Source organism: Ostrinia furnacalis, unplaced genomic scaffold (genome assembly GCF_004193835.3).
Source record: "Ostrinia furnacalis isolate ACB-3 unplaced genomic scaffold, ASM419383v2 OfSCF3133, whole genome shotgun sequence".
In the NCBI taxonomy this organism is placed as follows: Eukaryota; Metazoa; Arthropoda; class Insecta; order Lepidoptera; family Crambidae; genus Ostrinia; species Ostrinia furnacalis.
This window is the reverse complement of record NW_021133372.1, coordinates 140,149-393,263: the sequence shown is the minus strand read 5'-3', so window position 1 is coordinate 393,263 and position 253,115 is coordinate 140,149. Positions and strand designations below refer to the sequence as shown.

The window sequence follows — 253,115 nt, the reverse complement described above, 5'->3', positions numbered from 1 at the left end:
TCACCTTCGGCGCGGGTCACATGTGTGTGAACTTTTTGGTTTGGGATTTATTGGCGATATTTGGTAAACTGACACATGTAGATTGTTTAGAGAAATAGATTAATTAATAAACAAGCCTATGCATTTGCATTGATTTGCATGCTTGCATTGCTTATGCATGAGCGGAGACTAGCTTGTTCTTAATGTTCTGTTGAACAAAGTCTGCCGCCATATCAACAATGTCAATAGCACAGTTGTGTTTCAACAGATGGACGGATGAAGCTGGCTTCCACTTTTGGTCTAATTATCACTAACTTATCTTCATTTCAGCAGTACAGATAAAAAGACATGATGGCACATAAAAGTACATTATGTATTTCGCATGGAAAAGGCCTCTACTTATCTACGGGGTGGTTCGAACCATACTCCAGTTCAGTGAGGATTATTGGGAGGCGTGTATAGATTAGTAAATAACCAGGATAAATAAGTATCACTTAGTACTTTTTGTAAGAGGTGCTTGCACTGACATTTAAAATTAAATCTCTAAATGGTATCAAGATATGCCTAATCGGTTGGTGGTCCTATCACGTTCTGCGATCGCCGAAAATTGAATTTTAGATGCATTTAATTAGATGTTTGCAAACTTGATGATTATCGTATGTGATGGATAGAGCTAGATGCCTACGATTGGACATTATTAATCAAATATTGAATGTGCGTATCATAAAATCGTTTTGGTCTGTTATTGAACGTTCAATTATATCAATGTGTAGGTTTAATCGTTTAATGTGGACCTTCATTGAAACTCGTTTTTCGGGAAATGGTTTCATGACTAAGTAAGTCATTAATTGGTCGTATTTAAGAATTAAAAATAGATTAATTGCAGCAGATTGGCGGCTGGCCATAATTTCACCGGCCAGTAGCGCAGGTCATGGCCTAACTTCGTTTAGAGCAACGTTCCAAAGAATCTTCTTTATGTGTCTAAAAGATTGAAGGACAGAGAAAACTAAGTTTCTTTATTATACCTTGTCAATTTTATTAGAAGAGAGAGAAAGGGGCTCTTTCAAATATGTATACGTATAAAAAGAGTTCGAATTAAAGTCGATTTTCGAACTTCTATATTCTTCAGATTAAAATTCGTTGCGGATTCCAAGCTGTAAGATAAGTCGATAAGTAAGAGTTGATAAGTCTGTAGGTGTACTTGTAGAGGTACATACGTAGATATGTATCTTTAAATAAGCATGTTGTTTATAGTCTCAATTTCTTTACCAAGGTCAAATGTCACGCGCAGGACTTTTTGCAACCCATTGTTACCGTTTTATTAATCGCCGCAACGACTTGTGTGACAGACAGTGATCTGCAAATCTGCGAGCATTCATGCGTCGATTTTGACAAATGGAGGCGTAGCGGCCGTCAGAACACGCCCTTGCGCCCGCGCCGATCGCGTGACCCGAAGTGCTTTAAAGTAGGTTTGTTTGTGGTTATGACTGTATTACTGAGACAGATCTGGTTGACAGATCTTAATAAGTACTTACATGGGTTAAGAACACTTCTGAATCTTTTTTAAAGAAATGCCGTCATATTTCGAGTCGTTACAGACTGCAAACTTTTTATCGGCCGTAAAAAAGTCTGCTTCTATTTGGATGAGGATTCGGCCGATACCAAGTCGGTGTAATGTGCGTCCTACTCTCATACTTGTTCTTTACTGATTAACAGCGAAATCTTCATCTTCATCATCATTTAAGCAACAGGACGTCCGCTGCGGAACATAGGCCTCCCCCAATGATTTCCATTTTACAGGCAGACGCTGGAAATCTTATTGATGTTTACCTAATGATTTTCTTAAATAAGTCAGAATCAATTCGAACTCTACTCCCAATAATTATTGGTAGTCACTCATAAAATGCATAAGGCCTTATGATTTACCTTCTCTTATTGCAAAACCTTCCTGCCTATTAGCTCCAAACTCCAGTAGCGGAAAACATGAGTCAGATAAGTACTAACTAAACTTTTGCGCTGACGTCATTGGTTTAAATGCATTAGTATGACCTATCCCGGACTCGAAATACTTTCAGCTTAGTCATGGTTTGTATTGTTCGTTTTAGATATTTTCTGGTTCAAATTTGTCAAGGTCCATCCGCCCACATCCGTCTTCGTCCAAGACTTGAAGTAGACACCGTGGGAACTCTATTTACTGTATTAATAATACAAAACGATTACGTACGTTACATATAGTAAGTATATTGGTACTTAGCACCGAACAATGTGTTATTGTAATCCGATTCTGTGAAATTTCGAAATAGGTAACGAATTGTCGTACTTATCTTAAATGAGATATTTTTAATTAAATAATCTACATACAATTAATCAGTTTCATCAATTTTCTAAGGTCTATTCCAATTTGAGCACCTGGATTGACCACCCAGGTGATCAAAGTGGTTAGTGAACTCCAGGCGACACTTTCGTGTCCTTTGATCACCCATGGATTATAATGTAACTCATTAATAAACGTCGCGTTAAGACCCGTGTCTTACTATTTTAATTCACCCATGGATTAGACGTCCACATTGATCATCTGGCTGATCTTACTCGTATCCATGGGTGATCAAAGGACACCAAAGTATCTCCGAGTCCACTTTGATCACCTGGGTGGTTAATCCAGGTGATCAAAGTGGAAATTGGAATATACCTTTTCTAAGCCCTTTGAAGCAATATCTGTAAGTTGGTCAAAAATTCAGCTCTACATAATTGTCTATTATAACGACTTTTTTTTGCATTGTAATATAAATATTTGGAACTACTCAGATTAGCGTTACCGATAGATGGACATAAAAGGCGAAAATGCTTAAATAACCTTAAAATATTTAATTAAACCTCAATAAAAAACATTCGAGAGATGCTACGTCCATCAACGTAATCTTCCTATGTCCTATATGTATGTACCTACCTATTGTAACAGTAATGTATAAAACAAACTGGATTAACGATAGCAAATAAACGATAACAAAACTTCACTGTCATCGTTACCACAACTTTTCGTTGATTAGGCAATATTTAGGCGTCACCATGATTCAATGTACTACTAGTACCTACCTACATACACTCAACATCAAATAAACCGCACCTTCCGCGACGCGAACTTTAAAGATTTTCTTCTGACACAATCATGGTACCCCAACAATATTGGTTAGTGGTTATTTGAAAGCCCAATAAATATCCTTAAAGAAAAATACATTTAATTTCTAAATAAATGATTAACATTTACCATAATTGTGACTTGAAAATAGACCTCACTTTGGGCTCACCTCTGGGATCAATTAGACCAATTTTTATGGTTATAAAACCAAATAAAGATCTCACATGTCCTCTTTAACTATAGCGTAACTACCTATTTTTTGAAGAAGTGACTCTGGATCCTTGTAAAGACACATTTTTGGGGTTAAAACCTTTCCTTTAATGAAATGAAGTTTAGAACAAGGCTTTCAAATGGTACCAATGTTGGTGGGAAGTGGGGATGCATACGTTTGATAAGTGCTTGTCGCGGGAGGTGCGATTTATTTGATGCCGAGTGTATTAACAATTTTGAAATATAATGCTTACTATCTCATTCCTAGATAAATAAAATACATATAATAAAAATAAAATATTTTATTTGTTGCTGAAAATAATTCCAATGTTTGTACATTGGAAATATTTTCTGTATACTCTTAGCTCCTACACAAATAAATGTTACATGTGTTCACGTGAATTTCATTGCAAATACTACGAAGGAAATAAATTAATTACTTTATTTAGTTAGACAAATCGAAATCTAAGCAACTACGCTTAAAGTTAGTCGATAATAAACTAAATCAAACTGGCACGTAAACTTTTGATTTAAGCTTTTTTGTTTCATTCATAGACACTTATAAAGTAACCCCCTAATAAAATTTACACGCTCGTTGAACAGTGTTTTAAAGTGACGTTTAGTATGGAAATGTCATTTCAAAATTCAAAACAGTGTTCAACAACTGTGTATCTTTTTATTAGTAAGGGGTTAAATAAGTAGTGAAAAACAAAACAACAACATGTTTTACGAGACGACAAGTTTTAAAGGACTGTTTTGCATGATCATAAAATTTTTACTGAATAAAACGACGAAAAGGTTTCTATAAGTCGCCAGTGTTGTGGGCGTAAACGTCAACTTTATGGATAACTAAATTAAAAGATCTCGGACCCAAGGCTGTTCATTAATTCGAAATTTATCGATACTACAAGTACGATTTGCTTGACACCCACGGCCCATGTGTTATTCGTTACCTGCATATGTTATTGCGATACCTAACTAGTTTACATACCACGTTCGTTTCTACATAGCTTTTAAAAGTACTTTTGCTCCAGATGTGTCAATTTAACGTTAGCAGGTAATGTATTTAGTGTTTGCTAACACGATTATCGTTTCGTATAATCTCCGATAACCTTATAAAAAATGGTATTTAGCATAGTTTCGACACGATATTAAAATTCTATGTGAAAATTGTAGACGCCCCCCACGTCATATCGGTTAAAAATCGGTGATAAGAGAAAGGTGAAATCAATAACAATATGATGTTAAAAATTCGTTACTAGGTATGCATATTTTTAATTGGAGCAACTACTCGTATTATGTGATGACAAATTATTACCTCGTACATTAACTTTATTATCTCTAATGTTTATCGAACTTTCCTAGGTCATAAAAACGAATGTTGTATTCCCCGTTTTCTAAACTTTTTATATCATCTATGAATTCAGCTGAAATATAATATTTTCCAAGTTGGGTAGGTACGTAATGCTTTAAAAATTCCTTAGGAGCACACAGGCTCAACCTTATTTTGACTATAACCATAACCGGCGGCGTTTTTTGTATGGAGTTGTGGACTTCCAACTCCATACAAAAAACGCCGGTTACGGTGTATGTATGGTGTATGGGTAACTTTTGAAGTTTGTTAAAGTAAGATGGTGCAACGCAGCCTTAGGAGTAGAACCAACCGACCTTTGTAAATAAAATTACTCTAGTTCTTATATTCATCGCTTATCATCTTGTTGCCTACATTTCCACATTATGCAAAATAATGAAACTAGACCTAGGCCGGTTCTTTTGCGTTATTCGAAAACTAAGGCCAGCCAGTGTTTTAATCGGAGTATCGCTATTACTCATTCTGACGGTGAATGTAGGGCCGTGACCATTGGCGAAATGTCACTCAAAACTTTAAAATGGCCAATAATAAAATAGAATAGTTTTTATTTGAAAGAAAGGTATACCTACAAGCAGGCAAGCTATAGGTACATACAGAAAGAAACACAAGTAGTCCAGTCAATAAAGCATTATAGATGGAAATCCATGGAACACAATTTCTGACTTTGGGACTTTATTTAGACTAGTTAGGAGGTGAACATAGCAAAAGTCCCCGCCCTTAGCCCTTGAGCCGGCGGGGTGAGGGGGGTTTAAAGGTACCACTTTTCGGTTTTTCGCTTAATCCTCGGAAACTATGCGTCCTAGTGACATGACTACTATGAACCAAAAAAAGCTTATTCAATTTGCTACAGGTGAGATAGTCAAGTTTTTCTATATCTTGTATAGTTTTTGCGGCATCTGCTCTAGAAGGTCTGTAATATTGGAAATTTTATTTTTGTCTTACATGTTCCCATCAGGAGAAAATCGACTAAATCAACATTGAGCAAATATTTTAGACATGTGGAAGCATGTTAAGCCTAGTTCCAGGGAGGGGACTGCACTGTGCGTATATTTAGACGAAGCAATTGGAGCCACTTTTGACTCCTCATCACTAAAAAACTACTGTGCATTAACACTTCAAATTTGGCTCATGTGTTGAGACTTGCAAGATAAACAATAGCTTCAAATGTCATAAATATACCTCACACGGTTCTTTAGGTATTGACGTCCAAAAATCTACATATCTGACTTATAAACCAAATTCTAACTAACTTCCAGATGACCTGGAAGGTTCAAATTTGGCATCCAGATAGGTAGATGTGTAAATACAAAGGAACAAATAAAAAACCAGTAAATTTTAACATTTCACAGGTGATAGATAGATTTTAGTGTTCTAAATTTCGATTTTTGAACGTTAATACCTAAATAACCGTTTGAGGTATATTTATGAAATTTGAAGCTGATGTTTATCTTGCGAGTCTCAATACATGAGCCAAATTTGAAGTGTTAATGCACAGTAGTTTTTGAATGATGAGGAGTCAAAAGTGGCTCCAATTGGGTCGTCTAAATATACGCACGGTGCAGTCCCCTCCCTGAAACTAGGCTTAACATGCTCCCGCATGTCTAAAATGTTTGCTTAATGTTGATTTAGTCGATTTTCTCCTGATGGGAACATGTAAGACAAAAATAAAATTTCCAATATTATAGACCTTCTAGAGCAGATGCCGTGAAAACTATAAAAGATATAGAAAAACTTGACTATCTCAGCTGTAGCAAATTGAATATACTTTTTTTGGTTCATAGTAGTCATGTCACTAGGAAGCATAGTTTCCGAGGATTAAGCGAAAAACCGAAAAGTAGTACCTTTAAACCCCCCTCTCCCCGGCGGCTCAAGGGCTAAGGGCGGGGACTTTTGCTATGTTTACCTCCTAACTAGTCTAAATAAAGTCCCGAGGTCAGAAATTGTGTTCCACGGATTTCTCTCTACACCGTCGTTAAAGCATTCATTGACTGGACTAAAGTGGACAGATAGCTGCTTGCGCCGCGCCCCTCTGACAAAAAGGCTCAGCATACATCAAGACCGCGCCAGGGCTTGTCTCGAAACAATTTTTATTAAGTTACTTTTCATAGAATACTTGTTCTTGATGTGATCTTTATGTCAGTAACATTCCTAGAATCAAAAGTATGAAGCTACAGTGACGTCTGACATGACTCGAAGATCAGCGATAAGATATAGGCAATCGTAGTTAAAGATACTCGTATTTTAAACAACCTATTCTGCTCGTAGAGGCTTCTTCCTTCCTCAAACTTATTCAAAACGAATTCTGAATGAAATCGAAGTGCACAAGCGTTAAAATAATCGCAACAGGTGGTCTCTTACTGAACCGAACAAAAAACAAGTGAACGCGTTCTCACGGAAACTCAAAAGGCTAAAAAGCAAAAAGTTTGGAAGCTTCATTATCCTGTACTCACTTACCACATCCCCTTGGACCGGATTAAGCGCCGGAGGCGGCACCTGGCGGGTTGCGCAAACGCAATGTGTCGCAAAACTCTGCATCGGCAAAATGTAGAAGGTAAACAAAAGACTGGCGTTTCGAAAATTCTAGATTTTTGGATACATGGTAAGGAATTTTGTTTCGAGATGGTTTTGATTAAGTGACTTGTCTGCATGGCTTATTACTTTAGCTTGCCCGCCTGGTCCCAATGACAATGCGACTATTTATGAGCTTTACTTATCAGTGAGTAGGTAATGAATGATACTTATTACATGACCTACATATATTTTTTATATTGATTTATGCAAATCATACAAATATTGCAATTGAGATTGATATAATTTTGTGGGTAAATCCCATCAAAACAATAAGATTACCTAAACTACATTTTTCAAAAATTTAAACTACTGATAAATATCAATCCTTTAGTTAATTTGTAACTGATAACTTTGATTAATAATGAAATGAAACGTTTAAATTAAATGTATGAACCTGCTCTACCTAGCGTCATATCACCGGTGTTTGCATTGATAGGCGTTACTAAACAAAATGATTCATGTTACGATGGCATTCCCTCGCGGGTACAGCATAATATCATTACTCTTATGTAACGCTAATGGTCACTGAATAATTTAATTATAGTACGACTATGTAGCGAATGGACGTTGATGGCCGCGAAAACATTAATAATTAATGATTAAACGAACTTAAAAAGTGAAGTTCTATCATAATTATGCGAGGGCTTTGTCCGAAGAGATTAGAAAAAAACACAACTGGCATAAAGAGACAACCCGGGATGGTTGTTCGCATTATGGTAATGTGTAACGATGATCTTCCGTTCGTCGTTGAACCGCTTGAACGACGTTCAGCACCCCATATCTTCTGCTCCAATTTATTTATTTTCTTCAGCAAATGTTCCTTATCCTCATTTGACGTTTTTCGTTCGGCATTTTGACGACACAAAAACACTATTTTTAACACTGGGTACGTATTTAAGTAGAAGAAGTGCGAACTGGCAGAGCACTGAATCGTGACTGACGACGGATACCAATGTCAAATGGGATGTAAACTGAGATACCCACAAAAAAAAAAAAAAAAAAAAATATCCTCAACTAACAGTGCGTAAACTGGCATCACCGTACGTGATACTACATAGTTCTTATTTCTAATCTCGAGGACAAAGCACGAGCATAATAACACAGTCTTTCTGTTACTAGCATTTCCTTGTGCTTGAAGAGGAATGACTGTAAGTTATTTTTTTTGTATATTAATGATTTTAACCCAAAATACTTTACAAAAGAATTAATTATTACAAGTAGGTATAATTATTTATTTAAAATTACTCTGTGAAGGTTACCATAACACTAAAAGATGGGTTATTCTAACTTTTACTTTACCTATTGTTTATTAGTATCGTTTTTACAATATGTGCAACCATCTTTCTCAAGTTAAGTAAGAACATAAAACAATGATTAAAAAGTTGTTAACATTGTAACATTGTAACTCTCATAACACATTGACATTTTATGTTATTCACGTGCGCCATTATATCACGTTGTAGGTATTTAAACTAATTTCGCAAGTAAAACCTTTGAATTCCAATAAAAAGCCTGTTATTTAAAAATACTGTGCCAAATAATCAGATATTGCAAATTGCAAAGATCGTCGTTTAAAACTGACCTTGGTTATGTCATACAATACTCGAATTTTCCGCCGCCCCAATAATATTGGTTTATACTTTATGCTTGTAGGTATAGTACTACATTACTGATTTTATGATAAGACCCTATTTGCATAATGTTTTTAATAATATAATTTCATCAACATGTCTGTGTTGTTTTATGAAGGTTGAAGTTTCTTCTTTATGATTCCTTAGTTTATACATAGGTACCTAAGGATAAATCTATTTGATAAAATAAATAATAAATAAATAAATATCTTTGGACAATCTCACACAGCGCCATCTAGCCCCAAAGTAAGCAATTAATATGCTTGTGTTATGGGTGCTAGCTTAACGGATATACTACTCATATACTTTTTTTTTTTAATATATATGTTACGGTTAAAGATAGGTGTGAACATAAACTTAAGATTAGCCGGCTAAACTTAAGTTTATCTTCGAGAAGCAGCTAAAGTTCGATAACATGTTAGTTTGCGTCGTGATATTCCATCTTTAGCCGGCTAATGTGCACATTAGCCAAAACGAAACGGCTAAAAATGTATTCTATGGGCGCGCCCGGCCGGCGGAGGGCTTGAGGGGGCGGCGGGGAGACAACGCGCATTTTGTAATTTTAAATACCTACAGAAGATCCTTTAATGACCAAATGGTTCCTTATTATTTTATTTTAATGATTAGGTAGATATTATTTTAAGTAATTAATATTTTGTTATTGTAATAATTGTAATTTTGAATACCTACATAGGTACATAAAAGTATGTGTAATGAAAGTGATTATTTTTTAATAAAGTTTTCGTGTCAAAATAGTAAACATTATTACGTTGTTTCCTTTTCCATTTCCTTCTACATTTTTAGCCAAGGGCCTGCGGTTACACTTAAGTTTAGCCGGCTAAAGATAGAAGAAACTAACATTAACACCTCGTCGAAAATAAACTTAAGTTTAGCCGGCTAATCTTAAGTTTATGTTCACACCTATCTTTAGCCTAATACCAAGTAAACATTTATTTTTCTTTTTTTCTTTCACATATGTAGCTATAATGTTTTTTCATTTTATCATAATTCAATCAGTTATTGATGATGAGATTACATTACAATAGGTACTCGTGATGTTACTTGTACATGCAATAATGTTGCTTAATCACTCGATTAAGGATTTAGGGTAATGTAGTACCTACTTTGGTGGATAATATACTTCGTCACAAAGATGAAACTGCAGAATATGAATTGAATGAAAAGTCAAGTAAGTAATTATTACCTTATTGCATGTAAATTGTGAGGTTAACTTTGTTTGTAAATGAAGAAAGGGCTTAATATTCTTAGGCTGGATTGCACCATTTCTGGCTGGCTTGATTCATCTTATTTTAACTTTAACAAACGTCAAAAGACTGTCAAACTCCATTAAAAACACCGGTTATGATTATAGTTACGGTTAAAGTATTTACTATGACACTAGAGTTCACTAGATTGCGTATGAATCTATAAATAACCAGGCACGTTGAGAAACTGCAAAAAAAAACAAAACTTTGATTTACATCGATCAGCTGGCTCAAATTTGGGTCAGCGCATGTTTTCGAAAGTAGTCCATCCAGATTCCGAGTAAATAAAGGCCATTATTTGGCTGAAACACGGCGACATGTCATGTCATGTTGCGTGTGCTGGCTGGTGTTGATGGGATGCTAATAATTAAATAAAAATATTTTAATTTTGGAGGCTTTAGGCAATTCCCGGTGCTAATTGTTTTATTATACTTTAGGGTTCTGTATTCGAATTAAGTTAAGCGGCTGTCCCCCATAAAAGGATTTTTATAGATTTTCACGTAGGAAAGGGCGCCTCAACCAATTTTTTTTTAGTATAAGCTGTGATAAATAGGTACAGGCAGCATAGAAAAAGAGCTGTTAAAATAGGGTTACTGGAAGATTTATTTTAGAAATTATCGACTAGAATCTGACAAAGCAATTTTTCTGACACATCCAATTTGTTTCGATCTTACGTCTTAGTTTTAATGCAGTATTTCGTATGTTACTTATCCTTAAATCCAAGTTCCTAACTCTATTTACAACTGCATTTAAACAGATGTTTAAGCCATTTACGATCCTTACGAGATAATAAATCTTCCCACAGACAGATTTCAACAAGGCTTAATTACTCAAAGTAGGTATTGCATTTCATTTGCCGAGTTTGATTGACGTGAGGTTTGCGTCCATCCAGACGTCTTTTGAGTTGAAATTAATTATGTGCCTAATAAAGTCGAAACTAAACTCTGTTATAAGTGTTTTAAATAAATATTAATAAACTATTGAATAATAATAATACGGAGGTATAAAGTATTTATGAGTCTCGAGATTATTAAAACTTATTAGATGCATTTTTCATTAGCAACAAAAAAAAAAATTGACGTCACCTCGATATTGAGATTTTATAGCCAAAGCCGCAGGCTATGCTTTAAGCTTTATTGCCTCATATTTTTTGCACATGACTGTACTTTAATAATGCAAATAATAGCTGCAGTATGCAGCCTGAAATCCGGATTATTTAAAAACGACATTGACACGCTGAGAATTTGGCTGCACTGTTTTATTCTTATCAAGGGCTCATTTTATATGCCTACAACCTACATAACTCATTATGTTATGTAATAAATATTTCGATGAAAGATTCTGTTTTTACCAATTGCGTGCTGACTTTTATGGAAACCTTTGCTCAGATGTAGGACATAGAAAAAGTAGTAACTTATAGAGTTAAGATGCCACATTTTCTTCTAGATATGATTCTTTCTTCTTGATTGAAATGATTTTCTAGTAAAGACTGGCACCTCAATAGCGCTTATCAATTGGTATCTGATAATGATATGACTTAAAATGATGACTTTAACTTTTTGTGCTTTAACTTTTTTGTCATTGGCTCTATCTAAAAACATTATCTTTCTTTCCCAACGTAGCAAAAAAGTTTCATTTGGTTAGTCGTCATAGGTGACCGGGAAGAAACCAGGAGATTTGGACCTTACTTTTATGTTACTAGGCCAGTCTATTTAATTACCGAAACAAAAATATAAAGCAACACGGTATGATACAGCTACAAAACATAAATATAATTCAATAATCCATTGATACTAGATAATCCATTTAATCTATTGCTGTTATAGATTTAGGTCATACAAGAATTGTGTGGATGACCTTATTTTCATTAAGTAGACCATTTAAATATTAACTGATCGTATAGCCAAAACCTTGCCGTATTTTATAGTTTTAGCAATGATTTTATGGGTTCATCAAGATAGAGAAGAATTTAGATCAAAGTTGCAAGCTATCTGCATACAATATATTCCAAAGATTAGATCAGTGATACCTCCATATAGGTAGGTTTTCTTTCGAAATTATGAATATAATGGATTTTTAACATATGAGGTTGAGTTGATCGAAAAGTAGATTTTAAACATTCTTGTAAGTTATGGAATTCAAAGTAAAGTTTTTCGTCCGATTTTTCTCGTGTCCATTTGAAAAGTTTTCTCAAAGCGTTGATTAAGGATTAAGGCTACTTACATTTCAATTATTATTATTTGGGATTTATTTATTAGTGTAGTGTAGTTAGGTATATCTTGGAAAGAGTTTTCAAAGATAAAATATAATAAAAACTTTAAGGTTATTTTTGCTGTTAACATTTTATTGATAAAGTTGCAGACTAACCCCGCACCAATCGGGAAGGTACTAGGGAACTTTTGAGAGGTCTCATGTCTTATTCGTAAGTATTTCTAGGACATTTCCTTTGAAATCTATTTTATTTTCGCTTTACCAGTCCTAAAAAGCTCACGTAGCAGGAGTTGTACTAAGCATTTTGAAAGTCTAAATAAAATAAAATATTTTTGACTTTGATTTACCTAGCTACCTAAACCTAGCCTAATTACAACAATGATGTAACGTCTTAGAGCAATAGGTACGTACTCATATCGCATTAAGTATGACATAATGATCAAGAGACCTTAAGTAAAACAAAACCACACCTAAGTGATCTCAATATTCTTGATCGGTATTGCAAAACAAATTTGCATTATATTTCAAAGGAACGAATCGAAATCGTATGAAGTCCAGGGCCGGAACAGATTGTCGCCTCAGGCTTGCCGTTTTAAGGAAACATTACTTTTTGTTATCCCCTTAGGGTGTGTTCACAATGCCATGTCACATATGTATGTGAGACGTGCATCCAACGTGAAACCTTGTGAAACACAGGTTGGTTTTTGTGCGTTTACGTAACATTGGCGAAATCATGTTTCTCAAAACCAAATCGTTGCCAAAATAAAAGAAGAAGAAGAAGAAGATGGTTTTTGTGCAGGCGCACTTCACGTTATGTCAAAATACCTTTAAGCCATGCTTTTATGCATTAATTCATAGACCATTTGCTACCAAATTAAAATTCAACCATACCGCAATTTCTTTTATGTGCTGACTGGTGTATTTTTTAGTGCAAAAGTTTGTGAAGAATGATAGTTGTTTGTCTTTTCATGCGCAAAATTTTCTGGACGGATTTTGATGAGACTTTATACGTATATAAATAAATAAATAAATAAAAATTCTTTATTTCAGACAATTTTTAAAAGTCCATATTAAACGGGTTCGAAAATAAACATACACACAAACAATTATAAATTCAAAAACTTGTACCCTGTGCAGAGACGGACCATCATGGGGGTGGATAAGGCCCCGTGATCAGTCTCTGCACAAGACACTTCCATAGCGGCGATGTGTATCTGTCCGCTAGGGTCCTCAGAATGCTGTTGTGACTGGCTCGCACCCTGGTAATAAGGGATACAGATTTCTTACGTATTATGGCGCTAAACCCGTCTGTATGATAATCCGCAAACATCCCTGATGCGCTACAAAAACGAGGCAGTCTCAACAGCATCCTGAATATATTATTATATTGGACGCGCAGGGCCTCAAGCGATCTTTTGGTATACCTGACCCACAGGTTTCCCGTGTACATGCTCTGGCAGTATGCTTTAAAAAGTGTAACCTTTACTTGGTCTGCACAACGGGAGAACCTGCGAGCCAACATGTTACCCCTTACCGCCAGAGCCCTGCGCTCCCTTTCAATGTCTGCATCATCCTTGAGGTCACTGGTAATAATATGTCCCAGATATATCCCAGATATATATGTATATGCCTCCTACGATAGGATAGGACATACCTAGACAGGCTATAACATAAAGCTATTTTTTTCTTTCCACAATGTCGTTCACTCTCCGCGTGTATGAACACGCTCTTAAAGTAATTTACTTATGCATATTAAGCGATTTACTGGCTAATTAATTACAGTATTATTAACACTTTCAGTTATTAAAATGCATGAGGTAAAAATTAAATTATGCGTCACTTGCTGTTTGCGATTTTGACATTGGTATTGTAGGTCAGTGCTTAGTCTATCATTATATTCGAGAATGTAACATGTTGAATTTTCTTCGTAAACTTAAAAATCTAGGAGTTTTTTTAATCTTTGGAACCTATATGTATTAGCTATAGTAGTGTTCTCTTTGTCTGGGTGTCCACGGAAGACCAGCGTCGTGGCATTATCTACTGAGATGCTACGACACCATGCTGAGTGGATACCTTTTCAGTATCTTTGTAATTACTTACTCGTTAAATATTTTTTAAGTATTGTTGTAAGTTAAGTGTATTGTCGATGATACTGAATAAACATTTTTTCTTTCTTTCTTCTATATGTTGATAAAAGGTTAGGTTTTGATAAAACAACTTGAATTCAATGCAATGTATGCAAGGACTCGATCCCTGCCCAAAGCAAACATATTATATGTGTAATAATTTTACCTGTTTGTATTGGTCTGAGTGTGTGTTCCGCCATGAGTAGGATATTTAGGAACCTACTTAGCAAGTTTATATCCGTTGTAAAGTTTATACAAGTTTTAGTCTGTAACTAGATTGCTCACCTAGATTAGCCGAGGGATAAAATATTTAATATTAATTTAATAGCAACAATAATCCTTAGGCTCTACAATTGATTGCTTCGGCACTAAGCACCATTTAAGCTGATTTCGGCCCTGGTCACTAAGGTCGTGCCAATATGTACCCCCGGGCTATGAACACATTCGTACCTTATCTGCCCATTTAGATAAGTTGAAGGCAAATCGATCAATTTGCTCGAGTGCATTTCGCTAAGGCTGAGTTGCACCACCTAACTTTGACCGTAACTATGACGATAACCGGTGTATTTTGTATGGAGTTTGACAGATTTTTGACGTTTGTCAAAGTTAAAGTAAGATGGTGCAACTCACCCTAAGTGTCGGTGTTAAAAAAGTCGTTAATATAGGTAACTTGAGTAACGAGTTTCAATTTCAAATTGCATGTTTTAACTAAAGTATGATTTGTCTTTCCAGATGCTATTCATTAATTTAACAATTTACATTGTTGTTTTCAGAAATCTACAATCAATAGTGTAAAAGTATAATGTGTTCGGTGGACCGCCAACTCTTGAGGGTCTCTTCCTTGGGGGCTTTTGTCCAGAAGTGGACATCCTTATTGTCCAGCTGCTGTTGACGTACTTTGGCTGAAAGGAATGTCGTAGTAATGTGTTGAGAGCTTTAATCTCCGTTTCAGTAGATCATTACCATATTTTTTAATTGATACAATCGATAGATCCATAGTCCAGAGAAAAGACGAGGGTGGGACTGCCATATCGAAGATTCAGAATTCGAATTGCGGTATTCATAGTGAGTTTATATTTCAATTAGGCTGGGTTGCACCATCTTACTTTGACTGTAACAAACGTCAAAAATCTGTCAAACGCTGTACAAAAAACACCGGTTATCGTAACAGTTACGGTTAAAGTTAGGTGGTGCAACTCAGCCTTAATGTAATTTTCCTATTTTGGTTGGGTTATTTCGAGCTTTTGATTGATTTTGAGAGGCCACTTTGACTTGTCTGATTGTGATTGAGCCATTACACACCTAAACCGATTGTAACTTAGAAGAGAAACTAAATTACCAAATTATCGCGAACTCTACACGTGTTTCGAATTTTGGCGACCTGTAAATTCGTAAATCGATCGTTATCTTATCAGGTTTATCGCAGGGACACGACAATTGAAAAACATCGCGAAAATACACTTGGCGATGTTACGTATACAAAAAATATGTTATCGTTTTCTTCGGGACAGTGTATTTCATGACGCAAATATTTGCTATAATCGAGAACACCCTGAGAGCATACATATTGTATAAGTAGCTTAGTTGTACACTTTTATTTATAGCTAAAAGTTGAATAAGTAATTCTGACTTGATCAAATATAGCTACGATAGAGTTTTAGCTTTTTCCTTACCTTCTTATTAATTAGATAAAAAAGTACCTCAGGTAAAAAGGTCTCAGATCATAGAAGGGAAAGGTACACATTCACGTAGATCTTTTGTTTTTCATTCGTTTTGCAGGGCCTAGCTAGATGTTCAGCTTGGAACTCTTCCCATTTTCTTCTGATAGATTTCGTAGTGATTTCCGTTTTCGTTGCGGACTCTTTAACTTACCCCGGGGACGGAAAATTTCAGGAATTTGCAACATGAATTGACCAGTCTCCGAAAGTAGCACGGTGATTGCTGACTGACATCAGCTAAGGATACCTATTAGTAAGCTACGTTAGTGTATTTTCCACCATTCAACACATTAACAGGAACGTTTTGTCAATAAATTCTTTGTAATAAACGAGTCTAGCACGACTTTCGCACCATTCACGTATGCAATCCGTAAGACAAAACTGCATCTATAATTAATGCAGTTGTGCAGTGTAATACGGTATACGCGACCCCTTTGTTCAGCTTCAGATAGGCATAGATTATGGCCGATTGCCGTAGACAATAGAAGGGGGAGGGACGTTGCAAAGTTGCGCACGAGTCGTTATGCTAATCACAGATTAAGTTTCGGTTAGCAATGCTGACAACTTTGTGGTACCTACATACATAGCTGCTCTACTTTTCTTTGTATTTTGGCTGTTAAATGTGAAGGTAACAGGTATATGAATGAAATCACTATCAAAGTAACTTAAATTAGTAATACTTTATTTTACAATAATAAATTATAATGACTTAGGTACGCCGATAAAACTATACTGTTCTGAGTTTATGTAATCTAGCTTAGGGTGGTTTCGACCAAACAATAGTAAATATTAATCTCAGAATAAATCGTCAATTTTATTCGACATTTTGATACATTTCCCATACTGAAACTGTCAATGTGTCAGTTATACCTAACGTGACCATACGTCCCGCTTTGGGCGGGACTGTCCCGCTTTCAGACTGTCTGTCCCGCTTTCCCCCGCAAGAGCAAAAACGTCCCGCTTTAGCTTTAAGAATGCATCTATAAAGTGTCTACGTGGGAAGAGGTACAAAAAGTGCTGGATTTACTGACCACGCAGGGGTTTATTAGCAGCGGTCAAGATACGCACTTATTTCTAACTTTGTGACAGATGAAAAGATCTCTGGCTGGAATGCCGAGAATGTTTCTACTGAAAACCGTTGGCTCGAATTATTCCAGCACTTTCGTACCAATACACTTGATGTAACAAACTTTTCCATACTTATCGAGTACGTTATGTGTCTGCCAGGAAGTAACGCACCAGTCGAAAGAGTTTTTTCTTAAATGAACAAAATGTGAACGAGGAATAAAACCCAGCTAAGTCACGGTAATACTATCTATACAGTATTCCAACTCGGCCATCTTTTTGAAATAAATGTCAACAGCCGCGCGGTACGTCACCGTATGACAACATGCGATAGGGCTGCCCACCTGCAGACCCTATTTTCATTACATCTGCCTACTTAGAATTTTTATCTAGTTTTGTGAATGTATTTTGTGATTGTATTTTTTTATTTTATTTTGAAAAACAAAATAACTTAGTGAATGATATAGGATAAAATGCATGTTGTTTTGTGATTAGTAGATTTAATTAAAAATTATATTTGTGTTAAGAATTAGTAATAAATCTTAAAAATTTGCGACCGTAAAATGTATGCGCCTCGACTGAGGCGTACAAAATGCTTGATTATTATACAGGGTGTTAGGTAAATGGGTTTATAAGCCGACACTAGCCCATGTTAACATGTGCATATAAAATTATTATGGTATAGTGAAGTCAGAAAATTGATATCATCATTTTAATAATTTTAATTTTCATACAAATCTGATTTTATAAATTTTATTTAGTATGAAAATTTAAAAAAATAAAATGATATCACTGACTTTACCATACCATTAATATGCATAATATGTTAACATGGGCTAGTGTCAGCTTATAAACCTATTTACCTAACACCCTGTATAAATAGGTAGTTGTAATTATTTTTATAAAAAAAGAGCGCTTACTGTTTCAAAAACAACACATCGTCCGTTTAGTACTGTGGCACATTCGCGACACCCCCGACTTTTGTATGTCGAGCGCATACCGAGATTTGAATTTCGAAGGAAAGCTCGCGTTTCGTCCGTTTGTATGAAGTTACAATACTGTATGATAGTATTACCGTGGCTAAGTGTAGCATAATATATGAAAGCTATGTTGATAACGAAAATAAATATAAATAAATTATTCAGTGAGTTCCATAGTTATCTAAAAACAAATACAAAAATACGTTCGTTTGTTCCGCCGACAAATACAAAAATATGACTTAGAAGTCACCCCACTATTTAACTGTTTTGTGTTTAGTGCTTTGATTTGTGTTATTCCCATGTGTTATTCAATCTTCTATAAACTTGTAAAACTCCCAAAACTTTGTTTTATTTTATAATTATTTTTTTTATTTATTTATTTCCACACACATTATTCCTTATTATTTAGAACTATTCCTCAGTCGTCCCGCTCTGGCACAGAAAATAAATGGTCACGTTAGTTATACCCGGAGTTATTCTCGGATAAAAGTTTGGTCGAATCGGGCGTTAGTGTCGGACTCTATTCTTTTTCAGGGCCCTATACTGAGCCCGAAAAAGAATAAAATCTACAATTTAGTCTATGAGTTATTTCTGTATATTATCTACTTAATAACAACTATTACTTAACAATACATAAAAATACTGAAATTTTTATTTATTGTATTAAGGCGAAGTCGACAGCACATCAGAGACTACAATTTTATTTATGTATTTCCAAGCTTAAGCCTATTTTTACAGAAATTCAATACAATAGAAAATTTGTAGCAATAACGCACCCACTGTCTACTAGCTGGACGTTATTTGGCTGAAATGACAATGATGACCGCACCTCTTAGCATGATGGCACTATGTTTGGATGTGCCGTCGTATCGTGCTAAGCCTTTGATTGTCACTTGTCATCCGGAGGAGGGAAGTCGAACCTTAACTTCGAACTCCTCCTATGTTCTTCTGATTAATTTCGTTGCAGGTCCAATGACAGTTTAACATTCCCCCGGGACAAACTTGACCTTGACTGGTTGGGTTTTTATTGGCGATCAAGCTGTAGATCCTGGCATAGAAGGCAGCGGTGGGAATAGTCCCGTGTGTGCTGTCGTTTGTACAGTCCACAGCATATTAAACTAAACAGTAAGCATTTTGTTGGAACGTAGCACTTATTACTACATAAATAAGATGTTTACATTGATAATATGCTGTCGTCTGTACATACATTGCTGTACAGTTTTTAAATTTCTCGCGTACAATATTGCGGTCTTTTTTGTACATGAAAAAACGTAGATAGAATAACTATGATTAAATATCTACTAGATTTTTACTGACTAAGTGACGGCCTCGTAATATACTCTTCCTTCGACGTCAGATCCATCCAGCTTTATGTACTGAAATAAAAAGGTATATTTCAGTGTTGTTACTAAAACTTGATTGAACTAGAAACTTTAAAGTTTCAGATTAGGGGCGTACCTACTTTATAGTATAAAATTAAAACGTTTTTATTTTGACAAAATAATTGTAATATATTATAATATCGCCGGGCAGGCAGTACTGTAACTTAAGGAAATTAATTTATATCTAAACGTAATTCATTTATATAATCTAAATGTATTTACCATAATAGCTTCATTTTCCCCGAATTCCTGTCTAAAATGTGCCATCTTCTTGCCGTCCTGGGTTTGAACGACTTTATGCAGGACATTGTGTGCTCCTAGTGTGTATGTAACTTTGACCTGAAAGAAAAAGTACATTGATTGTATGACAAAATAAATTGCTGAGATTCAACAGCACTTGGATTTCCTATCGCTGTCGGAAAATTATTTATTGTTAGATACAGAGTACAATAATAGTGAATCACCACAATAATATTTCTCGAATGCTTCTATTGCTCTGCAGTCATTATATTAAATATTTAAGTGTAATGTAATCCCTTGTGCATTAAATTTAGGTAATATTTACTAACATTTAAATGCAACTAAACATTCATTATATTTTTGAACTATTTTGGAATTATTAATTTTATATCATAGTTGTAATCAGGCAATTTCAATATTATTTCTTTACATGGAACCCTAAGCAATGGCATGAGACTTGTGTCTCGATTCAAGGGTAGGTACAGTCAGCGTCAAATAGTTCGTGACACCCAAGGTAGCTAAAACATTCGCAACACTTCTTTGTTACAATGGAAATAAGATTGTGTTATCAACTTTTTGGCCACTTTGGGTGTCACGAACTATTTGACGCTGACCTTACTTGAAGGGTTACATAAAAATACACGTCAATACCTTGCTCCCATCCTTTTTCTCCAGCTCAAGCTCCTCTCCTAGCCTGAAGAAGTGCGACATGACCTTGCTGTCCAATTCGAGTCTGAAGATGTACTGGTCAGGACTGTGCTGTGTGTACGAAAATACTGGAGCAGGGGCGTTTAGTATGTAGGCCAGTTGAGGACTTATTGGATCTGGAGAGAGAAAAAAACTTCAGATTGTTACATTACATTTTCTTTGAAAATAGAAGGAATATTAATGTGTATTGCACAAATTACTATTAGTTCAGTTAACCCTCGTAAGCTAAATATGCTTATGTCACGAGTGGGTTCACCACAATAGTCCAGCGGCGAGGTTCAAACCTACACCGTCAAGTGTAGTCGTGCAAGTCATACACCGTGGGCTATTGTCAAGATATGAATCATCTCTTATTTACAAAATTACTTAAGTCTATTATGCCTATAAATATTATTATGAATGGATTATGACATAAAAAGAAATAATATTTTAATCAGTCCGGCGACATACTTACCTACCTACATAACAGTATTTTTTTCATAAAAGGAAAAGTTTTATCAGCTCTACATCGATACATTTTTATAAAATTAAATTTTGCACAGTGTAACTGTGAAACCAGACTGAATTACTTAGCACTTTTTATCACACAATCAACAACACATCTAAATGTAAACACTCACTCGTTTGTTTCACTAACGCTTCCATGTTCTCACAGCCTATCCTCCTGAATTTTTTGCCAAAGAACGACATTTTGTTTGTAAATGTTTTATATTTTCATATCGGTGTTGATATTCCTTGTCACATCTCACCAGTCGCCTGACTGGTACTGATTATCATCATCATTCAAAGCTACATTTTGTCGAGTCATGGAGATAAGATGTTGAACTAATAACGATAAATATATACCTACCTACTAACTAGAAAGTGATTTTGTACCTACATTGATTAAGAAAATAGAGTCAAGGTCTGTATGTAAATGTAACGTATGATTAGAAAATACATATTAGAAATAACACATATTACTTTGTAACCAACAGAACCGGGCTGTAAATTTTATTCTCGTAATTAGTCAATATCGATATCCAACATCACAAATGCGCATGAATCTAAGTAATTTAATTATGTAGTTAGGTTCCTTGTAAACTTCACCCAAGTTTGAAACCCTGTGCTACTGTGCCTGTGGGAGTACCCATGGAGCTCGAAAAACTGGGAAACTTGGGCCGTCAATTGTGTCGATATTTACTAAATTCTTAATTCTATATCTTTAATCTTCTTTTTTTAGTTAGACTTAGTAGGATAATTGTGAGGATGAAGTTTAAATATCCAATATGACCAATGGATTTAGCAACAATTGCATCGTTAGTAATTTAAGGCATCGTTTGCTTTTCTAATCAGGATAGTATTTTTCATTTTAAAATACTCTACGAAATGCTACAAAACGATGATCATACGTATGAAGTTGCGGGCCCCACTAGGTAATTCGTATCTAGATATAAACGATAAATGGACTTATACGCTTACGAATTGATGAGATAAAATATGATTATCTATAATGACAACTGACCTGCTGGTGGAATTTAACCTGTCAACATTGTATACGTAGTTACCTAATCATCGGTCAAAGTCAGACTGTTTGAGAGCCACAATTTTGATACGTATCTAATCATCGGTTATAGTCCGGCTGTTTAAAAACCACACGTTTTCATATTTCTTTAATCTACGAAAGACCGGTAAACCAAGACTCCTTTTTACTACAGAGTGGTGAAGTTTATAAATACTTTTTTCAGGATTTTCATTATGATTAATTAATTAAGATTGCTTATTTGGGATACAGCAGCAGGTTTTCCCAAAAATGATAAGCAAGCTGAATATTACATGAGCTGGACTAGTCGCCAAAATTCATTAGATACATAGTTTTGTCAAATACAAATTAATTTTAGGTAGGTAGGTACATAGTCTACAGATACCGTTAGTTGTCAGGTTCATGATCATCATAATTTCAGCCATAGAAGAGTCCACTGCTGTACATAGGCCTCCCCCAATGATTTATAGGTTGACTTGGAAGCGGCCCGCATCCGTATTTTCATGAATCTAAATAATCATCTAGTTTTCTATTATCCAATCCATACAGCAGGCAGTGTACCTGTCATTGTAATGTCAGGGACATGACCGATGTCTGGCAGACCCGGAACCAATCTGTTGCGCAATTAACAATAAGATTACCAAACAATATGTAGAGTAGCCGGTACGTAATGCTAGGTGCTAATTTTATAGACGGCACAGACGAACACCTAATGCTGATTCCTCTACTGACCCTTTAACTACAAGGGACAATGAATATGGGTAAAGTTCTGGGTTTAAAAAGTGTGCCAAATTCTTGTGCAAAAGGTACAAGTAGACCTGGGAGCATTATCTGCCACTTCTGCCAGACAAGTCGTTGTACCTATATCTTGTAGAAAGGGAACAGTGAGTGTCGTAAGGGTAACTATTGTGTTTACTAGGTAGGTGTGGTAGGTGGACCGACGATCTGGTAAAGGTCGCGGGAAGAGCCTGGATGCGGGCAGCGCAGGACCGTTCATTGTGGAAAACCTTGGGGGAGGCCTTTGTCCAGCAGTGGACGTCATTTGGCTGAAACGAACGATGTATCGTTTTAAGTAAGAACACTTTTCAATTGACCAGACCGGGTTCGTACCTGGGAATGGAATTGCGTTTAGGGCAATAAAACGCACATTTCACCATTGGGCCGTCATAACGACCGCTCATACTAAAATGCGAAGTGCAAATAAAAATCTTATCTAAACGACTACTATCGCGATCTAAGTTCATCTTATCAATCGCCCTAAAAAGTCACATAACAAAACCTGTAAGCTTGTCAAGTTCGAGTGAGCGTCGGCCTTGCGTGCCAGGGCGGGGGCGCTTTACTGCGCCGCCGGTGCGCTTGCGCCGTCACTCGTGCGCCGAAGCCGAACGAACGCGCTTGATTCGAATTTCGAACGAGAAATGTCAGATTGACTTTTTTATTTTTAATTAATACACGATGTGGGCTTGGGCGTTTTGCCTGCTCGCGGCGTTTTTGGGCGCGGAAAGCGCGGGCGCGGGCGCCGCGCGGCTGGTGTGTTACGTAGACAGCACGCGCGCTACTGAAGGCTTTTCCGAGTGTACGCATTTGGTGTACGCGGGAGACGCGAGAGGAGAGAAGCTAGAGTCGCTGCTGAAGGAATATAGGAAGAACAACCCGAGGCTGAAGATTGTGCTGAGAGTCGCTGAGGGGGACAAGGTATGTTTAATGACTTATTTAATCCAGCCAGGACACTGGTATACCTACAGTAGTTTAATAATGTCATTTTGGTAAGGAATCTGAATAAGGGCTTTACTGCCGCTACTAATGTGTCAGCAGCATAACTGCTTAGATATTCGTGAAACAAAATTTTACTCGACATGTATTTTCGGGTTATGTGTGCCTTGTAGGGATTGCATTATATTTGAGTCACCTTGTATATTGTCGTCAATCCTAAAATCTAATACCTTTTGATGATTGATAGAGAAGGCTCTAAGTACACATTTGACCAAGAAGGCTCTAAGTAGGGTACACCTTTGACCTATTTACTGAAGGGCTTTACTTAATATTTTCTCAGCCGGTTTGGAATGAATTTCAACCTTATGAATCACATATCGTTAAGAGCTTGTTGTTGGTTATGTAAAAATTAAAATACCACAAATTAAGCCTAATTTCAGTAGTTATTTAATTTTCTCAGAATAAATGCAGTATAAAAATAGTTTACTTGAAATAAATGACAAGTTATTTCAACACGCGACGACACGGTTCAATCAAGCGCATGTTACTGGTTCTATATTGGCTCACATAAAATTCTAAATCCTATTCTTTGTCTTACTACCGATTTGTGTTCATAATAATCTCTCTTCATAATTTTATTTTTCATACTTTTTTTATTCATACATTTTTATTCCTACCATCGGAGCTCATAACAGTTAGTAATCATAATTTTTTTATCAATACTGTTACTACCAAGAACCATTTAAAATACATAATTTTTATTTTCAGATCTTTTTTCTTCATAACATTCATTGGTCATATTGTTTTAATTAATAATGTTGTTACTAAGAACATACTTCAACTCATAATGTTGTTGTTCAGAATAATTTACTTTATAACAGACATACTCGTATCTTTAAAAAAATCATATATAATTTAATAGAGTAGTAGCAGAGCATGCAGCATGCATTGGTATCTCCTCGTCTCCGGCGCTGCGGGATGTGCAGCCCTTCCGCCCTTGCGTAACGAGGCTCAGGCGCCCGGGTGAGCTGGAGCGGCTGAGGCTGGTCGCCGAGGCGCCGAAGGCGCCGATGGCGATCCAAAAAGCCGAAGCTGCGGAAGCTCGTTACAGCGGGCGAGGGCTGCCCTCCCTCCGCGCCTCCGGCTTTTAAATTACACTCTAGGGGTAGGGCAGACAAGACTACGTGGAGTCGGTTTTGCAGCGATTCGTTTCTGTCACGTTAGTTTTGTGGCACAAAATATTGCCTGTTTTGGACCATTTCAAATTAATTTAATGTTAAAATACGATTTAATACGAATATAGACATCATGATTTTCAATAATATGGAAAAATACACTTATGAGTAATAAATTTATGAAAACAAATATTAGGATACATCGCATTTATGAATATTATAGTTATTTATTCGAATGATTATGAGTTTCGATCATTAGTATAGAAAAATATATGAAAACAAATATTAGTAAAAACTAAGTGTATGATTAATGATATTATGAATATTAATGATTATGTTTTTAAATATGTAGGTTTTAAATTTTTTATGAAGAATGATCATTATGGTATCAAATTGTATGAGAAATATTTTCGGACCTCCAATGATAGGAATTGAAAAGTTATGTAAGAAAATGCGCTACCCATGTTACTTGCATAAAACATGAAAATTAGTAATCATATCTGTGATCTTTTTATATCTAGAGTAGATGCCAATGTAATAGCATGATGTGTGCCTTCATCCGTACTATATCAACTAGCTCGCATTAAAATACAGAAATAATTAACAAAATCCGTTACAAAATAGAGATATGTTACTTTACCGTAATGTTACTTCCATGCAAGTCTTACATGCATATTATTAGCGTGTAACAGGTGATGTAATGATGTAACAGATAAATTAGGCTCTAACGGTGGCCTAAAGTACAAACTTTGACTATGCCGGCGACTTACAACTAGGTTTGGTACACATACGAAATTATCGATATTAGGGCCTAACATAACGACAGTATTATTTCTTTCTTCATTTTATAATCGAACCTGAACTGTCGGAAAAAGATGCAAATCGTTAAAATAAAAAAACAGTTTAAAATTACATGCTTCAAATACTCGTATTATAAACTGCTACCTGTTTAAAATAGCATATTCTGATGCAAATATTCTCGTAGAGTTCCTTAATAATAATGTTAAAAGTGAAAAACATTGAGTAAGTAAGCTATGAATTTAAGAAACTTTATCCGGCCAGCAGAAAATCAGTTTTTAAAAAACATCGACATTCAACGGACATCCCTCGTTCCTTTCATCATCGAAACTCTTTGTTTCTTTGAAAGAAAGTGCCTCTGGGTCAGTACAAGCATCGCTAATTTTATTGAGTGCTTTGTTGACCACTTGTTAACATGCTGAGCGCCTACTAGTCTGAAAAGTTACAAATTAGTTAATGGAACGTTTTGCAGTCAGTTTGCGAGCGTACAACGTAAACTCCTTCTATTGTTTTTTAAAGTTTAAAGTGGTACCGGCCATTTTGAGAACGGGTTGTCTGTAAAAAAAAGTTTCTGGCGTTTTAGAAATATTCATAAAGTAGCCAGTATCAATCTTAAATGTAAAAAAAAAAACACTGGAATTGACACTGGCTTCGAAAGAAGGAAAACAGAGCAATGTCTGGACAAACCTAAATATAATTTGATTTATCGATTTTATTACATCGAAAATACATAAATAGGCTGTGTGCTTTAAGTACTTAAAAGGTTAATTTTAATTTACTGATTTCCTCTTTATGAGTTTTAAAAGTAATGAGTCATGTCAACATTACTGTTCGGTTGACGAGCGAGGTTGCACGAGATCGAGAGTTGTCTCAAAATTATCTTGCGGAATAAATGGCATTCAACGTGAAATGTTTCTCGGTATATCGGTAATGCATGACTAAACCTTAAGGTCCCTTGGACCCTATTAAGCGTAATTAAGTTGGCCCTGCGGTGACCTTACGCAACGCGAAGATATCTGGAGCGCGCGGATCACTTTCGTTATGTCAGAAGTCGGAACATTCGTCAGCTGGTGTTGACGTCAGCGCGGGCGCAGAATTGCTTGCCAAGCGGGGGCAAAATCTTTTTTTAATTAAGATAAGGATGCACAAACCGCATGCAGCCCCTTAGCGTAATAAAAATAGCGAAATGACAATATTTTTGAACCTTTAATCAGTGGTTTTTATTTTCTGCGACCCGTTTTTATCTCTTGGTCTGCCCGAGTGGCCCCTGGTCCCAATAAGTCTGTGCATGCTCCCTTTAAAGGCTTGCCTTAGGTTTCAAACTGTATTCTGCGGGTATCTGAACTCTGGTATAATAGTCGAATTCTTGATCACTGCGCGATCAATTTTATTATTGTTACGAGGCAATAAGTACTATAAGTCTCACAGTCACACTGGCCGATATAAAGCCTTTTGATGTTATATGTTATTCTATACGATTTATAACATGATACATAATTTCTTATATAAGATACACTACGAGAAAACGATAGAAAAACGGTAACCCTTTACATGAGGATCAAGAAGGAAAATCTTAGAGGAAATCTTATACCTTCTAGTATTTAAGAGGATACTCTAATAAATCTTTCTAATGTTATGTCACGTTATTGCCCGTCGAGCTGCCAACATTACCCGACCTCGTAAAACAGATGTGGTTCATGAGAACATTGGTTTTTCCTCGCTTTACTTCGCAAGTCGTTTGATGATGCATTCTTACTCTTAATAATAGAGTCTACATCATGAATGTGTTTCATATGCACATTTTTGTACGGATCTAGAGCAAAAATAAGGTTTATTGCAAAATGCTATATTAAAACTACATAAAGTTACCGCTTTGTTGAGTTTGATGCCCTATCGTCTGTAGGTACTAATTGACAAAATTTATGGACTGAGAGCAAGGAGACAGGGCTGCATTTGCGCAAGGGAGGTTTTGTAGATATCAATGTGAAATTGAGAACTCCGTCAGATTACAATATAACGCGTGAGATTGTACACTAACAGTGGAATATTTAGGTGTCAGATTATAATTGGTGGAATTCACAATTTTACGTTGATATACATAATGTTCATCTCATTCCATGCAGAGCATTCATTAAACCAATGAATTAAGCTAACGATAACAACTTGACCCTGAAATAAACTAAACCACAGTATTCTTTACAAATTGACGGCAACAGGACTCGAACCCACTTCACCACACAACCAAGGTCGTTACATAAGTGTGAAGTACATCCTGGTTATTCTATTAAACATAACATTGAACGTCAAATAAATAGGAATGCACCAGCGCAAAAATCACGAGCTACTTATTTGAAAGGTCAAATTAATGCATTTATTTTGACGCAAAGACGGAAGACTAAAACGCTCTATATTTTGTAAAGATCGTGTATGATCTCATTTCATACCTGTACTTAATATTTCCTGTGTCGTGACGTAATTAGTCTTATTTAATTGTAGGCGGAATATTAATAATGATATTTGATCGGATACATGCGATCTATCATGCGTTGGAATCGCGTAATCTGGTAGTCCATCCGTTCATGTTCCCTTGTTACATACACACTTTGTTACATCGAACTGACTAGCAACGCAAGCTCTGTAGGATCTTGCGTAGTTATAATAAGCCTAGGCGCAGACCACCGATTTTTGTTGGCCGATAGTTGGGTCGGACTGTTGACTAGTATGGAGATGTATGAAAGTGTACACAGATTTGGAATCGGCCGATTCTTCATACAAATTAGAATCGGGCCCAACTATCGGCCAACTAAAACTCGGTGGTCTGGGCCTAGGCTAAGTGCTATTTAAGTCATAAATGTATAATAGTCTGATGTGCTGCCGACTGCAGTACTTATCAGTCATGTTATGATTTTAATATTTAATGAATAATATTTAAGTTAACATTATTCTTCGTTAGAGTCAAGCCCTTATTAGTTAGTATGTAACTCTTAATTAGATGTTATTTAATTTTAGATCAATTTATAGATTTGAAATGAAAAAAAAATGAAAATGAAATGTTTTATTCAGCGACACAAAACAACATCTGAGATATAAAACTAAAACTAAATAATGTGCGTGTCACCGAAACGGTATCCACTCAGCATCATGCCGATTTGAGTCTAGGTATTCTCTAGTGTAGATTGTACTTAAGGTTTAAACCCTAATTTAGCACTACTCATATACTTAGGCTTTCGTGTGATTTTGATTAAAATTACTGTGTAGACTTTTTAATAAAATAATTTATGATAATAAACACGTAAATTCTACTCCGCGTTATCAAATAACGCGTTATTTAGGTACTTACCTAGCACAATTTGACAAATTACGAAATCAGATTAATCTTTATTATAGCATAAAGCAAGTTATTCCTATTATACTTTTGTATGTTTTTGAGGTGTTCGTAATATAATTAGAATTATCAATAATGGAATCTCCTTTCTTTGGACCTTTCGCTTCCGATAAAGATCGATTTCACCTGCTCTTAGCAAGTGCTTTGGTGTCTATTGTAGAGAAATTCACTATAACTTTACAAAAAGATATACCTAGTTTAAGTCAACATGATGATACAACAATTTTATATCTATGGGTTTTTTGTAGTTTATTTGTTTCAATTGTTTGATATATCTTTCATTCTTGCAAATGGATTTGGTATCGAACTATTAATGCTTAGTATACTCGTACTAAGTCAAAAAAGTTAATTTAAATTCATCTCATGTAATCTTCTTAGCGAGAAAATAATTATCTTCTTCTATCGTGTAATACCTGTGTGGGAGCATCCTTTGCCAGAAGGACAGGGCCTATCCTCTAAAAGCCCGACGGGGCCCTCGGATGGAGCCTGATTATACTTAATACAAAACACAGCTTGTATAACAAGCAAAAGTTGAAACTTTGACTGAACCAAAACCAAATGTCTCTATCTCCATATTCTCCATATTCCTTCATTGGTTGGGTTTTTGTGGCGGTTAAGCTGTAGATCCTGGCTACACAGGAGTTGCAGTGGTGGGAACGAGAGGTGGGAATAGTCCCGTTTTTTATCTCCATATTCTCTATGTCCAAATTAACTAAATTACACATACGAGTAGCTACCACAACCACTCAAACTGCTTCAAAGGCAGCATAACAGCCGCTATAGAAATGCTTTCAAACCTATCTTCTATTATAATAAAGCATAGATTAATACGCGTATGTAGGAGTAACCTGACTCCTCAATGCCATGACAGCAGTAATTGCTCTGGTTCACGCCCACAGCCCAGATCCGTTTAGAGACCGTATCTAAGCATGATATTTTCATAACTAATGGGTTTTGACAGATTTTTTGCACTGGTTTTCAATCGTGGGCGGTATTTGTTTCAAAACAATCATTAAAGTTATTCAAAAGCTATTATTTTCACGTCACATGAATTCATTAAAAGTAGTCCTACCACAAATTATGATTGCTTGCCTCCTATAATAAAAATTCTGTCCTTTTATGGAGCGAATCAACAATAATTTTCATTTCCTTTTTGAGGATAGGTACCTATAATGTATCAAATTTATGCAAAAAAGTTTATCATCATGACATGATCGATCTTAAGTAAGTACCTACGTAATTAAAAATTGATTTAATTTATGTCTCATTTGTTTCCTTTAATAAATATGAGTAATTAAGCTGAAATCTTGGTGCTGTAAAAGTATGATTTATTGAAGTAAAAGGATTATTATCCCGGCGAGCGTAAGGTTGGGTGTGGTACACCCAGACCTTGAAAAATCGATTAATATTTTAATAACGAATTGTTGTTATGCTTCGTGCGCTTGAGTAGCTGCGCGGAGGGACATACGGAAGCGTCCCTTGCCACTGTTTCAGGCGACCGCCGCCCGGGGTATGCTGAGGACGAGGTTGAAGCTGTCCGCGGGTGCGTGACACCCGCCTTACGCTACTTGTAACGAATTTGATCAAACACATTTTATTATATTTTTATTATTTTATCGATTTTTTTTGGTTTTTCTTCAGGCTAAAGATCTAGAATGTCTTACGAAGATAATTAAATAGATTATCAGGTCTTTTCAAACAAACTGAAGTCAGTTCTTCCGACAAGTCTGGTAGTGACCAAAATATTGATAACTAGCTTTCCGCCCGCGGCTTCGCCCGCGTGGAATTTTGTCTGTCACAGAAAAACTTTATCGCGCGCGTCCCTGTTTCAAAAACCGGGATAAAAACTATCCTATGTTCTTTCCCGGGACTCAAACTATCTCTATGCCAAATTTCATCAAAATTGGTTGCGAGGTTTAAGCGGGAAAGCGTAACAGACAGACAGACAGACAGACAGACAGACAGACAGACAGACAGACAGACAGAGTTACTTTCGCATTTATAATATTAGTTGGGATGTCAACGAAAGAAATTTTGAAAGTGACATAGGAGTAGGAGATGTATGACGAGGCAGCATGAAGGATTGATAGAGAATAATGGCGAAGGCAATTGTAGTTATTTGTTGGGAAAACATGGAACAAAATGGTTCACAGTACCAAAAATTCGACTGTAAAAACTGCACAAAATCTCAAAACGAATTAAGTATTTTTTTATTAGTTTTATTATCCATTTTTAGTGTTATTTTGTTCTTATGTTGAGTCTATTTAAAGAAAAAATAGTCTTTATTGTTTTTGTTTTCATATTTTTGACAAAAAATCATAAACATGTGCCATTGTAAGTTCTAATTGTTAATTTTCTTAATTTCTTAAATAAATAACATTGCTAAATTATTTACTGTAATTTGTTTCTTAAATAAGTTCAAAATATAACTAAATATCAGTTTAATATCAAAGAAAATAGATATTTAAAATAATAGTGTATAATAACCACACAATCACGATCTGGGTGTGCTACACCCACCTGGCGCTATTTGTTACTTTTTCCAACCTTACGCTCGGCGGGTTAAGAATCATCGCACGCAGCTTATTTCAATATTCCCTTGCTTAGGTAGTGTTTTTATTTACTTTATTTCCTCACATAACATATCTTAATTAAATATCAATCACACATCGCATTGTTCACATGACTCACTGCTCGTATTCTTGACCCTGGATTTGGCAGATCGTGTCAAGGCCGCCGATTGTTATCGGCTATTGTCAGTTTGACAGCTATCTATTTTGACGTATAAGAATGCAGACGCGTGGGACTTGTCGCTTGGTTTTCAATTGTGTGGCCTAAGCCTTAGGGCATCGATTTGAATGAAAACATTTATTGTGTTAATGATTGATTTGTTACCATTTGTTGTGTGTGAATTCGGTGAGGACAACTTCTGTGTGAACTTTATTGATTTTGGATGTGTGGTACACGACTAGTTCTACCAGTTAGTTTATGTTGACAATAGCAATGCTATGTTCTATTGTTATGTTCTACAGGTGAAAAGCTCTATTTATGAATTGCTGTGTGCATTATACATACAAGCTTTACGGGATAATAACTGGCTGATACGGTCGATATTTATGTAATACTTTTATGATTTATGATACATATTATTAGGCCAGTAGAATTAGATTTTAAATCGGAAATAATTCCTGCAAAAGATTTTATTGCTTTAATGGCTTTATTGGTTGCCCATTAAGATTTGTCGTGTGGTGTCGAATCTTGGACCAGGCATACGGCTAGGCAACGTATTCGTTCAGGAGAGTGCAAGGAAAAGGGGCAGCCACAGTAGGTAACACAGAGTCGTTCAGGAGAGTGCAAGGAAGAGGTGCACCAACCGCAGTTAAGGAACGGCTGGGACGAACAAGGATAGGCGCATCCAGATCGTAAGCCTTGATAGGGTTACACTGGTTGAGGCGGCCCCTTTAAAGACTTGGAAGCCTGCGTGTAACGAGCCATTGGACGTGGAGTCGGTCATTAATTATACGTACATTTTCTACTTTGTCGAAAATAAACACCAACCACTTTAAATAAATTTTGATAACTGTAAGGCATTACTATTGTATTGGGTCTGCCTGTAAAAATAGTAAATGTATGTGGAATTAATTAGGTGCCATAACTGGTACAACAAGTTACGATTAAATATCATTGCTACTAATCCAGTTTCTAATCCTGTGTTGAGTGATAGCGATAAGTGCGCTATCACTCAACACAACACTCTATCATAATCTATATTATAAAAGAAAGTCAAGAACGGCTGAACCGATTTAGCTGAAAATTGTCAGGGAGGTAGTTTAGAGCCAGGAGAAGGACATAGGATACTTTTTATCCCGTTATTTATTGCCATTAAGGCGGAACAAAGTTCGCCGGGTCAGCTAGTCTATATATATAAAAGAAAGTCGTGTTAGTTACTTCGCTTATAACTCAAGAACGGCTGAACCGATTTAGCTGAAAATTGTCCGGGAGGTAGTTTAGAGCCAGGAGAAGGACATAGGATACTTTTTATCCCGTTCGAAATTAAAAAAAAGTCTGCTTATTTATTGTCATTAAGGCGGAACAAAGTTCGCCGAGTCAGCTAGTAATATAATAAACTATAGTGCTGTAATCGCCGCAATCATCATCATCTCAGTCATAAGACGTCCACTGCTGAACATAGGCCTCCCCCAATGCTTTCCATGTTGCCCGGTTGGTAGCGGCCTGCGTCCAGCGCCTTCCTACCTTTATGATATCGTCGGTCCACCTTGTAACCGCCGCAATAATCTTATTAAAAAGTATTGCAAGGATCTGTTAAGGTCACCCGAAGCTGGTCACGTCAGCCTTCCATTAACGGCTTAATCCGCCGACATTGAAACGCGAGCTTTTATGTGCTTTCACTAGTTAATCTCATAACGAGTTCAATGAGTCAAGGCTGACCGAGTTATCTAATGTAAATGACTGTGTGATATAATTTTCGCAAGTTTATTATGATGTCAATAAGTCTTTATGTAAATTAAGTATAATAATATGTACAAATGTTGATAACTATTGAGCTATTTATACCTAGACCTGATTATGCGATGTATTGGCAATTGGTAAAATCGGCCCGACAAGCGAAAGGTCGTGGGTTCCATGTTTTCACGTTATTTATAATCTTTATAAGATCTTTTTCTTTTATCATAAAAAGATCTTTGTTTGTGACATATTGTTGTACAGTAACAGCACATTTTTATTCTAGAGAAATTTAGATTTCAAACTTATCTTGTTTATCAAAACCACTTGAAGATTTTACCTAAAGGTATAAGAAGTCTTAACTTAGCTGAAATGTATTAAGCATCATAAAATAAATTATGCTTATACGACGGTGCTAACTCGTTGATGTCTTTTTCATGGTAACTCATTTCTCTTCAATTTTATGCTTCTTTTATACGTCTTAAACTTACCAAATTACATTTTATTTCTTCATTTATTGTGAGCCTACTCGTATGCTGTAAAAACAACAACATAATAATCTGCCCAGCCCTTTTTACGAGCAAAGCTATTTAAAAAACAAATGACATTTACAATTAGGTAAGTAGACCGAGAAAGTACCTAAACGTACCTGTCCACCTACTTATAACGTCCTTCACAAGTTCACCCAATGACCACATAAACTACAAGTGTCGCAAACTGAGTACGATCGGGTTAACTTCACCAAACTGGTTTAAATCGTTATATTTTGACAGACGATACGAATTGCGCAAATTGACACCTGTTTTGATGATTTTAGAGCAATATGATCGATTAATCTAGGTTATAGATACATATGATTTCTTTAAATATATGGATATTAAAATCTTAGTAAAGACGTAGTGTGGGCAGGCCCTCTAGTAGGTGGACCGACGATCTGATGAAGGTCGATCCCTGGGGAAGGCCTTTGTCCAGCAGTGGATGTCATTTGGCTGAAACGGAGGAACGAACGATTAATTTATCTTAACTTGTAGGGTACATTGGTGGTTCACCCGATTTCATATAATATTACCTAACTTTTTAATCTTTTAATCCGGTTGTTTTCATATACCTACATATACTCAACATCAGATAAACCGCACCTTCCGCGACGCGAACTTTAACGATTTTCTTCTGACACAATCATGGTACCCCAACAATATTGGTGTTATTTGACAGCCCAATAAATATCCTTAAAGAAAAACACATTTAATTTCTTAATAAATGATTAACATATACCATAAATGTGACTTGAAAAAATACCTCACTTTGGGCCCAACTATGGGATCAATTAGACCAAATTTTATGGTTATAAAACCAAATAATGATTTCACGTGTCCTCTTTAACAGATGGATAGCAATTAAACCCAACTTAACAGTTTTATAGCCATAAAAGTTGGCTCTAGCGTAACTACCTATTTTTTGAAGAAGTGACTCTGGATCCTTCTAAAGACACATTTTTGGGGTTAAAACCTTTCCTTTAATGAAATGAAGGTTAGAACTAGGCTTTTAAATGGTACCAATATTGGTAGGAAGTGGAGATGCATACGTTTGAAAATGCTTGTCGCGGGAGGTGCGATTTATTTGACGTCGAGTGTATAACAGTCCTTAAAGGCCTTTGCCTTTTGATTCCAAGTGCTTTTTACTGTTGAAGTCTCATTACTGATCAGTCAATCATTTTCAACGTATTCGGTAACAGCTGAAGCTTTCGTTGCCATATGGCTCGTTCAAAAGGCTACAGGACTGTCATTATTTAGTCGTTCCGACGAATTTCTTATTAGGGTTCCGTAAGAAGATAAACGTAACTCTTAATGAGATTACTTTGATGGCTTCACTCGCGTGAAAGTTGTCACAGATCGTCATAAATTATAGCCTATTTATGTTATTCTGGGTTATAAACAAGTTATAATCAAAATCTGTTCAGTAGTTTTTGCGAGGAAGAGTAACAAATATATTAACATTCAGACATCCATACAAACATTTATAATATTAGTAGGATTATTCCGCTGAGCGAGTAGAGCACTTTGTCGGCTGTCCAACTACTGTCAAAACTTTCTTCTAAGGATCTCGTGGAAGTATAGAACTGGATGAAGTACGAGCATAGAAGGGTACGGACTCCAAAGCGCACGAGTCGTACTAGTACTTGACTTCTTCTTATATTTTGCCGCTGGCATGCAAAGTGCAACTCGATGAGTTTTTTAAGTGAAAAATTGTGTCTTTTTTATTCATATTTTGGTTGGGTGAAGTGTTTTATATCTGAAACGGCCACAAACTGCTACAACAGGGTATTAAAAAAAATAATTGCAAAGAAAATTGCAATAATGTAATAAGTAGGTAGGTACCTTCGATATAATATACCTACTCATACCTATCAAAACAGGATAATTTATTTACTCAATTTATGTGAGAACAGCTTCGTAATGCATATGTATGAATTAAGATCTGTTATGCATATTTCAAAACGCAAAACTGGCATAAAATGTGAATATTTTGCAAATTCCTATATTCAAAGCTCTATATAGCGACTATAATCCTGTAAATAATGAGATTGGTACGTAATAGTTTTAAATTAGTGGGTTGTAGTGTACTGCAATAAATTGAACTAGAATGTTGGCAGGTTATTTACATGAGAAGCGTAATGGGCACTTATGAGGGCTTGAGGTGTGGCCCTTTATTGAAGCTTGTAGAGTACACTGAGATGCGAAATATCTTGAGCACCCAAAGCATATAAAATAGTACGATAAAAGGCTTTATGCAAGCTCAAAAACAAGAATTAATAACAAAGTTACTAAGCCTAGGCGCAGACCACCAACTTTTAGTTGACTGATAGTTGGGTTACAATAAATAGTAGTAGTAGTCATTACAATAAATAATACAAAGAAGTACATATTTTCCTGATTTTTAACATTCCTAAAACATGTTTCCGGACGTTTAACAAAAATTTTTTTCAGTCAAAGTAAAAATTAAAAAGTTTTAGGCCTGAAGAAGGAAGAAAATGTTGTATCTTTCAACTTACTTTGGAGTCAATCTTTAAGCACCTGACTGTACTGTCATACAGTTCTAGATTTATGAACCCGTGTCGCCAGCATGATACATACATGTTAATAAGTGCATTGTGGCTTAACCTTACCTGTCGGTGTTTCAAATGGGCGTGAAAATTATAATGGACCGCAATAAATAGATGGCATTGACCATGGAGAGATATCCGCAAGTTTAGCATTGCTATTTAAGAAATTAAGTTATATTTTTGAGAATTAACTTTCTTTCTCTGTTTCTATTTTTATTTTTTGCAGTTAACGCAACTTTTAGTAGCTAATTTGCGATATTTATTTATATTTAAGGAATGGGAAACTAATTTTCTTTCTCTACCTCCATTTTTTTCTACCATCTACATAACATTTGTATTTTAGTAATTAATTTGCGATATTTTTGATTTATGATCTGATTCTGCTGAGAAAATTGATGTAGAACAAGTAGCACAGTACAGATACAGCTGTTGTAATCAATGTATTAGCGTGGTATTAGTAATTATAGTATTAGGTATCCAATCTCCATGATTTAAAGACCTCACGATATACATACATTATTGTAATTAACCAAAATCAATCCAGCGCATGTCATACATCGTGTAATATGTTTCTATACGCAATTAAATTTGTATATTGCCTATATACACCTGGCAGCTATTAGCAATAGTTTCAATTTACGTACAGCCGTTTATTAGTCTAATTCAGACACTTATTAAATACATTTGACATGCAAAACTAGTGCTTCGATAATGACAGCTCGAGAACCGTTCACACCGATGCCGCGATGTCGAATACATAAATTATATCAAATGTATGTGTCTTATTGCTATTACAATAAAGTGCAGAATAGTGTAGCAATAATGTAGAGTCGCGTTACCCTTTCGCTGTTATATGGAGTGTGTAATTAGTCTTCAATGTCATTGGCAAAGATTATGTATGAATTATTGCGTTCAAAATATGTATTACTAGCATTCTACCCGCGGCTTCGACCGCGTAGATTTTTTCGGTTTTTTGTATCTTATGACACTCTGCAATAATGTGGCTTTCTATTGGTGAAAGAATTTTTAAAATCGGTTCAGTAGATCCCGAGATTATCCCTTACAATTTAACAAATATACAAACACACAAACTTTACCTCTTTATAATATTAGTATAGATAAAGCAGGACCAGTTCTTCTTGTTTCGTGATCATATTAACATAAAACGTGAAGACCATTTTCAAAATTCATAATTTTCAGGGGCACGTTTCTTGGCACATTGATTTTGATCCCAATTAATATGGTATCATACTAAGCTCGTGAGCTTGTTTCTGAAATATAAATATAACAATATTACGGCAATGCATGGTTTTTGTGTAACTGTCATTGGTTTCTTTACAGTGTGGTATTCAGAAATGTTACATAATTTAAAGTCTGGTCTTACTTAACTATACCTTACTGGTATTACAAACATTTTCTGTTATGTTGTATGTAAGTAGGTACGTACCTACTTTGTTTTCCTAATTAAGAATTTCGCACACATCCTCAGAACACCATGGATGGTTACAACAGGCATTTTACCCTACTTTATTCAAAAAACCTAAGGATATTAAAATTCCCATCTTTGTTAACGACGAGGCAGTTTTTCTTAGGTTAAACAAATGAAGTCCATTTTACATGTCTTTGTGTGGCTGCCGCCGTTAATGGGTTTATCTGTCTTAATTACCATGTCATCGTTACGGTGTGTGTCCATTGTTGGGGACGACACGACTTTTTTGTCTCTTTAAGATAAAAATATCGTATTGTCTTTTTTGGACATCGATATTAGGTGAAGCTTTTTTAGACCGAATGAGTGACGAATTGACGATACAAGTTTAAAAATACATAATATAAAATAACATGGTTCATTTTCTGAGAACATCACACATGAAATAGAACAGTGGAAATACTATTATAAAGACTCAAACTTAAGGTATGCAATGTTTATATCACACCCAATAATTGCGTGTATGAAATTATCCAGTAACTGCGTTACCAAGCGTTTATTTATTTTACAATGATGGAAATTGGACAGCTACATTATGTTAGGTACTTTACAAGAGTAGTAGAATAAACATAAGAATATCGATCATATTTAGTTCACATTATTACATCGCACTTACGATATTCTTATCTATGGAACAGATCTTAAAAAACAAGATTAGTTAAAAACACATTACCGTATAACAATGCACACGCGTTCTTACCCCCCATTCATCTTCCAAAATAACCTATTAATTGTATTGTAATGTCATTCGCATCCTTGGTCTGATTACTGAGAGACAATGCTGCGGAAACTTGAAGATGACCTCTATGGTGTAGGCAGTACTGTTGACATACCTACTCTGTTACCGCCGATGGTACATGAAATAGGCGTGTGCTCCTCCAAGGACACTATTTGGCAGCCATTTGTATGCGATGTTCTATTGTTTTATAATTAATCGCAATCAATGATTACAGTGGGACCGGAATCGCCGTGGGAAAATGAAATTATGGCAGAATTGTTATTGTAAAGTACTTCTGTAAGATGCGTCGGTATGCCAGTAATTTATATGCCTCAATTTTTGATCTTACCTAAAATTCGTTGTTGTTTTTGCCAAGAACGGAAAAGCTCTCGGTTTGCTGCTACATGTGATATTGCACAATCAGCAGTCTAAGAGATTCAAAATACCTACCTACCTAAAATGTGGTAGAACCAATTGTGGGAATTTGGTTCGAAACATTAGGTGTAGTTTCTAATATGGAGATGCTAATTTGCACTAATAGTAAGGTTTCAAGAAATTTCTCAAACGATACGTAGTATTTCAAATTCAATCTTCACAACTCTATCATAAACTTGCAATAATGTATTTTTCTTAAGTATTTTAATAAATGCCAAACATTTTAAGGCAACAGTTTTTAATAAGCATGAAGGTCTATTTTAATATTAGATCATTTATACAACAGATTCAATAAATAAAGACTTTTCTTAGATGTAGGTAAACATGGCTTTTGGAACCTTTCCTGTTTCCGCGGACAACTAACGTCGAGAATATTGCAAAATAATTATATTAAATACAGTGCATGTTATTTCTTCATTTCCGATATCCGAATCCGATACAGAGTGGGCTACATACGCCACATTAAGAACTAGCAGCTAGTTAGGTATTAATTGTATTTTTATTGTAGTTTACATTATCTATCAATTTGTAATAATAAGAACATTTACAGTAAATTACTACACGTAAAAGTTCTATTAAGCTCTAATTTGTCAACATTATAAAAAATCTGAAGTTATTTCTAAATGCTTACAAGATTTTTTAGCTCAGCCTTATTAGCTCTATGTAAATTGATAGTTTCTGAACTACATTTAAAAAATATATCAAATTCAAAAAGTTTACTATCCAAAGGCATCCAGGAATAAGATACGGTAAAATTACTTAACTGCACATAAATAGAGCCTCAATTTATAAACAAAGTGAACAGTCCCTTTTTAGTCCCTTTTGAGAAAACTCATGCTCATGCTCACCCAGTAATTTTTATGAAACTCGAATTTTATTAGTATTCCAAAAAGGCAAAGTATTGAAACAGTTTTAAAGTGGCCAGTTGTGTAGGTGTATAAGGTCGTAATTCCTTCAGATTTCAGATTAGAATTCGCTTGTGCGCGTACGCAGCCGGCTGCAACTAAATTCGTTGGCCTGTGTTGCAAAAGCACTTGACTTGTGCTCCTAATATGTAACTAAGGAGGCCGTATATCATGTGTACACTCATAGTACTAGTATTATATTATCTGTGCTCATAGTCAAACCTGTTTGACTGGCACAGGAGACTATTGCATTACATTTTTTGCACTAATCACTGAGACGAAAATAGCTCGGCCCTTTGTAATATTAACTATTAATCTCCTGAAAGACTTTGAAAAGAAGGGTTATGTAGCGTTTCCTGACTGAAATCTATTTTAATTTACATCCTTGTAAGATTTTCGATTATGTTGATATGAAACTACATAACTGGTTCAGATATCAGAGGTAAGTAGTTTTGGTAGAGCAAACGCTAAAGTTATACCTACTTTACTACTAATTAGTATAAAATCTCCAATAATTCATTTCATTATGATTCATTTTGAAAGAAAAGAAGAAAAAAAAAGTAATTAATTCAGTTCGAACATAGTTTAAGACATAATTTATTGAACCATTTTGAGATGTATATGTATATTGTGTCACCACGAAGTGGTCTCGATAAGTACCAGCAATATGTAATATATTTTCTACAGGTACCTAACCGTACCATGCAATTTTGCATCCTAATATATGCATTCGACACACGCTGAGGGCAATTTAAATTATTTCAGTACACACTCCCACTTGCAAACGTTTATACGATTTATTACTGCATTCTAATTAACGCACGTGTGAAATTATTTCGTTCCTACGTCATTTTGCGTAAGAGCTACGATTATTGCCTAGGCTATGGCCAGTTAAGGAAACTGACCCCATTTCGACTGTACCTAGAATGGCTGAGAACTTGACAAATGTAAAAACAATTGCGGCAAGAGGAAAATAAATGAAGAAGAAAAATCTTGACGCTGTAAAAGGACATTTAATTAAGTTTAAAATGGCATAATTATCCAGCAGATGTGAAGTTTAAATTCTTTATAATAGATATTTATACTCGTATCTTTTCATAATTTGATATTTGTAGTACACACTGTACCAGTCATCATTTAAATAAAATGCTGCTTGTTAGTAGTGACTTAAAAGTGGAATCTAAAACGAATGTAACTAAGTTTGTCTTTTTTATTAAATGTACTTAGGCACATACTGATTCAAATGAAGTTATAAATTTTAACAACTTTATTGAAACCTAAACTCTACTAAGTAGTTAATTATCTAAACAAGTAATCCACTTTCATATTAATTTAATCCTTGTTTTAGATAGGTACCTTCATTATCTTAGATGTCACCAAATAATACCTCGTCTATGTTTGATATTTGTAGTACTTACTTATGAAATGATGTCATCATTAACTTACTTATTCCAAACACATCTTTACTTACAAATTTTACTTAGCCATAGCGAACTAGTCGACATTGAAAGCCTCCGCGCAGAGCCGCGGGCGAAGCCTAAATTGTTACAAATCCTGCCAGCCTTGTTGATAAATAGTGTAACTTTTTGGAGCGTCACCATTTTTGAGTATGACACATATCTATAATTATTTTATTGGTCAATGATTATATCCGGCCCAATTTAAGGTACTTGTGAAAGGCAATGACATTCCAATTAAGGTTTTTAATGATCTATTTAGTTTAAAATCACTATAAATCTTGAACGATTAACACAACACTCATAAAGTTATTATAAAATCAGCTGTTACAATCCAAACGGCAGAAGGAGAACATGATAATTTACAGGGACTATACAATGTTTCGCAATACCATTTTTACGCTATTAAGTTATACCTATTTTTTTTATAAAAGCTTACCTCTTAACACTGCTAACACTGCCCTTTGCATTAATAAATGGCGCTATAACCTGCAAAAAAAGTACCTACTTATTTCAAGTTCCTAAACTGCTTGCGGTTTTAATTCCTTGTCAATTTCCTTTCGCCAGAGAAAATGTGCCTAATTGATACGTTAGCAGCTCTAGTTGCTATGCTAATACGTACGTAGATGTAATTGGACGGTGACCACGATACGTAACAGTCATGGCCACCACTGGTGATCCATATCATCGATCAGCCGTAACCTTAATAGCCGGTTACGTCATATGTCCACAGCTGCCTTTGTTTTTATTAGTATATACTACTGTAACAATGGCACGAGACCTTTGGACCGGATCGCCATGAGCGGTTTGAGGTGATATGATATAGTCTTATAAGTGAACTGCGAATCATGGTTAGACCTTATATTTTTTTGATTTCACCAGCTGCAAATAGCTACCGATTAGTATAAAAAATTCAAAGCGCTTTTAAGCACAGAATCTTGAATTTGCAATAATCCAATAGTGATAATAAATAAGTTCAATCCAAATTACCTATACCTGAAAAAGGGACATTTGCATCGCTGAGCAACTCTCACGAACGGGATGCATTTCATACGATGAACTAACTTAAATTTACCATAAAAGGGCTTATTCCCAAAGGTCCACGGCTCTACTGTTCTTCTTTTTCCACCGGGTCCATGGAATTTTAAAATATACCTAGACTACGAAAATGCTTTTTTATTTTTAGTATCGTGGAACTCGTGGACCCGTTGGGAATCAAAGTATGAACTTACATTTTTTGAAAACAATAGAGTCGTCTCCTTTGGGAATAAACCATAAATTAGTTTTAAACTAAGTTGGTAATTAATACACAAGTAAACACACAATCTAATTTAATGATTATGTTCCCATTAAGGGCCTTTCAAAAATCTTTTGACGAAAACACGGCAGCTCGATTTATTGCAACGAAACTAGCGCTACCGGGCGACGGATATCCTCAGTTCACGAGACCTTAATACAATCTGACAACATAATTACGCCATACATTTAGGTCTCAACAATTTATAGATATACCTTTTCAACCTAACAAATGTGTAATTAGAGTTATTACAGAGCATTCTCTATCAATAAAAGCAGAGCAGGGACAGGCCAAAAGTTTGTAGGATTAAACTTTTCCTTACCTCCTTAAAAATCACACTCTAACAAATACATATATTCGTGCCAACGTGACCTGGAATGAGCGCATTAGTGCCTTTATCTATCAAATCATCTACATTTTCCAATCTTAATCAAATAAACCTGACTGGAGATAAAAGTGAGCAATTATTGTTTGCACATACAAAAAAAAAACAACCCCTGTCTAAACAAATAAGTTCCATTGTTATTCAAACTTATTTAATGTTTTTTTTCCCAGGACTTCCGCACGCTAGTCAAGTCCAAGCACGTGCAAGGTTTGGAGATCAACGATGCCCACAAATCGCTCAACAAATCCAAGATCCTGGAGACGGTTGAAGAAGCAAGGTCTGCCATCAGCTCTAACGGAGGAGGCCCGCTGTTCCTGGCTCTGCCGGCCAACCCTGAACTCCTGGCCAAGTATTACGACCTGAGGGTGCTGGTCAAGAAGGTGGACCTGATGATGGTTCAGACTCATGCTTTAGGCGCCATGAAGAAGATGACGTACCACCCGAGTCGACTAAGCGGACTTTGGGATATGATGAACACGGTAAGTGGTGTTTTTAATAGAGCATGGCTTTCGATGATTTCTCTGAATTTTACTAAAAGAATGGACAGCTCCAAACATGTAAAGATGTTGTTGATAAGATACTTAGTCCAAATTTAAATACTCCATTTGCCTGTGGTAAATTAAATAGGGTCATGCTCGTGCTTCAGCAATGAAGAATACCTAATGACCTAACCGATCATATAATTATTAAATCGATCTCTAGATTAATTAGATTTTTAGAAAACTACTGTACCGTTCCCGTTCATTGCATCCTCGAATCTTTTACTACATACCGATAGATAGATGAAGGTTTAGAATTCACATGTTGTATGTTGTAGGTAAAGACCGATAAAATATATTTGCTGAGTATAATATAAAACGTTTATAAAGCTTAATAGCATAAACAGGCAATATTTTACACAGGCTAATAGGTTCAGTACACCTTTAATGCAATGCATTTATTTAAGTGGGCTTATGCATTTTTATGTAGCGCCTATTTCTGCTGCAAGGTTTGATCATGACTCAGGCTGTCTGTCAACTGGTCAGCATTCCTATGTTAGCGAGTTAAATAAGTTTTAAAACAATTCGTCCCATACGCCAAAATTGAATTTCTTACATTTGGGAACTGCCTTTGATAGAGTCACTACAAATATTTTATTTATCCTTCAATGCCACAAAATTGGTACATAAAGCCTACTTAATGCCATTAGGAATTCTCTGCCAGTTAACCTTAGACAGAAACTTCTTAGTTATAGGCCTAGACCTAGTTCGATTATATCGATTTAACGCGATGAGCCCATACATTTGTCGTCTTAAATCATCGTTAAGTAAAATTTTACCAGGGCGCACATCCTAATCCGGCGGTTCTAGTGAGTAATTTATTAGTAAAGGTCTTTCAGATTATGAAATTCTAAGTAACTGCTTCACTTTCGATTATTTCCGATTCATATTTGACGAAACCGGTTCATTTACATTCTTTATAATATTTTTATTGCCGCTGATCCCCCACGGATAATACCTACTTTATTTCGACAGCTGTCATCGATCCACCGATTAATTTTAATTCTTATTATGTCACTGCAATCGGATGTTTGAAAGGTCCTAATTCCGTTATGTAAACGTGTGCTGTGGAACAATTGAACTGGATTATTTGTTGGCACATTAAGTAATGGAATGGAAGTTAGTTTTATTATAATAGAATTTTAATAGCATAATAATATGTATTTTAGCAATTGTTAGATTGATCTTGAAGCTAGACTAGAAACACTTACTTAAGCTTGGATTATTGTAGAGTTTGCTTTTACCTACCTCGGTCAAACAGCTAACCTAGAAATGCTCTTATTCTAAATAAAATTAACGAAGAATTGAACCTAGGACAAGTACTCGTAGAATGACCACTGCATTCTAGGCCCAGTTTATATTGGTATCATCATGGGCTGGGTGCTTTGCACAGGGCATGATGATTCATAAATTTCATACCATGATTAATCATATAATAGGTACCTAGTTACCAGTTTTTCATGGCTTTACACATTTTAATTGATCAGGCTGCAAAGATTGTTTGATCAAGATTTGCGAATTCTTTAATGATGAATAGAGATGGTTTCAATTAACAAATTGATCGATCATCAATTCACACTTTAATCGCATCAGTCACTTAAATTGTTTCGTATTCTCGATAAACATGCAATTAATTATTTGCCATCATTCATCACTATAATTAAGCATCATTCAAGTTTGAGCCGTTCAAATTTATATCCATCATCTGCCATACATTCACGCTTGCCGACTTGAATGTCTAGATGTCAGTGAAGGCAAACTAGTAAGTTAAAGAAAAATTTAACAAGAAAACCTAGGCATTACGCATCCTCGCTCTTAAATTAAAAGCCATAAGGTTCAAATCAAAATTGCGTAAATGATGATCACTATTTTGGTTCAAACTAGGTCACACATCAGGTGTACCTTTGCGCATTTAAAATTCGCAAGCGGTTAAGATTTTTTATGGACATAAAGTTAGATGTGTTTATTGCGTCTACTCTGTTTCATAATGCCTAACAGTTTGTCTCGCATACATAATATTCTTTGCGTTTTTGCCGACGTGACATTAGCAGGCGTTGTCGTCGTCGTTTCAGCCAAATGACGTCCACTGCTGTAAAAAGGCCTCCCCCAAGGATTTCCGTAACGAACGGTCCTGCGCTGCCCGCATCCAGGTTCTTCCCATAACCAAAGGTTCACCCCTTTTGTACCCTTTGCACCACCACACCAGATTGTCGGACCACCTAGTGTGGGGTCTGCCTACACTAGATACGTCTTCCAGCCCATAGTGTGTATTAGTAGGCGTAAGCTCTTTTAATTTATTGCCAGCCAGCGTTCACATACTTAGTAATTTAACGCAATTTTCTAAAGTACGGTGATCTACTTTTTCTAAGTTAATACGATGTTATGAGTGAGACGTAAGCACTAACTGCAGTTTGTTGATACTTATACAACCTGCACTCATTACTTAGTACCTACATAACGGGGTAATAAGAAAACACGTGGATGTTGCAAAACTTTTATTGCTTTCATGCATTCATAAAAACTCTGTTGTTGTATTTTTAAACAGAAAATTTACATATTTTTGTTTACCTCTATATGAACTACTTGGAGGAGTATACGAGTAAAAGCTGCACTAAGTGCCTACTTACAAGCATTGTTAGGTAGGATAAAATAATTTTACCATAGTTATAAAACATCACATAAAGACATTTACATTCATCCTTTCTAAGTATATCAGCGCGGAAGTGTTAACTTTGTCACAAAGGGATTAGGTATTTGGAACTTAAAGTTCCCTGAAAATGGCCTGAAAAAGATTTGATTTTACGGATTTTAATAAAGATTACCTTACCATAACATAGAATCCAAATAAGTATGCCATTCATTTCCAGGATTCCGTAGTAGACCTAGTGGTGGGTCTGGGCGTGCCAGCATCCAAGGTGGTGATCAGTCTGCCAGCCACCGCTCGCCAGTTCACCCTGGTGAATGAGACCCTCAGTACTCCTGGCAGTCCAGCACGAGATGATGAGCCCAAGGAGATTGACCAGGCAGAGCTGTGCCGACTGCTGCAGAAGGGTCGGTGGACGTTGGAGAGAGACCAGGACCTGTCGGGACCTTACGCTTTCAAGTGAGTTATAATTTTATTTCTAGGGTTCCGTAGTGGTTATACCTTGGTAGAGCCTAACACTTTATCACCTACTGAGCGCCGGTTGACTCTGTCAATAAGGTCTTATTAAGTTGGTTCAGAATCAAGAAGTTCAAATGAAATCAAATAGTTTATTCAGTACATAGGCTCTTTCCAGGGCACTTATTATACGTCCCAAATATAGCTTGCCCTACCACCACTTCAGGACAACATAATAATGGGCTGGTGCTGAGAAGAAGTGGAATCGATGGAAGAGTAAGTAGTTAAAGATTTTGACTGTTGTCTTTATTGTTGATACTTCTTGTAATAAAAATCTTACACTCCACAGGATCAAAAAAGTGTGTCATCTATCATATGTATGTAACTTTGTAAAACCAGTTTTGCAGACCTAATTAAAAAAAAAAAAAAAAAAAAAATCAGATCCCCAGACATATTATTCATAGCGCGTGTTGGCAAATCACTCTTATCGGCTTTAGATCGCAAGTTGTAACTCATGTCAGGAGCTACGTGCACGAAATACTTGACTATCCAGTAGCAAATGACTCACGGCATCGTCTTCTCAAACGTTGTGACAAAACAAGATAAAAAATAGGCCTTCTTCTATCTGTTATGCTGCACAAACTTGAAGTAGCTAAGATTTTATGAGGCACAAAAGCGAGGATTATGCCCGTTTTCACCATCAATCCCTAATTTTTAAGTGACCCCTATGGTAACACATAATAGGCATTTTGTTTTCATAGTAAAAATAAAAATTGGGGATTGATGGTGAAAACGGGCATTAGACTCGTAGGACAATTTAAGGAGTTTCTCCATATTATTTTTTAGCACCACATACAGGGTGTCCCAAAATTATCACGTCACACTGACACCGGAGTTTGTACCTACATACAAAAAATAACTAAAATTGGTCTTAAATATCATGAAACTTTTCTATATCATAAACCGGCTTCGTTGTGTTTTAGGCCCATCCACCTCCCCGGTGTGGTGTGACGTGTTAATTTTAGAAAACTCTGTACCTATATGTGTTTCTCTCACTCACATCTTCGGACAAACAAGCCAAAATCCGCATTCATCTTTCTGGTCAAAATAACCAGCTAAAACCCTTCGTTTCTTCCAGGAACACTACATGGATATCATTCGAAGACTCCTCGTCAGTGGACGTGAAAGGCAAGTACGCGAGGGTGCGCGGCCTGGCCGGTCTTGCCCTGCATAGGGCTGAGCTGGACACCGAGACTCCTTGCGGGCCTACCCTCAAGCAGTCGCTGGCTAAAGTGCTCAACCAGCAGAGTAGAGCGCCTAGAGCTGCGGTTTTGAGGTAAGATTTTACGCAACATACAGGAAAAAATCCAACTTGACCTACTGAGGTCACACACCCACCATTGGGTGGGTTATAATAAAAAGGTAGAGGTTGAAGAATAAAATTTTATCATACTTTACGGCTGCACACGCCTCCTTGGCTGCGCGACACTGGCCAGTGGCCACTAAGAAAATTGTCATTAAGCCGTAAACCTTCTATGAAAAAAATAAAGAAAATTGTTTTTCTTTTTCTCGACAGCCAATATCGATACTCTTTTGTTTTTTCATTCGCTCTCGACTCGATATTTTCAACCGACTTCAAAAAAAGGAGGAGGTTCTCAATTCGACCCGTATGTTTTTTTTTTTCTATGTTTGTTACGCGATAACTCCGCCAATTATGAACCGATTTGAACAAATCTTTTTTCGGCGTATAGGTAATACCTCAAGGGTGGTCCCATTTAAATTTAATAATAAAAAAAACAACCCCCAAGGGTGGAAAATTGGGGATGAACTTTTTTATACGCAATATCTCCGCCGATTATGAACCAATTTGAACGATTATTTTTTTGTTGAATAGGTATTATCAAAATTTTTTAATTTTTAGTTTTTTTTTGTGTTCACGCATTTGAAGTCGGTTATATTTTTTTTTAAAGTTATCATTATTATTCACGTAGAGTAATGTGGTTTTCCCTGATTTTCTATTCCGGCTCGAATTTGTATTTCACGTTTTTACCCCGTAATTTCGAGTTATTAGGTTAGGTACATAATAATTATAATTTATTAACAACAATTTACCACGAAGCACACGAAACAACATTTAGACCGAGTTGCACCACCTATTTTTATAATGTGCGCATTTCCATACATCCATAGGTACATATTAACAGCCCGACCCAACTAACGCCCAACTAAAAGCCGGCCTAGGGCCCTAGGCTTAGCCCATCGAGCCACTAAACATATTGTCTTAAGTTACCATGAACTACACCAAATTAATATTTATAAATTAATTTCTATGTATGTATTTACAAAAAAAAAGTATTTAAGTATGTTTATAACCATTGTCTAGTATCCATAGTACAAGCTTTGCTTAGTTTGGGACTAAAGCCTGGTCCGTGAGCACGTAGAATTTTGTCCAATGACCCCAAGCTACCCATCCTTATCGCTCGCGCGTAATTATATTGCTGTCGCGACTGTGCGACGGGCGCCCGCAGTATGCGAGCGCAACAGCAACATAATTACGGGCGAGCGATAAGGATGGGTAGCTTGGGGTCATTGGACAAAATTCTACGTGCTCACGGACCAGGCTTTAGAAGCGCAGTGTAAAATGTCCAAGGATATTTATTTATTATTATAAATGTACCATCCTTTCCAGGTCCCTGGAACACGAGATCCTTTCAGCTCCAGGCCACGCGCGAGCGCTGGACGCTCTCCAGGTCTCTCCCTACCGCATCACACAGGTTGTGGACTCCGACGGCGTCATTCACTCTATAAGAGAGGTACTTCATTTTCTTTATTAAAAAATATAAAAATATAAGCTAGAAGGGTTCTCCCTACCGCATCACGTAGTAAATGAAGTCCGACGGCGTCATTCACTCTATAAGTGAGGTATTTCATTTTTTTTTCAAAAATAAAAAAACGTAGTTATTAGCTAGAAGGTCTCTCCCTACCGCATCACACAGGTTGTGGACTCCGACGGCGTCATTCACTCTATAAGAGAGGTATTTCATTTTCTTTATCTATACTTATAATAAATCTGTAGAGAGGTCAATTCTGTACATGAAATATATTTTCAAAATAACTATCAGGGGGTGATTAGTGATCGATACTGATGCCAAAAATGCAATCAGTAAAATTTTTTTCTGTCTGTCTGTATGTTTCTTATAGAAACAAAAACTACTCGACGGATTTTAACGAAACTTGGTAAAATTATTCTTCATACTCCTGGGCAGGTTATAGTATACTTAGGAATTCCCACGAGAAGGGGAATTAGCGGGAAAATCGTTTTGTATGAAAAATCTAAACCGCTTAAGTTAGACGCTTGAAATTTGGCATGCAGATACCTTAGTAAACTTAAAGCTTAGTTACAACAGGATATTGCGAAATTCCCACGGGAACGGGAGTTAGCGGGAAAAAACATTTGTATGAAAAAATATTAACCGCGTAAGATAGATGAAGGGGGTAAATCGGGATCCACGCGTACGAAGTCGCGAGCGGCCGCTAGTTCAAAAATAAATAAAAAATTAGCTAGAATGTCTCTCCCTACCGCATCACACAGGTTGTGGACTCCGACGGCGTCATTCACTCTATAAGAGAGGTATTTAATTTTCTTTATTAAAAAATAGAAAAATATAAGCTAGAAGGGTTCTCCCTACCGCATCACGTAGTAAATGAATTTCGACGGCGTCATTCACTCTATAAGTGAGGTATTTCATTTTCTTTATTCAAAAATAAAAAAACGTATTAGCTAGAATGTCTCTTACCGCATCACGCAGGTTGTGGACGGCGGCGTCGTTCACTCTATAAGAGAGGTAGGTGATACGTTAAGTGATCTCACTCGATTATTTCTAAACTATACAAGATATTGAAATACTGGTTACTGATCCTGAAAGTGCTTCATGAGCTCTTTCAAACGTTACCAATAATAGGTTACAGAATAAACAGGATCTATCTGAAAATTCAATGTTTCCAGCTTCTATACTAAATGTATGCCAGACACACAATATTAGTAGTGTATTTGTTTTTATTTAATAATAAACTCTTAAAATAAACTCGTAAATTGTATTTTTATTTAAAATAATATTCATGGAAAACATTGGTTTTAGGCTTTACTTGCTATAATATTGTCAAGAGATGAGTGATATGACTGTGGTAGTACTAAATGTATGGAAGAAGGAAACATTGAACTTTTTGATAGATCCAGTTTATTCTGTAACCTATTATTGATACCATTGGATAGAACTTGTGAAGTACTTTGAGAATCAGTAATCAGTTTTACAATATCATGTGTAGTTTTTAAAATAATGTAACTTTACCAAATGTATGGAAGCTGGAAACATTGAATTTTCGTATAGATCCAGTTTATTCTGTAACTTATTATTATACCGTTTGATAGAGCTCATGAAGCACTTTCAGGATCAGTAACTAGTTTATTGATATCTTGTATAGTTTAGAAATAATCGAGTGAGATCACTTATCGTTTCCACCCTGTAGAGGCTCCTTAAGAGCAAAATATTTGAAGATTTGTAAGCACTATATAATAGTCTATACAAATAAATAAATTTTGACTTTGACTTTATTTAAAAACATATTTTTTGCTAGAATATGGTACTATAAGAACCGTTTTGTTTGTTTGGTTGAACGCTCTAATCTCAGTAGGTCTACTACTACTGGTCCGATTTGAAAAATTATGATTCTGTTGTATAGCCCATTTATCGCGGAAGGGTTTATAGGCTACAGAACATCTGGCTACGACTAATAAGGGCGGAGCAGCAATGAAAAAATATACATTTAATACATTTTAAAATACGTTATAAATCTAATTTATAGCAATAAATATTACTTACATTAGGTAGTTAGTTTTATAGTTTCTACTACTAAACTAAAATTAACTTGAAAAGAAAACTGTGTCTGTTGGATGAAATTTTTTTCGGCATCGCCATTGCATAGCTTAAGCCGAATTCAAAAATTTCACACTAACAAGCAAATTGTTAAATGAATGTACATAAAATAATTAGTATATAAATCCTTCAGTCTTAAAATTTCAGAAAGTCTGTCTGCATTACTTAAATTATTGGAAAAAATCAAATGAAATCGCAATTTAAGGTACATGCAGCGCCATCTCTTGGCGCGAGAGTGAACTTACTTCTCTGTAGAGCTTTTGTGTTTATTTACAACCGATTGAGTGGGCTAGTCCGAACCCCTTCACCGTTCGGCTATCGTGGCTTCAAAAAAATACATTATCAATCAGTCACTAGTACTTTACTAGTAGTTACTAGTATTATTGTACCAAGTTCAAGTCCCCAAAAGGCATGACTTACCTAGTTTGGGGACTACTAGTAAGTTATCTGAAATCCTCTTAGTAAACCTTCCTAACTTTGTTAAACTGATTTAACTAAAGTGTATTTTTAAGAAATAAAATAATTATTATTTTATTTCCAAAAAATATCGTCTCTCCTGTGGCGGCGGCTTCTTTTGGAAGGCGTTCATGGGGATACAGATCCAACAGAGGCCCCTTCGAGATACGATAATGTCATCATCATCATCTCAGCCATAGGACGTCCACTGCTGAACATAGGCCTCCCCCAATGCTTTCCATGTTACCCGGTTGGTAGCGGCCTGCCCGTCAAGCGCTTTCCTGCTACCTTTATGATGTCGTCAGTCCACCTTGCAAGATTAGCAAGATTGCGGATTAGCAAGCTGAAGTGGCAATGGGCAAGGCACATAGTACGCAGAAGCAGAACTGGCAGCCGATGGGGTAGCAAGGTTCTGGAATGGAGGCCGCGTACCGGAAAACGCAGCCTGGGTCGTCCACCCACAAGGTGGACCGACGCCATACATAATGTGTATTATTATTCTACTATGCCGAGAGGTCCCGGGTTCGATTCCCGGCCGGGCAGAAATTGAAATGATGAATTTTAATTTCTGTGACGGGTCTGGGTGTTTTCTATGTATAATATGTATGTATTTACAAAAAAAAAAAAAGTATATAAGTATGTTTATCCCGTCGTCTAGTACCCATAGTACAAGCTTTGCTTAGTTTGGGACTAGAGGCGCAGTGTAAAAATGTCCAAGGATATATTATTATTATATTATTATTATTATTATGTTTGTACGCTTTGAAGCTCACGGGTCAANTTTGATAGGGTAAGTCCTTTACTCGGTATAACCGGAAAACCGAAAAAATGCCGCTTTCGGGGGCCCCCACCACTTAAGCACAACTCCGTCGAAGTCGAAAACTTAGGAGAGTCTTAATGGGCAACCAATGTAGCCATTAAAACAATAAAATCTTTTGTAGGAATTATTTCCGATTTAAAAGCTAATTCTACTGGACTATCAGTATCGATCACTAATCACCCCCTGATAGTTATTTTGAAAATATATTTCATGTTTTATTCTGTCCGTCTGTATGTTCCTTATAGAAACAAAAACTACTCGATGGATTTTAACGAAACTTGGTACAATTATTCTTCATACACCTGGGCAGGTTATAGTTTACTTAGGAATTCCCACGGGAACAGGAATTAGCGGGAAAATCCTTTTGTATGAAAAATCTAAACAGTACAAGCTTTGCTTAGTTTGGGACTAGAGGCGCAGTGTAAAAATGTCCAAGGATATATTATTATTATATTATTATTATTATTATGTTTGTACGCTTTGAAGCTCACGGGTCAAAAGTGGCCCGGTCCTTTATAAGGCTTGCGTGGGGATACAGATCCAACACGTAGAGGCCGTTTTAAGCGCAAAATAATCGACAAAAGTGAAAGTGGTGCACATGCTGGATCTAGTCTCTGACTATATCATGGGATGTAGCCAGAGACCATCCCCAGCCTGTGCACAGGAGCTATTGCAGTTATTGGAGAATGGACTAGGGTTATGGATGAAGGATGGAGGGACTGGTTACTGGGCTATGGATGGAGACTACGGGTCTCCTGCCTGGTTCATAGTCTCTGACTGAAAAAATGGCATATTATTATTATTATTTTGATTACAGGACACGCGGACAGAGTTCACTTGTTCCAGACAAGGGTATTTCGTGCATCCACGCTCCTGCGCCCGTTTCTACCGCTGCGTTAAGTTCGACCAACTCTCTCCAGAATACACCGTAAGTGGTCCAATTGTTTGATGATTTGAACAATAAAATACCTTTGTTAATTTTTTGTTAGGTATATGTACCTACCTGTCCCAACAGTATTTAAAAAAGTAAAGTTATGTAAAAAGTATTTATTTGCCAACAAAGGGTTTACAGTCTGTTCTTCTAGCGGCTGCTGCACAATAACAGCTCAATTACATGTGAGCTATTGAATAATCATGGGTATAGTATACAGTAATTAGACTTAATATTTTAAGCCCCTCAGTTACAATGTATAACTGCTAAGTACCTTGTACGGGCGAGAACAATACAAAATAGCCTGCATTTTGCAACAAAATGTATAGTCTGAGGTACTATCGACTGTACCTACCCTAAAAGTGCAAGATTATTTACAAAACCAATTAATTACAGGTATTCGAATTCGACTGTCCAGCTGGTCTCGCTTTCGACTCGCGCTACGAAGTGTGCGTGTGGCCAGGAAGCCTTCCGCACTCGCAGGCCTGCCCCGGGTCCTCTGAGATAGCTCCTGTGCCTCAGACTAGGTTCATCTGCCCTGAACATGAAGGTAGGTAGCATTGATTGCGTTTCAAAAACAAGAACTACCGTCATTCTGGGTTGAAGCGACAATAGCACAAAGCTGTCGGCACTACGAAGAGTGCGTGTGGCCAGGAAGCCTCCCGCACTCGCAGGCCTGCCCCGGGTCCTCTGAGATCGCTCCCGTGCCTCAGACCAGGTTCATCTGCCCTGAACATGAAGGTAGGTAGCAATAATCGCGTTTCAAGAACAAGAACTACCGTCATTCTGGGTTGAAGCGACAATAGCACAAAGCAGTCGGCGCTACGAAGTGTGCGTGTGACCAGGAAGCGTTCCGCACTCGCAGGCCTGGTCCGGGTCCTCTGAGATCGCTCCCGTGCCTCAGACCAGGTTCATCTGCCCTGAACATGAAGGTAGGTACTAGGTAGCATTAATCACGTTTCAAGAACAAGAACTACCGTCATTCTGGGTTGAAGTGACAATAGCACAACGGAGGTATTGGACTGCCGATTTCAGATTCGAGGAACGTGTTACCACCAAATCCACATAGTACCTATCTCAGTGGAAATCGAACAAGAATTTTTTTATCATCATTATCATTTCGGCCATAGGATATCCACTGCTGAACATAGGTCTTCCCTAATGATTCCTAGTTGGTAGCCGTCATCCAACGCTTCCCTTCTTTACGTTTAAATTCTTCTCTTCTCTTTTTTATTTTTAGTTTTTTACCGTCTGCATTATTTCAGGCTACTACGCCGACCCTGAGAACTGTCGTTGGTTCTTCGCGTGTCTCGACCACGGGAAGGCACCGCTCACGGCTTACGAATTCCGCTGTCCCTTCGGACTTGGTTTCGATGCAGCCCGACTAAAGTGCGACTGGCCCTGGCTGGTGCCAGCTTGTGGAAACATTGCAAGATACGAAGCTGAGGCGCACGGGTTCTCTGGTGCTGCTCTTAGTGGTAATTTGGTCTTCATTGCTATATATTTACATTTCTGATTTTATAACTGTTCGATAAAAAAGTCTGACATTTGCAAAAAGTACCAATCTCAGCATAGTACTGAACTTCGAAGCTCAGCGTTTTCAGATTGACTCTGATAACTGGTTGATTAGGAGAGCAGTTGTATTTTTAAGACACTGTATTAATTTGTCTATGTTATCATCCTTTAGCTGGGTTTTTAAAGAAAAGATTGCTTCCTAAAGATTATAAATAATATTGCAATACACCTTTAATTTTGTATTTCTTTTAGTTTGCAATTAATCATTAAAATAATATCTACTTCCTAGTAAGTTTACAAGTACCTAGTTAGTAGGTATGTACTGAAAAAACGAATTACCTCTTTTTAAAGATGACACATCGTTACTTACAGGTGCAGTAGGCTTCCAAGGCCAGACAGCTGACTCCATCAACGTGGCGGCTCACCAGAGCCTCGTCTCCGGCGCCTCTCTCAACAACCTCGTCGGCATCCAGAACGGTTTCCTCACCAAAGACGACGCTTTGGACTCCAACTTCATCGCCTCCCAAGAACTTTCTAACGGTGCCTATTCGGGAGGCCAAGGCTTTGAAATTAGTCACGGTTCCTCTGGATTTGGAGACGGCCAAGGTTTGGCATACCAAGTAGGCGACGCTACCTTCACTCAGGGCAATGTCGGATTAGTCCAGCCGACGAAGTATAGCAATGAACAGAAGTACACCAGCGGCTCGCTCATCTTAGACGATTACAGGCTCCCCACTCAAGGCAAACATGGTCATGGCAAGGCTCAAAACCTAGTTCAGTCCAATTTGCAACAGAATGGACAATACAATGGCTACAATGGATATTCTTCCGGAAATGTGGCAAAAATTCAATACCAGAAAGTAGAAAGTGGTAGTTACGAAGATAACTCTGGAGCGTACGTGCATGATCCGTCGGGAGATTACGCGGAACCTTACAGACACGAAGACTCACCGGCTGCGCCATACGTCCACAGCGACTCAGGTTACAAACAATCGAGCGATTACTATGACGTCAACAGGTATTCAGGTTCTTCCTTTGGAAGCTATGGTGGCAAATATGTCGAACAGGGAGCTAACGATGGAAAGTATGTAGAACAAAACAGTGGACAATATGTTCAAGACAATTCAGGAGCCTACGTTGAATCGGGATCATCTGGTAGCGGATACAATGGCAATGCCGGCTCTTACAGTTTCAGTACTGGAAACTCTGGTGCTTACAGCGGAAATGGCGATGTCAGCGGTAGCTCTGGATCATACAGCTACAGCAGCAATGGATATAAAGACAACTCCGGTGCCTACAATGCTGATTACTCAGGATCATACAAAAATGACGATGCAGGAAAATACGTAGCTGGAGTCTACAGGGCTGATGGTCACATTGGTTCTAATGCTGGACTAAGCGGCAGTTCTCAGAGCCAACTGAACATAGATCACGGAACTTACAGTATAGCTAATTCAGGAAACTATTTGAGTGACTCTAAGGCTTACACGGGAGCTTCTCACACATTAACAGCTGGTGCTATTAATGTGGGTTTAGTAGGAAAGACCACATTGGTTGACGCTGACTACTCTAACCAAGGTGATTATCAAGCTGGCTCTAACGGGTATAGCTTTGGTTCTACAGTGAGCCACGGTGCTACTCACCAAACGGTGCATCCTGGACATGTGTCGTACATATCGCAACCTGCGGTATCCATCCATCATCTTGGTACTGATGGAAACAATTTAGATGGATACGAGTTCGCGACCACTCCAACGTCTTCAGGAATTCCCACCACAGCAACTCCCTTCGCTGTCACAACAGCTATACCAGTAACGACGTACAGGACAACATTTGTACCTGAACCTCCTAAGACAAGTATCAAGCAAATTTTCACACATACGCAACCGGAATTGACTTATGTGAAACCAGCAGTGGTTGCTGTGAAACAATACGTTACGCCAAAGGTAGAAGTATCCGATTATAACCAGGGTATAAACGTAGATAACGGCTACTCATACTCATCTGGTGATTATTCTACTCAATCCTCAACTAAATCAGAATCTGGTTATGTCTACAACAAACCGAGCGTTAAATTCGAGGAAGGAGTCACATATTCGACCCCAGCTCCTGTTGTTTCTGTCTCTACTTACAAACCTCAAGGCTTCAGTCACAGTCAGCAAACGCTTCATAAAGTAGAATCTGTAGGATTTGAATATACAACACCTACACCGATTCATGAAGAGCCTTTTAAGAAAATCGTGGCTTATACTACTGGGCCATCTGTAAGTACGTACGTTCAGCCTACAGTTGCTACTGTACCTCAATCTTTCAGTCACCAAACTATTCACAAAGTAGAAACCAATCATGCTTACACTCCGTCAGTTGAAGTGGGCAACGATTACTCAAAATCTGAGATCAGTTATCAACAACCAGAAACGATTGTTCAGTACACGACGGCTCAGCCAGCGGTTGTATCCTCCACGTACGCGCCCCAAGTCATCAGTCATCAAACGTTACATAAAGTTGATGCCAGCAAAATCAATGCTTATTCGCAAAACTCAGAGTCAGGATATGAATATAAACAACCTGAAATCAAGTTTGATGAAGGTTCTAAGGTCTTCGAATATTCCACCCCTGCACCAGTAGTCTCTTCGACCTACCAACCTCAGGTCTATAGCCATCAGACTATTCACAAGTTTGAGACTAAACACGCCGTTCCTGTGTCATCTACAGCCAGTCCTCAAGTAGCTATTTCCTATCAACCAGCCGTGACCGTGTATGAAAACCCCATTATCAAGTATACTAAAAAACCGACTCCGATAACTTACGTAGAGTCTTCATACAAACCTCAGTCGTACAGTCATCAAACAATTCACAAGACTGAGACCAAATCTTACACACCCTCTGTTGATGTCGGCTCATATGAATCAAGTGTTTCTTATGAACAGCCATCAGTAGTTCATCATTACACCACTGCTCAACCAGCGCTTGCTGTTCAGCAAGTTGTGTCGACTTACCAACCTCAAGTGATCAGTCATCAGACTCTGCACAAGGTAGAAGCAAGCAAAGTCAACACATTTTCGCACGAAGCTCAATCTGGTTACGAGTATCAGAAACCACAGGTATTCTATGAAGAATCAGGGTATGAATACAACAAACCTGCGGTTAAGTACGAAGAAGGTCCTAAGGAATACATTCAGTATACTACTCCCACACCAATCCAAGTATCTACATATAAACCACAGACGTACAGCCACCAGACAATTCACAAAGTTGAAACACAAAAATACGTGCCAGTATCTTCAACTGCCCTACCACAAGTGGAAGTTTCTTATCAACAACCCACAGTTTCTGTGTATGAGAATCCCCTATTTAAATACTCCGAGCCTGCTGTTACGCCAGCAACTTATGTAAAGCCCACTCCTATTGTTTACACTCAAACTTATAAGCCAGTTGTAGCTCAACATGAAGTAACTCACATAAGTCAGCCGGTGCAATACCAAACCAACGACGACCAATCGTATTCTCACCAGAACATTCAATTCGGCCAAGAAGGTTATTCGTATAGTCAGCCGGAGATACAACGAAATGAAGAAAACTTGAATGCTGCTAAATCTTATTCTGATGCTAGTGTAGTGTCACATCAAGTATTCCACCAAACTCATGTGCCAGCGCAAACAGAAAAAGTAGTGTTTGTATCTACTTCTCCGTCAACTCTTGCTTATGAAGAGCACTACAGTGAGTACGACTCCTCAAAGAAAGACACCTATAAGGCTCCCGAATACATTCCACCAAAAACTGATTACCAACAATCCTATTCTGTAGTGTCTACGGCTTCGACTCCCATAGTTCAGCATAATAGTGCAGTTTACCACCAAACTCAAGACCAAAGTGATTACCAATCATCTGGATACTCTCAACAGTACGATTCTGTTCCTGTACAACAAGTTTCATTCAGTACATCTCATGTGACGCAACCTAAGAAAGTTGTTACAAAATACAAGCAAGTCGGATACCAGTCCCCTGAGATTCAAGTTGCATACAAAGCCGAGGAGTATCTACCTCCAGTAGTTTCTACAGAAACACCATACATTGTTTCATCCACTTATAAACCTTCGACATATTCTACAGCCGCCACTACCCGTGAGTACCTTCCTCCGGTTTCTCAAGTCAAATACGAAGTTGATAACTCTTATCTCCCACCTTCCACCACCGCCAGACCTATCGTGAAGTCTACCACACAGGCACCTACTTACAAATATGTTGAGTCGACCACAAAATACCAAGCTCCAGACTATTTGCCACCTCAAGAAGATAGCAACTCGAAGACAGTACATTTTGAAAGCTTCGGATACAACAACTACGATGGATACGACTCTAAAGTGCAATACAATCCATACCAAGAATACAAATCTGCGGAAGACACTGTTGTATCGTCTACTTATGCCCCAGTTCAAAGGAAGCAAAACATTGTAGTTGAAACTGTCAAGTCACATTTACTTGGATTCGGTACTGTAGGCCCAGACGCTGGACTTGTGTCACCTGCTTCTTACACCACAGCCGCACCAGTTGTTTCCACAACGTTCAGACCTATTAAATATACAACGAGCGCTCCTACTTACAAATACGTTCAGTCGACTACAGAATACAAAGCACCTGAATATTTACCTCCCTCTGAAGAAACTGAAAGCGCTGCCAATTTCGAAAGCTTCGGATACAAAAATGTTGAGTCATCTAAGATCAAATACAATCCTTACGAAGCATCAGTAGACACATACCAAGCGCCAGTTGAAAGAAAACATAACATAGTAGTTGAAACAGCCAAATCTAACCAACTTGGTTTTGGAACAGTGGGACCTGACGCTGGGCTTGTATCGCAAGTTTCTTACACAACATCGGCACCTATTCAAGTTAGCAGTGAAACATATTCCGTGCCACAACGGGTTTCAACGCCTGTATACAAACAAGAACTAGTCGAAGTTACTCCATCACCTGCTTACCTACCGGTGCGACGAACCAAGCCTAAGGTTGCTGTTGTGACCAAAATAAACGACTTCAACCCTCTTCTCGTGAGGAAATTGGGTGCTGTATGCAGTTGTCAATCGCCTGTCCTAGTTCTCAAAGGAAGAAGACCTAATGTGCAAGCAGAACAGGACTTCGATGACTATAGCAACGATTACGATGGTCGTGGTGATATCAACGACAACCAATGGGCCCAGAAGACTGCCAGAATACGTACACTAGCGGCTACAGCTGCCCCTATAGTTTCTTCTACTACATTTAATCCGATCATCGTCCCTGATGACTCATACTACCAGGATCTTCAAGACGGATACGAGTCTAGAGATAAACAAGTTTACTCAAACGGTTATGTTTCAAGCACACCTGCCGTATTTTCAACAACTGAAAAGATTGTTAAACTTAGGCCAAGAATTAAGTCTGTGACGGTTGCACCTACATACAAAACTGTCTTGTTAAATCAAGAAGTGGCGCCTACTGTAATTACGAAGCAAGCGGGAGGCGAAGCTTCGGCTGTAGACTCTCAGGCATTTGATAGATATGGCCCAGGTGGTTGGAGAAGCAGAGACGAGACTCTACAGGGTTCCGTTGATTGCCAGAGGGCTGGGTTGTTCCGTCATCCCAAACAATGTAACAAATTCTACGCTTGCAGATGGGACTGTACCAAGCAGAGGTTCACTCTTCACGTTTTTAACTGCCCAGTTCAACTAAGCTTCGACGAAAGCTTGGGAGCATGTAACTGGCCCAGCCAAGGACCTGCTTGCCAGGGTGATACGCTTCTTACCAATACTCTTTAAATACAAGTGATAAATCGTTAAATCTGTGCCATTGAAAACATGTTACCATCAATAAAATCTCAATTTTCACTAATTAAGATAATGATGTGTCTCTCTTCTTGTAATTTTAGAAGCTTATTTATTTGTTTGATTTTGTTAATGTTATTTCGTAGTTATTTATTAATCATTTACATTCCGCTTCTGTCTTGCTAAGGGTTTTTACTTCTATCAATTCATCGGTTGAACATAAGTTACCACTGCCTAGTTTATTAATATGTTACGATTTGTAAAATAGTAAAGTCATGCTTTTGTATTTTTATAAATTAATTTAGAATTGATACGCTGTAATTGTAAATATATCATTTATTAAAATGAGTGTAGTTTTATATTATTCCCTTATGTATATTTTTCCCAATCATATTTAAATATTCAATGCGACTGGTTTTTCTACTTCAGCTAAAGCAAGTGCATACTTCGAAAGAACAGGGTCGACTTCTTCCTCGATAAACTCAGTGACTTGCTCCGGAGCTCTTCCAATGAAGGTTGAGGCATCCAAGATTTTGTCCAGCTGCGAAATAATAGGTGCAAAGTACGGGTCACTCTTAACTCGTGCAATCAAATCGTTATCCTTTCCGTGTTGTTTCACTTGGGCACCTGCTTCATGGGAAAGTACTCTTATTTTCTCATGACACACTTGACGGTCGCCTCCAGCTTGCACCATAGCCATAATAATATTTTCTGTAGCCATGAAAGGTAGCTCCTGGGCTATATGACGAGCAATTACTTTCGGGTACACTACTAGGCCTTGGCAAACGTTAAGGAGAGTGAGTAGTGTAGCATCAGCGGTTAGGAATGCTTCGGCAAGGGTGATACGGCGATTAGCTGAGTCATCCAGGGTCCGTTCCAGCCACTGGACAGCGTGAGTGTTGGCTGCATTCGCGTGCAAAGTTATCAGATGGCGAGCAAGGGCGCAGCAACGTTCAGACCTCATTGGGTTTCTTTTATAAGGCATAGCACTTGATCCGATTTGGGATGCCTCAAAGGGTTCTTCGAGTTCCTTGCGGGAAGCAAGAATACGAATATCCGAACACATTTTGTGGACTGTTGCACCTAACCCTGATAGAGCAGCGACGACTTCCAAGTCAACTTTCCTAGAGTAGGTTTGACCGGTGACGAGGTAGCGTTTGTCAAATCCAGCCAGTTCTGCAACTCTTTTGTCGAGGGCTTTGACTTTAGCGCTGTCTCCGTTGAAGAGTTGGAGAAAAGAGGCTTGGGTACCTGTGGTTCCCTTGACTCCGCGGAATCGTAAGTCGTCTCTGGCTCGGGAGAGTGCACGCTCGTCCATCAGAAGGTCACTAAGCCATAGAGCAGCTCGCTTTCCAACGGTAGTAAGTTGAGCTGGTTGGAGATGGGTGAACCCGAGGATGGGAATTGACCTGAAATGAGAGATATAAAGCAATGTTACTACAAATTTGAACAATTATCTTCATACAAACTTGTCTTTTTTTGGTCTTGTTGCATTTAATTTTGGTCGATGTTTATTGTAAGTAAAATGCCGATTGCGTAGCATAGGTACTCGTATATTGTTTAAAGCAATATGAATGGATGTTGAGAAACAAAACAATGGCGTCGTGAACTTGACGGGATGCTTGAAATCACGACTAGGCCATATCAACGTACATCATTATAAAAACATAATGTTGGTAGCTAATTGTAGTGTGTGCATTGTGGACTGTGGTGCAGCTTTTACAAGTCTATTGGTGCAGATTTACCATATCAAACTTTAACTGTCTTACCCAGATCAATGATCATCGCTGCAAACCACAGCCCTGAAGTTAAATAGCAGTAAATAATCAATTTGGACATAGACCTTATAGTCNACTATTAGGATAGCGCCGAGCTAAAGCTATTCAGAATCCAGATGCGGACATCGATGAGCCATTTATAGCCCCAGATACGAGTATTAAAAACCTACAGATTGAGTGTCATATCTTAATAGTAACAACACTTACTTATGCTCATCAGCAAACTGCGACAGCCTGCTGATGACAGCAGCGAGTCTCGGAATCAGCAGGTCAAGCCCGTGCTTCAGCACGATCAGGTCGGTGTTGTCTCCAACGTAGCAAGAGGTAGCGCCCAAGTGGATGATGGGAGCGGCTTTAGGGCAGCGCTGCGCCAACGCATGCACGTGGGCCATGACGTCATGGCGCACGCGCCGCTCGTGCTCCGCCGCGCTTGCGAAGTCGATGTCGTGGATAGCGCCCTCTAGCTCCGCGATCTGTTCTGCGGTGATGTCCAGGCCGAGCTCCTGGAATTGAGAAACAAAATAAATTAAAAACAAATTCAACAGACGAAAAACGTCCACATTTAGGCCCGCAATAAATGGTCCGCTTGAAGCAGCTAGCATCGACAGCTTCAAGCTACGACTGCTAGCAAACTACAGTATTCTACGTGCACACATACACCTCGAACTGCTCCAGCAGTTGTGACTGTTTCTGGCAGTTGGCATACACTTAAAACGGGCTTTAGAATACCTACGACAAATACGACTTGAAAATACGCTCTCTATCAGAAGATGACAGGTCAAAGTTACAAACTCAGACTGATAATAATTGTTGGCGAATGCTTTGCCTCAATTTTGACAAATTGTTATTATTTTAAATACGCTTGTAGATATTGGCTTGTTTTGTTAGATTTAAGAACTCTACAACAAAGTTTCTTTTCTGTGGTATATTTTCCAACAATGAACATCATTTTATATTATTTATTCTCCAAATTTGCTACGGCCTCTTGCCAACAATGCAAAGTACACCATTGGTAATGGTGACTTCCACCGTTGACAATTTTCTAACAAAGCATAGGGCAGAGTGAAAGCGGTAGGTAAATACTTATTTGGTTTTGAAGCCGTTTCGTAATGTTTCCACAAAGAACCATGGCTCCATGGCACAGTTATGGTAATCACTCGTGTGACAAATTCTAGGGATTGGTTGGAATGGAATTTAAAAATGATTTAAGGTAGAGTATTTTATAATTCTCATTTGATTTTAATAGTTCGAAATACTTGACCACTTTCCTCGATATTTTCAAGCAACTATACTTTTCTCTACTTGTTTGAATGGTGTTTTTTATATTTATAGTATTTTTTGTCGGCCGATAGTTTGATCGGGCTGATAATCAGTATGAACATGTACGAGTATAATGGAAGTGTGCACATTACATCGATTTGATATCCGCCGATTCTTTATACTGCGGGAAGTCTTATTTAGTGTGACGTAGGTACAGTATTAAGTAAAAAGTTTAAAGTAGTAGCAGTTATAGTATTAGTAAGCGATCACAAATATAATTAATATTGTTTTACATAATAATAGTTCCGTTAATAATTTAAATGTATACCTAACTATCTACTACAAGACAATGGCAGGCTAGTGAAAGATACCACCCGTAGACAGCTACCAATTACCGAACTAATATCAAACTACGCTTCAATGCGTACTGGGCCTGTTATTACTGATGTAATGTTGAGTTTAATTGCATTTTTATTACAATCAATGAAAAAGCAGAAATTCGACAAAAAGCTGACAGCTGGCAACCCTAATGGTGCGATTGTTAATAAAACAAAAGAAAAAGATACCAAGACGTAAACGATCGTCGAGCAACGCACAGTGGTCGGAAAATTGAGCTACATTCTCATAGAAACTTAGTGAAATTACAAAAAAGATAGGAAATTTCAATGTATTTATAGCACATGTGAGCAATTAGTCATCCTTTAGTAGTAATCAGTCCTAAAATATGTTTTTTTTTTAAATATTTTCTCCCACTCAGAAATAAACTTTTTGTCTCAAACGTGAAGCTGCCCATGGCTCTATATTTTTGTATTGAATTATGAAATGATACCAGACAGGTACATTCCAATTTCTTTTCAATTCCTGAGTTTCTTGATTATTGAGCTCAAACTACAGACCACTAGGCCAGGGTATTCAAATGACTTTCTTGAGTATAAAGCTCAAATTCCAGACCACTGTGCCATAAAACACGGTGTTCATAAAGCGAATCTGTCTCAAAGCACACAGTGAAAAAGAAAGGAAATACAAGTGCGATTATTTTAGTGACAGTAATCGTGGTCGACCAATCCACTAAACTATTCAGTGCACAGATGCGTGTCCTAGTTAAAGTACTATGGAATGTAGAGCCGCTATTTTGGGGCAAGGCTTTGTATTCTTATTTTATTAACACAACCATGTGTTACTTATTCGTACAAGTTATTTTAAGCCTGGTATATTAATGCGAATGAAATGGCTTCAGATTTAAACAATTAAAATTAAGTTATTCTAATAATTTGACCGGAATTTACGAAATGAAAAATGTGTAAAATGTTATTAATCCACTCGTATGTGAAACGAAAATATTGTCTATGCCCTATTTAACGGAGTTACGAGGACTGAAACTATTCAGCGATATGGTATTTACAGGGTGATTCAAACGTGCCACTGTATATCTTAGAACCTAATACTATTTGAAAACGAAGGACAATATAAGAATCAAATGCGTTTATTTTCAGAAACGATTTGATATCTTAGGACGCGGATGACAGGTATACAATAAAGAAGAGCATAAAACAAAATCAAACTAACGAAAAAAGGGAAAATGAATCTTAATCAAATAAACATTGGCTTCAATATGAATGACGGAATGAAAACAACTTACGCGGCACCTGCCCTACTAATTCGCTGAAAAGATAAGATAAGTCCGCATGGACTATGCTGATAACCCATACTATACGATAAGTGAAATCACCCAGTGGCGAAACGACTGTTAACAAAAACAGACAAAGACAAAGCAATCTATGTGATAAAAAAAAAAAGAAAAAGAAGAACAGTGAAATTTGTATTTTAAAACAAGTGATAGTTCCAAAATAAGTGAAAATGGTGTCCGTACAAACGATTGCGACGATAGTGGTGAAAACCTTCAAAGTTGTGAGTAACCTAGTTAATTTTTATTACCTGTCACGATTATAAAGGAACTAGATCTGAAAGGCACCTCTTTCTGACCAATTTACAATACAATAAGACAGATAAAATAGAATAATTACTCTCTATGTCAGTTCTGTTGTTATCCTGAAATACGTTATCCCAAATAAGTAAATTCAGTACCGTGCAATACTTACCTAAAGGACACATTTCATCTTAGGTAAGTAATGTAAGTATAAGCACTAATTCCTTGTGTATTGTTTTGCGCATTAAACGCTATTTAAAAGAAGGAAAATAAATACAACGGCTTTCAACAGCCGGCCTATGATCTTATTTGTCGAGCTGACTTTATACAAAAACTACGTTACGCTAAATTTGAAGTTTCCTCAGACAAATTGATTCGTTGAAAGTGAACCTTTATTTTCCAATAAAAAGGAATAGTGAATTCTCTCCTGAATTATGATTTCATAACTGAAAATAGTGATGACCATATAAGTATACCTACCTACACTTACTCGTACTTTAGAGTGAAATATTAAACTGTTATTGAGAAATAAGTTTCTATTCAATTATTCAGGATTATTACAAGAAATCCGCAAGCAATTGATCCAAAGATGACTAACAACAATGAATAACATGAATGAATCATCAAGGAGTACGTGCATCGTACTATGGAATTAGACCATAGACAAACAAGAGTTCGCTTATTGGCGTCGCTTTATCAATACCACATAATGATGTCATAGTACTTGTAGAAGTGATAAATTGAGACATTAACAGTAACAATACTTTTGCAACTTTAATTACCTTACTCTTTGCAATAGACTTAATTAGTTCATTTTGTTAGAGGTTTCAGTGTGTTTAATTTGGCAGGGTTACCGGCCCTTGCGGCCTCATTTCCTATCACTAGATAACGCCACACCTTGTTGATAGCTTTAATGTGTCGTATAAATAAATTGTTTGACTACATATATATTTCATTGAACCTTTTTGTAATAAGCGAATTCTTCAAAGGGTAGGGTACTTACAAGGTAAATAACACAGCAATGAAACAATTAGGTACCTATGCACTCAGCACTGCCTAAGCGAAGTTGATTTCCCAAAACAGGAAAATGTGTTAGAAGAAATGTATTAAAAGGTATACACAAACACAACTAAATAAGTAATTTATTATTCTTTCAAACAAACATTTTATTAAATGTTAACTTAATTACCTATATACAGGGTGACAGGTAAAGCGATACATTCCTTGAAAGGGGTTAAAGTAGAGCTTATTTGCAGTCATTTAAGTCATATGACACCATGTCCGAAACTTGTTCATTTCCAAGTTATTCAAGATTTAAGTATTTTTTAAAAAATCTCCAGTTTTTATGTTAAAATGTACCCTTGTAATGAAGAATACGGAATAATCTTAACTTTTTTGTTGTATTCGTATAGCTAAATAATAAGATTGACATTTTAAATTAAAATTTGCAAGAAAGAATCGTCATTACTCAAGTAAAAGCTAAAAAACCATGTATTATTTTGCAAAAAAAATATGTTTTAGGTAATTAAACGAAGAATCACCAAGAAAAAATGTATGGAATGTTGTGTACAAATTACAGAATTTAGTTCCGTGATTCATTAGCTATTCAGAAAGGTACAGGTGTTTANAATTCTTCGTTTAATTACCTAAAACATATTTTTTTTGCAAAATAATACATGGTTTTTTAGCTTTTACTTGAGTAATGACGATTCTTTCTTGCAAATTTTTATTTAAAATGTCAATCTTATTATTTAGCTATACGAATACAATAAAAAAGTTAAGATTATTCCGTATTCTTCATTACAAGGGTACATTTTAACATAAAAACTGGAGATTTTTTTAAAAATACTTAAATCTTGAATAACTTGGAAATGAACAAGTTTCGGACATGGTGTCATATGACTTAAATGACTGCAAATAAGCTCTACTTTAACCCCTTTCAAGGAATGTATCGCTTTACCTGTCACCCTATATCGTATTCGTATATCAGATACAAGCATTTTTGTTACAAAACAACTTCCTCCTTTATTAGATGCCACAGTAAAGACGATTCTTAAATTTTTCATTGTAACATTTCTATTAAGTACATAAATGCATTTATTTATAGTAATTACAGATTCAGTTTGCCGGTAACTAATTACTGATGATATTCCGAACGCTTTTTCTATTTTTTATCAAACATTTCCTCTATCCTGATTTTTTAAATGTTAGGTATCATTCATTAGTTTGGAATAACGTACATTCTTCAAAACTTACTCATCCAAATTAGTCACATGGTCCATTGTCCTAGTACCTGTGGCTTCGTATCTGATAAGGCTTTGTTTGCTGTTTGCAACATGTGCCTAGCGAAGGGCGTTGCCTAAATAAGAGGATTCTTTTAAGTACGCCTAATTGCCTTAATTAGCAATTAATAGTAGTTTCAAAAAGTAAAACTTATTTGTTGTGGTTCTTGCGGAATGAGGATGATATGGTTTTAAAGTTGAATTCATTTCAGAATAGGGCACGGGTCATAGAGTCAGTTTATTATAACCAAGTGGCCAAAACTCGACAACACAACCTTATTCCAATAAAACAAAGACGTGTTGCGAACTTTTTGACTACTTTGGAAGTCACGAACTACCTGTGTTGTCTTTAGATTTTTATTCAGAAAAAGAGTATTTGTCAAAAAACTAATCAACGTTTTAGGAAGTTACAGTATCTATTCAACTTTTTGGTTTCCTAACGTTGCTATAGTACCTAACGTAATTAATAATAATATCTAGGAGAGCTTTGTTACGTATTAATTTTACTTGAAATTCAAAAACTTAATTAAAGTGGATTAAATAACAACAATACTGTTCAAGAAATAATTCTACAACAACATGTTTTGATACATTAGTACTAAAAGTACTAAAAGAAAATAATAATAGTACATTCATAACAGGACTAAAAGAGCTATTAACTACGAAATGCTATTACACCATAAAATAATGTCTAGACGATAAAATTAATTAACGATGTAAGTACCTAACTAAACTATAACTTTCTATCTATAAAAAGAAGCCTCCTCTCCTTAGATTTTAAGTTTGCAGCGCCCAACAGGGTCCTTAATGATCTCCAAATATATGTAACACCTAAATGTACTTAAGGAAGCAATAAACATATTAAGTATTGAGTATTGGGATTCTAAGCCAACTGTGTTGATGTTTCTGTAGGTTAGTTTGCAACATTATAACTAACTGCCGAAGGGGGTTATTGCCCATTAATTCATATCTAAGATGTTCTGTTTGACGCCTCGTTTAGACGCATGCAAGCTTGTTTAGATTTAATTATAACCAAGTGCATACGTCAATAGTAGTTAGATATAGGTACATAGGTTTATAGTTTCCACAATGAAACTTTGATATTAATTTGAAGTTCAGTGATGGGACTTTTCCGTAATTTATGTAATTAATTAGACGCACACTAAACATTTGCCGCTGTCGTACATTATGCAGTATGTGTTATTGATACTCGTGATGAGATTTAATTGCTTCTGTAAAAGTTTAGCGTATAACCAAAGAATGATAAATGACGATGAAATTACCTTATTAACAATCATTAATTTTATAAAAAGGCAGCAGAATGTTCGCGACTTCTTTTATAAGGGCAACTTACGGTAGAGTCGATAGCACATCATCTATTTCTACATTTTTGTTGCAATATAACTACTATTACAACTTGCAAAAGGCGACAAATTGTTTTTTTATGTTCCGTGTGTACAAAAGAGAAGATCTCAAATCGCATCAATCTAGATCACATCAGTTATGCATAAGGAGTTGATCGCGCTGCGCCTGCGCACAATGGCTCCTCTGGGCCGTGGACAATACGCGCGTTTACCTTGGGAGACCCATTAGACTGTGGACGTGATGGAATTGCTTTATGGAACTGCTGATGTACGGAACATAGGATAACTTGACGATTGTTTTGTCCAGCAATAATTGATGATAGTAAAGGCTTATTTATCCTCTTATTTTAATGCCATGAAACGCTATATCTCCGCTATATTTGTGATATCGAATTAATGTAATTTTCTGTTAAAATTTTGGCTCGAAACGGTATATTGGGACTATTTTCATATTTGTGAATAAAACCCCTTTGGGTTAAATTTACCTTTTCCCCCACAGAAATAACCTTAATTCTAAGAATAGAATGGACCTTAACCCCCTTATTAACAAAAGTTACACCCTAGTTGAACTCTGGCTTAAATTAATATCATTTAGTATGGAAATGTCATTTTAATCCAGCGTTCATCCTAGATGTAACTTTTTAATACTAAGGGGTTTTTATAATCAAATCCCCAAAGAGGTTTTTATTTTACACACATACAAACTCATTCGTACACAAGACTATAGACAGGTCGGACTGAACAAAGGATTCAAAAGGATGCTGAGTTAGTGATAATGAAAATTGAAAGCAATTAAGAGCAACTGCAAGCAATCAGGGCATAATAAATGATTAGATTAAGGGAGGAAATCGTCAGCCGGCTAATTGTTTGAATCTAAGCTTCCTGCCCGAGCGACAATTAAACGATGCGACGATAACACATGCACTGGCGACCATAGAGTAGGTGACGATACAGATCTGACAGATAAAAATCGTATTCCAAAAGTAGAATACACCAAAGAGCCTTATGGAAAGAACCGAAGAAACGGTTAGTCTAAAATTTTTACTACCGATGGTAAAATACTTACCTATTTATTTAATTACACGGGTTTATTCTATTGTATGTCATTTATTCTACAAAAAAAGTAAAAGAACATAAGACAAAACGTAAATTAACTATGATTTAAAAATAGCCAAGCAGTAAAAATTCATACTACAACTAACTAACTTATTTAAATTTATGCCTAAGTAATTTAATAGTTAATTGTACTTATAATCGAAGTAACACCTTAATTTTAAATTGACTAAAACATGTTAAATAACACAGTAGTTAGCGGTTTTCAGAAACTGAATTTGATTAGGTATGCATAAAATTAGATTTTCCAGACATGTCAAGGGCGTTGGTGAAAATGTAAAGAAGTTGATGGATTGTCTAAATTGTACCTAATTATATGATTGCTGTACTCTACTTGATTCCCACAGATTATAAACGATTAATTTATAAATCAAACAGCTTTGTGAATTACTCGTATCTATCGTACATTGATTGATTTATGCAATTAAGGCGTTTAGCAGTTTCAGGTTATTCACTTTGTTTTGTAACCTATGAGTACGTAAGTAGGTATTGAATGCCCAAATAAATAAATAAATATTAGTCAGTCATAGATGATTTGTGTTTAACTTTCTTTTTCTAGTGTCGTATGATTTGATTTGAAGCATCTAATAAAAATCACCGAAAAGTTTGTATCATATTTTTGGGTCAACATCTTGATTGAGAGACATAATTTAGCTATGTTTCGATTCTTAAAATCTCATACTTAAAAGGCTACAGTGCAGATAAAAATTCTAAAAACTTAGTACTTGAAAACTAATTTTTTTGTTATGAATGTACGAAACAGTTTATCATATCAATATGAGTATGTAGGACAGTAGGTATAAAAATAGAAGACACATAATGCTGCAGCTGCTCTGAATCAGTATTAATCTATGACAGCCCCTTAAGGACATTAACTCCTGACCCGTCGCTGACGTATTCATTGAGCTCATCCTCTGTCACCCTGAGGTGCACGTTTCCGAATTCAATTTTAGTGTGAGAGCATTATTAAGTTTGACTGTACTTACTTGTTAAATTAATTAATCCATCTATCACACTTATTTACTCATCCAACTCCAAATATGTAACCGATACTTTAGCTATCAGATAGTAGGTAAATAACTGTTACCTACCTTCCCCCTTTTTGGCTTGTGTCGTATTTTATGAACTGTTACAAAATTTCAAAATAAGAATCGAGATTCACAATTTGGTGCGCAGAAAAACAATTGAAAAAATTGTAGCAATTGTTTTACTCACTTTTAACTTTTTTTTAATGTTACGTTTTTATTGGTTTAAAACCAGCCAGATAAAATTTTAATAATAATTAAAACTAAAATAAGTTCTATTATGGAACGTACAAGAATATCACCAAGATATTGCAAGGCTAAGGCTGAGTTGCACCACCTTTTTATAACCGTAACAATAACAATAACCGGTGCTTTTTGTATGGAGTTTGACAGATTTTTGACGTTTGTCAAAGTTAATGTAAGATGGTGAAACTCAGCCTAATACTAGTAAACCTAATTTATTTTTTGAAGTAAAACAAAATAGCACACCATTAATAGTTAAAATTTATAGTTACTTAACTTTTCTAGCGAAACTGTCTCCGGTACATTGCACCTAATCATTTAATTTCAAACTCAGTAAACATTCAAAGAATGCAAGCGATAATCGCGATTGCAATAGAAGAGATGACTCATAAACAGCCTTATCTCTTCAGATATACAGTAGTAAATACCTTTTTACTGGTGCCCACCCAGCACGACAATGTTATGACCAATTTTCGTAGTAGGGACACAAGAATTCCGAAGAAGTTTTGTTGACAAGAAAAAGATGAGGGAACACTATCAAAAATGCCTGAATGCGCTGATGTGTGTAATTTATTATCTAGCGTAAAGCCAAAATCAATCTATTTTTGATGATAATGCTTCATAAAATCATGAAAATATTTTATTCGTGATGAAAATGGCAATGAAAAAATTGATCTACCTATTTCATGAATGTTCAATAATTTGTTCTATACTAAACGAACTTAGGGTTTTCTTCACAAATACAAAGCCCCATAGCGAATATTGCGATTGTAGTTAAAATAACTACTGTCCATCAAATGTATTGATGGCATCAATACACACCACACTGTGTTATGTTTTTACCTTGACAATCGCGTGTCGATTGTTTTTTTTTATTGCACGAACTTACACGCATGTAGAAATACGAGACCTAAATATTTCAAGCAATAATTGTTCCATAAGGATGTGTTATGTACCACTTAGGAACTCCCTTGTCTTTTCAGGACTTTGTTGAAGAAACTACCTAAGAGCTTTTTTTACCCTAAGTTTCTTTAAAGGAGTTTAGATCCAATTTAATTAACATTGATTTCAATTTTAGTGGTTTATCAGTTAATTTACAGACTCTTAATTTAAACGGACCTTAAGGTTTTAACATGCTATGCGATAGAAATTACAGCAATAATTTTGTTACTATGTAGATTGTAGGTGTAGGTACTCGTAATAGCATCGATTTTTATAGTTTATTTTCTTGTGTTCATGTTGCTCGATTATTATTTAATGGAAGCAATAACATAACATAAAACACAATTTATAGTACATTAATATCGATTTTTTAATGCGTTAGCAAACGGCCGATGTTGATGGCATCAAATATTCAGGAGACTACAAGCATTTACTGATAATGAAGATTGAATGGTATTTATGTACTATGGCAATGAAAGTGTGGCGTAGTATTGCATTTTTAGTTTACTTTATTTATTTATATATTTACTTTTACAAGTCAGCTTACACATTGATCCAAAGCATTTCATCATCATCATTTCAGCCATGTCCACTGCTGAACATGGGCCTCCCCCTATGACTTCCACATCGCACGGTTGGAGCGGCCTGCATCCAGCGCCTTCCTGCTACCTTTATCAGGTCGTTGGTCCACCTTGTGGGTGCACCGAAGCACTTACATCTTACTTATTTGGCAAATTATTTGTTCCAAAAAACTTGAAATTATGTTAGTCGTAACCATTGTAATAAATAAATGCGAGTAGAGATAGCTAATCTCAAATTATTATCAGAATCCGATCGATATTATTGTCTACAAAGGATCAACGATAACTACTTTATAAAAACATGTTTTTTGATTATTTAAGTCTTAAATCTATACTTATAATAAATCTGTAGAGAGGTCAATTCTGTACATGAAATATATTTTCAAAATAACTATCAGGGGGTGATTAGTGATCGATACTGATGCCAAAAATGCAATCAGTAAAATTTTTGTCTGTCTGTCTGTCTGTCTGTCTGTCTGTATGTTCCTTATAGAAACAAAAACCACTTGACGGATTTTAACGAAACTTGGTACAATTATTCTTCATACTCCTGGGCAGGTTATAGGATACTTAGGAATTCCCACGGGAACGGGAATTAGCGGGAAAATCCTTTTGTACGAAAAATCTAAACCGCTTAAGTTAGACGCTTGAAATTTGGCATGCAGGTACCTTAGTAAACTTAAAGCTTAGTTACAACAGGATATTGCAAAATTCCTATGGGAACGGGAGTTAGTGGGAAAAAACATTTGTATGAAAAAATCTAAACCGCGTAAGATAGACTCTTGAAATTTGGCATGCAGGTACCTCAGTAAACTTAAAGCTTAGTTGCAACAGGATATTGCAAAATTCCCTCGGGAACGGGAGTTAGCGGGAAAAAACATTTGTATGAAAAAATCTAAACCGCGTAAGATAGACTCTTGAAATTTGGCATGCGGGTACCTTAGTAAACTTAAAGCTTAGTTACAACAGGATATTGCAAAATTCTCACGGGAACGGGAGTTAGCGGGAAAAAACATTTGTATGAAAAAATCTGAACCGCGTAAGATAGATGAAGGGGGGGTAAAACGAGATCCACGCGCACGAAGTCGCGGGCGGCTGCTAGTAAACAATAAATAAAGAACTTGTGTTATAGAAACCTTCAATTTTTTTCAATCAGCGTTCCATGTAGAAGAGTGTAAAAAACTTATTTATGTTTATTTTGATCAAATGACTTCAAGCTATAAAAATCGTGAACGTTCATGAAACAGAAATATAATATTAATCAGGTGTTCAACTTATCATTAATACCTGAAACGTGAGTCAGGTGTAGATAAGAGATAGTTTTCTTGTGATCGGAAGTGCTGTGATAACTCGTACCGGATATTTAGCAGGAACCGAGTTAGTCATTATCTCATTATCATACTACAATATTAAAATTAAAAACAAAATGACAATGCCTTGATAAAAAATTTCAGCGTTTCTTTCGCTTCATTTTATAGTGATAAAACCGACAAACCCAAAGTAGGACCCTTTCTTAGATTTTTTCTTGAAGTTATAGATTGAATAGGTACGTCATAACGTCCCTCTCTCCCCCTCTTCTTTGGACAATGCCCTATTTACCGAACTGGGATTAATAATAATAGTGATTTTATTATTATGTACCTGTGTATCTACTAGGAAACGAACACAGTATTTCCGCTGGACTGCGAGAGTTACTCCCTGACTAGTAGACCAAAGCGAGACGTTATGCAATACCTATCCATGACCACTTATCTCGACAAAATTAAATATTCACAGCAGTATTTTTACCAACAATAATCTCTATTTTCCAGGTCCTAAACATCATAATCCTGGTGCTGTACCGCACGGGGTATAATGGGGAGTTCCTCGGAGTGGGAGGAACGTGGAACCTCAATGAGGAGAAGAATCCGGACGCTGAGATAGTTGCTTCTGGAGTCATTGTGGGATACCTCATCTACACATTGGTGCAAATCGTCACATACCTCTTCGGCACTACAGAGCATAAAAGGTATAAGTTAACTTTATTATGAGAATCATCCGAATTATCGCGAGGCATCAAAATTTTGAATGTTGGGTTTTAGTAAGACTTCATTGTGTCATATGCCACGGCCTTGAACTTAATGATATCAAAGTGTAAGAATTTCTTGCCTCTTAAATATGTATCACGTTTTGGGACCTTTAAAGTTAAATGTATGGAAAATCTGATATCAGCAACGCAGTTCTATTTAACCATTTTTCTTCATTTGGAATCTTCTGGCAAGCCCTATTGTATGTTCTTCTAAAGTTTTAGGAACTGTTGAAATGATATATCTTCTTTTATAATTTTATTTTTGAATGCCTCAATGAGCATTGCTTTTTCCACTTCTAATATAATGTCATGTGATTTCCAGAGCCCTGTCAGAGGTGGTGATGAACTTCGTGGGTGTGTTCATGTGGCTGGCTGTGGGCGCGGTGGCGCTGCATTACTGGGGCGGATACCAGGGAGAACACCAGTTCCAGTTTGTCTTTGCAGAGAAACAGGTATGTTTGCTTTCAGATCATCATATAGACTGGAGTCAGTCCATTCAAATAGACTGGAGCGTGTACAAAAACGCTTCTTGTATCATCTTAGCTATTCAGATAACATGTGTCGTTCACTACAGACCTATGAGGCTCGCCTTTCACACTATGGTCTTACTCCATTGCACATCCGTAGGAAAGCTTCTGATTTACTTTTCCTTTTCAAGGTCGTTAATGGTCTTATCGATGCCCCGGATATACTGGAACGTTTAAAATTTGCCGTACCTCGTAGTAGCAGCCGCGTGCAAAATCGAAAGACGTTTTCTATCCCTCCGTGCAGGACTCGACTCGGTCAGCACTCCCCGTTACATCGCATGTGTACTTGCTACAATTCTATGCGTTTTGTCTTTGACATCTTTTTTGGTTCTCTCGTCATCGCCGTATCAATACGGCTATTCTTGATTTAAAATAGTCTAAAATTAGTCTAAATTTTGTTTAGTTCTGTGTAAATGTAAGATCTGGTTTATCTGTGTAATATTCTTAATTTAAGGTGGTTTAATTAATTATTTTTATATGCATGCTGTGCTTACATCGAGTAGGGTAAATCAGTATGAATTGATTTTACATTCATTACTTACTTTTGCATGATATTTGATTGTACCCAGTTTTGTAAGCTAAATAAAAAAATAATAAAAAAAACATCATTTTAGCCACAGGACGTCCACTGCTGAACATAGGCCTCCCCCAATGATTCCCACATCGCCCGGTTGGTAGCGGCCTCCATTCAGCGCCTTCCTGCTACCTTTATGAGGTCTTCCTAGTAGGTGAACGTCTCACGCTGCGTTTTCCGGTACGCGGCCTCCGCTCCAGAACCTTGCTGCCTCATCGGCCGTCAGTTCTGCGTACTATTTGCCTGTCAGATATTCTTGCAGAATTTTCTATGAGATCTGTTAGATACGGTCGCTTTCAGTTAAAAATGAACAAGTAATAGAATCAATAGATGTATTTCATTATCTGAGGTTTGTACAAAATTACATTCGTGATAGATCGGATTTGCGATATTTTCACGGAGCTAAGTACCTAGTAAACGCTTAAATAAGAAGAGCGGGTTATAGAACATTATTTTTGGCTGTAAGTATCGACAGAAAGGAAAGCGAAGATTTTAGAAAAGTGTCTAAAATATTGTAATACCTTATAACTAATATTTCTATTTTAAGGAATCAGTATGCAATAAACTTTTATTCCTTTTGCTCATTAACTCATGGCGTTAAGGAAAAGACCAACTCCATAAACCTGTCCCATTTGCTGACGTATCCATTACGTTCATACACATCTGACGTCATGGTGCATTGTTTCCAGGTGGGCATTGCCGTCGGAGCGCTCTGCGTCATTCAGGGAGCGGTATACCTGCTCGACACGGCCCTCTCCGTCATACATTACGCAAAGGAGATGTAAACACACACCCTTTAGCTTGAGTAGCCAGAGCCAACTGTTTTTTAGGAAATTATAGAAAGTCCACTGAAGAAGCCAACTTCTACGTCTTCACAGCTTCGAGTGTTAAGTCAATTTGACGTACAAAATAGTTTATTTGAATATCGAAGCGGATTCAAAAACAAATGACGAACGATACATATTTTGCGTCACGTAAATTTTATTGTCCCTATCTACATAATTATTAATTACGCACGTGGTGCTTAGTAATTTCTTAAAACTATAAACATTAATAATAAATATTTTAGTAAATTATTATAATTATCCTTATTGAGAGTGTTATTGGCTTTTACTATGTTGGTTGTTAACTCAAAGCTTTATTATTTTAGCTTTTAGATTAAGTATTTTCGAAAACATTCACCCTTGACTTATTTACAGTTTCCCACCTTCTGATAGTTAAGTTCATAAGTTAACTTTTGTATGTGCCAGAATTATTTTTAATGTATGACGTTATTTTGAAATAAATTTAATAACAACTAAAAGTATGTATTAATTCCCTGTACTGTAAATATTATGTTTAAAGCTAAAGAAAGCTACTGCTACAAAACACCTACATTTATTTTGTGTGAAATGTGAACTTCATAGTCTTTTCCCTTCACTATGAGAAGAAGATATAAGATTATGCTGCAAGTGCAAACTAGCGAGTGCAGAACTAATTTCATACAGGCCAGGCTCTGCAAAAAATGACAGTGCAAGACTGAAGATTCAGAAGTAAGTGCTCATTGTTCTTGCATCTCTGATAATGCTGTGAATACCTGCGGCCACCTGGTTTCTGCCAAACCTTGTATTACTAATTCATACAAGTAAAATGTGCGTACGGGCAAAAGCGAAGCAGACAAAGCCTGGGAACATCGATTTTACTATGCATTTGTCCACCACATCATTACTCGTAAGTCTACCAGCTTCTTTCCCCTAGTTATCAGGAACAAAAAGCACGTGACGCATCCATTCATGAGACACTATGACCCTGTTTCCCTATAATCTCTCCCTGCATGACTATACCCACCCATGAGTCACTATAGACGGTAAACAAGTCCCTACAACAAATAGCATGACGTGACGACGATGGTAGGCATAATAGGTCACCATAAATTGATTTACAGGCGCCAATACAGCAAACTACAATTTTTGTTGCAAAATCGCATCAACGAAGTAAGATGCCACAGGGTTTAGATTGCTGTCTTCTGAGTCTGGGTTTTGGCGTTATTATTAACTAGGGACCTGCCCCGACTTCGCACGGGTGCTAAGTATACTTAAAAACTTTCCTCATGAATCACTCTATCTATAAAAAAACGCATCAAAATCCATTGCGTAGTTTTACCGACTTTGTTTTATACTATGCGTAATAACTAAGTCGACAGTTAGAACAACAATATGACAAAATAAATATTACTACTTCTTTAAGTCGCCTTAATATGTACTTTCCTATTAAACTCTTTTTATTTTTGCATGAGGCTAGGCTTTTAAAAAGCACTTTTACACGTCCCATTATATTACCTACCTACTTACTATGTGCCTTAATAGATACTTGTGTTATTCGAAAAATAATTTCACTTGCATTCGTGTCAACAAATGCAAACGTAATCAAACAAGCTAGGTACACTGTGTTTGACTGTACTTGATACTTATGTAACAAATAAGTTCAAATACCGATTACGCTGAGTCGTGGATTACTAGTCATTGAAGTCGTAATACACAAAGGACGATTATTTGCTATTTTACAATTAAGTATTAACGTATGCAATATTGAATATACCTATGATGCTACATTAACATTAAACTTAAAACTCTAGCTCTAATAAAAACATTAATTTACGAGTAGGTATCTATTCATATAGACATTTTGCCAGTGTTGTCTATTTTCAGTTCTACATATACCCTTCACGATCCTGTATGTAATTTTGGAGACAACACAAGGCTAATCACACCCCTCTTTTCACTGTTGCATATCTTGAAAGGTAGGACCAACTCATGGAAACCAAATTTGACTGCCTTGGAACCAATAATCACAAGAATATACGAGTAGAAGAACTTTGAAGTATAATAATAACTATCTATTGTTCAGGAAAAACTCATATTTTTTTTTGCAAATAGGCCACTTTTACGCGTCCCCAATATTAACCCTACTACTGCTTCGGGACAATAATTGGGCCAGTGCTGAAAAGAAGCAGCGCAAGGTAGGTATAAACAACTCGTATTCGATAATGAGAGAATATTAGTACCTTAACTCTCAAAGAAAATGTCAAAAGTACATTTGGCCATTGACTTTTATTGGTGCGCAGTTAAAACGCCACCACGTCTCACAATACACAGCACGCTGTACAAAAACAGTAAGTATCTCATAGAGATATCACAGGCCAGTAGTCGTCGCGCTCTACTTGCACTGTAAACAAATCACGAGAAGTATCTGAGCAGCTGATTATACGGCTCATACCTGGCCTAATAGCCGTAATAGATTTAGCGTGGCCCAAACGGTATATAAAGTTGTTTTGTTGTGTGTTCGTATGTGGGAGAAATCATAATAATAGCTTAGCATAATTGTCTAGTGGCACCAGAACGGTTGAAGTGTAGAGTCTGGTGCTATGTAGTGTGCTGATACTAAAGCATCTATATTTATAATAGCAAAAGGTCACTGACTGACTGACTCACTCACTCATCAAGGAACTACAAGTGCTAGTAGTCATTTTTTTCTCAATTAGATCCTTTTAAAAGACACGAGGTGCTCACTAAGAACGGATTTTACGAAACTCCACCCCTAAGGGGGTAAAGCGGGATCCACGCGTACGAAGTTGCGGGCGGCCGCTAGTATCTGATATAGTTATGTGGGATCAATGTTTGCTCCATATCTTGTATGTGTACCAATATCCTTCAGGAGTTACGAACAGATGGAGGATCATGACTAACCCGGGTTAGCCGACATGGGGTCAAGAGAGCGTCAAATTAGCGGGGTCTTAGGTTAAGTGGGCGCTTTAGGAGCGCTCAGCCATCACTACAGCCGTAGATCTCCGATAGACGTGTCAGCTAGACTGTGGACTTCTCTAAGGACCACTGCGTAAGTATTTATTTTGTTTTTAATAATCCGCAATGCTGCCCCCGATAGTTGAAAAGGCGTATCTAACATTTTTCCGATATAAGTTAAACTCGAGGATAGAAGAACTACCCATTCAAATTATTTGAAACTTTTTTATTTCCTTTTTGATTTGGTGTTAGATGCGTCCTTTCAACTATCAAGGGCAGAATGGGTGACATAGTTTCTTGCGCTGCACATGAGACCTCGGACATTCTGAACCGTACTATGTCAGATTGGCACAGTTATCATATAAGAAAATTCTAATTCAAAGAGAAAGTTAGTCTTTAATTTTACAGAAATCAATTTTCTGTAACAACGAATTGTTAATTAAATTTGTGTACAGCGGATAAAACTACCAGTTCAAAATAATTGAAAGATATTATGTTAAAATTACGAGTAATAGTGCAAAAAGCAATTTAGAAAACTCTTTCTAGTATGTACAATTACTTAAAATATTATTATACTGCATGACAGAAATTTAGACAAAGTGGGTTCTTGAAACCCGACTGACGTATCTACTACATAATTAATATCCACTGAAGATTTGGTATTATTGGTTGTTCAAGAATTTGTTTTCATAAATTTTTGTTAAATGGTACTTAATACACATTTTTAGGAAAAATAGGGAAAGAAAAAAGCTAAGGGAAGTTGTTTATTTTTTTTACGGACTACACAAGAAAAGTTTCATGAATATTAATTTCAAGAAATATTAACCAACCTGATGTAACAATGTTTGAAAATTATACATTACTCTTTAATTGGGTACTTTTATGAATAATGAAAAGTTAATGCAAGTAAAGAAAGATCGCATTACACAATGATTACGTAAGTAATTAGTAAGACACAGAAATTTACTCATTGTAATACGGAAACAAGTTAATTACAATTAATTTTTGGAGAATGTTTTCAAACACAAGATATGGCTAATAAAAAAATTTAAGTACAAAAAAAATAATACAAAACAAGCGTTCTTTGTGATAATTCGCAATTATATTTTATGTAATGAGCACAAATTATTAGTGTCTGAATGTTTAGTCAGACGAAAAAGCAACTTTTTCCGGCTTTCCTGGATTTCATTCCTCTGAAATTTTTAATTCCCTGAGTGGAATACGAAGTTGGAAATTTTTTATTTTCTTTATTTGGGAAACATACAGATTGACTCATATTAACATACGAAAAATGAGTATTACATAAGCAATAAGTTTTCACTACTAATTTTGAAATTGAAAATACAGAATCCACAATACTTGGAACTAAACATGTAAAAGCGTGCGCAACTCATATTAGGTAGTAAGGGCACAGAATACATAATAGTAGTAAGGGTGTGTACATTTTAAGCATTTATAAGACTACAGAACCGCATATCTGTTGATGCAAATCTGTTTATCTGGTGATTGCAGCTTTAAATGATGCCTTGAAACCTGTCTCTTACAGTATTGGGAATATTAAAATGTCTAATTACATTATGTAACATTATCTAGGAGTCAATAGTTCTGGCCAGGCCCAGAGCTTGAGCACGGTGGAGTACTTGGACAACGACGCGGTGGCCACCTCGCCTGGCTGCCGAGAGTTCCTCTGCGACCTGGACTTCGAAGCCGCCACCATTGCTCCCCTAACGGACTCCGTAAGTTATACCATTTGTTGCTCACATACCACCCCAATTAACATTTTATACTAAGATCTCCAAGCCGCCTGCCAAGCGTAGAGATTATAGAAAAACCCTCCACTAAAGTGAAGGAGGTTCATAGTCCAGAAGTGGACTGTAAAGAGCTGTTTATAATGATAATGATGATGATACAACCCTAAAACTGGAAGAGGGAGGAACAGGCCACATGCTGTGCTTACCAGGATTTTATGTGCGATCGGATTTGGAAGTTGCCTCCATTACTCCTCAAATGTATCGTAGGTATGATCTTGTCCCCTCTAAACTTGGACGAGAAAATCTACCACAGAACAGCAGCTGGCTGCTAGAAGTTCCTGTGCTCCTGACTGAAGTTTTCGCACTGACAAGACAGTTTCTATGTAAAACAAGGATGTCTATTTCTTGAAGAATTGCAGTGATTATAGGGCTTTTAGGTCCTTTTAAGTGTTTATTTAAGCAATCCATTCATTCCATTCATGAGTACTTTTTATTGGTGAAATAAACCCGAGTTGTACAGACGACAGCACATCAGAATATACATTTTTGGTTGCAAAATCGCCCGTATTGCAAGTGTTAAGGTGCCACAGTGTTTCGCTTTATGTGCTATGTCGTGTACGAGTACACAGCTTGGTTCGCGTTAACTGCGCTAGCGCACACAGTGAGAGCCTCTTTGTCTGAGCACCGTTGCAACGGATGATGGGCTCGTCGGTCACCGTATTGTGGCATCCCTTTGTCAATAATACAAATGAGTAAATACCACTTGTAGACTTATACAAAATTATGTTGTAAACCTTTATTGGTCAAATCGTATGTGAAATGGCGACAATATTTTGTGATTGTAATGAATAGGTGTAGGTACGTTTAGATTTACTTTTGCCTTGTTTAATTATTTTGCTTTGTATAAATAGTAAATTAGTATTTAGCAGGGCTTACTTTAAACTAAGATACCTTGGATTCAACCGCAGAGAAACCTATAGGTATGTTTGTTTCAATATAAGCTGTTATGAAACTTATTATTACACTTTATACCCAGTGATTCACAAATGAACTAAGTCTAAACCTCTTAAATAAGAGCTCCTACACAATTATAAATCAATTAAATGCTATTTGCCACTCCTGTAAAATGAAAAAATAAAGCAGCTAAGTACAGACAACATAATTGCATGTTTTGATGTCTACAATGAAGAGGGTCCGATTCCACGTCCTTTGCCATCAGTTTCATGTGCTTAAATAAAAGGGAACAGGTCAAATCAAGATGCAGTCAAAGTATGTAGTATACTACAAACAACAATACATAATTCTTTGATGATTTTTAGAGACTTCTTCTCTACTCTAGAAAGCTCTACTATAGACTTAAATAGGAGCCAAGAATAAGTCCACTTTATTAGGTAATCAATTTTCTGTTATGGCATTTGTAGAGTCGCTCTTAATTTGCTGAGGAATAAAGGGAAAACCAGGCTTGTAAATAATTTTGTTGAAAGTGGTGTCTCTTTCAATTTGATAGAGAATGAAAGGGACAACTGTCTACAAACACAAAGATCCTCCCAGAATCGGGCCTTACACTAAGTAGCAAGAAAAGCGCCGCGAGCGACACCGCCGTAATGTGTTTGACGAGCATTCCGGTGGGAACTATGCATAACATCAACAAGACGCGGTTCCGGCGACTAACGGCCCGCCGGGCAAAGACTAGAGAACGTGACGACACGACAAAATGCTTTATGACTGCATTACCTACTATAAAGTGAAAAAATATTAGGCACTAAATAGCGATGGAGTATGTCGAGAAGGTCAAGTCTTAGGCTGAGTTGCACCATCATACTTTAACTTTGACAAATGTCAAAAATCTGTCAAACTCCATACAAAAACCATTGGTTATCGTTATAGTTACGGGTTTAAAGTGGGTTTTGTTGTGCAACTGAGCCTTATTTTTATAAAAATCTGTGCATCTTCTATTCAAATCGATAAGATACCAACTAGGCATTGACTGTGGAAACCCGGTCGATCTTAATGTTATAAAATCAAACGTAATGCCAAGACCGGTTAAAAGAAATGCTTACACACTAAAAAAGAAAAAAAAACATCAGTACACAAAAAAAAGTACACCAGAGAATCAACAAAAATAAACTTCTAAATCCACAGAAAGCTAGAAGAAGGTTTTCATGACACTTTTCAGCATTACTCTGTACAGTGTACAGTATACGAGTACGAGTAACTGTTGATTTTTTTAATTACAATCTTTTGTATCATTTCAAAACCTATCTTTTCAGAAGGTCAAAAGCGTAATTCAGTTAGTCTTTGACCCTCAAAGCGCTGATGAGCGGTGCGCGCACGCACAAACGGCGTAGGGCCGATTAGCATGAAAAGTGGGTTGCTGTGACATCCATGATGGCTTATTCGATTCACATGGAAACGGTAAACTGTACTTAGTAGCAAGGTAATGAATGTTGGAAACTTAGATAAAAAATGCGTCAAAAAAGGTATAAAATACTCAGATAGGCGTTGTTTGAGACGTCATTGTTTTGTCATTATTAAAATTTGAAGATCCATATTATAACTTTCAGAATTTCCTTATTTAACGAAAAAGTGATCATTATCTTTATAATCTTAATCATGATTATTCGTGAAAATTAAATCATGAGAAAATTGACTTTTAAAGAAAGTAACCCAACTTTACAAAATACATTTTTGTCTTCATATTTCATTTACTAACCATAATATGAACTGTAAATTGTTTGAAATAAATACTTTTTATTTTATTTATTTATTTTATAATTCCTAATACATACAACGATACTACAGAAATTACACCTAGTAAGAAGTATTCTGTTTATGATGGAAAAAATTAAGTTACCTCTATCAATATTTTTCAAAAGCAAGTTGATTTTAATGTTGTCTTTCTATTGTTTACGCATTTTTACGGCGAATCCTATCAAAAACTCGATACTTTTCAAACAAACGCGTCTTGCCAACTAACCCAACCTAAAGGTCAATGACACAATGACAACACTTTCGGCGTAACCCGAAAAGTAGAGCGCGTTATTTGGACAAATAGGTCGCAACCAGGACTGCCACTCAATAGAATAGGGTAAATATGTTTTTATTGCTTACGTAGTAGCCGAGTAGGTGAAGTTTTCTAGGGCTTTGTGTCAAAAGTTTGAAAGCTAAAACAATAACTTAGCCAAAATACTTTTTGTAAGTTTATTACCTAACTAGCTTTTGCTAGCGGCTTCACCCGCGTGAAATTTAGTTTGTCACAGATCGTCATATATTATAGTCTATATGTTATTCTGGGTTATAAAGAATAATACTGTAAAGTTACAGCAAAATCCGTTCAGTAGTTTTTCATCCAAACTTTCGCATATTTAATATTAGTAGGATTAATCTGTGAGGAGTTTCTTGAAGACGTCGGGTGTTGTCAGTCAATCAATTTACAACTTTGCACGTAATTAGTTACTTTTTTGTAGATTCAGAATGATGTAATTAATTTTCCGTGGTGGTTTTGAAAATATTTAAGAAAAACTTCTCTTTAATTGGATTTACAGTTTTTACTTATTGACGTACCCTGCCAAAACCTATGCTCAGATAGGTAGGGTAAACCGTATAGCTATTGCCCACTTAAAGATTTCAAACACATTGAAATGAAAAATTAAAGAAAGTATTTTAATTATCGACCATTTATGAATTTTTTCTTATAACTCAATAAACTGTTAAACAGAATATTAACAGTTTTTAGTTAAAACTTACGTAACTTAGAAAATATTGAAANCAGCACCTGACAAAATTATTCTTAAAGCGGGCAATCACTACCAGTGGGCAATCATTCTCTGGTTTACCCTATTAATTGCTATTGGATTTTGACATCGTAATTGTTTGGGATAAATATTAATTACGCGCCAAGGATTTTCTATTTAAGTAAAATATTTGTTTCTTTAAAAAAGGCGAACTTTATGCCATGTGCCAAACTTAATGTTTGGGTGTTTTAACACATAAAGGGGGAAAGTTTAGTCCAGAGGGTGGCAACCCTTATAGCCTCTGGAGCCTGCGCAAGAACTTTGGCGCCAAAACAGGCGCCGTCATGGCGCCGCTTGCGATCAATTGTAGGGGATTGTATGGGGTCAACCCCCATCCTTGGAAGATTACATGTGCTAAGAAGTTTAAGGGCATGGCAACTGCAGACTCTTTGAATTAAGATTACAATGACAATATTAACGCCATAGTAATCTAGAAGAATTGGTTTATCAGGTAGAGTTGAACTGACGCCAAAAAAATGAAATCGAAACGTAGAATGAATTTGTTTCTAGTGAGACCAATAGGTACTAACGCCCGTATTCACAAACGATGCTTGCTTAAGTGAAACAGCAAACTGATAGCACAGCGTTGATTAGAGCTCTGTGATTGGTTCTTGTGTCACCCTGTGGTGTCCTGTGCGACCACGCGCACTGTGAGACGTCATAGTAATGTTTGTGAATACGGGCGTAGGAGTAAGTACTCAGTTACTAGTACAAGTCGTAGTAACATCCTGTTACTTTTTTCATGTAGCTAGATGATATAAACCGCAAGGAAGCAGAAGTACTTAGGTAAAAAATATCAAAAGACTTCTTTCTAATTCCCGGACCTAAATCTAATTTAAAAGCAGGGGAGTGTTATGACGGACAAAATTGACATCAGGAAAATTTGGCGTGTACCTTACCTACTGCTGCATATTGTACCTACTGCTGATTCTCATTTTGTTGTTGCTTTGCTTTATCTGTTGCTTTGGCTTAAAAGCATCCTTTGGTGAATGAGAGAGACAGCAACTACCAGTATATGAACCTGTCGAATCTAATCATGTTTCAAAATAATGGCTCAAAGTCGTAACGTCCAGACCAAACAATGGCTCACGCGCACAAAGACGCATTGAGCGCGCGCGCACGACTCGCCACTAAAGTTGCACTAATATTTCATTTGTATGCACCCGTTGGTTTGTTTTAGTTTTGGAGGAAAAATACACGCATTTAAAATCACGGCATGTTGATGCAAAGTAATTTACAGTTCAAATTGTATGTCAAATTGATAATTTATTCGAGCCAGCCTATTTTTGAACCTCAAAAATGTGAGTTATTGACTCGATTTGATACAAAAACCTTTAGAATAAAATAAACAGTCCTGTAATACGTAGTTTAGTAAATTGAAACTTATTTCTATAAAATCGAATAGCATTTAACTTTATTTATATGTATGTACTTATAGCTAAATATCTTCCTACCATAGTATTTATTCAGACATAAGTATTGAAATTTACAATAAAATAATATTACTCGAAATACATCCTAGGGCAGTTCACGAGCCATTTAAAGCACGGACACCCATAATTAGGGCGACCTTGCCTCGACCATGGTCATGACAATGGTTGATATGTACTATAAAATGTCTATACTACGTTTGTTTTTATGTCGCCGTAGTTTGTATTGTCTGTAGAGCAATTAAGAGGCACCATACACGAATTAAATACTACTGAGTGACCAGTTAATCTTTTCCTGATGGAATCAGTATGCTCTGATACTTTATTGCTTATGTGCCAATATAATACGAATTAGAGGATTTTTGTTAATGCACTACGAGCTTTAGAAATACTTAAAAGTTGTACGATTGACAAAACCTTTTCCAAACAATTCACAAATCTATTGTACTCGTAAATATATGTTTACTGGTTTTTGTGACTGTATATACTTAATACAATCGATTGTACGATTAATATACTGAAACAGCGATATACCTACACTTGAAAAACATCACATTTCAGCAGTCGATAAAAAAGTGAAATTTATCAATTCATTATGAAACTGATATAATAATGCAACCCACACAATTAAATGTTTAGGTTTGACGTTTGTTTGTTGATAATATTTATTGCAAGTGAGACTCAATATTTATCGTATTTGTCCGATTTATGGGAAACATAATGACGTTAATTAATTGTATTAAATGAGTAATGTTAACCAACAAAACCCACGTTCAATTTGTCATGAAGATGAATAATACTCAGTTTCAGATTTCAGGACTTAACAATACTATAGTTTGACATAAATTCAGAGAAAAACTAAAAATGTATGTGTGTAAGAACTGAAAAATACATTTCTGAAAACGCGTGTTTATTTCAGAACCTTAATGTTCACTAATAACCAATACTGCAGATTTTTTCAAGTATTAAAATTATTAATACAATACGTAGCTATAATTAAAACTAATTTGTGGTATTACCATAGTAAAAAACTAGTGCCATCCTTAGCAATAGCAGATATCACCAATGGATTCTCATTACCGTAGAATAGAGTTCATTTTGGATTGCATTAAAAGTTTAGTACATAGACATTGTAAAATGGTTTTTATTTTCGACTAATAAAGTTTATTTTCGAATAAAATAAGAATAGCATTAGTTATTCTCGAGGTGCGTGCGCGCACACGGGTGCTATGCAGTTATGCGCTCGCTTCTAGACCGGAAAACGCTAGAAAGTGGCTTTTCAGTTTTCGAATAGCTACATAATAAGTATCTGCTCGATTTGCCGGCCGGCTGTGCCCAATCAAGGTGGAAGTACTGATCGATACTGTCAGGTTTCGGCAACTAGATGGATGGGCGACTTAAGTGGCTAATTGGGCTTCCAACTGGTAATGCACGAACTAAACCGAGTTACGCAATAATTGCACACGTGAAAAAATAAAGCTAAACGAACGCAGCTAAAGTTTAAAACAATACGTGTAATGTGGCGTAATATGCTATCTTAGGCTGGGCTGCACTATTGACTTTAACACACGTCAAAAATCTGTCATACTCCATACAAAATACACCGGTTATTGTGTTATAGTTACGGTTAAAGTTAGGTGGTGTAACTCAGAATTTGATTTATTTGATTCGCACTCATTAATGAAATATTTAAACTATTTAAAACAAGAACGTGACAATATTTTTCTCATTTGTTTTTTTCTGACACTTTTATTTTAGTGTTATGCAGCCAGTATCTTAGAAGCATTCGAATACAGTTTCCAACCAATCACAGTGATACACTAACCTTTTTAGAAAGTGTAATTTACTTTTAAATTGTGTCTGCAAAAATCAGTGTTCATTATTTCACAAAAATAGCAGATGATGAGTGACGTTAATTAATACATCAAGTTTGCAAGTGTGATGATCACTTTTCGCTGTCAAATAACACGAAGCTGTTATAGTCATTATTGAAACCATTAATTTGCTAAAATGCATACATCAATGAGTTTTTTCTCAATCGCTAATGTGTCATTGACTGACTTACAGACCTTGAAAATGTTCTGTTATCAATTTAGCAAACAAATAAAGTTTTTATGGTAATTTTGTCGTCCTTTGCGCACGAGTGGTTGGCGGGCAATTGTCGTAAGCATTTGTAATAATATTATGCATACAGGGAAGTGTTTTCGTACTTTGGAAGAATTACGTGACTATGTAGAATCACAAACAGTCGAATTATTTTAAGTTAAGCAAGTATATTTAGGTGTGCTCATTGAAGAATAAAGTTTACAACACGGAGTCATACATTTTTTTAAGAAAATGTATGAAACTTAAAAAATATATAAACCCTATCTAGAGAAAACTCTCAACTCTCTCAGCCCAGAGAAATCTTTGAGTCATCAGTCACCATTATAAAAGAATCCACTTGAATTAATACACGCAAGTTCAAACAATGCATAGAGTCAACACGGCCCTAAGTTGTTTTTCAAGTTGGTTGAGTTTTCCCAATATCCCAAGTCAATGTGCTATGGTAGGTACAAGATAAATGAGTATGACTTAGACATGTGTGATGAGCTTACAATTTCAAAACGCCTGCATATTAAAATGGCTCAAATCTTTTTCTGATGTGCTTTTCAAGAACCTTCCGTTGCTTCTCTAGTTTAAGTACTAAACAGAAGAAGTACTTATGAAACTTCATTGAATCGAAATCAATATCGTTGTCTACAGGCACTTATAAACAGCAATAGTCTAGGAAATCGGAATATGCAATTTTTCTTGCGACGAAAACGCTCTAGCAGAAATTATCCCGGTTTTTTATACAGCGTAGGATTATCAATAAATATATAATGCATTTCTATGGTGTAACAAACGGTGTAAGGCTCTATACTACTGCTAGGTCCCGTATCAGACTAGAGAAAGCGTCAAAAAAATTAAGTTGTCACCAGTTTCCCAGGTTCACACAGAGCCATCGCAGCATCAGATTAGATAAGTAGGTACATAATTATGTACTTACTATCATGTTCCAACTGGACAAACAATATAATGACAGTGTTCATGTACTATTTTATTCGTTACTGTCATTTAAACTAGTAGATTTGCCTCGTTTCGATGGTGAGAACATATTATTTGGAGACAAAAAATCGAGGACGTTTTTGGAGGCGAACAGAAAATGCGTGTTACAGTGCGTGTTTTGATGGGTATTTTTTGTGAAAATTAAATTTGTGTTATATGAATTTTGTAATTTATTGGGCAAATTCGCAAAACAAATATAATATGTATTATACTAACTTTAAAAAAATATAAAAAGTAATAAATTAGATTTTTATGTAAGTATAATGAAGTAATGTAACCGACGTTCAAATACCACTTTCAAGATAATTTCATTTACTCACATGACAGTTTCAAAATTACGATCACGTGTCGAATTTAAATTGCTAATTATTCTAATAAATTTAATATTAAACATGTTCTTTTCTATTCAGGAAATGAGGCAAATTGGCATCTATTGCAAGCGCTAAACGATTAATAACCGACTATTATCATTCTTAAATGTTTGATATTTTTAATTTATAGTCAGTAATCAACATCGTTTTGATTATTTTAGTGCTTTAGCAAAATTGCAAATGAAACACACACAAACTGATACATTTCATGTACCTACCTACTATTTTTACTTCTATACTCGTACTTTTTATACTAGTCTCTCTAAAAATAGCCAGTCCCTTCATACAACACTACTAGAAACACTGGCCTCGTAAAATATGAAACAAAACAGCCGACCAAAGAGTATTCAATAATGTTTTTAAATGAATATTTCGCAATGAAATCCATAATGTTACTGGCTGATTAGACGATATAAGCCAGGGATTGCTGGTAGAAAAAGGGCCAAAGATAAGCGCCCGTATTTACAAACATTACTATGAGGTCTCACAGTGCGCGTGGACGTACAGGATCTCACACGAACCAATCACAGAGCTCTATTCAACGCTGTGCTGCTTCGCTTATGCAAGCATCGTTTGTGAATACGGGTGAAATAAGCCCAAGTTGATAATCCGCTCAAGTGGATAGCGAAGAGTACTCGTAGCTTTTAAAATAGTTGTACAGCCGGCTACACATTGAGTTACGCAAAATAGTACCTATTATACAAACTAATAAGATGCCACAGAGTTAAGTTTAATGTGCCGACATCCCTACTTGTTTCATGGAAAATTCACTGATGTGTTTTGTTGTTATATCCTACTAATATTATAAATGCGAAAGTTTGGATGTCTGTATGTTTGTTACTCTTTCATGCCAAAACTACTGAACGGATTTTGTTGAAACTTTACAGTATTATTGTTTGTAACCCAGATTAACATAAAGGCTATAATTTATGCCGATCTGTGACACTAAATTTCACGCGCGTGAAGTCGCGGGCAAAAGCTAGTTTTAATATAAAGCGATCGTCTTGTCACTTGAGAGGGTGTTTTATTCGATAACGTAACCTACGTTTTCAAATCGTTACAGTGCATACAAATAGAGACAATTTCGGAAGGCCTATGTTTTATTTATATAGTTCAGGGAAAGATAATTACTGTTGATTATGATTTTGAATTTTAGATACAATTATTAATATTATTATCATTAAGTATAAGATTTTTTTAAATCAATTAACTTATTTCTCTAATTTACCAAGTAATGCCAACTAAAATAAAAAAATAAAAAATAAAATAAAACTATTAATTTATAAAAATTGCTTCTAATTAACAACGACATTTTTTGGCGAAATATCAAGAATTGTCGATATTAAAACACTCATTTATCATTTATTTATGAAGATATCTTAAAAAAAAGATAAAATCGACAAGAGCAAAACCACGACACTTCAATCACGAGGCCTCTACTCTCATTATAATGACTGTAATCATTATTATACTACTATATTGCTTGGGAAAGTGCCACTAGAGCTTTACAATGAAAGCTGTCAGCACATTATACACCTGTAACCTTATTTATAATTTGCGTTTATTTTGTGAGTTTGCATTAGGTACTACTGGTATTTCGGATTACGGAATTTTTTATTTAGCATTAAAAAAATTGAATCTTTCAAATGCCTCTTTATACTTATTCGTTTATAGTCTCTAGCTAGACGCAAAAAATTACAGTAAATTCAGCATTATAACTGGAAAAATACAATACTAAGGAAGGTAAGGTACTAATTAAATAATCTAAAGGTAGGTACCTCTTTTTTATGAAGACATATTTCATATCTTGGTAGATATCATTACCATCACCGTTTTTGTTGTTCTGTAATGTGCTTACAATACATTCAGGGTTGGCAGAAAAAACAGTCATGAATGAAGTCGGCTTTATCAACTTAGCACTGCACCAGAAGGACACCCACGTCATTTTCAAGAAAACAGCAGCTTATTCTCCGAACATTATCAGTGTTACGTTAATTACTAATTACATTTTCCTGTACGTGAACACTACAGTATTAGTGCGGTTGCAGCCCTGAATGAGGCATAGACGAGCGAGGATCCCCACAGAGCGCCAGTCGCTTCGCGCCTTGCCATCGACACGCTCGCTTCAGTTTTCTAACGCTCGCGCTTCACCGTGGAATTCGAAATTCAGTGGGTGAATTTGAAAAACAAGTGACATTCTAGTGCTTTTTTTTCTCCACAAAGGAGTTCGTGATTGTTTTTGGTAAGATTTTTTTTAATATCAAAGCATGTTATTATTAAGAGGTTTTATTATTTTTAATTGTATTTTTAGTTAGTTATGTGTAGAAAATTAATTCGTTTTAATGAGTAATCATGACATCAATTAAAAATTGGTATCACTTTTTCAGCTTTTTATTGAGATACTTTAAGCAGTGTTTTGTACGAAATAGTAGTGCATTTTTAATTAAGTTAAATTCCATATTTAGCTATTTAAAAAATTATAATTGTGATTTATTTACTGCACCAATAAGCAATAGAGTGTTGTGATTTGCATAAAACAATGTTTGAAGCAGTTTTTGTGTTACACGCACGCGTGTTTTCTAATCCACTACGCACTGAGCAAGCTGCAATCAAGTGAAACATAATTTTATCTGCGTAATATTGCGGTCAACAAACTTAGTAGAATTTAGTAAAATTAAGACAGTCACTTATGTCATGTCTACATAATATCGTAGATAGAATATTTTTGAAATAATTTTACTGTTTCTCAACACAACGGTAAAACAAAAAGTATTGTGAATTATTACAAAGAAATTAATTTACGTGAATATCATCTGTGGTACACAAATGACGAAATTGGTCCAGTTTTTATCCTGAAAACAGGAAATGAAACTTCTGAAAAAACAACATATTTTTTAAAACATAGATAAGTAGGGCATAGATAAAACATTATAAATTCAGTAACATACCTACCTATCTCATAATGTTTTTGCTCTACCAATGTCGACTGAAAAATTAAGTCCATAATGTAACTACGACGGGGTCAATTAAATACGGGATCACTAACGGGTCACATTTTACCCGACTGCGCCAGAAGGAGGGTTATGTTTTACCGGAACACCTACGAGATCACCAAAGATATGCAAATACTCGTAATGCCTTAGTAATTTCACACATCTTAATAATTACAATTGATAGAAACCACAAAAGCGCGTAGGTTGATAATTTCGCATGACACACCATATTGTTTTACGGATGCAAATTACTCAAACAATGGAAAAATATAGCCCACGCCATGGTTCAAAGGGGATTCCACTCGGATTGAAAGTGACTAACAATTAACAATGTAAATAAGGAAAAGTTAACCAAATACGAGTATTCCTACAAGTCCTTTTAATTTTCGTTTAATTGTTGTTTTAAAGTTAGTTATTTGGTACTTTAAAAACGCTATCATGGCTGATAAACAAGCTATAAGGCTTCTCATTGAAGATAAGTAAGCTATATGTAGAGTCAAAATTATAAAAACTGTGGGTTCTATAAAGAAGAGATGTACCAACTACGGCCCTACCACACCACAAATATAAAGCTTCGTCATGATTTTTACTAAAATAATTTAAATATACGAGTACTTTTAGAGGCAAGCCTTTTAATTTAATTCATTATGCATTCCCAGAAGGAGATAGGCACACACTGTTTGTCCATACCTATTGTCTTAAAACCTTTTGTATGCAATAATGATAGACATGTAATGTCACATTTAGGAAACATAGCCCAACCTCGAAACCTTAAAAAAAGTCGTAGGACTGTACAGTCAGTGTCAAATAGTTAGTGACACTCAAAGTGGCCAAAAAGTTGACAACATTACCTTATTGCAAACTAGCTGACCTGGCGAACTTTGTTCCGCCTTAATGGCAATAAATAAGCAGACTTTTTTTTTAATTCCGAACGGGATAAAAAGTATCCTATGTCCTTCTCCTGGCTCTAAACTACCGCCCTGACAATTTTCAGCTAAGTCGGTTCAGCCGTTCTTGAGTTATAAGTGGAGTAACTAACACGACTTTAACAAACAAGACTGTAACAAAGATGTGTTGCGGAGTTTTTGGCTACTTTGGGTGTCACGAACTATATGATGCTCAGTGTATGAGTTGCTTTTCTTTAGAAGCAGTTGATAAGAATTGTAGTGTTACAATAAGACATTAAAATGTTTTACTTTTGTAAGATACCTACTGAAAATATACGTTTACGTAGGTAGATGGGATATCATTAGCAGTTATTTATCTCAACTTTCAAGGTGAAAAACACAGACAATAATATTAATTAATCTTTTTGGAGTAAGTAACTAGGTCCTTTAATAAATGCAATAATAATCCATTACTGTAATGTGTAAAATCATTAACAATTTTCTATGGAAACGTCTCTAGAAGTCTAGAAATCTGTCCATCAAACTCGATCGTAAGCTTTCATCAGTCCGTGATGACAAGAAAGCAAATGCGCAAGAAAGTTCGCAGCTTCTAATGTGGTGCGCGTGCGCACGTCGAATAAATAAATACCTACATAAATTACCCATAATCAACTGATTCTGATTGAATGGATTACCACGTGAGTTACTTTAAGTAGGTACATTCAGCGTCAAATAGTTTGTGAAAACCAAAGTGGCCAATTATTTGACAAGACAGCCTTATTCCAATTGGAACAAAGAAGTGTTGTGAACTTTTTGGCTACTTTGGGTGTCACGAACTTTGACGCTGACTGTACTACCAATAAACGATTATGGTATCAAATAAATCTTTTTTTAAACATAACCCTCTTTCTGTCGCAGTGGGGTAAAAATAACTTAGTTTAACTGTCATTATGTGCCAATGGAAAACACATAGTTATAGGTCAATCATATGAACTACATGTGCATATGTGTAAGTAGTTTTAAGTTTGAATTTGAGATAAGCATCGATTGTTTACTGAAATTTTAAATGGGACATTTACGTTTATCCAACAATTTTCTACACACGTCACCTCATTTATGCTCATCTCGGTAACTCAATTCATACAGTTAACACTCGTAATTTGAATTAGAGTAGCTTTCTCAAAGGTCAATTGATCAAATTTACCCTCCACCACCGACCATCAGCCTCTACAATTAAATAAATTAGCGTAACCACCGATGATGGTCTCTTTATAGGTATACATAATCTGAAGAAGAAAGAAGTTAATATTGTATTTACTGAACATACCTTAATAAGTCATTAGATGATAATAGATGATAACAACATTGGTCTTTACTTTTGTTGTAATTTTCTTTCAAATTATAGAGTAAGAGTTCTCGCAACCTTCGGTTGACTCAGTCACTTTTTCTTCTGAGTTTCTTCTATTACGAAAGTGCCTATTTAGTTACTTAAAATATTTGAATAAGAAATTAGATGATTACCGCATTAATCGTTACTTTTTTTGTAACTTTACTTCAAATTATAGAGAAGTCTTAGTAGCAAACTTCGACTGACTCAGTAACTTTTTCTTCTAAGCTTCTTCTATTATTAAATGATACTCAAATATCAATCTACGCCCAAGAATAGATTGACACCGGTGATTCGTTAAAATATTTCACAATCAACCAATCAGCAGTTCTGAATAATGAAGGTGTAAGCGCTATTCCATAAAAGCCTAAAACCTTCAAGTATCAAACAAAAGAAATCTTCAGCGAATTCAATCGGCCAGTTATACTAAGAGGCTTCATTAATTGAACGACGTTCCAAGTGCAGCCCAGTTTCACTGCTAAATGAAAAATGGTCGAAACATGATTGGAAAGCGCGCGTGCGTTCCGATCCAGTGCGCGGCATCTAGCATGATTTATTTTACGTTTCTAGTAGTTTACATGCGATGACATACAGCACGAAGCAAAAACTATATTTACGGGTGACGATCAAGATAAAAAATATGGGCCTAATATGGATAAGTTCAGAATAAACACAACATGAAGCAGAAACGATGAAGGTGACGGCAAAAATGCAATAAAATTCATGTAATTCACAGATTATGAGAATTGAGAACTCATCAGTAATACAGAGAAGTCAGGCTAAGTTAAAAAATATTTTTTGCAATTCTTTACGAAACAAGTGACTTGCAAACTGGGTATTACATTAACGAAACGAGTAACAGGGAAAGTTTCCTATTTTAATGCAGAACCTAATTAAATCACGTTAAATAAAAAAGAAAACTTCCATTTTGGCGCAATCATAAAACGCGCTAGTTAGTTTTTTTTATTAAATTGTTTCGCTGAAAACGTATCCCCGATTTCCCCATTTAACAACAACATTAAGCAAATAAGTTGATTCACCGAAAGAGCAAAAAAGGTAGTTAAAACCGTAACAATCTGTTAAGTTAATGTTATGTTGTGTGTCATTTAGAGTCAACAGCAGCTCATAATTAAAAGCACTATAAGTCGCTAGATCTCACGATAGTTGAACCGGTTTCAAGATCTATGGGATGTAAACATAGTCCTATTAATACTACATCCCATGGAGTTGCTAACTTGTTTATTAAGATTAAACTTAAGGGTAACTTTTCATAATTGCTATCTGTCATCCCAACTAATCCCAACTATAATATTATAAATGCGAAAGTAACTCTGTCTGTCTGTCTGTCTGTTACGCTTTCCCGCTTAAACCTCGCAACCGGTTTTGATGAAATTTGGCATAGAGATAGTTTGAGTCCCGGGAAAGAACATAGGATAGTTTTTATCCCGGTTTTTGAAACAGGGACGCGCGCGATAAAGTTTTTCTGTGACAGACAAAATTCCAAGCGGGCGAAGCCGCGGGCGGAAAGCTAGTGTAATATAAAACCTTATGACGTCATTTCTGGCGATTTCATGACACTCAAGTATAGGTATAGCATTTTTTCCGTCGTGAGAAAATACAGAGTGAAGGACTGTCTGAAGTATCCAAAACTTTAAAAAAAAATGTATTTATTGCCTTCGAACCATTAGACAGGTACTGAGCCCCGATTACGGTAACTTTTAACGTCTACAATCCAGACGCGTTTCTGATTCTGCAATACGATTGGTCAAAACAGCTGACGTACGCTGTTGAACGACCAATCGTATCGCAGAATCGAGAAGCGTGTCTGGCTGGATTGTTGACGTTAAAAAATACCGTAATCGGGGCTCAGGTAGTTAGACTTACAACTATAATAATATGAAGTACACCGAAGGCAATTGGACCTGGCTCAGTCTACGTTGTAAGGAGAGATCCTTGCTCCACTGGTTAAACAGTGATTGTTTTTTCCAAAATAAAGACACATCGATTTTCATTTATTTTACTCATGTTTTTATTTCAAAGGACATTGTCAGAAACCGCCTAAAAAACCGCCCAAAAACATTAACCCATCATAATTATTTTCTATTTTTTTTAATACATTAAGCACCCTTTNGTTGCCCGCTCTTTTGTTTTTTAATACTACTACGCTGAATATTGTGTGCGGATTGGGTTGTCGTACAGGGGTACTACATGGTAAAATAAATCTCGGAGGCGAAAGCAGGATAATTACTAATTTAACTACTTGAAGAAGTTAATTGATAGACTTTGATACTGCAATAAAAGAGGCTTGTAGTAGACCAAGGAAAATGAACACACAATGAAGTTTCGCCCCGAATCGAAAGTTTGCCTCGTTTCAGAGTCAAGATCAATTGTTAAATTAATGTTTAACTTATTAAAGGAGCATTTTAAGTTTACGCACACTACTTAATCCGCATTGCAAGATGCAATGACTAATTTTATATGGTCTATTACGTGTGTTATTAGGCCTTTCGCCTTTAATTTGAAATCAAATAGATACATAGGTATCTATGATTATAGCCATCCGTCCGTTGGGTGTGTGTTAGATATAGCCTGCGGGCCAAGACAAGTGGCACTTTTTGAATTTGATTGCTCCGAAAATCGAATCCCTTCTTCACGGAGCGAAGTAACAAAGTAGGTACTTATTACAAAAAACGTCTGAGCGAAGGTTTACATGAAAAATAATAGGACCTCTTCCTAGAACAAGTGTGTCATTCAAAATACATAATGATGGTGACAGTTAAACATAATAAGTTGTGCAGCAAGATTGCAATTGGAGTGATCAAAACAAGCAAAGATTTGTATGTGCCTCAATTTTCGTTGCGCGATCTATAAATTAGAAGCATGAAAATAAAATAAGCATTTAATCTTTAAAATACTTGATTCCTTTGCTATTTTTATTTTTTTATTTGTGGCAACCAAACCTCTCTGGGAGGTTTATTTCTGCCAATGTCGAGTGAAAAATATTGACATAGTTATCAATAGAACGTGGGTGTTTCAGTTCTATTGATTTTTCATGGATTCCGTGGAGTTAAGTATGCCCGTAAGCAGGTTTCGAGACGCCACCGGGTCCAAATCGGGTTGTTCATATTCATGTTGTTTATTTACGTGCAATATGTGGGCATATTGTAAAAGTGGAATGCCGAGTTGTATTTCTAAAACTTGTTCTATTATTTTATACTATTTGGCTGCGACTCGGCGTGACGACAATACAAAACATTTTTCGCGAATCGGTGTTCATACATTCACACAATACATTAGACGCCATGTTGTCATAAACGACATATTATAAAATCGCTGTGATTTAATATTCTTAATCATTAATTTTATGGCAAGTGTCCATCAGGAATCATTGTTCTTACACACAGAATCGTATTATTTCGCTTTCGGGTAGTAATATGTCAAAATTGTTGGTTCTTTAGGCGAACAATGTATGGAGAACGAACATTGTCCTTTATAACAACTGTTTCCTGTGTACCAATGTAATTTAGATAGCTTAGTTAATTAGTTCAACGATTATTTTAACGATTTATTTTGTAAACTTGGCGTGTTACCACACGATTTTATATTTCGTATAAAAATATTTCAAGTTACTGATTTCGGGTTCAGCATATCATCACAGTCTTTAAATTCAGTTACACAATGAAACTGAATAAACACTAAAACCGAGTTGCATCATCTTACTTTCACATTAACAAACGTCAAAAATCTGTCAAACTCCATACGAAAAACACCGGTTATTGTTATAGTTACAGTTAAAGTAAGCTGGTGCAACTCAGTCTAACACTGAACCTAAACGATTTGCCTACCTGTTCCTTTAATTATTTATGATAACGACTGATCATAATCATCAGCATAACCCGCTCCTATGTAATTATTGGTGGTTCAATCAATCGGATGACTTCATCGAATGCTATTCAAATGATCGATACATAGAACGATAGACAAACAGGTTTAAGGGATTTAATATACGAGTATAATGGTTTTTCATAGACATTTGCATGGTTCTGACTGAAACTGGACGTAAATAAGAAAGCTAAATAAAAAAGTTAGGCCACTATTCTCTTGGCTAGAGCTTTGCTAGTCGTCGAGCCTCTTTAAATAAGTTATTGTAAGTGATAAATATTAAAATACTATTAACCTTAATAGTCATGCTACACCATTATAGCTTGTTACAAGTGTCAATTAACACATCTTTACGCAATGAAACCCCTATTGTCATCGTGAACGTAACGGCGTTTTGCTTACAATAGTGACTTACTTAGTTTTTTTGCGCCGCTTCTTCTCAGCAGTAGCAGAAGTAGGGTTAAAGTTATGTAGTACACATAGGTAGGACTAGTTACGTTTTTCTAACATTGCTAAAATAATTTATAGTAGAACGTACTAAAAGATAATTCATTGAAGGATGTTGAAAGGATGTTGAAGGTGGGAAAAAATGAACAAGACATAATGTAATAAACAGTACAAAATATTATTTTAAGAATGCCCTGAGGGATGATGGTGTAACTATTTCGTCATACATTCGCTGGCTGGACTTAACCCTCAATCTGAGTTAGGAAGTTCTGTAGTAGGATTGTAGATTGTAATAAAAGAGGTCCATTGCTTGGTTGGTCCACCCACAAGGTGGACCGACGACCTGATAAAGGTAGGAGGAAGGCGCTGGATGCAGGCCGTTACCAACCGCGCGATGTGGAAGTCATTGGAGGAGGCCTATGTTTAGCAGCTGTGGACGTCCTATGGCTGAAATGATGATGATGATGATGATTGCTTGGTTTATATATTATCTAACCAACATTATTTCTTCCAGGTGTCGGATTACGGGGGCGGAGCGCGAGTGGTGTGGGCCATGTCGGCGGGTGACCGGGAGGCGGAGGCGCAAGCCAAGAAGGGGGAAGAGGGAGCCACTCCCGACCGGGACAGCCGGGCGGCCGCCGCGATCAAGCAGTACTGGTGCGTCGGGCTAAGGGCTGTAGAGCTGGTAAGAAGAATAATTCGTTGTCACTCTTTAAGACTCTTGGAGAGAATATAACACCGAGCACAGAAGGGGGAAGAGGGAGCCACACCCGACCGGGACAGCAGGGCCGCGGCCACGATCAAGCTTAGGGCTTAGGGCTGTGGAGCTGGTAAGAAGAATAATCCATAGTCTTATAAAGAATTAAGCACCAGCCACTATACACTGGCCGGGCCAAGAAGGGGGGAGATGGAGCCACTTCCGACCGGGACAGCTGGGCGGCCGCCGCGATCAAGCAGTATTGGTGCGTCGGGCTAAGGGCTGTAGAGCTGGTAAGAAGAATAATTCGTTGTCACTTTTAAGACTCTTGGAGAGAATATAACACCGAGCACAGAAGGGGGAAGAGGGAGCCACACCCGACCGGACTGGTGCGTCGGGCTTAGGGCTATAGAGCTGGTAAAAAGAATAATTCGTTGTCACTCTTTAAGACTCTTGGAGAGAATATAACACCGAGCACAGAAGAGGGAAGAGGGAGCCACACCCGACCGGGACAGCCGGGCGGCGGCCGCGATCTAGTACTGGTGCGTCGGGCTAAGGGCTGTAGAGCTGGTAAGAAGAATAATTCACCATTTTTCCATGCTCTTATACGGGATTAAGCACCAGCAACAGAAGTGGGAACTAGGAGTCACTCAGGAGGAAGTTGGACCATTTACAAATCAGAATTTGGAAAGATGCTACCAAAGTATGTAGGTAGATATACGAATCAGGTTAATTAAAAAAGTAAAAAAACTAATGGACAGCTTCATACATTTCCACTGAGTTATTCTTCCGTTGAAAATCATTTGCTGCCTAATCAAATGGCTATCAGCAACTTCCGAATGCGTCAGCGTCGATTTCGCACACTCATCTTTTATTTTGTGCTTGTTGAAGCACAACTTCGAACCACTGAGCCTTCAAGTTTTCTATCAACCACGCCGTTACAAATCGATGGGATAAAAAACGCATTGATGGGAACAAGACAGTGTGTCCAGGGTCACTCGATAATATTTAATTAACCGCAGTGTCCTTGGAAATAATGTGCAGTTCTGTAATATTATAGATTATTAGGTAGCACTTGAAGTTTATAATGTTATGGTGTTAAAGAAAATCGAGGGAAATTGCGAAGTATTTCACTGTGGAAACCCTTGGGGGAGGCCTTTGTCCAGCAGTGGACGTCTTTCGGCTGAAACGAACGATCGAACGAACGAACTGCACTTGATGCAAATAGCTTTATGACATTTAAAAAAATATTTGAACAATAATAAATAGTAATTTCAATCCAAATAGTATTTCAGCGCTTTAACCCACGCATATCTAATAATTATTTCCCTGATTTAAAACATCTACTGAAAAAACCATCAGTAAACAGATCAGAAAAGTATAAAACCAAGTGTGTTGCGCAGTTTATTAACCAACTTATTACAGGCGTTAGAGCTCGTTTGAAACCATAAAAAATACCACCCATAAAGATGAACGGTAACCGCACTGAGCGATCCCGCAAAACGGTTTGAAAGAGAAAACTCAGATTATGGATGTATAGAAGAAAACCGTTTACTAGTACTTGCGACCACGAATGACAGTGAAAACAAAATTCAAGTGGCACTTTCACTGAGATGATGGGTAGCACTTTTATTTTAATTTTTTCTCATGTACGTGACCTTTGTTGGCGGGATGGTTAAAAGCAAAAATATACAATAGAAAGTTGTAGGAAAAAGCGTTGAAATTTACCCAAATGAGCATCAATTTCAAGTTAGTGTCTTGTACTGTTTTGAGTTGATATTTCGGCGAAGTTACGATGTGTAATTTTAAGCTTTCAAAAAAGCTTAATCATAAGGTTTCCGAAACGAATCAAAGAAGGAAGGAGCGTTTCATGATTTTCAATCAGAATCGAATAATTTACATTTGAAGTACACACCTGTTTCATTGATATACATGTACACTAAGTATTAATAGTACTTACATCTAGAGATCGGCTAATCTAGGGTGGTCCCCCTCTCTCTTAATTGTCGTGCCCTACAGGGTTCATGATGGATGCAATAAATGATTGTGATCTAAATCTCTAAGTACTATTTCCACCAATTAGATTCTAGCTTTGAAATAATTTGTTCCAGGTAATTACAGTGATAGCCATCGGCCTGATCGTCGCCGCGCTGTACTCGCCGCAGGTGGTCGAGAAGAATGTCCACCACATAGCCGTCATCTACTCTGCTTACTCGAGTACGTATAAAAGTAAACATTCGATGACTTGACCTTCTCTGACAAATAGAGCGTGAAGTAATTGATGGTCAAAATATAAAAGATTTTTTACTGTTGAAATGAATCAAATGGGTACCTTAGTATATGTATTACTAACGGAAGTTCAAAATTATTATGCTGCTTATGTAGATACAATACAGTTTAGTCATGGGTCTGATCCTGGTACACTTAAACTTTGTTTGCATCCATTTTTATGCAAAAGAAAGGGAACAGTAGCCATGTTCTATTCCACAATTAAAATCGAAGACCGTCCTTCAAATTACAACGTTACTTACGTTGGTTTTCTCTGATGCATTTAAAGCAGTTTGTAACAGCAGGTTTTGCACAAAGAAGTAATGTAACATCCATCCATTCATCCTCACAAACTATCGCGATTATAATATTAGCATACTAACTACGATTTCCAGTGGTGTTAGATTCGTTTGCAAAAATAGCCCGTGACGTTCAACATCGGTCCTTGTTAAACAATCCTGCAGCCGTGACCCAATTGGCGACGAGGAATTTGTTCTAATCTTCCAATTTAACAATTGCTAACACCAGAACGATTTCAAACTTGATTGGTGACGGTTAGTTTTCAATTTTACCATTTAATTAACAAGTTTTTCTTTCACAAACATTAACATTTAGGTAGTATCTATGACCTTTCCTAAACCAAAGTTTTACGACCTCATTAACTTGTTTTCACAGCGAACGAATGTTCCGTGATGGCAAAACATTTTGATGAGTGCTGAAAGTTTCTGTGAAACGAAAAGAGCCTATATTGAATGGGAAAACTTTTAATTCAATAAAGAAAACAAACCAGTTAATATTATGCTCCATATTATTAGTTGATGTTAAATTGTCTAATTATGTATTTACTTACGAAAAAGTGGTCTATTATTTTGGCATAGGCAATAGTAAACTCTGGTGTAGGTACTTAATTTGTTGACAGCAGGAAACTGCTCAGTGAACTTTTGTATAGCTCTGAGTTGACAATTTCTTAGGACAGAGTTGGTTATTTGCGACGTTCATTAGTTTATAAAGATGACAGAGAAATCTCATTATATTATTGAGTTATTCAATATTTCAAAACGTCGTTTCGTGACAATAAAGATCTTACAATCACTGGTCAAATTATAATTGCATAATTGAATATTTACGTAATTTATGATGCGATTATGTCGCGCGCTGACCGGCGCTGTTCTGCAATGCCTTCTACAAAGAGTTTCACTTTTATTCGCTGGAAAATTGGTTTCAATGAACTCGGTGCGAAAGTGACGTGTAAAGCACAGACCACAAGGTTGCGGACTGGATTACAACGTTTGAAAAAGTGAGAAAGTCGCTAATGAACAGCTGTTCTAATCACGAAGTATTGGGTCTTTATTCGCAACGATAATTTATTATTCATTATATTATGATACGACATTATCCCGAGTCTTAAAGTTAAAAGTTTTATAAGTTGAGAATGTTTTTATTGCGATAACAGCTTATGAAACTTAAGAGTTTTCAATGCACTTTCTTTTCTAGGCAAGCCTAAGTAGTAAGTAGCCTACTCCGTCGAATGCCTAGATTTCATCATATTCCTCCATTAAGTAAAGAACCTATCTTATCTAGTTCTAATCAATAAACCAATTTTTAATGAGGTATAATTAGTAAATAAAAAAATTACGGGTAAAAGTTAAGTTAAAGGTGTGTCCAAAGGTTTACAATTGTAAACCGTTGTGGCACACTGATACTGCGGTGTTGACACGCGTACGCTTCCTCCTTTTTGTAAACAGCCACAATTTTTACGCTTTTTCACACGAGAATGGCATGAAAACAATGGCGTAGAGCGTTGAATTGGCAGTAATTAGTTGTGTTCATCCCTACAGTTTGATTAGAAACTATATGTCCTGTTTGAATCCCGCTAGAAACAAGTCAAACCAAAGTTGGCTTATATGGAATATAATGATTGGTGAATGAGCGGAAACTAGCAAAGGACTTTTCCCAACGCTGCAACTTCTTTGTAGCCAGGATCTTAAGCTTGATCGCCAACAAAAACTCTAGTCTTAAAGCCAATGTAGAGTATCGGCCAGTGGAAGCTGGTAGTGGTTTCCTTTTTTGAGGAGCTCTGATAATACCAGCGTCATGAAACACGCTGAGTAGGTGTCATTTTGGTTCAGTAAATTTTATTCCGTCAAATATCTGATATTGTGTTAAACTGTGTTTGAACTAATAAATTATTTTTATTTATATTTCTTTCAATTTATCTTTCTTTCTTTCAATTTATCTTTCTTTGTTCAGGCTTCATCCTCATCACTGGCGTGCTGATCATCGCCCGACTGCTGGGCGAGTCTGCTGGGTGGAGGACCTCCATCGGCTTTTCACTGTTGGGCGCCATTATGTTCACCGCTGCCGCCGCTGTCATCTTCTATGGTAAGTCCTTATTTTTTGTCCTTGGCCAGTGGGAAGTATAGCGTGAGGAGAAAGTCTTGATGCAGTAACTTATACGCTCTATCAAGGTTCGCATCGTATGCAGGTAGATAGTAGAACCATAGGAAGAAGAAGAAGACAGCCCATTCCTCAAAGCTGTGCTTGTAATTTGCACGTTATCGCTTCTTGTTAAAGTAAAGGCTACACGCACACACATGTTTGTCGCAAAATCGTACTTATTCTAATTGAATAACATATTTTATGTGTATGTTTAACCTGATAATATACCGTCGTGCGTTCAGTATTAAACTGACTCTTCAATAACCTTGTCAAGTTCAGGTATTAATTGAAGAATGCTTAATAAACGACTATATTGTTATTTTATTGCGCGTTAGTTTAACTAACTGATTATTATGCACGCAGTACCTCAGAGCCCGCATGGCCGTATAAGGACGGGCCTACACTAGGCTCATTAAATATAGACTTCTGGTCCTTGGAGATTGGTGTTATGGCTTCCGTTCGTTTCTAAACCAGAACTGATTTGAATTGTATTTTTTTTAACTGTTAATTACATATTTTGTTATTTGTTTCATTTTATGACATTTGTGCAACGTCTATCAGCATAAAAATTAAAATATTTAATTTAAAAACTAAGCTGAATAACCACTAATATCTTTGTCACAAATTGCCATTGTTCTTAATTGTTCTTTTAAAATTGTAGTAAGTACCTTTAGCAAAGATAAAAGTAATATGCAGCCTACATAACTTTAATTCTTTTTTTATTTCCAGACTGGCACAGGTCGTACTACGCCAACCAGCGCCCCAACAAGCAAGCGTATGACCTCCTCATCTCCTCCGGCGTCTTCGCGATCATCAACGCCGCCGTTTTCCTCTTCCACGCCTTTTTCACTTTCAGAAAAGAAGCCGACTATTAATCTGCCAATCTTAAAGTAACCGCTTCTAAATTATTGATTAATTTTGCCCCGCATCGGTGAACGCTATTTTCGATTCGCAAATTGACGAAGACTGTATATCTAAATAAAAATTATCTCATAATGTAACGTTAAAATCAAAATTTACTCGATTCTATAAGCCGGTAAGCTCGGATTGTCAAAGTATTCATAAAACTACTTTAGTTATAAGAATTTGTTTATTTTATTGTATAATTTTGTTTTGTGTAAATATTTTTAAGCGTTCCAATGGTCCCGTCGAATGGCTACAATAATTATATTTAATATTTATAGACGTAAATTGTGTTGAAGCAGTTGCCCCCAAAAAGCAGTTATAAAATTAAAAGTTTAATTTTTGCCCTATGCTGCAGCTTTGGAATAATAATAGCATGTACTTTTTTTCTAATTTCATTTGCCCTGTGCTGTAGCTAAACATTACATTACATATTTCACAGCAGTTTTTCTTTTGTTAAATTAAGGTAAAACAGGCAACTATTTTTTACTGTCGTATAAACTATCTGGCAGCTTACATAAGATAGGTACATCTGTCGGCAGCTACTTATTTTAAATTTAGTTTTAGAATTTGCAACTTCTAAATTCTAATTATAAAATTTTGGACAATCTCGAATTCACCAAATAGGTTTTTATTTTAAGGCAGCTATTACACTATTTATGTTATTTTATTTTTATAGATGTCAAAATCGTGTTGAAGCAGTTGCCTCCAAAAAGCAGTTAGATAAAAAGTTTCATTTTTGCCCTATGCTGCAGCTTTTGAATAAAATAGCATGTAATTTTTTTTCTAAAACGAATTGCCCTATGCTGTAGCTAATATTACATACTTTTATACACAGCAGCTATTACTTCTGTTAAAAATAAGGTAAAATTAAAATGGGCAACTATTTTTTTACTCTCGTCTAAACTATCTGGCAGCTTTACATTGATACATTCTATTGGCAGCCACTTTTGTTTTAGTTTTAGAATTTTAAATTATAATTAAAAAAATTACCCATCTTGAATCAATAAAAGGCAGCTTCCACCAAATAGGTTTTCATTTTAAGGCAGCTATTACTTTTTCAGTTTTTTTTTTACTTTTTTGGCCGATAGTGCAAGTAAAGGTAAGGAAATACATAGTTATAGTAAATTGAAAAGCTTAAAGAAAAGTATTTAGTTTTAAGTTTCCATGTATTTAATCAATTGTATCCAATCCAATATAATTGGTAGCTTTTCTTTTAGTTTGATAAGTTAATTTTTACGATGTAATTATTATACTGAAACATTCCGCTAAAACCAAATTATTAGGCTTAAGTTTAATTACATTTTTATTTAAATTATTGGTGCTAATTTACGACGGGCAGTTAGAATTTGTTTTGTGTGTTCATTGGCACTCTCAGCTTAATTTAGCTTTTCTGTATTAATTTTGACCAGCATCTGACCATTAACTTCGAAATTTTGTAAGTTAGCATCGCCCGACAAATTCATTCAACAGTTTTTTTATTGCGATAAACAACGAAAAATTCTGACAGATTTTGTGGGTTCAGTCAAAATTTTTGCGGTAACATTTATATTGGTGTAACAGAATATTTCTTTATCGTGCTTTATTATAATTTTAGATGCGAAATAATACCACCGTATGGAATTTTAACTGTCCATATTTGAGTTAAAGTTAGTTTTAGCACACAGCATGCCAAAAGTCAAATATTTTCAAGTTAATCAGCAGTCTTGGTTTTTTTGTTTGAATGTATAGCTTTAACGATTATGCAAAGCAAAAATACTTAGTGCACTTATTATTGAAAGTAGCTTTTGCATATTAATAAAGAATTACATGTATCCATGAATAGAATATAGTCTAAGTTATTTCATAGAATTAAATAAAACCCATAGCAAAATTAAACAGGCATCGATCCAGTTATTAGTTGTTGTCGATTTTGTATCGAGATAAAGATAAATAAGTAGATCTCTGTGGAAATTTTTAACTTTATTTATCGGTGTTTAGACTAATTTATTTTTTAGTTTATTTATTACGTATGTTTAAGTTAAGGTTATTTTTAAAGGGAGAACCAAAGCAGTAATCAGTATCCGTCCAGTTGTAGTTAAGTTTGTCTCCTTGCTGCTTATTCTTTCTTGAAAACATGACTTATTTTTTGTGACATAGGTAAATAATAATCATAATAATTTTCTTCTTTTATTAATAATCTACACGATTAACATTGGATTCATGATTAAAATTAGCAAAATTACTAACAACAAATCTCTTAAGAATATAATTCATCATCATTTAGTTAAGGATCTTCTACTTTTAAATTGGAACAATGTAACTTACAATTAAATAATTTCATTTGTGTATTTATTTTTAGTTATAATTACGGATTAGTTTTAATAATTTTGTATTTAAATAGGTATGACGTGTAGTTTGCGTAACCTAGGATCGTTGTAACCGGCGCTAATGTTACCTTATGTACCCGTTCTCCCAAAACACAATAAACAAATATAAAAGGTACTCGCGTCTATAAAAATGTATAAATTCTTGTAGCCAATTATCGACAATTAATCTTAATTTATGTATCCGTTGTTTATTAATAAATACATGTAATTAATTTACGCGTGTTTCATTTTTCTAGCCCATTTCTCTCTCATGCAACCGTTTGGGGTAATTTATGTCCTCATTAAGTAATGAATTAATAATTATTTTTAATTGCAAGAAATTAATTANTAAAACAGATCGACCATGCTTCCCGTTCAACTACCCTCCACGGAATCCTTCCTTTGCTATAAGTTATAAAAACCTTAAACTGTCAATGTCAACTGTCAAAACTTTCCTGTCAATATGACAAAACAATATTATATAGTCCAAAATACTGAACTGTCCTATCGATGACATTGACAGCGGGGCGCCACCGTCAATACCGAATCGCTGGTTCCGATTTTTGCCATGTTGGAAACCATAAAGTTGAACGATGGTAGCGCCCCCCTGTCATTGAGTTTGGCGGGACAGTTCAGCGTGGGTCATCTATATGTCGGTTGCGAATTGGTCATGCGTGTACTCCGGTTCACTTAGCGAAGATGCACATAAAGGATAGTTCCTTGTGTGAATGTGGCTTAGACGAAGGTACTACTAATCATATTTTCTTCAACTGTCCAAACGTAGGTTCCTCCTTATTAGATTTCCTCCCTGAAAGCGTCCCTCGCCCTACTAATATTAAATGTTTATTAAACTCAATGAATCCCCCGCTTTTAAAACAGTTATCAAAATTTATCCAATCCCGCAAAATTCGTTTGTAAGTAATCCAAATTATTTTTCCCCTCCCAACCTTCCTCCTTCCTACCCTCTTTCTTCCATTTATTTTAATCGGTATTATGTATATTATATTTGTGTTGTCTCAATTTGTGATGTCTTTTTTGTTTAAGGTACTCACACAAATAATTTAGCTTAACATTTTAAACTTAAACATTTTTGAATTTTATAAACCCTGTAAACTTTGTCAAAGCTGATTACGTGACATTGGCGAAATCGTGGTTCTCAAAACCAAGTTGTGGCCAAAATAAAAGAAGAAGAAGAAGACAAAACAATAACCTAAAAAAAACATTAAAAAAAAGTAAATGGAATGAATTGAAAATTGACCAATCAAGGTCAAATTGTTAATCTTGGGGTAATATTATTAGTAGTCTTACCTTTTCAGCTTTCGCCAGGTAGATCCACAGCTTCCTCCAAGTGGAGAACTTCTTTTGATCACTAAAGTTGTATTGCATTTCTTTCGACGCATATCGTGTGCTTAGGGGAGACCGGTAGTTACAGAATTCTGAATTTTGTATTTCTACGGGTGCGTCAATTGAAAACATCTTGCAAAGTTACAATATCTCTTTAGTTAAAAGTTTTATTTGAGAAATAAACACGACGATCCGTCGGTCTTTAGATACAGCTGTCACTTTACTGAGCGCGAACATAACCTATTTCAAGTTTCAAGGTCTAAGCTACGCGGGAGATTTCAATTTGATAACAAGGTTATCGCAGAGGCTAGGCCTGACGAAATAACAATACGTGCGGCTATTTCATTACTTCTAAATACCATTATAATAGCCGCACTGCAATTTGTGTACCTACTTCTATCGAAATAAGTAGGTGGTAGTCCTAGATGTCTCAAATCTGTTCTACCTTTAATTGTTTTAATAAACTTTGACCCAGCAACAACAAGCTTATTGGAGATAAATTGTAGGTATCCTATTTATAGCATGAGCAATCAACTTCAATAAACTACCACTGATGTAATATCAAGAATTACGAAGTTAGCCAAAACAAACATCATGACGCAAATATCGGTCAGCGAAAGTGACTGACTTAATGATAATCGCGACAGTACCTCTTTACTTTTGAACCTCTTAGCTCTTAGACCTCAGAGAAAGAACAGGCTCAGGTACTTTTTGTCGCAAAAATATAAGTAGTTGAAGGGGTGGCATAAATTGTAAGTAGATTCTATCTCCAGTCTGTACTTATCCCATAAGTGGGTAATTTCATTTATTATGAAAAAAAAATGTAGGTAGCTACCTATTTAATTTCTATTTTATAATTAAAAAAAAAGAATTTTAAAATATAAACATTTTATTTACAGCAATATACCTCCAATTAACAAAAATAAGATAGACATAATGTGAGCCTCCACATACATGCTAAAATATACTGGACATTATTACAATAGTAAATCATACTTGTCATAAAGCTAACTTAGGATAAAATGATGAATTTAACTGTCAAACCCAAAACTGTTTATTTCTAGGTCAATTTTGGACATAATAATGTATAAATAATTTCAAAAAGTTTACAACAAATACTTTGTTCGTATTTTCACAAATATACAATTATTTCTTTAGTTGGTAACATTATAGCACCCCTATGAAACACGATGGCGATGCCCATTTGCATTGAGCTTGCTTTTTTATATTTTCTTCATTTATTCAATAAGAATACTTCAGTCATTTACAAATATTTCTTGCATACTCAAGAAAACATTTAACATTTCATATCCATTACTTTTCTAAAACATTATCATAAATAATATCTACAAATATTACGATATTACATGATAAATAACAGTATACTGTACTCATAAACAATTTTTCGTAAAAAACTTCCAGTAAAAGTTGTTTTTGAAAAAGTTTTGTAGAAAAATAGTTATTGTCTCTTACTGTGGGTTTATACTCGTACTATTCTTAAGATTTCTCAATGGATCGTTTTAAGTTCAACAAAATGGCTGTGAGTTTCTGTAAAGCTTCAATCACACCAACGCGTGCAGATGGGATCATTATGCCAATGACAGGCCGTGTGAACTGTCATGGGTCGCGCGACCTGTCATTGGCCTATGATCGCCGGCGCACATACGTAGATTTCAACGATTTAGGCGGCCAAAACCCAGTTTTCCAAAATCAATTTATTGAAAAATAAACCATGTACGCGTGTAGTACACACTTCCAGGAATACCATGGTACCTTTTTCAATGTTCAACGAGCGCAAATCTACCCTCTAGAGTAGTCTGAATGCGATAGTTCGCTTAACGTGTAAGTATTTGTTTTCGGGCGCTCTTAAACTTACAACTTTTGTAAATTGCATATTTATTTTCAAAACCATTGTTTTCGAGTAACAGTGGTGGATTGCGATAATTAAGGATAGAGCCTATGTTTTTCAACAGTAATTTACTTAGTTTTTGTTTTCCTAAATATATTTAAAAATTGTCAAAGATAGCTGTATCCGAAATGAGAAATTTTTTGTATTTTTTATTTTAAAGTGGTCGTTTAACTAACTTCAGGGTCCGTCCGAGCAATAATTTCTTTATTTTTTAATAGTTTACATATTGTTCTTAAAATTGTCGTTCCAAGCGCAGTGTAGGGTTCCGTAGTTGTCAGTCGTTACCATAATATATTTCATAAGCAAGCAATTACTTCATCTAAAGTCACTTTTAATATTTTCTTCTAAGGATTTTTTATTAAGTATGAAATTTTACACGAGTTAAACGACTATTACTCTTGAACTAACTGATCTATCTTAACCGTCATAGTTTTCCTTAAAAGTTCATGAAAAGCACTATAATTATGAATTTTTCCAGATTTTTCAAACCAACACTTTAGTTTTTAGAGGGGGGGACGCCATTTTCGAAAAAAAAATTATCATTTTAAACTTTAATATTTTGCAAACGGATCACTAAATCAAAAAATAGTCTTAGAAACCCCTAAGTCATTTTAAATGACCTATCCAACGATACCACACACGATGGGGTATCAATGATAACAATGAAACTTTTTAATATATATATTTTTTAAATTTCTATATTTAAGTGAAAAAATGTTTTATTATCTTTAATACTAAAAGAAATCAGTCAAAAATAGTTTATTTTAATTTAATGTTGTACTTATAACCAATTTCAAGCAAAAAATATTTTTGGCCGCCTAAATCATTGAAATCTACCTATGTGCGGCGATGGCTTTCTGCACGCGTTGCTGTGGTTGAAGATTAATATTTTTATATCTTTGCACCAACATTGTGTTTTTTTTTCCACACACAGCTTTAGTTGAATCGAAAAACTATTCATTTGAATACTGCATTGGTGAGTTCATTATGCTTTGGCTTTCAGCGACTTCATCATCTTTTCTAGCTTCATGGCCTTCTGCAGGTCTCCGCTGATCTTGAGTTTGCCCATCATGAAGGCGGTCGCTGGCTTCAGTTTACCTGTTAAAATAAAATACATGTAGGTAAGCATTAACGAGAAATAAATAATATTCTTAAAAAAAATTGACAGTCAAAAATTAAGCTTAGAGTAGGCGCACACCGTTGATTTTTAGTTGGCCGATAGTTGTGCCCGATTTTAATTTGTATGAAGAATCGGCCAAATCGAATCGGCGTCGTGTGCGCACTCCCATACATGCCCATACTGATCAACTGCCCGACTAAACTATAGGCCGATGAAAAATCAACGGTGTGCGCATACTCTTAATGTTAAATTCGACCTTACAATCTGTGGAAGACTAGGCCTAATTTGTATCGTACATTGTGAAAATAAGTTGTCGGTTGAACATTCGTCAAAACTAAAGGTATCCGCTTAATAGTGCTTCGTCCATTTGTTATTCAAACATAGGCTTAGTAATCCAGTGATTAAGACGTAACAATTGCACATTTCTGCTTATACGTATGAATAGTGTCGTCTTGCTCGCAATGCCGTTCTCGGCTAAAGGTACAGTTAGCGTCAAATAGTGTGTAATAGAGATGAAACGGATAGTAGTTTGGCCGGATACCGGATATCCGGCCAGCTGCTAGGCCGGATAGCCGGATATCCGGCGGCCGGATAGTTGGCTCATTATCTCGTTGCATGTTCTGTTGAGTTTAGCGCCGCACAGGTGCTTCGAACGCGATCAGTGAGTCTATTAGTAGACTAGACTAGTCACACTTCGAAAACCGTCCGAATAGAATGTTACATTTTGCCACTTGTCTTGGGGGCAGATCAATTCGGGCTATTTCAGTTGCCATCGTGAGTGTGGATTGAATAGCGAAAATTAAATTAGTTTACTTGCTGCGTAATCTGACTGAACTGCATTATGTCATCAGACCATCAGTGAAAAATATCGCCTATTTTATTTGGCAATATTTCGACATTAACAGATATTTACTACCTACTAGCTTTCCGCCCGCGGCTTCGCCCGCGTGGCATTTTGTCTGTCACAGAAAAACTATATCGCGCGCGTCCCTGTTTCAAAAACCGGGATAAAAACTATCCTATGTCCTTTCCCGGGACTCGAACTATGTTCCTGCCAAATTTCATCAAAATCGGTTCAGTGGTTTAGGCGTGAAAGAGAGACAGACAGACAGAGTTACTTACGCATTTATAATATTAGTATAGATTTATGTATTCGTCATTAGAGTGAATAGCCCCGAAAAAGAAACTTGTTTTTTGAAAGTCCTTAATATGGCTTTTTTGTATCTTTTTGGACTTTTTAAATAAAAGCCGTCATTATTATAAGCCATTTTATTTATATTTACCTCAAAGATTAATGTATTTCATTTTATTAATAGGAAATTGTCGTAGTTTTTAATATCCGGTATCCGGCCGGATAGTGAGTTATTATCCGGTATCCGGCCGGATAGTAAATTTAGGCCGGATATTCGGCCTACCGGATAGTTACCGGATATCCGTTTCATCTCTAGTGTGTAACACCCAAAGTAGTCAAAAAGTTTAGTAGTAGCGGACTTATCGGATACTTCGGGTGTCACGAACTATTTGACGCTGACTTTACCAACATGAGCTCCTTTTTTTAACTGACTTCAACACTAGAAGGAGGTTCTCAATTCGGTTGGTGTTTTTAATTTTCTTTGTTTTTTTTTTCTTATTCAGTAGTTAGAATGTATTAAGGACAATACCGGCGAACATCTCTGTGAAGTTCTTGCTGTCCATGGTAAGCGTGGCATCTGGAGCGTTCTTGGGCTCGCCCTGTCCGCATGCGCCTTCGCCATTCTTGAGGTCCAAGTGCCATACGCCTTCCTCCTTGCCTGAAGAATAGAAGAAATATTTTAGTCATATGTATAAATGTGTATTTATTTTATTTTATTTTTTTATGCTAGACAAGGCAGGTATTTGACCGCAATCGCACCTGGTGTTAAGTGAGATGCAGTCTAGGATGGTACATATCTGCCCTGTAAGTGCCTATTCACTCTCGCCTTGAAAACGCCCGGCTTATAGTGTTCAGAAAATACAGAAGCAGGCAGCAAATTCCAGTCCCTAGCTGTTCGCATTATAAAGGAGTCGTCGAAACGCTTAGTGCGAGCTGGTGGAATGTCGACAATGTAGGGATGATACGCTAGCCTGCGTCTGGTTCCCCGGTGATGGAAGGGGGCTGGTGGAATTAGGTCGTATAATTCCTTCGCACATTCTCTGAAGTGTAGCCTGTAGAAAACCGTTATTTACAGCTTTTGTGTGGTTTGTGATGCATTAAAAGAGAGCACTAAATAAATATGCGACCATGAGGCCTAGCGTGGAGAGTCCTGCATTGGTGAAAATTGTTTTCATCCAGTAAGTCAAGGTTTCCCAAACTTTTTTTTATTGTGACGCCAATGGGAATTTGCCATTTTTGCGAAGATTTAAAACGGGGCTCAAGTTTGGTTTACATTCATCTCTACATTTACTTAGGATCGCTTTACATCGGCCTTGGGATAATCCACATTGCACAGTTTGAAGCCCTGTCGTAAGTGAGGTTGTGGTGGACTGCAGTGGACTGTATGCGTTTATGTGTGTTCGAGAGCGCTGACCGGACGATGATGACTGCCGTTGAGAGCTTGCCCTTACTATGTCAGGCGTAGTAGGTGCTACTTGCAGGAATAAAACCACTATTTCACTTGCTGAGACTTCTCGCGTTTATTATTCGCTTCCTTTTCTCAGTTCTTGCTTCTTCAGATCACTTGTTGCTTGGAGCACTTGTTCTCTGAACTGAACTCAACATCACATAACTTTAAATAAACTTGTCTCCCGGAGCGCCTCGCTCCGTATTTATAGGGCCCCGGGCTATATCCATCCCTTTCTCTCCCGATATTCCTGTCTCTGTCTCTCATGTTCTGGACCATAGTTCTGGAATGTTCGAAGCGAGAGGTCCGATATTGCCGTCCTGTTTCTTTTTCTCTCGAATATTCCAGAAGTGTGTGGAAGAGTAATTGATGTGCAAGTGAGATGACAGATAATGTGAGAAAGAGATGGAATGATATTTATCTCTAATCGACTCTAATTGATTATTTTAGTACATTTTCTGATTGTTAACGTTGCTAATCAATTCTAATTAATAAATTAGCGTATTTTCTCGGTTGACGTCGCTAACAGAGGTAATTAGAAATAAGTGTATGTAGAGATTTTGATGGACCGACATCTTAAAGGTAACAGTAAGGTGCTGGACGCAGGCCGTTACCATGGAAAGCATTGGGGGAAGCCTATGTTCAACAGTGGACGTTTTATGGCTGAGATGATGATGATGATGATGATAGAGATTTGTATGCTTACCTTTAACGTTAAACTGGTACACAGCTTGCGTCTTCTGCACGAGCTCAGCCGACAATGTCTTGCTGATGGAAGCAAACAGCTGCGGGATTTGCCCGCTAGCTGCTGGCGCGTCAGTCTAAAGTAGGTTATAAGATGTTGTGTTAGAACACATTTTTGATACGTAATTTAGTAAAAGAGAAAGACAAGGTATTTTTGAATAGGCACTTAAAATTGTCAAATAAAAAAACTAGCAATAATTGTTGAAAATATATGTTTTTTTTTACAGAAAATACTGAATTAATTGTTGAAGAAAGTGCTTTCGGATGCTTATTGTTCGAACCTTAAACCAAACAAATATGAACAAAAGCCTTATAAGTATCTTGCAATTCACAACATGCGAGCAAACATAAAATAAGCAGAACAGTGACAAATAGCAAGCAAATAAACAAGAACATATGAAAGTTATATTGATATAGATAGATAGATGAAATACGAACATAATATTTTATGTGAAAACTGTTTTGATAAAGATGAAATACGTAAGCTCTTTTACCAAAAAAATACCAGCGTGTTGAATGATACCTCAATACTTAAAATTAGTCTTCAATGTGCGTGTAACTTTTTAGTAAAGGGACAAAGTATTTACAATGCTTCGTCTTCATTATATTTCGTGAATTTTAACAAACAACGAAATATTTGTTGTATTAATTTTGTTCTTTTACCACAATCTTCAGCGTCATATAGTATGTTGTTACGTATATAAAAGAAAAAACATTTACCCAGAATTCGTGTTCATACATACAAAACAAGCAGATCTTTTTTAGTGCACCTTTTTGGGTACTAGTTTCGGTTGCCCAGGCGCGTCCAAAAAGAAGTCAAGTAAAAGTTCCTCTTTATTACCTGTGGACAAACGAATATCCAATTCAATTTCATTTTATTAGTCTAATTAATTTAGTTTCTAACTGTAATTAATATAAGGCACAAAATATTACACATATAAACGATTAATGTCAAATTCAAAATTGTTGCTAAAAGATTAAACGGAGCAAAACCGATTGTAAAATGTTTCCAATTTCATACACTTCAACAGTCCACGAACCAAAACCCTAGTGTGGACCCATTGTTTTTGATTATGTGTTGGGAAAAGATAATTCTAAAGCGACGGGTCCTTATAAAAGCTACCATAGAAATGACAACTTATAAAAATATACGTAATTTTAACGGCCCTCGTAAGTAAAAAATAAATACAGCTCAATTCCCCGAATTCCAAGTTTGGTACAAACACCAATTCTGAGTTATTGTTTGTGGCAAATATATTGACAGTGATGGCAGCGATTAAGCGAACTAAGTATTGGTTACGTTCACTCACACACACACTACCGTATTTGCGCTCACCAGTTAGCGTCACAGGCAAGAAACTTTCTGTCAAGACTAGTGGCACCATCTACCGTTTATCACTCTCCGGGATTATTTGACCTTCACTAGTTGGGTTCCATTGGAGGCCAAACTGTAGAACTTGCGGGGTTCTTCGAAAAACGAGATCCCAGCATGCTATTTATACAGGTTAGTGGGAAAGAGACGTGAGAATAGTTCCATTTAACGTCATCTACTAGTGAGTGCAAATACGGTAGTTTTCGTTTTATGGCTGATTTTTCAATCGGATAACTTTAAACTGAAGAATAAGTTTGACATATTGACAGTTTCATGTCAAAATGACAAGTTTATTTTTCAGATAAAAGATATCTGACGAATGAAAAATCAGCCCTCAGATGTTGATGTAGACAAAGATATGAATAAGTGGCGCCATCTATCGAATGAAAAGGTGTTGATATAGAGGAACAAAATGAGATGCGTCTTTACTCGACTATGTACATAGTTACACAAGTGTATAGAGGAGCTAATGGAGATGCGTCACTACTGGTCAACGAACCTTTTCCTCCTTGCAAAGCCTGGCGGAGGTATGGTACCGCCGGACCGACTGGGCCTGCAGGGTAACGTTGTGGTGGGCGGCCAGCGCTTGCGGGTCGTCAAGGAAACCGTCCAATAGCAGGTTATCTGCGTTCTCTGGGGCCAAAGTGGACCACGTCACAATTTTTGCTCACTCACATGTGCATTCATACAAATGTTTGAAGATTTAATGTTTTGTACAGCCTGATCGACTTAACTGCACACCTGGCAAATTTATTGAGGGCCCTGGCGATTGGTAGCATAGCTGAGTACTATCAACTATCGTTTTTTAAATTGGTAACCCAAAAAATGATTTTTTTTGGGTAGTTTCAGTTTAAATCTTTGTAAAAAAAAATAGTTTTTTTTCTTGGCCCTTGTTTTCTTGGTATTTTGCTAGATTGCCACCCTGTAGTTATGCCACTGGCTGTGACGTCACATTGACGCTCTGGTACGGACGGGGCGAACGCGGGGAGGTATGTGGGTATGTGAGGGAGAGTCGCATTCCAGCGAAGTGCGCAGTTAGCTCGATCGGATTCTAATTATAGAAGCTTTAAATATGGAAATTCAACCAATCAAAAGTCATCATTGATTTATTGTATCGATATTCGAGCTTCGATTTCCAATTATATGGATCTCAATTTAAAAAAAAAAACCTATAATATTTGAGATAGTTAAAAAAATCAAGCCCAGGCAGAAACGTAAAGTTGCAATATTCTGAATCATTTTACAAATAATATGAGAACAGATGTATGGCACACGTGAGTGAGAGTGCTTAATAAAGGATTATGCTAACTAGTAGGATTGGGAACAATTCTTATTCTAGTCTAGGTTTAGAACGAAAAAGTACCTAGTGTTAAAACATTAGTTATCTATTGTAAGGTTTTTTTAGATAAATAAATATAACTTACTGGGATCACAGGCATACGGGGTCATGTCTTTGACTCCTGCTTCCTTTACGACGTCCTCGTCGATGGCAAATACTCCAGTGTATGTTTTAGGATCCCTGAACAATGATATTATGGTAAAAATGTAAAAAAAATAATTAAAATTCTTTGCTAAGATGTAGAAGTCTAGGGAAGGCCCTTTAGCGCACTTGTATACGTCACAAGTATAATAATGAAATCAGACAGGGATAAGGTCTAAGGCCTCAGCCTCGAGTTTAGCGGGCAGCGGGGCGGGAGCGGCGGCGGCGCGGGAGCGGCAGGATCTTATGCGTAAAATCAAATAGACCGGTTCTCGAAAACAGCGGCGCGGGAGCGGGCAACGAGCGGGCAGCGCACTCCTTCTTTTGCCCACAATAAATCGAGCGTTAGGAATAAATTTGAATCGAAATAAAATTGTCGCCGCGTTGTTCAGACATTTCGTTTGCGAATAAAAACAAATATCTCGACAACACAACCCTGAACACAACATTTCGCCGCTAAAGCGCCGCGTGAGTTGCCCGCTTNTTCGTTTGCGAATAAAAACAAATATCTCGACAACACAACCCTGAACACAACATTTCGCCGCTAAAGCGCCGCGTGAGTTGCCCGCTTGTTTCGAGAACGGGTCTGCGTTGCCCGCCCCGCTCCCGCGCCGCCGCCGCTCCCGCCCCGCTGCCCGCTAAACTCGAGGCTGAGGGGCCTTACGCATAACAGGAGCCAGTGTCTGAAGTATATGGGGGCGGCACGGGAGGGTATTTGTGACATCAAACGTCAGCGAGACTCCATCCCCTAGACAAGTTGCACTTTTTGATCGAATTCGTCAAAACTCGATAGAAAAATAAAGGGCTTTCGAGTTTCGACTACTTTTCGACTGGTTTGCGATTATAATGTGCACTTTGTCTAGCTAGACCCACTGATTTGCTTCAGAGTTGTATACTCTGTCACGTCATATGTCATTTCTCAGGCACTGATAAGCCTTAGACCTGTAAAAAGGCACGTTGGCCTTATGCTTGGTGAAGAGTGCAACTAATTGACTATCATAAATTGATCTTTAATTCAATGGCATAAGTTCTAAAACTCACTTGCACAGCATGAAATAGGCCGCGTCTGAGACGATCTCGGGCTTGCGGCTGGTCGAAGTGTCGCCGGTCAGCATCTCAATAGCAGCTGTCGCGATGGCTATGGAAAATAAGTTGTATGAGCCTTAAGGATGATAAACATTGCCACCTGATATCCCATAACACATAAAATTGGAAAATAAATTAAGACCGTTTAGTAATAAACTTCAAGATTATTTGATCTCAAACTGCTTCTACTCACTTGATGAATTTTTTAGTTATCGCGACAATAATAATCTTTGAGATAGATCTGGATGACGTCTGTAATTTACAAATCACATATACCTCTGGGAGGTAGCAATGTAACATTTTTTTAACATCTGTCTTTAATATTTGTACATTGTGAAGTGAATAAAATGAATATAAATATGAATATGAATATATCATCATCTCAGCCATAGGACGTCCACTGCTGAACATAGGCCTTCCCCAATGGTTTCCATGTTGCCCGGTTGGTAGCGGCCTGCGTCCAGCGCCTTCCTAGCTTGCTACCTTTAGGGATAGGGATGGGATAGATAGGGAATGGAAAAGAGACTCCATTGCGTGAATAAATGAAACAAAACAGTGCAATCTCTCAGTAAAATGCCACGTCAACTTTACTAGTAAAGATAGACTAGCAATAAAACTTGCAGAAGTTGACTTCTGTAAGCTGTCACCATTGTGTATATCTTGCAGAAGTGGACTTCCGCAAGCTGTCACCACTGTGTCAATCTTGCAGAAGTTGGCTTGCCATAGCTATTTATACAGTGGTAAACAAATTGCAGAAGTAAACTTCTGCAAGTTTCATTGCTAGTCTAAACCTCTTTTAAACCTTTGTTTGTCACCTGTCATCCGTTTTGCAATGGTCCCTCCATTCGAACCTTAATTTCGAACTCCTATGTTCTTCTGATTAATTTCGTTGCGGGTCCAATGACAGTTTAACTTTCCCCCGGGACAAACTTGACCTTCATTGGTTGCCCATGGGTTTTTGTAGCGGTCAAGCTGTAGATCCTGGCTACACAGGAGTTGCAGTGGTGGGAACGAGAGGTGGGAATAGTCCCGTAGTCTAAACCTCGCATTAGACTTACCAGTCTTAGGCCAGAGCGCGTTGACGCCGATGTTGTAGGGCTTGAACTCCTCGCTCATGCCGAGCACACACATCGACATGCCGTACTTCGCCATCGTATACGCCACGTGGACTGAGAACCTAAAGACGAAGAAAACGAAAAGTAAGCAACGAAGGAATGTAAAGACTATTAGGATAATCTGAGAACAATAACATATACCTAGCCTAGGCGCAGACCACCGATTTTTAGTGTGCCGATCGTTGGACCCGCTTCTAATTTGTATGAAGAATCGGCCGATACCAAATCGGTGTAATGTGCGCACTTTCATACATGTCCATTGTCCATGTCTGATTAACAGAACGACCCGACTATCGGCCAACTTTAAGTCTGTGGTTTGCGCTTAGGCTTAAATTACTAAATAAATACTCTTTTGAGCCGAACGGTGACGTTTCGTTTCACAAGCATACTATTTATCTTACCATGAGGGGTTAACGGGATTATTAGTGATTTGTATTTACGATTTTATTATTTATACGATTCTTCATTTCATTTGTATTATTTGTCGTTTAAAACAGCAAAAGAAATACATAATTATAATAAACTAGCTGACCCGGCGAACTTTGTTCCGCCTTATAGCAATAAATAAACAGACTTTTTTTTATTTCGAACGGGATAAAAAGTAGAGATGAAACGGATAGTTGTTTGGCCGGATACCGGATACCGGATATCCGGCGAGCTGCTTGGCCGGATAGCCGGATATCCGGCGGCCGGATAGTTGACCCATTGTCTTGTTGCATGTCGTGACGAGTTTAGCGCCGCACAGGTGCTTCGAACGCGATCAGTGGGTCTAGTAGACTAGATAAGTCACACTTTTCGAAAATCGAATTCGTCCGAATAGCGAATGTCAGATTTTGCCACTCGTCTATAGGGCAGATCAATTCGGGCGATTTCGGTTGCCATCGTGAGTGTGTGATTGAATAGCGAAAATTAAATTAGTTTACTTACTGCGTAATCTGACTGAACTGCATCATGTCATCAAACCATCAGTGAAAAAAGATCTCCTAATTTATTTGGCGATATTTCGACATGAAAAAGAAATTAGTTTTTTTAGGCCTTAATATGGCTTTTTTGTAACTTTTTGGACTTTAAAAACCGGCCAAGTGCGTGTCGGACTCACGCACAAAGGGTTCCGTACTATTGATTTATGAAATTATTTTTTTTTAATTTAAGTTATTTGTATGAAAGATTACCCGGTAATAAGCGGTTTACGATTTATGAGGTATTAAAAAAAATACTTAATAGATCTCGTTCAAAACAATTTTCGTTGGTAGTTTTTATAGTAATGTACAAACATCATATGTTTTTTTTAGATTTTTCATTTTCTTATTTTAGAAGTTAGTGGGGGGGGACCAACTTTTTTCCACTTTGGAAACGTCTGTCACGCAAACTATTCGGTTTAGAAAAAAATAAATTACACATGGTGTTTGATGAAAAAAAATTTTTGAGTTCTAAGTTGTTGTTGTTGTTGTTGTTTCAGCCAAATGACGTCCACGCAATGAGTTCTAAGTATGGGGAGATAATATTGGGATATTTTTATTTTATTTTTGCATCAAAATCTTAATGCGGTTCACAGCATACATCTACCTACCAAGTTTCAACAGATAGCTCTTATAGTTTCGGAAAAAAATGGCTGTGACATACGGACTGACAGACAGACAGACATGACGAAACTATAAGGGTTCCGTTCTTTGCCATTTGGCTACGGAACCCTAATAAAAACCGCCATTATTATAAGCCATTTTATTGATATTGAACTCAAAGATTAATGTATTTCATTTTATTATAGAAAATTTTCGTAGTTTTTTACTATCCGGTATCCGGCCGGATAGTGAGCTACTATCCGGTATCCGGCCGGATAGTAAATTTAGGCCGGATATCCGGCCTACCGGATAGTTGCCGGATATCCGTTTCATCTCTAATAAAAAGTATCCTATGTCCTTTTCCTGGCTCTAAACTACCTCCCTATCAATTTTTAGCTAAATCGGTTCAGCCGTTCTTGAGTTATAAGTGGAGTAACTAACACGACTTTCTTTTATATATACAGGGTGTCCCAAAACACCCTGGCAACAGAGTTCAAGTGGAGGCTACGTAACGAAAAGCGCATTGTAGGACGTCCACCTACAAAGTGGACCGACGACCTCATAAAGGTAAGCAGGAAGGTGCTGGATGCAGGCCGCTACCAAGCGGTCATTATGAAAATCATTGGGGTACAGGCCTATGTTCAGCAGTGGACGTCCTATGGCTGAAATGATGATGATGATGATGATAAAATGTTGCTTTATTTAAATTCCTACGCCAAAAATTATCCATTTGTATTTAATGCCACTATGCAGTCCTAGTTTAACTATTACGAGAAAAACTCATTTTTGCAGTTTTCATACTAGTTGCTATTCAAGTAGCCTTAAGATAAAAATAATACAGAATACATAGGTTTGTGATACTTTTTTAGAATTTCAATTAACCAAGAAAGTTTTTAAAGTAATGGGCACGATGGTCTTCCTACATTTTTTTTACACGATGGCTGATCAAAAGTGCAAGACAATGAATTAATTTTTCCTTCTTCTCTGCAATTTCTTAAAATTTTCTTACTTTTAAACTAGTTTGTGGAACTTTAATCTTTTCTTTTGATAGCCCAACTATCCCTTGTGATAAGGAAAAAAACTAGATTGAAAAGTATCCTCATTTGTAGAAATGGCATGAGAAAAAGTAATCGCAGGTGGCAATTTTCTAAAAATGCACAAAAACTTAAAAATCTTGAAAACGGTGATATTTTTACTGGAGTCAAAATTGGACGTTAGGTAGACCATGGCGAGGCCTATCGAGGGTTACAGGGTTATCCATTGTTTTTGGGACACCCTGTATAGATGCTGTTTGCTTGGAGGAGGCCTTTGTCCAGCAGTGGACGTCATTTGGCTGAAACGAACGAACGAATGAACGTATAAATGCTGCAAAGATTTGATTCGATTCGGGTCCAAGTAGCACTGTGCGGTATAGAAAACAGATTCAGTCAACAACAAACAAAAACATTGTTTTTAAATATAAATTCCTTGACCTTTTGCTATTATTATATTATAACGTTAAAAATTATTATGCAGGTAGGTACTTACTGACAAGCATTGGGGTCAAAGTTACAAATGTTTTTCAACCAAAGCCGTGAAGGTAATATTTTATGTTATTCTTAAGATTAAGAATTCACTTAAGATTGTTATAACAGCCTTATAAAACCACTTGCGTCACATAAGTTCGATAAGGTTTTGTTCCCCAGTTGACGAAGCACATGATGTACCATAAAACTGCACGCAGGAAGATTTAATGAAGGCTACTGACGACGCCGCTCTTGTGGCGAAGTTTTGGGCTGACACTGTGTAGGTTTATTGTCGCCACGACAAGAAAAAGATCACAGTAGTACACATTAATACAAATTAAGCGCTTGTTGCCTTTTTTCACGTGATCTAAAAAAAACTAGCTACGCTCTTGTGTTGTATTGATTGTTTACGAATAATTTGATTACTCTTGTACTTTGAACAGTGACTTTTTGGTAGATGACATCACCTTGGTAATCGAAGTTCAAACATAGGTACTTTATCGTAACATTATTTATACCAATTCCTAATAATTTTGAATGGCAATTTAATCTTATTATTTACGATGTAGCTTATTGAATAGATAATCTTTTTAAGGCGCCGTTTACCTCAAATAGGGGACTTTGAAATCAGATAGATATAATCTATAGATGGATCAGTGAAATCTACAGTTTTATTATAGGAAAGTTTGTAAGGACAGGTGTATGGAATTGTTGTTATGTTACTCTTTATCGCAAAAAGTGCAGATAAAGGCAGAACAAGCTTAACACTGTGGCATCTTATCTAATTGTAATAGAAGCCATTTTTCAACAAAAATGTGTAGTCTCATATGCTGTTGACGCGACGGTAAAAGAATAACAGACCATTGAAAAATATTATGAATATTAAGTCAAAGGTTGAAAAAGATACCTAGTTCAAAGTAACTTCCAAGGTTGAACAGCAGTAGGTACAATTAGGTAAACATTTAAAACAATACTATGTAGTCACAACATACCTTGTTACCCAAACAAAATAGTGACAAAATTCGTCAAATAATTGCATTGTATTGTTGTTTGTAAGGGTTGTCATGCTAACACGAAAAATATTTACGTCAAGTTGAGCTCTCGCATAATATAATAACTTAAATATCTAAGCAAGGACTTCTAAGCAGTACCTACTACAAGACATGCTATTAAGAAAAAAAAAACGTGACAGTAAGTTTCAAAATTCAAGCAAAACACGTAACAAAGTGCGTTACGCGTGCTTTGAATAATGGCAACATTAACTTGATCGTAATTTTAATAAATGACATGAGCGTATTTTTTTTATTCATCCTTCGGGACTCGCGGCGCATTTGACTTTATTTGCATGTTAACTGAAATAACTGACATTAGAAAAAGAGGCGCAGTTCCATTTCAATTTATCAAAAGTGCAGACTGTCTCAGCTTCTTTGCCACTTTGGATGTCACAAACTACACTCGACATCAAATAAATCGCACCTCCCGCGACAAGCATTTTCAATCGTATGCATCCCCACTTCCCACCAATATTGGCACCATTTAAAAGCCTAGTTCTAACCTTCATTTCATTAAAGGAAAGGTTTTTACCCCAAAAATGTGTCTTTAGAAGGATCCAGAGTCACTTCTTCAAAAAATAGGTAGTTACGCTAGTGCCAACTTTTATGGCTATAAAACTGTTAAGTTGGGATTAATCGCTATCCATCTGTTAAAGAGGACACGTGAGATCATTATTTGGTTTTATAACCATAAAAATTGGTCTAATTGATCCCATAGGTGGGGCCAAAGTGAGGTATTTTTTCAAGTCACATTTATGGTATATGTTAATCATTTATTACGAAATTAAATGTGTTTTTCTTTAAGGATATTTATTGGGCTTTCAAATAACACTAATATTGTTGGGGCACCATGATTATGTCAGAAGAAAATCGTTAAAGTTCGCGTCGCGGAAGGTGCGGTTTATTTGATGTTGAGTATATTTGATGTTGACTGTCTTTGGGTGTCATGAACTATTTGACGCTGACTGTACGTGTACATATGAGTAGATAAGTATTCTACTATTCTGGCTGAAAACCAGGCGCTGTCTAGGGCAGGTAGTCCTTGGCGGCACATGCTGAGCCACCTCCATTTACTTTTTCTTTTAGCTTTATAATGTAATTTAGTTTCTTGTAATTCCTTTTATGTGTAAAAAGCAATAAACGTTTTTTTATTTATTATTTTATTCTTCTACTCACCAATACGGGTTCATGTTGAGGGGTGGAGATAAGTTGAGGATGTGTGCGTGGTTGCTTGACTTCAGCAATGGCAGGCATAGCTTGGATCTGTAAGGGATAACAAGGTTGTAGCAGTTTGTGTGTCTGAGACTGAGAACCCATAATATTATAATCTAAACTAGCGGCCGCCCGCGACTTCGTACGCGTGGATCCCTTTTTACCACCTTTTCCTGAATTTTCTTTGCTATAAACCTCACGGAGCCCGAGACCTTTCCAACGAATGCAAAACCGTGGAAATCGGTTCGTGCGTTCTGGAGTTATAGCGTCAGGGAGGAAAACCCGACTTATTTTTATATAGTAGATTAAATTCCTAAAATTTTGTCTAAATAATGAAATAATGGAATAGTTTATCAATGTACAAGACTGCACATAGAGAAACCTTAGTTTTTGTTAAAGGTGTTCTTTTGCAACCCAAATGTGTAGTTTAGTTAATTAGTAACTGATTATTATGCAATATTTAAAAAAACTAAATATTTTATTTACATGTTGATGTTTTCTGCTGATGTTTCCAGCTGAACTCAGGTAGTAAAACACAATTTAAATTTATTTTTACTACTGATTAGAGATTTTTAGGCTAGGTTGCACCATCTTACTTTAACAAACGTCAAAAGTCTGTCTAACTCCATACAAAAAACACCGGTTATGGTTATAATCACGGTTAAAATAAGATGGTGCAACTCTGCCTCAGATATACAAATACATATACTCACACTAGGAAAGTTCCCCTAGTGTTGATGTTGTGCATGAGGTCGTATCTCTTCATGTCCGTCTGGGCGGTGCCCGTGAGAGAGATGGCCGACGCATTGTTCACTAATATGTCGATTCCATTGAACTAGAAATTGATTGTAAATTAGTTAATTCATCCAGTACAACTTCAAATAAGCACACTAAAGGAAGTACACACACTTAACACCAGGTGCGATCGCAGTCATATACGTGCCTTGTATAAAAAAAACATAATTCAATACTTTAAATTAGTGAAACAACAGCTAAAGGTATAACTATTTACAATAATATCAATATGTCATGTATATTGATAGTCATGTTGTTTAACCATTTTCATTTCAAACAATGTTATTCTTTGTATCTTTGTGCTGATAAAATTAATAATGAATGTTAAACTGTCTCAATTATGAATGAATCTATGTAGATGGATTAAAAACAGTCCTTTACTTTCATTTAACATGCCATTTACGCTAATCTGTACGCCACTCATAGGCCAAACATAGAGCTTTATGTTTTTACAAATAAATGATTTGATTTGATTTAAGTTACCTTTTTAACAGCCTCATCGACTGCTTTCTGTACTTGTTTTTCATCTCTTACATCTACAATAACCGGCAGTGCTTTACCGCCAAGAGCTTCAACTGAAAAAATATTTATTAAAAGATAAGTGTCATTTTAAAATAGGCAGAACTAGATTGATTCAATTTTTGATCAAGATGACCAACCAATTAACCATTGTTAAAACTGTAACTTTCTCCACATTTTCGGAAACAGTATGCACTCATAATAATGATTAATTTAAAAAGCATTTTAGAAAGGCCCTTGTTTACTAAAATCCCTAAAACCTACTCAAGAAACATAAAAAATATTATCTGTATTTCTTATGTTGTATCTTTGCCAGCAGTCAACGTATATTTTCGCGATATCGTGACAGGTATACACTATGTTTGGCATCAAGTTCAAAGTCCAAGGTATTGATACTATTTCATATCTTTCAATTATTACAAAACCCTGACTGAATTCTACAGGATTATTGAAGTATTTAGATAAAAAAAGAGTACTCACTTTCTTCAGCAGCGGAATAAATGGTTCCAGGCAGTTTAGGATGGGGTTCGGCAGTTTTAGCTGCGACCACAACATTTGCTCCATCCTTGGCTGCTTTTAGGGCTATCGCTTTCCCAATACCACGAGAAGCACCAGTAATAAACAGCGTACGACCCGCTAGCTTTCTGTTTAGGAAACCAATTTATTTAGATAGTTATCAAGTTTCAAAATAGGGAGACATCTCACAAGCTAAACTTACCCAGTATTCGCGACTAAACTCATTTTTTATCGACTTGACGACAACACTATAATAATTTATATCAACGGCCGACTTCCTTGATCGCTCTCGCGAGTTTGGAGTTTGGAACTTTGGACTAAAATTGCGGCCGATGTAAATTAAAATGAAATACGTACAAGATACGAAACGATACAACAATGATGACAGATTTGACACTGACAGATATAGCTGACAGTGGCGTATGACGTGTACTACGCCACAGATAACATAACTGTTATAAAAAGTTATCGGTTCACGTCACGAGGACTATTATAATATAATAGTCTATTTGTTATGATTATTACATCTAATATATATTATGTATATTGAGAACACTTAAAATTTATTAATATTTTCTTTCTCAGATTCATTGTCTTTCTAGTTTACTAAAGAGCATAACGAAACGTTGCGGAAAAGTTCATTGACCGATTTTATAGGTCAATGGCACTCAACTTGTCAAACGGTCATTCGGCGTCTTGGCGGGAAATTGAATCTTGTTTAGTTTTGTCAGTTTTGTTTTTGTTTTTTAATATCTAATAAATATTTTAATCGAAAATATAAAAATATAAATGTATTGTTGTAGGTTTTATTACCCCTTAGGCCATGAGTTTTGTCTTTATTATTGTGACGAAGATCTTCTACCTCGGTCTTCTGCTTAAAAAATCTTGACTAGACGCAGGTAGGTAATCATAAACTTCAAGTTTCTTATGAAGTGTGTCCACTATATTTATTTAGGTAGGTAGTTGGAGAAAAATATTTTATTGTAAGTAAGCTATTTTTGTCGTGAAAATAAAAATACGGAAATAAATAAAAATGAAAGTTGGGGAATGCTTTGCTACGTAATAAAACATCTGAAACGATTTGAAATACATTTATTTTGTGCATCACTTCATACTCCCAATCTCTCTCACTCTAAACTCTAATATACAACACCGGATAGGGTGAATGATACATAACATTCTAAAATAAAACTATGTTTTATTATTTATTCATAAGACATTTAGTTAGGCTTCGTAACAATAATTGCGTTTCTCTTTAATTATGGCTCGAATATTTAATACACCTTTCATTTATAATATTTTATAAATTTCTTAATCTCCATTCTAATTACACTTCTGTATCCAACTACGTACAAATGTACAATCGCAAAAACAAAAATTATAATACACTAGNGATTTATTATAAGTATAGATAGATTACTATTTGTAACTATTATTTCATTTGAGTATTCTAGAATAGTACTTGATTTGATCCATTCTCACTCATTCTATTAAAGGGAATAGAGAATAGATAGACTACAATAAATAAAATATAAGTAGAATTACTTGAAAGAGATCTATAGGTGATTAATTTAATAACATTCCTAATTGAGACATGACAAAACTTTACGCATCAGGGTTCTGTTTCTAACAGCTTTGGTTCAAATTTAATGTAGGTACAAACATCGCATTACATTCGAAAATAATTATTATTTAGTTCATTGACGATCGATGTGTTATATAAAATTTGTTTAATTTATTTAGACATAATATTGTGTTCAGGAGATGTGTCTCCTGAACACAATATTATGTCAAAAATAAACGTTAAATGTGTGCATATAACGTTTATTTTTGTTGTAAGTAGGTAGTTTCATTTTCATATTAATATTATAATATTTAGTTTTGTTAAAATAGATCAATGTAAATTGCTAAAAGCATTGTTAGATTACAAAATAAATATGCATTTTCTGGTTTGGTAACCCTGTTTTCCTCAGAGATATGATTTTTATGGCTTTCAAAATAATCAGGCACTTCGTTTAACGTTGTTACAATGATATTGTGACGGAATAATCTTACAAAATATACGTATTTGAGCTTTAGAAAACATTTTCAAAATTTTAAAGTACAGTTTTCTTACTCTATCATAAATAAATTGACCAAATAACTTTACATTTTGACCTACGATGATGAATAATGTTGTGGGACATGGACAAACTAAACCAAACATAAATAACATGAGGGTAGGTATAGTTTGGGTATTATAATTACAATAGTTAAGCATGTACGACAAGAATTAGAAATACTATTTAGACAGAGAAAGCTAGGTTTAACAAGGTTCGCATTCCTCACAGAGACCTTATTACGTTCTTAGGGATAGAGTTAGGCTTAATTTAATTATAATCCGGTCGTTAATTTAGTAACCTAAAGTTTAATTAAAAACATGACTTTAAAACCCAAAATTGTAGAGTTGTCGTTTTCAATTTCTCTGTGAGAAGTGCGCACATTTCTAACGCAGACAACACATTCGATATGATCCAAGTATTGACCATTTTAACTAGCATTCAGAAATGCTTGTATTCACATTGACGTTACAATTGAGTAGGGTATCAATATTTTTCATAAATTGGGCGCCATCATTTAGCTTGGGTACCCGATTCTGGAAGATTCTGTAACTTTTAAACTTTAGCGAAAATAGTAAATTATAATAGAGCACAGGAGTTTACTAGCTCTACATTTTTGCTAGTCAAGCAAGTGGACACGACGAGTAGCAAATTTATAGAGCCCTCTATTTTAATTATTGTTTAGCCTCTTAGCAAAGGGATATAAAAATAATCTGTTTCTCCAACGCCAATGTGAATCAAGTTACATAAAGTATCAAGCGATATATTTTACAGTGGAAAGCACCATAAATCTGTATATTCTTCTATAATTACTCACAACTTTGTCTTAACTATTTAAAGCATCAACATAATAAGGATTGGCACCAAAATAATACATTCTAAGTGGCTATGACGAATTAAAATCATAGGTTTAAATTACGGATTAAAAAACAATGGATTAAATTGCAGCAATTTTAGTTTTCTTAATCTAGTCTTATACAATAAAAAATCAACTGGTTTTTGGGCGCTGCTTTCCTAATATTAACACTCCAGCTATGATCTATTTCAAAACAAATTCTCATTATTAAAAGATTTATTAATATTACCTAGTAGTTTCAATTAACTAACACTCCTCTTGGGACACCTAGTTGATCACTTTTAACTAAAATAAGTTTAGTAATAATGTAGTTAGAAGACATCGTAGTCGACTGCATGTTAGTAAAATCCACGAGACAGACCCAACGGCTCTCATTCATTTAACCATTTTCATGCGTGAAAAATTCTATTCATTACAATTTTTATCTTTAACCTAGTGACTGACAGTTATTGATTCATCGTGTTTGTAGGTTTAAGATTCATATTTATATTGAACTGTGCTAAGCTGTCGATCAAAATCGAAAGTCTTTAAAGTAGGTGCTCATTAGGTTTCTATTGACTTCAAATATTACACAGAGACATTAGCTATGCTTCAAACTGTAATCACATATATCAGTGGGCTTTAGTCTCATGGAAGAAACAACTATAGTTTGGGAGAATCGGGATGAAACACGACAAGTCGCTGTCATTTTAAGTTCGTGCTCAATCCATTCGACTCTTAATTCTACTTACTCTTTTTCTTTGCCAAACTACAATACCCTATTTCAAAACAGATCCTAACTCGAGTTTACAAACCTACCCAGATCAAATGTACGCCGGTTGCTTGGCAGAATGCTGCAACGCGGCTAGCACGTCGTGTTTGAGTCTAACGTACAATCTGCCTTTTCTCCATGGGTTTTGGAGCTGTAATGGCCTAAAATCGTCTCGCAGACACCTTTCCCGCGCTCCTATGACGGCCACCAAGCAGAAGTCCTGCAACTTCTCGGGACCGTAAACAGGACCGGACTTTCCTTTGAGGACGGCAGCCATGTTGAGTTGCTTGACGACGAGGTCGATGACCTCGCGGGCGGAGGTGCGCGGCGTGACGTGTAGTTTGAGCGATGTGCCAGCAGCAAGACCCGTTTCGTATGCGGCAAATACCTAGATGAAAAGATACAGAACTTTCAGTACCTAATAACCACAAACCCCCCAACTAATACCTATTGTTATAAGAAGTGGTTGAGGTAAGAGGTGTTTTATTTTGTGTTTATTACACCGATCTTGTCGCGACAAGGAAAAATTTCCGTGCTTTTAAGCGATTTTGTGAAAAATATTATTGGCAGGTAGTTGCTAATTGCTCATAAGATAGGCCCCCTTAATTTAATTTATTGTCCGTGGTGCATAATCTTTTTCTTAAAGGTTTTAAACCTTTGTTTGTCACCTGTCATCCGCTTTGCAATGGAGGGAAGTCGAACCTTAATTTCGAACTCCTCCTATGTTCTTCTGATTAATTTCGTTGCGGGTCCAATGACAGTTTAACTTTCCCCCGGGACAAACTTGACCTTCATTGGTTGGGTTTTTGTGGCGGTCAAGCTGTAGATCCTGGCTACACAGGAGTTGCAGTGGTGGGAACGAGAGGTGGGAATAGTCCCGTAAGAGGTGTTTTAAATAAGCCTTTACCTGTAATATTCCCGGCTGGTCCGGAGGCCGCTGATCTGCCGCCTTCGAATCGCGTTCCTCACTATCACTTCTTTCATCAGTCTTTGGAATCTTATTGTTATACTCTGCGTCTTCCTGAGTCTCCAGCAGAGGCTGTCTCTTCACACACATGCTAGCCTTCGGGAACAGATCCTGCCCCGTGTCTGTGTAGTCAACATCAGCCGACTTCACGTTAGTCATGCTCTTGGAAGTGATCACGGTGTTGGTAGCTCTGAAGTGCTTCCCCTGCGGACGGAGTTTCAAAGGAACTGACGTTGAGGTGATTGGACAGCTCTGGCTCTCCGAGTCACTAGACAGACTCTGGGCGGATTCAGACACATTCCCCTTGGACGTTCGCACACTGATCATGCTCCCAGGATAAAACCCTTTCACGGTCAGCAATGGACTCGAGGTATTCGATACGCTCGTTGCATTGATGCTATGCGGACGAGGTTTCTGTTCCACGTTCTCATTCTGAAGAACAAGTGTGTCTTCGCTTCGGGACGGGGGGAGACGGTTGCTGCCAGCACTCGTGTGAGATCCGGGCGACTTTATTTCAAACTGAGAGTTACTGCTCATGTAATTGTTGCTCATAGCACTCGATTGTGTGAACTGGGAATCGGCACTACCCTTCCTCGAGTATTTATTCTCGGCGCTCAGGTATTGCGAACTGCTCAAATTGAGCGTTGACACAGATGTCTGACGGGGAGCTAAACTCAATTGCTGCTCAGATTTACTAAACTCTGGATGTAAGTTGGCATGGTTTCCGTTTCCAGCAGGACCTGGCCAAGAACCTCGACCTGGTGAGGTTTTGGTAATCTTACCATCTCTTGCAGTATTCGGTATCTGAAGAAAATCTACTTTCAAATTTGCATCTTTGTCGGTCACTTCTAACTCCGGGCCGTCAGGACAGATCTGAGAAGGAGTTTTGTCTAAGATATGTTTGAGCAGTATACCTGAGCTCGGAGAAGTTTTGTCTTTGTCTCTCGCAAAGCCTATGAGATCCATGAGCCACCGTTCCGCCTTCCATACGGTATTCAAGCTGTTTTGCAAGTCTTCTAGTTTTGTTAATCGTTCTTTAGCAGTCTGGAGCTCGGTGCAGGAGAAAGCTTCCCTGTGAGAATGCGTGGCGAGAGCTACATCCAGTTCCAACACGCAGCTGAGTTTGGAGTACTTGCTGAGAATATTACTGTGATAGGTTTGTAGGTGGATCATTTCGAACGCTTGTATGGGGAGGCTGAGGAGGTCTCCTTTTTGGAGGAGTATTTCTTTCTGTCCGGGGACGGAGCAGGCCTGTTCCGCGGGAGGGCAGATCATGATGAAGCTGACGTCATTGTTGAGTTCAATGACCTCGAGGTCATATATTCGGTGGGCGTCGACGCTTTCCATCGGGATCTCCATCTCCTTGAAGAGGCGGCGCGCGGCGCACGCGATGTGGTCCAGGAACATTTCTTGAGATTCTGAGGGTTTCTCCTGGCTGCCGATCGGCACGAGGCTGTTCATGGCTTGTACTTCTTCTGAGGACGCTTTTCCAGATTGCGTTCGAAGGTGATCCCATTCTTCACTGTAAAAAAGTGCCTTTAGTAAGTGTGCGAAGTTTTGATTATAGCGTTAACGGTATGCCAAATCTAACCGAAAAAAGTTAGGTTAGGTAGGAAGGGGACCTAAGTGAGGGTAACAAAGACGAGTGTAGGTACGTGTAACCGTGTAAAGAAGTTCGTTCGTTTCAGCCGAAAGACGTCCACAGCTGGACAAAGGCCTCCCCCAAGGATTTCCACGAAGACCGATCATGTAAAGAAGTATAGGCTAATAAAGGTAACTGGGTTTCTTCCGCCACTTCTCAACACCAGCTGATATGATGTGGTAGGGAAAGCTGTATTTTTTGTCCTGAAAAGAGCTAATAAGGAATTAGAATTAGAATACTCACGCGGACACGTGTGGGTTGTCCCGCACTCGCGTGTGCGGTGGGACATTGGGGGTGCGCGCGGGTGCCACGATGCGCACCACTTCCACTGATGATTGTAGCTTCAAGTAACCCAGGTACAGACCGCGCGGCAGCTGCACTCGAGACACCTGATAGAAAGAGAGAGATATTGTTTATTTTGTTCATCTGCTAACAGATGTTCAACTGCTTGTTAGATGACACACAGATGCTATCATAGCCGGTTTTGCGTAGCACGCATTCAGGTGCTTCCCATTTGTGTGTGTTGACACATCAATATCAAGCAATAAGACCTAAATGGAATCGTCCCAACGTCTTTGGGCCTGTTTTACAACCTAACATATCTTCAAAATCAATATCGTCCTGGTGACAGACAAGGAGGGGAAAGTAGTACGAGTTGATCCCCTGGGGTAAGATGATCTTTCGCGATTGTGCTGAAACCACTAACGTCATTTAGTTTCTTTCACTGGTAAAACATAGCTCTAGACACATCCCCGCCTCAGTCAAATCGTAATGGTGGCGTGAGCGATACATCGAATTTGACGAGAAAAAAGAAAAATTGTGTACTTCTGATCTAAAATAGGCATGACTTTGAGCTTATGTTACTTTTATTCAAACAATGTTAAATGTAATTATGTCGTTAGGCTTTCTATTATGTTTAATTTTAATATTTTGGCCATAAAAACGTAGCCGCGTACTTGTAATTTATTTTAGCAAATATTTAACAAAAAGTGGGACTTGGGTCAAGATGATCCCTTCCTATATGTACGAGATGATCCCTGGGAATTAAAACAAAAAAGTCAATGGAGTAGGTAAAGGGAAGTGAAATAAAAGAATGAGAACTTCATATAACTCACCTGAGTTTGAAGGAGATGACACTGAGTGGCTGTACTGAACAGAAAAGTTTTCAAGCGATACCAAGGGTGAAGGATGGATAAAATGTTATGCATGTGGAAAATGGGGCCATAAAGCATGTGCTGGGGTAGAGGGTGATGAAGCAGGTGAATTTATTTGTGATATATTCAACACAGCTCTAGCCAAAAAGCGTTTCAATTATTTAAACGCTTTTTAGCAGGTACTAAGAAAGAATCAGTTATTTTCGTTATTTAATTCGTAAATGTTTATCTTTTTTAACTTTTTAACGATTTGTTCGCATAATTAGATACTCCGAAAGGATTATAACCAGAAAAGAATAGATCATAGAATAGAATCATAGGGATCATCTTACCCCTACCTGGGGGATCATCTTACCCACAGGGGTGTACAAGATGATCACTTTGTAAGGTTTTGCAAAAAATGAAATATTTTAATGAAACCTCAATTAATTTCTGGTTTTGAGTATAAGGAAAGTTGGATAGATAAATATACTAGTAGTAATCGTCTTTATTTTTGGTTTACCTTGAAAAATATGTATTTTACAGCGATTCCCGCTTAAGGGGATCATCTCGTACTACTTTCCCCGAATTCCTAAATAATTTCGTTTGAACGAACTTAATAAGCCTAGTTCGCTGCCTTTCATCATCATTATCATCGTTATTGCAGCGATAAGACTGGCTAAATGGAGCCGTTCCAATTTATAGAGCCATCTAATCATCCCAGCTAGACGCTAGATTTTAGTATCTATTTATATTATTATTGTTATCCTCACCAGATGGTACGCGATCTGATCATGAAAAGAAGCCATGAGCAGTTCTCCGATAGTGTTGTTTTCACTGAGCACGCGGCGACGCAACCCAGGGATATGGGACCCAGCTCCGTTTAGCGCGGAGACTGCTTAGACAGATTTGCACGCACGGAATGGGTGCTATGCAGTTATTGTAATCTCACCTGGTGATACGCAATCTGATCGTGCACAGAAGCCATGAGCAGCTCGCCAATAGTGTTGTCTTCACTAAGCACGCGACGACGCAACCTGGATACGGGCGCCCATCGGGAGTTGAGCGCGGACACCGACTTGACGGATTTCACGCTGTTCACGCACGAGAGAACCACCGTGCCGTGGGAGTCTCGCAGCGGCTTGTGGTAGAGTTGACCTGCACGAGAAAATTAACATCACAAAACTGTGTAAAAATTAACTTATAAGAAAAAAAATAACAGGTCCAGTTATTAGCCTTAAGTCCAGAATTGCGACTATAGATGTATGTAAGTAATTTGTAGACATCTTTTCGACACTATAAAAAGATTTAATGTAATTTATTCACGTCTGGCGATAAGAATCTTGCCATTTTAGAATGATGCCTAGGAGTTGGGACCCATCAAAATTCTAGATCACGGGACTAATAGATACCACCTCTCGTCGTTGCAACTCCTGTGTAGCCAGGATCTACAGCCTGACCGCCAATCAAGACCCAAAGAATTAAGGCAAAGTTTTTTTCTAGATCAGCTCAAACCACCAAAAGAAAGATAGATTTCTACTTAGATAATTATACCACATAAGTACCTAAATCCTGTATACACAGAGCAGATTGCATTTGAGCGGCGGCTGTCAGTAGTTTCAGCCTGAAGTGGATGGACGAGGAGGTGTGCTTCTCCATGTCAGACCGCAGCGATTTGACTTCGTCCCATGAACATGACACCTGAAAAGTAACAATAGTATCAGTATTAATAATTCTAAGACACCAGGGCTCATCGTGACCAGCATTGGCGTATCAAAGGTTATGTTTCAGGGATAGCATGGAGTCCATTCTGGGGTACCACCCGGCCCCACCCTTGTATACGCGTATTATGATGAGTTACCAAAGTTAAGGGTTTGTCACTGTTTTCATGTCATGCAACGAATAGATACCTACTATCAGAAGAGAAAAATGTATGTATTTGACGACATTGGAAATACAGAGCGATGTAACTTTTCAGATAATTAAGTTAATAGAAGTCTGAAATGTGCACTTTGCGACCCTTTTGAGCCTTCCAAAGAAGCTTTGAAGCCTCGAGCTACCCGACAATGATTTATAGTAAAGTAGATAATTATGTTACAGTCAAAACTCATAATCGGTCAAAACCACTTTTGACTGATTCTTTTTTCTATTGACCAAGGACAAAGTGGTTTTGACCGATTATGAGTTTTGACTTTGACTGCAACAGATATACCCTTTTTGGGATTAGGTACTTACCTACTGATTTTCCAGGTTGTTCTTACCTTCATGAGCCAATGGAAGTCGGTGTAGATGCAGGTGGGGTAGGTCTCGTCGACCTCTATGACCGGCAGAAACTCCTCGCTGGTGACCAGCACCTTGTCTTCGTGGTACAGGATACACGCAAGGTATACGCCTCTGTGAAGTTAAGCTTGTTTAAATTGGGGGAGTCCGAAGCTGAGGATCGAATGCAAGAGAAAGGTAGGCAAATGATTTTTCATGACGAAGTTCTGGAAAAAAGGTATCTACATAATATGTATAATGAGACGACGATATCAAGGCATCTTACGTAACAACATAAGGAGATTTAGTTGACCTGTAGAGTTTTTGTTACAGAACACGGCAGTATTTGATTGCAATCGCACCTAATGTTAAGACTAAGTGAGATGCAGTTTTATAGTTTTAAAACTTAGTTGTTCACAGAGATCGAACTGCGTCCTCTTGAATCGGCACAGATGCCGGTACCGGCGAGTTATTGCTGTTCATCTTTTTCACCTCCAAATAGGTGTATGTACGTTAGACACCTAAGTATGTCGGTGTCAGATTGACACTAACATGACCTTAGTTCATCACCACTATAGAAAAAAAAGGTGTGTCTTAATACACGTTAGTTATTTGATCTTTACCTTCTAAGGTTCTTCTGGAATTTACTAGCAGCAGTGAACAGTTGTCGTATAGTCGCTGTCTTCTTCCTCGGCAGGCGCGGCGGCTGCGCCGGCGGTCGGTGGCGGGCACCGGCGGCGGCGGAGGCGAGCGCTTCGAGAGCCGCCGCCGCCCCGCCGGAATCGCCGCGAGTGGCCCTGGAGGATACGTCTCGCCAGCCTGGAGACAAGCGAAGGTAGGCCTTAATATAGTTCCCATAGACAGTAAGATACGTAAAAGATCCATAACAGATTCATTTCGTACGCAACTTTTTTGTTTGTAACTTGTTATAAGTACTTTTTTACAGATGAAACGATCACGAAATGTAATTTCATTGCGACTTGTGCCTTCTTGTGCTTTCTAGCGGTGTGGTGACGGCAGAGTAGAATACATTTGTCACCAACCCCTACTCTTCCCGCGGGTGTCGTAAGAGGCGACTTAGGGACTACACATCAAACAGAGAATGGGCAGCAGCGCTCTCTGAAAAACATCAATCTTTTAAACTGCGATCTCCAACCCGCCTGCCAAGCGTGGAGATTATGGCAAAACCCTCCACTATAGTGGAGGAGGCTCATAGTCCAGCAGTGGACTGTAAAGGGCTGTTGATGATTGTGCCTTCATAAGTGCCACTTGTGGTCTAAACTGAATAAATATTTTTGATTTTGATTTAGATAATAAAGATGCGACATCAAGCTTAGTAGACTGATATAGCATGACACGTTGGGAAATAGTCCGACTTTACATGATTGATTAGCGATACTTGCATGTTTTAACTTTTAACTTAAATCTCTACCAACAGTACCAACCGATAGGTAAGTACCTACTACGGTCTATAAAGACCACCCCACAAATCACAAACCAATAAGCAAGAGTCGTAACACGTTAAACACGTAACACTTTATACAACAGTAAATAATAAACTCACTGCTAGGAACGACGCTTCTCGGCACCGACACCGTGAAAGGCCCCCAGCCCTTAAGGTTCCCAGCGGCCGCCCTGAAGAAGTACCGGCGGCCGCGGGTCAGGCCGGCCGCCAGGACCCTGGTCCCGCCGCTAGACACGATGGCCGCCACCTCCTGACTGCCGCACACGTTGGAGAAGTCCGCGCGGGATGACCATTCCACTGGAATACAAGTGGTATTGTTAGCGGTGAGGTTCCTTCCTATTATTACGTATTTTTAGGAGAGTCTGTTACTGTCACTCAAGTTGGTATTTCGCTTTGCGTGAGAGAGATAGATAGATACACTTGCAGGAATAGGCCCAGTGATATGAGAGATTTCAATTGATTATCTCGAGACAGTAGCTTAGGTAGCAAAGCATACAGGAAAAAAAATATGGGGGAGCTGTAGGATAATCATCAGGTCTAAGTACATAGCCTGTTATTTACCACCTGGCCTCAAAATATTGGCGGTCTTTTTGTGCGATGAATGTTCTTCAGTCGATGAATAAACGAACACCTGTACCAATATCGTATACGGACCCCCAACCCGTCTGGCCAGCAGCGCGAGGAGTTTCGGCTGAATGCTCATTGAAGACCTTGATTGAAGATCTGATGATGTTTCTGTATATTTATTAATTACCTTCATACTTGGTGGTGATAGTGATGGGCGGGTTTCTTGCACGACGTGCATCCAAGACGGTGACTAATGAGCAAATATGATATCATCAGCCCTCCTGACCTACCTGGTCGGTATAAGCCTTTAAATTCCTCTTTATCTTACCAGAGGAGTATTAAAGAGACCGTTTTCATAGAGACCAAATGACCTGATGATACTCTAACTTATAATATTCTGTACCTCCAGGTCGGGCGGCGGCGGCGCGGCCGGCGCGCGCGACTGCAGCACTAGGCGGCTGGAAGTGGAGTGTTTTTACTTACCTTTAGTTGGTAGGCTGCTGCTATCAGGACGGGTCGCGAAACGAAAGAACGAAAACTAAGTAACTTATAGGTAAAATGAGTAAAAATAACACCTCGCTCAGCCAGTATGTGAACTGTTGCCAGCCGAGCACTAGGCGTCTAGGAGTGGAGTCTCTTGCCTTTATTTGGTAGTGATGGACGGTCATCGGTATCCTTCAGCTGGACGGTGGCTATAAGTATTGGGAAAGATGTGTAAAAAGTGGTGCCTCCTCGTCTAGTCAGCATGAAGAGTGTAGCCTTGCTTTTTACCTCTGGTAAGTTAGAGAAGGTCATATTCCTGCAGTGGAGACCAAATGCCTATCTCTTTATTAGTTTATAGGCGCGGGTCTCTGCGCGACGTTCGTCCTTCAGTCTAAGAACCAGGACGCGATGTGCAAATATGTGACAGCGTGGGGAGTGTAGGCCAAACAGTCTTTAATTCTTACCAGTGTGGATTAATAGAGGTTAGATTCCTACACTAGATACCATATGACCTGATGATGAAGAATCACCTATCTTTACTGTTTACCTCTATACTTGGTAGTGACGGCGTGCGCGACTGCTGCCAGCCGAGCACTAGATACATAGCCTCGCCATATTTATCACCTGGCCCATAAGTATAGGTGGTTTTTTGTGCGACTATAGTGTCCTTCAGTCGGTGAAAATGCCATCAGTATCACCTGATGCCAGACGGCTCTGGCCAGCAGCGAGAAAACTCCTCTTTATTTTACCAGATGAGTATTAAAGAGTGCTCCTATAAGTAGGGAATAAATGACTGGATTATGCTGATGATACTCTAAAATCCGGTCGCCGAGCACGAAGAATTTCGTCTAAAGACCCCAAGCTGCCCATCCTCATCGCTCGCACGTAATTATATTGCTGTCGCGTCGCACACTCACTGCGGCCACCCGTCGCAAGTGCGAACGATAAGGATGGGTAGCTTGGGGTCATTGGACGAAATTTTAAATGCTCGGCGACCGGACTATAATAGTTTACCTCTATACTTGGTGGTGATGGGCGGGTCCCGCTGCGCGACGTGCGGCGCGCGCGCGTCCCTCAGCCGCGCGGTGACTAAGTAGATATGAGGTACTTAAGGGAAAGATGTGAGAAAATCACGCCTTCTCGTCCAGCCAGCATCAGGAGTATACCTAGCATCCTCTGGTAAGTTACAGAAGGTCTTACTCCTGCAGTAGAGATCAGTTGCCTGTCTTTATTGTATACCTCTATACTTGGTGGTGATGGGCGGGTCCCGCTGCGCGACGTGCGGCGCGCGCGCGTCCTTCAGCCGCGCGGTGACGGCGTGCGCGCCGCACACCTCCAGCTCGGGCGGCGGCGGCGCGACCGGCGCGCGCGACTGCTGCCAGCCGAGGACTTGTGTATACCTACCTTTATAGTTGGTAGGCTGCTGCTATCAGGACGGGTCGCGAAACGAAAGAACGAAAACTAAGTAACTTATAGGTAAAATTAGTAAAAATAACACCTCGCTCAGCCAGTATATGAACTGTTGCCAGCCGAGCACTAGGCGTCTAGGAGTGGAGTCTCTTGCCTTTATTTGGTAGTGATGAGCAGTCATCGGCATCCTTCAGCTGGACGGTGGCTATAAGTATTGGGAAAGATATATGTAAAAAGTGGTGCCTCCTCGTCTAGTCAGCATGAAGAGTGTAAGCCTTGCTTTTTACCTCTGGTAACTTAGAGAGGCTCATGCTCCTGAAGTGGAGACCAATATGTACTTATCTCTTTATTAGTTTATAGGCGCGGGTCTATGCGCGACGTTTGTCCTTCAGTCTAAGAACCAGGACGCGATGTGCAAACAAGTGACAGCGTGGGGAGTGTAGGCCAAACATTCTTTAATTCTTATCAGTGTGGAGTTATAGAGGCTACACTAGATACCAAATGACCTGATGATGAATGACTTATGTCTTTATTGTTTACCTCTATACTTGGTAGTGATGGGCGGGTCTCGCTGCGCGACGTGCGGCGCGCGCGCGTCCTTCAGCCGCGCGGTGACGGCGTGCGCGCCGCACACCTCCAGCTCGGGCGGCGGCGGCGCGGCCGGCGCGCGCGACTGCTGCCAGCCGAGCACTAGGCGTCTGGAAAATAAAACGTTTTTTAAATGTTAGTTCTTTATTTTAAACGTTCGCATTTTTTTTTTCATTTATCTTAAAAACTTACACTCTGGTCAGAAAAGCCATTAAAAAGAACGATGTGATTTTTGTTGATCCAAAAACTTTTTATGAAAAGATACGCGCGCCTTTTTTATGCAGAACAATACAACAAATATGAGCGCAATCGCACCTGATGCAGTCGGTTACAGGGCAGAGAGGCAATTAATTGCCTATTCTATGGGTAGCTTGGGGTCATTGGACGAAATTCTACGTGCTCGGCGACGCGACGCTAGAAAAGGCCCGGATTATAGTGGGTTGGACAGCAGGCAGCGAATTCCAGTCCCTAGCTGTTCGCATTATGAAAGAGTTATCGTTGGATTATCCCAATAAAGAAGAGTTGTTTAAAATGTATCAAATATTATTATTTGACAATTTGATGACATGACCAATTAACCAGACCAATCTGTGATTTCGTCAAGAGTGGAATCGTAAAATATTGTAGGTACATAAAATGCTACAGCAACCTAGCTTGATGAGTTTCGATCAGACTTAACCTTAAGATAAACTGTCAAACGACATGATAAGACCCTTACTTGAGCGTCCGCACCCTTCTCTCCCAGTGCTGGGCTTGCTTGTCCTTCTCCGAGCCGGCGCCGCCCGCGCAGCCAGTCGTGCCGGCTTGGCCACCCGCTGATGATCTGGTGGTGGAAGAAGAAAAATGGGTTAACGTTTTGTGTTGAGATAAACAAATTATGGATGTCGCAGATATGTCCAAAAGATAAGATAGGAATCTGGCAAGACCAATTCAATCATTTAAGATGTAAGGTTTTGATTACACAATCATAAGTACGTGACAAAAGAAGAATCACACACGATCCTAGTTTCTTACATGGACGTGCAGGGAATAATAATATTATTCCCCGCCTAAGCGTATAGTGCACATCGATCCATTGGGTGAGTGTTTCATGGAGTCTCAATTGGTTTCATTTACCTACTTTTATTATAAAATCAAGCCAATAGCACGTAACAAAAGAAGAATCACGTATGATCCTAGTTCCTCACTTGGGCGTGCTGGGAATATCTCACGCCTAAGCGTAGTGCACATCGATCCATTGGGTAAGTGTTTTATGGACTCCGTATGTTCTTCACATGCTCGACAGCGATATTTTGGTTTTAGACCCATTTTATGGAGGATTTATGGTTCGATGCATAGTGCTCATAGGTTTACCTTCTATTTCTACTGAATATAAGTTTTACTGTGTACATGAGAAATAAGACAAACTAGTTCTTAATGCAATGTGTTAAGACCTATCTTACCTTGTGCAAGCCTCGTCCCGGCACGTCCTCTCCGGCGCACAGCCCACGACCTCGTGAAGGCGCGCCTCTGCATCTCGCACCAACCTTCGGAGATGAGCGCCGAGCGCTTCCGAACTTTTGACTGGAACAAACAATAATTACATTGTTTAACACTATATCGACGGCAGAAAGCGGAAATGTCGTATCTCAAAAATTGGCTAAAATGACTTTTAATTGTATTGTATTAAGAAAAAAAAGCCGCGTCGAATGGTGTATGTATCGTCTTTCTACGATGAAAAAAAATATAGATACGTCATAGATTTTTTTCCAGTATTTTTNTGTAGAAAGTTATTTCATTATATGGTCCATACAGCGAAATAGCCCTGTAGAGTTTATCGTTTCTTTGAGATACAGCAGATCCGCTGCCTGGGAATTGAAGTCAACTTAAATAAGCCATACATTTTACCTTCCTGATACAACATTTCTGCAGCTCGATATTAAAAAATCAATTGCTGTAACTAGTCAAAAGTCAATGAAGTAGTAACTCTAGATTATTCCAATCACCTTTATTAAATAAAGTTTAATTAGTAGACAAAACATGTAAAATTTCAGCTTTCTAACTTTCTTAATTTAAGATTTATGAATTTTTGAAATAGTTTTTTTGCTCTGGTGTAAAATCGGACTTTTTGAGATACGACAAAATCGCTTTCTGCCGTCGATATAGACATACTAGCTTTCCGCCCACGGCTTCGCCCGCGTGGAATTTTGTCTGTCACAGAAAAACTTCATCGCGCGCATCCCTGTTTCAAATACCGGGACTCAAACTATCTATATGCCAAATTCAGTAGTATAGGCGTGAAAGCAAGACAGACAGAGAGACAGAGTTACTTTCGCATTTATAATATTAGTATAGATAGTATTAGATAAAACGCTGAGAAAACAATACTTTATGAATTTGAGATCCACATTTCTACAACGGTCAGAAATGGAATTCTGGCAGTAACAAAAGAGACGGTGAGACGGTTTGAATCCTGCTTCTTAATTGTGTAATTCGGCATCCGTTAAGTAGGTAGGTAGTCCTTGGTTATGTAAGTGGCATGCTATTTTAAAATTCACTAACTAATTTCTTAAATCGATTTCATCAAAAGTTGTACCTTCAACGTATTTAGGGGTTTCAGGAAAGTTAGGTTTTCGGGTAGTCTACAAAGGCAATTGTTTTGGAAAAGTTAAGTAAGGATTTTAAAAAGTTAGGTTTTCGGTAAGGTAAGTTTTCGAAAGCGATTTTGTCACTGTAATCATGTTTTATGACTTTGACCCCAGTCCCCAGTACCTAACAAGTTGAAGACCCACCAACTTAGAGCGCCACGTGCCTTTGTTTGTTCATTTCCTTTCACTGTATACATAAGTGCCTACTTTTTGACAGACGGGCCTACAACATGTTCATGTCCTTTGACATGTTAATAGTTTATAAACATTACACAAGTTACACGCGTCTACTACTCATATCAAGCATCGTGGGTTCAGCAAATAACTGTGTTATTATTCAGTATAGAAGGCGAAGATGCAGTAGGTTTATCTTTTCTTTCGGGTTTAAAGTGTAATTCATAAGCATATAATCCAGTAAAATTGCCTTGGTATCGGCTGCACATGAGCTAAAGATTGAAGTATCTTTGTGGTATGTTTTTGTTTTAAATTTTTGCAGTATCACATTTAGTAGTTACTTACACACTAGGATGTGTTCCTACATTTTCACGAAATGATTGCGTGATTTTGTTTAAAAGCTAGTGCACTAAATGATTTCTTTGGAATTATGTTTTCTCCTTCACTCTATTTGTAATTTTAACTTACCTACACTTTTTTATTTCATGGCACAAATTACTGTGTTTGTGTTTCAGCTGTATATTTTCCAAATAAACAAAGACCAATAGTTTTTCAGATTTTATTTTTTAACAATAGTCTGTAGAGCTAGCTACTGCTGTAACAGATCTATCTAATTTGGGGTCATATTACCTATATTGGTTTTCGAAGTTGAACTGAAAAATGTGCTTCTACTGTGAATCTCTCAACTATGTTTACTCCAGTACACAATCCGTAGGAGTTTGTATTGTATCGGAATGTTAGTTTTGAGATCCCAAGTTAATTGAATTATATAACCGATGCTATTATTTATTAACTGTTACTAGAAACCAACGATAATGTCAGGTTAATATTTGATTATCAAATTGAATCGACGACGTAATAAAACAACATCCTAGCGCTATGATATTTGATTTGAATTATCTGAACAATGACTCAAATTAAATGGTTATTAACTCTTTAAACTAACAAACTATTCCACCATGATTCCGTGAGTTCTAAAAGTTTTTATACATATAACCAAATAAAGTTAAGCTAACCGGATTTGTGACAGGAAGTATCGTAAATTTTGTAAAAAACCGTTGTTTTGGTTCATTTTTCAATTTGTGTGCTAGTAAGTTTGTATAGTGACTTAAGTTTTCGTTTTCCAGATATAAGTTACATATCGATGGAATAGGTCACAAGAAATACACCACGAATCCCATGTTTTATACAGGACGTAGATAAATAGTGTTGGGACTACGAGAAACATTCTCGCTCGTAGTCCCATTAACGGGCCAAAATCTTGGGACCGCGAGAAAACAGGGATATAAAACTGACTATGAGTAAACTCTCTATAGCATTGGTTCCCAAAGTGGGGGGCGCGCCCCCCAGGGGAGGCGCAAAGACCTTTAACCCCCCTTTAAAGGCGCGGGCCATCTGTGTAGTCACATGAGTAAAGAATACTCTCTCTTTACTCATGTGGTGTAGTTAAGTATAAAAAACCTGCGACCGCTGAGAGAATACGAATACATTCCAGACTGCTCGATAAGACCAATAAATAAATCTTTACGGGGGGGGGGGAATTTTTCGTATGGTCGAAAGGGGGCGCGTCTCAAATAAGTTAGGGAACCCCTGATCTATAGAGATAGCTCCTTGTTTCGATAGTATCTCTTGAAGGAAGGTTCGATAGATCGATACTTCCAAGTCTTCCAACTTGCAAGTTCGGCCCCCTGGGGATTCGCGACCTTTCGTTCAGTTATACCGATATTCGTACTCCTTGATGTTTTGATAGTTTTATGATTGAGGCAAAATGCGCGGAACGCTTTATCCTTGTGGCAACTTTGGCTGTATTGTTTGAGGATATATTTACTTTATAAGTATGCGGGTGTTGTGAGCGATTGCCAAAATAAGTGTAGGAAAAGTCCTGTCTACAGTACTGTCCGTTCTGGCTAATAAATGTATAAAATGAAATGAATTAATTGTATTTCAACTACCTATTTTACTCGTATTGTGACATCATCACAAGATTATCGTAATTATAAACATGAATAACAGGGTGTCTCGTGCGTACCATAAAGTTGTTACACATGTATAAATAAAAAAATCTACAAAATTATTTTGGTACTATACTTACTCGTTGTAAGACTATTCAAATAAAGCATTTATTATAACATCGATTCATTATTTACCGAACACCATGTATATTGTAAGTAAACATATACACCGCAATACCGACAAATAAAATCTCATTCCATCACCACACCCCCGCAGATGAAATCGCCAGATAAAATCGTATCGGAATTATATCGAGTGCGGATTCGATAAATCTAGATAAGGTCGATTATTTTGAGTTTATTATCGAGTGTCAATACTCTGCTATCTGTTAATCAGGAGCTTTTGTGCTGATATTGCTGACAAATATTTACTTGAATAGAGCTAAATTGGTTAATTTGGTTTAACTAACAACAAATAACGTTCAGTTATTAAGTTAGACTCTGAAAGGTCTGCCGGTTTCTTAATGATTATTTATTATTATTCTTCGAGTTCATCCTTAAATAAGTTCGCAAGATCGAAATATAGAGATGATGTGGCCTTAAGAGCTTTGGAAAACGCAGATTGTTTGGTACACAGTACACACTTTTCATAAGTTAAATTAGGGCGCGCCTTCTTATGTTCTTGATTCCATAGATATTTAATTTAAATTACTTCCTCTTTAGTTATGGTGGCCCAGCGTGAACCAGCAGCGGCCCGCTAAATACTTCAAATAAAGTAATTGAGGCAACAATGATCACTCTGTGATCTTAATATCCCAGAGACGCCGTAAGAAAAAAAAAATAGCTGAATGTAGTCGGTGTCAGGCTGTCGATTCTGGATGTGTCAAGTCAGTAACAGCATTACCTTATCTCGAGGAGCCAACGGGGCTGAGCCAATGAGCAATTTGTGCAATAAAAAGTTCGTTTGTTTCAGCCAAATTCCGCCCACTGCTGGATCAAGGCCCCCAAGGATTTCCAAGAGCAATAAAAGATATATTATTTTTATGTGCAAGACTTACATTGTGTGCCCTCCTTCGCTCCAAATTCCATAAGCATCTTTGCCAGCTGTCGGTTGGTGGACAGCACGGCCACGTCCAGGGGAGAGAGGCCGTCGGAGTTGAGGCTGGAACAAAACAATAAATCACTTGAATAAAATAGAAAAACCTTCATTTGACACGAAAATACAAATTAACAAAGAAAAGAAGAGAAAAAAAAAACCGGCCATGCCACATAAACTAAGGTGTAGAGTTTGTAAAGTTAGGGCGAGTAGAGTTAGAAGCTTGGCTCCATGAGATATGACAACTTTTTCGTAGTGCAAACCATAATAATGATCATGTTTTGACTAAATTTTACATTAAAATGTTATTGGTGGGACTAAAATATTCAGAATACAGTTATATGTACAATGAAGTTTCAACTTTACAAAAGAAGAACGGTCACGTCTCATACAAAAAAAACCCAGACCCGACAGAAACGAGACATACCTCAGTTTTTTTGTCATGTCTTAATTAGTTAAATTATATATTTTTTATATACGAAATCTATGTATAACACCAAAATATTACCCTTTGTTTTTGTTCAGGCGTTATACAAAAACTAATACAAAATGTCTATTTATCACCAAAATTGGTAAATGTATGTACCTAAATGTCTATTACAGCTGCTATGGAATGTATCTATGTGACCTGGAGATACAGCCGGATTATACATGGTGGAAACAATAAGTGATCTCACTCGATTATTTCTAAACTATACAAGATATCGAAAAACTAGTTACTGATTCTGAAAGTGCTTCACGAGCTCTTTCAAATGGTACCAATAATAGGGTACAGATTATGGAAGCTGGTAACATTGAATTTTTTGGATTTTATAACTTATTATTTTTTCCACCCTGTATAATCCAGCTGTATCTCCGGGTCACCTAGATACATTCCATAATAGCTGTAATAGACATTTAGGTACATACATTTACCAATTTTGGTGATAAATAGGCATTTTGTATTAGTTTTTGTATAACGCCTGAACAAAAACAAAGGGTAATATTTTGGTGTTATACATTGATTTCGTATATAAAAAATATATAATTTAACTAATTAGGACATGACAAAAAAACTGAGGTATGTCTCGTTTCTGTCGGGCCTGGGTCACAGATGACCGTTCTTCTTTCATACCACGAGGCTTCAGTTAAGTATTGGAGCAAATGCAAAAGCAGACTATTCACATTACGTACCGCTCTTTATAAACTTTTGAAGCTTTTGTAAACAGCGGGGAAACCATAATTTCAAGTTAAAGATTGTAAATCTTTCAACAATTACTTCACACGCATGGCAACAATCATATTACTGAGGATCGTTAAAATGTCATGGTAAAGACGAATAACAATACACCCTTGCGATAATTTGGACCGAAATTGAATCTGAAAGGTTACTTATTTACAAACTCAGGCGCGGTCTCGCAGGAAAATCTTTATGGAGTGGCGTGTAGGGTGACCATGAGACATTTACTTTAGTCAGGGAAAATAATATTAGGTACCCATACATCCGGAAATGACAGGTTATGGGACTTTTACAGTATAATTATGGACGTCCACCGTCACATAATTAATACACACACCTGCTAAAATCGGCAGTTTTTTTTAAATATCTGACAAAACAGATATTTGATAACAGTCACACTTGGTGATTCTGCTTAACATTCTCATTGACACTGGTTGCATGGGATCCCGTTAAGATTGTAATAGTACGGATGAATGTCGCTGACTAATTGAAGGTAGAGTAGCTGTAGTTCGTTAATTTCGTTCGTTTCAGCCAAATGACGTCCACTGCTGGACAAAGGCCTCCCCCAAGGTTTTCCACAATGAACGGTCCTGGGCTGCCCGCATCCAGGCTCTTCCCGCGACCTTTACCAGATCGTCGGTCCACCTAGTAGGAGGCCTGCCCACGCTACGTTTTTTTTTTTTAATAGATTCTTTTTGTTACAAAGGTACATTAGGTATGACGTATAATAGTAACGTTAATTAATTGCACAAATACATAAGAGAAAATTAAACTACATATTAGGCTGAACAAATAATAGAATATTGATTTCAGGGCCCGCCCGTAAAGAAAAACTTTTAGATTTATCCTAACAAATACTACACGTTTGGTAACCATACTCGTAAGGCTGGCAAGTCGCAAATGTAGAGTGACATATTTGGGTTATTTGCCACCGCAGGAAAAACGCCTTTCTCCCTCGATGCCCGTTAGTTTTTTTGGGAAGTTTCCTTTTCCATTAGCCTTTGGAAGATGAGAGTGCACGTGGAAATTGAGATATAGCTGGCCACATATGAGACCACTTCTAATAAGTTGATGAAAATTGATCAAAATTCAACTATCTGTAGTCTCAATCATTGGTAGCTTATGGAAATCGTTTTGTAGAGAATAGCGTCTGTATTTACAATAGCAAATTGTAGAGATGATAGTTTCAATATTTAATTTTTGAGTTCCACTGGCCCCAAATAGAACACTGATACAATTTCAAAAGATTTACATTAAAATAATATTGAGATTAATTTATTTTTTAATTTAATAAGAGCTCGTAAACTCTACGCTCATGAAATTACAAATACCCACCTATGTACCGTTTATAATAATTAATTCATAAGTGGTTTACTGAATTTTTAATTGGGCATCGTGTGCTATTTGCGTTGAAGGTACATTGACAATGCGCTAATGAGCATTGAACACCGACAATTATGTAGTAATGAGCCAAAAGTGGCTCTAATTGGTTAGCAACTGTTCTCGCTTATTTTTGTCAAAAAGATAATTCTACACTCGCGAGCAAAACTATGGAATCACTTACATGAAGTTGTTTCCACGCGAACTTGTGTACTAACGAATTTGTTAGGAACAAAAAAAGTGGCACCATTTTAAAGATTAAACTTTTATCTTTAAATTGATACCAAATTCATTTAAATCACACCAGTATTTAAAAAGATATCCCGGCTGATGTGAAGAAGTAACGAAAAAGACATGTATGAACTGTTTGAAACGTCGCGAGTTGCGGCCTATTTACCCCCTATAAAAGCACGCGTTTTTAGATTTTTGCTTTCACACGTTGATTCATACACATCTCCGCTTCTTTTGACACTTTACCTGGGATTCTACACCTTCAGAAGCAGCACAAATCGTTGCACTATTGCAAGAAAGGCTCAGCCAGCGGGCTGTCGCACGTCAGCGCCACATAAGTCAGTCCTGGGTTTCGAAAATTTCAAGACGCTTTCGGGAGACTAGTGGCTTTATCCCGAGACCAAGTTCTGAATAGCGCCGGTGCACATCGCAGAGGGAAGACCGTTTTTTCATGTCAACCTCTCTATGAAATCGTCATTTGACTGGAATCGATGTCCATCAAGAGCTCAGAAATGTTCGTAAGATAGCTGTTAGCGAGTGGACAGTTCGTCTAAGATATAAGCAATAGAATTTGACTGCTGAGCCCTTCTTGCAATAGTGCAACGATTTGTGCTGCTTCTGAAGGTGTAGAATCCGAGGTAAAGTGTCAAAAGAAGCGGAGATGTATATGAATCAACGTGTGAAAGCAAAAATCCGAAAACGCGTGCTTTTATAGGCGGTAAATAGGCCGCAAATCGCGACGTATCAAACAGTTCATACGTGTCTTTTTCGTTACTTCTCCACATCAGCCGGGATATCTTTTTAAATACTGGTGTGATTTAAATGAATTTGGTACCAATTTAAAGATAAAAGTTTAATCTTTAAAATGGTGCCACTTTTTTTGTTCCAAACAAATTCGTTAGTACACAAGATCGCGTGGAAACAACTTCATGTAAGTGATTCCATACTTTTGCTCGCGAGTGTACATAGATACAGCGTCGCTATACGCGAGCAGTATAACTGATTTGCAGCAGGCCCACAGACTATTTCACATGATTATCTGCTCAAAGTGACAGCATATCCGACTATATTTTTTTATTAAATTGTCGTATCTATTACAACTATACAGGGTGGAAACGATAAGACGTGATCTCACTCGATTAAAACTATACAAGATTTCGAAAAACTGGTTACTGATCCTGAAAGTGATTCACGAGCTTTTTCAAACGGTACCATTAATATTTGACTGATATTAAGTTATTTTTAAAAATGGACTTAATAGACTTGTTCGATGCGTCTTAGGCCCAGAACAGACGGTGAAACACAACTGCAACGACACTGCAACTGCTAGTTACTTTTGAGTTGCATCTAAGTTTCTGTCATAGCGTTGAGAGAGCACACATGACGCGACCAGTTTGAAACTTTCAGTTTCAGTTTCATTCATCAGAATCATCACAAAGTTGCAGTTTCGTTGCAGTTGCGTTTCACCGTCTGTTCTGGGCCTTAGGCTCATCTACCTCTGGTGTTAGTGTGACGTGTTCAAAGTCAAAGTCAAAGTCAAAATTTCTTTATTTGTNTTTTTGAACTCTAAAGTTTAAATAGGATTGTATTAAATCCAAAGCCGAGTCCTTTACCCCATAATAGTGCAGTTTGCGAATTAGCGTTTGATGTTCTACGCAGTCAAAAGCTTTTGAGAGATCACAGAAGACCCCTAGTGCATTTTGAGAATTCTCCCAAGCCTCGAAGATATGTTTAAGTAGTGTTAATTTTGGGATAACCTGTAGGTAAATACCTACCTATTTCGTATTTGCAATTTGTGACTAACATTCATATCCCTCCGTTTCATATACGCACTTAGTGAGTATATTGAGTCTTCCTCCACTGTATATCAAATAGTTAAAAAATAAGGAACTACTAATTGTATAAACGAGGCCTTGGCTACCAACAATAGCCGGATTGTTTTCTCATCGAATGAGTGGCGTTATCTTGATGAATACATCCAGTCAAAGTTAACTCGTATTTGGTTACACAGAAATGTTTAACTTTTGGATTTAATTTTGTTTGTGAAGTTAAGGTATATTCCCATTTGATACGAACGAACGAATGCGAAGTTAACCTGCTTAGCCAGGGTGGTGAGTGTAGACCAAATCCTCCATTTCATCATCATCATTTCAGTCAAAGGACGTCCACTGCTGAAGATAGGCCTGCCCCAATGATCGCTCGGTTTTTGCTACCTTTATGAGGTCGTCGGTCAACCTTGAGAGTTGTAAAATTTAAATTAAGGATTGTCGTGCTCCTGTCGTAGCGACTAATGATGACGAACGAACAAAAACGGGCCGATGTGTACCCGGTACCGTCCAAATCGGGTCCGTGGGGTTATGAAAATATGTATCATTACTGTATGTAGAGCACTCTAGCAGTTACTTACTTGGAATTTAACAAAAACGTACAGTTTAGCTCTAACTTATGTATTCGTATCTCTTATAATTTTATTAGACATTTTCGCGAAAATTACTGTTTTTAGTTTGTGATTCTTCAATAGGTAGTCAAACCAAATATCACTGTTAAATTGTAGCTAACTACCTACTTACTCGTAAACTATTGTGTACTCTACTGTTTTCTTCATTGTTCACAAGTAACTAACAATGAGGTACGGAAATATAATACTCATTTTGCTTGAATTTAACCTTCCAACTTACTGTGAAGCTTAAAGTTTCAGCTTGAATGCTTAAAACTTAAGAGCGCTAAGTCAAGACTCATTATTGTGCACCTTTCACTGCAGGTTAAGAGTGCTAAATGAACCTTTTTTTCAGAGGATGATTACTTACTTATCTAACTACATTACAGTTTATTTAAAAAATATTTAATTTCATAACTAATGTTCGTATCGACTTTCAGAAAGTGTAATGGTTTTGTCACTTGATAATAATCATACTCATTTTCTTGCAACACTGATAAACTTTTAATAGTAAATGTATGCGCCCGGTTGAATATCCAATCTTACATTATAATACTTAAATTCAATTTGCAGTAAATTCTATTAAAGTTGCACATAATGTGTTTGTTTCAGCAAAATCCCAGAAGTAATCTAGCAGTCCCTGCACTGTTCACATGAAATTGTATTAAATAATATTTGGTTTATGCGAAAGTAGAGTCAGCATAGTTGTCAAAACTAGGCAACTATCTATAAAACAACTTATTTAGATCATAAAATAATATAAGATTGATTCGTGATATACTCGTTTTTATCACATTAGGCTGCGTTTCCACCAGAGATATGCGAGGATGCGTAGCGAGGGTTGTGTTTGAAAAGAACCAATAGAATCGCTTCATTTAGCGAGGCAAAGTAACTTATTATTTGTATATTATCTAAGCTGGATTTGAACCCATAAATAGTACCTGACGTTCTAATCTGGACTCGAACCTCCAGGGCACGCAACAGTGTTTATTTGTACAAGTTTGTTGATTCATCATTTTAATGCTTGACATGTCAGGTGCAACGGTGCACGTTACGATATCGTTTGTTCCTTTTTGACATCCATCATCATCATCATCATCATCATCATCATCATCAGATCATTTAGTCCATTTCAGGAGTACGACCTTCTCTAAACTACATAGTAGCAAATGAAGGATTTGGCCTACACAGTACACACCTCATGCTGGCCAAGCAAGTTGGGGAGGCCTGGATTTCGAATATTTTTCATGTAAGAAGGAACTTTATACACAGAAGAAAAAAATAGAAGAATATAAAGACTTAAACGGGACTATTCCCACCTCTCTTTTCCATCGCTACATCTCCTGCGTATCTACAGCTTGACCGCCAATAAAATCCCAACCAGTGAAGGTCAAGTTTAGTTCAGACTTTAAGTAACAATTTCCAATATCTACCTGTTGACATCCACGTCTGTGGACTCCAAGATGTTCCGCGCTTTGTCCAGGTAGCCATGTTCCACTGCCGCGAAGAGGGCTGCAACAATACAAAAACGAAGTTCAAAACGAGAAAAGAATAGGGAAGAGGGAATTTAATCCGTAAATACTATAATACACAGAACTAACAATACAAAAAATTAAAATTTTATGGTAGGCAGATATGCACTCCCACATCGCCCGGTTGATAGCGACCTGCATCCAGCGCCTTCAGCAACCTTTATGAGGTCGTCGGCCCACCTTGTGAGTGGTCACACTATGTGCGATGTGGAAATCATTGGGGGAGGCCTGCATTCAGCAGTCCTGTGGCTGAAATGATGATGACGAAGACGCGCATTTTGAAAATAATTAATTCGTACATAAACAAGCTGATAGGGATAAGAAATATGTAATAATTTTGAACATTATTATAGGTTATTGCGGTTGATTTAATTAGGGATACCAGTTTGTTTCTTTTCCTGTTTAAAATGAAATAAACCTCTAGTTTAAAGTATTAATTGAGTAGCATTACTCGTTGATATACCTCAAAAGGTACAGATGACAGCACAACTTCAGACTAAACAACTGTTGTAAAATGAAACATACAGAGGGTATCCCAAAAAGTAGTGTCAAGCCGAAGCCTAGAACTAGAGCATCACTAGGGCTATCCAAATTACACCCATGTATGTTCCGCGATTTTTGATAGTTTTCGAGTTATGATTGTTTTAAATTTCTGTGCTTAGGCACGATTTTGGTCACTGGGGCGCGGATAGTTTTTTTTTTTTTTTTATGCATAACAAGGCAGGTGATGTTAAGTGGGATGCAGTCTAGGATGGTACATATCTGCCCTGTAAGTGCCTATTCACTCTCGCCTTGAAGTGGCCCGGATTATAGTTAGTCAAGTTACATGCCTGAATTTTTAGTAAGTATTATTAGATGAATACTAGGCTGCAGTTGTATGTTCAGCAAACTGTGTGTAAATTTGTGTTCTCTTCATTGAAGAGGTGTATTCGGTGTTAAGTTTAATGTCTAATTAAAAACAAGACGACAAAACTTCTTGTTTGTAATCGGCAGTGATTAAAAAAATAAAATAAAATAAAGAGTTTCAATATCCACAAGCCTGGCAGCTAACAAAAACAAGAACAACACAAAAAAAATAAAAAAGAACGAAATAATACCATGCAGGTGTATGTTAACTTGTGCGATTTTGTCTTGATGCGCGCGCGCGTCCTTCTGCTGACGACGGGTCGCCTTGTCGAGGGTCGGGGGGAGGGGAGCGCACGCGCTTAGAGACGGCAGCTCCCCCCCACACCCCTCCAGCAACGCGCCGTACTGGAGTTCTAGAGAAACAAAAAGTAACTTAAAGAAAAAAGAAAAGAAACTAAAAATAAATTGGAAACAGAGCCGCTGTCAACAAAATATCAAACAAAAAAAAAACAAATGAAAAACAAGAATTACTCAATAAATCAATAAACCATTAAGCCTGAGATTATTATCAAAAATTCTTCTTGAATTCGTAAGATTTGACGTCAAAGTATTATCAACCGACTTCAAAAAAGGAGGAGGTTCTCAATTCGACCCGTATGTTTTTTTTTTTTCTATGTTTTTTTGCATCGATTCGTTGATGTCTTTTCCTCATCGATGTGAAATGTTTCTAATTATATCGCTCCGTCACGCAAATGCTTTAATTCGATATCTCTTACTCGTATTTAAATAGGATCTATTATATTTTTGTATTTCACAAAACATACCTAATTTAAAAATAAATAAAAAAAATTGTTTGACAACTTTAAAATGATGTTAATGTTGAACCCGGAATCATGGAAGTTTCTAGTAAAAGTATTGTTTTTTAAAATAATCTTGTTTTACAAGACGTTCCTATGGTATCTGTTACCTGTTTAGAAAACATTCTGCATAGTTTTAACTAGTACTTATGAGTATTAGTTACAGTTGTAACAATTATTTATTTTAAGTATTTAAAAAGCGGCAAAATTTTGCCTGATAAATAAATTGGCCAACCTTAGCCAACAGTACTTCATCAGCTATTAACAACATGTCCACTGATGAATTCAAAGCCATTCGAAGCCAAAGGATTGTATGTAAATGCTCGACAGATACTCGGCACCAAATTCATTGCCTAAAATTATGGCCTTTTACTTAAAAAAAAAACGTACATGCTGGTGTTTATTTCCGCATATTTTTTGCGAAATGAAAAAATAAATAAAAACAAAGCACTGCGAATAATATTCAATAAATGTTTTTTTTATCTAGGTCGAACTAAAAAGTGTATATTCAACTTTTGTGTGATTCACTACAAAGTTTAGTGTGTTACTACTCTTTGCCTTATCAAATTTGATGACGAGAGTCGAAAAGATAGCATTGGTAATACGTTTCTTTCTCTTTATTTTATTCCTGGGATCTTAACTTTTGTCGTTTGTCGATCTTAACAAAGCCATTAAAATAAATCTAGAGCATCAAACGTTAACGATAAGAGAATTATCTAAGGCTTTTTTTTATTATTTTGAAGTGGGCTAAAATTCCAAACAACTTTTCATCAAATAAATTAAGTGTTTGTCTGACAAATTGCTATTTTATTTCAGTAAACACGTTAGGTATTATTATTTCATTTGTCTGTATTTTAACATTACACGTTTCTTTTTTACAAACATTCTTTTTGAGATACAAAACATTTTTTTAAATACATACATCACCCTCTGCACTTCGCTCTCACAAAACAATATGAAAATATAAATAAGTTAAATGGGACAAGCAAATGTTTAAGTTTTTTTCAAAAAAATTATGTTTGTTCTTTTCTTTCTAGAATAAGTCTGATGGAATTACAATATTTTCGTGATGTAAGCCTCGTTAATAATAATAACCGAGTAAATAATACAAGACTTCATGTACTACATATTATGTCACTGGTAATCTTGTTACTTATGTATTTTATGCACATATTATGAGGTAACAAAACGTTGCCGTTGTTTCAACTTTAAAACAAGAAGAGAAATGGTCGATTATGATAATCATAGCTGTCGAAGAATACATTTTTACGTCATTTATGCTAGTTAACAATGCGAAGTTTGTTTACCTCTCTGCATTAATAAACATAGAGTTTTATCTTTTTTTTGCTATTACAAAACAATGATTTGATGATAACTTTAGATAAGGTGATTTGGTATTACATTAGAATATTAACCAATATTTTAAGTAATAATAGTTTATGTAATAGTTGAAATAAATAATGGAATTTTCGTATGCCTCTGAGTTTTTTTATGCATAACAAGGCAGGTATTTGACCACAATCGCACTTGATGTTAAAAAAGTGGGATGCAGTCTAGGATGGTACATATCTGCCCTGTAAGTGCCTATTCGCTCTCGCCTTGAAAAGGCCTAAAGAGTTTTAACGCACAAAATCCACTGACTTGCCAGAAAGTCACTGAGGATTTCATTTTCTTTAGTTTTACTTAGTTTATTCTTAAGTTATTTTCAAAGCAGTTTTATTCCACATCACCAAGTTTAGGATGTAAAGTAAACTCTACATACCTATTTGTTGCAAAAAATTGCTGTTATTAACTGTTATATGGCCGCAGTGTTCAGCTAGATATAACGTTGTGTATACTAAAATATGTGACAGACTGTATGCATAACTGAATGTAAAAATCAAACGTCCTCAAGCGCAAGACAAGGTAACTCAATGGCCTTATTTGGCACCATGCAACCCATTACGATTAGGATTTTGGCCGATCACAAATTCACAAGGCAAACCTGCAGTGCATTGAGTTTTGACAATATTGTGATAGCAATTTTGTGATAGCAATGATGAAGTATTACCTCTTTAGTGACGTTGTTAGCATGGGAATGTGAGTTTTGTTCGATTGTGTTAAAATTCAAGTTTGATAAAACATAATTTCTTAAATAAAACACACTTTAGCATCTATATCAGATATTGAAAAATATACTCGTAAGAACGCCTTTTTTGGTCTCCGTCGAGTTTAAGGCTCTTTAGATAAGGTGGTTAATTTACTAAGCGTAGAGTTATTATAATTAAAAATTAAGCATTCCATGACGAATCTAATTAAAATTTCGCAAGCATTCATTTATTAGAAAACTCACACGTTTTATTTAAGATTTTCACAATGATGTGTGGGTTTCTCTCTTTCGCTTTAATTTTTCAATTCTTAAATAAGAATTTTGTTAATATTTCATTTTACTACGTGTTGTGCTAACTAGAAACTGCTTAGTCTCGGTGCATCTATACTAATATTATAAATGCGAAAGTAACTCTGTCTGTCTGTCTTGCTTTCACGCCTAAACCACTGAACCGATTTTTATGAAAGGCATAGAGATAGTTTGAGTCCCGGGAAAGGACATAGAATAGTTTTTATTCCTGTTTTTGAAACAGGGACGTGCGCGTTAAAGTTTTCTGTGACAAAAATTACACGCGGGCGAAGCTGCGGGCGGAAAGCTAGTTTCTTAATAAAATATTTTCCTGACTTGCGTTAGCATATTCCTAGAGTGTTATCAGTTTAGTAGATTGATTTAGTAGCTGCATTAATGCATAAGAATTTGAAACGAAACTTTCTGTGGAATATTATGAGTGACGTTTGTACAAAAAAAGCAAAAGTGTTTAAAACTGTTTTGATTAACTACATTCTCACAGAAGTGACGACGTCCACTTTCATCACAGTAGGAAAGAAACTGCATAGTCATGAATTTTAGTATAAAATCACAAATCTTTCCCAGCTAAGCAGATACGTTATCTTGAGACGCCAGTTTTGTAATTGACATAGCATAAGTTTTATCTTTGGTTTTTACTCAAGTAAGTAGCTGGGTTTATTCGTCTGTGACCCAAATTTTAGGTGAAATTTTAAGCATTGTAAAATTAAGTGGAATATGCACAGTTTAAAATGGTTACTGCAATTTCACGTGATACAAGAAAACCTAATTTATTTTTAGATCATAACGAATCTATAGCTAAATTTAAGCTCAAGGCGAAAACTAATGAATAATTCAATCGAAAGCATCACGAAACCAATTCCCATAATGGTAAGGTGAAAGGTTCCCACCATTGTTTATAAACACGTTATTGTATTGTTCCAATCGCTCGTGACGATAATGTGCGTGTACGCATCGCGTGGCTCTTACTCAACAAACCGCATGAAAGCAACAGTGATGTATCGTTCAATCGCTATAGCGGAAACCGTGACGAGGCCGTCTAAGTCGACAAAATCGGCCGTGTCTCGGAGGTTATCGATACAAATCGGAAGTAATTCCCATCCATATTTGGAGTGTAACTGGCAACACAGACACATGCGCAACACGCCACGATAAAAACAAAAACACTTGAAAAGTTCCAATTTCAAAAAAGCACTGGCCGTTTAACGAAAAAAGAAATAAGGAACTGACCACACGTCAAGAAGTCTAGCATGTCAGTCCATTGCAGTATCATAATTGCAACTGAGATGGTCGCACAGGTTTACTGCTGGGTATTGTGTACTATCTCGATCTCATGTGCCGTCGGCTCTATCTAAAATCTCAGAGTGTGCGAAAGTGACACCTTGCAGCGGCTAACTAGGTTGAGTGCAAGTTCAATTTAGTTCTCAAATTAGTTTAGCGCTGAGGTCGACGGAGATGGCGCCGCTCGTGACAAAGTGTTGCCAGTAATAACATCATTGAATAACATTTTTATTTCGATAACAAGCTTATGAAGTTTCAGCTAGCTTCCCTGTAAACAAAGTCCTTGCGTCAAGCTCTTTCAGTACTTTTCACAATTTTATATAAGATTTTTTTCAATGCGGATTCGGAAGACTGCTAATTTTAACGATGAACTGTAGCTATAAAGATAGCAGTAATATTTACAAAAGAAACTACCCTTTTTGTTCGATTATCTTCACAATAGCAGCACTAACAAACGTCTAATGAGTCGTAGCCTTTCCAGACCTTTCTTTGCAGCTCTAATCTCTATTTCTAATGGCGTTTCCATGGAAAGTACAAAAGAATTGCTATCAAATTAGAATTAAAAGGTCAATGTCTTCACTTTCGAGCACTCATTATGCTGTAACGGACTTCTCACGGAGGTACATTGTAATTTGGGCTTATGTAATCTTGAATAACCTCACATAACGTTTTGAAATAAATATTAATTGTCAAGGGAAGCTGGGTATTTGCCAGCAATTATGGGTAATGATGTTGAGCGTTTTCTTTTACATTGTACTTGTTAGAAAATTGGCGCTGTCTGTAAAATTACGGGTTATTTTGACATGTGACTCGACATTAATGGCTTAGATGTTACGGTTGTTTCAATTTTAAAGTAGGTACCTTCGTACTGAAGTAAATGGTATGATCGACTTACTCTTGGGGCCTCGTTCACCATCTTTGAGTAAAGTATCAACGTGTTTTTCTGACCAAATAGTGTTAATCAGGAAGCAACTAGGAACTTCACTCGGAGATCGTGAAAGAGGCCTTTTTATTTCTGGAATTATTCAAAGAAGTTACTGAAGGTCTGAATTTATTTTTTAAAAAGGCACGAAGGTTTTCAAAGCAAGCTTAATTGGGACGAAAATAAAGCAAAGAATGTAGAATACATACATTTCAAAGAAAACACGACTTATAAAAGTACATTTGCTTTTGATTCGATTTCTTTAGTTTAGTTTACCTTTCATCAATTTGTACATTCGCAGTAGGTACGTATTCACGCATCCGAACTTTAGAAAACATCCTTCGATACAAACAATCTTCGATATTTCAAGCACGTACCATTTCTCAATTTTGTATTACCCATCTTAACAACAGATGCGCTTGCTACTGGAAACTTACTTCAGAGAGGAACTTTTAAACCCGAGATTTAACCGGGACTCCGGGAAATTTTCAACTAATGCAATATTCCTTTGACAGTAACAGAATTTGAGGAAGTTGGACGGTTCACTAATAAGAGATTGGACTGTTCTCTTTGGTTTTGCTGACAGATCATTTAAGGTTTGGTGATTTGGGTGACTGATAGTCAAAGTAGATTTTGGTATAATTATTTCTATAAAAAACATAGAACAATTTTAATGTATACATCGTGGAAAAATCATAAAGAATTTACGAACATAGTTCTTTATTTGTTAATTGAAAAAACTATTTAGAATCATAAGATAATTATGCACTGTAGTCTCTTCTAACAAATGCCCCTTTTAAAAATAATACATTTAAGCAAGATAATTGCAAAAAATATGTAAAATACCTATTTGATTTTTGTCTGAAATGAGCATGAAACAGAAATAACTGCTGACTATAGGTACTATGTTATGGTAATCAATCAGCTCGTATTATTGCTATTTGTTATGAATCTAAAATTATGTATGAATGACAGGTGTCATGTGTAAAGAGCTTTTTTAAGAGGGTCAGATTCTCTGCTTACTGAGACAATGGTAGGTCAAACTTAATTTTACATTATTGACTAAAAATAAACCTGGCCATAAACAAAATAAAAAGACTAAAAATAAAAATTGTTAATTCATTCAGTCATTGTTAAACAAATAAAAGAAATAAAAGTAAAGTCAAAAGAATTCACCTTTATCCCATTTTAAATGAGTTTGTGTTAATACATTTAATATGTATAGTGGTGTCTCGATTGTTTATTGCAATTTTAAGATATTTAACCGGTGTTACTATTTATTTATTATTTATTTTAATAAATACCTTTTGGAAGCTGTAAGTTCGACTTTTAGCTCTTTTTAGTCGAGTTCGTCATAGGGAACAATCTGACTAAAAATCCTTTTCGTTTTACTACAGAAGTAATAAAGTTCAAAATCGTGTAAAAACTGACCATGCATAGATGTAGTGCGAGTGACGTGCCGATTACAATGCATGTAAGTATGTAGCTAGGTTACGGCGAAATGCGGAACTAATATACATTTGTTGATAAATGTTTTCCATTTCTACGTAAAATATCTCAATCTAAAGAGTACAAGAATAGAACTTATGGAGTATGAATGAATCAGAAGGAAACAACATACTCGTATACAGGTTGTTTCAACAATTACTTAGAATATCAATTACTTAGCGGAGCAACCTTTGGGTATAAAAAGTAATCTTTGTCCGAAACAAGCAATAACCTTTTAAATCAACTCTGAAATGATATTACATAATAATGAAAACATTATAAAATTTTACACAAGAAGTGTTCTACTCGTTTGGTAAAAATTAAAGGGTTGGTATTATTCCTGAAATAAGGTACAAAAATAAAGTAAACTAATAGATAATGTACTGAATTCTTAAGTTTTTTTAATGTCTATGATATAAGGGGATTTCCTTCGATTTTCCGGATATTTCATTATCATAACTTGGTAATAAACGGAACCCCTTCAGGAAAACAAATACCTACTTTTTAAACAAATCATTATTAATTGCAGTTTGTTAAAGCTTAACCAATATCAAGTACGACATAACCCTCAGTATATTTAAATGATAAATTATGGATTGTAATCTCAAAAAATCATTTGTTATCCATTTTAATGTTAAAAACGATAATTAATTCGTTGAAATGAATGCAAATTTAACTGTCTTGGATGACTGGACGTTCAAGTTAATTTGATTGATAGAGCTAACGAAACGAAAACGAATAATGTTACTAGTTTATCATACGTTCAAATGAATATTAATCTAACACACAACAATTAATCATAACAGAGGAATGCAGCACATTTTTGTGAACTGAATACCAACAAAGCTACTGTCTTAAATTGTTTATTTTATAATGTAATCATTTAAATAAGAAAATGACACACATAATATTACAAAACTTCATAAGAAATCATAAATTTATCAAAAGTACTACATTGTTGGTAACATTAATGTTAGGAAAATCCATTAATTATAAGGCTGGGTTGTACCATCTTACTTTAACTTTAACCAAAAGTCAAACTCCATACAAAAAACACTGGTTATGGTCAGTCACGGTTAAAATAAGGTGGTGCAACTCAGCCTTAGTAAACTTAGTTCAATCACATATTTGTCAAGCTACTAATCTAGCTATTAGCTACCCATCCCTTAGGCTTAGGATATCCAGTGATTTCAATATATTGAGCCATATCAGAGCCTCTCATATGGTTTAGTTTAGAATTGACCAGGATTGCAATCTAATACTGTCTACTTATGAGGGGTATTTATTTTTCTTTCATACCATATATTATGTAGTTGGTACATAACTTAATGCCATTGAAAATTTTCTGCCAGTTAGCCTTTGGGCTAAACAGGAAAAGTTCGTTTAGCAGTGACTTTAAAAGATAGAAACGAGAGGAAAAACATAATCTAATTTTCCTAGAGTCGTAGGGTAGGGCCCACCATAAAAACTAGTTAACTATCAAGACAAAATAAAAGGTATTCGAGTAAAATTATCCACGCTTGTTACCCGTAGCGGCAATTCTCTCCGTGGGAAGCAGACTCTCTAGATCAGGGGTGGCCAACTTGATTAGACATAAGATCTAATGTTTACTAACGAAACCCTGGGCGATCTAGCACTTACATACTTCTTGAAATCTTAAATGAAACAGCATAGTTTACTTAGTACACAATCATGTAGTATTTTTTGCCTTGCCACTATCGACTGGACTAATAATCGCGATGGACCGGTTGGCCACCCCTGCTCCAGATCTAGACAAAGGTGCTCGCGTTGTTGCTCGAATATTATGAGATCAGTGTTTTGTTACACTAAGAGTACATGACTACTTGTATTTTGTGATATAACCGGTAGTACAGTCAGCGTCATTAAATCATCCAAATTAGCCAAAAAGTTCGCAAAACGTCTTTGTTGTAGTTGGAATAAGGTAGTGTTGTCAACTTTTTGGCCACTTTTGGTGTCACGAAGTATTTGACTCTGACTGTATACTGTACAGTTGACAACACGTATACTATAATTCGTTCTTATTACAATTAATAAGATATCACAGTTTAAAACATCGCCTTCAGTCCGTTTTAACTTTTTTAAGAGCAGAGGCATGTAGATCTGATAAGTTTAATTAATCAATCTTTTTTATTGCGTACCTCGAAATGACAATACTAATGCCAGCCAATTTATGGATATGGAAACCTTGAAATAAGTTGAGAATATAGACATTGAAAATGTGAACTAATTTGTAACTACCTACCATTTAAAAACAATTTAATTATCATTTAAAAAAGTTCTAACCTACACTCGCGTGCAAAAGCTTTAAGTATTTTATGTGTGGAAATTTTTTATGTGTCTTTCCAGTACCTAGTTGGCAATTTCAAATTTTCATCAATGCGTTTCTCATTATTCTGAATCTGGATTCTGCACCCAAAAATAGAATGCTACTTTTGAATAGTCTAAACATTGATAAACCAACGATTCTATGCATGAGAATTAATCTAGTTTCTAGTTTTGGGATTTGTTTCATGACGAGCCTACGTCGCCCGTCATTTTGACACATCTCAGGAGTGGCATCGTTTCGTTTCCGTTTTTTATGCACGTCACTTGATGTCGTGTGTGTTGAAAAATGTAAAAGTTCTATTCCCGTCTACAAAGATAGCGAGGGAGGGATGAGCACTTCATTATTTATTTCTAAGTCGTGTTTCTGTGGCGGAAGACGGCAAAGTTATTTTGACGGGCAAAGAGAGTCTATTTTCAACCGACTTCAAAAAAGGAGGAGGTTCTCAATTCGACCCGTATGTTTTTTTTGTTTTTTTTTTTCTATGTTTGTTACGCGATAACTCCGCCAATTATGAACCGATTTGAACAAATCTTTTTTCGGCGTATAGGTAATACCNAAATTACGTTACGTTGCAGTATAAAAAAAAATAAAACCGACTCCAAAAACCTACACTAAAACGTAGAAAAATAATTACTAATTACCTACTTATTTATTAGGACGAATTATTAATATTTATGTAGGTATACCATGATTGATACTTCTGGAGTCGGTGCCAAGATTATGAAACATGTAAAGTTTGCCTGCACCGACTCCAAAAGTATCAATCATGGTATACCTACATAAATATTAATAATTCGTCCTAATAAATAAGTAGGTAATTAGTAATTATTTTTCTACGTTTTAGTGTAGGTTTTTGGAGTCGGTTTTATTTTTTTTTATACTGCAACGTAACGTAATTTTGTACGTGAAAATTGAACAATGAACATCGTCATACTTTAAGAGAGTAAGGTAGGTGACAGAGAAACAAAGATAAAAGATATTTCAAATCTATATATATAAAAGAAAGTCGTGTTAGTTACTTCGCTTATAACTCAAGAACGGCTGAACCGATTTAGCTGAAAATTGTCAGGGAGGTAGTTTAGAGCCAGGAGAAGGACATAGGATACTTTTTATCCCGTTCGAAATTAAAAAAAAAAAGTCTGCTTATTTATTGCCATTAAGGCGGAACAAAGTTCGCCGGGTCAGCTAGTTACTTATACATCACAGATCCTACCTCGGACCTAGGCTCAGTATATTAGTAGTTCTTTAGGTTGCGGTTGTAAGAAAAATTTCAAGGCTGTTAATCACTATTGGTGTTAAATTTTGTTGCACAAAAAACATTTTAATACCTTAGGACAAATCTCCTAGTTAGAATCTAGTCTCCTGTCTTTTCAGCACTTGGCAAATGTTGGTTTTAAAGGTTTCTTGAGAGCAAAGCTAATTTTTAATTTGTCGATTTTGTAACCCTACTATTTTAATTAGAGTCAAATTAAGGAATTTTTACTTTGACTTTTTGATAAAAGGAGTCGAACAATTCGAACATACGCAAGACGACGAACTTACACCCGTATTCACAAACGATGCTTCCTTAAGCGAAGCAGCAAATCGAACGCACAGCGTTGTATAGAGCTCTGTGATTGGTTCGTGTGTCACCTTGTGCGTCCACGCGCACTGTGAGACTCATAGTAATGTTTGTGAGATTCATTAATACGATGCCTATGATGTTGAATCTGATCAACCAACCTTGCGTGCGGTAAACACTTAACGATCGAGGAAGAAACGCATGAAATTGAAATGCATTAAATTCTTAATTGCAGATTACCGAACGAGAGTTTATCGGTGTTTGCTATGTTGTAATCGAATGAAACTTCAAAATTACGATAAAAAAGTTCATTGCTATCTTTTGAAGAAGCATTTTATTCAGATTTACTTGAAAGTATGAAAGTAGATCATTTTACTCATGTCCAATATTTCTAGACCACAGATCTGTGTTCTAGACCCACAGAAAAATATTAGAACCTTTTCATTCATAGAAAACCTTCTTCTATAAATATCCAAAAGCTAGTGCCAGCCAGATACAGGTTAGCAAAGAGAAGAAGAAAAAAAGAGATTTTTCAAAAATGAATAATAATTATGTAAAAAGTTTTAAGGCTGAGTTTCACCACCTTACTTTAACTTTGACAAACGTCAAAAAACTGTTAAAATCCATACAAAAAGCACCGGTTATTGTCATTATTACGGTTAAAATAAAATGGTGCAAATGAGCCTAAGAATGCTTAAATGTGGACCGTGATTTAATTAAGTTCGACGATAAAGTTCTTTCATATAAGTTTATACTCATTAAAACACGCTTTCACGTGTTATTCATTAATTATGACAGCTGTTATGAGCTCTAATATCCAGTTACAGTTTCATACAAATCCCAAACCGGTTGGATTTAGTAATGAAGCAAATCATGCGTTTATGGCAAACCATTTTTTCGTCAATTAGTACTGTGACCTGCTTGATGTTACGGAATTTTTGAAGAATCATAAATATTTATGACACAATGTAGTTGTAATTAGATTTTTTTCGCGAATTTCGCAACAAATGTTTGGTTAAATGGCGTGTAAAGTTTTTTTCGTATCAGTTAGACTAGGTTCCACTGTCTTACTTCAACTATAACAAACACCATACAAAAACACCGGTTATCGTTATAGTTACGGTTAAAGTTAGGTGGTGCAACTCAGCCTTAGACTCTATGAGCCATTGTCATGCAGAAGCTCATAGGTTACAATACTAAGTGAAGTCTAACATCAGGCCTTTCCGATGTGATTATGATGAAGAAAAATTTATTAGGTTAGAACAAAAGTTATACAAGTACATCAGCTGTGCCTTGAGTTGTGACAGAAGCTGTTTAAAACATACTATAACATGTAGGTCTATTATGAGTGTTCTTTTAGTAGAACAAATGATACGAAACAATAGAAATTAGGTTATCGTGTATCAGTGTTAAGTGACATTTGGATTTGAGATCTGATTAAAAGATAACACACTACTGCTATCATAGAAACTTAGATTCTAATCTCCTTGAAAATCCCCGAGGGATAACCCGTGACCAGCTCGTGGCTATCTCAATAGACAATAACCTTTTCAAATGTTGTGGCCGTTGTGGGGTTTTCCAAAGTTTGAAGCTCATTTTGGAATATACAATTTGAATTTGCGGTATGATGCTTCGATTGTATGATTAGGCATACCAACCTAATTAATGTATTGAGTTCATTTTCTGTGGTCTAATTTAATAGGATCAGTTACTTTTTTCTGCTTGTCATATCTTCATGACCCAAACTTCTTTCTTATGTGCCAGTTCGAAGCGTAAAACAAATGAATAAATGATAATTGACTTGGGCTGAGTTGCACCACCTAATTTCGATCGCAATTATTAACGATAACCGGTATTTTTGTATGAAGTTTGACAGATTTTTGACGCTTGTCAAAGTTAAAGTAAGATGGTGCAACCCAGCCTTATTAAGACAAGTGATGAGCTGTTAGCTGTCTAAGCTGAAGAGATATAGACGATATGACAAATGACGAATTCGATTGATTTGTAGTGATACGAAAGTTGATTCATAGGTAAGTAGTTGACAGATACGAGATTGATAAAACAATACATCTCTTAATGAATCATATTAATAAAAGCACTGTGATTTTCAGTGTTAAGGACGCAAATGTGTGTACTTTAGATCTACGAATATCACTATCTTTGTTGACTCTTTGATTTCAAAGTTAAATAGTTAACTCTATTGGAGAAAAAGAGAGAGTAAAAACGCCTTTTAAAAGCCTATTCGCAGTAAATATTATGGCCTAAAAGAAGAAAGCGACAACTAGTCATAGGTAGGTACAAAGAGTTTGGTTTAGAAATAACAATGTCCTGCCTCTAGGAAGTAGAATCGTAGATAAAAGATAATAAGATCAAGAACTTTGAATCAATCTATAAAGGCGATCTATCAATCAACATTTTAATAATGAATTTGACAAATTGAGACTCATCTATTTCTATTAGTTATTGAAAATTTTGATTCAATAGACAACGTTGAAAAATAACTGTAGTAACAGGAACAGTAACTAATGAACGTATTTTATTTGAAAAGCATAAAAATGAAATAGAAACGTTATAGGCACATATTTCTATTGGGCATTGTTGCAGCAGTTTAAACATGTCTCTTAAAGTTTATGTCGCAGTAGAATATTGCATTGTTGAAAGTAAACAACTGCTGGCTTGACCACCTTTATGTAACCATAAAAACAAGAAATAGTAAATCATATCATAGTGACCCATAGAAAGGAGGCTAATCTACATAAGGTGTTATGTTATGCCAATGAGATGGCAAAAATGGAGGCGGAATAGTGTGTTATAGTGTTTTTATTATAACAAATTAGGAATCTCGTAAATAACATCTACGAGTTAGAAATTAAATACCTGGATGTTGTTCTTCTACGGTTTGACCTAGTAAGAAGAAAGAAAGTAAAAATCTTTATTTGACAACTAAAAAAACACAAACATATTCATCAACAGAGAAAAACAAAAATGTTGTCAAAAAGGTCACCCACTCTTTCCTTCTTTTTTTATTTTTCTTTCACTCAGTACAGTCCTCTCAACTTAAGCTGAGAATTGCATTTGTGTGAGTGCACACCGATAGTTTAGAGTGGCAATCGGCTTGAAGCGTGGCGCGTCCCGCGCATGGTTTATTATAGCAAGCGGCCTGAAGCGCGGCGCGTCCGCCACGCACCGCTTCCTTGTCGCTCACATACTTCACTTCACCCCCGGTACTGGTAGCAGATACGTGTAATTTTATGTAATTGTGTTCCAAATATTAGTGAAATGGCTCCTACTGTAAGTGAATTTCCTGTACGAAATCCATTAAGCAGCCAAGTGAAAGAAATTTTATGCAAATTGAATACGTATTTTAAAGGTGTGAACGAAAAGTTTTTAGTCTGTTTTTATTTTGTAATTTTATAAAGTTTGTCTTTTTGTTGTATTTTGTAAGGCTGGCTGGACGCCCTCTCTATAAACGGTGCTCGCAGAATATCAGCGTCGAGGTACTTCGTGCCTTGGCATATGCTGAGCGAGGACCTGTTTTTATTTATTTAAAAGGATGTGTCAAGTGTCGTTACATCGGCCCAATTGGTAGCAAGTGTTTTATATACTTCCTTTTAATAAAAAAATATTTTTATTTGTATGTGTTTTACTAACGGTACTTTTGGCGATCACTCACACAAATGCAATTCTCAGCTTAAGTTGAGAGGACTGTATCATCTCTTGACGTTCTCTTGACATGTTTGTTACTGCCAAGACACTGATTTTCAGTGGGTATCTAGTAGGTACAACCACAGTACAACCAAGGGTAGCTGTGTAAAGCATGATATCACATTTCTTTATTTTAAACACGGTGCAGTGATGTTATAAAGAAACTCGAATTAGACAGTGGTTTTTCCGGTTTCGGATACTATCCGGTAATCGAACCTAGGACTTCCAAATGAAGAGACCTAAACACTAAATCACGGAGGTTTTGATGATTTTTTATGATGACACCTTTTGTTTTGTTTGCAAAAAACTGAATGAATTTATCGAAGAAAACTACACTTGATCACTTGAGCCTGTCAGCACTGGCTTCTGTCGTGCAATTCGTTTATCTTTTGATGTTTTCTAATTTGATGTGTGATAATTTTATTTACTCGAGAAGTTTGTTTTATACTACTTATTATTTGTTTAGGTAAAACTCGTGTGCATAATGTTCTGAATTTTTGGCATTAGGTATATGGATATTGGTATTAGTAGTTTCTAGTTTGTTTAAATACTTTTTTTTTGTTAAATTGAACCTCTAGTTTCAAAGTAATGAAAATGTATGTAGGCAGGATAGCAATCAAAATGTAACTTCATAGTAGTAGTAATAAAAAACTCATCAAACATTCTGTGAAAAAAACGGTTACACAATGCAAAGAAACCATAATTCCATTTTAATTGTAGCTGTAATTGTTGTAGTGTAAGTATTTACGCGCATGCGTGCGGTGCGTGTGAATAACTTGGTATACGTACTGAGGTATGCTGACGGGGACATCGGCAACTTCCTTTCCTTGGGCGGCGTGCTGTACACGAAGGCCGGGTTCACGCACCCCCTCGGCTGGTGGGGGCACGTGTCCCCCTCCGAACCCCTCCTAATCCGTCTATGCCCCACGATATCAGTCACAGATTTCGCCGACTCCGACTTCCCGATCCCCTTCAACTTCTTCTTCCCCTTATCCGGACTATGGATATGCAGAAGCGCGGCCGCTTTCGGCGGAATCTTCTCCGGCACCAAAAACTCCTTAGATTTCTGCTTCTTATTAGTAAACAAATCACTGAACTTTGACTTTTCCACTTTTTTCGGACGCTGCGGCTTCAGATTCAGATCGATGTCACCGCTCTTCCTCCGCTGCTTCACCTCCGGCTTTTTCCTGGCCATGGCTGGCGTGGTGGCCTTGTAGGTGCCGTCGAGGCCTTTGTACGCGTCGTACTCCTTGTCACTCCAGATCTGTGTGGCGAAGACAACGGTGTTCCGCTTTATCTTGTCAATGTCGTCCGCAGGTTCCTCGTCCTTGGTGGTCCGCCAGCGGTTGCCGATCAGTCGCAGCGAGGCGCGGACCGACCGGGAGCGTCGCAGCCCTCCTTGCTCCCTCTTGAACTTGTCGAGGAGGGTCTCCATAGCCCTGCGAGGGGTAGGGGGGCTCGGGCCCTGGGCATTGCACGTCACTCGACTGCGCGCACTCTATTCACTCGAACGATAGTTACGTGAGTCTCCGACGTTCACTCATAGCGGTGTCGCTGCGTTGAATGCGGGCTGGTGTTATGGTGAGGTTAGTTGGTAGGGCTTCGGTACAAGCTCGCAGTGCCCGGTCGTGCTCAACGGTGCGTCAGCATCAGTACTGATCTCGTTTGCACAATCGTTTTGATTTGATAACTTATCTGATACGACTGTTTGGAGTACGCACGGCATCACAGATTTGTTTGTTGTGACGTAGCGTAATAAAGTATTGAGGACGAATTCGTGTGTGCGATTTCGTGCTTATTAGATATATACTGTGTGCGGATTAGGTATAGTGTGAGTTTCTTGCGTAACTATTTCAGTCAATTTGTAAAAAAAAACGCAAGGTTTTCTCTAATAGCCGTTATATTTTGTTAAACACATAATCAGCCCTAGTCCTACTAAGTCCAGTAAGTTCGCTCCCTGGCTTAAATAACGAAACTACTCATTAATGAAAAATCTCTTAGATGAATTAGGTACATTTTTAACATCATAAAACCGATCAATATTAATCACAGCACGCACGAAGTGGCCCCATGCGCTTTAGTCGATCACCTTGCACCGGTATTATGACGAACATAATTACTTTAAAGCATAACGATCTAATTCGGATAATTTTAATAACCAGTAAGTTTAAATTAGAAATGCTATAATTTAGTATTGGTCGACTCGAAGTATTAATCAAAATCAAATTGCTTGAACGATTATGATTATTGCCTTCTCAGCTAAAGGCAAGGTTTTAAAGGCTAAAATGTACCTACGTGCATATACTTAGTGCGACGAATAATAGTCCAAGATAAGAGATTTTTAGTTCAAAAGGCATACTCGAACCTCTGAAAAAGATATAGCGGGAAAATGATTCTACTGATTAGTCAGCTAGCACATCAGATTTTACAATTTGTAGTAAAATCACCTATTGAAAGTACATAGCATATTAAAGAATGTTAGGATGTTATACATAGTGTATAGCTTAATATGACGTCGTTTGTATAGATAATACTTAATTACTTGATGGCTTGCGCCACCAAGGGTAATGAAAAATACTTAGAAATTAATAAAAGGGGACGATTAATTTTACTGATTATATTCATATTATTATGCTGATTGCTGATAAGTGACATTTGAAAAGAGTTTTAAATAATTAATAGTTCAACTAGCTTATTGAACGGACCATTCAATAACTTCATTCTTTGTTTGGTAAATAAGGTCAACACAGAAGGATAAACGATTTTCCTACGAAAACGAGGAAAGTTGGAAATGTGATGGGAAAAGACTGTCCCAATATCGAGTACCTATCTCAATGGTGACTGACTGATATAGTGATCTATCAACGCCGCACAGGCCGGACGGACGGACGGATTGGGCTGAAATTTGGCATGCAGGTAGATGTTAAGACATAGGCATCCTCAAAGAAAGGATTTTGATCAATTCTACCCCCAAGGAGATAAAATAGGGGATGAAAGTTTGTATGAAACTTTGTCAATTTTAAACTGATCGGAATACTTTTTAACGCGAGCGAAGCCGCGGGCAAAAGCTAGTTTCCAATAAAACCCACGCTTTTTTATTTGTTGGCGGATTGGCGTGGTGTCAGGGCGTGCGATTGGTCGCGCCAACGCTCGCCATACAATCGTCCGGCTGTTCACGCTTGATGTATGAGCGCACCGATATTAGGGCTGGAACTCAAATAAAAACAGTTTTTTTGAGTTGCATTTTTGAGAAAGATAAAATTAAAATTATTTTTTCTACATACAGAACAAGGCAACTTCGCACTTGATGTTACTTGAGTACATATCTGCCCTGTAAGATAGATATCATTTTTTTACTAAAATGTTATAATTTTGTTACCTATTTTTATTTATTAATCGTCAAATTGACACGCAATTATTTATTAATTAACCGACAGAGTTTTACTCGTATATGTAATATTTCATCATATTCATTTAGTATTTAATTGCTGTTTACACCTATTTTACTGTTAATTAAAGCGTTAGGAAACTAATAAAATATCAATTAGACGAATACATTGAAACCGTAAATTTGATCAAAAATAGCTTCTGATAATGTTATTTTATTTAAATCTGCAACCATTTTAATTATAGGGCACTTGATTGAAAAGTTTGTAGACAGCTTTGAACGAAGCGTTCTTCAGGAAAGTCGAGATCAATTTACGGTGCTAGAGTAGATTGATTCTATCAACAAAATTACAGGTTAAAGAAAACTAGCGATTAAATAGAAATGAGCCGAGGTAGACTGAAAATCATCAATAAATATTTAAGATTAGTTTCTAAATGAAAGATTAATGAATTTGAAAAACAATCATTCATTTTAAATACAATATTAATTACTTGAATGATAGGTTCATGTTTAAGCTAATTGCTTCTCAATCAGCGGCCTATAAAATATTAATTGTTTTAGAAAACGAAAAACAAATAAGTTGCGTGCGTGCGTAGTGTCAGTGCCCACAGCGATAGTTTATTGGAGCTTTTAAAGTATTGTTTTGGGTTTATCAATGCATATTGCAAAATGGACGCCGGGCATTAGCAACTCACTTATCACTCTAGAGGAAATGCGTACCACAAGAACGTATAGTTTACTAATTACAATAATTAGGAGATTTAATAGCCTCATTCCGTGACGGATACATTTGGAATCACAAACGGAACCGTTATGGTAATGTACAAAACGTTGTACATTTGAGAACTAGTTTGCATCAAGTAATTAAAGTGAGTAGCTAGAAATTTAGTGCCAGTTGACCTGCATCTGTAACTGTACTGACCTTCAGCTCATATTTGTTTGTATTTTGCATTTTTTTATAAATACGGATTTCATAACTTGCAAGTGGCAGCCCTAGACCAAGCGTCACAGTGACTTGCGCTCCGATCGATCAATTGGCTAAATTATTAGACAATGTCGGTTTGGTGTTACACTCATGAAATACATAAGAAACGCGTTTATGTTATGTAATACTCGTACCATGTTCAACATTCTTGGAATATTTGTGCACTACTTGGATGGTATATTACCTATGCTTCTCTAGTTTATTTACTTACTATAGAACTTCTGGTACATAATAAATCTAGGTGTTTTTAGCCCGGATGTCATAAAAGGTACTATACGAAAAATATAATAAGAACATCTGAGGTGGAATTGTGTAAAGCAATCGTAATCATTTGACAGTTCATAACGTACGATTATTCTGTCAACCGCTTTGTTTAACTGACTTTATCGTACGTTAGGGGGCGTCCATTAATTACGTGAGACAATTTTGGCTATTTTTTAACCACCCCGCCCCCCTTGGTGAGATTTCATGAGATTTTGCAAGACCCCCTCCCCCACCCCCTAATCTCACGTGAGATTTTCTAAAATGCCTATTTGCAATGTTAATGAGACAATCCATGCTTCGAAAATATTCGATTTTATAAAACAAAAAATTAACTTTTAGTACAATTTTTAACTATTAGTTTACATTTTGTTAATATTTAAGCATTGGTAGCAAACTGCGGATCTAATAACTGGGCCTGTGTTCACAAAGGTCTGTTTGTTGTGGAAAAAAATTACGTGATATTTCTCGACCCCCCCCCTATCCCCCACGTGAGATTAAGTAAGGTTTTTCTGGACCCCCTCCCCCCCCTAAAAGTCTCACGTAATTAATGGACGCCCCCTTATGAACTGTCAAATGATTAAGATTGCTTTACACAATTCCACCTCAGGCCTCTCCAACCCTTCTGGCTAGCGTGAAGAGTGGCCAAATGCTCCATATACGAGTATGGTAAGCTAGAGACCCTCTGGTCGTGCAGAGTCGTGCAACAGTGGAGTCTAATTGCCCATGATGATTAATAATGATGATAAGGTGTTATCAATGGGAGAGAAATGTCAGTATTTGATGCATTGGAAATTTTGCTTTGTTATCTAAAGTTAGCTTGTTTGTGTTGAACGCAAAACCCGCAAAACAGTGGCTTACCGGAACGAATAAAAATCGTAGAAAAAAGGAATTCGCATGGCACACAGTCAGCCTACATACAACGCCAGGATTTTGCGCCAAAGCCATTTGCTGAAACTGAAACAATCTCGAAATTCAGGGAGTCCAATTTCACATCCGCGGGATTTCGCGCCCACACGCCTGTTACTTTTTAATTTAACGTGATTTTTGAGGCGGTTTGCAGTTTTATTGCGAAACTATGAAATCCTTTCGTTTATTGTTTATTTCGTGGTGGAAAATTAATAAACCTACTGAGAAACCTAAGGAGAAACTGGACAAATAAGACCAAAAAATTCCAACGCCAACTGACCACACATGGGTTGGTAGGAGTAAAGAAAAGTCAACGCAAAACCTAATTAAAACTAGGTAATTTTAGTTGAAGAAAGAATTTGCTATGTTTAGAATGATGGAATTTAAACAGAATAAAGTACCAATAATTACTTTCAGCGACAATGCAGAAATTTGCTTCTAGAACAAAACTTTCCGGAATAATCCTTTCTCGGTCCTTTATTTATTCAGGAGAGTCAACATCATTAAAAATACTCGGAATGCAATGTTCCATACAATATTGTCGTTTACCAAGCAACTTCAGCGGGGTTACTCCGACAACGTTATCCGAAGTTTCGAATGTTGCCATCTCTCTCACGCAAAGCAAGATTCTAGCATGAGTGTCAGAGACAGATGGAGCCGAAACTACATAAATAGAGTTTTAGAGTAGCCCTCCAAAGCGCAGTGCAAGCTCGAATTCCAATTTTGTATTTTCATTGTACTGTACAACTTCCTGTAAGTTTGATGTAGTCAACTCTTGGACCACTTCAAGCAATATAAATGATTGCTCAAACTTAAACATAAAGTTAAACTGCAAATTTTACACTTGAAGGCAGCTTTTAAGTGTAAACTTAGCGGTTTGAGTGTTGCTAGTGCAGTTGGCTGAAAATCTTGACTGAGTTGTAATCAAAATATTACAGAACAGTTTAAATCATTGAGCTTTTTTCAGCACCTTGTATTGACCAGTAATGTCACTTCTTTACAATTCGTTTCACAAATTAATTGATCTCTAATTTATTGATTGTTTGAATAATCATCATTCTTTTGAGATCTTCTCTTTATCAAGTAGGTGGTAACGTTGAATCAACTCCTTTTAGGTGAAAGTCGTAAAAAATTGTTTAAAATCTCTTTTTCAGTTTTATATCGGCTTTTACAATAATTAGTATTGTGTTACGTCAGATTTACTGATACGTTTAGAAATAATAGTAAATAATAAAAGTATCATTACGTTTGTACCGATAAAATTTTGCATGCATGTCACTATATCGCTGTTTGCACGCAAGTATTTTTTTCCTTTGCGATTTATAATAAAAGTTAATACAATTACGAATTGATACGAACAAAATGCATTGAATTAAAATAGTGTTACAGTGTTTTGAATAGTGTCGTGTGAAGGTTAGTTAAGTCAACAATGTTGTCTACATTCACATTTTTATTGTTTTCATAGGTAACTTTTGGAAAAACGGCAATTAAAAAAAGTATATCGATTTTCTACAGCATCCATCATTCCAAAAACACTTGTATTTCTGTTTTGTTAGCTCCTTTTAACTAGTTTAATTGCAACTTGCCCGGACTAAATTATGGTCGTCTTATCTTCATAAATTGTAGTTATTAAAAGCATTCATGCCATATTAAGAGGGCAATTTGTCATAGCTACGCACGTCAGTCATAAATACATCACTAGGGTTCAAATGCAACTTATGGAAACTGTTGCAGATCATTGCCGCTTTGGAATTTTACAAGGATCATCATCATAAGCCTTTAGAAGTACATTGGATACAGACTTCTCACATAGAACGTCACAGCAAGTGGCTCTAGTCTAGGCCCTTTGCATCTAGCGGCCTCCAAGCTTCATCCAGGTCATTTGGTCCACTGGGTGGGACGTCTATCCACTCTGCGTCTTCAAATCTGTGGTTTCCTTCTCGGGAACCTTTCTTTCCCAAAGGATGTCAGAGTTAGTTCAACGTGCTCGAGAACCTTTCTTTCCCAAAAGGTGTCAGTTCAACGAGAGATATGCCTACTGCCACTTCAATTTGGCAATTCAATTAGCCATATCGATATCTAGTTTTTATTTCCAAGATGATGAAGAGAAGATATTCCTAAAGTTTCTGGCAGCAGTCTGCGGTTAGGTCCTAGGAGCGTGCCCAGGGGAGGAATAAGTCAAGTAGTAGAACATTGCAGTCTCTTAGGGATACTCGTACATTCTTTAAAGCCTTTGAAACATACTTAGCTGATGTTAGTGCACCACGTGAACGTGACGTGACATTTCCATGGAAATTTACGACATGCGTCTACGTGGCTGGGCTTAAATTAGCCATTGAAATTTTGAACTAGTAATCCACTTAGAATTATCGATGACATTTCAAATTAACATACAAAACATTTCCACACGCGGATTTCATTGTGGATGGTCACGCTTTCCTGGCCGTATTTAACCATTGTTAACCGGGTTGGCAACCGAACCAAATTACTGTGATTTTGACATATTATCGTAGCTATTTATAGGTGCTTAAAACGTGACACTAACTAAATACTTAACCGGTAAATAGTGTTATCTATCAGGCTGTTGATCGAAGCTATCAGGAATGGTTTTAAGATTTCAGTTGGAAATTAAATTAGTTCCTAGATTGGCACACTATAGAAGTAGGTAACTAGGTAGGTACTTTCAAAAACCACACTGCACAGAAAATTAACAAAAAAGAAGGTTTTTTGTTAAGTTTTTACGATTGTACTTATTAGTAAATAATACAATTAGGAAGAAATTTAGTACTTAGTATCAATTAGAGCAGAGGTTGTAAATAACTCAGAGAATTTACGCAGAGATATCACGTTACGATTTCAAAAATATCATTGAGATAGATTCTCACTCTTTCAACAGCGCATATTATAAATTGTGCAAAGATAAAACCCTGCAAGCAATATTCTCTATTTAAAAGAACTCCGCTTACAAAGTGCGCTCTTGTGTTTATCCTGTTGAAGTCGGGTTATGTTCTCAAAGGACTGATCATAGGGTTGCCAGAACACTTTATGTTTTAAAAACCAACTAACCAACCTATATTATGTTAAAAAAGAAACAAAAAAAAGACGTGTATAGAGTGGGGTAAAAATTAATTACAAAAGTTATTCAGTAGAAAATAGCTCCTAGAAAACTTCGAAAAATACGAGAATGAGAAAAGACGTTTGAGCCAGTATTAGAAATAACATTTCACGAACGCTTTCTATTCTTTCAATTTAAATACGTATCAGTTACTGCAAAATTAGAACCAAGCTAGTTAATGCAAAATTTGCCGAATTTTCTTATAATTTATTGTATAATTTAAATATGACACGATTTAAAGTAGCCCCACAACCTATGTTTAAAAAAAATCTTTGAAAAAGTTGCGTTAAAAGATCTAAAGATTCTTAAATATTCTATGAAAGATCAACTTACAAGATGCAATCTACACCTTTAAAAATAGTTACCTTATTAAAAAAATTAAGACCGGATAGCACTTAAACATAGTGAAGCGTTCTTCGTAATAAAGACAAAGAAGAAAGATCATGCGTAAAAAAAAATTCATTCACAAATTTCTTTGTCCCTCAAATTCTTGGGTCAGGTAGCAGGTGCACGCTCAAATGGGGCGTCCCCGACGGTTTCCGATGTTTTGTTCCCAGATATGCGTGGTGAACGATAATAATATTTGTGGACCCTAGTCTCTCGTAAATGCTGAAAGGTGATGCGTGTTCAAACTTGGAAGTTTTACGAAATATGTTTATGAAAAGTGAGGGAACTTTACGGTAAAGGATTCCAATGAATATATTTTTCACATTTTTGGAGAATTTTCGCACTAAAAACTCCAAAAGAAGAGAAATACTATTGGTACTCAATTTAGATGCTGCAAAATCGCGGCCGTTCGCTTGATTAGTATTATACAAATTCAATTGAAGAGGAAGAATTTATTTCAAAAAGTTTGATATTATGTATGAGGAACTGTGTAGGCGATTGAAATAGTAAGACACGGGTCTTAACGCGACATTTATTAATAAGGAGTACATAATGTAACTCATTAAAGAACGTCGCGTTAAGACCCGCGTCTTACTGTATTATTTTAGTTGAAATGGAACGCGAAAGCTTAAAATCTTATATGTGTAGACGATTTCTAGCATCAAATTTTTGCTATTTATAGTTATAACAGAGTGTCCATTGATCTGGATTTAAGCCAGTTTTTCTTAAATAACAGTTACTTAATAGTATCATCATCGAATGATCGATTAAAAGACGGATTATCAAATCTGTCTGCAGACTGCACACTATCTATTCAATTACTTTTTATTACTCTGTTGAACGCATGAAAGGAAGCTCTGTAGATAACCACCAACAAAAGCACCATTGTATACGGTCACGCGATACGTCCACTGTCCTAGATAACTTGATCTTTTAACGACACTTTTAATGATTTAAATTATTTTGAATTGAATTTTTTGAACGATAAAGCAGTGTCGTGTTTGTATTTCTGTTTGTCTATGAGTAGGTTTACGATAAGTTAGTATCATTTACAATAATTAAAACGGTACTATTATAAAATAGTTATGGTCTATTTTGAACTTATCAGATTAATTTAATATTTATAGCATCGTAAAGTATTTTGAGTTTCATCATTTCGTTTCAGCCAAATGACATCCACTGCTAGACAAAGGATTTATATAGCGACCGGTCCTGCGCTTCCCGCATCCAAGTTCTTCCAGTGACCTTCACCAGATCGTCGGTCCACGGGTAGTGTTTTTATTATAATTTCATTTAAAGCTGCTAGCTAATGAAGGTTTTCCCAGAATCTTGTATTCAGTAAGTTTATTTCACTTACAAATAACATTTCCCATCATGCACGACAGGCTTCCCCCTAATGGGGGAAAATAAAATATTGTCGATATTGTCAAGATAAATCGTTACATGATTGGTCTGTGGATGAAGTCTTATTAGATAGATAAAATATAATATTCTAGCCTTAAGGTATGTTTAACAGAATCGCGGCGATTAACCGACTAATTTAAACAGCTCACTATTAAAACACTTCGTAAAACTGGTTCTTAAGATAAGCTTGATGATATAAATAAACTACCTGATGCTCACGACTTTGCACGCGTTGAACCGCATTTTTATAAAATATGGCAATAGATAGATAATTTTAAACCAACGGAAATTGCGGAGGGATTCTAAAAATCCGAAATCTTGTATCATTTTTCTTACTTAGGGAAACGTTGTGAATAATCCTTTTATACCTACGTTCTACGTAATAATAACCCATGTAGCTACCAAACACTCAATTGATAGATGAGTTAGTAAACTATGCAAGTATACTCAATCATTTATTGGTTCCATTATGAACTTAAAAGCTAGAACATTATGAGCACTGAACCTGGTAGGTAGGTAATATAGATAATCGAGTTTTATTTATAGACCAGCTTTAAACGAATATCATTAAAGATAGATATTTTACTGCCGGTTAAGTGTCATCAAACTCTCATCGCCATACAAATCCCGTTTCCCTGACAATCACTAATTTGTCTTGTCGATTCTTGGGCTATCAAATTCTAATTCCGTGGAAAGTTTTTGGAAGTGCTTAAATTCGCGGTTTCGCTTCCGTTGGGACGGAATGGTAAATATCCAATCATGCTGTGATAGCTCTGGTGATTCAGTTTGGGTTACTACTTTTCTTTGGAATGTGTTTCCGATGTAGTAAGTTCAGTGCTAATTAAGGTTTCATGATCAGTGAGCCCAAACAACTTATCGATTAACACTTTTACTAAGGAAAATAAGGTCTTTAACTTCAATGCTATCTTGGATTTTGCTTGCAATAATTGGTTTCAGTTAAATATATACTTGAGGATTAGTTACTTTGGGATAAAAACGTGTTTTGACTTTTGATGTAGGTATAAACTTTCATAATTCGGAGGTTCTGGGAGCAGTTCTTTCCATGTGAGACTGAAAAGTATTAAAGACTTTGCATTTTTGCACTTCACCAAGCACATTTCAGGCATAAATCTGTTAGATTGTCAGAAAAGAAAGGGGTTCGTGCTTGCAGGGCACATCCGATTGAGCCATGTCAGACAACTGCGTCAACTCGTAAGCCTAACAAGTAATTTTTAAAAGTCCGATTTTGATTTGTACGAAGAATCAATCGGTGCACTTTCATACATCTCCACTCCATACTTCTTAACAGTCAGACCCAACTATCGGCCAACTAAAACTCGGTGGTCTGCGCCTAGGCTTACGATGGATAAATAAAGAAAAATAGGACGCGCTTCATAATGAAACTGCACTTGATCCGTGCACCTGAATCAGAGTTCAACACCGCTCTCGAAACTTTGCAAGCGAGACGCCTCTTGAACAAGCCTGTTGTCTCTTTAGTTCTATAATGAGCCTGCTCCTCGTAGCTCCACAACGGCTCTTATAAAATGCAAATTCTCCTACTGACCCGTCAACCTAGATTCGATAAGGGGTAGAATTATTGCTCTTCCGAGAGACAGTTCGCGAATAAATGCTTCGTCGGATGTCGTGTTTGGACACAGAAATATGGTCTTCTTTATTAAGATGTTTGGGAGATTGATGATTAGATGTTTCCTCAAATACCTACAAAGAAGGCAAAGTTTGCAAACTTTGAAGGTCAAGGATATGTCCGATTTTCATTACCTTTAAGGTATTTGTCTTCAGGCAACTGTATTTTATCCTTGTCTGGGATATCGTACAGACAAATAAATTCTGAAGATATATCTTTGGGTTTTTCATAAGCTTGACTAGCTTTGGATTTAATCTCAGATTCATAGATTAGATTTTGTTTTGCTTTTCTATTGTTTTTTGTTTTCTTGGTAAAAAGAGATTTATACAAATTGAACATTTGCTGTGGGGAGTCGAGATTTATCAAATCGTAAATACCTCAACATGTTAGGAAATTGGATTGGAATGTCGCAGACGAATTTGTTTCGCTTCAATAATGTCAATCGGTACTTTATTAATATTTCTTTTACATTTAGAGACGAAAAGGTTTTGATTTTGCGAGAAAATGGTGGTAATGACATCACTAAACTTGGTCCAAGTAAAATAGGCACTTTCACATATCTATCGATATTAAAATAATATTAAATTACCTGCTATGACGCGTGACGCAGGGACTTTACTTAATTGTTTATAACTGATAATATTAACAATAATTTTGCCATTTTCCGGTAGGAATAACCGTGCAGAGCTAAAAGGTAGCCATTTTGTAATAATTTATGCTATTTTGAAATAAAAATATAAAAATATAGTCTGATCTGTCCTGTGAACCGTGCATTAGTATCTGTTAGTTATTTTTTATTACTATCCTTATGAAAAAAGTCCTTAGTTTCATACAGTTTCACAAAATTCGCTCGCACGATTTGGGCTTTATATACCTAAGTATGTATAAAATATGGTGTATGTTTGCTTCACGAAATATCTTCATTGCCAAATAAATCATTCGTTAAATTGTAACGAGTGTCACAAACATAAATCGTGATCCCATATCACGAATTACATTTGCGGCATTGGCTCGTATGATGCCGTCGAACTAGCGTAGCAACCTTCAAAACGTTAATGAAACCGAACAGCTGCTAAAGCTCTTAGAAACAGACTGGTCCTGTCTAACGTCTGTTGGCCATAAACAGCTGAAGGTCTCAATCAAAGACCGAGCACTGCGAGCTTCCAACCCGATATATACCAGGCTAAACAACACCTGGCTGCACTATTTATAAATAACACTGCACTGCACTTCGTATATCCAATCACCTTATTCAAATCATCGTTCAATAGGATACACTGTCTCCGAAAGCAATAAATTAACTGTCAACATAACCACACTTTCACTGTTTCGTTCCGCCAATTTTATAACACACTTTTGGGACACAAACCGACTGAATCAAATCGATTTTTGGCGTTACACTCGAAAAAACTAGTCCGATCCATTGATAAAAAGTTTGTAATAAAGTTTTGAACATCGAACGCACACACGAACTTCAAAACATAACTAACGTAACGTTCGCGTAAACAACGGCTGCGCTCCGAAGTTGGTGCGTTTGCGTCAACTGACGCAGTGCTGCCATATTGCAAGATGGCGGCAGTGTGGCCAACATGACGCGGCCTCGCGTCAGTCAACGGCCTTTGATGAATGGGGCGAACGAATGAACTTCGTCGAACCTGTTTGATGCGCCCGCGCTGGGACTCTCACGCAGAGATTGAAAGGAAAAAAACACGCGTGGTCTTACATAATGTATCGTATAACATTATTATCTCATTATAGACTGAAACATATTCATGCTGCTGTATTATTAATGTTATGGATGTGAGGACATTGTACCTAACTGTTAAGAAATATTGACTATTTATTTCTTATGAAGAAATAAATTTGATTTATAGTAAAATTCATAAAAGTATTTTTTCCACAAAAAGCGCGTTTCACGCTAGAGATTGAAAAAAAGATTTACTAAGTATACGAAAGCCATGAAAGGAAATTGAATACTGTGTTCAAAAACTTCCTAAGCATGTCCCTGTTTCCAGGAGCTCTTTTCCATTATTAGTTGCGGGAACTTTTGCCGAATTTATACGAAAACTTCGTTAGGAATTAGGCGAATAACTGAACAACAATTTGGATCCTGTCCTTGGAGAAATACCCATATATTAGTGCAACCCAGAGTTGCTTAATTTATTTATGGAATATTAAAATTGTAGGAATATTTCCTCATTTTCATACGCAATGTCTGTTTTTAAAGCATTCAGTTTTAGCGAACTGTAAATGACTGGCATTAAAGTTTGTGTATTTGTTCAAGTTGTTCAAAGTCCCAAACTTTTAATTGAAATCAAAAATACACTTTCCGTGTACTTAACACGTTCGTGCTCAACTTCGTATTGGTTTTCGTTTGATTAATTACCGAAAACTTGCAAACGCGGACAGGTTAACTGCGCGGTTTTAGGAAATTCCGCACTTTTTCTGCGTGTTATTCGTAACTTAATTTTTTAACTGATTTATTGTAACGGATTACAAAACGTTGCCTTTATTTCAAACTTACCCATCCGTTTGGTAAACGCAATTGGATCGCGTATTTTAAAAGTTTTGTGACATGCCGTGCCATTCAATTATAAGCTCCAGTTTTCAGGAAGAGTGGTAGCATTGGTAACTAATTTTTTAGAGACAAAGAATAATATTTCCCTCGCAATATCACAGAACTGTGACTCCGGTGTTTTATTTGGCCACTGTATTTCCCAAGTTACTACTTATAGGTTTATTTTTAGATTTTCATAACTTTCTTTATCTTCTTTCTTTCAATTCTAACTAAATAAATTAAAAATACTTGGATAGTTACAATATTTATTATTAGTAAGCCTTCATGTTTGTCAATATCATAAAAAAATAATTATACAAAAATAATTTGAAGTGAAGCAAGTCGTTGTTTTATGCAGAAATCACTTTACAGCATATCATCCAGAAGTGAACACTTTTACCGATTAGAAACAAAGTTATATTATCGGATTGCAACATACCATTACACAGTTTTTTTGTTACGTCTCGCTGTACTAATGCTGGTAGTGAAAGTGCTTGGGAAAACGTATTACGTGCTGTACAATTGTTTTCTGATAATTACCACGGTGAAAAAGTAAATACGGAAAGGGAGGGTCGATCAAACAATAATTGCAAAGTCCTCATGGTGAAATCGTTAGATAGTAATTCTGCCACAATAACTACCATAGTTATTAATACAAGCAGTAGTTTACGTAATATCTTCTGAGATATTCTACATTGTCAAATAAATAAGTTTTACACAGGGAAATGAATATAAGTTTGAATTGAAACTCCAGTCATTCATACTTCAGACTTTATAATTAATTATTTATTTTAAGCTCATAAAGCTACTATTTATGATTGGTCGAATTTTAATACTCAAACCAATGAGAGGATTGAATTATTATTGAGTTTAATTTTGTCTTAATTAGGCTGGGTTGCACCATCTTACTTTAACTTTGACAAACGTCAAAAATCTGTCAAACTCCATACAAAAAACACCGGTTATCATTAGTCACGGTCTAAGTTAGGTGATGCAACTCAGCCTTATGCCCGTTTTCACCATCAATCCTTAATCTTTAAGTGACCCCTAAGGTAACACATAACAGGCAGTTTGTTTTCATAGGGGTCACTTAAAAATTAGGGATATATGCTGAAAATGGGTATTAGTCTCGCTTCATACGCGGATATGACGTGTGTTCAGCAGTGGACATCATATGGCTGAAAATTATGAATGGAGCGATTATAAGTATCACGGCTTTGGTCTTCGTATTAAAAATATATTTTCCTACAGAACATTTAACGTAAACACTGCACTATGTAAATGAAGCTCAAGGAGAAATCTGATAAGTTAAAGTTCGGAATTCCTGCTACTAGACCGTGACATTTGCTGTGACACGTAATATTTTATCCCAAATATCAGCAAGTAGTCGTTTAACCCCGAAATTATACCTTATTTGCATAAAACTGTTCTATAATGCAGGAAGGGAGAGTAAGTCTATTCAGTACAAATGAATCTCAAAAATAGTAGGTACATAGATTGATTAGCCAGTTTAGTTATAAGATACGAGTATTTTCATAGATAGAAGTCATATCGCACTATCCAAAAGTTATTAGATCTCATGTAGAGTCAAGCTTAATGTCCGAAAGGCATTAAGTCCGCCTTATGTACACCGTTCTATGTGCATATAAGTTTTAAATAAATAATAATAATAAGCTTTTAACATCTCAATGTAACCTTGTTGGTGTTCAAATAAATAAATAAATCTACATGCCCTAGTAGAACTTATCAAAACATAAATGGCTCAGCAGTTTTTTTCTTGTTGTGTCGACAAAAAACCTACACAATGTCACAGTAGCCTTCATTAAATCATCCTGAGTGCAGTTGTTTCGACATCTTAACAGTTTCGTGACAATTTTTTTTAATGTGACGGATTTTTGTCTGTTATTTTTCTGATTTAGGCAGGTCAAATTCGTGCTAAACCTTCCGTTCCTTTTTCCTGTGTCCAAGGAGATAGTGAACGAAAGTTTCGATGTGATGGCGACTTTTTCATGATTTTTTTATTTTATTTGCAGGTTCTGTTCGAAGTGAGCCTTCTGTCCCCGTATCCCTTGTCCAAGGAGAGCCGCACGCGACACCAGGACTACGGCATTAAATCATGATGTTCACGCGCCTCAGTTACTTCAGCCCGAAAATTTTTCGCCGAATTTATTACCTGGAGCGTGTGAACTTTTTTATTACCGCCTCGTTTGTGCCGAAAATATGCTAATGACACACAATTGTGTTTTAAGGGACTAATAAAGTCGTCGGGAAGTATTGGGACCACATTTTTAGGAAATGTTTATCATAATTAAAGCGAACGAAGTTTACCAGCGATCAACCGTGTTTATTAGTAATATTTAGGACTAGCGGCCGCGCGACTTCGTACGCGTGGATCCCGTTTTACCCCCTTAGGGATGGAGTTTCATAAAATCCGTTCTTAGTGAGCATCTACGTTCTAAAAGGAACCGCCATGCAAAATTTGAAACTCCTACCTCCGTGCAAAATTTGAGGCTTGTAGTTTGTGAGATTTCGTAATGAGTGAGTGTGTCAGTCTTTTCGCTTTTATATAGATTAGAGATGATAAATATATACAGTGTGAGTCACGTTAAAGTGTACATATGAAAATAGATAAAACTAGACCTATTTTTATCGACAAAAAAGAGGACAAAATTTTTTTTAGATTTTTTTTAAAAATTTTATCTAATTTTTTTTCTTCCAATTACTTATTGTAAAGAAAACGTAATAACTTTTAAACTAAGAGGTATATCCTGATAAAATAAAAACAGTAATAATGCTAAATAACAGGCAATACTGAAAAAATACATAAAATACCCAGAAAATGCCAACAAATAATAAAAAATGAGACTTTTTGAAAAAAATCTGCTTAAAAATTCGTATTTTTTTGGTTATTTGATAAATTTCTCAAAAAAATGCCCCTATAATAGGTAGTTTTTATTACTTTGTATTATTCTCTATCGTATTATCTTTGTAAAACCAAAAATCGCATGTCTCTATCCCTATCACAACATTTGCTATGATCGTTTGAACAAAGGCCTGCCACAACATTATTCTCCGCTACAGGTAGAGACAATTTTAATTTTAACTAAAATGCTTATTTTACTTCGAAATCTTTTGTTTTTATTTAAAATCTAACTTGTCTTTATCAAAATTACAAATCTAGAGCCATTTTCAGTTTCGTTGTTAATGAAGCGTTGAATGGCGCGCCCGGAGAGGCTTAGTTCAAACAATCATTGCAAACGTTGTGATAGGGATAGAGACATGCGATTTTTGGTGTTACGAAGGTAATACGATAGAGAATAATACAAAGTAATAAAAATCACCGGTTATAGGGGCATTTTTTGGAGAAATTTATCAAATAACCAAAAAAACACGAATTTTTTAGCAGATTTTTTTCAAAAAGTATAATTTTTTTTTATTTATTGGCCTTTTTTGTGTATTTTATGTATTTTTTTATTATCGCCTGTTATTTAGCATTATTACTGTTTTTATTTTATCAGGATATACCGCTTAGTTTAAAAGTTATTACGTTTTCTTTACAATAAGTAATTGGAAGAAAAAAAAATCGACAAAAAATTTAAAAAAAATCTCAAAATTTTTTTGACCTCTTTTTTGTCGATAAAAATAGGTCTAGTTTCATCTATTTTCATATGTACACTTTAACGTGACTCACACTGTATACCGTTATTTCTGGATCATCATCAGGTCATTTTGTCTCCACTGCAGGAGCACGACCCTCTCTAATTTAGCAGCAAATGGAAGATTTGGCCAACACTCCCCACGCTAGCCAGACGGGTTGGGGATGTATTCTGGATAAAAAGTAGAATTTTCCAAAGCTTATAGATAAAGATAACGCTCAAATAAATAAGTTTGTGATCTAGTAAAATTAGGTAGATACGCTATCTAATCTACGCAAATAAATAAAATAATATATACTAAAGTCCTTGCCACTTAACAGCTTCAGTCGGTAGGTCAGGGCAGAGCTTACGAGCTAAGCCAGCTTAGTTTACTTAACGTGCCTCGTTTAATTAGTTCCAAAATAATAAGAATTAATCTAAATAATCCAAAATAGCAGACGAAATATCACAAGAAATTAAACTCGGACGTGGATGTACATTTTAATTTGCTAAGCTCGCTATAAGAGCAGATTTAACTTGTTCGTTCAAGCTTAGGAAGGATTTTCAAATTAGATTCGTAACTCAGGTGAAAGATAGAGAAAATCCTTAGCAGAGCTAGTAATATTTAATGTTTTTTTTTTTTAGATTTTCGGCAATATAATGAATGTAACTTAATTAGTTTAAACAAAGAGCTTGCTGACCTAGTGGTTAATACAACGTCAGATATGGTTGCTAATTCGAATCTTGCAGGAAGGCTTTAATAGGTACAGACAATGACATGACATAATTATGAACTTTATGATTTTGCATTACCTGTTATTTTGCTAGAAACATAGTATAATCTGATGTTCTGTGAACTCTACATAATAATGCCAGTAACTTGCGAGAAAAGATTGTGATTTTAATCTAGTCATTATAGCATCTTTACCTAATCCTAAGTACAGTCAATCACAAAAACACCAGAGTGTTGCGTGATATGACAAACTCGTCGCTGCTATTTATCACGTGACGACTAACCGTATTTAAAATGTTAATTAGGCACAAACTTCATCAGCTGACCCTCACGTTGACGAGTCCCATTAGCGCAGTTGTCTCGCGTCAAAAACGCAATTGCCACCCCTGGATTATATTTTGATTTTAAATGGCATGAAGCTTTGTGCCTGATTTTATAATCAAAAATATTGAAACAAATACAACCATAAAGTTCACTTATCCAAAATTCTACTTAAAATATCCATTATAACTTTAAAATTAATCAAGTAGCCAAAGCTCTAAGTTTATTTTTCGTTCGCAAAGGAAAGAATCGTATTTTATCAGTTCATACATATTGTATATTGTATTGCGAAAGCTTTTGGCTCTTTAATTAATCTTGAATCATTTTAATGATACAAGCTGCTTGTTATCAATTAAAATATGTAATAAAAGTAAGTAGGCATGTCATGAGATAGAGTCAACTTACTTCGGCTAACCTTATTATATTATCACAAAACATCAAGGGCCTAGTCGGTCTTTTGTATTTAGCCTCTATTTCCACCCGGCCGTGCTCAAACTCACAATTTTTGCAATTACTCTATAGAGATCGTATGCAAATGTCCACTCTACACTCCAACCGTAAAGCGGAACTCCAAAGAACTAAATTCTGACAGCTCTCGTATCCTTCTGCCGTCGGTTTAAAGTCTGTTTTTGAGTGCCATCGACGACAGCGCCAACCAAAAGAATTTTGTGTTTCAGTACAGTCGGACTAATAAAACTTCGAGTCGATTGGACCTAACGATGATTGCGGAGCGAAAATTTTCGCCGACTCAAATGGTCAATTAAGCAGAGATGTCCTCCCTACGCAGTATTGTTAGCGTAGCCTGTGAAACTTTTCCTTTTGAAATGGAGAAAAATGTGCGTCTCGTTGGATATAAATGCTGCGTTTAAAAGAGTGGACTCATGAAGAAAAATGATGAAAACATTTTTTTAGTTGTTTCAAAGAGTCTTGCGAGTAGGTAGTTAGTTCTCAAATAAGCTTTGAAGTAAGTAGTTACTAGAATTGTGGCAAAAACTGTGATAAGATAAAACGATAAAGCCTTTAGAAGTGAATTTAGTATCATAACAAGAGTCTAATCGTCAAAAGTTTATCCAGTAAATCGTATGACTTAGTACTTAGTTGAACGAATTTCAGTAAAATACTTTTACTTAATTCAAGCCTGTAACAATGTTTTTGTGAACACATCGTTCTTGCACATCCAATCTCGAAAACAATCGTTTTGCGATTTCATTCACTTTTGTACAGCAATCGTTTAGGAGTTTCTACTTGTTTTGCATAGAGATTAGCGTGAGAACTCTATTGTAGATAGCGATCTTAATTTCGACAAGTTACCGTGAATAGCGACTACATACGTCAGGTGTAATTGCCAAGATTCTAGATAATGGAGACTATAAGTGGCCGCTAAATAGCATGTTTAATAACATACAAGTCAGTGTTTAGTCTAAAGTAAACGATTCAAATTGAAATACGTATCATAATGTTTTAGCTTCCTTACGAAAAAGTGAATTAAAAGCCACGGAATACACTAGGACACAACAAACAAAATGTCTTGTATAACTCAATATGTTGCAGCAATGTTCCACAAACTGTCCCGAACTGTCCCTCAGTGTTTCGCGCAACATTCTACATTTCGTGTTGACACTCTGTAGGCAAAAATAATCCCTGGGAAAATCACGTAGTAGATCAGCAACATGTTCCGAAACATGTTTATCCTTTTGTCTCCTAGTGTTGTCAATTAAGGTTTATTTTTTAATAAATAAAAAAAAACAATGTTACATTACAAACGAAAGTTTATCCACAAAAGACTGATTTTCCTATGGTTTCATGATTTGTCTGATTTTTGAGTGTTCATCCACCATCCGGTGTTACTCAAAAATAGACTTTGTGCCGACGGCAGAAGGATACGAGAACTGTCAGTTAGTTCACCAGAATTCCGTGTAACGTTAATCCGTGCAGGTGAGTGAGGAGTGTTCTCACCTAGTACTCGAGATATCGCGTGACAAGTAGCTCTTCACGCGTACAAATAACGAGATTGTAGTAACGAGATACCCGTGACTGGTCCAAATTAGGCGCCCATCCCATGGTGAAAAATAAAGCTTCTGTTGTAATTTATTATTATAAAAGGATGATGGGCATATTGGGCGTTAAACCAACAGAAACAAAAAGTATACTAAATTAAAGCTTAATACTAGTACTTCATTTCATAGTATGACAACAACCCTGAAATACGCCGGGATACGGAGATAGAGGTCGTTGAATATGCAAAGTTTCCATAGTATTTCACATACACACTATTAATAAAAATAGTATTAGGTCAATTACATTGCTTTTATCGATCATATTGAGAGTATTGTATCTTTTGTATCATATCTTACTATCGATTCTATCGATTTAGTAAGTATGCATACCGAATAAATCATAATCGATTAATCGATTGCAATAATCGATTATATTGCTAAAAATAAGGAATTGAATTAACAATCAAATGATAGTAATGATGGTAATCAGCAAAATCGATTAATCGAATTGTTAATCGATAAATCGTTTTTTGGCAATTCGATTAATAATCGATCCGTGATCGATTATGTGACAACACAACAACTTAACTGGTAGAAATCCCATTGAAACATGACTGTGTTCATGTCATTTCTCTAAATGGTACCTAGCTATGGTCCTACGCTTATAATGTAGAACATGGTTTAAATAAACCATTTGTTGGCCCCACTCCTGAACTGTTGGACATAATAATGGATAAATAACTAAATGTATTTAAAATGTAAGTAGATAAGTGATAAGTATATTAATTAATAATATTTTTTGTTTGCGTAATAAAGCACCTATTACTATTACACATTATGTCAATTTCCAAGCAAACCCGGGAGTTTTTGGTAGTTATTTATATGAAAATATATGTCTGATATTAAGTCCTAACAAATAGTAGTAGTTACATTTCTGTTGGTTTTACGCCCAGATTCCATAGAAAAGTGCCCATCATCCTTTCCTTCTAAAAACTAAAATAGTATTTGTCGGACATCACATCTACCTTTCGTTTCAGCCAAGACAAGGCATTCTGCAAAGGATTTCCACAATGACCAGACTGCTCTGCCTACTTATTAACAAAAAAATTCAACAAAAAAAGCTTACATAAACTTTAGTGTGCTTTCAGGTTCGCAGACTCTACCGCACCAAACTTTACACGTTCAAGAATACTAGTACAAAATGTAACCTAACATCGAGATCTACGAACTTTGAAAGGCAATAACCTTTTATATTGCCCTCTGTTTTTATCATTCAGGCAGCATCACGCAATACTTCAGCCTCAAATTCTAATGGTGCAATCGGTCAGAGTCCCATTTCAGGTGGGCAGTTTTTACTGTATCGTTTTATGTCTCGATTCTTGTTACAAATATGATACGATCGATCCTTCAAAATTGGTATACAGGGTGGTAACGATAAGTGAAGTAAATGGAAGCTGGAAACATTGAATTTTCGAATAGATTCAGTTTATTATGTAACCTATATTGATACCGTTTAATAGAGCTGTTGAAGCACTTTCAGGATCAGTAACCAATTTTTTTATATCTTGTTTAGTTTAGAAACAATCAAGTAAAATTACGTAATATTTCCACCCTGTTAGAAAGTTAAGTTCCAGAAGTGCCTAAAGCTGTCATAATAAGAATAGGCTGTTGAAATGTTATCGAAAAGTCTCTAAGATGCTTTTGAAAATAGTTTGAGATTTTCATTATAGATAGAAACTTTTCTCTCAATAAGAAAAGTACGGTTAGGACAGAAAAATTTCGAATGCCTACGCCTAAATTGATATCGTGTTAATTTTGATTGCGATTTGTATAAATAAAGTAAAGAGTACTTGGAAGGTAGATGAGGTAACTTATACTATCTGATTTGAAAGCAAAAACTTTTTAGCAGTGTCAAATCATACAATTTAACAATCGGTGAGCAGATTTATCTTACCATGGAACCCTTGAGCAGTTCACGGATACCACGTTAAGAGACTTACGATAGATAGACCACCCTTCATTTGTCGATTTTTCGCTAACATTCTGCTACTTAAGTACGACATCCAAATAAATTGAGTAAGATGGCGCCCACCGTTCATCTGACTTGTTCTAACAGTACCGTAAATTATGCTAAATGTGCTTCAAAGGTTTTATTTGGCCTGCCAATGTATTCAGGATGGGGAAAGGCCTTGCCCATGAATTCTAAATCAGACCTTTCTGTGAGTGGAGCCGTTTTTTAAATACGATGATGTTAAACAGATCCTTCGTAGAAGTAGAGTAACTGTAAGATTGGCACTTTGGAAATTGGGGAATTACTCTCAGTTTTTTGCGAATAAAGATTAGTTAAGAGTAAAACATGAATATTCATTTTCGATAGGATCGGACTGGCGTGCCAACGCACAAGCATGTATTATACGATCGTATTCACAAACGTTACTATGTGATCTCACAGTGCGCGTGGACGCACAGGGTGACACCCGCACCAATCACAGAGCTCTATCCCTTCATTTGATTTTGTTCACTGGGATGAACATTCAATTGAAAAAAATAATATGCCGAGTGCATACGTCTTAATTTCTGGTAAGTTTTTTTTTTTCACTAGAAAATATACTTAAGTTTTGGTAGAAAAATATTTTTATGTGCTAGTCACAGTCTGAAAGTGTTAATTTTAGCCAAAATGCCGGCCATAGCGAAGACCTGGCTTTAGTGTCAAGGTGTTTATTCAAGCTTTACATGTTTTTTATTATAATTGAGTAATGACAGTGGTTTTAACGTATTGCATAGTGTTCATGCTTAATAACTTGATTGATTTACAATGCTCATTTAATAAATAAGCCATGTTATACCAGGTCAAAGTCGAGTGTTCATCCCAGTGAACATTGCCAAATTACTAATAATCTTTGATTGTTCATCCCAGTGAACGTTGTCAAATAGGCTATGAAACGTTTATTTTTGCTTAATTTTATTTCAGTGGACTAATTTCTTTATTTAGAGGAGCCAAAAATAATATGAAACAAACAAAATTAAAAGTTTTGTTAACTAAATTAAACATTAAATAATAATTTAGAGACAACATTATGTTATAAAATAAAAAAACGTGAATGAAAACTCAATAAACTCAAGATTATTATACACATTATCCACAAATATACTAATTTTCTATGAAAAAATACCTAAACAGTTATAATAATTGGGTATAACTACCGAACCCGTATATTTGGGCTTATTATGTTATTGTATTATAAAAATTAATAATATACTCAGTATAAAACGATATAATTTGTGTGTAAAAATCAAAATATATAAATATGAGACCACCTCAAATTCGCATGTGTAATTTCTACATAAGGCTTTTTCAACACACTAGTCTGTTTTTAATTGCAAAAATAACATGTTTATTTTTAGGGTTTCGACTATATTTTCACGTGATGATAAAGTATATACTATAACATTATTATTTTACTCATCTTCTTTACGAAGACATGTTTTTACATTGAACTACACTCGGAAATATGTATCGTCTGCTTGCAATGGCAGCAAATACTAGTACGGGTGTGCACAGTGGCCAGTTGACAGGCCACCTTAAAAAAGAGCGCGAATTTTTGATTGCGTGTGACGTCTTTGAGCGCTGGCTCGTTTCTAGGCCAGTGTGCTTTATTAGCAATCGTTTATGATCATAAGGTTCGACATTGTTACAAAAATCATTGAATTATCGGCCGTAAAGTGACTGTCCAGTTTACTGGCCACTTTGTATGGGCCGTCCTATAAAGGGTTAAGAATTAATAAATTGGCATGCGCAAAAATTTTCACAATTTAAAATGACGCTTCATGGTCGACTGAAAAATATGCTAGTAAGTAGTAAATAACTGTTATTTACTATTTTCTTCCCATTTACCATTAGAGTGCCCAGTGGACAGGAGCCCAATGCCAAAAATTAAAATAAATTAATCATGATAAGAGCCAGATGGATGAGGCGGCCAAATTAATTTAGGTAATTAGGTTTCCAGTTTAATTGCCAGCGAGAGAACGCCGGTATCACACCGAGTTCCATTAATTTTAATGGTTTAATTCAACCCAGTTGGTGACCTCGAGTGCATATTGTACGCAATGTTTTAAACAAAATAAGTACACACAGTTTTCTGTTTTCTTTTGAGATGTTTTTGAAAAGGAACGCAACATTGATTCAATTTATTGGACGTTTTCATGTTAATGTATTGAATGTTAAATTTGGTTTACAAACAACATTTTTTTTAATAAAAAAAGGCTTGTTTGCCAACATAATATTTTTATAACTAAATCTCAAGAATAATTTGTGTGCTTACTTACCTACTTTACTTGGTATTTCAATAACTAATTTCGAAACTCTCTTCTGGGAAAACTACTTTCGTCTGACATGTTAGGCTGGCACTATACCTTTCTATTTCACACTCCCAAAGGGTAAAAGGGATGAAAAAGGAATAAAGAGCGTTTCAACCCTATTTTCAATTTGCCGGGAATTCCGCAGGAGTCTGGAGATTAATTTGCTGAAGTGGAACAAATTGTGTCCGAGTGGGAACGCGGGATAACTGCTGCTAACAAATTTAATACTTACTACATGGAATTAGAGTATATTTTATTTGCTTTCAGCAATTTAACTCACGTACTTTTTCAAAATGTTATTTCATGTAAGAACGTATTAAACAAACCACTGTGCAACACTATTAAATTATTTTTTAATTGTTATTGTCATGTTATTATTTAGATACTTTCAGATAATACTTTCATAATCATCACTTCGTTCGTTCATTAAGATCATCGCACAAAACGGCGGTGACCTCTTCAAAAATTAGTCAAATGATTATTTAAACCGATTATGGTGAGTCCCCTTTACTTAAAGATTAGGAAAATAACAAAAATGATACCGCGAGCTAAAACCGTACAGCGCCATCTAGTGTATAGTGAGTCAAGAAAGATGAAACCCGCAAAAATGGTTCATCGACGTAGCTTAAACCTAAAGTAAGCTTTTAATTCTGAAAGTCTGGCTGAATTCGGAAATCTAGATCAGACAAGCATTTCCCGCGTCGACAAATTAATCCTGGTTTTCGAGAGAAAACTCCATTTAGGAATCTGGAAGTGAGAACTTTCAATATTTAAGATGACTGTTAAGGATTTCGCATGGTGAACTCGTACGTTAGGTGTGCTTGCTAGCAACTGCGTAAAAAATGACATAAAATGTATGACAGGTTGTACGGCGCCCCTGTGCATTCAAGAACTAAAATCTTCATAGACTTTTTTGATGTACTCGCTAGCGTAAAGTAAGTAAAGCGTACCTACGTAAAGTCATGGTAAGCACACAGATAAACACTAAAATGCCTATCAGTATGTAGAAATTAACGTTAAATAATTTCAGAATAAGACAGAAAAATAGGGCCTGTATGCCTCGTAAATAAAACTCATAAACAATTTTCCCTCTACAGTCAAGAGCAAAAATTTTACCCAGCGAAGAGCGAGATGTTGAAAGATTTTCCTTCTAAAATGAGGGGACTGTAACCACAAATTTTAATTCAAAGTAATCAAACGCCACGGCTACCTGGTACAGTCAGCTGCAGAAGTTTTTTAACATCTTTCTAATAGTTTTAGTGCAGGATCGGACATTGTGGAAAACCTTGGTGGAGGCATTTATCCAGCAGTGGAAGTCATTTGGCTGAAACAAACGAACGAACATGTTTTTTTAACTTAAAAATAGGCTTAATAGGATCCTTGATGATGGTGAGTTCCGGAATATTTATTAGTAACTAAATTATTGCTAAGTAGGTAATATTTTGAATTCTCGATATAGCCGAGCTCTATTTAAAATCAAAATCCAAAAATATTTATTCAGTTTAGACCACAAGTGGCACTTATGAACGTCAAATATAGCAAACAATAAAAAGAAAAGGCATTTAGATTTAGGCAGTTTGTAAAGATCATAAAAATTATAAGTTCATAATGCGTTATTAGAATAAATTTTACAAGACCAAGTGTTACACAGTTGGTTTTATAATAGTGCTGAATAAATAAACCTATAATATGATTTTTCAGGAGGGCATTTTAGGACAGTCGATTTTTTTTTGAGACAAATCATAACATTGTTAAAACATGTACATATTTTTTGAATTTCCAACATCTAACCTTTACAAATAATGATGAAAACTGTTTGAGAAGAAACTCTGGCACAAATTCTTGTTGATAGTATTAGGTAACAGCTGTGTTGTTGCCAAGATTTTATGAACCGTAATAAAAACTGGTTGTAGGTGAACTTGTACCCTTTACCTGTCGTAAAAATGACATTTGACACGAAAACATGTTTATAGGTTTATAGCGAAAGATTTGACATGCTCAAAGGAAAGAAGGATACGCATGCTTCTAAAATATTGCAATGGTACCTACATATTTATTTCTGTAACTGAGTGTACTAACTTAGATTGCAAATTGGGATCTAATTCAGATATTAATGAAAATAGGTAGGTACTACCCATTTCGTTTTCACAGTTTAAGCCAAGCTTAGAAGTTCTATGATAACTAATTAGTTTAATCGTTTCATAATGATTTAATGCTCAATTACGTACTTTGTAGTTAGGTTTTATGTCTGCCGCAGTTATATACGTAGATTGTTTTAGATTATTAACTTAGGTAGATTACTAACTAACAATACCACATAATAATATAATAAATTAGTTATTTGTAATAATTATGCAGATTGTATTGTCGTATTTATCACTCCGATTTTGCTGTCGTAAATTTTTCACGACGCGTTTTCTCACTCTCTATTTTACTCAATCTTTTACGATTTCTATCCCATAGTAGATCGTAAACAATACTCGTATTAAACCTAAGGGCATAAATATTAGCAATTAAATAGCAACTTGATGAAAATTATAGCTTCAAGTTTATTGCAGTAAAGCCCTAAAGGTGTAATTGAAAAAAAAACATTTCAGTCCCACTGAACACGAGTCATTAATTTATACGACAAATCCCAAAGTCAACAGTGTAGCGCAAATAGTACAGCAAACACTCATCTGCATAATATAATCAAATTCGCCCTCGTTAGCGTTCGCGGTGTAATTATCATAATTTCTGTATTCTTCGGCACGGCCGGGGGATTGTTAAGAGTTATAGTTCACGCATCATAATAACTTGCGGAAAAAAGTTTTTGGTGGAAAATTAAAATTTTGGCAGCCAAAAAGTTAAAATTTTAGTTCTTTTCGATGTTTTTTTACAAATAAGGGCAAATCTATACTAATATTATAAATGCGAAAGTAACTCTGTCTGTCTGTCTGTCTCTCTTTCACGCCAAAACCACTGAACCAATTTTGATGAAATTTGGCATAGAGATACGAGTAGTTTGAGTCCCGGGAAAGGACGTAGGATAATTTTTATCCCAGTTTTTGAAACAGGAACGCGCGTGATAAAGTTTTTCTGTGAAAGACAAAATTCCACGCGGGTGAAGCCGCGGGCGGAAAGCTAGTGATTTATAAAATAAAATAAACTTTGAAAACGATTCTTGCAAGAAAGAAATAGTATTTCGATCACTAAACCCACGAATAGACTTTAACCAACTCCTTATGGGGGATGCCTAGTAGATCAGAAGCTGTGAAGTAACTAGGAAAATATTAATAGTACGCTCACCAAATGTAAATACTTACTGACTCTTTATACACAAATCATTCACTTTCCCCCGTATTCCTAAATAGTTGGAAATAGCCAATCGCCAACCCAATAATCATTCATCAATCCACACAACTTCTCCAGTAAGCCTGTGTGGAGTTTTCCCAAAATTCCGGAATCCTTATTACACTCAAAGGGTACAAAGCACCCTTCGAAGGCGTGTTAACCCTAGGGCTACCGTCTGTCCGAAAGACTGAACATTTTGGCGTTTTTCAGCTTCCTGTCGGACTTTCTCTGGCTTTTTTGTCAACTCGAGGCAATAACATTAGATCGTTCTATCTATTCTTCTAATTATCTAATTAATAATTAATATTTTTAGCTCATAGCTCTCGCTCGAACGCTCTCAGTAGCAGTAATGATTTGGTGGAAAATTTTCAAAGTTATGCAGCCTTTACTTTATTGCATGATTATTCAATTCATCTTTGAAACCTTCTTTCTACTTAGTAGCCACTTTATAATTGGAAGGAGAAAGCCTTACAAGTTTAGGACGGTACTTAAAAAGGCTTAAGATGGCATAATTTGTTATTCGTTAATATTTATCAAGGTTTTACTTGCTGATTTGACTAACTGTCAGTAAGAAAACTCGTGTAGAGTCGTGTAAATTTTTTGGACATTTCCCAAAATACATATCCGGCTTTTTACGGACTTTAAAAACGTAGGGTTACTATGATGGTAACCCTGCGTGTGGTCAGACCGTGCATATCTTCATTTCGTGGTACCCGAGACCATGTGCGCGCCTTTTGCGCATCCATTCGTAGTCGAGGGTTGGGTTTAGAGTTTTATTACCATGTGAAAACTTGGGAATTTAAATTCTCACGAATATAGGAACAGTTGGTGCGTCGGTTTGTTTTGGATTAGGTAATTTTTAATTCATCATTTAGTAAGACAAATTGGTGAAAATGTCGATGAAGCCACTGATCGTGATACATAGGACTTTTTTGACAGTGATATGAAAATTAGGAGTAATAAATTCATTATTCTGAATAGGTGGATCGCTTTTTTTTTTGCTTCTCACGTAAAATCTCACGATGGTTTTTAATTTATTTACGTGAATCCTTCTGAATCTTATGCCATGATCTAAAATTTATAAATAACTAGCTGACCCGGCGAACTTTGTTCCGCCTTAATAGCAATAAATAAGCAGACTTTTTTTATTTCGAACGGGATAAAAAGTATCCTATGTCCTTCTCCTGGCTCTAAAGTACCTCCCTGACAATTTTCAGCTAAATCGGTTCAGCCGTTCTTGAGTTATAAGTGGAGTAACTAACACGACTTTCTTTTATATATATAGATATCAATAGACTGAGTGTCACCATGGGAATGCCTTGAATATACTAGGAATTTTCAGACATAGTGACGTTTTAGCTTATCCATATAAATATTCATGACGAGAAACCTACACAATATTTTAACCCCTTCTCAGCCAAACTTCAAACCGCCTACTAACGTAAATATGGGTAAAGTCAAAAGTTCCTGCATTGACAGGTTAACCCTGCAATCACTAGGCATGGACGTAGCGCAGTAACTACATGCTGGGGCACTTAACCCTCAATTACCGCGGCCCGTGGGCGCAGTACGCAGCTCTATAATACCTGAAGCGGAGGTAATGTTTAGGGATGTTTCAATTGGAGCTATCGATAATTGAGTCTATTGATATGAGATATCCATGTGAAGGCGATACTACTAGACTGACTCTCATTTTGTTCTCAAGACTATACAACGAACACATTATATTGCTGTAGTCAGATATGGAGATGGGTACTAGAAGAAGGACAAGACAACATTTTTTTTATCCACAACGAGGAAGCTCTTGGCATATCTCACTTGATGGTAAGTGATGATCAGACCGAAGGTGGAAGCGACCTTCACCCGGAATCCTCAACCACGAAGGAACTGGCTATCTTACCTCTAACTGCCGGAACACAAAAATGCTGTTAACATTGTTGTTATGGCGACAGACTTAGGTAAGATGGTGGTAGCTAGCCAGGCGGACTTAGAACAAGCCCTACCACCAACTAAACCGAACAGAAAAATCCTCCCCCACTAGGAATCGAACCCGGGACCTCTGCGTCTGAAGCAGGTGGTCTTACCACTAGACCACAAAGGCGGTTAAAAAAATATTAAAAAATAAAATAAAACGAGATTAAAGTTAACCATATTAAAAACGTCAGGACATACATGTTAGTGCCTTATGTTTTTTGGATGGTACTCAGAAATTTATTTTAGTTAAATCGATTTTGCATACTACGATTTGCAATGTAACAATAACTTAAGAAACTTTGAATCCTAAGAAACCACACAGTTTCCAAGTCATACACAGTTAGGTCTCACAAAACAACTTTAACGGGCAGTCACGTGCATCAATGTAACAACAAATATAGTAATAAAAAATCTTACTACGAGTAATATATAATACTAGCTGACCCGGCGAACTCTGTTCCGCCTTAAAGGCAATAAATAAGCAAATCTTTCCTTATTTGCTCACCGTTTAGACCTACCCTGGACTACGACATTTTAAAACCAAAATCAGCTCAATCGGCCCAGCCGTTCTCGAGTTTTAATCAGACTAACGAACATCAATTCATTTTTATTTATACAGCGTGAGTCACGTTAAAGTGTACATATGAAAATAGATTAAACTATTTTTATCGACAAAAAAGAGGTCAAAAATTTTTTGAGTTTTTTTTTAATTTTTTATAGATTTTTTTTTCTTCCAATTACTTATAGTTAAGAAAACGTAATAACTTTTAAACTAAGCGGTATATCCTGATAAAATAAAAACAGTAATAATGCTAAATAACAGGTGATACTAAAAAAAAACATAAAATACACAAAAAAGGCCGACAAATAATAAAAAATGATACTTTTTGAAAAAAATCTGCTTTTAAATTCGTGTTTTTATGGTTATTTGATAAATTTCTCCAAAAAATGCCCCTATAACCGGAAGTTTTTACTACTTTGTATTATTTTCTATCGTATTACCTTTGTAAAACCAAAAATCGCATGCCTCTATCCCTATCACAACATTTGCAATGATCGTTTGAACTAAGCCTCTCCGGGCGCGCTATTCAACGCTTCGTTAACAACGAAACTGAAAATGGCTCTAGATTTGTAATTTAGATAAAGACAAGTTAAATTTAAATAAAAACAAAAGATTTCGAAGTAAAATAAGCATTTTAGTTAAAATTAAAATTTTCTCTACATGCAGGCGGAGAATAATGTTGTGGCAGGCCTTTGTTCAAACGCTCATAGCAAATGTTGTGATAGGGATAGAGACATGCGATTTTTGGTTTTACAAAGATTATACGATGGAGAATAAAACAAAGTAATAAAAACCACCTATTATAGGGCATTTTTTGGAGAAATTTATCAAATAACCAAAAAAATACGAATTTAAAAGCAGATTTTTTTCAAAAAGTATCATTTTTTATTATTTGTTGGCCTTTTTTGTGTATTTTATGTATTTTTTTAGTATTGCCTGTTATTTAGCATTATTACTGTTTTTATTTTATCAGGATATACCGCTTAATTCAAAAGTTATTACGTTTTCTTTACAATAAGTAATTGGAAGAAAAAAAATTCAATAAAAAATTTAAAAAAAATCTCAAAACTTTATTGACCTCTTTTTTGTCGATAAAAATAGGTCTAGTTTCATCTATTTTCATATGTACACTTTAACGTGACTCACACTGTATAGATTATATGCGAAAGTTTGGATGTTTGTTACTCTTTCACGCAAAAACTACTGAACAGATTTTGATGAAACTTTACAGTGTTATTGTTTACAACCCAGAAAAACATATAGGCTATAAAATTTATGACGATCTGTGACAAACTAAATTTCACACGCGTGAAGCCGCGGGCAATAGCTAGTATAATAATAAATTAACATCGATAGTTTATTTTACCGATATCACAACACTACCCCAGGCAGGCAGTGCAAAACGCCTCCGTTACCTGACCCCGATGCCCGTTGATCGGTGAAAGCAAATTTCCCCACAAATACGGGCAATGTCACCCAAATGTCCGATAAGGAGCCAGTTTATTTAGTACTCGTACCCTTTTAGACTTGTATTGTTGGGAGAAATCGGAACTTAAAGGTAACAGCTAGCTAGGTATAGAGTATTTGAATCGACTCTACACGCGTCGATGGTCAACTGAATAAAGACTACCCTTCGGAAATGGATTTACAAAATCCATCCTGATTTATTTATACTTCTAGATTATTATTATAAGTTCGGAAGTACTTTGTTGTTTTGAATAATTTTGTTGAGAGTTTAATGTCAGTTTTTACTTGCTACAGATCCTAAACAAGTGGCACTTACTTATTGATCGCTCCGAAAAACGAATGTCTTCACGAAACGAAGTAACTCCATACAAAAACATAACCCTCCTTCTGGCGCAGAAGGGTAAAAAACGGCGAAACGGAGATGCGAAGCCTTTCGGAATTACAACTGCTAAGTTTTTCCACTTGTCTAGGGTGCTGAATACAGTCAAAGTTTGAGATAAGAACCATGGGTGGTCATTAATCTAAGTTTTTAATTAATAGTTCATACTAATGTGTGCCAAATAAACGTATTTTCTTTGTTTCTTTCTATACGGTTTTATAAGAAAAACGCTAATCCAAATTCTATGTAGGAATAATAAAACGAACATTAACATATTTATTTAGTCGTCAAAAAACGTTTGTTAAGCTGCCCTATAAGGCAGCTATCCTACCCACTGACTCATTGACTCAGTTTCCTAGAAGTCTAATCGTCAAAACCCACCCAGGTTTGTTGTACTAAGCTATATTTGTGCTATAGTTAGCTCTACTTAATACAGGGTGTAATAGGTAAGCGTAAGTAATCTTTTTATTATTTTCAGCAATATCAATGTATCAGTCTAAAAGCAAAAGATTTCCTTTGTTTTTAATTAATTTACATTTCCCTTGTGTACCATAACGTAATAAATAAACCACGATTGAGGAAAATACGTAAAAACTTTTTTAATTGCTGAACTCATTTGGATAATTGATCCACCATAATAAATTAAGGAGTAAAAAAAAAAATAAAGGAACCTCATTATGGTCAAGGCTATTTTAATTTCTTAATAAAATATCAAGTACTTTGCCCAAACAAATGTTTTGACAACCCAGAACAGACTGTCCTAGCGACTGTAGCGAGGAGAGCCGACCCCAAATAATAGGAAATGGCTAGGACAAAGAAGAAGAAGAAGGTAAAAAACCAGTACATACTCAATTATCGAAATCGAACATTGACCTTAGTTTGTTGAAAGCCAGCATGGTACACCCTGTATAAATATAGCTAGCTCTACACCTAATAGAACACAAGGAATTCGCTAACGAACGCTTTTTAGCATGCGCAACGCGGCGCTCTGGCCAGACGCTCAGCACGCCGGCATAATTTCAATTCAAAGCGAACTTTTAAACGAACTTACTAAACTCAAAACTGTGCAAGTCTGTTCAATTCCCCCAAATAAGGTTCTAATAAAAGTGAAATTAAGTAATTAAACAGCAATGTATAAATTACCTTATAATAACCTTAAACAGCAATGTATAAATTACCTTATAATAACCTTAAACTAGTTATTCTGTGCCCCCGGGAGGGGCTGTGGTAGAGAAGGCTTTGTCCGGAAACCCACAGTTTCTTCCCAGTTATGGCGAGTGACGGAGTACAGGGGTCTTTTTAGTGGGTATGCCTCGTCCTTCTGACTTGGTGAGCCCCACATAACCTACCCTGTTCTTGCAAGTTAGGTAGGCGATTCAAGGCATTTTTTCCCCATAAAAAAAGGTATTCTGTGCCCATAATTTTCCAATACATGTTTCGGGACTATTACTACCTCTTGTTCTCACTCCTTTTCAGTCTGACTACATTTAGGGGAAACCCAGGATCTATTGGCTGCCAAAAAAAAACAAATTGAAACAAGTGAAGGCCAAGTTTGTGTTGAGGAAATTTTGCACTGTCATTGGAAGCTCTACCAAAACTATAGCCCCTCTTTTGTTACTTCTATTTATGAGTATTTGTGTTTGCGAGACATAAGACCATGTTTTAAGCAAATAAAATTATTTGATTTGATAAGATTTGATTTGAGGACTACCTTATGACTTATCTTATTTTATAGACTGGCCCAGGCCTTCATATTTTTAAGTTGACGACTTTGGGAAACTTGGCACTTCTAAATGAAAATTAGAGGAAAAGCACTCTATGAAAAAGATTGTCTTTTTGACAATGTTAGTAACATTAATACATGTCACGTGCGAAGCGCGTTTGCTGGCTTAGATGACCTTTTAAAATGGCACAGTCAAGAGCAATGTTTGCCATTATAGCCACAAAAATATCAACAGCCATTTATGTCGCACTCAGGGTCACAAAATTCCTATATGCATCATTTATGTAGGATTTGATTTAGGTTTCAATAATTTTTAAATGTCAAACTTGATTGTGTCATTGTTTTTAGCCATTGAGCTCGCAAAAGTGAATTTAACTGTAGGAATATTTTCGAGGAAGTTTAATATTGATCGAGACACTATACCCAGTATTGCATGTACATCGAGCACTCAATTGAATGAATTGGAAAAGGATGGGTCAAGACTTCTCAAAGAAATTCAACTCTTATGAATTCACTTTTATTTATGCTAAAGAACTCGACCCAACTCTAGTGGCGTTTCTGTCCCTATTCCGTTAAAAACGACAAAAATTCCTGGACTCTCAGAGCGCAGTGCATTTAAAATAAAATTCCGACGATATAAAGAAAATGCGGCGTGCATTCACTGACGAAAAATGCGACTCTAGCTTTTAAATAAGTGTAAATATCGCGCACAAGTTCAGTTTTAAAGTTAAATAAAATGTTGGGAACGTGCTGGATTTTTAATCGTGCGGACTAAACTACTAGTCTGACGCCCGTATTCACAAAAATTACTATGAGATCTCACAGTGTGCGTGGACACACACACTTAAGCAAGCATCGTTTGTGAATACGGGCGTAGAACAATATCTCAAGAAGTAAATATTCATCTACACTAATATCATAAAGAGGAAAACTTTGTTTATTATAATCATAAATATTGCTAGAAATAAAAATACAATAAAAGTTTAAGGGTGGTTAGCTGGTTTTAAATCAAAGTTAAGTTAGAACTTATTATAGTGGGTCTCGTTTTGCATTATATCCTATCGAGCCCCAAGTTTTTATCGCTCTCATAAACCCCTTACAGGCCGATGTCGACTTTTCACATAGAGAGGATTCACATAGATATCGTTAATACTAATCGATGTACGTTAATTTCGTCTATTATCACCCAAACTTCGTTTCGTTTCAGCCGAAAGACGTCCACTTCTGGACAAAGGCCTCCCTCCCCCAAGGATTTCCACAAATACCGGTCCTGAGCCGCTCGCATCCAGGCACCTCAAACCTTACCCAACCAAACCCAAACTTATTTAGGTACTATCCTGCGATGAATTTACCAAGATGCTGTCTCTACACATCTTAAAAATATTGGTTAGACTTTTACTTGATTACAATCTATGTAAATAACTGAGAAAACATGCCGCTTATTAAATTAATTAAAAGTCACTGATGATTTTAAGCACGAATGAAATACAGTTGCATAATTTACTAACCAAATTATGCAGAAATTAATAAGCGATTAAGAGGGACCCGATGGCTTACTCCGACACTTATTACGTTATCGTGCGTACGCCAAAGTGTGACGCGAAATAATTAATTTAATGAACTCATTATACAACTTCCTATGTTCATTAGCACGGAATCAATTGTGCATTTCCACGCGGAATTAAAAACGAAAGTAAATACTTTGGGTGACGTTATTATCAGTAATGTAGTTGATATTTTAATAGGCTTAATTAATTGTGAACGTAGAGATAGAAGATAAAGTGGAGCGTTTTATTCCCGGGTTTGTTGTCACTGTTTATTCCCAAAGTTTATTGTCACTGAGTAAGATTCCAGTTTCGTTATAATAGCAGACTTTGTAGGTCTATTTAATTTTGGACAGTTAAGCCCCGAATAAAAATGCAGATAAAACAGAATTAACACACAATATTTGATTGTTAACTTGCACTTTCGTGGGTTGACTTTTGGTATAATTTTGTGAATGTTGAATAAACTTTACAAAAATGCCTTATTTAAGGACAGAATAAATTGAAAACATGATAAACTTACTTATTTTCTTCTTCCTACACCTCTTAAAAATCGCTCTACTTTTTATCACCAACAAATGAGCTCACTTGCTATCATCACCACGACTCTTACGTATTGGATTTCTCACACGATAATACTTCCTTCCGATATCGCTCGTAAAAAAGTAATCGGTTACTCGCAAACACGACGGTAACAAGTTAACAGCAGTAACTATAGTAGTAGCTTTGTCCCACATACGTGGGAGCAAATATTTTGATTGCCGCTTCATCGATTGTTATTATGACTTCAACTTCAAAGTTGTGTAATCGATTGTTCGAGCGCTCGTTACTCATCGCGTGTAATTTTGAAGCTTCATTTGTCACCGAATGTTATTGGTTGCTTGAGTGAACACTGAACACGCGTATTACAAGTACTATTTGGATTATTGTGAGCATTAAATTATTTGCTTGAAGATAGAGTCCTCGCGTTACTAACGTTCGCAACACATGCTCGTTAATCAAATTCATAAAGCGAATGTTCGCAGAGAGAGTTCGATACAAAAATATACAATAAATATACCCTTTTATTTTATTAATGTACCTCGTTCGTGGTTATGAATGGGTTAAGTTTTCGTGGAACCTTTAACCTTTATGCCAACTAAGTATAACCAACAATATGGAAATATTTTTTCTGAAAATGTTCTCATTATGCAATTTTCCATTGTTCACAGGCTATGCCGATGCCTTGCTTGATGAAAGCACCGACAATTAAATTGCATTGTGCAAACCAAACGTAGTTAAAATCCGGCGTTCACGTCGACCGCAATTAATCAATGCTGATTGCAATATCGGGACTCATTAAAACTTCATGATGCATGTGCGCAAGTAGCAAATTGAACATTTTATTTACTGCTTCGGCTATTTACATTCCCAATATTTTAAGGACTCACAGATACCTACGTTATTAATTTGTTTGCTATGTTTATGCCCTTAGAAAATATTACTGTGCGTTACTGATTAGTTGTACCTAGCTCATTTACATTCCTAAGTGAAACACTACACAGAAAATGGCGTATGAGACTTTACCAATTACTTTGCTGTTGATGATGATCTTCTTATTAATTTGTTAGATAACTTTTTGTGTCAGATATCTGAGACTCAATCAGAAACTGATAAAACTGATCCTAAGAATTTTGGTAAGATACTCAATCAGATCAATGTAGACTTTTAGGGCTATTTTTCACCAGGACACCATGGCGGCGCAACCAGTCGCTGGCTACCAACAAAATGTATGCAGCTTTGCGCAACCAAACGGACACCAGGTGAGTAACTCTTTAAAGAGCTGCATACAATTTGTTGGTAGCCGGCGACTGGTTGCGCCGCCATGGTGTCCCGGTGAAATATAGCCCTTATGAATTACAGAATATCGTTTCATGTTATCATAATATGTAGAGTTCTTCAATAATGTACAGCATTTGTAACCAAATATTCCCTTTCCTTTATGGAATGACCAGTTGGCTGCCGTGAACAAACCTCCACGCAGGGCATCTGCTACGAAACATGTCCACCCTAAAAAGTGATCGATGTGGTCAACGACCGAAGCCTACGGAATTCGCGCGCGATCTTGTAAAATGACGCATTAGTGGACAACAAACTTTAAGGTATACCTTCCTTAAAGTCTAATACCATAAGGACTAAGTTCCTTTACGCCCTGTGGCAAAAGATTTTGTATCAGTACTTCTATTCACGAAAATGACGAGTCGTTTATTAAAGAACCTCCCAATAGACCCAAGTAATTTGCGTTTCCATCTCACTTCTCTCAAAATACAAACATTCCGATTTTACAAATTAAGGTCTTTGTAAATGTTTAACTTTCAGCGTGTTTTGCGATTCGGCCTAATTAGAAGGGTTAATTTATTTATAAATAATTTAATAATATTAACTTGAATTAGATTTGGAAGTTTATTTGGTAAATAATTTGAGGGCGTTGTGTTGATTCTGAATTATTATCATAATGTTTTAGTGAGAGTTAACTTTAAACTTTTCAAATAAGAATTGGTTTTAGTAAGTTTGAGCCTTTAAGGCTACCCAAAGAAAGCCAACGGAAAAAAATCTGTGAGTAATATAAATCTCACTTCCTTTCCTAAAAAGGATAAGCTTAAACGATTTTCTTAATTGAGCACATTATCTCCCAAAAGGTTCGCTATTATTCCGTCCATTTGAACGACTAAAACTAAATGAATACGTACGTTTTAGCTTTATTTTGATGCTGTTCTTCGGACTCCAAGACAACAATCCTTGTATGTCAACAATGCTCCGAACATTCATTTACTAACACAAACACACACTTTTTTCTCACACACATTCACTTGAACTGTCATATTTGTTGTCAAAATGGTTTATTAGGTTAAAAAATACAGTTAAACTAGAATTTTTATAGCGAACGTGGTCGTAATGGTACGTCGGTCACAATACAATACATACAAAGAGCCATGCGTATGGGCAGCTGTCAGAGGTCTCCGGTAACGGCCGCCAGTTGGCGCGGCGGTCGCGCGAATGAGATGGCAGCATGCGTTATCATCCGTTGTGGGAAAGAGATGAAGCACCAAAGCAGCCTTAAAAGCTCTATATGAGGTTGCGTATTGGCACGGATTCGAAATAATATGCGCTATAAGAAGGCGTCACAATTTTCTGGTTTTGTTTGTGAATGAGTACTCGCATAATAGTGTACGAATAGGTTTCATTGAAGTGTTTTTGCAAACGCTGCCTGTGAGAAGCGTTTTCGCAACGAAAACAATAGTCTAATTAGTAATTTACGAGTATTTCGGTTGGCAAAAAATACTTGTGTTCTTCTCAGTGGATTGATTTTTTTTACCTTATTTAATTGCTTTTGGAAATACATACTTTGGTAGAGTCAATCTACTGTAATGGACAAAAAGAAGAAAAAATATTTGGCACAGATTTGAGAAGGTTTTTTTTGTATTATCAATATGTTACATACGTGTATAAGCTTGTGATCTTTATCCATCTTCTTTCTGTTAGTTAATTTGTAACAAAATCGTTCTTAAATAAGACGATTTAACTCTACATGAATAAAATAATAAAAAATAGGTAACCAGGTAGTGTACTATGCTAGATGGGCCGAAGTATACATAATATGTATTATGTAGTTTCTTGACGACCTTCAAGTGTCTCAGTAAATCCTTAGATACCGCAGGAATAAGCCATTGTTTATTATACATTATATTCTGATAATGGAGCAAATGGCTAGATCACCGCCTCCGTATCGAGGACGTGTTTATATTTACAGTATTTCCGTTACACGCTGTTATTAAGCTTTAAATCATTAGCTGGAAGATGCAAATCGTTATATTGTAGAGATTAATAATAGAGGTGAATATTGATTAAAGTTGAATTTACTGCCTCGTTATTTTGAATCACCGCGGCGAACATTTTATTTCAACGAAATGATTAACTACGATGCGCTGGTACTTTTTTTTACTCACAGATACTTGTGTACGACGGATGCAGAGCTGCAATAGTGCGTTGGAGGCCCGTTGGGATGTCGTGGCTACAATACAGGGTGGAATTTTTAATGCCACTTGGAGGGAAAGTACTCTTAATACTGGAGATAGAAAATTTTACTCAAAGAAAACATTCCTTTATTTTTTAAAAGAAAGAGAACTTCAATTACATACATATTGATCTGTCAGCGCCGACGATCAGCGAGCGGTCAGCGCGATTCTAAAACCGGCCTTTGGGTGCCACGAACTATTTGACGCTGACCGCACCAATAGTTGCTTGTCTCTAATTAAGCTAAATTAAACCTTAATGCTTTGTACTTACTATGAAATCTCATCGTAAATCCTCTGAGTGGATTCCTAATCTTCTCAATTTTAGATCCGACGATATTGCGGTAATAATAAGGGCCAGTTCCTGAAAACTAATTATAATGATATTGATCCATTAAAGGTGGGATTAACTTGAAACGTGCTCATTGGAATTTAAATTTTATTGCTTGAGCAGAAGGTTGAATGTAGATGGATGTAGTGAAAAGGATTAGTCGTGTTCAAGTATTAAGACTATTTATTTCAGTGGAGGAAGCTTTGAAGTTTTAATTGGAAATAATATTATGAGCACATTTTTTAAAGTTGCATGTAAACTTTATTTACTTATGATAGTGGAAATAATTAACTTAAAAAAACTTCAAACCCCGTCGTAGTTAAGTCTGAGTTTCACCATCTTACTTTAACTTTGACAAACGTAAAAAATTCAAACTCCATACAAAAAGCACCGGTTATTGTTATGGTTAAAATAAGGTGGTGCAACTCAGTCCTATGCACGTTTTCACCATCAATCCCTAAATTTTTTTTGCGACCCTTATGGTAACACATAACAGGAATTTTGTTTTCATAGTGCTCACTTAAAAATTAGGGATTGATGGTGAAAATGGGCATTAGTCTCCCAATGAACGTATCTTGTACTATTTAAACTTAGTGTAATGTGGTAATATGTACGTTAGGCACATAGTACTTAATCTATACAGGGTGTTAGGTAAATGGGTATAGGAGCCGACACTAGCCCATGTTAACATGGTCATATAAATGGTATGGTGAAGTCAGAAAATTGATATCATCATTTTATTTTATTTAATTTTCATACAAAATAAATTTTATAAAATCCGATTTGTATGAAAAATAAAATAATTAAAATGAAGATATCAATTTTCTGACTTCACCATACCATTTATATGACCATGTTACCATGGGCTAGTGTCGGCTCATATACCCATTTACCTAACACCCTGTATATATAAAAGAAAGTCGTATTAGTTACTCCACTTATAACTCAAGAACGGCTGAACCGATTTAGCTGAAAATTGTCAGGGAGGTAGTTTAGAGCCAGGAGAAGGACATAGGATACTTTTTATCCCGTTCGAAATAAAAAAAGTCTGCTTATTTATTGCTATTAAAGCGGAACAAAGTTCGCCGGATCAGCTAGTTATACATAGAAGCACATTAATATAATATTACCACTACCTTAACCGGATTCATTGTAATGAAACCTTATTTAGATAGTAAGTGATAACACGAACCATACATAATTTTGATTACTTTACCGTTTCTTGGGATTGTTTTGCTACAACTTTTTCAAGGAAGCTGATTCGAATCCTTCTCCTGAATCATTCGTAATAAATAAATGTACCAGTTTAGAATACTGATCAATAATATCATGATGAAATGATAATAATCATGTAGCAACACTTGAGTATGACTGCTATGATATGACTGCTGCACTGCTATGACTTTTATCGTTATTTTATCGTCCTACTTGAATGCACAGTCTATTTTCCCACCTACCCGCCACATGTCAATTTTATTTGGTCACGCATCGCTTAACTTTCCCCTAATGTTTTTAAATATTTAACGATCGACCGTCGGGGTCGTCACGATAAATATAATGCCGAAGTGGGTACCTATAGAAACGCATTAATCAGGTCATTTGGAAGGTGAAAATATAAAAACGCTTTCTTAACGAGACTGTCACTCACGCCCGTATTCACAAACATTACTATGTGGTCTCACAGTGCGCGTGGACGCACAGGGATGATATACGAACCAATCACAGAGCTCCATTCAACGTTGTGCATTCGATTTGCTGCTTCACTTGAGTAAGCAACGTTTGTGAATACGGACATCAGTGTTGAAAATTTTCAAAGCTCAAATATTTCGACAGTTCGAAAGTCTACACTATCGTAAATGAGCATTTGATTTTAAAGCTATATGTCGTCAAGTCGAACACCAACTGATTTATTATTTACCTAACACTCCATCCATGTTAAAGTACCACGAAACGACTTTTATTTAAAAGCCTAAATTCAGTAATAGATCCTAAACCCTGATTTGCTTGAATATTAAGCTTGACTCTACTTTCGCGTATGCTTGAGAAAACGGGCCTATGGTCTATTCGATATTTCATTTAATTGGGAAAGTCCTGTCCATAAATCTACTTCGAAGAATTTAAATCGACTCTATTGGGTATATTGTTAAATTAGATTAAGTTCAATAAACGTTGTAAAGATTGCTTTTATATGTCTTATTTGTTGTCCTATTAAATAAATAAATTAATACTGGTTTAGGAAACTTCTAAATAAGTTTACTGACTTCGTTTCCTAGCTAGCGCGGTGCATTGTTTTTAAAATCTAATTAATATTAACCCTTAAGTATCACCGTGGGGTAATTTTTTACCCCAGGCGCATAAAAATTGACATATCTTTTTTTCTAACAAAGCTAGTGCAATGTCGTTTTGTGTATTCTCAATGCAGAGTGCAGGCTTTAAGCTCGTAGATGCGGGATGTGAAAAAAATCATCCGTTCGACTCGTATAGGTAAGTGGGGTGGAAATTTACCCCAGGGTGTTAGTTACGCATGTTTTAATTTATCATCACCTAACATGTTATTAATAAGTTTTTACAATATTCAAACAAAATTAGTAAAAATTTATATGACGAATAAGTAGCACGTTGTCTCGAGAATGCAGAGAATTAAATAGAGCTTGATTTACATGATACTTTTCGAACTTTGAAGACATCCCCTCAGAACACAGCGTTCATAAATTCGACACAGAAATAGAGCTCAAAAGTGATAATTACGTAATAATTCAGCGTGTCTGATGTGCTATGAAAAAAAAATAAGGAATAAAATAAATAAAAAATATTTTTTCATATTTTTAGAAAAAAATAAGTGTTTTTATTTTGCTTTATTATAAAGCCAGAAATTTTCGTTTTATTTCATTTTGTGTTTAAAATATGTATAAAACATCTATTCAATGTCTGATTAGTGTAAATTTTTGGTTCCCACAATAACTTTCCAAGATTTTTCTAGAAGACCATTGTGGAGACTATTAGTTGCCAATGAAAAATTCTTTGTTTTTTGTTATGATTGATTTAAGATGTTTCTTTATGCTAGATAGACGTTCTTTTAAAGCAATAGTATAATTTAGTGAGTCCCTTAATACATTGTAAATCACAAATTAAATTGATTTTAAATATTGACTAAAAATTTTTCAATTTCCGTTTGGGGTATTTTTTTTACCCCAGGGTGTTCAAAGTGTAACCAAAAATAAGGATGTTACTTAAGGGTTAATATGATTCGTTTTTACCTACATTCGAGTCACTAACACCTCTTTTAATCATTTTAGCTATTTCATACATGCTTATTCTACTTTTAAACCTAATCTTAGTATGCAAATACCCTACAAATTACGATGTCCTGCCTTCTATAGGTGACCGCCGTGAACTAACTGTACTCGGAACTGGTTGTCCCAATGGTTGCGCGAGGTAGCCCATAGTTTATAGGTTCGAAGTCCGATCGCCGACATTCCGCGAATTCAACCGTCTGACAAACTTGTATTTCCTTTTGGCTTAGTATTAATAATGATATAGCTATTAAAACTGGCAAACAGTGGTGACTGAGTTCTTTGTGGCGCTTCTTCTCAGCACTTGCCAACTGCTTGTCCCGAAGCGCTGGTAGGTCAAAAAAGAATAAGACATGTAAAGGCTCCTTAAGAGCATTTGACGATTCGTAAGAACTTATTAAATTAGTCTATGCAAATAAAAATATTTTTTATTTTGATAGTTGACCTCAATATCACTGGATAATGATGAGTTTTCAACCGACTTCAAAAAAAGGAGGAGGTTCTCAATTCGACCCGTATGTTTTTTTTTTTTTTTTTTTCTATGTTTGTTACGCGATAGCTCCGCCAATTATGAACCGATTTGAACAAATATTTTTTCAGCGTATAGGTAATATCTCAAGGGTGGTCCCATTTAAATTTAATAATAAAAAAACAACCCCCAAGGGTGGAAAATTGGGGATGAACTTTTTTATACGCAATATCTCCGCCGATTATAAACCAATTAGAACGATTACTATTTTGTTGAATAGGTATTATCAAAAGGGTGGTTTCATGCGAATTTGAAGAAAATATTTCACCCCCAAGGGTGGAAAATTGGGGATGAACTTTTTTATACGCAATATCTCCGCCGATTATGAACCAATTTGAACGATTATTTTTTTGTTGAATAGGTATTATCAAAAGGGTGGTTTCATGCGAATTTGAAGAAAATGTTCACCCCCAAGGGTGGAAAATTGGGGATGAACTTTTTTATAATATACATTAAGAATATGGTCTCAATGTACTGCCTACCTTCAGTGGTAACATCAAGGTAATAATTAGTCAACTAAAAAGCAAGAAATAAGTTAAATTTTATAAAAAAAAATAAAACCGACTCCAAAAAACCTACACTAAAAAGCAGAATAATAATTACTAATTACCTACTTATTTATTAGGACGAATTATTAATATTTATGTAGGTATACCATGATTGATACTTTTGGAGTCGGTGCAGGCAAACTTTACATGTTTCATAATCTTGGCACCGACTCCAGAAGTATCAATCATGGTATACCTACATAAATATTAATAATTCGTCCTAATAAATAAGTAGGTAATTAGTAATTATTATTCTGCTTTTTAGTGTAGGTTTTTTGGAGTCGGTTTTTTTTTTTATAAAATTTAACTTATCTAATAAACATTTAGACAGTAAATATATAGATTTCTTCTTTAGAGGACGATCAGTCAGATGGTTGATCTTCCTAATTTAAACATTTATTTTTTTCTGTCATAAAACAAAACATTACTCCAGTGGCTATGAGCGACACCAGGTAATGAAATTTTCTAGTTGGTATGTGTTCGAATTGCTGAAAATAGTGACTACTAGTCAGATAGCTGTAATTTTAAACCTAATACGTCAAAATTAATTTAATTCATTAAAGTGTTATGCTGATAAGTCAGTCAGTGGACTAAAAGTCTTATTTTAAGCAAGTAAGTTCTCGTGTACACACTCTCTATCAAATTACATATTTTATCTTTAAAATGCACACTGTTAATATAATTACTTAATTACAATTGCTGTAATCAAACACACTTGTTGTCTCTAGAGGCAACTCTGTAATTATTTTACGCTCTACTCTTCGAACAACTCTCGCTCCGGCGTTATTGTAAAGCTTATTTATGTTTTAGCTTTCAATATTCAGTAGGTATTCATATTCAGTTAAAATCATACGTTTTATTAAGATAATTACTTTGAAAATTACTAGTGAGTAATTTTCAGTTCAAAATGATTATTTTTTCATGTTATTTTGTGGAAAAAAAGGTAGAGTCTGACAATTTTAGGCTTAGTTGCATCACCTAACTTTAATTGTAAATATAACGTTAACAGGCGTTTTTTGTATGGAGTTTGACAGACTTTTGACGTTCGTCAAAGTTAAAGAAAGATGGTGCAACCCACCCTTATTGTCTATGTAAGTTTAGTAGAATTTAACTTCACATTATCGTAACAATATTCCTTAACATTTTCTTAGCAAGTTCTGTTTTTCTTAGGAAGTACGTAACAGGAGTGCATTAACTGAGCTTTTAGAAGCTGCTCGAGTTCCCACCTTCAAAGCTAAACTAACAACATATTGTGAAAGAAAAGCTACCTTCTAAAGCTAATATGTAGCTTTTAAGTTAAATTCTAACGTGGCTATAATTATGTATATTGTAAAATAAACACCCTTAGTTTAGTAAATAAAATGCGCTCAATGCTAAAATGGCTTTCGAAGTTATTACGCAGTTTTTCTAACAACATTCCAAAAATGCAATTAGAATTTTGATATTATGTTCATCAATTAAGATATTTTTTCTCAATTATGTACTTTAAATCAACCGTGTCTATGAAAATAATCTAGAGAGTCTCATTAAAAAAACTTTACTCATAAAGGCACTCTAGCACAGGTCATCTCTGAGAGGCGGTTCATTTCAAATAGAAAATCCTTTAAAAAATAAACCTTTTGACTGTCCAACCTAATTCTAAATCAATGAATAAACCATTTTCAAAACATTGCTCAAACATTCCGAATTAAAAACATGGGACCGAAACATGAATTATAACCGCGCGACTTAAAACAACATAATTCAAATCAGCCTGTAATTTTTTAGGAAAAAAGGGAAAAATGCCTATATTTTACAGTCTGTTCAACCATGTACAAATCGTATATTCCTTGGTATTACGAGTAGGTGTATTTTCACCAACCTTTTTACCAAGGTAATTTAAATAATAGATTGTGTTTCAACCGTATGAGTTCTGCTACCTACTACCTACATACTTACAAGTCTAGCAATCTATACTAATACTGTAAAGCTGAAGAGTTTGTTTGTTAAAATTATTTTTGTGTTGGATAGCCCATTTATCGAGGTTATACAAGTATAACATCACCCTACAGCTAATAGAGGCGGAGCAGTAAAAAAAGTGTTGCAAAAACGGGAAATATTATCTAAACTATTTTCACGCGTACGAAGTCGCGGGCACAGCAAAGTAGTAATACATATCGAAAATTAAAAGTGAAAAGCATACAAATATCTTTTAGTGAACGATGACCCCTAACCGACTAAAACTTAGCAACTACATCCAACTACGAATAACTTAGCGTACTAAACAAACACCCTTCCTTTTTAATACAATTACCAAGTTTCTGTTACGAAATTGCGCATTGTATGATTTCACTTGCTGTTGGTTTCTGGGCGTATGATGAGCACTAACTTTTGTTATGCCAGTGTGTTTTCAAAGAGGATAAACTTTGACTCAGGGACTCTCTAAAACTGCGGTTCCCAAACTTATTTAGTCTACTGCCCACTTTGAGAATAAATTATTTTTTAGCGCCCCCCATTTTTGTAGTCAAGAGTCGAGCTCAATCGGTGTCTAAGAGTCCTCCTAGTAGATGACGCCTCCCAAGCCTCTACACAACGTCCCGATTTTTTTTCTGGGTCTCTTACCGCCCCCCTTTAAGCCTGCAGCGCCCATAAGGGGGCATTATCGCCCACTTTGCGAAAGACTGCTCTAAAACTAACATGAAGTTACTTAGCTCGAATTCACGCATTGCTTATTCCTTGTGTAATTTAGGCTGTAAAATTTAGTTATCTTTTGCTATTCATGATAAAGTTGCTAAGTTAACTTTTAGCTTATATTTCTGGCAGTAGATAAACCTATTTAACTCTTGGTTGTAACGCTTACGACCTGCTAATGAACAAACGCCTGCGTGTTTCTCGAAGCAATTAGTAACGTTCTATCTTTTTTGCAATTAACCTACGCAGGCGTTATCTTGCTAGTGATTAAAATAAATACTCCAAATAGATTGATGATATAGATTTAAATGGGTCTAAACATGCTATCAACCAAATTACTTAAAAAGGAACAAAAAGTGTACTGCATTATTTGTGGTATCTACTCTAGCTAAGTTAAATGCCTAGATACGTACGAGTCTCCGAGTAAGTTGTATAAGGAGTGGGTATACCACAATGGTTAGCGGTAGACAAGAATGCAAAATCAGCAGTTATACACCGATTTATTCAATTACTTGTATGGCAACTAATGGCAGACTGAAAGCACTCAGACTACCCCATCTGTACCTAAACCCTAAGTTATTCCATATTTTAGGCAAATGAAAAGCGTTTGGCTTATGGAATCTTAATAGCCTAGGTGTGAGCGGTAGAGCCGAATGACCTGAATTCTTCATGAGACGACACGTGAAATGAGCTCGTGTTAGGCAAAAGTGCCAGTCTGAAATTTTGCTATGAAAAAATTCGCAGGAACTTTGATGGTTGTTTGGATGTATGGATAATATTGATAAATTGGTTTGCTGGTTATATTGAGATGAAAAATTCACAGGAATTTTGATGATTACGGATAAACTGATTTTCTGGTTTACACTGCAGGAATTAATGCTATAGAAAATTATTTCAGTAGGTCTAGGTATAAATCTAAAATTACTAATTTACATCCATGGACCTATAAAAAAAAGTCGGACGGATTCTCATCAACAAAATACTGTGACATTAGGATACACCAGCTTGCCTGTACGTACAGCCGGCACGCACACATTCACACCCTGTTACACCACTTCGAGTAAAAACTTCACACAGTTGACACATTTAAGCAGCGAAAAAACAACACGAATACGACATGTCTTGTGTGATGAAATTGTGTAAAAACCGTTCTGTTCGAACAAACAAAAATTAAGGAATCACATTTCACAGGCAAAATAATAATCCAATCACTTATTTCCCGACATTAAAATATTGAAATTAATTGAAATCAAACGTCATTCACTCGAAAAAATAATACGTCAAAGACCAGTGTTCTCAGTTATTTACGTGGGAAAATTACCCGAAATATGGGAAATTAATAATGATTTTAGGACTTTTTAGTTATGTATTACGCATACTATGGAAATAAAATAATTTATCATAATAATTGTGTTTTAATGGGATATATTTTCATGGGCAAATTTGATCCTTCCCAAAAATGTGGAACTGCGAAATTCAAATTTTCTTACATTTATTGCAAGTCAGTGTCAGGTTGTATGTTAAAAAAAATCTATCAGAGATAATAATAATACATTGATGATGCATAAGATTATGATTATAATGTACCTACACAAGATTCGTAATTTGTAACTGCGTGAATCATTTTTGATCCACATTTGTACATACCCTGACACACTGACTTGCAAACAATGTAAGAAAATTTGAACATTGAAACTTTCGCGCCTACCTCAACGCATACACCTTTCATCCTTTTAAAATGGCACGGAATAATTCTGTCTACATTTCCAAGTAACATCTGCCGATCTATGATTTTCTTAAAATAAATGGGTAAAATGTTTTGGCTAACATGGCATCCCTAAATTCACTCACACAATAGACAAACGCCAAAATTTTGCGTCACAGTTTTGTTGTAGCGCGAGTTCCGTCCGCCTTTTTTTATAGGTCCATGTTTACATCAATAAGATTCCTTTTGCCTTTTCCTATGATTTGTCATTTGCACCTCTTTGGATGTAACAAACTAAATAAAGTCACGATCAGCAGCGTGTAATTACGATTAGTATTCTTCACCTCAGCGAACAAAAGGTATGTATATCTCTCAAACAAACTAGGTATATCTAGAGTTAAAAATATCACTGTCCGAATAACAAATGCTGAGTCTCGGCGGCTCATTACCATCTCAAAGAAGCCCTCGGCCTGTCTTACCTCGGAAGTAAGGTTGCCAGGTGTCCGGCTTTAGCCGGACATGTTCGGATTTTTAGGACGTGTCCGGCCAAATAATAATAGCTTCTTTTGTTAGGTATAAATAATAGTAACAAGCGTTACTTTGCGGAAATCCATATTAGATATTAAATAGATAAAATCACTTAGCTTCGTCGTTCGCCTTCCGTCTTTTGTTAGGCTTTTATGTGGCGCGCCAGTCGAAACATGAGCGGTGTGCTCTCAAGCACGGGAAGCCATGACGTGTTTTTATCATGAAATATTTGTCGGCCTTTATAACCTTAAGAAGCTGTGATTAGGTGTTAAAAAGGCATATTTATTGTTCGGCTTTTAAGGTAAAATGTCCGGCTAATTAAGCACCGAGTCCGGCTTTTGTGTTTTTTGACCTGGCAACCCTACTCGGAAGTCTTTTAAAACTTGGCGAATTCCGGGCAAAGGAATAATATTATGCTGTTTGCTTCGGTCCTTTTTAGGAGGTAATTAAGTTTTAAGAAAGCATTTTGTTGGAGGTTTGTTGTAAAAAGAAATGACAACGAGTTAAAAGCCCTTATGTGCAGTTAGTTCTATGAAGACTATGTTTATTTTTTACAAATAAATCTAGGTAAATTCTGAAAACTATAATCCCTTTTCAAGGCGAGAGTAAATAGGCACCGACAGGGCAGACTGGGCAGGTATGTAAGTACCATCCTAGACTGCATCTTATTTAACATCAGTGTGCCTACCATGAGTTTACGTTAGGTGAGCTCGCTAGCGAATACGTCAAAAACTTCTATGAAGATTTTATTTCTTGAAAGTAGCCACTAGGGGCGCTGCACAATATGTCATACATTTAAATGTCATTTTTTTACGCAGTGGCTAGCGAGCACACCTAACGTAAACTCATGGTAGGCACACAGGTGATTGCAGTGAAATACCTGCTTTATTTGCACAAAAAAGCTTTTAAAAAAATGACAGTCTCTAAATTTTCAGTTTCCTGATAACTCTAAGTACCTACGGGGGGTTTCATGAGGACCGCCTGTATAGATCTTATACCTTAGGTCTGATACTTCTGATACTTACGTCTTAGAGTACGAACGAACATAAGCATGCAAGTATTATGCCCGTTTTCCAATCCTTAATTTTAAGTGACCCCTTTGAAAACAAAATTCCTGTTATGTGGGTCACTTAAAAATTAGGGATTGATGGTGAAAACGGGCATTAGTCATTCAGATTCCAGATTGACAGGATAAGTTCGCAATTCATCGTTTCAGACTTCTATCCGTCATTTCGGTGGTATTTCTAAATAAAACTTTATCCAAATTGCAATAAACTAGTAGGTAAATTGTTCCACGTTCTACACGTGCTTTCAGTATTAATTACTTAATAAACCACCGACGTTGCTTTCAGCCAATACACTCATTGTGTTAGCTAACGCAAGCGTAAAATGTCGCTGAGATCAGTGTCTGTCCCGGGGGTTAGCATGAGTGACGTCACTTAGATTCACTTTGCCGATGGAGTGGTTCTGCTCTCGGGGGTGGAGTAAAACGCACTGGGTTTATAAATTCTAGCTTTTTAACATGATACACCTAAGGCTGAGTTGCGCCACCTAATTTTGACCTTTATCGATAGCCGGTATTTTTGGTATGGAGATTGACAGATTTTTGACTTTTGTCAAAGTTAAAGTAAGATGGTGCTACTCGGCCTAAGTTTAACAAAGTTTTGATTACAATTAATGTTATTAGAGTTGAAAGTCGAAGGTATTACAGAACACAAAAGGTATTCAGAGCAAGTATCGAAAAGACAATAATGTTTTAATATCCGCAGGATTCTGTAAAGGGTACTTTAGTATCCTCGTAAGACCGAAGAGCAAATTTTGTCGACTTCTAAGTATCGCCGAATGTGCTTTCAGAAGAACGAACAATTTGAAGTCGTAAACGCCGAGCACTTCGAGTAAAAAATTTTCTATGTTAGAGATTTTCTTTTGCACCCATATTTTCAGGGACCATATATAATAGTGCATAGAGCTTATTTTAGGTAAAAAATAATAAAAAAATGTTTTCTCTTAAAAGAACATTCGGTATTACAGACTTTAAAAAGAAAAAGTAAATAAATTGTATTTTATACTCTAAAGTAAAACATAAATGTAACCTCCTTAATAAATTAATACTACATAAAGTTACAATAATGATATAAATAAATGTAACTGAAAAGGCACAAGTATTTTAATTTTATTTAATGTTTCATTATTAGTACTTTTAAAAGTACTATCGGTTTTATAACATACAATAATGATAGGTTAGTATGTATAAGAAGTAAAGTGAATATTCATGTTAATTATAATATTTCTTAAACTAAAAATCAGAACGTTCTCATGGTAAATTTTCTCAATCATATCATAATTTTAAAAGTCCAATATTCAATCCATCTTAATAGAAAAAATATACAAAAATAAAACTTTCACCATCAAGACCGAATGTTCCTTGCAAAGAACTATTATTTTCAAACGAAAAAAAATCTTACAAAACTTCTTCGAATTGGTAAAAATTTTTTTTTGCTTGTTTAGCAGTATTTTAACTTAAATTATACTGGTTAGTTTTTCAATTAAACTACGTTTACGTGAAGAAAAAAATTAATCGTACATCACGTCCTCTCGAAAGAACCACCTTGTCAGAGAAAAATGATAATATGACAGTGACATTTTGTTTTTTTTACATCAATAAGTTCGGATACCTGATTTTGAATACTTTAAGCCATAGACTATCACTCTTTTTATTCAATAGGCGCGAATTTTTGAACTTAAAATTATCGCTAAAGTTTTAGTTCCTCTGAGGGCACATCCGGCGATACTTACAATTCACCTCCGAAAATGTCTCGGCGTTACTGACTACAAAGTTTCAGTTCCTTCTGAGGCACATCCGGGCTTACGAGGGTATTATATATTTTGTTTTCTAAAGTTTAGTGAAGTAAAAAATACATTGAAATCCTTTGTCTTGTCATGGACAAGCGCTTTGGACGATGGTATCTTTAAAATAAATACTCGTCTCCATAGAAACTACGAAAGCAATAGAACTAAACACCCGTGTTCCAATATCAATTTCCCAACCGAAATTGGCAGAAATATACATCTTAGTGAGCTGCCACACTGGTGGATTGCAAGCGTTTTCAAAGCAGAGTGGCGACGCAGCGAACACGCCACGACTCCGCGGCGAAGACGTCGCAGTAGCGCGGCGAACACGAGGCGAAAACGTTGCACATCCGTGACGTGTTCCCCGCTCCGCTTTGAAAACGCTTGTAATACGCCAGTGTAGCAAGGCCCTTACAGAGGTTCAGCTGTCACAAGTGAAAAAAATCTGCTGACCTGCTAGTCCCCTCTGGGACTTGGCCCTCCGTCCCACAGCTGGTGACGCGAGACTGAAGGCCCTGTCAGTTCTGGTGGGCAACTGGAGAGTCGGCTGGCTGGGCTCCGAGTGGCGCGCGCAGATCGCCGCTTCCACCATAGAGTCGATGCTGGCAGAGCGAGGCAGCTGGCCTGCTGACTCGCGCCTGGAAAATGGACCTTATTAGTATGACTATTAGAGAGAATAAAAGAGGATCGTAAAGCAAGCGTTTTTGAGACGTCCAAGTGGCTGTCGATCGTTACTTGTTCCAGGTAACGTTGAGAAGATGAAGTTGCTAAAGACCAGTGAGACCTCTACGTCGATAATCGGCAAGAGGTGGCGGAGAACAGACCAGAATAAAAATTCTTACTATCAGCGCAGCAGGCCAAGGCTCACTTTGGGTCGCTGCGCCCTAGTTAGCTTAGTTAGTATGAAGATCAGACTTCTTATAGCTTGAAAATTAGAAGAGTAGAACAACTGGTCTGCTGTCAATGCATTCTGACATAGTAGAACAACATTATGAGTGCCTGGGTTGCACCATTTTACTTTGACTTTAACAAACGTCAAAAATCAAACTTCATACAAAAACACCGCTTATCGTTATAGTTACTGTTAAAGTTAGGTGGTGCAACTCAGCCTAAGAATAATTATAATTGGTGGTCGAAGTTTAGAGAAATCTTTGTAAGGTAGAGCTCTGCACCGATCAATCTGCAGTCATTCGCATGAATGTTCTGTTTCCATCAATATGGACGAGGCCTAAAGATCATATTCCAAGCTCTGCTTGTATGAAGGTGGCCTAACAAACGCGCGGCGTCGCGTTGTCGTGCGTCGCTCGTCCGCCCTATTTGCATTTTAATCGAACGAAACTTCTTGAACGTCGATCGACGTGACCCAATGCTTTATCACTTAGCGACGAAATTAAAAGTTTTAGCGAATTAGCGTTTGATATTACGGAATGTTCGTAATTTGCTAAATTGGTTTCGGTGTTTTAACGTCCAGCGTTTTTAAATAGGAGAAATCAAATTTATTAGAGAACATAATCAATTTTCTGCATTAGCGCCACTGCCATTTATAGGTTAAATTTTGTAAAAATAAGGCAATTTATTTACAACATTATAGTAAAATAACATCCTACTCGTATCTATTTATGATCTAGTAAATACGATTTTTTAGATTTTTAATGACAGTTTAATAAGTTTGCAAAAAGTGATGACATCTTTTCGCCAACTCAATTGATTAGGCTGAGTTGCACCACCTTATTTTAACCATAACAATAACCAATGCTTTTGTATGGAGTTTGACAGATTTTTAAGATTGTTAACGCTACCACAAACCCTTTTTACAGTTAATTAAATTTAATTAGGTCATCAAGCCTAGCTATTATTAGTTAGGTGTTAATTTAAATTTCATTACTTATACCTTTGCCTCTCGCCAAACTGAAATACAATCAAAACTCGAAAGTGCCTTCCCCAAAATGCCTCAGCCACCCCAAAAGCTCGTAGCTATCATAACGGTAACCGTATTCATCAGTTTCATCCAGGGCGTGCAATTTTGCCGCCCGCCAGATGTCATTATCAACGGAAGACAAGGGCCGAGGGCGGAATTTCGTTATAGAACAAGAGCCAGTGAGCGCCAGACCTTCGTTATTTTAACACGAAAACCGGCAGACAGTGGTGACTGAGTTTGTTACGGCGCTTCTCGAAGCGCTGGTAGGGCATAAAAAATGAGACATGAGTATTTGACGATTTTTAAGTACTTATTCAATTAGTCTCCACGAATAAAGATAATTTTGATTTTATTACAAGCTAAAAGTTTTCCAGCGCATGCTCCTAACAGTCCCAAAATAGGTAAGAATGATGCACCATTGTGAAGCTTTGGCACCCTAAAATGATTATCTGGCAAGGGTTGCGAACGGTCAAAACTATCTGGCTGACGAGAAAACATCATTTAATTGTTGCCCAAAATATATAAAAATCAGCTTTTATGGTATGACGCAGGCCTGGAGTTCACAGGCTCTTAGTCTATAACGCTATGTTATTGTGCGGTTTTATTGCACGAGGCGCTTTGTTTACACGCCGGGTGATCCGAAACGTAATGCTGATAAACGTTTTGTTGGCCATCAACATTATGGTTATGGGATAGTAGGTAAAAAGTAAAGATAAAAAAAAGTAAAGATAAAAATAAGACAAAATTGTCTTCAGAATTTTGAACTACTTAATTGACATCTAAATAATGGATACTTTAATTAAAGATAATATTGAGGAATGTGAGATCGGAATTGTTTAGACTCACCTAAATCTGACTGACACAGTTATCTATCAACGCACAGCCCAAACCACTGGACGGATCGGGCTGAAATTTGACATGCAGGTAGATGTTATGACGTAGGCATCCGCTAAGAAAGGATTTTAAAAAACTCCACCCTAAAGGGGTAAAACGGGATCCACGCGTACGATGTCGCGGGCGGCCGCTACTTAGTAAGTCATTATGTCTAGCTATTACGCACTGTATCTAATCCAAAACACATTGATTTACAAAGAAACCTTTAGCTTTCGATTTCAATTTTATGTACGAGTATCAAACAGTGAATAGGACTGAATTATGAAAAGCCAAAGAAAATTTTATTATGGGTGATAGAAAAACAACGCCAGAGAAACTGGTTTTCCGGATACCAAACATAAGTGTTACGTTATTAAGCCGCGCCTAAACCGCTGGTCGGGTCGGATACCGCGCTCAAATATTGGAGGGTTGGTGATAGAGCTTCAAATATTCGATCTAATGTTGGGGCAAATGTTTGGCCGTCGAATTCTTTGTTTTTACCACGACCCGACTAGAATTCAGGGAAATAATCGTTTATTAACGCCCGACACAAAAATTACTATGAAGTCTCACAGTGCACGTGGACGCACAGAGTGACACATGAACCAACCACAGAGCTCTATTCGTTTTATTTGCTGCTTCATTTAAGCAAGCATAATTTGTGAATATGGACGTAAGTATATTATAGTTTTTGAGTGGATCATTGAAAAACAGCTCCGAAAAATATTTATTTAAAAAAATAAAAGAAGAAGAATAAATGTTCTCTTCAAGATAATTTACTAGTAAATCCTATCCTAATATTTCATCCTATAAAATTAAATGCCAAAAATGAATACTACAAAGCAACGGGATTCTAGAATATACTGTTACAGAAAGTCCCATAAATTTTTGCTAATTAACAACTCCGAGACTTGGTATCGTCATGTTCTTCAGTTATGATTTTGGAGTTCACAGAATTAGCATTCTTATTGCAAATTTAATAGAGGACTTTGTGGGAAAGCAATAAAGCTGCCGAAACTTACAACAGTGTTTAAGTTCTAGCAACTATCACTAATCGAGCTTTCAATCGAGTTTCTTCATAGTTGAATATTGTCAAAGTCTTAAAGGAAGGGCAAATTATGTCAAACTTATCCTATCACTGTCAATAACGTGAATAAAACTTAAGTTCTTGTAGTTGGCACACGGAAATTATCTATAGACTAAGGCCCAGAACAGACGGTGAAACACAACTGCAACGAAACTGCAACTGCTAGTTACTTTTGAGTTGCATCTAAGTTTCTGCCATAGCGTCCGTTGAGAGACCACACATGACGCGACCAGTTTGAAACTTTCAGTTTCGGTTTCATTCATCAGAAAGTTGCAGTTTCGTTGCAGTTGCGTTTCACCGTCTGTTCTGGGCCTAAGGAAGAACAGCTAGAGATTGGAATTCACTGCCCGCTTCTGTCTTTCCCGAACATTATAATCCGGGTCTCTCAAGGCGCGAGTGAATAGGCACTTACAGGGCAGATAATAATAATTGTTATATTATGTACCATCTCTTGACATCGATGTGAGTGCAGTCAAAATAATACTGATTTTGTTCTGCATAAAAAAACATGAATATGAGGAGGGTAAAAATTAGTAAGCATTTACTTACTTTAATACGAAAGCTTGTTATTTCAGTTGTCATGTTTTCCGTTTTTTTGGGATATTCCAAAGCTTTTCCCTTGTCATTTCTAGTTACTAAAGCTCCGAGCTACTTTATGTTAAGTGATAGTGTGATAATAATAAATTGTAAGTAACTTTGTAACAAAGGATTACTCACAATTGTTATTAACACACAAATCTCTCTTAAGCACATTAACTTAATTAATTATTTAAGGTCATTAGCCACAAAAGAAAATACCGCAAGATCTTGAACTATGACTTCTCTAGAGTTCATCTTAATTAAAGTTTAATATTCTTTGCAACTCTGCCGGCATCAGTTGTCGTGAAATATTGTTCAAAAGTTCTTCTTATTTACATAAGCACCTCTTCTGAGTTAAATCTGAATATTTTTTTTTTTTTTTGTATATTTCAAGCTGTCTATGTGATTTTTAGTTCTATCAAAATGTGTTTTTCAATTTTATTTAAAGTACAAATTACAATGTTAGTTTTTTTATGAGACATGAGGCAAACGAGATGGTAAGTGATTACCGTCGCCCATCAACGAGGAAGCTCTTGGCCTGTATCTCACTTGATGGTAAGTGATGATCAGGCCGAAGGTGGAAGCGAGCTTCACCCGGAATCCTCAACCACGGAGGAACTGGCTATCTTACCTCTAACTGCCGGAACGCAACAATGCTGTTAACATTGTTGTTATGGCGACAGACTATAAAGACAGATAAACCATGCAATGATCTATAAATCTTTATTTCCATTGTTGTTGTTAGTGAAATGCAAACTATCAAGAGTGTACCTAAGTCATCAAAAATGCTAAGAGAGAAAGACTACAGCTAAAAGCCAAATTATAGCTGCTAGCTAGACTGTGTTTTAGTCAGGGCTGGCCGAGTTCTCAGTCCACTCGCACTATACCTGCTTCTACGGTTGTGTATCTTGAATTACTTTTCATGTGATCAGACATACGGACACGGTGAGCGGAAAGCTTTCAAACTAAAATGTTACATCTTAAGACGATCGACAATGATTCCATAATACCCACCTACTTTTTTTGTTCCATGATATATATTTGACAGAGCAGAATTTTACGCAAAAGCGTAGCTTTATAGCACTTCTTCTCAGCACCAGCCCCTATGTTGTCCCGAAGTGGTGGTAAGGCAAGCTATGATATTTGGGACCTGTATAAGTGCCCTGGAAAGGGCCTATGTACTGAATAAAATATTTGAATTTACAATTTAAGTGAAAAGGACACTTAAAAATAAGATTTTTCCTATTAAAACGAAACTAATTCCATGAGGTAACAGAGTCCGATACACAGATTGAAGGAATTATTTAGAGAATACTTCGATACATATTTTCATCACCATCATTTCAGCCTGACGTCCACTGCTGAACATAGGCATCCCGGAAAGCGCAGCGTAGGACGTCCACCCACAAGGTGGACCCACGACATCATAAAGGTAGCGGGAAGGCGCTAGATGCAGGCCGCTACTAACCGGAAATAGTGGAAATCATTGGGGGAGGCTTATACATATTTTATTGATTTATAAATTGACAATACTTGTATTTAAAGCTCGTTCGTTCGTTCGTTCGTTCGTTCGTTTCAGCCAAATGACGTCAATTGCTGGACAAAGGCCTACTCCAAGTTTTCCACAATGCACGGTCCTGCGCTGCCAGCATCCAGGCTCTTCCCGCGACCTTTACCAGATCGTCGGTCCACCTAGTAGGAGGCCTGCCCACGCTACGTCTTCCAGCCCGTGGTCGCCACTCAAGCACTAAAGCTCATTACCTAATAACCTCACAAGTTTCCCCAGTTCAATCAGCCTAGAAACGAATCTTGACCACGTCTTAAAACAGGAATTGCTGACCGAACTCCACGTCGGTGTGTCCATTCGTTTTCCCCAAGCAATCTCGGCGGGGCTTTCAAATAAATGCTGTCCGGATATTAACATCTTATCTTAACGAACGTGGCCGGTGGGCAGGTGGCTTTGCGGGGAATTGAGCGTACCTGGTGGTACCTGTTTGACTTTTATTAAGTTTGTTGATCGAGGCGCCGCGTAAATTGCTGATTTTCGCAACATTTTTTACCCCAATTTCTTCATCAATATTGTTTGATTACTTTTTATAATACCTTTGCCCGCGGCTTCAGCCGCGTGAATTTTAGTTTTTCACATTATCGACATAAATTTTAGCCTATATGTTATTCTGGGTTATAAACAATAATACTGTAAAGTTTTAACAAAATCCGTTCAGTAGTTTTTGCGTGAAAGAGTAACAAACATCCAGACATCCAGACACACATTCCAGCCATCCAGACATCCAAACTTTCGCATTTATAATATTAGTAGATAGGATTATTTCAATGTTGACGTTATTTTTAGGATAGGCACGCGAAAGAGCTTTTCAAAAGCTTAATGAAAAAATAAATAACTTTTAGGCCTGAACTCTGAAATAACACTGAAATATGATTTAAGCCTGTGTGATTGGTTGAATTTAAATATTTATAATGATGTCGTCGGTCCACCTTGGTACGCGGCCTCCACTCCCGAACCTTGCTACCCCATCGGCCGTCAGATCTGCGTACTATGACCGACCGACGACATCATAAAGGTAGCAGGAAAGCGCTGGACGCAGGCCGCTACCAACCGGGTAACATGGAAAGCATTGGGGGAGGCCTATGTTCAGCAGTGGACGTCCTATAGCTGAGACGATGATGATGATGATGAAATATTTATAACAAATAGGCACAGGATATTAAAATAAAGGCTATTACTCGTAATCCAAAAATTCAAATTTTTATTTGTAGCATAAAATATTTTCAAGTGGTAGAATGTAGGACCAGGTAGATATAACTAGTATTTCAAAATATTACGGTACAAAACTTAACAAATCACGATCGTGATATTCTCAAGCAGTACTCTAGTAATCAAAATATTCCTTTCGAATGACTTCATGCGAACACGTGGGTCGAATACAATACATTGGCCAGTGTAATAAGATCCCATGTTATACATTGTTTCTTACATGTCAGAAGGGGATAAGAAACTGCAGGGATCTGGAGAATATGGTCGGAAAATTTTGTACTGATCCGACCAGTGACACTGGATCTCTGAGTGCGAACTTGCGCGTAATACGTCGGTACTTTGGGGCCGGTTTAAGAGCTCTGTTAGGATGGCTGTAAGGATTGTTGTCGGGCGGATTCAGTATGTATGTTACAGTCAAAACTCATAATCGGTCAAAACCACTTTTGACTGCAAAAATTACTCCCTTTTACTGATTTTTCCAGTCAAAAGTGGTTTTGACCAAGCGCGTTAGTCAAAAAACTATGAGTGCACAAAAATCTATCAAAAGTGGTTTCGCCTGATTTAAAATTTTAGGAATCAGTCAAAATTACTTGGAAATCTTCAAAATGTATTATAAAAACATTTTAAAGTGTAACATTTTTGTGATTTGTGCATGCAAAATGATCACACCACACCTACCTTAGATACTATGCAGTAATGTTGCTCTTTATTTTTTCTCATATTTTAAGAAATCTAAAAATTTAAGTGATTATTAATTAGTTCGATCGGATAAATATTTTTTTTGCACTCAAAAGTGGTTTTGACTGACGCGCTTGGTCAAACCCACTTTTGACTGATTTTTGCAGTCAAAAATGGCTTTGACCGATTATGAGTTTTGACTGTAACATGTAGATTCCTCAGTAAATTGCCAATGCTCGGGCCCGGCGATAAAATTGGTCGTATCTGTAACAATCTTGGCGATAGGAGATTTTCAATTTGGACCGTTTGTGCGATGGTTCCGGTTTTCCATGTTTGTTTAGCAGAGTAGCGTCTTTGAGAAACGAGAAATGTATTGTGATTGTATGATAATGTGTCTACAGTATTACTCGTATTTTTTACAAAACTTATGTTGTTTTTATATGTGAAAATGATTTTAAGAGGTTGTTTCTTTTGAGTTAAGGTTCGACCAAACCAGGCGATACTACTGATTTCTACTGATTGTCATCGACACAGCATTCCGTAATGGTTAAAAATTTCGTTATGGCACACTTTCATGGACATACAACGAAATTTTTTTGGGACCCGATAAAAATATGACTTAGGCCGAGGCCGCACTCATCGCGATAACCCGAAGATTCGAGCTATCGCGATGTGTGTAGCCGAGTATTCGCGTATACTTCGGTCCTATTTTTCATAGTCGCAAGAACATCGCTCGGTTGTCGCCCGAATGTTATCGCGATGAGTGCGGCCTCGGCCTTAGTGCTTTTAAATTGCTAATTTGTAGAGACGTGTTAAAATATCAAATTCCAAACCACCAACCGTGATATATCACGTGCCACAAAACTAATTACCACGTGATCCGATTAATTTCCCGATCACGGTCCATTATCCTACACAAACGTGTTTACCGGACGACCGGAATGTCCGGGTATTGTCTAACCGGGTGTCCGGTTCCACCCATTGGCTTCTAATGTAAACAACTCGGGTGGATTGATAGAATTCTTTTATCGAACGAGAAACTAGATAAATATAGTTATTGTGGCTTATGGATAACACACATAGGTCATTATGACATAAGTAAATGGGCTTATAATTGGTTTGTTTTACGCCCTGTATACAGTGATTCTAGACTGATAAAAATAAAAATAGTGTTTTGAATACGTCTGCTCAAAATAATAATAGAGTGATATCTACTATTAACCATTAATTAGTATGACTCCACAAAAATCTGTTTCTGTACTTAAAAATTATCAAAGTGAAATTTAAAGTGCTTCTTTCTACTAAGTTGCGCTGTTAAACTCCCGTATAAATAAGTAAATAAATTAAAAATACTTATCATATTTTCTTTTGAATAAGCAATAAAAGTCAATATCAAAAATTCCCTGTCTCGGCCGCCAATCCATTATTTTCCCATCGTTTAATTTTACTGTTGGATGAAATCACGAAGTTACGGTGTGAAAATACCAAGAGCCGACGTCAATTTATATCACCCGCTTCAGCGATTACAGCTACCGAAAATTAATAGTGTTGTCGCGACTGCCGAATTTGAACTTTATAGAATTTCAAGTGTTAATTGATAATGAATTTATTTTTCCAGCGTATGAAAGGCCAATAGTGTGCCAATACGAGTCAAAAACCCAAAATCTTGACTTCCATATTCTTAAAAAAATCTGATCGGAAGAATTACTAGTCTACTTCTTTCTTGACTTGAATGATGTCAGTTTCGGTACAAAGATAAATAATAGACAGAGGAGTAAATAAACTCTTAAAATAGGTTTAGAACTTGATTTGTTCTTAATAATAATGTTCAAACACACTTGTTCCATAAAAAGTCGGGTAACTTGCTAAATTCAAAAAGCGTCTAAAATCTAACTCAGTCGTTCGTTCGTTATTATCGATATAAAATTATCAACACTCGCGACGGACGCTGATAATAGCTATTTGTCAATTTACAATTCCACTTTGCATAATAAATATTTGTATTGTACACAAACGGAGCAGAATAGTAACAGATGATTAAACTTTGCTTAATTTGGGGTTAAATTAAGACTAATCAAACCCACTTTGACTTGCAGATTTTATCAACTATGTAAGTGACTTTTGTTCTATCTAATTTAGATTTTCTAGATTTACTTAGGTATATTGTCTGGAATCTTATACCAAAAGAATTCCATATTATAATAATATGTAGAATATCCAATTTAACCCCCGCGTAAGCATATTTCTTTCATACTTAGACTTCAACCTACAGTAGAGTCCAAAGATATCTAATTTTGTAATCTTACCTGTTTATTTTTTCAAAATACTTTACCTTTATTAGTTATCTACAGTACCCTATTTTGATCCCACTAAATTAATTAAACTACAGTTAAATACACAAACCCTATCCATTATTCTTGCCCGGAATAATCCCTGTTCCCACAAATGGGTTGAAATTGAACCCACTTACGTGATCGGCGTCCCGTAATTTGTGCAACGGGTAACTGATTGCATGAATTTTGTAAAGTGACAGCTGACTGACAGGACATGGCTTCCGCTTTAAAGGCCGATTAGAGCTGCACAGACTTCTAAATACATCCAGGCATGTTTCATTCATTTATTTGACAGATAGTACAAACACAGAATGCACAGTTTGAATAATGTTGAGTGACGTTCTTTATTTTCTTCTTTTAAACTTTATTTTACAAATGAAACACAAGCTATGCGGAAAAAAAGAGAAAAATTGTATAGAATTTTCATGGTCTCATACATACATCCATTCTCTTTCATACAGGGTGGGCCAAAATTTTTTGCAAATAGCAACGCTTGATTTCTTGAAAAAAGGGTCGAGGTAAGGACGCATGAGTGATAGGAAACTATGCGTAATTTCATGAATTTCTGGTTCACAAATTTTTGGTACACCCTGTACATAAGACGTTACAACAACCGATTCATGAAAAACAGACAAGAACTCACCATTATAAGGTGCTAGGAGCAAACCAATAAACAGTATAAAAGGCACAATGACAGGCGTGCATGTTTCGTGATATGAAAATTCATGCTTTGCCAGCAATGTATTGTGAAAGTTCTCAAAAATTCACTAAAAGCTGCATTTTTCACAATGTACGAGAACATTTCAAAGATAGTTTTTCTCATGTCACTTTCTATGAATGGTGCCAAATTTTAAGCGCTTAATATTCAAACGTTGGGCTTCCGACTCGTTACAAAACCAATTACAGTTCGCTAATCAACATTGTTTCGCGTCAACTTTAACCTTTGGAACCCCGTCGAGTTCATTAGAACTCAATTAAGTTATATCTTATACCAATTTAGTGTGCATAGGCTTAATAATTTAACCCATTATTTAACCTTTGCTAGTCTTATTTTACTCATTGCTCTTTTTTTAACCAACATAAAAAAATGAGGTATGTCTAGTTCACCGATTACGCCATCAATTATTGTGAACCGATATTCAAAATTCTTTTCTTGTTCGATAGGGTGCACTTCTGAGGTGGTCCCATTGTCAGGATCTGATGATTGGATCCTAGGGACTCCAGAAATATCAATCATTATTATTTTTCTACTTTTTAGTGAACTAATTTTCGAGGTTTTAATTTTATTGTTAAAACAAGAACATTATTGCTGAAACTATCAACGCGTAGACTCCTAGAGGAGATGACAATTTAACGGTTAATGCCTCCAGGCTAAATTTTAGTGCAAGAATTACTATGCTAGCCAAATTAGGCACTAAGGTAGCCGTCTTTTGTGCTAAGCAAGCAAGATAATGGTCGCAATTTAGATAAAATTCGTTCAATTTGTATTCACTGAAAAAACTAACTCGAGGCATAAAGAACCATTACTGTTGATTACAAAGGGTTAACGTTGCTTTGCTTAAACTTTAACCTTGTGCCTTTGAAGATTTTATCTTTTGGTAGCTTTTCGTTAATAATTATGTGCTTTAATCATGAAGACGACCCTCTTAGGCGGGTCTAAAGATGATTAAAGTTATAATTTTAGGGTTAATTAAGAAAATATGTGTTAGAATTTTCTGTTGTTTGAAGGCCATTAAGCTTTAAGACGGCCAGGGTAGAGAGAGCTGGCTTAGTTATTAAACAGATGGTTAATCTTTCTTCTTTAATAAATAGTTGCATCTCATTTAACTAATTTAGTTCTTATTCTTCTTCTCTTTGTTAATGGGCAACTGTTTTTTAACCATAAACACTTTTGACCGAAATGGTGAATGAATTCCATTCCATTTCCGTTTTTGCACACGCTCTCATCAAATGGTGATTTCGTTACGATAGAACGAGACGACATGTCCGGCAATGGGCAGTTAACACGGTTGCCGATAGTAAGTATAATTTATTTAGATAAAATCTATATATATATATAAAAGAAAGTCGTGTTAGTTACTTCGCTTATAACTCAAGAACGGCTGAACCGATTTAGCTGAAAATTGTCAGGGAGGTAGTTTAGAGCCAGGAGAAGGACATAGGATACTTTTTATCCCGTTCGAAATTAAAAAAAAAGTCTGCTTATTTATTGCCATTAAGGCGGAACAAAGTTCGCCGGGTCAGCTAGTATTTTATAAAATTTAGTTAAATTACTATTTGTATTTATCGTCATTGAACGATTTGATTTATGGTCTTTTCAGACTCAGTACGTCCACTGCTGATCATAGGTTCATAGGCCTACCTCAATTATTTCCACATCGCCCGGTTGGTATCTCCATGAAGTCGTCGGTCCACCTTGTGGGTGGACGTCAAATTTAAGGTATATTTTTACTTTAGTCTTCAGAGAAAATATGAATAATTGGTGTAACATGGTTTTCTTATTACCCAGGTTAGTACTTTTTAACTTTTTATTTACCTGTATTATGTTACACTCCTCTATTACATTATGTATTACTATTGGACGTAAAAAGTCACTGCTAAAACTGGAAGCAATGAAGCATAGGTAGGGTTAGGACGAGCGCAGTTAAACTAAATCGCGTAGCCCCGGGCAAGTTGGGTAAATCGTATCCCGTAAATACGATTTTCGGGTCCATTTCCCCTCCAGTTCCTCTTCTTATATGTCAAGTACCTATGAGATTGACCTGTTTTGTTCATATAGACAAATCTTATAAAGTTCATAAGGTCAGTACGGTAAGTACGAGAATGCCTTAAGCAATGATGGTCATAAGAAGAATTTTGATAACAGGGGTGTCTCTGTGATCAAAAGAAAAATGTTGAACAGAGTTCTCGGATGGTTCACGCGTAATATAAAATCTCTTTCTGTAGTTCATCCCAATTTGTTAATAAAATTGCAAAATTGCCGTATTGCAAATCAATGTCTTAATCAAAGTAGGTATACCTAAGTTATGTCAGCCGCCTAAGGCGACTTACACAAGGGCCGTCATGTCAATCGTTATATTTTACTGATACAAGAAAAGACGCTGTCATAGCCCGACGGATTAGCAAGCTGAAGTGGCAATGGGCAGGGCACATAGTACGCAGAACTGACGGCCGATGGGGCAGAAAGGTTCTGGAATGGAGGCCGCGTACTGGAAAACGCAGCGTGGGACGTCCACCTACAAGGTGGACCGACGACATCGTAAAGGTAGCAGGGTAGCGCTGGACGCAGGCCGCTGCCAATCGATCGACATGGAAAGCATTGGGGGAGGCCTATGTTCAGCAGTGGACGTCCTATGGCTGAAATGATGATGATTATGATGACAAGAAAAGACTGAAAAGCTGCTAATAAGTCAATGTCAATCCATTGATATTATCTGACGATATAATGTAAGATCAATACCATGCAAACTACTGATGACTTAAAGCTAGGGACTTTAAGATATTAATGCCTGTTTTCTCCATCAATCCTTAATTTTTAAGTGACCCCTTTGAAAACGAATTCCTGTTAATAGTGTTACCATAGGGGTCACTTAAAACTGAGGGATTGATGGTGAAAACGGGCATATGTCAAAAACTTCTGGAGTTTCTAACTTATGATACCTAACACCAGTACTTATTATTATTCTGTGGTGTTATCATAAACGTCACAATATTTGCTATAACTCAACAGCGACGAAGCACAGCCCCGCTTAACCCTTCATTTGGCAAGACACAAATTGTTTGATTTTTTCAATAAAATCTATTTAGACCTAATTGTTACTATCAAATAAAGTTAAGAAAAATAATAAAAAAAATATTTGGTTGGTATTTTCGCGAAAAACGATTGTTGCTTATTTACCACATTGCCAAATAGGGGTACTTAAATATAACATTGAGATATATTATAGAATTAATTTTTTTATATGAAAATCATAAAAAATATCAATCGTATTTCACATTATATGCATTAAACTATTTTTTGGCCATTTTCGCAAAGTCGACAACGACCTTTTTCTCCAACATTTGATAGATGACGCATGTCATCATACTTCACGATCAATATGCCGAGCCAAGGTTGGCTTTTTATTTTCTCTTTAGCTTCTGAAACTGGTATGTTACCGTTATCTGCTATAGTTGTTGACTTCAACGCAAGAAAAATGTGTTTATCATTTAAATCAGTTCAGCGGTATAAGCGTGAAGACAGACAACACAGAGACAGACAGCAAATTCTTCCTCTCTCCTAAAATGATGTGCCCGACAACCCTGTATGGACCCCCATAATTGCATCAAAAGTAATTGTATACCATCTCTATAACATTATTCATGTAATACATGATTGATTTATTGGGTATTGACACTTTTTTGTATTAACAAAAAGATAAACCTATTTTGTTAGATGTTTGGCACTGATGCTTCTAGGCAACATCGAGGTTCGGAAGCATGTCATATATTAGAAAACACAGTTTCTACGCCAAATATTGCTTTATATGATTAGTTTGATTTATTATGAATAAAATTTAGACAAAACAAAAACAATTAGAGATGATAAAATAGTATAAAATCATAAAACTTCCGTCTTTGTTATTCTCATTGCGCGTCATCTTGGCGTCTGACAGAAATATTAATATGAAATCACTCAAAACTCAGTCGACGACCGATTTGCTAGTGTTTTGCTGAACTAAGCTTCGTAACAAAATCGAATGATTTGCACAAAACTTATTATTTGGTGCTGTAGAAATATTCAAAGTGGTTGTTGCTTAAAAGCATCACTGCCAAATGAAGGGTTAAGGCAAGCAAACTTAATCGAGTTGCTCCGGGGCAAGTCGCTTTTGCCGGTTCCCCTGCACTAGTGTTGCTGATCTATAGCAAATATGTATCGATAGTCTGTCGATAAAGTCAGAGGTAGAAGTATTGATTATATTAAAGTAATGGAAAACAGAAGTACTTGAACTCTGCTGGACTTAGTGAGGGCGATGTAAGTATGCACAAATAATAATATTAAGGTTGTTACTTGAACTTAACTCAATTTTTAAGTTATCAAGATTAAGTACATAAGCCCCCATGTAACTGTTTGTTGTCCCAAATAAAGAGAAAAAAACCTTATTAAAGTATCACAAATCTATGGTCAGATTTCGTGCAAAAAAACAAACCCTATTTCCATTGCTTTGAAGACTCACAGTTCATTATTAATAGATTTTTTATTACTGAATATAATTTTTATTGCTGTTGATTTTGGTCTGTTATAAAAAATCTGAAAAACACTGAAAAAAAAATCTAACCTACAAAACCTAATCCAATCATTATAATTGCCATTTATAGCACGTATGTATCGACACCTTATTGACCATCTTATTCAATTCGATATGTTCAAGTTATTACAAGTATCGATACTATCGATAATACGTTTTATCGATAAAACTATCGATATTCGGCTACTCTACAACTAGCCTAGACGCGATTTATGACACAATCCTGGGGCAACTCTCGCGCCATTTCCGAAACGGCCGTACTTAATGCGGGTCAGAAAATAGGACTTGAAACTTCAATAAGTACAGCCATAAATGTTCTTTCGATGGCGAATTACATGTTATTGGAAAATGTTTGTTTGTCACAGAAAGATATATTTTTGGAATAATATTTGGAATAATAATGTAGTTACGAGTAATTTACGTGATAGGTACGATAAAATTATATAATTATGGAAGTCTTCTTTTTGGTTGTTATGTCATCCCAATAGGATCAAATTAATAGTTTTCTTGGTAGTACCTAGTGTGGTCATCACAATTGGAACAACTTATTTTCCAAAAATATCTTATTTGCTTGGGCAAATAAATTAGTACTTGCAAATCGTCAATTGCTCTTAGCTGTGGATTGTCGTCTGAGACCGCGGCAACAAATTGATTTCTATTGTCTCGATTCGCTGGTACTTTATGGTACATCATCATCATAATCATCATTTCAGCCATAGGACGTCCACTGCTGAACATAGACCTCCCCCAATGATTTCCACAATGGCCGGTTGGTGGCGGCCTGCATCCAGCGCCTTCCCGCTACCTTTATGAGGTCGTCGGCCCACCTTGTGGGTGGACGTCCTACGCTGCGCTTTCCGGTACGAGGCCTCCACTCCAGAACCTTGCTGACCTACCGGCCGTCAGTTCTGCGTACTATATGCCCTACCCATTGCCACTTCAGCTTGCTAATCCGTTGGAATAATGTCAGCGACTTTAGTTCGTTTACGAAGTTTGAAGGTACATGTCTCATAATTTTTATGACCTACCTTTTAGGCAGATTATATTTTCATTACTATGTATTCTAGAGTAGTCAGTACTAAGCAATTATGAAAGCTGTTCGCCTCAGGCAAGGTCTGACTTGTAAATCCCAAACAGAGTCCTCTCAGGCCATTGCAATATAATCCAACGATGCAATAAAGCCGGTCCACATGCAATGCACACAGGGGCGCAAGGGGCCCCCAAGCTCAGGGGGCCCCCGTATCATTACCAGAAAATCTCATTAAACTGAACTTTGAAAATTTCTCCCATTTTCAAAATAAATAGAGAGGATTGTTCGAAAGTTGTATCAGTAAGTAAGCTTAATCTCAATAAACTTGATAAAACCTAACCAGTTTAGATTGCAGTGGGGCCCCATTTTTTATTTGCCCCAGGGCCCTTGATTACCTAGCTACGCCACTGAATGCACACTCGACATCCGACCAGATATCAACATGTCCACACAATAGTTCTCAAGACTTATGACGTACTATATTACGAGTACAGTTAACATGCTGCCAGTTTCAGGACAGCTAGTTTGCTGTGCGACACTATATTTGCTTGTGGACTGGATGAAGTTTACAGCAACTTGGATTGACCAAACAATTGAACTATAGTATGAGTATGAGTCCGGACTCATAACTGACAAGTGTTGAGTTTCTTGCGCTGTCGCGCTGCTTCTTTTCAGCACTGGCCCATTTATTAGTCCCGAAGCAGTAGTAAAAGTGCTTTTTAAAAGGTTACTTGCAAAAATAAAATCAGTTTTCATACATTACAGGAATGTCTGGATGTCTGGAAGAGCGAGATCCCTTCATAGCAATAAGACCGCCTAGTTGTACCTTGTGTGTTTCTTTTTCTTTCTGTTCTGTTCTTTGGTGTGCAATAAAGAGTATTTATTATTATTATTATTAAAAATCAATCGAGTTCTTTGAAAAATTACATAGTCCAGTCATTTCGTCCGAAAAAAAGGCAAATAAAAGAAAATGAATTTGCGCTTCTAATTTTTTAATATGTTGTAGGGGATACCTAGAAAAGCTTAACTTGAGATTGTCGACCAAGCTTTCCTAGGAGCTTTCGCCGCCATCTTGGAAAACGCTTAAAATTTTTTTTGTAAAATTATTTCGGAATTTTTCATATTTATTAAGACCCAAAGAAAAAAAAAGCAAAAAACAAAAATTGTGTCCAAAATTTTTGACTTTATCGATCGATATCTCGATAACGATGCATGATACGCTAAAAATGGTTCGGGCGTTATTGTAGAGCACAAAGAAAGCTACAAAAAGTGTCCTACAAAAATTTTCGAGTCTCATCGGATAGCCGAGTTATTGCCGAAAAACAAATTTTACCCCTTTTTTCAACATGGCGGCGAAAGCTCCTAGAAAAGCTTGGTCGACAATCTCAAGTTAAGCTTTTCTAGGTATCCCCTACAACATATTAAAAAAATAGAAGCGCAAATTCATTTTCTTTTTTGAATGTACGTAATGACTGGACTAACATACTACATGTATTTTCAAATGGAGATAACAAAAAAAACTTGTTTAAAATTTTCCGTCAATTCAATTACCCACCCACTTGAAGTAGAATCAGATAAGGTAAAGGACACTATTTCGTGCTATTTCAAAGTTAAAACAACTATTTTCATTTTGGTTTTAACTATCGCGTCTCACCAACCCATTAGGACGCGTTTAACGTAAACGCATAGTAATATAAAACTTCGTATTATTTTTATGGAAATGTAACTTCATGTGCTTCATACACCTCCTTAACTAAACCAATATTAAAATGCAAAAGTTTTTGAGTATAGACGTAATGTAAGGTCGCCGCTGGATAGACGCCATCACAAAGGCTAGGTGTCCACCATGGTCCAGTGCACTCGCGACGCCTCTAACCGTCAGAAATGGAAGTCACCAGGAGAGCTACCCTCGGAGATGACATCACCCTACCATGTACCTCGTCAGCACAACCACGACCACTCTGACAAGAGTGCCCGACTAAGAAGAATGTAACGTCAGATAAGTAAGACTTTTTATTTTTTTACGCATATGTAGAGAAAGTTAGTAGAATAGAAGTATATCTTGCTATCTGAAAGTTATTAGTACAAAATTAAATCTTCCAATATGAACGTAGCCTAAGTGCGTGGCGCGTTAACTTGGGTCCAAAGTCAACTTACGATTAGAGACTGTGTGTAGCTGATATGGCTTAATCTTTTAAGTATACCTAACATAACTGAAACTGTCTTACATAATACTAAGTTACAGGTATTAAATGGGACGCGATTTGGCGATATTACCTTATGATGATAAATATTCATGAATTCAAAACTTAGGTTTGGTCAGGTTGTAGTTTATGTTATTATACTTTAAAGCATAAATTTTAATGAGTATATACCTATCCTAACTTTTGCTTGCGTGAATTAGAACTACATAATTCCAACAAGTACAACATCATTATTGTGAGAAGTACAAATACATAAGAAATAATTGATTTATCATACCAAAATTCAACATTTATTGGTTTAGTGGTATAAGTAACATACAAATGCTTCAAAATTTAGTAAAAAAGCCGTTTTTTTCCACAGTAATAAATCATACAGAGGAAAAAATACCGATAAAATGGCAACGTGCAAAAATCGCCGACAAAAAGATACGCCATTATTAAATTTTGTTGCTCGTACAAAACAAAATGAGCGGTCATTTCCTCGAAAATAAAACGAATAGCACGTGCCTTCAGGTCTTGCTATACCGTGGACGTTTTCTTCTGCACAGTTGGTATTACGATGTCGTGGAAATTCTCGCCTTAATAGGGTTGCCAGGGATAAAATTGGCGTCAAATAATATCAAGAGCCTAGGATTTTATAGTTACATTTAACAAGTTTTTTCTGAAAATTGGAACGAAATAACGACGGTTTAAGTAATTATTATCTTCGTTCGTTCGTTTCAGTGAAATTACATTCACTGTTGGACAAAGGCCTCCCCCAAGGATTTCTACAACGGCCGGTCCTGCGCATCCCACGACCTTCACAAGATGGACCGACAGGTCTACCTAGTGAGAGCGAGAACTTTGCTGCTTCAAAAACCATCAATCAGCTCTACGAGCTTAGAAAATGTATATTGCTTGAAATACATACCGTTGTTTTCTATAGAATTAGAAAGGTTAATCGTAATGTAACTCGTTATAAAACGCCTTTGTCCCCAAAAAATGTACAATGAACACTTTTTACTTTTATTTGTTTCCGCCCCACTTAGATTACGTAGTTTACTACTGGTACTACTGGTTTAGTTAGTAAAGTAATTAATTTAATTTAGTCACACACTCACTAAACTAGGAAACCTAGAAAACGCGATGGCAACCCTAGCTTCAGACCAAACGACCACAGAAATAAATAAGGTGTCATAATTCAGACTGCAAGAGCGCGAACGGAACATGGTCCCTACTCTGTGAAAATATTTTCACATTTTCTACTCTATCCACCTCTCTCACTCACTATAAGAGCGGACGAGACAAATATATCTTAAAATACTGAAAACGTGTTGCTTAGTTTGGGCTCCAGAGCTAGAAACATGAAACGGGTAGAATTTACTAAAACGACAAGGAAATCTCTCTACAGAATGCATTAGCTGTAAGCTGCAGTTCTTTGAAATAGGTAGTTTCACAAACGGGTTGATTTCAGCTATTGATATATTTTATGAACTCTATAAAGTTCTGGAGGTACTATTGGTTTGATTTTGGTCTGCGTGCAATCGAGGAAGGCTTAAACGAACTATCTTACACTTATTTCAATTATTCAAATTGATTGCATTGCAGGTTGAATCACCAAAATCAATACTACTTGTATCAAAATTAAAAACTCAGCATCTACCTGTTCAGTGGTTCCCAACGTTGTCTGGGCTACGACTCATCTAATACAAGTTCGCAAACTCGGGACACACCTATAGGAAATTATCAATATGCCTAAATAAAGGACTCGGATCTGTAGGGTGGTGTGTCGTTCTACAGGTAGGGCCCACTCAATGTTCGCTCGCGCTAATCTATTTCACAATCAGAGACTTACCTCTCCCAGCTGAGTCGCCTCGGGGCATCGGCAGCGACGTCATCGGGGGTCCCTCGGACCCCCTGCGTCAGGAGCCGGGCCAGCCGCGCCCCGGCAGAACTGCCAGTGCTCGACACAGACCCCCTGGGGGTAGGGACCCTGGAACAAGAAGGATATCGTCAAAAAACTGTTTTTAAGACTATTAGTGATGATTAAAAAGTCCCGTGAACCCCTCGTGAAGCTTAGGGCCCTCGCTCACTGCGACTTTGAATAGTGATGCAATCGCGCTGCAGTAGCGTGTTGGCATCACTTCTGTAGTGCGTTGCAAATGCGACTACGTGCGTTAGTAGCGATGCTGTCGAAAAAGTCACCGTGGGCGAGGGCCCTAAATGCTTGTGTTACGAGTGGATTCACCAAAATACATATACAAGTACATAGTAGTATATACATAGTACAAGCTATGCTTAGTTTGGGACTAGAAGGCGCAGTGTAAAATGTCCAAGGATATTTATTTATTTATTTATTTATTAAAATAGTCCAGAGGTGGCGGGATCCGAACCGGCGTTCGTAGGATCTCGAGCCGGCCAGTTATACGAAACCTACACCATTGGGCTATTTGTCGCTAAAATGTTTGTTTATTAATAAGATTTAAAAGATATGTCACTATTTACACTTCGCTAACTGCTAGTGCTCGAATCGAACAGACCCTCAGGAAGAAGCGGTAAATATCTATTTATATTCCCACCTCTAGTCAGCAACGATTGTATTAAAATTTTAAAGCATTTTAGGCATAGTTTTACCTGAAAAGGTCAATATCCCATCAAATATTGATATTCTTGCCCAAGCTCGATACAAAATTGTATTTCGTATTTCGACGAAATATTTCAGGTGTATCGGGAATTGCCGTTAACAATAGAAACTTTGGCTCCTATTGTAATAAACTACTTATACGCTCTGTGTACCCTTAACAAAATAGAAGAAGGCAGAGTAAGCCCATAGCCCAAGAGATGATTATAACTAAGTAAGCCATCATCGCCATCATTAGATGGAATTCACTAGACGAGGAAATATCCAGCAGTGCACTACTGGGTGCTGATGATGACTAGGATTGCCTGCAGTACGTGGCCTCCATTCCAGAAACTTGCTGCCCTATCGGCCGTCAGTTCTACGTACTATGTGCCCTGCCCATTGCCGCTTTAGCTTGCTAATCTGTCGGGCTATGTCAGCGAATGTAGTTCGTTTACGTATGTCTTCATTTCTGATTTGATCTCGTAAAGAAACACCGAGCATAACCCTCTCTATAGCACGCTGTGCAACTTTGAGCTTCCGTATAAGGTTCATACTTAGGTTCCAAATATATCTGTGGATGTGAAAATGTAGCGAAAATGCCTAGAAGAATACCTACTTTTTTTCATCATCATCATCATTTCAGCCATAGGACGTCCACTGCTGAACATAGGCCTCCCCCAATGCTTTCCACGTTGATCGATTGGTAGCGGCCTGCGTCCAGCGCTTCCCTGCTACCTTTACGATGTCGTCGGTCCACCTTGTATTTACTTATTATACTTTTTTATTTACGTAAAATGAAACTACGGTATTAAATTCCACTATTCCAGTACATAATGTAAAGTAGGCTTTATTGGAACTACCCATAATTCAGGTAGCGCATAAACAAGACGATAAAACGTACCTGGCCAATGAAACAAATCTTCGCGCGGAAAACTCAAGCTGGGGTCCCGGGGGAGTACGTAGGCTGGCCCCAGTATAGGGCCTATGTGTAGCTTCGAAGAAAAAAGCCAATCGTAATACACTTAACTTTTACTACGATTGCTTTGAAACTTAAATCCTTAACCTTAACAAATTAATAAATTGTAGGCCAGTAGAATTAGTTTTTAAATCGGAAATAATTCCCACAAAAGATTTTATTGCTTTGATGGCTTCATTGGTTGCTCATTAAGACTCTCCTAGGTTTTCGACTTCGACAGAGTTGTGCTTAAGTGGTGGGGGCCCCCGAAAGGGGCGCTTTTTCGGTTTTCCGGTTATACCGCGTAAAGGACTTACCCTATCGAAAAGTGGTCTTCCTGACGATTGAAGGGCTTTTAATCCTGCATTAAATAAGACCAAATTCATATGTTTTGGACCAACCGTTCTCGTGCAAATGTTCGGCAAAGTAGAAAATATGTGTATAATTAATGACCCTCTCCACGTCCAATAGCTCGTCGCCCGTAGGCTCCCAAGCCTTGCAAAGGGTCGCCTTAACCAGCGTATCCCTGTCAAGGCTTACGAGTTGGATTCGCTTATCCTTGTTCGTCCCAGCCGTTCCTTACCTGCGGTTGCTGCACCTCTTCCTGGCACTCTCCTGAAAGACTCTGTGTTACCTACTGTGGCTGCCACTCTTCCTTGTACCCTCCTGTACGATTGCATTGTTTAGCCATATGCCTGGTCCAAGGTTCGACGCCACAAAATCAACTTCGTATGCGTGAAAATAGTTTAAATACTATTTTCTGTGCTTGCAACATTTTTCTTTACTGCTTCAACATTACACAAGCTTTTACACAAGCCTAGGAGGTTTCACTGCTGATTTAAAATTAAAAAGACAGATTTAATACAATACTTCAGTGTTGAGGGATTTAGTCCCAATGCAGGGGGAAAGCTCTCCCTAATACCAGAGGCAAATGTAAAATTTGGGAGAGGAGGCTTACAGAACTTCAACATACGAGTATCTATTAAAACCTTAAACACTTGGGAATACAAATTAATACCTGGCCGTTTTCTTCTGCCTATATTTCGGTTCAAATATTTCTTTACCAGGTGAGCTTTATTACAAAGCAGTAAGAGCAAAAACGCCAGCCATTCGGAAAGGATTCGAACAATTCACGATAACACCCGCATTAATTGTAAGATCCTTTGCTAATTATACCCGTTGTATACTAATTATCTTATTAACTGTTACCTAACGGAATTAAGTAGGATATACTGTAATTAAGTAAAGCTTGTGGTGGACGTGATTCTAATGCTTACTTAAGCTTAAAACATGAGTTTACACTTTGAAGATATCGATTTCGCTAGCTGTTCCCGCCCGCGATGTCGTACATAGGTACGCGTGAAAATAGTTTAAATAATATTTCCCGTTTTTGCATCATTTTTCTTTACTGCTCCCTAAAGTCAAAGTCAAAGTCAGAATTTCTTTATTTGTTTAGACTAATAAATAGTTCTTACAAATCGTCATTTTGCTCTTAAGGAGCCTCTACATGTCTCATAATCTTTTTACCCTACCAGCGCTTCGAGACCAACATTTGGCAAGTGCTGAGAAGAAGCGCCGCAACAAACTCAGTCACCTCTCTGTAGGGCCCCTCCGCTGTAGGGCGATGTTTTTTATCCTAAACTTTAGGCTAAAGCCTTCCTCGTTAAAATGAGCTATCTAACACTAAAATATTTTTTCAAATCGTACTAGTAGTCTCTGAGATTAACGCGTTCAAGCAAACCAACAAAAAAACAAACTCCTTAATATTTAAGTATACATAGATGAAATACAATGTCGGGTATAGATTGTTTTTTATGGAAAATTAAGGAACTACTTTTGAAAATTTTCCACGGTTATGTACACACCACTTCAGTAGTAGTCGCCGTTTCGTTATGTAACAAGTTAAATGCATTCCTTTGCATGAATGATTTACAGTAATTTCGCATTGCATGATACGATTATTTATCACAGTTCTATGAAAAAGGTAAAAGCACATTGTCTACAGTTGAATTGCTTTTCTGAATTCTAGCAATGTACGAATAAATTTAAAGAGCTTAATGCCCGTTTTCATCATCAATCGCTAATTTTTAAGTGACCCCTATAAAAACAAAATTCTGTTATATGTTACCATAGGGGTCACTTAAAAATTATGGATTGATGGTGAAAATGGTCATAATTTACCCTCTGAGTGGAAACAATACCTACTTTTTCGTCTGTTTCAGTACGCTAATATTTAAAAATAAAAAATATATTTTGCAAAGGATTTTCTCCATCCCAATTAAGATACTGGAGTAATTTACATCCCATTTATTTAGCATTTCCAGAAAAGGATTGCTGGAGAGAAATACAAAGTATTTTCTGCGGCAAAAATGAATAAAACGGAAGAAGGAAAACGTTTGAAGGACGAGCAGAATACAAAGTTGCACAACATTAGTCTAAAACAAAAAATATTATTGTGTGTTTGCAAAAATGTTGTCGAAGTTATTAAATAATTGGAATCGTGAATCCTTGTGATAAATTAAAAGTAATAAAACATTTTAACTAATTCATGCAAGGGTTTTTTTTAATTTTTTTTATCCCCAACAGGGAAGCTCTTGGCCTGTATCTCACCTGATGGTAAGTGATTATCAGGCCGAAGGTGGAAGCGAGCTTCACCAAGAATCCTCAACCACGGAGGAACTGGCTATCTTAATTAACGGTTAAACAGTTTTTTTATGTTTAGCGTATTATATTTTGGTGACACAACAAAATAGGTAGGCACAAATTTATTAAATTGTAATTTTCCTTTATGACAAAAAATATACACTAAGATGGCAGCGATCTCTTGTACCGAATCTTTAAGTGTTTCCTTTGTTTCAAGACATTTTAGACTCGAAGAAATAGCTACTACCTATTATAATTAGAGTATACTAAATCTTAATTGAAGTCACAATGATATCACAACTGCATTACTCCGGTACCAAACAAAACAAAACCTCAAAAAACTAGAGCGCCCTAGTGACTATTTGGCCAGTTGTCGCAAATCTCTTTTGAATGGCTTAATTTATTTATAAGGATACTGTGAATGTATGGTGTATGTTTTGTTGGTTGTCCTTAAATAAATAAATAAATAAATTTTAAAAGTTCAATTTGGAAGCACTAGATGACTGAGTATTGAGTATGTTTGTAGTTTTCATACATCAGAGATTCGCGAAGCCATTAAATAGTTAATACATCACCTGTATCGGTCATCAGTCGTAGAACATTTAGTCTTAATACTTCGAATTATATGCTTATCATTAAGCATATTCCTTAGCACGCAGAATTGACGGCCAATGGGGTAGCAAGGCTCTGGAGTAGAGGCCACGTGCCGGCAAACACAGCGTAGGACGTCCATCAACAAGGAGGAATAAAGGTAGCAGGAAAGTGCTAAATGCAAGCCGCTACCAATCGGCTTATCTGGAATTCATTGGGGGAAGCCTATGTTCATATGGAATTACTGTGGCTTCATTGATGATGATGATGAGAATTTTCAGTAACAAGGATTCAAGCCTGCAATAACTAATGGATTTGTTGTCCTGACGCGAACCACTATGGCATCCATCTTTAATTAATACAAAGCTTCACGTCGAATCTTCTTCAGCTTCGTGAAATTTCGTCCCGCATCAAGTTCACGTTCATATCTCATGTCGTTATCCAATAAAAACTTCCCAAACTTGGCTTAGATGTAAGAATTGAAGTAAGAATGCTTTCATCGTCGTTGACAAAGTTACAGCAAATTACGCAATCTCGAGGATTCTTTGGATTAATCTTTACTAATTTGTTTGCGAAATTTCTCCGTGGTAACGTCAGGATGACTGATCTCTTGGTAAAAAATGTTTGTGGAATAAGATTTATGCTGCCACGGCTTCCTGGAGCATTGTTTGATACCTTTGGTTTGTGTTTAAGTGTTTACCCTTCTAGAGTTATATAACTATACTTATACTTCGTCGCTGCATCCTCGAGATTTTCATATTTACCAGGTAGTCCACTTCTCATTGTACTAGGCATCGAACATTTTAGAGCATACAATACAAAAAAGTACTTGTTGTGACTCGATATCCGGCGGTAGTGGGGCACGCTTACGTCACACTCCTCCAACCGTCGAGTCGTCATTCGCTTCGATAGTGCGGGCATCGTAACAACGAAATTTCTCGTTCGTGCCGCAAAAATTAAATTAAATTAAATTGGAATAAGTGTGTGCTTCGTGTGTGTTTAAACGTGAAAAGACCATAAANGTTTAACCATAAAATAGTACATTCCATCATCTAACTAACACATAATATGTAATAGGTATTTATAATTTTATTGTTCGGTAATCTAATTTACTAAAAGCTATAAAATGAGCAGTGAATTGGTCAAGTCTAGTGTACGACCTTATTACACTAGATAGACTAGACTTGGTTGCACCATCTCACTTTAACTTTGACAAACGTCAAAAATCTGTCAAACTTCATGCAAAAACCACCGGTTATCGTTACTTACAACTACGTAAAATATTACACTGCGCTTCTAGTCCCAAACTAAGCAAAGCTTGTACTATGGGTACTAGACAACGAATATAAGCATACTTAAATACTTTTTTTTTTGTAAATACATACATATTATACATAGAAAACACCCAGTTCAATACAAACAAATATGTTCATGCACACAAATGTTTGTACTGTGCGGGAATCGAACCCGCAACCTCCGGAATAGTAGTCCGTTTCGAACCACTACACCAAGCGGCCGAAAAAAATCCCGTGTGTGTTTAGCCAACAAGCTGTCGCCTGTACATTAACTAAGGCTGAGTTGCACCACCTAACTTTGACCGTTAGGTGCTACTTTGCAACCATCTCATCTGATGCGCTATTATCTGTACCTACCTACTAGGTATTGAACTCAAAGTTACGCCCTTATTTTTTGCTCTTTTCTAGTTTATCATGCAGCTGGCAGATAAAACTTGCACATACTTAACTTGAGAACACACGATAGTAAATTGAAAGTTCCCGAAGTGCGGCCGAAGTTAGTTGGCTAGTTTTATAGACTAGTGTTGTAATAGTGTCGATAACGTTATATTTTTTTATTCATTTAATTTCAACAATAAATAAGAAATAATACAGAAGTACCTATCTGTTGATGATACTTACCGAGTTTTATACTTGAATTTATTAGCAGTAAAATAAAATTGTTTTTAGGATCGTCAGTCACGCTGACGCACGCGCACGCTGGTGTACGATATTTTTATCTGTTAGATTTTATCGATATGTTCTGTTGTATGTTACATCACTATAGCTAGTTCTAACTAATACTACCTCGAGGTGCACGGGGATTGCTTCGTTAAGCCCTAGAAACTTGTGTTGATCTATTTCCTTACTTATAATATAATATTAAATATGAAGGGAAAAATAGTTGCTTTAATAGATTGTTCTGAACTATGATAAGCTTCTTTCAAGATTTCGTTCAAAGTAAAAGCTTTTCTCTGAGGACTTTTATTTTCTGGAAATGGAGATTTGTAAGTAACATTTTCGGAGGTGTGTAATGTCAAAATTATAAATAACTAGCTGACCCGGCGAACTTTGTTCCGCCTTAATGGCAATAAATAAGCAGACTTTTTTTTTTAATTTCGAACGGGATAAAAAGTATCCTATGTCCTTCTCCTGGCTCTAAACTACGTCCCTGACAATTTTCAGCTAAATCGGTTCAGCCGTTCTTGAGTTATAAGCGAAGTAACTAACACGA

The 253,115-nt window shown here is 36.5% G+C and overlaps 7 protein-coding genes and 1 long non-coding RNA gene across 19 annotated transcripts; 4 read left to right on the top strand and 4 right to left on the bottom strand.

Moving 5' to 3' along the window:
* Window positions 1–16,880: 16,880 nt before the first annotated feature.
* On the bottom strand, window positions 16,881–21,350 carry LOC114357315 (fatty acid-binding protein-like). 2 transcript variants are annotated; one of them, XM_028310873.1, is made up of 6 exons: window positions 21,215–21,350; window positions 20,538–20,710; window positions 19,869–19,985; window positions 19,453–19,640; window positions 18,732–19,421; window positions 16,881–17,089 (listed from the first exon to the last, which is right to left on the bottom strand). In XM_028310873.1, the coding sequence occupies exons 1-4, from the start codon at window positions 21,282–21,284 to the stop codon at window positions 19,581–19,583; spliced, it is 420 nt and encodes a 139-aa protein (XP_028166674.1). In that variant the 5' UTR covers window positions 21,285–21,350; the 3' UTR covers window positions 16,881–17,089; window positions 18,732–19,421; window positions 19,453–19,580. The 2 variants fall into 2 exon arrangements, with proteins under 2 accessions (XP_028166674.1, XP_028166673.1); XM_028310872.1 differs by having other exon boundaries at window positions 18,732–19,640.
* A 2,149-nt stretch (window positions 21,351–23,499) lies between these two features.
* On the top strand, window positions 23,500–62,002 carry LOC114357318 (uncharacterized). Of its 2 annotated transcripts, XM_028310879.1 has the most exons (10): window positions 23,500–23,811; window positions 43,608–43,916; window positions 46,844–47,079; window positions 48,215–48,412; window positions 49,766–49,889; window positions 54,104–54,214; window positions 54,614–54,680; window positions 54,872–54,958; window positions 55,483–55,695; window positions 56,105–62,002. In XM_028310879.1, the coding sequence occupies exons 1-10, from the start codon at window positions 23,572–23,574 to the stop codon at window positions 61,528–61,530; spliced, it is 7,011 nt and encodes a 2,336-aa protein (XP_028166680.1). In that variant the 5' UTR covers window positions 23,500–23,571; the 3' UTR covers window positions 61,531–62,002. The 2 variants fall into 2 exon arrangements, with proteins under 2 accessions (XP_028166680.1, XP_028166679.1); XM_028310878.1 differs by lacking the exon at window positions 54,872–54,958 and having other exon boundaries at window positions 54,614–54,767.
* On the bottom strand, window positions 61,858–111,318 carry Adsl (adenylosuccinate lyase). Of its 2 annotated transcripts, none has more exons than XM_028310881.1 (3): window positions 63,973–64,049; window positions 63,522–63,817; window positions 61,858–62,945 (listed from the first exon to the last, which is right to left on the bottom strand). In XM_028310881.1, the coding sequence occupies exons 2-3, from the start codon at window positions 63,704–63,706 to the stop codon at window positions 61,931–61,933; spliced, it is 1,200 nt and encodes a 399-aa protein (XP_028166682.1). In that variant the 5' UTR covers window positions 63,707–63,817; window positions 63,973–64,049; the 3' UTR covers window positions 61,858–61,930. The 2 variants fall into 2 exon arrangements, with proteins under 2 accessions (XP_028166682.1, XP_028166681.1); XM_028310880.1 differs by lacking the exon at window positions 63,973–64,049 and adding an exon at window positions 110,995–111,318 and having other exon boundaries at window positions 61,911–62,945.
* On the top strand, window positions 66,162–78,523 carry Ssk (smooth septate junction protein snakeskin). Its single transcript, XM_028310884.1, has 4 exons — window positions 66,162–66,482; window positions 75,863–76,059; window positions 76,442–76,571; window positions 77,910–78,523. The coding sequence occupies exons 1-4, from the start codon at window positions 66,432–66,434 to the stop codon at window positions 78,003–78,005; spliced, it is 474 nt and encodes a 157-aa protein (XP_028166685.1). The 5' UTR covers window positions 66,162–66,431; the 3' UTR covers window positions 78,006–78,523.
* LOC114357320 (uncharacterized) lies at window positions 93,491–109,796 on the top strand. Its single transcript, XM_028310882.1, has 5 exons — window positions 93,491–93,677; window positions 101,546–101,716; window positions 103,840–103,945; window positions 106,247–106,378; window positions 107,165–109,796. The coding sequence occupies exons 2-5, from the start codon at window positions 101,585–101,587 to the stop codon at window positions 107,308–107,310; spliced, it is 516 nt and encodes a 171-aa protein (XP_028166683.1). The 5' UTR covers window positions 93,491–93,677; window positions 101,546–101,584; the 3' UTR covers window positions 107,311–109,796.
* On the top strand, window positions 110,345–110,884 carry LOC114357322 (uncharacterized). The gene is made up of 2 exons (XR_003656294.1): window positions 110,345–110,431; window positions 110,731–110,884. It is a non-coding gene; the product is annotated as an uncharacterized LOC114357322 (long non-coding RNA).
* An 846-nt stretch (window positions 111,319–112,164) lies between the features above and the next one.
* Window positions 112,165–129,987, bottom strand: Hsdl2 (Hydroxysteroid dehydrogenase like 2). The gene is made up of 13 exons (XM_028310868.1): window positions 129,799–129,987; window positions 129,561–129,724; window positions 129,045–129,136; window positions 128,480–128,601; window positions 127,731–127,817; window positions 122,379–122,497; window positions 121,276–121,372; window positions 120,179–120,273; window positions 119,254–119,387; window positions 117,345–117,459; window positions 115,721–115,849; window positions 113,789–114,037; window positions 112,165–112,689 (listed from the first exon to the last, which is right to left on the bottom strand). The coding sequence occupies exons 1-12, from the start codon at window positions 129,819–129,821 to the stop codon at window positions 113,925–113,927; spliced, it is 1,290 nt and encodes a 429-aa protein (XP_028166669.1). The 5' UTR covers window positions 129,822–129,987; the 3' UTR covers window positions 112,165–112,689; window positions 113,789–113,924.
* A 3,298-nt stretch (window positions 129,988–133,285) lies between these two features.
* On the bottom strand, window positions 133,286–211,509 carry wake (ankyrin repeat and fibronectin type III domain containing protein wide awake). Of its 9 annotated transcripts, none has more exons than XM_028310859.1 (17): window positions 185,155–185,519; window positions 172,656–173,436; window positions 157,562–157,723; window positions 156,366–156,444; window positions 149,628–149,731; window positions 145,259–145,379; window positions 144,535–144,639; window positions 143,920–143,926; window positions 143,058–143,208; window positions 140,868–141,065; window positions 139,927–140,122; window positions 139,306–139,438; window positions 138,610–138,745; window positions 137,997–138,202; window positions 136,155–136,300; window positions 134,210–135,791; window positions 133,286–133,690 (listed from the first exon to the last, which is right to left on the bottom strand). In XM_028310859.1, exons 2-17 carry the CDS (start codon window positions 173,299–173,301, stop codon window positions 133,355–133,357), a joined length of 4,308 nt encoding a protein of 1,435 aa, XP_028166660.1. In that variant the 5' UTR covers window positions 173,302–173,436; window positions 185,155–185,519; the 3' UTR covers window positions 133,286–133,354. The 9 variants fall into 9 exon arrangements, with proteins under 9 accessions (XP_028166660.1, XP_028166662.1, XP_028166658.1 ...); XM_028310861.1 differs by having other exon boundaries at window positions 172,656–173,420; XM_028310857.1 differs by having other exon boundaries at window positions 185,208–185,519.
* Window positions 211,510–253,115: the final 41,606 nt, after the last annotated feature.

Excerpts from the sequence above, each read along its gene's own strand:
- Hsdl2 (XM_028310868.1), bottom strand. The coding sequence starts at position 129,821 with ATGAGTTTAGTCGCGAATACTGG. Across the intron at positions 127,818-128,479 it reads ACTAGGGGAACTTTCCTAGT|ATCCAAGCTATGCCTGCCAT; the intron begins GTGAGTATATGT and ends TATCCCTTACAG. Across the intron at positions 122,498-127,730 it reads CTCAACATGAACCCGTATTG|GTTCTCAGTCCACGTGGCGT; the intron begins GTGAGTAGAAGA and ends CTTCGTCTTTAG.
- LOC114357318 (XM_028310879.1), top strand. The coding sequence starts at position 23,572 with ATGTGGGCTTGGGCGTTTTGCCTGCTCGCGGCGTTTTTGGGCGCGGAA. Across the intron at positions 43,917-46,843 it reads TTTGGGATATGATGAACACG|GATTCCGTAGTAGACCTAGT; the intron begins GTAAGTGGTGTT and ends ATTCATTTCCAG. Across the intron at positions 48,413-49,765 it reads CCTAGAGCTGCGGTTTTGAG|GTCCCTGGAACACGAGATCC; the intron begins GTAAGATTTTAC and ends CATCCTTTCCAG.
- LOC114357315 (XM_028310872.1), bottom strand. The coding sequence starts at position 21,284 with ATGTCGTTCTTTGGCAAAAAATTCAGGAGGATAGGCTGTGAGAACATG. Across the intron at positions 19,986-20,537 it reads AGAAAAAGGATGGGAGCAAG|GTCAAAGTTACATACACACT; the intron begins GTATTGACGTGT and ends TTTTTCTTTCAG. Across the intron at positions 19,641-19,868 it reads GGGAAAATGAAGCTATTATG|TACATAAAGCTGGATGGATC; the intron begins GTAAATACATTT and ends TTTTTATTTCAG.
- Adsl (XM_028310880.1), bottom strand. The coding sequence starts at position 111,162 with ATGTTTTCAATTGACGCACCCGTAGAAATACAAAATTCAGAATTCTGT. Across the intron at positions 63,818-110,994 it reads ACCTGGCGAAAGCTGAAAAG|GAGCTCGGCCTGGACATCAC; the intron begins GTAAGACTACTA and ends TCTCAATTCCAG. Across the intron at positions 62,946-63,521 it reads CAGTTTGCTGATGAGCATAA|GTCAATTCCCATCCTCGGGT; the intron begins GTAAGTGTTGTT and ends CTCTCATTTCAG.
- wake (XM_028310859.1), bottom strand. The coding sequence starts at position 173,301 with ATGGAGACCCTCCTCGACAAGTTCAAGAGGGAGCAAGGAGGGCTGCGA. Across the intron at positions 156,445-157,561 it reads AGTTAACATACACCTGCATG|CCCTCTTCGCGGCAGTGGAA; the intron begins GTATTATTTCGT and ends GTATTGTTGCAG. Across the intron at positions 144,640-145,258 it reads CGGGACGAGGCTTGCACAAG|ATCATCAGCGGGTGGCCAAG; the intron begins GTAAGATAGGTC and ends TTCCACCACCAG.
- LOC114357320 (XM_028310882.1), top strand. The coding sequence starts at position 101,585 with ATGTCGGCGGGTGACCGGGAGGCGGAGGCGCAAGCCAAGAAGGGGGAA. Across the intron at positions 103,946-106,246 it reads CATCTACTCTGCTTACTCGA|GCTTCATCCTCATCACTGGC; the intron begins GTACGTATAAAA and ends TTCTTTGTTCAG. Across the intron at positions 106,379-107,164 it reads CGCCGCTGTCATCTTCTATG|ACTGGCACAGGTCGTACTAC; the intron begins GTAAGTCCTTAT and ends TTTTATTTCCAG.
- Ssk (XM_028310884.1), top strand. The coding sequence starts at position 66,432 with ATGGTGTCCGTACAAACGATTGCGACGATAGTGGTGAAAACCTTCAAA. Across the intron at positions 66,483-75,862 it reads TGGTGAAAACCTTCAAAGTT|GTCCTAAACATCATAATCCT; the intron begins GTGAGTAACCTA and ends TCTATTTTCCAG. Across the intron at positions 76,572-77,909 it reads TTGTCTTTGCAGAGAAACAG|GTGGGCATTGCCGTCGGAGC; the intron begins GTATGTTTGCTT and ends CATTGTTTCCAG.